A 244,267-nucleotide genomic window follows, 5' to 3' on the forward strand; every position below is an offset into this window, starting at 1 on the left:
GACTTCCCCTTTCATGTTAGCCTGTTTATTGGTGTTTTTCAGAGACAAAATCTCACAGCAAACTTCTGGTTTTCAGGCCCTTACACTCTTTCTGCCTCCACTTTGACGATGTTCCTTGAGCCTTATGTGAGGAGTTACATTGTGGATGTGCTGACCGGGGCTGGACTCCCATGTCAGTTGATCTCCACACTGGAGGGAAATCATGCTTGGTACTAGAAATCTAATCAACTACAGATGGCCAGTGAGGTAGTAGGCCACTATAATTTATTTTTAAATTTACTTTATTTTATTGGTGTTTTACCTAGACGTATGTCTGTAAGGGTGTTGGATCCTGAAGCTACAGACAGTTGTGAGCTGCCACGTGGGTGCTGGGTATTGAACCCGGGTTCTCTGGAAGAGCAGTCAGTGCTGTTAACCACTGAGCCATCTTTGCAGCCTGGCCACTATAATTTCTATCTGCAGTCTAAAATGTATCCCTATCCATAGGTAAGTGTAACTCTCTCACTCAAAATCAAAAAAGCGTCTCTTTGCAGCAAATGGAAACCATTACAGAAAACCAAAACTGGTCTCTTGGGTTTTGCCTGTTTTGAGACAGGGTCTCAGTACATAGTCTTGGCTGGCGTAGAACTCAGTATATAGACCAGGCTGCCTTGAACTTACAAGAGACTCATTTGCCTCTCCCTTCTGAGTGCCAGGATGAAGGGTGTTTTTTACCACAGCCTGGCTCTTGCTTCCGATCTTGATCTTGCTGTGTGATGTCACCTATCATGCTACGATCCTGCAGGAGGTCCTCATGAGATAAGCTGCTGCAGCTTGGACTTTTCAGTGCTTTGAACCAAAATAAACCCCTTTGCCAAATAAGCTACCCAGCCTTGGGTACTTTGTTATAGCAGCACAGGACTGACTACAACATAGCTGCTCACAAAATGTGCAGAATTCAATGAGAAAGAAACTAAAGAAGAAAGCAGTTTCTATAAAGTGCTAATGACAATTGTTAAAGTGGCCTAAAGTTAGATGTCAGACACTGCATTCTTGCCCCTAAGATTCTTAGGGGACAAAGGGAGAGAATTTAACAAAGTAACATCACAACTCCCAAAGTCTATATCTCAAAGAATCATAGCAGCAGCAAATGAATGGACTGAAATACACTTTAATGAGTTCCTCAGTAACTGCAACTTGTAACCTGCAGCTGGGTGGCATCAGGACTTGGCTTCCTGCTCCACAGGCTTTAGATGCCACTGTACCACCAATTCCCCATTGCTCTTGAGGCACGTGCTAGACATGGTCTCTTCTGTGGGAAGTCCTTGTGGCAGCTTCAGGGGCTGGATTCGTATCAAGTGTTTAACCACTTTCAACTTTTCGTTCACTGAAGGGATGTTCTTGTGAATTTGAGGGCTATGTGCCTATGAACAAGAGGAGCAATATCATAGATCAATTTAAGAGGCAGTGGTACCGTTGCAGGAAAACATTAAGTTGAAGGCACATCCTTTCCAAATTAAATTATAGGTAGGTCACACTAAGTAACACATTTAAACAAAAGAAATACACGTAGTGTGGGTTTAAAAGTATGAGACCAAAGCATGCCGAAACTGACATGACTATTAGAACTGCTTCATACCTTCTGTAGTCCAAGCATCTTGATTGTATCTTTTTCCCAGTATGGACGCCTTTTTGTACTTTTTATTCTTGTGACAATGTGCAGTTTATGAGGATGCTGGGGGTCCCCACCATATTTTTCATGATCTTCAGGGCTAGGCTGAAACACCTAGAAAGGGAGAAGTATAAATGGTAATTCTTCCAACTTACAGTTTTTATACAGTGTCTATTCCTTTTCTTTAAAATGAACATACAAACAAAATTACACAGTGATCTCATCCCTAATCTGTATGCAATCCTCATCCTCAGACTGAATAGTTTAGACAAAGTTCAAGAGCTACATACTTCAAGAAAAAATGGGAGGCAGAGGCAGGTGGTCTCTGTGAGTTCAAGGCCAACCTGTTCTACAGATCCAGTTCTAGTACAGTTAGGGCTACACAGAGAAACCCTGTCTGGGGGTAGGGGGAGAAAAGGGAAATACCACACAGGTAAATGTTTTGTTTTGTTTTTTAGCGTTTGAACACAGTAGGAGCACTAGATGACATGAAAAGATTTAAACAGCAGGAGAATGAAGAGCAGTACAGGCTTCAGGTTTTTAGAAGGGGGCATTCAGCCAGTGCAGTTAGTATAAACAAATCTCCCCAGAGCTGAAAAACTCAAAATCAGAAATTGAGGGTTAAGTGGTAAATTCTGTCCTATACATTTTATCACATAAAAATATTAAGGGGTGGTGTTGGGGAGGTGGCTCAGAAGTTAGGAGTAATTGCTGCTTTTGCAGAGGACCAGGGTTCAGTTCTCAGTACCCACATGGTGCTCACAGCCATCCCTAACTCTAGTTCCCAGGATCTGCAGCTGTCTTCTGATCTCCACAGGCACCAGGCACTCACATGATACACCCACATACAGGCAGCCAGAAAAGTTAAGCACATAAAACACAATTTTAAAAATCTAAAAATAAAATAAATATACAGTTGAGGGAAAACATAAGGCTAAGGCTAAATGGTTTTTACTGGTGTAATTTACTCCCAAATATCTACCCGATACATTAAAAACTAACAGCCATACCAATAGCTGAACACAAGTATCTATACAGCTTCATTATTGCCCCAAACTGGAAGCAGGCAGGATGTCCTTCAGTAGGTGAGTACGTAAGTAAACTACATAAACCCTTAGCATGGACTGCTATCCAGCCATAAGAAGAAATAAACAATTAAGCCATGAAAAGATTTGGAAAAGCCTTATGTACAGTGAAAGGTAAAACTAGAAAGCAGGTAAAAAAAGATCATAGGTTGCTAGAATTTAGAAGTTATGGGTGGAAGTTAACAGGTGGCACACATGACATTTAGGGCATTGCATGGTTTCAATGAGACACTTCAACAGTGAATACATGACATTATACATTTGTCAAAATCCGTAGGATATACAGCATAAACAGTAACCCCTAGTTAATGTCTTCATTACTTCAAGTATTTTAATAATTGCTCTATATTAATACAAAATGTTAAGTATCAGGGGAAACTATGTGTTAAAAATCATAGAAGAAACCTCATGATTTCCTAATCATTTTCTTTTGTATAACTAAACTGTCTTACAAAATAAAGTTTAATTAATCAAAAAGCAAGAATGCTGTGGAATAATCTTTCTGTACACTGTGCGAATGTATGTTGCTATGATTGGTTTAATACACCAGCCAAATGGTCAACAGCTGAATAGGATAAATTTAGGCGGGAAAGCCGAACTGAGTATGAAGGGATGAGGAAGGGTGGAGTCTGAGGAGTCACCAGCCAGATGGAAAATGAGTCGAACACACAAATGGAACAGAGGTAAAAGCCATGAGCCTCAGGGCAGCACGTACATGAATAGAAATGGTTGTAAGTTGTAAGAGCTAGTTAGTAATAAGCCTGAGCTATTGGCTGAGCATTTATAATTTATATTAAGCCTCTGAGTGATTATTTGGGAGCAGGTGATCAGGACAGGAAAACTCTGCCTACACAAGAAAGCAAGTATAACCCAAACAAAATGAAAGCAAAGCAAAGCAAACAAACAAACAAAAATAAAAAAAAAAAAAAGCAACACATAGTCAAATGGAAAAGGTTCACATACGAAGATTCATTGTCTTCTCAGGACAATATCGATAAAAACCACAATATATAAAAGGAAAACCATAAGCAGGAATACATAGACTAGGAAGTAGTAAGAGCCCATTCCTATGAAAGTCAGCATGACAGTCACCATATTACAGTGCTTCAAACTCTACATTACATCTACATGGACATGTAACTTAACAGAAAACTAGCACCAGCAGGGCTGTGAGCTGGCACAAAGAGGGCAAATGTGCTTGCTGCCAAGCCTGATAACTCATGACTTGTGTTTCATTCCCCCAGTAGCCAGATGATGGTAAGAGAGAGATGACTCCACAGAACTGTCTTCTAGACTTCCACACACAAAGTCAGAGCATATGCGCACAAACACATGTGATCAAGGAAAGACACAATACAACAAACATACAATGTATTACGTTTTTTTAAACATTCAATTTTATAAAATTAGGTATTTTAAAAACTATTACTTAAAAAGAAACAGATCTTACTTTATCTGGAATTCTTGATCTGGTAAATTTGTGACGAATCCAATCTGTACCAATGAGAGACTCCACACCTTTATTCACAGTCTGAAGCAGAAAACATTTGTTATTTAGATCTCTGCCTAGTGTGAAAATTAGTATCTATCATTATTTAGGTAACAAATGTCTGATCTAATGTAATCTACAACAGCTAATGTTTAACTTGACTCCCTCACGGGAGTCTCATTTAAGCACTGGGGATGACAAAGCAAAAAGCATACACACATATACTTCCAGTCCGAGAGTTGGTTAACTTCCACCTCTGGGGTTACCCAGTCTCCACCGCCAAGGCTTGCCTTTGCCAATACAGTAACAGGTATTCAATACTGAATGCAGAAACAGGTGCTATTCAAGCAAACAGGAGTGGCTACTTTAAAATAATTTTATGTATAAGATAAGTGATGAGCTAAAGGTTGCATGTGCTGGTTACCTTGTTTATTTGTGTTTTTTTTTGGGGGGGTCCTTTTATTTGTTTTTTCCAGAGCTCAGGACTGAACCCAGGGCCTTGTGCCTGCTAGGTAAGTGCTCTACCACTGAGCTAAGTCCCCAACTCCAATGTACCAATTCTTAGGCTAGGCAATAAGTAATAATTTACCTTCAACAAAATCATGTAAAGGAAATCCCAAATGAGAGTGGGGTGGTGGCGGGCTGAGGAAAGAAGATTCCTTCAAGTTTGGGGCCAGCCCAAAGGGTATGAAACTATCTCAAAAACAACAAACATGCAAATCCACAGTGGGTTCTTCCTAGCCCTAACAATACCATTGGGCCCACTCCAACCTCTTATCTTCACTATTCAATTCTAGTTTACTCTTGCAGTTGGAAACAAACATTCATTGCAGCCTTTCACACAGTTAATCTCTTCTAGCCTCTGAATTACAGAGCTAACACCAACAACTAGAGAATAAATCCAGATGGGTTAAGAAAGGGAAGCCTGGTCTTTATATGCCAGAAATACAGGGCTTCTAATCCTAGTTCTGTTGCTTACAACTTCAAGATGCAAAACACACATCCTCCCAGGGGATCAGTTTCAAAAGAATCAAAAAGGAAATCCTACTGAATTCACAAGCTAACCTGAGGTAGCTGACATTTCTTTCCCTACAGTCAGGAGCTGTCAGCACCCAGTCTGGTCTCCATGTGTACATTAGTTATTCTACCACACACTCTAAACACTAAGAGGAAAGACGTGAAAATGCTAACACATTTCTTATCTTTGGGAGATTATCTTCTGCTTTTTCTGCTTATCTGACTTTCTGCGACTGAAAATGTATTCTTTTCATAATTGAAGGGTTTCCCCTAAAACTGTAACATTAAAAGAAACTAAGGGGGATCAGCAGTAGCCTTTTTATCGGCTTCATCTACAGGAAAAGATGTTTTGTGGTTGAAAATACTTAGAGAAAAATAGCATATAAAGCAGAAATAAATAAGGGCCAGGGTGTAGCTCAGCCAGAGCGTTTGCCCAGTGTTCACAAGGCTCTGAGATTGATGTTTGGCACCATGAGATAAATAGAACAAACCAAAACCAATCAATTTATATCAAAAGGAGATTTAAAAAAGACTAACTTGCTTGTGTGTTTTATGATCAAAAGGAGAGAAAAAAATGAAAGGACCAAACTTTTTGGCAGAGTGGTCACCTTGCATGCACAAAGCTGAGTTCAATCCCCAGCACTGCATGGACACTTGGGAAGTGGAGGTAGGCAAAGATTAAGGTTACCCTCAGTTACACAGTGAGTTTGAGGTCAGCCTGAGCTATATGACAAACACATAGGAAACATACCTGCAGTCTGCCTGGAGGCTTCTGAAATACTGAGCGTAAAATGCCAGCCATGAGTGTAGTAATTCTTCTCTTTAGAGGCTAAGAAATAGGAAACAGTGGTCAAAAACATTACAAATGGACAGATTTCCCCCTTCTATAGAGGTGAAACCACAGGCAGTCATTATACACTACACAATCCTATTTCCATCAAGTGAGTTTAGAGTCTAAGTCCATTTCATAAAACTGGGAAATGGAGTTTCTATCATCTGAAACTCTTCACAGTGAGTATAAAGAATATTGTTCATTTTTCTTTGTCAGGGAATCCACAGAAAATATGAAACTAGACAAGACTGAAGAAATTCCACCTCTTAAAATCAGAACCACGTACCCTGTTATTTTATATATGAAGAGAATTATTTCCAGAAAGTTATCATGTAGCCAAGGGTATCTAGCCATTAAGAGAGAATGTACAGATGGGCACTGGTGACATATGCCTATAACCCTACACTTGGGGAGCCTGGGGGCAGGAAGACTCTGAGTTCCAGGCCATCCTGAATTACACAGCAAGATCTAGTGTCAAACAAGCAAAACAGATAAAAAAACAAAACAAAACAAAACACAACACATAAGCCCCATCTCAGTTCTCCTAGCTGGATGTCCAGTATATTTTCACTAGATCGTTAACACTTTTCTGTTACCAAAACAAACAAACAAACAACAATTTAAAAAAAATAATGAGAGTTGCTGAAAAGATGGCTCAGTTGCTAAGGTACTTTTTGTGCAAGCTTGAAGACTTGAGTTCAAATAACCAGTACCTATGGAAAAGCTAGGTATGGTGGCCTGGGTCTACAGCCCTAGAGCTGGAGTAGAGACATTCCTGGAGCATGCTGGCCAGCCAGCTTACCCAAATTGGAAAGCTCTAGGTTGTGAGAGAGACCCTGTCTCAAAAATAAGATGGAGCATGTCTAAGAAATAAATCTCTGGCCTCCACTCACAAGTGCACCACTATACATTATGTATATACAAAATAGGTACTTTTTTTTTTTTTGCCTATTTATGTTTTTAAAAATGATTCTTCTGTATTGCTTCTGTAACCTCAAAAAGTATGTATTCAGATAGGTATGAAACAGGTATAGCCTAATGCACTCCAGGGGTAGACAGATGAGATTCATGAACTGAATGTATGCCTTGGGCAGATACTTGTGTGTAACGTCTTTTCCTTCTAAAGAAAACAGTACCGAGCTTACAAATTATCTATTTTATATAACATCAGAAATATTAGCTCTGTACCCCTAGTAGGGTAAGTGTGTACTATATCCTGACCAGATTCTGGCTCACAAGGTCTATAACCTTCTGTGATGTGAATGAAGAAACAGGTAAAGCCCAAGATGTCACCAGAGAAGAGCTGGACCTCAGAAAAACTGCTCAGCAGCTAAATTAATCAAATGCCAAACTAGTTTCTCACATTTCTTCCAAGTTAAGTATCATCTGAAAATCCAACTCATTTAGTGCTGCTTAACTTTTCAATTAGGTTTCAAGAAACAACTGATAGTCTACTGCACCCCGTACATCAGAAAGGAGCTACTCAGAAATGCAAACCTATGGGAATGTATTAAAGGGACAGATACAACTGAAAGAACTCCCAATGGCCCAACTGGATTGATTTAAACAACACTTGACAAAGTATCAGCTTATAACTGGAACAAAAAAACCAATGTGGGGAAAGTCCACACTTACATACATAGATAGGTAAATTAACTGGAAAAGAGAAACAGAGCTCCTTGTAGAAGAATTCTGTTTTTTTTATGGGGCTACTTCTCCTCAGGGAGACAGAGAAAACTATTCATCACTTCAGTGTATGCTTTGATGAAGAACTTGCTCCTAAGGAGTGCAGTATAGAAAAGGAGAAAATCACCTTTATAGAAACCGGACAAACACTACCTCCACCAGGTGATCAGGGATACGTAACACCAACGGTGATAGAAGCTGACAGCATTCCAGTCAGAGCTACATAGTGGGAACCTATCACAAAACAAAACAAAAAGTTGATACACTTGACAGACACAAAGATATGCGCCTACCTCAAAGTCCATTCATAACCCCACTTAAGAGAAAAGACCACCTCTAATTGAGGGTCACTGCCACTGTTCTAGCTAGTTTTATGCCAAACTCAAATAAACCCTGCTTATTTCTGTTCCTGTCCTGACTTCCTTCAATGGTGGACTATGAAAGTGTAAGCCAAATAAACTCTTTCTCCCCCAACTTGGCATCTTTTTGGTCATGGTGTTTCACCATAGCAATAGTAACCCTAACTTTCCACACTGTGGAAAACACTTCACTAGTACATTTTCAAATACCTCACTTCTCAAAACTGTCAAGGTCTTCAAAAACTAGAGACCTGAGAACTGGTCAAGAGGAACCCAAGAGCTACAATCTTTATGCATACTGTGTGCCATATTGATACATGGGTGGGATCCTGGAAGATAAAAGGACACTGAGAAAACTAAAAACTAAAAAAAATCTGTCTGAATAGAGCAAATAATGTTAACAATGTATCAATTTGGTTCAGCAGTTGTAATGACCACCCTACACTAATATTTGATGTTAAAAGGAGAAACTGAGCACGAAAGGTATAGGAACCCTGTATTAGCATCACCACTTCTCTGAAAACCTAATATTGGCTAAAAGTAAAGTTCATTCATTAAAAAAACAAACAAACAAAAAAACTGGGACTAGAATATGTTTCAGGGGTAGAATGTCAGGTATGCATCAGTTCCTGGGCACAAGAGTTAGTACTGTCTCCAGTGCCTCTCTGCTTTACCAAGATGAAAATCCAAGTCCTTAACCCTCACAGGGCAAGCCACTGCATATCACCATCAACCTCCACCCGTCTTCCCCCATATTCTCCTATTACTTTCTTGCTTCAGCAGAGTATCAGGCTTTCTGCATGACCCAGAACCAGCCAAGCTAAACTGCTTCTTCCCTTTGACTGTCTGGCATACCTTTCTTTTTCAGTTTTTGGCTCAACCCTTATCTTAGCAATGAGGTCTACCTGGATCAGGTTGTTTCAGTTTCACCATTACTTTCTGTTGAATGAGGTCTCCCTCCATCAAACTGTCTAACATTTTCAGCCACACTGCTGCCAGCACTCTCTGTCCCTTAGATACTTGTGTTCTATTGTAATTTACTAATTTACCATTAGCAGCTGTCTCCATTCAAAACACAGGACCGTGCCAGAAGACAAGGACTTTAGAGTTTGTTTTAGATCTATTTGAGTCATAGGTGTCTCTCAGAGCAGCGTCTGCATTCAAGATTTTCTGCTGAAGTTTAATTTACAGATATAAGCAGGTGTCACCATCAAAACTAACTGATTTTGTTGTTGGTGTTGGTTGTGTCCCATGTCTTCCCTGCCCCACTGTTGTATGTGGGGGTGGGTACTGGGGACCAAACCAAGAGCCCTGCACATAGAAAACAAGTGCTCTCCAGCTTCAAAATTCTATGTCTCATTAAAGTAGAGGTTATTCTTATTACATTTATAACTTTTGGACTTAGAAAAAATTACACTGCCATCAACTGTACAGCAGCTTTCCTGTGTACTTCTTCAAAAACCAGAAAACCTGGGCTGGGGAGATGATGGCCCAGCAGTTAAGAGCACTGGTTGCTCTTCCAGAGGACCCAAGTTTGATTCCTAGTGACCAAATGGCAGCTCACAAAAGTTTGCAACTCTGGTTCCAGGGTCTCTGACAATCTTCTGGTCTCCTTGGACACTGTCACAGATATTACAGGCCAAACGCCCATACACATAGAAAGAAACAAACTATAAAATACCATTCATCACATGAGATCTACAACCTATTTCTATTTTTTAACATACGAATGTATGTATAAATACAGAAAAATCTGAAGGTTGTCAAAACCATTTTTTCTTCTCCCTCACCTCCAATATCTCTTAGTTTTGTTCTTAGTTTTTGTTTTGTTGGGTATTTTTGTTTTGATTTTTGCAATGGCTTTGAATATAAACGGTTCTTTACCTCCAAACTACAGCACCAGCTCTTAAGTTGTTATGTTTGCTTTTTTTCTTTCTAAAGAGATTACACGCACACATATTCCTGAAATGTAGAATACAGAACTCCCCATGGAATCAACTGAGATCTCTGAAGTCAACAATTGCTTCTCTTCCCAGAATTTCCTGGGCCTAAAAGTATTAAACAGCAGTCATAACCGCTTCTTAGCCAAAAAAGAAGGAGCTAGATAGGTGACGATTAAAGCAGTTTGCAAAAATCATTGTCTTTCGTAAACAGCAGCTCTAAAAACTCTGCATTCTAAGTCGAAATAACTTAAAATTAAGTAAGTTTTGCCTTTTAAAAAATTTTCCACTGTTGCTCAATGTGAAGAGTCCTAGAGTTATAAACAGAAGCACTGAAAGAGCTACAGACATTCCCAAGCAGACAGGCTCGGACGGCTCGGACCTAGGGCTACAAGAGTGAGGCTCTCAAGAGAGACGTCGACGCAGCAACCCGCGAATAAAGTGACAACTCGGCCGCTTTCAGAGGCCCAAGAAACAGGTCCTGGGCACAGACCTATTTGTCGCCTGGACCTCCAACCCAGAACGGAAAAAGGAAGTCAGTCAGCATCTGCAGCGAGCACACACAATATGCAATGCCTCTAGCTCCCGCAGCCACACTCACCAGGGACCACCCTGTCCAGTCTGAACGTCCCTGCAACCCGAAGGAGCGGAAGCGAGGCAAGCGGACTCAGTGCGACACTCACACCACGCCGGTGCCACCACAATGCGCACATTTCTTTGGTTCCGCGAATGGTAGTTTTGTTCCGGCCCAGGGACTCCCATTCACCAAGCTGCATAGAAGACTGCGCAGGCGCTGCAGTGTCACGTGTGCGCTTCCTGGGGTTGGGTGCTAGCGGTGGGAGGATCTGGCGGAGCCCGGGAGTTCTCGCTGTGATGGCTAAGTCCAGCCTGGGCCAGGATTCCGACAGCACCGCTGCAGTGGCGGTGCTAAAGCGGGCAGTGGAGCTGGATGCAGAGTCCCGGTACCAGCAGGCTCTGGTGTGTTACCAGGAGGGGATTGACATGCTCCTGCAGGTTCTCAAAGGTGAGCTAGTTTCGGTTTCCGCTCTATCTGGGACAGAGTGAAACTTAGGAAAACGAAACTTCCTAACTACCTAGAAGCATTCCAATTGAGGAGCTGTAGTCTGATATTCTGCGGGACAACAGAGGTGGTGGTGGCCTTTGTAGTAGACTGATGGTACCACAAATGAGCATAGGTCACTGTCCTGAAACGCAAGAGACATAACCAAATATAAGACATAAGCTTTGCTAGGTCTTGCGTCTGAATGAAATTTATTTTTTGTTGTTACTTTGCGACAGGATTTTTCTCCTCTCTGTTACTCTGTCTCTCCTTCCCGCCCCCACGATGACCCAATGAGCTTCATTAGGGTGGAAGTTTGTTTACAGGCATATGTGCACCTTGCCGGTGACTGCACCACTGAATAAACTGTCTGTCTTCCCCAACATTTTATAAACACACTCACACAAAGATGGGGGCGGGCTTGAACCTTTCCCTCTTTCATGACAGTGTTAAAAGCCGAAGTTTGTGGTTATCCTGTACAAGTAATCACGGCTACTGTGAGTTAGAGTGCAACAGACATGTCATGCTGGAAAGTCTTGAGTACACACCACCCCTTCCCTTCCTCTGGCTCTTCTCCCTTCTGCGCTTTCTTCTGGGGTGTTCCCCCAAGGCTGGAGGTGGGGGTAATAGATGCCTCACTTATGACTGGGCATTCAACAGTCATTAATTTTGTGTGCTTCAACCAGTTATCAGTCTCTGCAGTTGCTACTCAGTTCTGGCTTCTAATGTTGACAACAGCACTATTCTGTGGCTGCAAACATAATTATGTAGAAGACGATTTGACAGACACATCATGTCGTTTTAATAAAACAACAGCAGTGGCCAACCCCCATGATCTATGACCTCCACAGTCTTGTACTTTTCATCAGATGTGAATTCTCTCCTGTCATGCAGGCATCAGATCCGATCAGAAAGCAGTTTGGTACCCCATACCATGTGCCATATATGCCAGGACATATAGCCCCATGCCACTATTGCATCAACGGGCTCATCTAGTCCAGCTGGTTGGTTTTAACACAGTGTATGACTGGGTAAGACAATTCTCCCCCAGCAGCCTGTGTAGCATCTCCCACCAGTATGAGAACTATCCAACAAGGAGGAAGCTTCAAACCCAGTTCCAGCTTGATATCTCATTGTCCCGAGACCAAGGCATGTGGTGTGTTCAGCAATAGAGTCCTACCAACTACTTTTGGTGGGCATCCAAAAGCAGTGGCAATTCCTATATTGTTTTGGGGATCTCGTAGGTCCACTCCCAGCCCCGGGATTTACCTTTAGTAACTCATGTTTTTTTGTAGCAGCTTTATCTATCCACAGAGAATACCTCTACTTAAAACTTTTAAACATTATTTATTTATTTATTTTTGGTTAATTTGCTGTCCTGGTTAAGGTTACTATTGCTATGATGAAACAGCATGGCCAAAAATAAGTTGGCGAGGAAAAAATTTTTTCAGCTTACCCTTCATGTTATTGTAGTCCGTTACTGAGGGAAGTCAGGGTAGAACTCAAGCAAGGCAGGAACCTGAAGGCAGAAGCTAATTTAGAGGCATTGAGAGGTGCTGCTTCCTGACTTGCTCTTCGAGGCTTGTTCAGCCTGCTTTCTTATAAAACCTAGGACCACCAGCTCAGGCATGGCACCACCAACAATGGGCTGGGCCCTTCCTCACCAATCACTAATTAAAAAATATGCCCTACAGGCTTGCTTACAGCCCTAATTTATGGAGGCATATTTATTCCTAACCCCAACTCCCCAGACAAGGTTTCCCTGTGTGTAGCCCTGGCTGTCCTGGAACTCTCTATGTACACCAGGGAGGCCTCAGATTTGTCTGCCTCTGCCTCCCAAGTGCTGGGATTAAAGGCATGTGCCATTGAGCCTAGAGAGGCATTTTCTTAATTGAGGTTCCCTCCTCTAAGATGACTTTTTTTTAGCTTGTGTCAAGTTATATAAACCTATACAACACACTTCCCAAATATCAGCATTGTTAGTGTTGGCTAACCCTCTTCCCCAAGCCTTCTCTCCAGGTATGGTGGCTAGTTTTATGTCAGCTTGACACAAGCTAGATTTATCTGAAAGAAGGGAATATCAATTGAGAAAGTGCTCCCATAAGATTTGTCTGTAGAGCATTTTCTTAATTAGTGATGATGGGGGAGGGTCCAGCCCATTGTGGGTTATCATATCCCTAGGCTGGTGGTCTTGAGTTCTATAAGAAGGCCAGCTGGACAAGCCACTAAGCAGTACTTCTCCATGGTCTCTGCATCAGCTCTTCCTCAGGGTTCTTGTCCTGTTTAAGTTCCTGCCCTGATTTCCTTTGATGATGAACAGTGCCATAGAAGAATAAGCCAAACCTGACAGTGGTTTTACATACCCTTAATTCCAGCACTTGGGAGGCAGAGGCAGGTGGATCACTATGAGTTTGAGGCCAGAGGCCAGCCTGGTCTACTAAGTGAACTCTGGGACAGCCAAGGCTACAAAGAGAAACCCTGTCTTTGAAACACACACACACACACACACACACACACACACACACACACACACACACACACTGAGAGAGAGACAGACAGACAGACAGAGACAGAGAGACAGAGAGAGAGCCCAAAACTCTACAAAGTACATTTGGAGGTGAGAGAACTTTCTCACCACCATTTGGGTCATAGGGATGGAATTCAGAATTTCAGACTTAGTGGCAAGTAGCTTTTCCTGCTGAAACATCTTACTGGTCCCTGTCTTGCTCTTCTATAACAACTGTTTGTGTGTAATAACAGACATGTAGGGGAACTGCATTAATCCCTTGCAAGGGCAGCAACTCGGTGACCTCCCACTGGGCTCTGCTACTTGGAGGTTCCACTGATTTGTAACTTTGTTACACAGGACAAAGCTTCCCATTCACGAACCTTTGAGGGAGGAGGTACACTTAAATCATATCCAAGGGAAGAGATAGAAGATGTTTATTTGTTCAGAAGAACCACAGAAGGACACTCCAGCACACTGAATTTGAGCACATTGTAAAAGGGAAGGGAACTTGTGGGAAACTTGACAAAAATCCTGTTCTTTTTTTTTTTTTCAATTTGCAGGTACCAGAGACTCTAGTAAGAGATGTGTTCTCAGAACGAAAATCTCTGACTACATGGATAGAGCAGAAAACATAAAGAAATACTTAGACCAAGAAAAAGAAGGTAAAGGCTGTTTTTTAAGAACATGTCTGGGTTTGGGGTTCAGGGGCAGGATGCAGCATGAGGCTCTGGGTTCAAAGCTACTGCTTGTTGGAGCATGGTGTGGTCTGGGCCACTTGTGCCTAGGAGCTTAACAAATTGCTCTGTGTTTCCTTCTTCCTCATACAGAAGTTATTCTTAACAGTGTCTGGTTTTCAGTTTGGGACCTGGGGATTCAGACATCCTTTAAATACCTGATAAAAGCTTGGCCATTTTTAAGGCATTTGCAGATCGCTCTGAAGCGTATGGGTGAACCTCAATTTAAGAATATTGTAGAAGAATACCGAATGTGGATCCTGTGTTTATTTTCTCTTTTATGAAAAGATGAAAATCACTAGAATAGCTAAAGACACTCCAGAGGCTTCGCAAAGGTTTCGGTGACTCAGCATTTCACCAGTTATGTATTCCTGATGATTGAGAGGTGAGGTAGGTATTCCTCTGGATCTGTCATGAGTTCCCAGCTCATGAGCATCTGTGTGAGTGGGTGTGGCCACCCCACCTGAAGCACACTGGTGTTTTTACTGCCAGAGGTGCTGCTACCCTCCAAAGCTTAGGCCTCCAGGCCTCAGCTCTTCTCCCTATTTGTCCTTACCACCACCCTCTCCCCACCTCTTCCTAGGGTTCTGTACTAATTATACCCAGGTTATGGTGGTTGAGCAAACAGTTAAATTAGCCTATGTGACTGGTTTGGCTTAAAAACAGATGCATGGTTAGTAGTGTTATCTCTATGGAAAGGCTGTTTTGTTTTTGTTTTGTTGTTTTTAGTGGTGCTGGGGATTGAACCCAGTGTCTTATGTTTACTAGGGGAGTACTCTACTGCTAAACTATAACCACAATCCAGATTTTTAAAATTTCTTTTGGGGAGGGTTGGGTTTTTGTTGATTTTTTTTTCCTTTTCCAAATGGGGGTTTTACTATGTAGTCCTGGCTAGCCTGGAATTCTCTTTGTAGACCAGGCTGGCCTTGAACTCATAGAGCTCCACCTTTATCTATAGAATGAAGAAAAGGCTTCCCTTTTTGAATTTACCTTTCTGACTTTGACTTTGCACTTACACTTTTGCTCATTCAGCAGTTCTGGAAGACACACTGAGCACATCCAGCTTACCTGTTGTTTGTTTATTCCTTTTTCATTTTACACAGTCTCATAAGAACTTTAGTCCTCATAGCATGAACTGCTAAAAGTCTGATTAAAACATACCAGGGCATGCTTAGCGTGTGCAAAGCCCTAGATCTGAAGCACCAAAAGCAAGCAGACAAACAAGCAAACCAACAAGAAGCCTTAAAACCAGGAAAAAAAGCCGGGCATTGGTGGCGCATGCCCTTAATCCCAGCACTCGGGAGGCAGAGGCAGGCAGATCTCTGTGAGTTAGAGGCCAGCCTGGTCTCCAGAGCGAGTGCCAGGATAGGTTCCAAAGCTACACAGAGAAACCCTGTCTCAAAAAAACAAAACAAAACAAAACAAAACAAAAAAACAGGAAAAAAATACAGCCAGGCTATGGTGGTGCATACCTGTAGTCCAAGCACTTGGGAGGTAAAGGCAAAAGGATAAGGAATTCAGGGTCACCCTCAGCAATGTAAGGAGTTTGTGGCCAGCCCTACATTTGACCCTGTCCCAAAACAAAGCCTTAAAGAAACACTCTTAAAGTGCTAAGAATGGCTTCTAAACTCCATTGTACTGGTACATGTTTAAAACTCACTTTAGCCATGAGATTGCAAGATATGAAATGGCAAGTCTGAAAAGAAAGCTAAGTACATCCTGTGTTCTGCCCACTGTGACAGGGTCTTAGCGACAGCTGTGTGCAGTCAGTCCTCCCTTGTATAAATTTGTCTGTCAGAGACAGAGAAGCAACCTTTTTCAAGAAACCTCTTGTGCTCTTGTGGTCTGGAGAGGTGTTACAGCAGAGCACTAGCTGCTCTTGCAGAGGACAACCCCCCGCCCCCAACCTTTCAGTTCCCAGAACCCACATGGCAGCTCACAACCATTTTTAACTCAACTTCTGGGGAATCGAAGGCCCTGTTCTGACCTCTGAGAACACTGCATGTGTGTGGTACAAATTCATACAAATGCCTATTCATACACATAACATAAAACAATTTTTTTTTTTTAAATTTTAAAATGGGAACATCTGGATGGCCTCCTTTGCCTAGCCTCTGTGAAGGCAGGAAATCTCCTTTGGAATAGTATTTTTCTTCTTTCCCTATGTGTAAGAAACATTTTGCAGTTGCATAATGTAGAGCAGGCATGTGATAGCTACTGAGTAAATGAGTTTAAAAGATTGTAACTTGGCTGGAGAGATGGTTCAGAGGTTAAGAGCACTGACTGCTCTTCCAGACGTCCTGAGTTCAATTCCCAGCAACCACATGGTGGCTCACAACCATCCGTTATGAGATCTGATGCCCTCTTCTGGTGTGCAGACATACATGGAAGCAGAATGTTGTATACATAGTAAATAAATAAAATCTTTAAAAAAAAAGATTGTAACTTATTCTGATTAATCGCTATGTGCAACGTATTAGTTGTGTAAAAAGGAAGTCTTCACGGTGGGGTGGTTCAATGGGTAAAACCACCTGCCAACAAACCTGTGGACCCGAGTTCAATCCCTGGGGACAGACCCACATAGTAGAAGGAAAAAAAACTAACTCTCACAAGTTGTGCTCTGACCTCTACAAAAGATGCTTCGTGGCATGGTCACACCCACTTGCATGCCCACACACAAAAGAATAAAGGTGTAATTTTAAAAAAAGTGATCACTGGTCACATTACTGTAGCTTGTGTTTCGTAGATGGAAAATATCACAAGCAAATTAAAATAGAAGAGAATGCAACTGGGTTCAGTTACGAGACACTTTTTAAAGAATACCTTCATGAGACAGTTACGGAAGTTTGGATAGAAGACCCTTATATTAGACAAACTCATCAGGTAAGTGGAATGTGCTAAACTGTAGTGAAACGTGACTGTACAGTCAGCTGTCTGTTTTTATGGGTTTCCTATCCATGCATTTGATGGAGGATGAAAAATACTGTTAGAAATCCTATCTGCACTAACATACAAACATGTCAGTATAACAATAATGCGAAGTGTTTACATTGTATTGGGTAGCATAAGTAGTTGAGAGATGATGTAAAGTTCTCAGGAGGGTGTGTGTAGGTTCTGGGATGATAGAACATCATTTAAAACAACAGATAGGGGTGGGGATGGAGAGAGGGCTCAGAGGTTAAGAGCATTGTCTGCTCTTCCAGAGGTCCTGGGTTCAATTCCCAGCAATCACATGGTGGCTCACAACCATCTGTAATGAGATCTGGTGCCCTCTTCTACCCTGCAGGCATACATGCAGGCAGAACACTGTATATATAATAAATCTTTAAAAATAAATAAAATAAGCTGGGTGGTGGTGATGCATGCTTTTAATCCCAGCACTTGGGAGGCAGCAGATCTCAGTGAGTTCGAGGCCAGTGTGGTCTGCAAAGAGAGTTCCAGGACAGCCAGACTGTTACATAGAGAAAACCTGTCTCAGAAAACAAAGCAAACAAACTTAAAAATAAGTAAATAAGGTAATGGATGGAAGCATCTGGACAGGACCTTGCTGGACTCTGAGGGAAAACTATACGAGGAGTTAGTGCTAATCCATCCTAATACCTTTCAGCTGTATAACTTCCTTCGGTTTTGTGAGATGCTGATTAAGAAGCCATGTAAAATAAGAACTATTCACCTTCTCACCTCTGTGGATGAAGTAGGTATCTGAAAAACCTCAATCTTTCTTGACTTACTGCGTTCAGTTACAAGTTACCTGGTCCAGTACTTCAGCTAGATGTATTTCCTTGGGAACAACTCACCATGTAGAATCAAGCATAGCATATCTTAAGGAAAAGGCTATTGATTTGAGAGTGTTGACCTTCTCTTCAGCCGTTTTGTTGAGTTTGAGTAGTTTGTCATTTTTAGTCTTGGGTGTCAGAGATCATGCAGTCTCACTAGTGACAGTTCTGTCCCTTACTGCGTGTATCTGACATTATGTTGTTGCTGTGTCTCTTTTGATTTTGTCTTAAGTAGGAGTGCATCCAAATAATTGTAATTTCCTGGATTAGTCTAAGAAGCAGGCAGTCTCATGTGGATGACTGAATATCATTACTAAAATACATTTAAGGATGCTGGACATGGTGCCACATGTCTGCGCGCCTAGCAACAGGGAGGCTGAGGCAGGAGGGAGTTGTGTGGTATTCACATGAGGAAAACAATAATCTGTCTAAAAACAATATATAAGAAAGAAAAGAATTACCCATTCTTCGGTTGCTTCTTTGAGACAGAAATATTGAAATTAATATAGAATCTTTTCAGTTTAATCTCTCCATGGTATTCATTGTATAGCTCATGGATAATTTAAGTTATTAATAACTGAGGAAGTAAATTATGTTTTATGCCACCAATAGGGCTTTGGGAATGCACAGCAAAGTAGTGGCCTGGAAGAAATAAAACAATCCCTCAGGAGTCATGGAGTGCTGTTGGAAATAAATTATTCTTCATCTATACATGACCGAGAAATTAGGTTAGTATATAATATTTTATTTTTTTCATAGCTGAGGCACACCTTAAAAATTCCAGTGTAATATAATTATATACACATATTTAAATATTAAAACTTCAAATCAAGCTGAAACTTAGTAACTTTGCCTTTTGGAGAAGAAACCTTGGCTTGCCTCTGTAGAGTGAATTTAGTTAATTCCTAATCAAATAATGAGTTCTGTGTCATGTGGGAAGTTCTTTTGTGCAGACCATAGCCAGTGTTATGGTAGGAGATAATTCCTTTCCTACTGAAATTACTATTTACCTGGTGTGGCTTCCTTCGTGGTATGTTGTGGTAGTGTGCTATTAATCAGGAAGCATACATACATACAGCTTCTTAGGGATCATACTAAGATCCCTTCCTTCCCTTTAGCATAGTGGTTTTCATATGATACAGCGGAAGAGACCCTTGTTTTTAATTCAAAGTCAATCAGAAGCTAAATATGAAAAATGGATGGCACTGCTGCCATGTTGAAGGGGAGGTCAGGGGCTGGGCTGCCCTTGGGATTCCAATCCCTATCTCTGCATAGTGGCACTGTGTTAGTCAGGGTTCTTTAGAGGAACAGAACTTAAAGAAGGTCTATCAAAATGGAACGTCTGAGAACCCAGTAGTTGTTGAGTCCATGAGGCTGGAAGTCTCAGCTGGTCTTCAGTATATGATGGAATCCTGAAGAAGTAGACTCTAATGCCAGTGAAGGAATGGGAGAGCAAGCAGGCAATGAGAGCAAGCTTCCTTCTTCCGTGACCTTTATATAGGCTGCCACCAGAAGGTGTGGCTCAGATTAAAGGTGGATCGTCCCATTTCAAAGATATGAATTAGAAGTGGGTCTTCCCACTTCAAGTAGTTTTGATATTGTTGTTGTTTCATTGTTTGTTTGTTTATTTTCAAGACAGGGCTTCTGTGTGTAATAGCCCTGAATGTTATATCCATTTGCTTCTGTCTCCTGAGTGCTGGTATTAAAGATACGTGCCACCATGCCTGGCTCCCACTTCAAATAGTTTAATTAAAGAAATAAAATCCTCCAGAGGTGTGTACAACCATTTGGGTTTTAGTTAATTCCAGATGTAGTCAAGTTGAAAACTGTCATCCCACACACCTTTGAAATGTCAACACACTCTTCCTAAATGTCCTTTGCAAACCACTTGTTTGCAGAGAAGAGCTTGAGCAAGCTGAATTCAAAACTAGCTTTCCATTTAATGGTTAAGTTCTTTCTCCACCAATCAGATTAGCTGATGATGTTTAGTGCTCCTTTTGTTTTCTTTATAGACTGAGCTTGGGACTAACCCCAGGTTTGATTCAGCTCATGCTTTTCTTTGTTAGGGGGAAAGCTTGATGATGCTTAACCAACTCTGGCTTTAAAAACTAACTCAAATGTCTTGGATATAATACTATACACTAATTTTAATAGGTTCAACACTGGATGGATGTTTAAAATTGGAAGGGGACTCGATTATTTTAAGAGACCACAGGTAGGATATGATTTATTTATTTATATTACATCTTGACTGAAGTTTCCCCTCTCACTTCTTCTTCCAGCCCCTCCTCCCACATCCCCTCTCCCCCAGATCCACTCTTCCTCCTTTCTCTTCAAGGATATGATTTTATGATTAACTGTGAGCACTGCTTTCTTGTTTGTTTGGATGAACTCCTGGGCTCTTAGCCTCCAGAGTGGCTGGCACTGTAGTTGGAGCATCATGCTTGGCTTTTTGTATGTGTCATTTATAACAGTACTCTCTTTTCTTCATAGGGTCGTTTTTCCCTTGGATATTGTGATTTAGATCTGAGACCATGCCATGAAACAACAGTGGACATTTTCCATAACAAGCACACAAAAAAGATATGACGTGTAATAACCTAACTATACATTTCTGCTTTGGATGGTTTCAGCCCATTTTCTGTTGCTAAAACTGAATACCATACACTGGATAATATATAAAGAGTAGAGGTTTAGGCTTTGGCATCTGGGGAGGATCATTTTTCTGCATCCCAATGGTAAAATGCAACAAGATGGAGCAGGCTTTGTAACAAAGCTTGTGAAGCAAAGCCGCCACCTCAGAGGTCTCCCCTCTCTCAACATTGCTGTACTAGGGACCAAGATCCAACACACAAACCTTTGGGGACATGTTCAAACCATAGCAAGCAAATACTGAACTTGTTCCCCCCCCCCCTTTTTTTTAAAACATTGGATGTATTTTTATAATGTATGAGTTTAACAATAAATGTTTACATTTCTACAAATTTCTGGATCTGCAAATATGCTGTTCAGTAGATTTGCATGTTTCTTTTTTAAGATGGAGTTAACTGAAAGATTTTACTAGCTTCTGGTTGGTGGAGAGTAGGTCAGCAAGTATTGCACAGCTGTTATGAGGACAACTGGATGTTAATCTTGCTCCTGGGAGTTTAGAGTTCCAAAATGAAAATCACAGATTACAGTGCTTGTAAGAGACAGATGGGCTGAGGGCCTCGTAATGAGAAGAAAAGTCCATGTGGCTGAAGATGAAGCCCAAGGTGTATCACATCCTAGTGTGTGCCATTCCTGGCTTCCGTCCCTGGCACCACAAACAAGAACAGTGGTTACAGTTAAGATAGTTGTCAGCTAGGCTTGATGGGGCATTGTTGTAATCCATTCCTGGGAAGCAGAGGCTGGTGGATCCAGAATTCAGGGTCATTCTAGTCTCTATAGAGAGCTTGAGGCCAACCTGGACTATGTGATACCTTGCCTCCAAAAACAAAAATAAATGATAGCCTTTGGGAGATGTTCTCTGGCTCTCGGATGTCCAACATTACAGAGCTCCATAAAGTCAACTCACCCAGTTGAGTTATCTTCACGTAACTGTCCTGGCAGGGCCCAGATGCATCTACCCATCCCTGTGGCTATCGGGCTGATGAAATAATGGTCCTCAATAAGTTGACATTTCCCCAGGAATCTCATGCAGGGAGAAGGTAAGACTGTAGCTGTGGTACCAGCCAGAGGAGGATCTTGTCACCCAGGAAAAAAATCTATTTCACACAGTCTGACAACTCAGTCAGACTGGAGTGTAGACAATGAGGAGCCAGTGACACCCACATCCACAGGAAGCTGTTGCCCTATTTTTTATTTGTTTGTTTATTTGTTTTCCATGAACAAAACTTCTTGGAGGAGTTGTTTTTGCATTTCCTCACCAGCTCTTCCACTCCTTTCACTGTTGGCTGCTGTCCAGAGCACTGCAGTGAGGCCATTAAGGTTGGGAGTAACCTTTATACCACCTTACTCCATGAGCACTTTCCTTCTTTTTTTTTAACTTAATTAATTAATTAATTAATTAATTAATTAATTATGTGTACAGTGTTCTGCCTACATGTATGCCTGCATGCCAGAAGAGGGCACCAGATCTCATTACAGATGGTTGTGAGCCACCATATGGTTTCTGGGAATTGAACTCAGGACCTCTGGAAGAGCAGCCAGTCCTCTTAACCTCTGAGCCAACTCTCCAGCCCGGGCACTTTTCCTTCTTAGGACTGGGTGTTCACTCTGTAGCAAAAGGTTGGTCTCAGCATGGTGGTTTTCCTGCCTCCGTACCTGCATGCTGACACTTGGGTGTGTGCTATAATGTCCAACTCTGAATGTGCACTTTTAAAAGTTATGTTTAAGTTATGAGCATGTATAGTTATACAATGGAATGGGTTTCACTGTGGCGTTTTCATATGTGTATATTACAGGCTCATACCCACTTATTCATTCTCTTCTCATCCTTAATCCCTGTCCTTTCCTAATGGACACTTTTGAAACTTTATAGTAGTTGGCGTTTCAGGAGCGTTGGACTCAGTTGGCCACTCTATAGTAGGAAATTACCAATACGGAGTCAGGTAGAAATATAAGGGTATTTAATAGGGAAAAGCCTTACTTACAGAGCGAACCAGCCAGCCGGTGGTAGTCTGTACAGCAAGAAACAAAGAGAAACCGAAAACGAAACGCAGTCCCCCTACTCACTCTGACCACACCCTCACAAGCCCTCAGGTACTCCTGTAGCCAGCCCCTAAGAAGGCGTGGCTACAGCTTCCCCTACACCACTCCTGTCTTGAAATTCCGTTTTCCTCAAGCACACATCTTTCCTTTTAAATATGAGAGTTAAGAGCATCTGGGGATGCAGGTGAGTAATGCATGTTCTTAGCATGCATGGAATCCGGGTCAGGCCTCAGAACAAAACCAAACTTAGCGCTTAGTATTCTCCTAAACTCCAGTCTGTGATCTGTTCCTAAATGATTACACCAGGGGGAATTCTCAGGGAAGAGTATCAAACACTGCTGTTATTGAGGTGAGCAAAAATGTAAGGAGTTTATTATAGGGAGGGAGCAGACCACCATGAGAGCTACAGATTGAGATGTGGACACTTGGGAGAAAATTGCAACTTAAAGCTAAATGTATGTGTGCTCCATGTAAAAAGCATTTTTTACTCCAATTTTAGTCTGATATGTGCAAATGCCTCTTTACTAAATTTGTCAGTTCCTGAGGTCAGAGGACATGTATGTGAACAGCAGCCAGCACAGCGCTTGGTATGCAGTGAACACTCAATAAATACACAGTACTGTGGGGGCAAAAGTGTGTGGATGGGTTAGTTGTAGAGTTAAGAAGAAGCCAACAGTGGTGTTACTCTCTGAAAAAGTTTGGAGTATGAAAAAGTTGGAAAAGTAAAAAATAAGGACAGGGATATTAGCAGGAATGTTAGGGGACAGGCTATGCTGATTCTCTCTGGTTAAAGACCCAATTGAAAGGTTGCTAGATGGTGGTGGCACATGGGTTTAATCTTAGAATTCAAGGCCAGCCTGGTCTGCAAAATGAGTTCCAGGACAGCCAGGGATACACAGAGAAACTCTGTCTCAAAAACAAAAACCAAACAACAACAACAAAAAGAAAGCTCAGAGACAAGATAACACATTTATGAATCCTTGGTCATGGGGGTACATATCTTTAATCCCAGAACTCAGGAGTAAGAAGCAGGCAGATCTCTGAGTTTGAGGCCAGCCTGGTCCAATATTATGTTCTAAATATCACTGAAACTGTCAGTATAAAGAAAGTCACTCAGGGTCACATTATTCCCCTGATTTTTTCACACAGAATATTCCATTTACTGTGTAAGTGCTGTTCATCTGGACATGTTCTCAGTAATATATTTGTTAGCAGGGTGGTTTCAATGGGACAGAATTTGCTGCCAATAAAACCTGAGTTTAATTTGTTAACTATTTCCAGTGGCAACCAATGATCAGGTGCTTTTATGTCACAGGTTTCAATGAGCCCATTCTTTACATCCATGAACACTTGAATTTCCAAATGTGCCTGCTCATATGGCACGCGAAATGTGGTGTTCACACTAAACTTAGGAGTCCGACCATATATCCACTGCCAGCTTTGCAGTTCTTTAGCTTTGCTGTTTATTCCAGGAAACTGTGTCTCATCTGCTGGGTTTATTAGTTTAATGTGATTATCAATTTGATGACAAGCAGCATACTCTGCAGCAATGGCACTCATCAGAACTTCACAGGACAGCAAGGGATCTTTTTCCAGAAGATTTTTGATGACGGAAGGGACGCTGGGAGTGGCATTGCTCTTTATCCCTTGGTATGGGCTCTTCAGCAAAGACGACAAAGCTGTCCTGTCGGCACTGCATAACAGGGTGCAGTGGTGGTAAGCGGCAATCCGGCCGATCTTTGACGCAGTTCCTGAGATTTTATACTGCCCATCGAGTAACAGGTCAAATTTTTTTGTAGGCTGCACGTCCAGGTAGGGTTGGACAGCGTTCAGAGCTCTCACAATTAATTTCAGGTTTTCCATTCTGTCATACTTGGTTTTGGTGGTAAAGAAGGTCAGGTTGATGTTACCCAGATCGTGGTACACTGTTCCTCCTCCACTCCTTCTCCGAGCCAGTTTTATACCTTCCTGTCTCATCAGATGGAGGTTACATTCCTGCCATGGATTCTGGTGCCTACCGATGACAACGCAGGGAGAATTTCTCCAAAGGAAAAGAATTGGCATGCCTTCTAGATGTATGTGGTCATGGATCCAGTCTTCTAAAGCCAGATTTTGATACACATCATTGGAGATCGACTGTAGAATGAGCCCATGTGTTGCTGGGTTTCTAAAGCTAGCTGTTGGGACCTTGTGGTGACAAAGTAACCGGAAGCAATTCTTCATTGAAAATGGGATTAGCATGCTTTTGGAAACAAGACAAGAGAAGAAAAATTAATTCAATGAGAAAAAAAATTAAGTCCTATTCTTTAGCCATTTGTGAGCCACTATGTGAGTACTGAGGATGGAACGAACCCAGGTCTTCTGAAAGAATAGCCAGTGCTACTGACCGCAGAGCCATTGCTCCAGCCCATCTTTAGTCATCGGTTAATTATTCAAAACTCATCGTAGGAGCCAGATCAGTTGCTTTTCTTGCCTTTCATTTTTACCCTTAGCCTTGAACAGCTCTATAATAGAGTGCTCAAAGGAAATCAATGAAAATAAACTTTAATGTCAACTAAAATAAAATAAGAGGACAATTTTCATATAGTAAGTATGGAGTAAATTAGTAATGAACAACAAAGCCAAATAATTTATTTTTAATTCACAATACATTTTCATTGAGAAAAATAATAGGTTAGCAAAAAGAAGAAAGTGAAAGAATCTAGAATTCTATCATCTGGAAATAACATTTTGGTATAAACAATCTGCTTTATTTCTGTCCATGTGTATATGCCTTCACACATACACATTTTCCTCTAAAAATGTATGGTACTGCTATTTCAAGCAACCTCCCCTACCCTGAGATGAGACATCACTGTTGCCCATTTGACCTTGAACCTCTGGTTCAAATAGTCCTCTTGCTTTACCTTTAACTTGTATAGACATATGCTACCATTCCTGGCTTTCACTTAACATTAAATTTGTTTTTATATCAATTTTATTTTATATGTACAAACACATTTGTGCATGCACAGGTCAGAGGTCAATGTTAGGAATTATCTTCTATCATGCTCCACTATATTCTTTGAGACAGGGTACTGAAGCCGGAGCCCAGTGATTGTCTAGGCTCTCTGGCCGGATATCCTCTTCTATGGTGATCCAAGAGAGGAACAGTGAAGAAAAGTTGTCAGGATGTGTTGGATACAAATAAACTAGAATGTTGGGATCTCAAAAACAAAAAGATTGCCACTCTTGTTAATATATAGAGGTTAAGGTAGAATAGTTGCTTTAAAATTTTAAGCTTTGCAACTTACTAATTGAATAGTTTTAGATAAAAAGTTTAATCTCTATCTGATGCAATTGCCTTCAATTGAATACAATTGAAGACCACATAGAATGATTGAGTTAAATATATTATGTATAAACCATTCATATCAGACTAATATGAAACAATTGTGATTATAGGGTTTTCTCTTCCAATTTTTTTTTTTTTTGCTCATTTAATACACATTCGTTCAAGTATACAGGATTCCTAAAAGATGTGTCAAACTGAAATTTAGCTTAATAAATTCATCATAGTCTGCAACTAACCAGCCAAAACTGAGATCACTATAAGGGTTCTAGAATTGATCTAATCCATGAGTTAGTCCAATGTATGGATTGCATATTTGTTTAATTCATGCATTTTAATAATGTTTAAGAAAACTTCATTTACTCAGGCATAAATATACAGTGTGTGAATTAACTACAACAAAGGTATTAATTTGACAAATTCTTCATCTACATGCATTGTTCTTGACAGTTGGGCTTCATCAATGAACGACATAAAGGTTACAGGGAAAAGAAAAGGTAGGGTCAGAATAGGGAGGACTGGAAATCCATATGTGAGTCAAGTTTATATTGGGTTGTTAATCTAAGACTCATTAAAATGGTGACGTGTGAGTCAAGATCGAGGAGTTCGATGGGATGATTATTATGGGCCACAAAGTGTTTTAGACATCAGAACACATGACAGCCCCACCCTCACCCCACCCTGGGTTTCTTCATGTAGCCCTGGCTGTCCTAGCTCTGTAAACCATGCTGACCTCGAGTTCACAAGAGAGTTGCCTGTCTCTGCCTCAGGGTTGAAGGCATGCACACACCCTCTGAGACCGATGTGCTTCTTTTATTCTGTTCTCCTGAAGCTAGCTGACTCCCGACTAAATAAAATAGCCCAGCCTTTGGAAAGCCTGGAAAAATTTTGCTTCTACAAAGTCACTTTGCACCTCTCTCTACAATCTTGATTTTTTAGTTATTTTTTTCATGTATTTTGATCATGTTCCTTCCTTTCCCCCTTTCCCAGACCTCACCACCTCCCAACCACACAACTTTATGTTCTTGCTTTCTTTAAAAAATAAATAAAACCCACGAAAACTAAAAATAAGCAAAAGAACATTAAGACAAAAAAATGCCAAACAAAAAGGAACAAAAAGTCCACACAAAAATTCCATGGAGTTAGCCCGGTGTTGGTGGCGCACGCCTTTAATCCCAGCACTCGGGAGGCAGAGGCAGGTGGATCTCTGTGAGTTCGAGACCAGCCTGGTCTACAGAGTGAGTTCCAGGCTCCAAAGCTACACAGAGAAACCCTGTCTCAAAACAAAACAACAAAAATCCATGAGTTCGTTTCGTGTTGGACAGCTACTCCTGGGCATGGTGCCTGCCCTGGAGTGTGGTCGGTACACCCAGCTACACTGGTATTTTAAAAGCTTTAGCTGTGCAAGGCATTGAATTCAGGAACTTGCTCAATCTAGGTCTGAGCTGTACCGCCGAGCAAACCCCAGCTCTCAGTTTTCATCTTCATTATTAGTGATATATATATATATATATATATATATATCATGTTATATATATATATGTAATATATGTAATATATATTATATATATGTATATAATATATATTATATATATGTATATTACAGATTTTATTTATTTACTTATTATGTATACAGTTATCTGCATGCCTGCTTGCACACCAGAAGAAGGCACCAGATCTCATTATAGATGGTTGGGAGCCACCATGTGGTTGCTGGGAATTGAACTCAGGTCCTCTGGAAGAGCAGTCAGTGCTCTTAAACACTGAGCCATCTCTCCAGCCCCCAAACATGCTTCTCCACCAACAGGGAGCAACGCAAAACCAAACCACAGGCCCACCTTTCTCACAAGGCCTCATCAAAACTGTTCATTTGCTACCTTCCTGACAATGTGATCCAGACCGGGGGTCTCATCACGGACTCTCTTGGTGAGCAGGCACGCCACCAGCATTTAATGCCTTGCTTAGTTTCCCTCCACCCTATTAGAAATCGACTGTTCATGATAGTGAAGTTACGAAGTCTGGAGCACCGGGGGTAGCCTGCAGAGCTTTCAGTACTAGCCAGAGGGGTCCAAGTAACCGACACGCGGTACACGCGGCACCCACTCCCGCTCGGCAAGTGCTGCCACTGCCCGCAATTGACCAGCTATATCTGCTTCCGGCTTCACCCACCTGCCACTTCCGGTCGCGTCCGCAGCTTTTTTTGTTACTTGTAAACTAAAACTCAACGCACACCCAGGCTGGGAGCACTCGGCACGCGAGACCCTGTTCTTCTTCTCCAGCCACGCCCATGGAGGCGTGCCTTCGTCAGGGACAGCGCCCAGGAGGACACGCCCCACGGAGTCCCGCCCCGGGGAGGCCCGCCTCCTGGATATACCGCCCCCAGGCCTTACAAAGGGCGTAGCCAAGCCTGAAGTTGGAGCTCCTAATTCTTTGCTGCCCCTGCTAGCTTTTAAAGGGCGTTTCTCAGGTCAGCGAATGCAAAACTAGACTCGTGGGAAGGGCGCAGGCCACTTTCGAATAACTGCCAAGAGATGTAAAATCCTAGTACAGATGGGGTTCCCCGAGTGACACTAGAGATGAGGGCTGTCAAGAGCGAAGGGAAGAGAGGAGCATTTCATGGAGCCAGTTTTGAGGAAGCCCCAGAAATCCAGAGCAGGCCGGTCACACACCGGGCATGGTTGCCAGTGATCACTCTGCTAACATGTAGGCACTGCCCTGAGTCTTTACGTATCTCTTCATAGTGAATGTGAAGAATTCAAGATCAACCTTGAGAGGCAAAATGAATTTGAAGGAATAATTGTTACCCGCAATACAGAGCAAATAATAAAGTGGACTGAACGGATGCGGGACTGATGTTTACTATGGGGTGCTCCATATTGCTGTTGACTAGAAAATCCCTGCTTTCTGCAGAACCTTTTCGGGTCAAGTACACGAGAAATTCCCCAGCAGTCAAGATAGCAATGCAGTATTTTCTGCTAGCTATTGCAGGATAGCAAGCTGTCTCAAATATGAGTGACTGACCAATGGCAAGGGCAAGCTGGGTGATTCCTCTGCTGGTTTCTTTCAGCAAGTTGGCTAAACCGTGCAGTCCAAAATGGTCTCCATTCATACTCAGGCAGGTGCTGGTTAGCTACTGGGGCAGTTTGAGTCAAAGCAATTGGAAGCAGCATTTCAAACAGCTCTTCTTAAAACTTCTTTGTGCCGGGTGGTGGTGGCACATGCCTTTAATCCCAGCACTCAGGAGGTAGAGGCTGGCAGATTTCTGTGAGTTCAAGGTCAGTGTGATCTACAGAGCAAGTGCCAGGATAGGCTCCAAAACTACACAAGAAACCCTGTCTCAAAAACACAAAAAACAAAACTTCTTTTTGTGGGTGAGATAGAGTCTCAACCTGTTTGCCAGGCTTGCCTGGAACTAACTACATAGACCAGGATCTTCACAGAGATCTTCCTGCCTCTCTGCCTCTCAAGCGCTGGGATTAAAGGCATTAGCCATGGTGCTCAAGCCAGATTCCTTCATTTAAATTTTATTTACTATATTAACTCTGAGATTACACACAGTACACAGCAAATCTATCTATCCACAGGAATACATGGAAAGGGATGTGGCTGCTGCTAGAGTCAGAGTCAGAGTTGTAGAGTTGAGTCCAGCCACAGTGGTGAAAGGGCAGGAACAAATGGGTGGACTGACAGACAACAGATTCAGACAAGCAGACAGGCAGGCAGACGGCAATTGAGTAGCCTATGTTGGCGGCTGGGACAAAGCAGAGCTGAAGCCCCATGGGAGAGCTGGGAACTGTTAGGCTCTTGACATAGACACTCTGGAAGATCAGATGACAGGTTAGTGGGGACATCACCATCACAGTTATAGGTCTCTGCCTCTTTGTGAGGTCCAAGTGAGAGAGTTACTCTATTTCCATGGCCTGTGTATTAAGTTCTTGGGCACAGTTTTCCTGGTGTTTTATTATGCTTTTGTTTATTTTGTATGTGTGTATGCTGTGGAGGTCAGAAGACAACATGCAGGAGATGCCATGCTCTCTTCTCCTACCAAATGCGTTCTGAGGATCAAACCAAGTTGTCAGGCTTGGTGGCATGTGCCTTACCTGCTGAGCCAACCTGATGGTCCTGATATGATTTTAATACAGCCATGTGCTCCTTTGGTACCAATTTACCTTGATAAATTTATGGGGTGGCTCCCTGTCTGTGCCCAAGAATAAGTCATTTATTAGTCTGTGTTTCTTGAGCTGCAAGGCAGATGGTGAATATATGTTTACCCAAGTGCTGAGTCATTCTCCATCTTCAAAATGGAGTCAAAGCTGCTTGTAAAATGGAGTCTCTCAGGACAAACCAGTCTTGGAACAAAACTAACAACACAGTTTTACATATTATGGCATAATTCAGGGCAGGGCATGAGAGCATCCAAATTAATAAAAAATAATTAGCCCCATCTCATAGTTCCATGCTTTGAAAACTTGATCTGTCCAAAATCTACAGTCCTGAGCTCCCTCATTCCCCTTGAAAACTCTTGCATCGGTCCTCACCTTGTTTTCTTGGTTACATCTCACTTCCTTCCATCTCTATATCCTGCTACACTTCACCTGGATTACCAATGCCATCATCTACTTGGATAACCACTTACAGAGAACTCTTCCTAGTTGCTACAGTCAGGTTTACGTTATAGCTGTTGTGGCTTTCTGAATGCTTTGCTTTTTTTCATGGCACTGCACACCTAGTATCTAATATAATTGCTGTATAATGCTGTGTCCTCTCTCTGGTACCACGGTGAAGGCAGTGGCTATTTTTCTATATCTCCAGCACCAAGAATGATCCTTGATTAGGTGAATTCATTATGTGTTGTTGCTTTAATAAAAACAACATAATTCAGAAGGAACCATTTATCAGGGCTTACAGTTTGAGAGTATAAAGCATGACAGAGCATGAGGCAGCTGGTCACATTGGGTTAGCAGTCAGCCTGGGAACCCAGGACATGGAATGATGCCACCCATATTCAGAATGGGTCTTCCCACCTCAATTCAGTTAACCCCCTCTAGAAACTTCCTTATAGACACACCTAGAATTTGTCTTCTTAGTGATTCTAGATCCTGCCAAGTGGCCTATCAATATTAATTATCACAGTGAACAATGTATGATTTCTGCAATTTTTTCTTTTCTAAAGAGTTATATTCTGGGGCCTGGAGAGATGGATTAGCGGTTAAGAGCACCTCTTCCAGAGGACCCAAGTTTGATTCCCAGCACCCACAGGGCAGTTTACAACTGTAAATCCAGTCTGAGAGAATCTGATATTTTCTTCTGGCCTCAATGGGCACCAGGCACCCACATATGCAAAACATCCATAGACAAAAAAAAAAAAAGTAAAAAGAGAATTATGTTTTGTGAAGGATAAAAAGAAGTATATACCACTTAACTATGTTTTTAACTCTAGGCTCAAGATTCATTTCTTTAGAATTGGCCTGCCTCATACAACATTGTTCCCCACCCATCCCAAGATGCCTTTGCTCTATCTTTTAATAATATTAAGGAGATAATGCAATTAGATAATACATACAGTTATTAAGTGTTAGCATACAAGAACATGTTGAAAACATTGGGTGGAACTCAGTAGCAGAATTGCATGTTTATCATGCTAGATTCAATCTCTAACATCAAACCAAAACCAAACAACAATAACCCAACCAAGCAAAGAACAAAACCCACATATTATATAAATAATTACAATTCACCATGTACTAGATACTAAATAGTTTTAATTTCATCTACCATTGCTTGGGGCAGTATTAATTTTTCAGACTATATATATCTTAACAGATATAAAACAAGTTTTTGCTTTTATTATATGAGATATTGTTATAAAATGGTAGTTATTACAAGAAAAACACATTTAACTTGGAAAGAACTGCATCCTAGTTCTGAAATGAAGGCAGCATGGCAGAAAAAGGCCTAAGAGTGTGAAATGCTTCTGAAGAGAGGTGGTTCACTGTTCTTTTCCAAGGACCGATCAACAGTGCTCTCTCACAGAACAGAAAGAGTTCCTGAACATGTAGAAAGGTAAAGGATTCCAAAGCAAACCCCTGAACTTGAAGTGCAGTGTATGAAAGGGCTTCACCAGAAAAGGTGTGAGTCATGTTTTGCTTAGCTTCCCCCTTTCATACTACTCAATAAAAATCTTTATGATAATTACAGTAAAGTGCATTAGTACCAAATACTGTTAGTAAAAATAACTGTGGTGTTTGACAGGGAAGAAATCTACTTTGGATTTAGGAGGGCCTTTTCTCCCTTCTTTCATTTTGTTAGGCTAATGGCCTTCAGCTACATTGAACACATCCTTTAATCAAAATCAATTTTTGATTTCTTTGGTAATATGTCCAGGTGACTTCATTCCAAATCTGTCATTACGAGGCCATCATTTTCCTTCACAAAGCTCATGGAATTCCATCCTGTGTCAGTCCCTTCCTTTCTGGTGAAGTTTCCTTGGCTTGTGTCTTCTAACTTTATTTTGTTGGTGGTTTGAAATAACCGAGTCACTGGTTCCAATTCACTCTTCTCAGCTCTTTGCATTAAGTGATCGTTCACTTCTGAATCCACCAGCACAGCAGTTGTTTGAGTGGAAGCTTTACTTAGAAAAAACCCCATTGGGAGAGCTGGTCAAACATCAAGGGAGTGTGAGGACCCCTTTTAAGTAGTGGAAATGTTTCTTCAATGTGATTACTGAAAAGAAAATCAGGTAGTAAGTGAATGCAATAGGAACGTCAACAACTTCATGGCAATGATTCTTTAAGTGGTGCTGAAAACACAAAACCATCTTCTACCCTCCAGCACTTACTTACGTGTTCTTTTTTTAGGAAAAGATCTTTTTATTTTTAATTACATGTCTGTGTGTGGGTTTGTGCATGGAGTTGCAGTTCCAAGAGAGACCAGAAGAGGGTGCTCCATCCCCCTAAAGCTGGTTACAGATTGTTGTAAATCATCCTGTTTGGATGCTGAGTATGTGGATCCTCGGCAAGAACAGTACTCACTCTTAGAACAACTTGTAAGAGTCAGTTCTCACCCTCTACCATGTGGGTTCTGGGATTGAACTCCGATTACCAGGCTTGGTGACAAGTGCCTTTATCTGTTATGCCATATTGTCAGCCTTCTTGAAAATATTCTTTTAAATTAATTAATTTGTCTTATTTGGTGTGTATGTGATGTTTTGCCTGTGTGTATATATGTATACCATGTGCATACACAGTGCCCATGGAGGCCAGAAGGAGGCATTGGGTCCTCTGGAACTGGAATTACAGATGTTTGTGAGCCACTCTGTTGCTACTAGAAACCAAAGCCAGGTCCTCTAAAAGAGCAACAAGTGCTCTTAACTGCTGATCCCAGTCCCTGAAAGTTTTTTAAAAGGAGGGTTTCTTGATTTTGTTTATTCCCTTACAAAAATAGAACTTCTCAATTTCTCTCACTCCTATCTATCATTCTTGCTAATAAAAACTTTTGATTTATTACTAGTATGTTAAATAATCACCAAATATCCTTAGCTACCAGGAAAATTCAAATTAAAACTGCATTGTCATCTATCTTGCCCCAATCCATTGTCAAGAAAACAAATAGGAACAAACAAGGTTGAAGAGGAGAGGAAAGGAAGAATCCTTATTTACTGCTGGTTGGAATGGAAACTGGAGCAGTTTTCATTATGGAAATCAGTATGGAGGGTCCTAAAAAAGAAAAAGAAAAATAGAAATACCAAAGGATCCAACTATATCACTCTTGGGTATATTCCTAAAAGAATATAAGACATCACTCCAGAGAGATATTTGTATATCTATACCCTAGTCATAGCAACCAAGATATAGATCCAGCTTGGATACCTAGCACAGGAAAAGTGGTATATATCTACAATTGAGTTTTCTTCAGACATCAAGAAGAATGAAGTTATGTCACTTGCAGAAAAATGGATGGAACTATAGGACATTATGTTGAGCACAATAAACTAGGCTCACAAAGACAAATCCAACACTTTCTTTCACATGCAAAGTATGGATTTTAGAAGAATATACATATGACTAAGGGGTGGTTCAGTGTATAAAACACTTGCCATCAAGCCTGAGGTCTAGAATTTGAATCCACAGAAAAGCCAGGCAGACTTGATGGCTGTCAGCAATTCCAGCACCTGGAGAGTCAGACAGAGCCTCCTTGAGACAGGCTGGCTAGTTATTAGCTAGAATTAGATAGCTTCAGGACCTTGGAAAGATCCTGCCTCAATAAATAAAAATAGAGAGTTATCAAGGAGGACATCAAACATCAACTTCAGGACACCCTTGCATATACATGTGAATGTGCTCCCATACACATGTACACATAAACCACACATACTTGCAAAAAAAAAAAACCTATATGACATGAAAGTAGAAGGGGGAGTACTGTGAAGGGAGGAAAGGAGCAAGTGGAGGTACTGTGGAGGCAAATGTGAGGAAAAGTGAAAAACAGGATTTCGAAGTTTTATCTATGTATGTATGCAAATTGTATTCTAACTAAATCTAAAAAATGAAAACAAACTTTTTAGGCATGAAAACAAGCAAAAAAAAATCATAACCTGTAACCAAGAGGCCAAAGAAGCTAATAGGAACAAACCTAGAAATGCCATGAATTATAGAATGTTCTTTAACACAGTTATTTAAACTATTTTATATATTCCCAAGATAATGGTAAAGCAAAGTATACACAGGATATATTTTGTTTTGGCTTGTTTTTGTTTGTTTTCAAGAAAGGGTTTCTCCGTGTAACAGCCCTGGCTGTCCTGAAACTCCTTTGTAGACCAGGCTGGCCTCGAGATCAGATGGTTAGGAATCACCTTGTAGATGATGGGAATTGAACCTGGGTCCTTTAGAAGAGCAACCAGTCAGTGTTCTTAACCACTGGGCCACTGGGCTATCCACACTTTTTTTTTTTTTTTTTTTTTTTTTTTAGTTTTAGTTTTTGAAACTGGGTATCATGTAGCCCAGGCTAGCCTTGGACTCGCTGGAGGAATACTGGCTTTAATTCCTGATCCATCTGCTTCTACCTCCCAACTTCTAGGATTACAAACATGTACACAAGTCTTGGCACCAGAAAACAGTTTTAAGTTGAGAAGAGTTGTGGCTGAAGCATGACCAATGGAATGAATGGAAACTCTACAGTAATGAGGAAGATGGTAGAATAGAGATTGCCTGGCACACAGGGAGTCTTAGGCCCAATTGCCAGCATACATTCTCTCTCCTTCTGTCTATGTCTCTCTCTCCCTTCCCCTTTTTCTCTCCCTCTCCACACATGTATCTCTCTCTCTCTCTCTCTCTCTCTCTCTCTCTCTCTCTCTCTCTCTCTCTCTCACACACACACACACACACACACATATAATTAAAGCAGCTTTAATTATATGTGTGTGTGTGTGTGTGTGTGTGTGTGTGTGTGTGTGTGTGTGTGGTGTGTGTGTATCCATGGAAAATATCAAATATAAATGAAAAACAGCAAAGCAAGCTGTGGGAACAGACAGTATCAAGTAGCTTAACATATGTGCACTTAGAGACCCAGAGATACCAAGAAGGCAAAACAGAGAATTTTTCAATGAAATTGCTGAAAAGCCTAGCCTTAGAACCACATGTCAGAGGAGTGAGGAGGGCTATGGTTAGGTAGGGCAGGGTGGAGCACTCACCACTCTTGGGGTTTCCAGAAAAGAAGGAAACACTCACTTCCTTGGCTTAGGGGAAGAAGCTAGTAGTCCTGGATAGGAAAAGAAAAGAAACTCTTTACACTCTTGGCCTTGAAATGGATCTTTTCTTTACATTTTTTTTCTGAAGAATCTGTAGTAACACCTGGGAGGCAGAGACAAAGGGCTTACCTGTTTTAAAACTCTTTCCAAGTGGGCTGGTTAATTTTTGTCAACTTGACACAACCTAAACATTTCTGGAAGGGAGGGAATCTTGATTGTGGAATTGCCTCCCTCAGACTGGCCTCTAGGTGAGCCTGTGGGGCATTTTCTTGATTAAAGATGAATGTATGAGGACCCAGAACATTGTGGGCAGTATCTTCTGGGAAGATAGTTCTGAGTTGTATAAGAAAGCAGGTTGAGCAAGCCAGTTAGCAGCCAAGGTTCCTGCCTCTGCTTCTGTTTGAGTTCCTGCCTTGAATTTCCCTAATGATTGGCTGTGACTTTCCTTTTCAAGTTGCGTTTGATCATGTTGTTTATCACAGCAATAGAATGCAAGCTAGGAATTATGTGGGAATTATGCTCTCACTTCTATCTACTACTAATAATCTTCATTCTTTGCCCTCAAATCTTCAACTCCAACCAAGAGTGGTTTTCATGGGAGCATCAAAGCAGGTTTTCGCTAAGTGTGTGTTCTATCACCGAACTGCACTCCCAACCTGGTAAGTTTTGAAATTGGTACATTCTTTCTTATTTCTTATCAAAAATCCTACTCCAGATTCCTGAGTTCCATTTACATATTACATATTATTTCCACCCACTAAGGTTTCAGGATGGTCTTTGAGACCCCATGCTTCTTTATTACTTTTATTTATTTTTTTTGGTTTTTTCGAGACAGGGTTTCTCGGTGGCTTTGGAGGCTGTGCTGGAACTCGCTCTAGGCTGTTCCAGAGATCTCTATCACAGAGATCTGACTGTCTCTGCCTCCTAAGTACTAGGACTAAAGGCGTGCACCACCAACACCCAGCTACTTTTATTTTTATTTTTTAATCAATTACTGTTATTTCAGAAGAAACATGCTCCCTGGGTCTTCTATTTTATCTAAAATAATTAGGACACTAAAATTAGTTTTATAACATCTAGTTATGAATACAAAGAATATAATTTATGAAAATAAATGGTATAAAATATACTATGTAAAAACAAAATGCCTTATGAAAAAAATATGGATACTGAAAAATATAAAAGTATGAAAGTTATATTTAAGTGTACTTTCCTGAAAAAAAATAAATTTGCTTGCTTGTAATGCTTTATGGAAACGTGAGTACTTACATAGGAGAAACAAGAATTTTTCCTTTTTTTCTTTTTCTTTTCTTTTTTTTTTTTTTTTTGGTTTTTCTAGACAGGGTTTCTCTGTGTAGCTTTGAAGCCTGTCCTGGAACTTGCTCTGTAGATCAGGCTGGACTTGAAATCACAGAGATCCGCCTGCCTCTGCCTTGAGAATGCTGGGATTGAAGGCATGTGCCACCACCGTCCATCAAAAAACAAGAATTCTTATATCTCCTCAAACATGACTTTACTTTCCAAATGCACAAGTTTAAACTATAGCATCAAAAGAAAACTGCAAAAAAACTTGTATGGTCATCTGTTGGAAAAGACAGGAAGATGGGATCACAGAAAAAAAAAACTTCTGAATAGTAAAGAAAGGAAATCTGTAACCTAGTGAACATGTTCACTAGCAGCCATGTTCACTACAGTGTGATCTTTTGCTAGCTATACTTCTGACAGGAGGATAAAAGCTAAACTTTACAGCCTGGAGAGATGGCTCAGTAGTTAGGAGCCATTCTCTTCCAGAGAATGCTGTTTCAATTCCTAACACCCACAAGGTGATTCACAACCACCTGTAACTCCAGTTCTAGGGGATCCTACTCCCTCTTCTGGGCTCTGTGGGCATTAGGCACATGTGTGGTACACAGACATACATGCAGACAAAACACCAGTACACTCTAGCACTTGGGAGGCAGAGGCAGGCGGATCTCTGTGAGTTCGAGGCCAGCCTGGTCTACAGAGTGAGTTCCAGTACAGCCTCCAAAGCCACAGAGAAACCCTGTCTTGAAAAAAAAAAAACAAAAAAACAAAACAAAACAAAACAAAAAAGAGTCAATAATGCAAACATTATACATAATCAGTGGAATTTCAGTTAACTATAAAGAAAAATGAAGTCATGAAATCTGCAGGAAAGTGGAGGATTTGCAAATTGTGTTAGATGAGATAACCCAGACTCCCAAAGTCGAATACCACATTTCTTTCTTGCGTGCAGATTCTAGCTTTAAATATGTAAGTGTGTGTGTGGGGGGCGACTTAAGGGTGTGAGTGTGGGTATAGGTCATGAAACTGCAATAAAATGTGAGGAATAAAAAAGTGGTTTGGGGAGTAACAACACTTGTGACATGAAAACAGGTGGGGGAACCACTGGAGTAGAAAGGCAAAAGTGGGGAGCGGTTGGGGAGAAAAAGTGCAGAAGGATCAACAAACCAATTATAAATGCCGCCACGACACCCACTTACATTCTAATAAAAAGATGTAAACACAGAGGGAGAGAAATAAGCTTCTGATAAGCTGGGTAGAAGAGGTGAAAAACCCAGAATTCTGCATTAAGAGAAAATATATTTTTCAAGTTAAACTTTAAAAACTGGCAGCATAGACCAGTGCTCGTTTCTGTCCACTTTTTCATTTCAGGCTGCAATTTTAACGCAGTCGGACAGCCAGGATTACCACCCTTGACGGTTAAGCTTAAAAAAGGCCCAAGTCTGCTCACTGATAGAAGCCAAACCTCAGGGCAAAAACTTAAAAAGATTACAATATGTAACACCTCGCGAGGTTTTATATCCTTTCTTGTTTTTCATCGCCAGTCTCCCTAGAGAGGGGACTTGGAGGGGGGCTGGCATGTGGAGAAGAAGCGCCAGCCTGGAATGTGAGAGTTTATTGCTGGGTCTGACACTTCCCAGTTCCATCCTGACTGGATGGGCAGACCTGACCCGGGCGGAGGGGCGGCCCTCAGCTGCCACGGTCACCAGGACAGACCAGCTCCCTCTGGGAGGCTGCAACAGGGAAGCCCACCTGAAGGCTCCCACAGAACAGCTTCCTGACGCTGTCAGGAGCCGCGCACCGGAGCAGCTCTAGGGAGTAACCGTTTCCCTCAGCCAGGAACGCCTCGGGCTCCAGCGACCTGCTCGCTGTTGGCTTCGAAGCAACAACAGGTGTTCTAAGCGCTAAGGGACGACCACCGCGCATGCGCGTCCCGGCGGCTTCCGGAAAGGCGCGGGCTAGAGGATGGTTACTAGGAGACAGGACGCACGGGTCGGCCATCTAGGCGCTGCGTGGGCGTGCGCCTGCGCGGCGCGGATGGGCCAGGAAAAGGCCTCTCTGGTCGGAGCCCTGAAAGGCGGGCAAGGCGGCTGTGCACACGTCGCTTACGCGCTCGGGTGCGCGCGCGCCATTTGTAGTCCCCGCGAGAGGGCGTGTCGAGCCAGGTACGCCTGCGCAGTGGGACTGGGGGCGCGCCGGACGGAAGCGGAGCGGAAGCGCCGGGGAGGTGGAAGGAGAGCCCCCCTCAGGTACAGAGCGTGAGGGCGGGGCGTCGCCCAGCCGGGAGCTAACCGCTCCCGCCCTCTTCCCCGCTGCGACCCGCCGAGCCTCCGCCTCCGCCGGGGCGGAGCCCACGGGTGGGAAGGAGGAGTCAGGGGCGGAGGATGGAGGCCGGGGCGGGCCTGGAGGTCCCGCAGGGCGGGCGGCCGGCCGTCAGTAGCCGGGATGAGCTCCCGGGAGGACGACGGCCCGGGAGGCCGGGGGAGGGCTCCAGAGCTCCAGGTAGAAGCCACCGAGGTGCGCCGGGCTACAGAAGACCCACCCCGGGGCGGCTGCAAGAGGGTGGGGAGGGATGTTGGGGGGTCTGACGGTGGCCCCGGTGGGCACCGCTGCTTGAGCGGCTGCGTCGCGTGTAGCCGACGGCTTCCAGGAGCAAACCCGACTCCTAGTTTCTGGGGAGTTGAGGGTCGAGACCAGTTCCTATGGTGACCGCTTCGCTTCCTGCCTCAGCTTGGTTGTTGCGAGGCTTTTTGCTCAGAGACGCTGTGCAGTGAAGCTGAGGCACTTGGAAACCCAGCCTGTCTTTTTCCTGGCCCCGTGGTCTCCTCGGTCTCTTCTTTATAGACAGGGAGGCAGGTGAAGGCAGAGGTTGAGGTTTTGCATGAAAATCTCATACTTTTCTTTTAGAGTACTGTACGGAGGAAAGGGCAGGGTAAGCTTTTGTTTGAAAAAGTTATTTAAGTCTCAAATAGGCGGCCGTCGTGCGCTTGATACCTAAAAACGCCCAAGTATATGCACATAAACATATATGTATTTATATATGTCTTTTCAGTCAAGGATTTAGACTTTAAGAAAAGTTGGCACAAGTGGACAGTGTTCTGTGTTTTCTTACCCCCCTCCCGTCCCCCGCTGCAGATCTACGTGTCCCACAGTATTCGTCGTTTTAAATTCGAGTACATTTTTGTTCACTTTCAGGAAATAAAGTCACCGTAATTTCAAAGTAGAAAAGATTATTTGTTAGTATAAAGGGGAGTTATGACATTCAACTCTGCTTCAAGAACAAAAACATAATTATATTTTAATTGAGCAATGAACAGAATCCTTCGATCTTTATTGAGAAGGATAAGAAGATAAATACTACATCAATTCCTTTCAAATCCTAAATTTTGATATTATTTAATGGCAGTTTCAAAAACATGCTTTATTTACTTTTCAAGAAGAATCGCTATTGTAGCCCAGTATTTGGCAATACTCTTTGACATGGTTATGGATATTAAAATTACGAATCTCATGTTTTGAAGGGAGGCAGTTCGAAAGGTAGTTCTTTTTGTTTTAGTTACACTGTTAGTCTTAGTTTTGTATTACTAAATCCCTTTGGTCCAGAAAGGCCTTCAGAAAACAGCTAGCCCTCTTGTGTTTCTAAGAGGTCCTGATAAACAAACACTACCTCTCCTAAGGCCATTGTTTCATGCTGCATTGAGGATACAAACTGTTTCTTTACTCTAGAGACTGCATTGTAGAAAGGAGATGAGCTTGGAGGTTGGATTCTAATGACTGGGAAGTTTTGTTGTCTCTCTCTCTTTTTTTTTACCCTTAAGGAACGTTTGAATGTGGCTTTAATATTTTGTTTGAAGTGAATTCTCAAAACATGCTTATTTTTGTCATAATACAAACACAACATTTATAATATTTTTGTATGGTTTTCCACATCTTATGGTAGGCAATTCAAGCCCTACTTTTGATTGTGAGCCTAGCCTTTAATGGCTGAGCTATCCCTCCAGCCCCAAGCCCTACTTTTGAAGAATGTGTAAATCTAAACTTTTGGAGAGAATCATAATAAAAGAAAACAAAGACTTAACCCTAGTTTGCTTTTGCAGAATCAGGTTTCAGAATTGAATAGAAACCCTCCAGCATTTTCAATTTTTGTACCAATATAATAAATAGACATTTGCCAAATACATAGTATGTATCTCAGTTTGCTCAAGAGTAATGATACTTGGTGTGTTATGTGTGTGCTTGGATATGTGCTATATGCACGGGTAAACGTGTGTGTGGAGGCCACAAGCTGACATCGAGTTTTTTTCTGAAATCCCTCTCTACCTAGTTTTTGAGGTAGTGCCTCTCACTGAACTTGGAGCCGGTCAGTTCAGCTAGTCTGGCTGACCATCATGTCCCAGGGATCCTCTTGTCCCTTGCTTCTCCAGTGTTAGGATTACAGTTACACACTCCACTGCTATGCCTAGTCTGTTTTACATGGATGCTGTGATCTGAACCCTGGTCCTTATACTTGTATTTTTTTGACCCTGATGATACATTTTTGACTATCTTTTTAAAATTAGATACAAAATAGTCTCTTTCATGATGGCATTTCATATACATACATTGTTGTATCTTGATCCTATATGCTTCCCAACCTTTTGATGATATTTTTAAACATATAATCTTAATTTCTATTTCACTGAAAAATTAAAGTCCCACTGGATAGGAGGTTCCTCAGACTTTTTACCCCTTGTTTAAAATTTCATTTATCTTTGCATTTCTTATTCTTCTGTCAGAATATAGTGCACATTCTTTACCTGGATTTCCTCATGTTCTTCCCCCTTCCCTCCTCCACTAATCAACATTAGTTTGTCTTAATTGTTTCTATGCTGTAGGGCTTCCTCACTTGCAAAGACTTTAGGGAATTACTTTTCTTAAAAAACAATTTAGTGTGTGTGTGTGTGTGTGTGTGTGTGTGTGTGTGTGTGTGTGTCTGTCTGTCTGTCTGTCTGTCTGTCTGTCTGTCTGCTTGCCAGGGTGTACACTTGCCACAGTGCACATGTGGAAATCAGAGAACAACTTGTGAGAGTTGGTTCTGCCCCTTCACTGTATGGGTCCCGGGGATCAACTCAGGTCATCAGGTTCAGGTACAAGTGCCTTTATCAGTTAAGTCATCTCACCGGCCCTGGTGTTAGGCAATATTGAAGTGGTTTTGTGTATGCCGGTTAGATATCACTCATCAGAAATGCTTAAGATCAGAAGTGTTGCCATTTCTGAGTTTGGGGGCTTTAGGATATTGCATGTACATGATACATCTCAGGGATGGAGGACAAATCTAAATTTGGGGGAAATTCATTTCTGTTTCATATGAACCTTATATACAAAGCTCAAAGGTAATTTTATGTAATACCAAGTTTTTGACTTTGTCCACTCTAGTAAGGTCAAGTATGGGATTTTCCATTTGTAGAATCATGTTGTTTCTCAGAAAATTTTGGAACTGGGAGGATTTCAGTTTTGAATTTTCAGATTAAGGATGTTCAGCCATTATTTGCATTTTCTTGAGACATCCAGTATTTGTTTGATTCTGAAAGGGGTCTCTTGAAAAGCATTAAGCATGCTTTTCTACCTTTGGCAGTGTACCACCTACAACCTTAGTTTTCCTCTAACTTTTGTTCTGTCTCTTTGGCTCCTGCAATCATGCTTACATTTTATATTTTGATTTTTAATACTTATTCATGTATTAGTCCTCTTCAGATTTGCTTTCACCTCACCAGAGAAACGGCTTTGTTTAATCAAGATTCATTATTTTGAGAAATGTTTTATTAACTCTAAATATTTTATAGGGTAAATACAAGTGTTTCATAGAACAACTTTGTGGTGGACATTTTTCAAACATAGCAGACAACAGCCTAGATGTCTTGTAATTTATATTACAGTGGAAGGAAATAGACGGTAAACAGATGAACAAATTAATTTCAAGAAGTACAAATGGCCTAAGTAGAGAGTGATCAAGAGAGAACCTACTTTATGAAGTCAAGGAAGAAAAGACTTTCTGACATTTGAACCAAAGAGCTGAGGTTGAGATGATGTCAGCCAGGTAAATGGCTGAGGCGAGAATGTTCCTGGTGGGAAAAATGGGAAGAGAACATGAAGTCAAATGGGAATGGAACACATTTTAGTTCTCTTGCACTGCTGTAACAAACACTGTATGCTGGGTAGATTGTAAATAACAAGTACTTAATCCTAACAGTTCTGGAGGCTGGGAATTCTAAGGTCATGGCAACAAAAGATTTCTTATCTGGTGGGGGCCCTTTCCTGGTACATAGATACCTTACTGTTGTACTTTTTTTTTTTTTTTTTACCTTGGGCATGTACATACCTACCCCTTGCTCTCAGCCTTGCCACACATTATTTCCAGATCTCTATATTGAGCCACCATCAAGTGTGTGCACAGAGAAGATCTGGAAAGAATATTCGTCAAGGCTGAGAGCCAAGGGGTCGGTGAGGGATTTCAGAAGTTTGCTTCAGACATTTTAAAGTTGCTATGGTAGTGAATGTCAAAGAAAAGCGACACGTGTTAAGTGCACAGATAGATGTAGGTGTGTTCATAGGTTTTGAGGAATGGAAATTAGATTCTAAGCCTTTTGAGGCTGAAGGGACCAGCTTCCCCTTTGGCAGCCATAACGACCGAACACATGCTCTATGACCTTGTCTTAGTCACTAGAAAGTCAGATGCCTGCCTTGTGACAAGGAACCAATCAGAAGTTGGCTGGTGGTGCTATGCTTTATGGCTCTGGGTGTGCTTTACGGACAAGCACACAGCAATGACGCAGAGAGCATAGCAACCACCCTAGGAGGGCCTATGGGCCATAACAACCAGTTGACCAATCAACACAGGGCAAACCCTCCAAGCCTGGAGGCACACCAATCCTGAACCTGTGCATACCCCTAGACACTCCCCTTACGCTGCCCTATAAAGATCAAACAGCTTCAAACTGTCTTTGCTAGACATCAGCCATGGCGGGTGGATCAAAGACCCAAGCAAACATGGGGTTAGCTCGTTAAACTACAATAAAGCCTCATGCAATTTGCATCAAGCTTTCGCCTCCATTCTGTGATTGGGGTGGCCGTGGTCCTGGGCTAAGATTCTAGAAGCCTGGGCTTTCCGAGGGTCTTACAAGGCAAATAGATGTAGGAGCCCCTTTTTGCCTATATCCTTATAGTATAGCTGTGTTTACAGTGATAAGATGCTAATTATGTTGTGCTATACTTATTTATGTGCTCTGAACATCATAGATTAATTGAAAGTTGAACTTGTATGTTTTTGTTCTCTATTTGTTGTCCCTATAAATGATTATTACTTTTTAGTATGGCTGTATAAAAATTTGTTTGGTGAATAGATATGACTATTGCGATCTGATACTGTGAACTAAAGCTGATATTGTGTGTGTGTATGTGTGTGTGTGTATGAAAATATAAGAAATCTTCTAGTGAAAAGGTCAGTAGAACTCGATGGCTGATTAGATAATTTGAATCAGTGAGAGGAATTTATAGTGATAATAATAATGTTTAGTGCTTACTATATGCCAGGAACTATTTTAAGCTTTTATTCATATTACTTATATTCATTTAACCATTATACGATTTTATGAGGTGTATGCACTATTAGAATCACTCCTACTTAATAGATGAAGAAGCCATCTACAGAGAAATAGTATGCTTAAGGTCATGCAGTTAAGAAGTAATGGGCAGGGAGGTGGCATTGCACGCCTTTAATCCCAGTACTCGGGCAGAGGCAGGCAGATCTTTGTGAGTTCGAGGCCAGCCTGGTCTACAGAGCCAGTTCCAGGACAGACAGGGCTACACAGAGAAACAGTGTCTTGAAAATAAAAAAACAAACAAATGAACAAAAGAAGCAATGGAACTAGGATCATGCACAGAGGAAATCTTACTGTGTTATAACCCAGTTGAGAATGAAAATTTCATGTGTTTTCTCTGGGGTCTGTGCAGACACCAAATGCTATTCTGGTGGATATTGATATTAGAGATCATTGGAATATGGTATGGAAACTGGCAGGCCAGAAACTGAAGTTTCAGATTTACCCCTGTCTTTGCTGCCCACAATATTGCCTTGAAAGCTAGGGGAGGGATGGTAACAACTCTGGCATGAAGTGTCAGGTGGATTTCCCTATTTAATTCTTAGAGTAGCCTAATATCTAATTTTGTAGAACCCACACTCAACTATGCAGTCTAAGGAGAATAAAGAAAAGTGTAGTTTTGTTAGTCTATCACACTTCTCTAAGATACCTTCCTGCTATATAAAGAACTCTAGAGGCTGGCGAGATGGCTCAGTGGATGATATGATGAGGACTTGAAAGTACATCCTCAAAACTCATGTGTCTCAGATTTCTATTGCTGTGATGAAATACCATGACCAAAAGGAACTTGGGAAGAAAGGGTTTATTTCTGCTTACAGTTTGTATTAGTTACTTTTCTTTTGCTGTGATAAATTACCAAAACCAAGGCAACTTAAAGAAAAAAGGGTTTATTTGGGGCTTACAGTTCCAGAGGGTTAAAGTTGATGAACACCATAGTGGGGAACCTGCCTGCTGACAAACAGGCATGACACTGAAGCATCTGGTAGTTCAGAGCTTGATCCATAAACAGGAAACAGAGAGAACACATGCAGAGGCTTTTGAAATCTTAAGCTCACCCCCAGTGACATATCTCCTTCAACAAGGTCACTCTTTGTAATTTCAAATAGCCACCACCTGGGAACCTAGTATTCAAATGCCTGAGACTTATGAGAGATATCTCATTCAAACAACCACACAGTTGTAGTCTTGAAGAGAAACCAGGGTAGGAACTGGAGGCAGGAACTGAATCACAGACCATGGAGGTATGTTACTTCCTGGCTTGCTCTCCATAGCATGTTCAGGCTGCTTTCTTATAACACCTAAGATCACCTGCCCAAAGGTGATACCACCCACATGGGCTGGGTTCTCCCACATCAATCATTAATCCAGACTTGCCTTTAAGCCAGTCTGATGGAAGCATTTTTTCAATTGAAATCCCCGCTTCTCAGTATGACCTTGGTTTGTGTCAAGTTGACAAAAAATAACGAGCACACCTTGTAAAGCCAGATAATAAGTATCTGTAATTGCAGAGATCCTGTGTAAAATGGGAGGTGGGGACAGGAGAAACCCTGGAAGCTTGTGGGCCAGTTAATCTGGTGCATGCAGCAATGACAATAGATCCTGTCTTAAACAAGGTGAAAAGGCTAAGGCTGACACTTGAGGTTGTCATCTGTCATACATACATACATACATACATACATAATACACAACATTGCTTATTTTTAAGATTCAAGTAAGTATCTAAGGAAGACATATCTAGAAAACACATACTTACCTAAACTGTTCTATTATCTATCTATCTATCTATCTATCTATCTATCTATCTATCTATCTATGCATATATATGTATAAAAGTCTTGTTGATGAGCTCTGTAAGCTCCATTTGAAAGAAATGATATATTTTGTTACTAGAGCAAAAAAAAAACCAAATTAATTAAAATAAAAAGTCTTGTTGATGACATCATCATTATAGCATAAAAAACATCTTGAGAATATGGAGTTCAAACTGAGCCTTAAAATGTAATGAAGAAGCGTGTTTCTAGATGTATGTATTAAGAATGTATAGAATAGTTCTTGGAGGTGTTAATCAGGTGATAATGCTGTCAAAGTGGAAGGGAAAAATTATGAAGAACTTTTCATGTTGCAAGAACTTTGCAAGAATAGATCTTGGCAATTCGAAGTGTGATGGAAAGCCAATTGAGGACTGCAGAGAAGCTTTTTCGAATTGTAGGATCTCAGGTTTGCTGTGAATAAGATTCTGGGTGTAAACAAGACTCCCTTGTGATTCATATGTTCACAAAAAATTTTAGAAATTAATTGCAAAAGTGAGAGGCTATTTTTCTGCTTTCCTGAGTCAAATGTTTGTAATTAGGAGAAACTGTGAGAAGTAGGATTTTATATAGCTCATATAGTTCTAAATGATTATAACTTTAGGTAGTCTGTAAGATTTATGCTGACATTCCAGGTAGGCAGTAGCTAGAAATGAATAGAAATGCATTTTCTATCTTTATTTAGGGAAGGAAAAGGAAATAGATCTGCCAACCTTCTTCCAAGCCAGGTAGAACAGGATGTACTCAAGCTAGTCAGTGGGGATATCTTGGTTTTATAATTTCCTTAGAGCGATGTTGGAGGAATAGCACCTGTGTTGAAGGAAAAGTCTAGAATGCTCTTAGAAAATTCTCAGTTTTAGCACTATGACAGACTTGATTCAAAGAGAATATTACTTTTCTAAATGACATAATTTCTTAGATATATTACTAAGTAAAAACTCTGTGGAGTAGTGGGGCTACTATGCTAACCTGGAAAACTTAGAACATTTGTTCTAAGTTAGATGTACACTAATTAATATACATTTGTACATTATGCATTTGTATAATAAATTCCTAGAAATGAAATTATTTGAATGGAAGCTATATGTATACTTTTAGTGTTAATAGATTTTGCATAATTGCTTTCCATAAACCATCATGCTACCATAAATGATGTATAGGTATGATAAGTTAGATATCTAACATTTGAGTCTGGGGAGATGGCTCAGTAGATAAGAGTGCTTGCTATATAATCATGAGGACCAGAGTTTGAATCCCTAGCACCCATGCCAAAAACAGGCATGGATGTACATTCCTGGAACCCTAGTATAGGAGAATGGAGACAAATGGATCTCTGTGGTTCTCTGACTAGACAATATAGCTGAAATGGTTAGCTTCCAGTACAGTGAGAGACATCTGTCTCAAAGTAGGAAGGTAGAGAGTGATCCCAATGTCCTGCTCTGGTCTCCACATTTGTACACTCGTGCATATAACACATACACACATACACACACAGTCATATATCCAACTTACTGGCTTTTGTGAAGGTGTTTGTTAAAAGGGGGTCCTCCGTATTATTTTAATTCATATCACATCTCATTAAAGCAATGGTTCTCAGCCTTTCTAATGCTGCTACCCTTTAATACAGTTCCCCATGTTGTGATGACCCCCCCAACCATAAAATTATTTTGCTGCTACCTCATAGCAATAATTTTGCTACTGTTATGAATCATAATATAAATATCTGATATGCAGGATGTCTGATATGTAATCCTTAAAGGGGTCACAACCCACAGGTTTAGAACCACTGTTCTAAAAGGTATTGTTGAATGTTTCTGTAAATATTCATATTCTTTTTCCAATTTTTCTGTTAGAACATTTCTTTTGCCTTTTTACATATAGAAATTGTAAATGTTTTAGAGAAAGTATCCCCTTATGGATGGCTAGCCAACTTTGTGCAACTATACAATGGCAATAGCTAACATGTGAATGAGTAATGGCTACCATATTTGACAAACAGAGGTTTGGAGGTAGACTCTTGTTTACTACTAACTCATGCTTCTGCAGGAAAGTCATAGGATAGGGCACATATCTTTTAAAAAGCACACTCAGTATCATAGTTTTATTTGGAAAACATATATAAAATTTTTTTCCTGTTATCTTTTTTCCTTTTTTAATTTTTGTGATTACATTTTAATTATAATATTTCTCTCTTCCTTTTCCTCTCTCCAAAGTCTCCCATATTTTCTGCCCATCTCTGCTTCAAATTCTTGGTCTCTTTTTTTTTAAATCAATTGTTCTTACAATGTATATATTCTTAACTATGATCTGTTGAATCCATATAATGTTATTTTTTATATAGGTCATTATTGCTGACAGTTTGGCATTGGGCATCAAATTGTTGGCTCTTCTCTAGGGAATACCACCTCTCCTGCTCCCAGCTTTATCAATTGCCTATAGTTCTGTGTTGATGCCCGCATGGGCTTTTCCCTGTCAAATTTGGCATATTTGTTGGTGTCATCCTCGTTCAGCTCACACTTGGGTGGTCATGTTGGTGAGACTTTATGGGTGTGACTTGTGATGTTACTGGGAGACACAATCTCACAGCAAACATCCTGATCCTCTGACTCTTCACATTCTTTCTGCCCCCCTTGTCTGCATTGTGTGGGGGCATTTTGTAGATGTATCCATTGGAACTGTCCTCCACAACTCTGCATATTGATTGGTTGTGGTTTTTTTGTAGTGGTTTCCATCTGCTGTAAAGAGAAGTTTCCTTGATGAAGGGTAAGGGCTACACTTACCTGTAGCCATGAGGACAAATGTTTATACTGTTGTTAGAGATTATGTTGGTTTAGTAATTTAGTAGTAGATTAGTAGAATTAGTAGATTCTCCTCCAATAATCATTATTTCACCAGCATTGATTAGTTATCTAGGTTTCTAGTACCAGGCATGGTATCTCTCTTGTTGAACGGGTCTTTTTTGTTTTGTTTTTAAAGGGGTGTGTGTGTGTGTGTGTGTGTGTGTGTGTTCAAGCATGAGTAATGTGTGTATTGGTACACACAGACGCTAGAAGGAGGCATCAGATCCCTTGGAGCTGGAGGCAGTTTGTGAGCTTCTCCCCTCAATGTGAGTGCTGGGATTTGAGCTCCAGTCTTTTGATTAAGCACTCTTAACTGCTGAACCATCTTGCTAGCCCCAGGTTTTATACTACAAATTCTAGAGAGAGGGCTCAGTTGTTAAAGGCTAGTCTCACAACCAAAAATATAAATTCTTAAGAAAACATAGCTTTGTATGTCATGTGTATTAATGGGAAAGTTAAAAACAATAGAAAACATTAATGAAATAGAATGTTAGTATATTTCAAACTTACTGATGTAAAAAGTCACAGCTCTGTTTTAAATGGATTGCCTCTCCATTATTTTTCATTCTCTCTACTAGGTTACCACCAAAGAACATCAATTTGGTCTCGGGGCTCCAGTTTCTGAAGCTGGAACAAACAAGAATACTCTCCAACTAGAACAAGAAGTGAGAACCCAAGATAGATTCATCTCTACATTGAAATTACAGGTTAGTCTTAGTTTTTATATTAATAAATGCTTCTCTTAATTAATTTGAGATGTGACTGTATTTTAAAATAATAAAACGGAGGGCAAATAATTACAAATTCAGAGTTTTTTAAATATGAGAATTCTAAAATTCAGTTTTTATAACCACTTTGACAAAATATATTCAGTTAGTGAGAAAACTATGTGGTATGTTTTTTGTTTGTTTGTTTGTTTGAAGGCAGAATCTTCCTGTGGAGACCAGATTGGCTTCCAACTCAGCAATCCTTTTGTTGATATCAGCCCCTCAAATTCTGGGGTTACAGGTATGAGGATGTGCCAGGCAGATCAGCTGCTTTTTAATGCAGAATCTTTCTTAGCTATTTCCAACCATATGAAATAGTGGTCATTTCCATTGACATACATTGCTGTTAAAATAACAAGTGGTTAAATAATTATGACATTTAGTTAGATAAATAGGATTTCTCTGAACTTCCAAGTTAGCAGGGATTTGAATATAGTGCTCTGTACTACAGGTTTGGGATAATCTGTTCTCATGGTACCTGGCACCTGGTACAATAAAGGCTTTTAAAACAGACCTTCTAGGGGCTGGAGATTTAGCCCAGTTGGTAGAGTACTTGCCTAGCATGCCCAAAGCCCTGGCTTTGATCCTGAGCACCACATAAACTGGGCATAGTAGAACATGTCTGTAATCCTAGCACTCGGGAGGTAGAGGCAGGAGGATCAGACATTCAGGGTAATCCGAAGGCTTCACAGTGAGTTTGAGGCTAGTCGGGGCTAAATGTGACTCTGTCTGGGGGTGGACTTTGGGGAAGATAAAGTAGACTTACCATTTCCTTTCCTGTTTCCTCTTGTTAAATACACTTTTAAACTGTGAACATTATGTATAAAACAGTATAACACTGTTTTCCTTTTATTAAACATAGCTTATAGATTCTTTTCTCATCTAAATACAGTTTCCCCTCCCTCTACTCCTTCTAGTTCCTCTCACTTCCTTCTAAGAGGTAACAACAAAACATAACAAAATACAATAAGATAAAACAAAAACCATCTTTATCTTGTTGAACAAGACAAACCAACAGAAAAATAAAAGAGCCCCAAGAGCAGGCACAAAAATCAGAGATCCACTTGAAAGACCCCCAGACCCCTAAGGGCCTCAGGATCCCGAGGAGCCCCCGAGACTCAGAAACCAGACCAAGAGCTGCAAAAGCAAGAGGGTTTATTGAACGAATGCGCATTCGAGTGTCAGCAATATCGGGAAAGCTGCACACCCCAGCAAGGGGTGTAAGGGGTGCAAGGGGTGCAAGGAAAAACCCACAGATAAGCATATAGGCAAGGGGTACAAAGCGATTGATTATACAAAGTATGATTTCATATTAATGAGGTCACCTAGGTGTGAGCTGGTTTTTTTACAAAGGAAAAACCATAGAATGTACTCTGGAGAGTCCTTGATTGTCTGCTGGCCAGCCAGGTGTGACCCAAACAGAGTTGTCTTGGCAATTGCTTGCCACCCCACCCCCCCCACCCCACCCCACCCCCGTCTAAACCATAGGATGTGCCCGGGGGTTGGGGCCAACTTCCTTTAATGGGCCAACGCCTGTGGGAAACTTTTTCTCTCTATGAACTAAAATCTTTTAAAACTTTTTCTCTCAGCAAACTAAAATATTTCACACTCATTCACACATTCAGGAGTCTCATAAAGCCCTAAACGTAGGTAGGCGTTGGTGGCGCACACCTTTAACCCCAGCACTTGGGAGGCAGAGGCAGGCGGATCTCTGTGAGTTCAAGGCCAGCCTGGTCTCCAGAGCGAGTGCCAGGATAGGCTCCAAAGCTACACAGAGAAACCCTGTCTCGAAAAACAAAAAACAAAACACAAAACAAAACAAAACAAAACAAAACAAAAATGCCCTAAACTTAAAAGCTATAGTATATGTGCAGGGGGCCTGGTGCAGACCGGTGTAGGCCCTGTGCTCACTGCTTCAGTTTCTGTGAGTTCATATGAGCTTAGCTCAGTTGTTTTTAGAGGGCCTTCTTCTCCTGGTGTTTCCTCTGGGTTCCCTGAGTTCTGAGGGGAGGGATTTGATGGAGACATTTTGTTTAGAGTTGTATGTACCAAGAGAGCTCTGTGTACTGTCTCACTGTGAGTCTCTTTATAATAAACAACTCATCTGCTTCAGGAGGAAGCCTCTCTGATTATGGCGAAACCAGACACCAATCTATAAGTATAGCAGGGCATCATTAGGAGCCATTTTATTGTTACTTTCCACTGCATTAGGTTTCCATACCACCCCTCAAATGTCCTTCAGTTCTAGCTGTCTCTCCCCTCATTCCCTCCTTCAATCTCATCTCTCCGTTCCCTCCCCATCCGATCCTCCTTTTCTTGTGCCCTCCCTCCATATCCTCCTTTTCTGGCTCAATTGTACCCATAAAATCTATTTCTCCTTCCCAGGGAGATCCATGTGTTCCCCATAGTCTCTAACTCTAAGCCTATTCTCTCTGGGTCTATTTTAGCTTAGTTATTATTTGTTTAATGACTAAAATATCCAGATATAAGCAAATATGTAAAATGTGGACAAGAATAAAAACTAGTTATGGAACCTCAACACAAAAAGAACAGCATGTTATAGTTCTTACATTTTCTTTTCCTCAATATATTTCAAAAAGACTTGTAGGCTAGCAACTTGAAGTGACAGTACGAACATGCAAAAAAAGATCCCAGAAATGCACAAGGCAGATGACTTTAAGATAATAACTGCCTGCTCCAAAACAAGCAGATTAAAAGAAAACTATAGACCTTCCCTGCCAGTGGAGGCGTAATAGAGTCTAGACTATAGTTCTTGCCAGGCTGTGACAAGGAGCCTCAGCTGTGCCTCTTCTTGACTTTATTTCCTTACCTCTGCCCGTAACAAGGGTGAAATTAAAGAAAACCAAGTAAGGAACCAATACTTTTTTGGAGGGGTGGGGTTGGAGGCAGGGTCTCTGTGTAACAGCCCTAGCAATCTTGGATCTAGCTCTGTAGCTGGCCTCAAACTCACAGAGATCCACCTGCCTCTGCCAAGTGCTGAGATTAAAGGCATGCAACACTACCACCTGGCCAGGAACCAAGACTTCTATCCCCATCAGTTAGTAGGGAGGTACACAGTCTTCTGATGTCAGTAGAGACCATGGTGGGTGCCCAGACATCTGCTCTTACTCTACAGCAAGATACACCCTTATTGCTAGGGAAGTTTCAGAGGAACAGAGCAAAGTTAGGACTTTACTTCTAACAAGTTGCTCCCTTCTCTTTGTTTTTGGTTTTCTTTTTTTTTTTTCTGAGGGTTTCTATGTGTAACAGCCCTGACTGTCCTGGAACTCACTCTATAGACCAAGCAAAGCCTCTCTTATGATTTGAATCTGAATTGTTTCCCACAGACTCTTTTCTTTTCTTTTTTCTTTTCTTTTCTTTTCTTTTCTTTTTTTTGAGTAGTCAGTTGTCAGTTTGTGAAGCTATTTTAGGAGCTTTAGGAGGTGGGGCCTGGCTGTTGTAAGAAGCTCACTAGCCTTTGAAGGTTATAATGGCCATGGTTCCAATCTACACCATGTTTCCTGGTTCACCAAGATGTGAACCAGCCCATTCTGCCTGTGTCAGAAGCATTTAAGTGAGCCTGAATTAAAAGGTAATGAACTAATTTATTTGGTGGAGGAAATTTCAAATGTTTTTGGTGGTTGGGAATCAAACCTTGCATGTGTTATTCAAGCACTCTATTCATTGAGCTATAGCACCAGGTCTTGGAAGAGGAAATTTCAAGACTGAATAATACTCAGGCTATGGCATGATTATTACTTTCTGCATTCAGACAGCATTTTTTGGGTTTTTTTGTTTGTTTTTGTTTGTTTGTTTGTTTGTGTTTTTCGAGACAGAGTTTCTCTGTTCTCTGTGTAACCACCCTTCTGTCCTAGAATTTGCTCTGTAGACCAGCTAGCCTGTCTTTAAAAAGCTAAAATGGCTGCGCTGTGGTGGTGCATGCCTTTAATACCAGTACCTAGGAGGCGTAGGCAAGTGAATCTCTGAGTTTGAGGCCAGCTTGGTCTACAGAGTGAGTTCCAGGACAGCCAGGGCTACACAGAGAAACCCTGCACTGAACTCACAAATGTCCTTCTGCCTCTGCCTCCTGAGTACTGGGATTAAAGGCATGTACCACCACCACCACTACCCAGCTGTATTTTTTTATTTAAAGGTGACTTAATCTTCTGAAGAAGACCAGTATAATATCTTGAATGTAGTATGTACTCTATAGATAGTTAAATATGTTTAATTCACAAGTATCCCTATTATTGCACTTAACATATTGTGCCTCTTCAAGTGAACAGAAATTCTCTGAGGGCAGGTACCTAGTGTGTTCTTGTGATCTTTGGAATTTAATGTACTTTGTGATATTATTGTTGTTCAGTGTATCTGTCTCTTTCTCTCGTGTATCTCTGTGCGTGTCCCATTTAAAGCATAGATACAGACTTATACCCATTGATAGCTTGATAGTGGGTTGGCAAGGAAAGCTATTGTCCTCCATATTAGTCAGCAGATCTAATTGAGGTGACATTTGGTTTAGGTAAGTAAGCTATTGTGTTCACAAAGGCTTCTCTAAAGAGTTAACAGATTTTTAAACAGCAACTAGAAATTTAATTCTTGCAAAGTAAATGTCATTAATTATTCAAATTAATTTCAATTTCTTTTTTTCTTTTTTCTTTTGTTTTTTTGAGACAGGGTTTCTCTGTGTAGCTTTGGAGCCTATCCTGGCACTCGCTCTGGAGACCAGGCTGGCCTTGAACTCACAGAGATCTGCCTGCCTCTGCTTCCTGATGCTGGGATTAAAGGAGTATACCACCAATACCCGGCTTAATTTCAATTTCTTGACTGCAGATAAATATTTGCCTTCTCTTTTCTTCCTCCTTTCTTCTTGAGACAAGGTCTCACTGTGTAGTTCATGTTGGCCTTGAACTCATGATCCTCCTTCTTTAGCCTTCTGAGTGCTAAGATTAGGTGCATATCCCACACTCGCTCTGGAGACCAGGCTGGCCTCGAAATCACAGAGATCCACCTGCCTCTGCCTCCCGAGTGCTGGGATTAAAGGCATGTGCCACCACCACCTGGCTAGTTATTTAATTTTCATTTAGTATTTTTTTTCCAAGTAGCACTCACATGTTACAAAATGAAGAAGACAGAAAGTTGTACAATTAGGTGTTTTTGCCAGTGAAGCAAATGTGCCTTTCTTATTCTAATACCTCGTTGCTTTCCTTAGAAGGAAGCTAAAGGACCCTTTTTATTTATTTAGCTTATTTATTTACTTAATTTATTTTTGTTTTTACATCCTAATCAAGGTTTCCCCTCCTTCCGCTCTTCCCTGTATCCTCAACCCCACACCATCCACTCTTCCTGCACTGTTTCTCTTCAGATAGAGGCAGGCTTCCCATGGCTGTCAGCCAGCCATGGTATATTAAGTTGCAGTGAGACTAGGCACCTCCTCTTCTATTAAGACTGGATGAGGCAATCTGGTAGGAGGAATGAGTCCCAAAAGCTGGCAGCAAAGTCAGAGATAGTCCCTGCTGTCACGTTAGGAGTCCCACAGGAAGACTAAGTTACACAACTGTAACGTATGTTCAGAGGGCCTAAGTCAGTCCCATGCCAGCTCTCTGGTTGTCAGTTCAGTCTTTGTGAACTCCTATGAGCCCAGGTTAGTTGATTCTGTGGGTTTTCTTGTGCCCTTGACACCACTGGATCCTATAATCCTTTCTGCCCCCTCTTCTGCAGGATTCCCCAAGATCCACCTAATGTTTGGCTGTGGGTCTGCATCTGTTTCCATTAGTTGCTGGATGAAGCCTCTCTGATGACAGTTGGGCTAGGCATCAGTTTCTCTGGGTCTGTGGGTTGTAGCATGGTTCTCCTTTACAGATAATATTCACTTATGAGCTAAGGGGCCTTTTTCATGTGATTATTTTTTTTCTGATTATAACAGATTGAAGATCTCAAACAGACAAATCATGACTTGGAAGAATATGTTAGGAAACTCTTGGATAGTAAGGAAGTGGTAAGCAGTCAAGTAAATGATTTAACCAACCACAATGAGCATCTTTGTAAAGAATTGATTAAAATTGACCAACTAGCAGAACAATTAGAAAAAGAGAAAAATTTTGTGGTGGACACTGCCAACAAGGAACTTGAAGAAACAAAGGTACTAAATTTACCACTGACAGTATTTTAATTGTACTTTTAATCATGTGATTATGAAATTCAGTTGTAAAAGTGAATTTTTCATATCATTTGGAAGCTTTTTATTTTGGCATATTTTAAGTCTATCATAAGGAGTAAGTTATATTTTTTCTCACACGATTTCTTTGTATTTTTTTATCTTATTTTCCCCTAAGTTTTATGAGCCTATTATGAAAATTTTAAAGCAACAAGAATGGTCTGTACATTGCTCTGCTTTCCCTTTTCTTCTATGTATGTATCTACAAACAAATAAAGTCCCTACCTCTTTTTTAGAAAGGGTCTTATTCTCTAGCCCAGGCTTATCTTGACTGTGGGTCTTGTTTAGGAAGATGTTATCACATCAAGAGCTATAGATGTATCTTCTAAAGTTTACCTTTATGTTTTTCAACAATACAGTTTATTACCTTCATTTGGGGACATTATCTGTAAGTGCTTTCCTGAAGAAGGTCCTTAGAACTACCAGTGAAAGTAGATAGAGTGGTTCATTTTTAACTTGGATAATTTGCCTTCACATTGTTGCTCACAAATATTTAAAAGGCACTTCAAAGTAGCTTGCATGTTTTCAGTATTTCTCAATAAACTTGTCATTTTACTTTAACCTTTCATGCATGGCTTAGTGGTTAATTGAGTACTGAAAATTGTCCAATTGAAGGGTTTAACTGCCCTTCCTTCTTCATATTAAAAATTAGCTGTCTCCTTCCCAGACAGAAGTTGGCTGAATTCCAACTCTGAGTGTGCCCTTCATAGACTGCATCTGTTTTAAAGAGTTTTTAGGGCCTACTGGCCAGATTGGATCAGGGAGTAGGTAGGTGTAAGAGTGAATTCTCTGATATTAAAAGGAAGAACTCTAGGAATGGACAGCATCTGAATTATAAGAGCTAGGTTTTACATAAAAACAAAAATACTAAATTCACAGGTTGAAATTTTGCTCAGCCCAGAAAAGCATATTTCTAGAAAAATGATATATGATGTGGCATGTGCTACATTGGCGGATTGGAAAGCTATTTGAGGTTTTGAGGACAAGGTTGGCTGCATCTTTGGAATAGCATTGTTGGAGAAAAAACCTGGGGACCTTAGTAAATCAAGGAAAGAAGAGGAATGATTGCTTAGGATTGGTGCCTTGAAATGAGGAAAACAGCAACCCTAGTGACGCTGTAGGGCGGAAAGGTGCAAGACTTGGGGATGTGGACACCAACATGTGTTGTCAAAATCCTTTGTATTAGGTGTGCATTGTTGGTTTATAATTACCAAAGGTATGTTTCTTGTCTATGTTTTGGGATAGAACTTGAAATAGTTTCTAATTTGATTGCCGAAAAAGAATGCCTGTGTTCTTACAGTGTTTTGAAATATTCTAAATAAGTAGAAGTAGAGTCTGAGGCTCTAATGATAGGATTAAATTTATTTACTGAGGAGAATTTACTTTTGGTCAGTTATATTTTTAAATATTCATAAAGTAACCTCTTGTATTAAACTGTTTGTGAGTATCTACTATTGTGTTTTTATTGATATGTAACAAGTTATTCCTGAAGCTGAGTGATTTCAAACAACAAACTCTGACTTATATTTCATGTTAGGGAATGATCCTGGTTCAGCTTCTCAGGAAAGTGTAATAAAAATAAAGGTGATGGTCAGATTGCAGCAGTATCCTAACAGATACTAGGACGCTTGCTTCTAAGATGGAGATTGGCTATCAGCAAGAGTCTTCTGTACAGTACCTGGTTGGCCACATTCTAGATGACAGTTGCCCTCTATTCTCTGAGACAGTGATCCAAGAGTGATAACAAACCAGAATCTTGCAATGCATATTATGAGCCCATCTAAATTATATTCCAGCATTTCCACTATCTCTGCTTTTTAAAATGACTCATGAGCCAGACATGGTGGCACATGACTGTCATCTCAGCACTGGAGTGGCTAAGGCAAGATGATTGTTGAGTTCATTGCAGGACAGGACTGCATAGAAAGACTGTCTTGAGAAAAAAGTGATTATTATATAGATCCCACACTCAAGAGGAGGTCTGCACTTCAAAGGCAGCCAGTATTAGAATTTGAGCACATGTTAAATTTGCAACTCTTTGCCTTTGCTTGTCTTCACATCTTGAGTCCATTTATGCTTTAATACAGCATTTACCAGGCAGATGGACATGATTTTCTATAATGTGGAGAGCAGAGTTGCAGTTTTACTACTGTCAGTTTCTTATACCATATATGTTAGTTTATATGTATATGTATATCTTTTTGAAACACAACTTACCGGTAGTAATGTTAAGGCAAAGTAACCTAATCTATAATTCACTAGCTTTTATGCTTGGTGATATTTGCAATTAAACTGAATACAACTAAATTATGACTTTAATTAAAAGACATTTTCTAAGATGGCACCAGCATGTTTAAAATTTAATAATTCTATATGAGATATTGGCATTATTAACATAAGAGCTCCTTTTTGCAGCACGTGCACTTTTTATTTTATTTTATAGTTGGTTATTTTATGAGTATGAGTGTTTTGCCTGCACATATGTATGTACCACATGTATACTCTTTCATTATTGTTACTTTTGCATATGGTTCAATCAGCTAAAATAATTGAAGCTACTATACAGAAAACATTATGTTTGTAAAATCATTTTGAACGTACACATACTCTATCTATCCTGTTTTTTAAAAATATATTTTTAAAATTATTCATTTTATTTTGTGTATATGAATGTTTGCCTGAATAAATGTCTGTGTATCATGTGTTCCTTATACACATGGAGGCTAAAAGGCATCAAATCCCCTGGTACTGGAGGACAGATGGTTATGAGCCATCATGTGTGTGCAGGAAATCGAACCCAGGTCCCCTATAAGAGAAAAACATGTTCTTCACTGCTGAGCTATCTCTCCAGCACCTGGTTTATTTTTTTTTGGGTAGTTCTTTTCACACTGTCCTTTCTCTTCCACTCTCCTCAGTAACACTGGCCTCCTTACTGTTCCTTGGAACTGGCTAAGCATTCTTTTGCATTTGGACATTTGCTGTAACAGTACTTTTCCCCTGGAATAGTCTCCCAGATTTCCTGGGCCCTCTTTAAATGTTGCTCAAAGGATGCCTTTCCATGGAGACTTCCTGATAACTGTTTCAAATTTCTGTCTATTCATAAATGCAATACCCCTAGCTCTGCTTTTCTTTGCCAGTATAGTACACAACTTGTTATTTAATTAACTTATTTTAACTTAAAAAAAGCATCTGTCTTAGTCACTGTTCGATTGCTGTGAAAAGACACCATGATCAAGGCAACTCTTAAAAAACAAAGCATTTGATTGGGGGCTTACAGTTTCAGAGGCTTAGTAGTCTAGTCCATTATCATCCTAGCGGGAGCATGGTGCAGGCATGGAACTGGAAAAGTAGTTGAGAGCTATGTTTTGTTGTGCAGAAGGAGGGGAGACTAACTAGGGTATAGCATGAGCTTTTGAAATCTCAGAGCTCACCCACAATGACACACTTCCTCCAACAAGGCCACATATCTTGATGTTTTCAGTTTTACTCCCTGGGGGCTAAGCATTCAAATATATGAGCCTGTGGGAGTCACTTTTACTAAAACCATACAATCATCTCTCCCAGCTGGAATGTTATGCCCCTAAAGACAGAAATCTTTGCCTGTTTTATTCACTTCAAGAAAAAAATCTTAAGTGCCTTAGAATTTGAGTGGTTATTGTGTATTTTTGAGTGCCATAGACAGTATTATATATAATACACACACACACACACACACATATACACACATATATATACATATATACACATATACATACATATATACATATATATATATATATATATATATAATCTTTCTCCTTTTTGACTAGATTATAAATTCTCCAGGGCAGAAATTTGTGTTTTGTTGTATTTATTGTGTTTCCCAGTATGAATAATTATCACATTGTCAGGCACATTTGTTCCTTTGGGACAGTTACAGTTATTTTTCAGGGTAGGATTATCAGTTTTGTCATCATAAAGGTTATATATGTTTATTGTAAACATTTCAAGTTTATGGGTATAGCTCAGTGGTAGAGAGCCTGCCTGGAAAGGTTCAATCTTCAACACCGCCTGCCCACAGGCACACAAACAACAAGATTTCAGTTCACCTAGAAAACTACAGTGAAGGAAATAATATCCACCACTCTTTTACTTGTATCTAAACTCACTCTTTATTCTTCAGTTTACATGCTATTGGTTATTGTTTCATCTGTTTCTAAGATATGTGTGTACATTCAGTTTTTGAGAAAGTATCACACTGGATAGTCTGTTTTACTGGGTTTTCATATTTAACTAAGAACAAAAATCTTTACACATTTTTATACTGTGCTTATTTTTTTTTTAGTGTGTGCATAGTAGCTGTATTAGTCAGGGTTATCTAGAGGAACAGACTCGATAGAATGAGTCTATATATAGAAAGGGGGATTTACTAGAGTGGTTTATAGGCCGTGGTTCAGTTAGTCATCAATAGCTGTTTTCCAGTGCAAAGTTAAAGAATCCAGTAGCTGTTCAGTCCAGGATGCTGGATGCCTCCACTGGCTTTCACTATATGCCAGAATCCTGAAGAAGTAGGAATGAACTCCTCAGTGAGAACAAGGGCAAGCAGGCAGAGAGCAAACTCTTGCTTTTTCCATGTCCTTATATATAGACTGCCACCTGAAGATGTGAACCAGATTAAAAGTGTTATTTTAATAACACTCCCATCTCAGAAGATCTGGATGTAGAGTGAGTCATCCTACTTCAAATGATTTAATTAAGAAAAATCCCTCCCAGGTGTACCCATCTGCTTGGGTTTAGTTAATTCCAGATGTAGTCAAGTTGACAACCAGAAACAGCCATCACAGTAACAAAAAATAAAACAATGAAAATTAATAATTCAGAGTTGTACCTAAGTTTATACGACTATAGGTTATGTTCCAAACATTAGGACCCCTTAATATTCTATAAACTTCACTATGACTTCTAGAGGAATCTTAGAAGGATAATTAAGAAAAATGGGACTGGGTTGTATTGAATTTTACTCTTAACTAGTGCTTTTGAGACCCTGGGCTTGGTTCCCAGCAAAGATAATTGTTCCAGAGAATTCAAAGTTAAGATGTAACATGTGTATCTTAGTTCAGGACAATGAGAGGATGTTAATGAATTATATATATAATTTATTTGCTGACTTTTAGCAAAGAGCTTTATCTGTCATAAAAACAGACACTTGTTTTAAAACACATGACATAGATGTGTTACATGAATAGCTATAGATGACAGCTGTATTGTAAAACTGAGTATATGTTCAGTCATAAAATTGATGTAAAAAGTGTTCTGTGGATTGGGTGGAATGAAGGCATTAAAATAAAATAGTTCAAAAAAGAAAGAAGTCTGAATGGGCAATTTGAGAACACTTTATATTACTTTCCTGTTATAATCTTGAAAATTATAATCAATGTCAACATTTGTTCGAACTAATGGAGAGTAATGTGGTACAATATAGTAAGTTAATATTTTATGAAAAATATTGGGTAAAGGAATCACTTTTTTCATCTGGGTTCTTTTACCATTGAAGGTAGGTAAGCATAAGGGACCGTTTACCTTCTGCTTAAAATAGTAGCTCTACACTTTTATTTTTAAATGGCTTCCTTTTTAATTACTCTTTCTAATTAAATCAGTTCAAGCATCTCAGTATAAATAATAGGATTTCTAATTTTTCAGATTGAACTCATTTGCCAGCAAAATAACATAACAGTATTGGAAGATACAATCAAAAGGCTTAAATCTGTAAGTACATTTTTAATAAATACATGGTAAGCAGTCATTTTTACTGAGTAAGCTACTAAGAGAATTTAATATACCCTTTGATTCATGCCTTTGTGAACTATTAAAACATTTTTGTTCTCTAAAATTAATACCCACTAAAAGGCACATCTTAAGAGTGTGCCTTCTTGCCTCCCTTTCATCACTACTTTGTTTTCCTAGCGCAGTGGTTCTCATCCTTCCTAATGCTGTGGGCCTTTAATACAGTTCATCATGTTATGGTGACCCCCCCATGATCAAATTATATTGTTGCTACTTCATAACTGTAATTTTGCTACTGTTAGGAATTGTAATGTAAATATCTGTGTTTTCTGATGGTCTTAGGTGACCCCTGTGAAAGAATGGTTCAACCCCCAAAGAGATCACAACCCACAGGTTGAGAACTGCTGTCCTAGAGGTTGAGAATAACTTTTGGTTGGTTTTAGCAAAGAGTTTTTTAGCTGTTACTCTATTTAATATGGAGGCTCCCAAATTTTTAATTTTCAATTTATAAGGTACATTTTTCTATACTTTAAATTTTATGTCTTTCGTAATATTTTAAGTTTTAAATTGTTGCCTAGTACCAGTTGTTATTTTATTTCTCTAACAATATGAAATGAAAAGTCTTCAGTTTAAACATTTTAACCTGTCATTTAAAATACTTAGAACACCATCTGAAGCATGTCAACTTTTTCTCAGTATTCATAAAACAAATATAAACATTTTAGAAAGAAACGTTTCTAAATATAACCATGTGAATGGGAGCTCATGGGAAGCACCTGACTGTATTGACTTTCCAGGACTCATTAGCATATCCATTCATTGAGTGAGTATTGAACAAATGCAGACACTGGCAAGTGTTTTAAAAGTAGCATGTAAAGATTTCCAAAGTCACTCATTCTGTTTCTGAGATTTGCTTCAGGCCTGGATTTTTCTGAAATCTCATATATATGTTTTCTTCTCAAAGTGTTTAAGTAAATGTAGTATTTTATTTAAGTTAAGCTCACCAAAATGAAAATTGCTTTTAAAATGGTGTATTGCTTTTTAAAAATAATTAGTTTAATATTTTAAAGACTCCTTTGTGTTTTTTATTTAGAAAACTGTGCTATAATTTAGCTTGAAATAATTGCTAATTTTTCCCCCCTTGACAAGATAATTTTAGATACTGAAAAAGCACAAAATAAATCTCCTTCTAGACTTGATTCCTTTGTCAAGACTTTAGAAGCTGACAGAGATTACTATAAGACTGAAGCTCAGAATTTGAGAAAAATGATCAGAAATAGATCTAAAAGTCCAAGACGCCCATCTCCATCTTCCCGGGTAGGTTTGGAGGAAATTTTTTAATCTTTTAGTTTATTTCTCAAGTACTGAATTTTATTCTTTGATTTATTTTATTTGGAAATAATTAATTTGATTTTGTATAAATTGTATCAGAGAGGTTGGGAGATAGATCTCTTTGATGGTACAGTGAAAAACAAAGTTAGTTCTTTATTCCCAGTATAAGTTGTGGTTGAGAGATAATTGGACCAATTTATTACAATTTGAGATAAAGTTGTAAAATAGGTAATTTTGTTTTTGTACATTATTTCCTTTCATTCTGTAGTCATGTTCACTTAAGTAGAGATTGTGTACTGCCTCCCAAAAGTAGTGTTTCATTAGTAGCGTAAGTGAAAGAATTTCAAGTCAGGAATGTTGGTGCACACCTGTATTCTCAGCACTTGGGAGGCAGAGGCAGGAGGATCAAGAATTCAGCGCTAGCCCTGGCTTCATAGTGAGTTCAAGTCTAGCTTGGACTATGGGAGACTGTGTCTCAAAAAAAGAAAAAAAAATAAACAAGAACAACTTCAGATATCTTAAATAATAATTCTAGGGTGCAAACTGTGATGTAGACCTTTTGAAGTCAACAGCAAGAGACCGTGAAGAACTGAAATGTATGCTGGAAAAATATGAACGTCATTTGGCAGAAATCCAGGGCAATGTCAAGGTTCTTACATCTGAGAGAGACAAGACCTTCCTTCTTTATGAGCAGGTAAGTGTGTACGAACACAGATTGTATCAGTAATAGCAGTCACTTCTAGAGGTTTGCAATTCTTCCTTAGATTTTATGACCATAATTAAACATGCTAGTCAAATTAATCTGACATGTGGAAATTACATTTTTTTCCTAAGATACTCATTTTTTTCCTTTTCTTTCATTGTGGTACTGGGATCAAACCCAGGACCTTGTGCATTCTAGGCTACATCCACAGCCCTGTGCTCAAGATACTCTTAGTGAAAGGTATCATATTTCCAATATAGTAAGTGCAAGCACACCTATATGTCATTCTTCTATCTCATAAAAGATTCCATATCTGCATAAAACTTTGACTTTTGGGTTTTTTACTTTTTTTTTTTAAATGGAGAGTGCTGGATGTCTCTACAATTTTGTTCAAATGACTGCAGAACCTGGAAAAGCTGTTGCTGCTATTGATGCATAACATACTGCCATTATTGGTCTTTATATATATATATATATATATATATATATATGTATATATATATATATATTAATTTGAGTTTTTGGAAACTTTAGCTGTGCTGTCAACTTTGGAAAAAAGTATCCCAGTTTACCGTGTTGAGTTGGCATTGTACAAAAATTAACAGCCATATTGGTCTAGAAATGTTGAACTTAATTTTTTTCCATTTGTACAGAGGTAACACACTATTAAATATAAGGTCTTAAAAAAAAAAAAGAAGGGATTTTGAGAGCCCATCCCTTGTGAAGGACACTCTCTTGACCTGGACACATGGGGTAGGGCCTAGGCCTGGACCAGGATGATGTGGTAGACTTTGGGGAGCCCCTTTTGAGGGCCTTACCTGCCTGGGGAGTGGAGGGGTCATGGCTAAGGGCAGGTGGGATGTTGGGGGGAGGGGAGGGAGAGGGAGAAGGGATTGACATCTGAAGCAAGCTTGTTCCTAATTTGAACTAATAAAATAAAATTAAAAACAAGCAAACAAAAAAAAACTTTGACTTTTGGAATAAGAAATGAGGACAGGGATGAAGTTGTTGCTCACTGATGGAGTGCTTGCCAGCATGCATAGGCCCTAGGTTTTGATCCTTAACACATCGCAAAACAATAAAAGCAAAATAATGACAAAAACCATAAAGAGAAATGAGAGTTTTGAATGATAGGATGTAGTATGTTAAAGGTAAAACCTTTAGGATTTTGTGGGGGAAAGGTTAAAAAGTTCTATTAATTATTTTTGGAACTGCCATATAACTTGCTTGAATTTAGAGATTAAAATAACCTTATAGTCTATATTTACTTTCTATTTAAAACTATATAGCTTTTATGAATAAAATCTTTAACCAAAAATAATTAAATCCTATTTATCATAATATAATTTCTTTGATAAATAGCTATGGTTTTAAGAAGAAATATTGTTAGAATATTCAGGGCTCTAGAGTTACTACTTTAAGACACTGTGTAGGTCATGACCCCATGACCCCAGAATATGGGAGCATGAAGGTTTTGCAACAGTGAAAGGTTCCTGAATATACAACATAAAAATTAACTCAAAGCCAAACACATTATAGATTTGAGGCATGGACCTATGCTGTATTTTGTGGCTTCATTGCAGCCTTGCTTCTTAACACACAGCATGCATACTTTGTTCTCTGCATATCATCATACCATGTGACACTGATGATGCTTCCTAAAGCTGCAGCTCAGATTTGACATTTGTCTATTCTGAGTTGAAGCACTTTTACTATACACACACACAGTTTTCTGCTTCTATTAAAATGTAATGGTTTAACTGGGAAGCAAGTGCTTTCAATATTTTCCTATTGTCATTCCTTAGCATACAGTACTGGATTAGTTATTTTTAGATTGTATTACATTAAAATGATTTTAAAAACTTTTGTTTGAAGCTGTGTGGGGTGGCACAGGCCTTTAATCCCAGCACTTGGGAATCAGAGACAGATGGGTCTGTGAATTTGAGGCTAGCCTAGTCTCCAGAGTGAGTTCTAGGCCACCCTAAACTACATAGTGAGACTCTGTCTCAAGAAGTAAAATAAAAAGGAAGTAAAAATTGCTGTTTGGGTTGCTTACTTAATTTTCACAAAAAATATCAGTTTAAGCTTGGGATTAGGACAATATTTACAACCACTTCTGAGGTGGTTCTAAACATAGTTCTTTCATTTTTGCACTGCATTTGTTTATGCAAAGTAGCATCCCAAGCATTGATAATGATAACTCAAACCATCTCTGATAAACACTGAAGTTGTTCTGTGTCCTAAAGCATAAAGGCTTAACTATTTATATAAAAATAAACAAAGATATCCATCTCATTGCTATGCAAATTTTCTTACATCTTTAATAAATTATATGTATGCCAAAGAATTATTTTGGAATACATTTCTCTCTGGTTTTTAATCAGGAAGTTTCTGATTGGTGCACTTATTTCACATACCTAGATACATGTAAAATTTTCTCAAGTGAAAAATCATTAGTGGGAAAAATGCTCACACTCAAAGGGGTAGAAAAAAATTAAAGCAGCCTCTGTTTCCATTAGTATATAATGTAGCTGGGGAGAAAAGAATAGTGTTTTTTTATTGGTTTAGTTTTTGTAACTATATTTTTGGTTGTGAACCTAGCACTTAGTGGCCGAGTTGTTTTTTTTTTTTTAAATCATTTTTTATTTGAATTGGAAACAAGATTGTTTTACATGGTGGCTGAGTTTTTGTAACTATAAGCTATCTACTTTAGAGTATATTGTAAGAAATAAAAAGTATACTTTTTTTTCTGGTGCTCAAGGAAATTTTGTCAGAATATATGGCATTTGAGTCCTGAATTATGATTGGGACTTCTATTACTCTGGAAGGGACAAGAAAGAGTATCCTGAAGGAATAGTGTGAGACAAAGGAGGAAGGCAGGAAATAGCAGAGGGAGGTAGACTACTTTAGGATAGGCTGAATGTGTCAGAGGCGCAAGGGGCAGTGCCGTCTTGGAAGGTAGGTTGGACTAAAGCAGGAGTTTACACCCTATTTCATAAATGTTCTCATCATGTCTTAGCTTTGAAGGCCATGTGAGGTCTGTGGCAGCTACTCAGTTCTGTCATGGAATGACAACAGCCACTGACAATACATAATAGAGTGTATTACAATAAGCTTCATGGACACTGAAATTTGAATTTTGTATTATGTTTACCATTATGAAAAAATTGTTCTTTTGATTTTTTCTCTGGCCTTTTAAAAATATGAAAAATGTTCTTAGCTTATATACCTATGAAACAAGGAAAGAGGCTGGTTTTAACCTGTGAGTGCTATATAGTTAGCCAGCTTTTGACCTTTGATGAATGCTTAGTTAGGGTTTCTATTGCTATGAAAAGACACCATGACCTTGGCAACTCTTATTATAAAGGAAAATGTGTTTTAAAAACCTTTTATTGATTCCTTGTACATTTCACATCATGCATCCCAATGCCATTCATCTCTCCATCCCCTTGCTCCCTCTGACCTTGCAACCCCCCACCTCAGGTCAATACAGAATTTAAAAGTAGAACCAAAATATCCAAAACCAAACAAATAAAATCTTAGCATGGAAGCTATAGTTTGTCCCAGTGAGTCCCGCAGTATACCCTGGCTTACAGAGGTTTAATTCATTATCAAGCATGGTGGCATGCAGAGAGGCATGGTGCTGGAGAAGGAGCTGAGAGTTCTTTGTCTTGATCTATAGACAATGGGTAGTGAACTGTGTACCATACTGAGCATAGCTTGAGCAAAGGAGACCTCAAAGCCCACTCCCACAATGACACACTTTCTCCCACAAGGCCACATCTACTCCAACAAGGCCACACATCCTAATAGTGCCACTCCCTTTGGGGGCCACTTTCTTTCAAACCACCACAGATGGTTCAGTGGACCTAACTAGGACTTATACATTTGATTTTTAAGCAATGGACAACTTACTATTTATTGAAAGCAGGAAGATATAACCAATGTAGCCTTTTAAAAAATCCATTTGACCTGGTAGCAAATCTTTTATGATCTTTCTATATCAGCATAATAATTTTTCCTTCAAGAGAATTAGAGGTGGAAGAGACCATGGATTCCTTAGAAAAATGTTACGATGGTCCATGTATGAAGCAAAGGTGCTATTAGTGGAAATAAATCCAGGAACAGATACCAGATAAACTAAGAAAGATTTGATAAGGTTTGGTTTGGGGGAGGAGAGACAAATGGAAATATTTGAAATGTTGTCTTAAATGACAGAGAATTGTGGAAATAAAAAGAGGAGAAATAAACCTTTGATAGTTTGAGAGAAAGTTAGGAGTTTGGTTCAGGAAGGTGGAGTAAGATGGTATACATTCAGATAGTAACTGCTACCTAGCAGTAGACATTTAGAACTGGATTAGGGAGAGAGGCAGGTACTGAATATGCAGCTCTAACAGTCATCTTGTTGGAGCTGAGTTTTGAGCATTCAGAATGGATGAGTTCTGTAAATGAGAAGGCACTACAATAGAGCAGAGAAGTCAAGATGTAATCTTCAAGAGGCTGGGAAGAACCCTTGAAACATAGAAAACAGGACACAAAGGGAGAACAGGAGCCTAAAAAGAAAGGTCCTGGCCCAGTATGGATGTTGCCATAAAATTAAGGGGAATAGGAACTGAGGAAAGTTCGTTACAGTTGGTAAGCTCCTATTGCAGTGGTGGTGGCTTAAGGGATAGGGGGCAGGTTACTCTGGGTAACATTGTGAACATAATTGGCAATGTGCAAAGATTGCCCTTAAAAAAAAAACAAAGTCCAACAAAGGAAGAAAAGACATGGCATGGTAGATGGGGGTAGTAGGATTAGATGACAGGTTGTCAAGCTAAGGGAGAACTATTCATGATGAAGGTGATGGGGGCTTGCTGGGAACCAGGGTAGAAAAAGCCAGTGAAGGGGGCACTACTCAAGGTGAGAGGATATAGCTATCATTAAGTTAGGAAGATTTTAGAAAACACTTTAAGAAATGTGGTGAAGTCTAAGCTGTAGATACTCAGAAACTACATCCTTTTCTGAAACTGGAGACCAGCTGAGTAGATAATGATCAAAACCAAGAGTCAGGAAGCAAAGTGAGAAATGAAATCATCTGTAGATGTGCAGTAGGTCTGGGGCCTCAGGACTGTTTAACTGTGTTCAGAGACCATGTTGGGGAGTGAGTGGACATTTCTGTCAGGGTAAAAGTAGCCAAGACAATAGCATATATAGAGACATAGCAAATATAGAGAAAGATAAGCTCTGTGGACTTTTCATTAGACACATATTCCATCTGAGCTGTGCTGAATTCAAATTTGTATTTCACAGTGGGTAAGTGGAATATACCAAGTCTATTTCTTAGCTACATACACACAAACACACACCACACTTACATTTAGATTTGCTTGCACTTGTTTGTGAACTCTTGAAAATAAAAAGTCTAGCATTTCCTTATTTTCTTGCTTGCTTGCATATTTCAGGTTTTGATTTTAACTGACTGGATGTAAGATATTGAATGTGTAGTTTAAAGTTTCCTTTTCCTTTTCTTTTTTAAAAATTCTATGTATTTTTATCATAGGCACAAGAAGAAATTGCTCGACTTCGAAGAGAAATGATGAAAACCTGTAAGTCTCCCAAATCAACTACAGCACATGCTATTCTTCGTCGGGTAGAGACAGAAAGAGATGTGGCCTTCACTGATTTACGAAGAATGACCACCGAGCGAGATAGTCTGAGGGAAAGGCTAAAGGTATGCAGTTATTTTGCTTGTCTTTATAGGTACAACTCAAGTGCAGTGATACTGAATGTCCTTTGTTGTGTTTTGTGTTTTAAACAGATTGCTCAAGAGACAGCATTTAATGAGAAGGCTCACTTGGAACAAAGGATAGAGGAGCTGGAGTGTACAGTTCATAACGTAAAACAAAACAAAACCTCTTTGGCTCTACTCCCCATAGTTTCACCTTTTCTCATTTTACTGTGTTAGGAAGAATTCTTTTATTTTTCTAAGATTGTATTTGTAGTCCTAAAATACTTACGGTGGTATGTATGATGTGTTATTTTCATAATCCTGTTACCTTATCACTTATTTATATGTCTCTAGAAACATGAGTGCAGCTTTTAATTTTTGTTGTGTTTTGTTGCAAAGCATTTTTGTTTTTATTGTTAGGATGTAGTCTCAGGATTTTTAATTAATTAATTGACTATTTTTGGGGAGGAGGGTACAAGGTCTCACTGTGTAGCCCAGGTTGGCTTTGAACCCGTGATTCTGCTGCTTCAGCCTCCTGAGTGTTGGCATTATAGTACCACTACACTTGTCGAAAATTTCAGTTTTTCTCATCTCCCTGTTCTATTAAAGATAATCTTACCAAATATGAGTATATCAAGCATTTGAGATGCTCCAGGTACATGTTAGCAGTGTTCCAATTACATAAATAGTTAAGTTTTGAATGCACAGATAAATTTATTTGAAGTATTTTATTATAATAAGTAAAAAACAGACAGGAGAGGAAAATTTTATTTTCATAATCCTACTCTATATGTAATGTATTAATCTTGGGTAACATAAATATTTTTGCAAATTCAGTGTATATATAGTTAAATTGAACCAGATTGAGAAAAGTAGACTGATAATACTGAGATAGACAGACTTTATAGAAAAGCTGTGTAGGGGCTTGTTTTTATTCCTGTTATGTAACATTTTATCTATAAAACCTTCCACAGTGTTCAGGTATGCCCTAGTTGATGGTATCATTGTGTAAATTCTTCCATAAACTGGAGTTTTTAGGAGTATCTCTCTGCTGTTAAGACCACTAAGACTACTTAATGATAGCAGTTAACTTTGTCATTCTACTTGTGTAGCTTGATGATGAGCGTATGGAACAAATGTCAAATATGACTTTGATGAAGGAAACCATAACCACTGTGGAAAAAGAAATGAAATCATTAGCAAGAAAGGCAATGGATACCGAGAGTGAACTTGGCAGACAGAAAGCTGAGAATAATTCTTTGAGGTAAAAACTACATTGCTGTTAAACAACCTACAGTTTGCTGTACTTAATTGCTCTGCTTTATAGTACATTTCATAATGAAAATTTAATCATGTGTTATCTTCAGTTTGTAAAAAGATTCATAGTAGTCAGTTGTAGAAACCTCAGCAACATGTAATGATGTCTCCCAAAATCACTCAGCCAGGAAACATGCTTACATTCACCTTAATCTTATGTTTGCAATATGTGTCAAGTTTAATCAAGTAGCTTTTAAAAGATAGCCATCTGAGAACTGAGACATTTAACCTCAGCATTTTATTGTTTAATTTACCTTTATAGCTTTAAATTCTGTTCTGAGGTTTGAAAGCTTAGGGAAAGGATGGTTTCCAACATAGGAGTAACTTGATTAGCTGTCTCATGACACTGGTGTAGTGGCAGAGGCCACTAAGGCAGTGTGTGGGCAGGAAGACACCTCTACATTTGAGGTTCTTCATTACTATTTGTTGATGTGAAACAAAGCTACTTAAGTTTCAGTAGAGTTGAAATTCTCTTTATCTGTAGACATGAAAAATGTGAGTTGGTGTGAATGTGAAATGTATTATCCAAACTACAGGTAATAATTGGGCCACATGAGTTCCCAGAGTCTGCCCTTGATCTTCCCAGGACCAGTGGGGCAGAGGAGGAATCACTTGCCAGGACAGATGCTTACTCAAACTCCATTCTTTCCCTTGGAAAACTTTTTCTTCCTTAGAACACTACTGTAAGCTCACACAAAAATGAAAGTAATAACCAAAGCAAAAAAAAAAAAAACAAACAGGAAAACAAACCTGGGGAAATAAAAATAAGTAATAAAAGGTTAAAACCACATATAACTCCATGACCCATGGAAAAAGATTAGTGTAAAACTGCTTCCAATCAGACATCAGTCCATCTGTAGCATGGAAGTGTCCTTTGTAACAGAACTCAGCCTTTGGCCATTTATATCTGGCCTTTTCAGTTTCGCCACATCGGATTTCTGTGTTATTAGAAAACATTTGTCTTAGAAAACATTTTAGTGGGGGCTGGAGAAGTGTCTCAGAGGTTAAGAGCTCTGGCTGTTCTTCCAGAGGTCCTGAGTTCAATTCCCAGCCACCACATTGTGGCTCACAGCTATCCATAATGAGATCTGGTGCCCTCCTCTGGTGTGCAAATATACATAGAAGCAGAATGTTGTATGCATAATAAACAAATAAAATCTTAAAAGGAAACATTTTAGTGTTTTATAATACTCTAATGGAGTGATGTGTAATAATCTGGGGTATAGTGGTGTGTTTTGTTCCTTTGGTGCAGGATCTTGCTGTATGGTTCTGCTTAGCACTGCTCTGCTTCTGTAGGGGAGCAGTGTGCACCATGCCCAGCAGTTTTAGGGAGTTTTTGGTGTGTACTTATTTGGAAACTTTTATTGATGTATAACTGAAACATATACACTAAAATGTCAATATATATTAAGCTTGGAAAATTTTGACCTTTAAAGCCATCACCACAATCAAGATTCTGGCCTTATTCTGCACTCTTAAGTCTCCTCTTGCCCCTCTGTAATTTTTCACACAATTCTTAGTTGATTCCTACTTGTCCATTGATTTTATTTCAGGCATGCAGATATTTGGATTTTCTAAAAATTTAAACCAATGAAATTGTATATGTTGTTAATCAGGTTCATTTCCCTCCGTGTTGTTATTTTGAGGTTTGTTCTTCATGTATTCATGTTGTGTATAATTTATACTCTTTGACTGCTAAGCTGTATTCTGTTGTGTGGGTATGCATGTTGACAGTTGCACTGTTTCCAGTTTGGGGCTATAATAAATAAAACCACTAAGCTCTTCCCTGTATAAGTCTTTGTGTGGACATAATATTTTTATTTCTCTGATCAATACATAGAAATAAATGGCTGAGTTATATGATACAATTTCCTTTCAGGGAAACCATTTAAAGTCTTTTTCAGTGTGGCTGTAGTACTATGCATTTACTCTAGAAGTATTGAGTTTTTCAATGGTTACATTTCCTCACTGATATTTGGTATGCAGTTCATGTTTAACACCAGCTATTATTTTGTTGTGTAGTTCTACTTTAAAATTTTACAATGGCTTTTTAAGCTTTATTGTAGAATAATTGTTGACTAAAATTATATTTAAAGAATCCAGTATAATGTTTTGATACATTTGCATTGTGAAGTGATACTTCGGTAAACTTAGCTGATGTATTCACTGTATCACAGCTCCTGTTCATCAGGTAAGTACTTGTTGGCATTTTGGCAATTCTCTAGCTCTTTGTTCCTTTCCTGTTGTCTTTGTGTCTTTCTGTATTGAGGCTTCAATTCCATTATCTTTTGTGTTTTACATTTGGCTGTTTGTGGTTATCATGAGTTTTACTATTACATTTTATAGTTATGGCAGTCTTTTAAACTGATAACAATATCATTCTCATGGAGGTGCAGGAGATAAATCTATTGGAGATAAATATACTTCAGGTGCATATGCACATTAGTGGCTTTGCTAGATCATTTTGGTAACTGTATCTTTCAGTATTTGAAGCACTTTACAGAAAATACTATCCTTATAGATCAGTGCCTTGCTCAGCCATCTTCAAAGAATATTCCTCCTGCAGCAGATGGGAACAAATACAGAAAGCCACAGCCAGACATTATGCAGAGAGTGAGACCTAGGAACACTCAGCCCTAAGTGGAATATCTTCATCAAATCCCTCCCCTCAGAGCTCAGGGAACTTCCCAAAAGAGATGGAAAGAATGTAAGAGCCAGAGGGGATGCAGGACACCAAGAAAACAAGGACCTCTAAATGAACACGAGCAAAGCTCAGATGAACTCACAGAGACTGAAGCAGCATTCACAGGTCCTCTGTGTATATATTATGGCTTCCATTTTAGTGTTTTTATGAGATTCCTGTGTGTGTAAATGAGTGGGTCTTGGATTCTTGTACCTTCTCTTGGGCTCTTTTCCTTCTGTTGGTTTGTCTTGTCCAACTTTGACATGATAATTTTTGTTTTATTTTATTTTGTCATATTTTTAATACTATCTCTTAGAAGCCTATTCTTTTCTTTTTTTAAAAAAAGACTTTATTTATTTATTATGTATACAACATTCTGCTTCCATGTATATCCTCTAACAGTATTTCTGAATGTCATATCTTTGAGTTCACAGATAATTTCTTGTCACATTGACTGCTAGTGCTATTTCATTATTAATATTGATTATTTCTATTTTTAAGCCCAGAATTTCTGTTGGGCTCCTGTAAATAATTTTAATCTGTCTGTTGAATATTTTGTTTGTACATTCTTTTCCTGATTTCATTTACATGTCTATTTATGTTCTCTTGATTAACTGCCTTAATCATTTACTTTAAATTTTTTGGTCATACACCTTCTAGATTTATATTTTTAGTGATTGTGTCAAGTTTCTCTCTCTCTCTCTTTTTTTTTTATGGTTCTTGCTTTGTCTTGATGGCCACATATTTGGCAGCCGAGTTTCAGTAGGGAAGCATCTTCATATAGTGGTGGGTACAGTATCCAGTTTACACTCTGGTGAAGGCTCAGCAGCTCAGTCTTCAATTCATGCAGTGTGTCAGTTGGGGTCAGTGTCAACACAACCTGTGAGTGTTCTCAGCAGCCATGGCTGTGGATGTCTGGGTGATGGAGAGGGCTATTGAAGTTCTTCTTGTTTTCTTTTTTTCTCCAAGGAGAGCATATGAATGAAGGCCTCTGTCTTGACACTAGTGTAGAGTAGGCGGTCACTCATGGAATAGCCCCAGAGCCCAGGTCTAGAGCATCACTGTGCTTGGCTGCTTTTACTCCAGGGATGGAATCACAAATATGTTTGCTGCAGTAATGGTAGTGATCTTTGTGGGGTGACTGGGGGACACTGTGTAGAAGTCAGACACATGTGGAATGACAGGGACTCTAGAGCTTAGGGCATCAGCTAGGTCAGTTTGGTGTTATACAAGATATCTGGGACTGGGGGTTTGTGGAGCAGTGGTAGAACTATAGCATATAGTTTAGGCATATTAACTCATGATGACAGGCTCAGATGTAGCACGAATAATAAAAACCCAGAGACAGATATCGGGATTCAAGCTGATGGTCAGATAAACAAAACAGCCAGTCAATAGCTCTTACATCTACCTCAGACTGAAGTGGGTGATCCGGTCTCCACTTATCCTCAGAGTGCAATTCAGACTGCTATACTCTTCTCAAGATGGCTTAGCTGCTGCTTTTTATGCCTCACAAATCCTGAGATTAAAGGTGTGTGATCCCAAGTGCTGAGATCACCTTTGTGTGAGCTGTTTCTCTTTAGGACTGGATCAATTTCGTGTAGCTCAGTGTGATCTTGAACTCATCTGCTTGTCTCTTGAGTCCTGGGATTAATGGTATGTGCCACCACTGCCTGCCTCTATGGTTCGCTAGTATGGCTGCTGGGATTAAAGTATATCTCACCAGTGCCTGGCTCTTTGGCTTGTGCCTAGCTTTGCTTCCTGTACCCTTGGGCAAGTTTTAATAAATCAAATAATATATCAACACGCCCAGGGCAGTGTTAGCCTGAGGAAGTGCTGTTTCTAGTGTCAATTACGGCTCTGTGGTTTGGAGTACATGTGCATTTTGGAGGAGAGGTCACAGTCCAGAGCAGCAGCACAACAACGGCTCCTTTTTGAGGGGTAAGGTTGAAGTGACTTCTCCTGATTTAGCTGGCCTAAGGTAGGGTTGATGGTGGCTACTGTTAGACCCCCGGAAAACTCAGGTATCCGGGGTCCCAGGCCACGACCACAGTCACCCCAATCACCAGGCAGATTCGAGAGCTTGCTGCAAACTGCATGAGGCTTTATTGTAATTTAACGAGCTAACCCCATGTTAGCTCGGGTCTTTCACCCACCTGCCATGGCGGATGGCTAGAAAAGACAGCTCCAACCGCTGCGTACCGATCTTGTAGGGCAGCGTAAGGGGAGTGTCTAGGGGTATGCACAGGCTCACTATTGGTGTGCCTTCAGCCTTGGAGGGTTTGCCCTGTGTTGATTGGCCAACTGGTTGTTATGGCCCATAGGCCCTCCCAGGGTGGTTCCTATGCTTTGTGTCATTGCTGTGTGCTTGTCCGTAAAGTACACCCAGGGTCGTAAAGCATAGCGCCACCAGTTAACTTCTGATTGGTTCCTTGTCACGAGGCAGGCATCTGACTTTCTAGTGACTAAGACAAGGTCATAGAGCACGTGTTCGGCCGTTATGGCTGCCAAAAGGGAAGCTGGTCCCTTCACTACCTTCATGGTGAAAGTTGTCAAAGTCTTGTGCAGAGTAGGTCACAGGGGACCAAGGCAGCAGCCTTGGTACCTCCCATTGCCCCAGGTATGCTGTTCTCACTGAGAAACCCTTTCTAAATAGTTACTTGTTTGTATGTGTGAGTGAGTGCGTGCATGCATGCATTGTAGAAAGATGAAGGTTGGACTCTTTTTCTGTCATGTTATCTTTGATTTTGATTTTTTGTTTGTTTGTTTGTTTTCTGCCTCAGCCTTCTGAATTCTGTGTTCGCAGATCTCACAGACCTGGGCCATTACTCTGACCTGCCCTGTTATTAAAGTTGTTCTGTTTTCTTGTTTGTTTGCTTGTTTTTTTTGAGTGAAACTCTATACTAGTCTTAATTTGCTTTCTATTGCTGTAATAAATGACACGACCAAAAGCATCTTGGGGTTATTTGGCTTATATATCCTGGGTCACAGTCTATTGAGGGGAGTTAAGGCAGGAATTTAAGCAGAGTCCATGGGAAAAGCTATTTACTGGTTTGTTCCTTGTGGACCATTAAGCTCTTTCTTTCTTTCTTTCTTTCTTTCTTTCTTTCTTTCTTTCTTTCTTTCTTTCTTTCTTTCTTTGTTTCTTCCTTCCTTCCTTCCTTCCTTCCTTTCTTTTTCTTTCAATTTTTTTTAATTTAAATTAGAAACAAGATTGTTTTACATGTCAATCCCAGTTCCCTCTTCCTCCTCTCCTCCCCTGCCCCCAACTAACACCTTACCTATTCCAAACCCTTTCTGTTCCCCAGGGAGGGTGAGGCCTTCCAAGGGGGGGTCTTTGGAGTCTGTCATATCCTTTGGGATAGGGCCTAGGCCCTCCCCCATGTGTCTAGGCTGAGGGAGTATTCCTCTATGTGGAATGGGCTCCCAAAGTCCATTCCTATACTAAGGATAAGTCCTGATTTACTACAAGAGGCCCCATAGGTTTCTGAGGCCTCCAACTAACACCCACATTCATGGGGTCAGTATCATTCCCATGCTGGTTTTCCAGCTATCAGTCTGGGGATCAAGAGATCCCCCTTGTTCAGGTCAGCTGTTTCTGTGGGCTTCACCAGCCTGGTCTTGACCCCTTTGCTCATCACTGCAACTGGATTCCAGTTTAGTGTTTAGCTGTGGGGGTCTTCTTCTACTTCCATCAGCTGCTGGATAAAGGCTCTAGGATGGCATATGAAGGGGAGAAGAGGAGGGATGAAGAGGACATGAGGGAGCAGGAAGGTTGAGTCGGGGCAAGAATAGAGGAGAGCAAGATAAGAGATACAATAATAGAGAGAGCCATTATAGGTTTAAAGAGAAATCAGGAACTAGGAAATGTCTGGAGATCTACAAGGATGACACCAACTAACAATCTAAGCAACAGAGGAGAGGCTACCTTAAATGCCCTCCCCTGATAATGAGATTGAAGTTTTCTTTCTTATATTTTTGGTTGTGAGCCTAGCCTTTAACGGCTGAGCCATCTCCCCAGCTTGAAGTTTTCTTTCTTATATACCCCATAACCACTTGCCTAGGGATGGTACCACCTATGCCTGCCACATCAATTATTAATCAAGAAAATGTTGTGTAGATTTGTCTACAGGCCAATCTTATGGAGGCATTTTTACACTTAAGATTCCCTCTTCCGAGTTGGGTAGTGATGGCGCACACCTTTAATCCCAGCACTTGGGAGGCAGAAGCAGGCAGATCTTTGTGAGTTTAAGGCTAGCCTGGTCTACAGAGTGAGTTCCAGGACAAACAGGGCTACACAGAGAAATCCTGTCTCGAAAAACAAAAACAGATTCTCTCTTCCAAGATACGTCTAGGTTTGTGTCAAGTTAACAAAACCAACCAACACACTGATTTTCAGAGGGGCTCTGTCTTTAACTTTCAGTCCAAAAGTGTGCAAGAGGTTCAGTATCTATGCATTTATGTTAACATTATTTTCTGTTGTGTTTGATGGTCATTATTACAGGTGTGAGATATGTTGTAGTTTGGATTTACATTTCCTTAATGAGTAATGATACTGAGCATCACTTCTTATATATCTTGATTATTTGTATGGCTTCTTTGGAGAGTTGTCTTAGTTAAGTCCATTGTCTCTCTTCTCTTTATTGATATTTATTCATTGCATATAATACTAGTTTCATATGGATGTGAACATGTGTACTTTAATCATGTTCCTTCCTCCACATACAGCCCTACTTTTCCTTTCCCTCTTCTCAGTAGCCCCATTGTTCCTCTAGACAGTTTTGCTTCTACTTTCATGTCATGTATACAGACATGATTTTATGTACCTATATAAAATCTAGAGGCTACTGATTAGAAAGAATACGGTATTTGTCTTCCTGGGTCTAACAATTCACTTAATATAATGACCTCCAGTTGATTCTGTTTTCCTATAAATAACATAGTTTCATTCTTTTTATGACTGCATAAAATTCCATTGTGTATATATACTATATTTTCTTTATCCATTCCTCTGTACTTAGTTGGTTCTATCTTTTCCCCATAAATATTGTGAATATACTTTATGATGATGATGATTGGTGTGTGTGTATATGTGTGTATGTATACATGTGTGTACATGTGCCACAGTGTTTGTTTAGATGTTAAATGCCATTCATCAGCATGGGTGGTAAGTGCCTTTACCTACTGAGCAATCTTGCCAATTTAGTAGTTGTTTTTCATATGCAAAAATAGACATATGGGAAAAACAACGTATTAGATAGCTTAGTCAAATATCTTGGGGGATTTTGTTTGATATATTTCTGACACTTGAATTACAACATTCTGGAATAGTTAGATTTATTTTTTCGAGTGTCTCATGTACTTGCTCTGTAGTAAAGGATGATCTTGAACTCCTGATCCTCCTGCCTTTGAACTCTGGTATTATAGTTTACTACTACCGTATCTTTGAATGCCTACTGCAAAGTTTGGTTTAGTTGATTAGATATTTTTTCGATTGATTATTTCAACAACTACATATAGTTTCCCATTTTCTACTCTATTTCTTGTGTAGGTCTTAAGTATTCTATAGAGATATTTTTTAAAAAAGAAAATATATGGCTGTAGTGTAGCTTTAATAATTCAAGGATTACAACTGCACATAGTAATGTTTTATATATGCTTAAGTGTGGAAAATACACACCTTTTTCTTTTATAACATCTATTTTGTCAGGTTTTCACCTTTGTGTTTCTCGGTGAAGTAAATGAAACTTTTGAGAACTTTTAAATGTATTTGTTTTATTTTATGTGTTTTGCCTATATGTATGTATGTGCACATCTGGTGCCTGTAGATGTCAGAAGAAGGTATCAGATCTCTGGAACTGGAGTTATAGATGGTTGTGTACCACCATATGGGTGCTGGGAACCAAACCTGCATTCTCTGAAAGATCAACAAGTGCTTTTAACCACTGAGCCATATGTCATAGTTAAGGTTTCATTGCTGTGATGAAACACTGTGATCAAACAAGTTGGGGAGGAAAGGATTTATTTGGCTTGGCTTACACTTCTACATTGTAGTACATCATTAATGAAAAGTTTGGACAGGAACTCAAACAAGGCAGGAACCTGGAGGCATGAGCTGATTGAGACCATGGAGGGGTGCTGCTTATTGGCTTGCTCAGCCTGCTTTCTTATAGAACACAGGACCACCACCCCAGGAGTGGCCTCATCTCTAATGGACTGGAAATTCCCACATCAATCATTAATCAAGAAAATGTCCTTCAGGCTTGTCTGTAGCCAATCTTGTGGAGGCAATTTTCTCACCTGAATTTCCTTTCTCTCAGATGACTCTAGCTTGTGTCAAGTTGACATAAAATTAGCCAGAACAGCATCTATCCAGCCTCCTTTGTAGAACTCTATAAAGAATTAGTGTTACCTGCTTTATGTTCCCAAATATTTTTATTTAATAATTTACTTATGTGGCCTAGAAATCATAATTTATTATACTTCCTTAAAATGAAATTTGTAAGCAGTTGCAAAAGTGTTAGGCGGTGGCGGCACATGTCTTTAATCCTAGAACTTTGGAGGCAAAGGCAAGTGGATCTCTGTGAGTTTGAGGTTAGTCTTGTTTACAAAGCAAGTGCCAGGACAGAAACCCTGTCTCAAAAACAAAAAAGCAAAACAAAAATTGCAAACGTATAGGAAAGGCCATTTTTCTATGTCCATTTTTTAACCAGTATCACATTATACATAATTAGACTACAGTATCAAAATCAGAAAATCCATTTGGCACAAGTGTATGTAGAGGTCTATGTCATTTTATTCTATAAATATTTAATGTCAGTCACCATATTAAAAAAAGAATTATTCATTCCTAAAAATATATTTTCTATGGTACCTCTGTGTAGTCACCCCACATCCCTTACCCCCAACTACCTTCCTCACTAATCTATTTTATAATTATAAATTCATAAGCCAAATAAATTTTGAAATGGTATAAACCTATAGCATTTCAAGAATGGTATCAATCTAATCATATGGATATAGTTTTTGAGACAAGTTTAAAAAGTCAGACTACTTTGTAAATCCATCTAAAATCCTTTATTGGGACCACATGTGTGCTATTCAGAGAGACTCTGGGTGGTTCCTTCTCTATTGTGCTGTGACCTGCATAGGCTTTCAGCGCCTTGGAGAGAACTTGCGTCACCAGAAACTGGAAATAGAGTTACTGACCTTTGAAGCTGTGTCTTGTGAACTTTATCCTGGGGTGTGATGTTCTGGATCCTTCCCAGAAGACCCTCTACAGAAACATGATGTGGGTAACCTTCTAGAGCATGACCTCTGTAAGAAGAATGTGAATACCAGAATAGTGAATATGGCTCAGAAGTCCCAGGTGATATATAAGAAGTCAAGTTGTAGAGGAAACCTTGTGAAGTATGTCCTCTATGGCACAAAAATGGATAGCCAGAGCATTGAAGATGGCTACAAAAGTCCCAGAAGAAGTCAAGTAATAGAGATATTTTCAACATAAGTGAGGAAACCATCTGTGAAGACTCTAGATTGTGTTTCGAACAAGAAAACTTCTGCACTGTGTGTGAATGCTCATTTGTCATTTATCCCCAAACTTGCCCTTCAGAACTCATACAGACACCAAAGAATATGATTATGAGGAAAATGGAGCAAAATGTGGTTGTGATGGCAAATCTTGCTTGTCAATTTGAGACACCTGGGAAGAGGGAACTTAATTGAAGAATCGCTTTCTTTAGATTGGCCTGTGAGCATGTCTGTGGGGCACTGGGATTGTTGGTTGGTAAGGGAGGGCCCAGCCCACAGTGGGTTGTACTATCTCTGGACAGGTTGGCCTGTGTTATATAGAAAAACATGCTGAGTAGACCACAAGAAGCAAGCCAGTTGACAGTGTTCCTCCGTGGTTTCTGCTTAAAGCTCCTGCTTTGAGTTCCTGCTCTGACTTCCTTTAATAATGATTGTAACCTGGAAATAAAGCCAATTAAATACTTTCTATCCCTAGTTGCATTGGTCCTGATGTTTATCAGAGCACCAAAAACCAAACTAGAATTCTGGAAAACTTTAACTTATTTCCAGTGCTTCCAGAAGCAAAGAAAGAGTACACATTGGAGATACTCTGTAAAGGTAAGCAATGTGATAGTTTTCAGTTTCCTTGGTTCTCTTAGAAATCATACAAGGACCCATGCTGAAGAGAATCCTTATGAATATAAGCCATATAGACAAGGCTTCAGCTACTAAACTACTCCTCAGCTCCATGAAAGTACTCACATTGGAATGGAACCTTCTACATGTAAGCAGTGTGGGAGAAATTTCAGTTATTCTATTTTCTATAAAAATATGCATGAATGTACATGGCAGAGAAACCTCATGAACAAACAAGAAACCCAACCATCAACAAAACCTGCAGGAAAACTTTCCAGTGTTCTTTTTTCTTCTGATGCACAAAAGAATTTTCAAAGAAGAGAAATCTACATGTAAGCACTGTGGGGCAACCTTCAATCATTTTAGTACTGTTGAAGTGCACAAAAAAGCTCACATTGAAGAGACATCATATGTGTGTAGGAAAGCCTCAATTTTTTTATCTTAAAAAATAAGAGGACTCATACCTATAGCATGTGGGACAGCTATACAATCTTCACAATTCTAGCACATACAAGAATTTAATGGAAAGGACTTGTTTCCATTCAGATTATAGGAAGGCCTCAAATAATGTTAGTTTAACTGAGAAACAATAGTACAGCATTGAGAGAATGTTATTGAAGATATGAAGAAGTCTTAATTAGCACTCATGTAAAAATGCATACTGGGTCAAAATCTTGTGGATGCAAAATATCACAAATGTTTATAGATTGTTAGGGATTATGTTGACTTAGTAAATTAGTGGTTGTAGATTCTCCTCCAATAACCATAACTTCACTAGCACTGAGTAGTTCTCTAGGTTTCCAGTGCCAGATATGGCTTCTCTCTTGTTGAGTGGGTCTTAAGTTCAGTTAGAGAGTTGATGGTTACCACCAAGTTATTTGTACCACTCATAGACCCTTATGGTTATTATACCATGGCAGTTGTGGTTCATGTGCATCATAGATGTGTAGGACTGTTAATTGCTTCCTTCCTTTGGAAGCTTGCTTGGTTTCTTCTGGTACCATGAAAGCTAAGAAGGATATTTTGATTGCTTTCTGTTTGGTGCTATAAAAGTAAGGTAGAACAGACTCATTTACTGTAATTGTGGATATGGTTCGATTCTTTCATTTATTTTTATTTTTTATTATTGTTACTTTTTATTTAAATTATTTAATTACTGCTCATATTTACATATCCATACCCCCATTCCCTCACCCTCCCATCCTTCCATGTTCCCCACCCCTCCAACCCATCCCCAGACTCCTCCCCAGGGATAGTGAGGCCCACCACCAGGGACCTTCAAAGTCTGTCATATCGTTTGGGGCAGGGCCTAGGCCCTCCTTGCTGTATCTGGGCTGCAACAGTATCCCTCCGTGGGGAATGGGCTCCCAAAGTCCATTTGTGCTCTAGGGATGAAGACTGGCTCCACTGTTAGAGGTCCCATAGACTGTCTTGGCCTCCTAGATGGCACCCACATTCAGAGGGCTTGGTTTGGTCCAATGCTGTTTCCCTAGCTTTATATCTCCATGCTCTCACTAGGTCAGGTCCACTGTTTCTGCAGCACCGACTTGGCTTCTTTGCTCATCTCTCCTTCCTCACCACAATTGGATTCCAGGTATATGGTGTGTGCTTAGCTGTGGGTGCCTGTTTCTGCTCTGAACAGCTACTGGATGGAGGCTCTAGGAATGGTAACCAAGGTAGACACCAATCTCATTATAGGGGAAGGGCATCAATAGCATCTTCACCACCACTGCTTGGATTTTTAGTTGGGGTCATCCCTGTGGATACCCTAACATTTCCCCTGTGCCAGACCTCTCTCCATACCTGTATTGTCTCCCTCTATCAAGGCATCTCCTTTCTTGCCCCCCTCTATTCCTTCCCTCTCTCAGGCCTTCCCTCTCTCAGGCCTCTTGTTCTCCTCCCCCCTCCCCTTCTTCCCTTCCCACCTCCTTCCTCTCCACTCACGCCACATGATTCCACTTTGTCCAGGGGTTCTCATCCCCCTCCCATGATTTTTTATTTTTATTTTTATCTCCTCCCTGTTTTCATTTCTTTTGAATGAGTTACTTGACATTTTAAAAATTTCATTTTGATGTGTGTATACGCTATTATTACTGTTTGTATAGCATTTTCAGTGATTTCTCTAGGTATTACTTGTCATATTTAACACTTTGAATAAAGTGTAGAAATATGGCTCCATGTGAATTCATTTTTTAACTTGAAAATTTCATAGATGTATACAATACATATTAATCTTATCCAATCCCCACTCCCTTCTGCTAACTCTTCCACTCCCTCCCTTATATATATATCCCTTCAAGTTTCAAGTCCTCCATATATATATCTATATCTATATATCTATATCTATATATAGACATATATAGATATATATGTATAGATACAGATATCCACTAAACCAAGAGCTACCCATTTACATATGGCTATGGGGTTAGCCACTGAGGGCATGGAAAACCTGCCAATGGCCACTCTTTTGAAAAAGTGACTCTCCCTCTCATAGCAGCAATTAACTGCCAGTAGATCTTTGGCTAGGAGTGTGGCCTTGGGAATTCCTCCCACCTCAGTGTTGGAATTTTGAACTAGCTTGGTCTTGTTCCGATAACCATAGTTCTTGAGTTCATGTGTTCAACACTTTTATCGTGAGGATAGCATTTTGCAGTACTCTTCTTCACCCTCTGGCTCTTATATTCTTCTTGCCATCTCTTTCATGATATTCCCTGAGCACTCAAAAATCACATATTTTCAGCACTTGGAACAGGTATGAGTTTTTGCATTAGCTACTACCTACTGCAGTAAGAAGCTTCTCTGCCCAAGACAACACCAAGAGGTTCCTCCCTTTGGCATAATACTTTCCTAGTGCCAAACATGAAAATCCCTTCTATGAATCAGATCTCAAATCCAATCAAGACAACAGTTGGTTATTCCCACAAACACCCTTGCCATTATTGTTCCATTGTATACATCTGCCTACTAGGTCCGATTTGTAGTATGCAGAGTCCAGGATTGTATAAGACCATTGATGTCATTTCTTCCCCAGAAGCCTGGATAGCACCGTTTGGCACTGAAAGCTAGCCAGCAGGGAAACAAGTTGATTCCTCTGTGTCCTGTAATCAAAATATGATGTCTTCAGCAGAGTGTTACTGCCTAGTTATGGTGGTCAACTGAAAGTGATGGCAATAGCCTGTATGTCTTTGGATATTCCATGCCTAACACTCAGATTTTCATTTAATGACCCATCTTTTCTGGGGCATGTTTGTTCATACAGGATACTTTTGTTCAAGTTTTGTTGTTGTTGTGATACTCTTTTTTTAAAATATTAAGAATCTTTTATGAGTGCTTTGTCTGCATGTGCACATATGTACCACATATATGTTTGGTTCCCATGGAGCTCAAAACAGAGCACCAGATTAATGGACCTGGAAATATGGATGGATTTGAACCATTTCTGGATTCTGGGAACTGAACTTGAGTCTTGCAAGAGCAACAAGTGTTTCTATGTCTAAGGCCCCCATTGTTGTATTCTTGATTAGCTCACATTCCAGTGGGATTTCATAATATTTGTACATCTTTAGTTTTGGTTAATTTATCACATCCCTCTTTGCATTCCTTTGAAGTTCTTTTACTTTTACCCACTTACAATTGCCATAATAGATTCAGATTAATGCTTCCTTATTCTAAGATTTTGTCTTTGGTTAGCCACTATTCCTTTGAACATTGCCTTTATTCTTTCCCTTTGATTTTGATTAGGTAGATAACAGACCTTCTCATTTTCATCTTTATGCCTTTTCCTCTTTCAGTTTTCCACCTTAACTGTGTTCTTGATAAAGGTGATTTTCTCAGATCTGTTTGTTCCATTTTGCTAGTTGTCTCTTCTGACTTTATCTGTTAACTTGTCCACTGAGCCTTGTTGTTTATAAAATTTTAATGATATTAGTTTAATTTTGTGATTATATTTTAAAAGTTGTTTTTCTTGTGTTTTTGTGTCTGTATTTAAATACATTTATTTTCAAATTTCTGTTTAATAGTGTTGTACTCTGAAATTTGGGGGTATCTAATTCAGTTTTTATACTTTTAACCTCTTATTAAATTTGTATTGCTTCTAACATAATTTGTGATTTGAAATGGGAGATCATTTTCAACAGGACTGTTTCTGTTTTAGTTCTTGCCTGGGTTGAGAGTGTTGTCTCCAGAGAAGTTTGGCCAGGATCACACATTTATGTGTCCAACCTGGAATAAACTTTGACTTTTATTTTCTTTTAATACTAAGAATTCCACAAAGAAGAATTTCCTGAGTATTTTAGCAAGTGACAATTTCTGTAGGCTGACCTTCGAACAGTGAATAGCTTAGTGGCTTTATGTGGACTATTTTAGTCTTTTTAGGATATTTTGTGGCATCCTTTTCTAGGCTACTGAGACTGACAAACCCAACATGACTATTTATTAAGAGACATCCCTTACAAATTATTGTACATTTTGTCATACATTTAAAGTGGCCTTATCAGGCGGTGGTGCATGCCTCTTATCCTAGCACTTGGGAGGCAAAACAGGTGGATCTCTTAGTTTGAGGCCAGCCTGGTCTACAGAGTGAGTTTTAGGACAGCCCAGTCTATATGAGAAACCCTGTCTTGTAAAACCAAAATAAATAAATAAAAAGTGACTTCACACTTTATGTTCAATATGCCTAAGTGTGATTTTGGTGAATGATTTCATATTTCTAGAAATGGAAGTCTGTTTACTTACTTACTTGTGGGCTATGAACTTCCCGAGGGCATAGACAGTGCCAAATTCATCATTGCTTTCTCAGCACCTATTGCATATACGAACCAGACAATAAATGTTTGTGGAGCCAGGTGGTGGTGTGCGCCTTCAATCCCAGCCCTCAGGAGGCAGAGGCAGGCAGATCTCTGTGAGTTCGAGGCTAGCTTGGTCTACAGAGTGAGTTCCAGGACAGCCAAGGCCACACAGAGAAACATGAAAAAGTCTGTGTAGTGAATAAAATGCTGTTCACAAGAGATTTAATTGTAAGTGTGAAAACTAGAATAAACCCAAAAGTCCAATAACAAGGAATCAGTGTATCTGCTTAAAAGTAAGTGATTATTACTCGTGCAATACTTTTTTTAGCCAGAAAATCATGATCTGGAGAACTGCAATATAAGATTTAAAGATACTAAATATTAAGTAAAGGTAAGATGTATTCAGTTTAACTTTAAAGTATGATACCTCTAAAATGTGCATAGCAAAATAAAAAACCTGAGGGAGGGAGGAAAACAGGGAGGGAGAGAGAGAGAGAGAGAGAGAGAGAGAGAGAGAGAGAGAGAGAGAGAATGAGAATGGCCAGAGGTCAACACTGGGAGTCCTATATTGCTGTCCATCAGTTTTGAGGTCCAGTCTTTCTCTTTCTGAATCTTGGGTTCATTGATTGGGTAGGCTGTCTGACAAGTGAGCTCCTGGAATCTGCCTTTCCTTGCCCTCTCCCAGCTCCAGTACTGGAATTAAAAACACATGCCTCTAGGCCAGCCTTTTACTTGGGTACTGGGGATCTGAACTCATGTTTACATAGTGGGCATTACTGACTGAGCTATCTTTCTAGTCTTACTCCTTATTTTGTCAACTTGCTATAGTGTAGTTTTTATAATAATGACAATATTAACAGGGAAAAATTATTAGTGTCCTTAAAAGCTTTTAGATTTTAATAGACTGAAAGTTGAAAAAACATAAAAATTCCAGAATTAGTTTTTATTATTAAAATATTTTCAGACTTTTATATGAAAACACAGAAAAAGATCTTTCTGATACTCAGCGACATCTTGCTAAGAAAAAATATGAGCTACAGCTTACTCAGGAGAAAATTATGTGCTTGGATGAAAAAATTGGTAAGTTTTTTTTCTGATACTGCCTTTTATTTTTCTTAAGTATGTTAGAAAATTCATTTTTCTTTCCTTATAATATATGTAAATTTAGGAAGAGGCCCTAAGCCTTAAGTTTATGAATAAGATAAATGGAAAATGCATTTTTATTTGGCTGCAACAGTTTTAAAGCATGTTTAGAACCACACATGCTTAGTTACAACTTGAATTTGTCAGTGAATGATGCAGTAGCCCCCTTTTTCTTTATGATCATTACTTGTAATCCGAAACTATTTGTGTAATATGGCAGCTTACTCAGAGCAATAGAAAGGAATTGTAATGTATATGTATTTCCACTTTGGGTAGAAAACATTCACATATTTAGTTGTATCTATAATAGTATCTGAATTTACAAAAAAGTTTACTTTGATAAAAATTCCCATTTGTGTTGGTGTGATCACATCACACATCTTATTCTTCTTAGAAGCAACAGACAATTTTTTTTTTAGTATTTGGAATTCTCAGGAAAAAAAATAGTCTTTCCCAGAGAAGAACACACTAATTGGTTATCCAATACTACAACCCTGAAAACATACATACAAGGAACACTATGTGGTCTGAGCAAGTTGTATTTAAATACTTATACACATACATGTATATAGAAACAATGAAAGAAAAAGAGGCCATGAATTTGAAACTAAGCAAAGGGCTACATGGGAGGGATTGAGGGGAAGAAAGGAAAAGGGGGGGGGTTGACATAATTGTAATTTTAAAAAGTAACAAAACACTTAAAACCTCTTGTTGTTTAGTAAACATTAGCATGAGTAACTAGGTAGGTAGAATTGTTCTACTGGTTGAAACAATAAATATTCAAAGAGAAATATGGAAGATAATATTTAGTGATATTTTAACATGAAGTCTCCTAGGGACAGGGTGGGGGGCACAGAGAATATAGAGAAGAGAATTCAAGACAAAGTAAAAGAAACCAAAGAAGTAGGAAGAAAACCCAGAAGTTACTCTATTTGGAAGGTAGGAAAGAAAGGTGCTTTAAAGCAGAGGATATGATTTCTTATCAGATACTTTTGGAAAATTAAATAATATAGGCTAAAAATTATCAATAAACTTCATCACACTAGCAGTTTTTTGCTAATAGTGACCCCCAAAACTTGAAGTATTATTTGTGGAAGAGGCAGTGAGTTTAAGAATGAATGAGAAGTCAAATAAAAGTGGGAAAGAACAGAAAAGTCTCTTGAGACTTTTTTATATATGTGCACTACATATATATTTTTATACACATAAAACATGTATATTAAATATGCAATATTGTATGTCACATTTGTTCCAAAAGGTATGTTTATAATCCCTGAAGCAAGGTCAGGAAAGCAGTGGAGACCAACTTCCACTTTTTATTGGAAATGTGAGGATTGTGGGATGACCACCAGTAGTCTTTATGATAGGCTGGGGAGTATGTATGTGTATATGCTTATATATGTTTCATTTTTAATATTTTCATTAGAATAAACTCATACTAGAAAGTCTGCAAAATAAAGAGTTGTGCTAGACTTTTGAGAAATTTTGTACTCTTTACTGAAGAAGGCTATTTGTAGCTGACTTTGGAGATCAGCCCTCAGTTAGTATCAGAGTAAGCAAAAAAATCCACAAAGGGCCAGGCGTTGGTGGCGCACGCCTTTAATCCCAGCACTCGGGAGGCAGAGGTAGGCGGATCTCTGTGAGTTCAAGGCCAGCCTGGTCTCCAGAGCGAGTGCCAGAATAGGTCCAAAGCTACACAGAGAAACCCTGTCTCGAAAAACCAAAAAAAAAAAAAAAAAAAAAAATCCACAAAGGTGGCATGAAGTAAACTTCTTAGGAAATATTTTTTTTCTCTTTCTTGGTGCTAGACTTTTCTGAGGGGGGGGAATAAGGAAACACAGACACTTTCTGATGATAACTTTCTCTTTACTTCATCTTGAAAAAAAATTCTCTCTGAAAAAATCTCTCTTGCTTTTCTACACAGCTTCTTAATTAGCTCTATAGCTCTCCTCCCCGTGCTCTACTGAGCAGCTTCTCTAATTAGCTCTACATCTTTCTCTTTGCTCTCTCCTCCTCTCTCTCTGCCCTGCCACTGCTGTTCCCTATGTTGCTGCTCCTCCCTCTGCCACTGCTGTCTGCTGCCTCTCCTTCTCTCACAGCCAGACTCTGGACAATTATAAGTTACATTTTCAGGGCCTGACTAATTCTCAAAACCCAAGATAAGTCACATAGTTTCTCTTAGGCTAGGAATGTTGCACGCACGTTGACTGGCCAGTGAGCAGCAGTGGCCTTGCACGAAACTCTAAGTTGATGAGGGTTCCCAGACAGAAAATGACATTGGAATTCAAGACTTAGCAATAATAATTAGCTGAACCTTGAGTGGTAGGGAGTATGTGCAGATCAAAGTTGCTTTAAGCTCTGGTCTTGAATCAGTAAAATATTTGTCTTCAGGGGCAACCAGCCTGCTTTGAATCGCTCTGAAGTCTAAAGTTAGCTGTCAGTGCAAAAGTCTGTCTTTGTGACTGAGAATCCTGTCAGTCTGAGTAATGTTAAATATCCTAGTATTATTTCTATTCATCAGAATTACACAGCTAGGTAGAAATCATCTTCCTGATTATCCACAGCTATATGTTTTCCCAGTAAGTATAAAACACACCACCAAAGGGCTGTGGAAAGAACTCCACAGCTGTTCTTATTGGGGAAGTAAGCAGTGGCACCTGAGAAAGCTACAGAATGGAACTACCAGTCATCCTAAGTGGGTCAACGTGTTAAATACTAGTTGTCACTGCTGTACATTCCCACGCAGCTATTTTTTTCTGAGAATTCCAGATGTTAGAAATAATTTTGTCTTCCACAAGCCTAACAAAAATGTACCTGGTACTTTTAAGAAGAGGAAGATATGATCATATCAACATACATAGATAATTTTATCCATGTGATTTTCTTTGTAATCTGAAACAATTAGAAGATAGCAATAGCAAGAATCCAGCATACCTGCAATTCCAGAACTTAGGAGGTTGAAGTAGGAGGATCTTGAGTTCCAGGCCAGTCTGGACTGCATAACATGTCCCAAGCCTGTCAGGGCTATATCATGAGACCCTGACTCAAAACCAAACAAAACAAAAATCCAAACAAACAAAATACTGTACTTATTAGAATTTTTAAGAAACAGATATTTATACTTTCTTTTCCTGTTGCTGTGCTAAAGTACTTAGTCAAAACAAACTTAAGGGAGGAAGGATTTATTTTAGTTTACAATTAAAATTACAGTTCATCATGGCAGGAAAGTCAAAACAGCAGAAGCTTAGAGTAGCTAGTCACACATAATGTCTGCAACCAGAAGAAAGCAACAGAGATATGTGTGCTGCTCAGTTTGCTTTCCCTACTTTTTATACACAGCCCAGGACCTACTTACTGCCTTCTATGTTCCCACCTCCTATTAAGAAATGCCTTTCTACATCAATTAATGTAATAAAGGTAATCCCATATAAGCATGCCAAGAGAGCATTCTCGAAAGTGGTTCTAGATTCTGTCATGTTGACAACACTATGATAGCTAGATAATTGATTGATTTTTTCCAGTGGAAATATACACAGATATAAAAACACCAAAAGTATGTAGCTTGAGAGGCATTACTGCCTCTGAGAAACACATTGTTAACTACTATTTGATGTAATAGGATGGTATCACCATTTAAGCACTGCACTGGAATGGCTCTTGACAGGGACTAACTCTGTAGTTAGTCCTGGCAACCTGGTCTAGCAGAGTTCTCCTTGGCAGAGAACTAGAAGAGTAGTTGCTAAATGCTGGCATGTGACATAGTCTTCTAGAAGCTAACAAAGATCATTGGAGCCAGACTTGCTGAAGGTTTATGCCAGGTAATTTTGTGCTTTTAAAGCATTGACCTCTAGAACAAAGTTCTCATCCACTGTGGATTAGAATTACTGTGGGGTGTGGGACACAGTGTGCTTGCCAAAATACAAGTTGCCATGTCCACTATCAGAATTTATGATTCAGTAGGACCATGGAAAGCCTAAAAATTGGTGTTTCTGATAGAGTTGGGTGACAAACCACAGTTTAAAAAAATCCTGATTTGTATAAATTATTATTCATGCCTTCAACACTGAGATTATTCTCTTCCTTAAGAATTGCTCAAAAATAAAGAAGAATCACAATATTGGGAGACAATTAACTCTAAAGATGATTTAATTGAATATTTGATTAAAATTTGTTGTCAGCTCTATAGTCAACAGTCATTCTAGGCTAGATAGGAGAGGAAGATAATGGAGAAAATCCATAGGTTGGTTTTGATACTCCACCTGTCTCATTCATTCCTCTTCTGAGCTTCCTACCATATAGGTCAGTCTGGATTAGATGTTGATACAGAGCTTTCTTTTGCTATAAATAAAATTGTGATATTACTTTTATGGGCATTTAGAACTTTGTGATTCACTATGGTTTGTAATCACAAACAAAAACATTTGGGTTATGATACTCTTAAGTGATTAGATAATATAGGACAACTAGTTGGAAAATATTTCAATCTGATGAATTGGAAAAAATATTTTATCTTGATTAAAACATCTTTATGATTATTTAGATAATTTTACAAGGCAAAGTATTGCACAGCGAGAAGAAATCAGCATTCTTGGTGCAACCCTCAATGATCTGGCTAAAGAAAAAGAATGCCTGCAAGCATGTTTGGATAAAAAGTCCGAGAATATTGCATCCCTTGGAGAGAGTTTGGCAATGAAAGTATGTTCTGAGAACTGGTAGACAAGATATGCTTAAATGAAATGTTTAAATATTAAACTGTGGGTTACTTGACTCTGAATAAAAAAATAGGATTTTCTCAGATTTTCCTAGAAAACCAAAACTTTAAAATCTGATGTTGAAATGTTTAAGCAGGTTTTAGAAAGCATGCATGTAAATTTACTAGCTAATGCTTTTCTATCATGAATTAATGATTCATGTTTCCATTAAAACTGCCTTTGTGATTGTAAACTAGGAACACTTTTGGTTTTTTTGAGACAGGTCTCACTGTGTAGCCCTGGCTAGCCTAGAACTCAGTATGTAGACCAGGCTGGCCTCAACTGCCATCTGTAGTAGTCCCACTTTGCAGCACCAATCTGTAGGAGTCCATCTTTGGTCTCCAATATCTATTAACCCATCTTTGTGGGGCTTCAGTCATATCCAGCTGATTTGCCTGGTTTGTACCTGAGTGGGGGAGGAGTGTGCAAGAAAATACTAAGGAAAAGATAGAGACACAGAATAGAGTCAGGAGGGCAATCCGGTGAATACTGAATGCCCCAAGTTTATTCTTCAACATTCTTATATACCACAACCAAAAAGAGGAAAATGGAAAAAGACTTCTTTATCATGATACAAGGAAGAAACAGACTTTCTTCCTTAATTCTCCAAACATTTAGTAACCATGCCTTGAGGGTTAAGAGTAACCACACCTTAGACCAAGTCTCTTATTATTTAGATAACATCCACACCCAAGACCAAACATTCTACAATAGCTATGCCTTAGAACTTTAGGTCTTATGATTTTGACCTTGGAAGAGTAAGCATAGTTTTGAACTCTTTGACCTTAAGTCAAGATGAATTGAAGCCATTTTTATGAACCCTGACAATTCTCACTTCTGAATTTAATTAATTACCTGTGCTTCTGCCACAGGACAGAAGACTGTCTGTCTTAGGTTCATTCTGTGAACTGCATTATGTTTCATTTACATGGATGACTAAGATGCAAATCCATTTCAAAATCAAGAAATTTAAGGTTTTATGATACATCCATCCTTTGAAGGGAAAATAATCCATAAGGCAGCATTAGTGAGCTAAAAGTGATTGCCAAGCATAATGATACATGCTGGTAAAGCTGGAAAGGTAGAGACATAAAGGTCTCTATAAGCTTAAGGACAGCCTGGTCTACATAGCAAGATCCAGGATAGTGAGAGCTACAGAGATTCTTGTCTCAAAAAACTCAAAAGGATAACTGAACTAACAAATGTCATTAGAGAGTAGGAATCAATACATTCTGTAGTTTAATATAGAGAGGCAGAAATAGGCTCATCTGGAGAACTCTACATTAGAGTGAACAAGGTGATCCCCCACCCCTAATCTTAGCTTTTATTTTAAAGGTTTTATTTTTATTTATGTGTTTGTGTCTGTGTTTGTGTGTGAGTATGTGCAAGTGTGTATGGGTGCCTGAGGAAGCCAGAACATATGTTGGATTCCCTAGAACTGGAGTTATATACAGTTGTGAGCCACCTGACACAGTTGCTAGGAATCAAACTCTGGTCCTCTGGAAGAGCAGCAAGTGTTCTTTACTATTGAGCCATATTGCCAGCCCCTGGTAATTGTAGGTTTTTCTTTGTTTGTTTGTTTGTTTGTTTTTAGTTTTTTAAGACAGGATTTTTCTGTGTAACAGTCCTAGCTGTCCTAGAACTCACTTTGTAAACCAGGCTGGCCTCAAACTCATAGAGAGCCACTTCACCTGCCTCTGCCTCCAGAGTGCTGGAATCCCAAGTGCTGGGATGAAAGGTATGAGCCACCACTGCCCAGCAGTAATTCTAGTTTTAAGAAATGTTTTATTTCTTGGTATCAATTAATTTTAGAAAACAGAATAGCAAGCTCATAGATTTTTGAGTGAGAAAAGCCAGAATTGGAAAGTTTTAGATTTTTTTCCCTACAAGTGTGTTTTAACAGTTCACATGAATGTATATCCATCAATGGAAGAACATACTCAGGTTGTACAGGAATATTAAACTTTCTTTCTATTTTTAGGAATATTAAATTTCCCAAATGTTGTTAGGTTTGAAGAATGGAAGTATTAGGGTTATACTAAAAAATATTGTCTGGGAGGATATATTACTGGGTTCTAGTTAATAATTTTTGCCCTTGATATTTTATAATGTTCCTATAGAATCTCACTCTTATAAAATATTTTGATAAAGAAAAGGATATAAACCCTGTTTAGAGTTAGAAAGCATATCCATGCTTAATCAAGTAGTGACTTTCAAGGCACTAGATGTTCAGGGAAGTTTTCAAAATTCATTTTTTAAAAAGAAGACATTGTAACTTACTTAAAGTCTGTATAAAGTGCCTTTTTTACTTTTTAAAAATTAAAATTGTATGTGTGATGTATATGTGCATACATGTTCATATATGTGTGTACCTTAGGTTTTGAGTCTCTCACTGAACCCGAAGTGACCAATTTGGTTAGTGGCTGGTTGTCAAGCCTTAGGGATCCTCATGTCTCCACATTTCAGTGCTGGGATCACAGGTGTGCACCTTATGTGGCTGCTGAGGATACAACTCAAGTCCTCATGCTTGTACAGCAAGCACTTTACAGAGCGAGCCACCTTCCCAGATCCCCAAATATTCCATTTTAATGTGTGTGTGTGTGTGTGTGTGTGTGTGTGTGTGAGAGAGAGAGAGAGAGAGAGAGAGAGAGAGAGAGAGAGAGAGAGAGAGAGAGAGAGGTTTTCTTCCAGGAGTTTGTTAATCATACTCTGGACAAATATATTTGGTCATACTGTCACAAAGAGAGTCATTCTATCAAAGAGCAGAAGGTAAAAATACTCTAGTGGGGCACATGAAGATAGTGTATGCTCACTCAGAGGTTTTAAAGGTGTGATAATAGTATCAAAGGCAATATATTAAAATCCATTCCAGACTTTACTAATTCCACTATTTCTATTTTTTCACAACAGCTTGGAAATATATTGGGGCAAATGGTTAGAGTTAATATTGATAATAGAAATAATATACTCAGCTATTTTTTCTAAGAGATAAACTTAGTTGCCAATAGTTCTATATGTAGGATTGAAGTTAGTAAGGAGCACACCAATTGGTTATCCAATACCAAATGTCATCCCTGAAAACATACATGCACATAACATTATACATACTTAGCAATTAGTATTTATGTGTCTAGGAATATTTGTCTGTATATATATACATGCATACTTGTGACAACAATAAAGAGCTGACGAATTTGAAAGAGAGCCTTGGGAGACCTTGGAGTGAGGAAAGTAAAGGGAAAAATGACACAATTGTATTGCATTGTATTATAATCTCAAAAATAAATAATAAAAAGTAAATTTAGTTACATATTATTCACTTTCCCAAGTTGTATAACATGAGGAACATATGGAAGTAAATTAGTACTATTTAGTGTATAGTATTTTAATGCCAAACCATGGTGGTTATGGAGTCTTGTATAGCTAATTTCACAAATCTTTTTTTTGTTTTGTTTTTTTTTGTTTTTTTTTTTTGAGACAAGGTTTCTCTGTATTGCTCTTTGGAGGTTGTTCTGGAACTCGCTCTGGAGACCAGGCTGGTCTCAAACTCACAGAGATCCACCTGCCTCTGCCTCCAAAATGCTGGGATTAAAGTCATGCACCACCAACACCTGGCCATTTCACAAATCTTTTAACACAGTATTAGTTACATGATCTCATAACTACATCAAGGAGTATCCTTTCCTTTAATGAATACATTAACTTTATCCAGCACAATGTACACATTGATTATAGGCTTTAGAGAGCAGAGAAGAACATGGCATAATTTTTAATACCAAATGAAAATCATGGGGGGCAATTTCTTTTTATTCTTTCAGATTTGGTAGAAATGATTTTAAATAATTTTAACCTAATATTTGCTTTAATTTTAAGGAAAAGACCATTTCAGGCATGAAGAATATCATTGCTGAGATGGAACAGGCATCAAGGTAAATCATTCAAAAATACTTGAGCACTTACTGGAGGCAAAATGCTATGTATGTGTGATACAAGGAGACTGAAAATCAAGAGGCTTATGTGTCAGTAACTCTGATGTTCAACAGAGGCTTAGGTTGGCTTGGGAAATAAAGGAGAGGATTATATTCACCAGGTGAAATAAGGGGAGGGGCTTCTAAAGCAGAAATAATAGTAAAGAACCACAGTTTGTGTTCAAAAGCTTCTTGAACTACAAGTAGGTGAGTGTTGTTGAGACCTCAAGTATAAGAGAAGTGAAGGAGGGACTGGACAAATGACTCAGCTGTTACAAACACACTCTGCTCTTGCAGACGACCCAAGTTCGTTCCCAGAACGCTCGTGGTGGCCCAGATAACCCCACTCTTTTGACCTTCAGCAAACACACATATGATACACACACACACACACACACACACACACACACACACACACAGAGGCAAACACTCATACACAGGAAATTAAATCAATCTTGGGGAGAAAAAAGAAGTGAAGGAAGGAGAAACCAAACATGTGAAAAGGCCTGTACAATACACAGGTTAGTCTTGATTTTCATCCTTTGGATAGTAAAGACTATTAAAAATTTTAAGTTTCAAAGATTTTTTATTGAATTATCCAGGAAGAAAAGGTAGTAAATTAGGGTTTAAGAGAAATAAGAGGAATAGAAGGAATGAGTTCTTTATGATAAGGGCTTTAGGGAAATGTCAGGTTTCCAGATCCTCAATGCATATGACAGGAGGAGTGTTTGGAGGAGCATTTGCTCCTCCAAATTTAAAGAGCCCAGGAGACCTTGTTGACATGTCCAGGAAGCATGAGTCTGAGATGTTAACAAGGGGGCTAATCATGGAGACAATGATTCTGTGATTTACATGGTGCTGGGAACAATGTTAGGCAGGATTCTCTAGAGGAACAGAACCAAATAGAGGCTGAATATCCCATCAGTGGCTATCTGCAAGATACAGAGGGAAAAAGAACTCAGTACCTGCCCAGTCCAAAAAGCTGGATGTCTCAGCAGCCTGAGACCAGAGAGGAGCTGGTGTTCATTCTACATGGAATGACTGAAGAAGTTAGAGTCTATGACAGCAGCAGCAGCTGTAGCTGCCCACATTCAGGAAGAAGAGTAGGGAGCCAACACTTTTTTTTTTCCTGGAAAAGCCATTTAGAGGGTACTGCCTACTTTTAGGAAAGGTCTTCCCAAGACCATCACAGACATGTCCAGAGGTATGAGTCAACCATTCTTAATACTTTAACTCCTTTCTTAGCCTGTTGACTCAGGAACCCAAAGTGGCCTGGGGGGATGCCTTAGCTTCTAGATCAATGGAATAGTTCATGTACCTTCTGGATGAATCCCCTGTCTAGAGCCAAAGCTTGTTAGACCAACAGAACATAAAGTTGTGGAACTAGAAAGCAGACATCCATCTAGTGGATAGGTAGGGATAAATGGTGAGTGGTACCATTCTTATTTCCATTTCTTAATTCTCGGACCATGAATCCTGATTAGAGGGAAATAGTACCATATTTTGGACACTGATTCAGAACATATACAGCCTTCTGGAAAACCCTACCCTAGCCCTCTGGGCTATTGCATTTGTTGCTATAACTCCATCTTTAAAAGGCCATTCCACTGTTCTTTCAAGCCAGTTGCTTTTGGATGGTTGAGAACAAGGTAAGATCAGTGGATTCCATAAGCATAAGCCAACTATTGGATATCTTTGGCTGTGAAATGAGTTCCCTGGTCAGAAGTATTGCTATGTGGAATACCACAAAAGAGGATAAGGCGTTTTGTAAGCATTATATGCAGGAAAAATAAATCTATAACCAGAATAAATATCTTATTTCAATAGGACAAAATGCTATCCTTTCCCTGATGTGGGTATTCCAACATAGTAAGAGCCAGCCCCAGTTATCACCAAACCCATTAAGGAAATTCATACTTATAGTTCTATTTCTTTACAACCACTCTTGGTACTAAAATCTTTATTAGGCAGGGTTCTCTAGAGCAGTGGTTCTCAACCTGTGGGTCATGACCCACACAGGTTGGATATCAGATATCCTATATATCAGATATTTACATTATGTTTCATAACAGCAAAATTACAGTTATGAAATAGCAATTAAATAATTTTATGGTTGGAGATTACCATAACACGAGGAACTAACTGTGTTAAAGAGTCACAATATTAGGAAGGTTGAGAACCACTGCTTTAGAGGAATGTAACCAATAGAATGTGTGTATACATGTATATTTGGGGATTGTCTCACTTGCTAGGAGTTGAGTATTCCATCAGTGGCAGTCTGTGTACCAGAAGGGTATAGAACTTGGTAGCTACCTGTCCCAAGAAACCAGATGCCTCACCAGTTCGGTGCTAGAGGGCTGGACCTCCCTGTAGAGGCACTAATTAACATTCAGATTGTATTGGAAGGAAGGTCACAGAAACAAGTGTGATAGCAGTAGAGGGAGGCAGGTACCAGGTATGAATACATATTCAGGAGAAGGACAGGCGGTATGTTGTTCTGACTTTCCCCTTGGAAAACCAGGTGGAAGGTGTTGTCCACTTTAAGAATGGGTCTTACACAGGGGTGGGCCTAGGCCCTATCCCAAAAGATATGATAGACTCTGATAACCTCTTATGGAAGGCCTCATCCTCCCTGGGGAGCAGAAAGGATATGTGATAGGTAGGGTTTTAGTTGGGGGGAGTTTGTAGGGGAGGAGGGGAGGGAGAGGGAACTGGGATTGACATGTAAAACAATCTTGTTTCTAATTCAAATAAAAAAATTACACGCAAAAAAAAATAAATGAAAAAAAAAAAAAAGAATGGGTCTTACCCAGACACTAAACCCTCTCTGGAGCCACTCTCCCAGCCACAGGAGGACGTGCTCCTATATTTTAGATTCTTTTTTTTTTTTAAGCAGACCTAATTTTTAAGTACTCTTTTTTAAAAAGATTTATTTATTTATTATGTATACAACATTCTGCCTCCATATATGCTTGCACACCAGAAGAGGGCACCATATCTCATTACAGATGGTTATGAGCTACCATGTGGTTGCTGGGAATTGAACTCAGGACCTCTGGAAGAACAGTCAGTGCTCTTAACCTCTGAGCCATGTCTCCAGCCCTTAGATTCTTGCTGAGTTGAAAATTAAGAATCTTGCAGGAGTTGTGGACATGACAGGGATTTCTCTGTAAAGTAGGGCTAGAAGGAGGAGAATATGGCATTCACAACTTTTAAGGGCACAGAGGAAGAGGACTCTTGCAGGGGAGAGCCGTAATAACTAGAAGTATGATGAAGGTCTTCCTATTAAATGTTGGAAGTTTTGAGATGCAGGTACATTACTGATTTGTGTCTGTCTAGTATACTTTTCTTAGTAAAACTGTAAATATGATCTTTCTAGTGGTTCCTTTAAATGTAAATGTTTTAAACCTCTTCAGTTGTTTTCATTCTAACTGTCCATCTTCTGTCTTGTGAGAATTTGTTATTCTATTTCAGTAAAATATCTCTTCTTATGTACTGTTTGATTTGTGGAATAGACAGTCTACTGAAGCTCTAATTATGTGCGAACAAGACATTTCCAGAATGCGCCGGCAATTGGATGAAACAAATGATGAACTGGCTCAGATTGCCAGGGAAAGAGACATCTTGGCTCATGAAAATGACGCCCTTCAAGAACAGTTTAATAAAGCCAAACAAGAAAACCAGGTATACTTGTTCCCAGAGTCTTTTTCTCAAAGAAAAAATGTATTTCTTCTGAGGCACAGCCCTCATTTCGTTATATAGAAAAGCAGACTCTGCAACTAGCAATTTTTGTTTTTTTACTTTTATAACAAATTATATCATATAATTTCTAGATGCAATTATCAGACATAAAGTATTAGATATTAAAGAGAAAGGAATGGGAATATAATGGACTTGTTTTAAATCTTAGAAAAACTGTAACCAAAGGGTAAATATTTGAATTAAACAAAACAAACGAGGTTTAAAAACTAAGAGGAATTTTAAAATAGGGGCATACTTATAGTGGACCACATACTACTGTGTTTAGATATTATGTATGGATTATGATGCATTTTGGACCTTTTTATAACTGTGATTCTTTTAGGGAAATTCTACTTTTTACTCTGTAAGCCAATATATTTCAGCCTGACAGTCTTCATTTCCAATAACATTATTTTAATTTGAACATTAAAACATTCTATTTTTGAAAAAAAAGAAAGGCTGGTGATATATGTCAGTCAGAAGGGTGCTTGTTAAGCAGACATGAGTCCCTGAGTTTGATCCCTGTAACCATACAAAACCAGGTATGGTACTGGGTGCCACTTAGTCCCAGCAGGAGGTGGAAGCAGGAGCACCAGAAGCCCAGGGTCATCCTTGGCTACAAATCAATTTGAGGTCAGTCTGGGATATTTGAGTTACAGATACTATTGACATTTAATATATATATATTATATATATATATATATATATATATATATATATATATATTTCTGCTTATTTCATAGAAATTCAAAACTGTAATACCATTTGTCTTAATTACTGTTCTATTGCTGTGACGAAACATCATGAGCAAGGCAATTTATAAAAGGAAGTGTTTAATTGGGGCTTTCTTACAGTTTCAGAGGGTTAGTCCATGATCATCATGGCAGAGTGGTGACAGGCAGGCAGGTATGGTGTTGGAGAAGTAGATAAGAGCTTACATCCTCATCCAAAGCCAGCAGCAGAGAGATGGAGACCAGACCTGGCAAGGGCTTCTGAAACCTAAAATCTCACCACCACTGGACATACCTTCTCCAGCCAGGCCACACCTATGCCAATAAGGCCACTCCTCCTAATCCTTCCCAAGCAGTTCTTCTAACTAGGGACCAAGCATTCAAACACATGAGCCTATGGGAGCCATTGTCATTCAAACTACCATACTGCTTTTACATATACTTTCAAAATGTTAGTGGAAGAAAAACTGTGCTACTTTTACATCATGCCTTTTTTATGTGAGGAGGCAATAGAACCAGATATTTAACTCTCACATGGGGTTGGTTCTCATTGCTAGATAGTACTATCATGTAGTTTAAATTCTAAGAATCTTATAATCTGTAAAAATAGATGATAAATGAAACACTTACTACTGTGTCTAAAATGCCGCTTATTAGCTTGCCATGCTATAAATTTCCCTGCTTTGTTAAACTGTCATGATTGGCCACCAGAAGAAAGCTGGCATCATAAGAGTTTACATATGGCTGAGTGGTGGTGGCATATGCCTTTATTCCTAGCACTCAGGAAGCAGAGGAAAGCATATCTCTGTGAGTTCAAGGCCAGCCTGGTCTACAGAGTGAGTTCCAGGACAGCCAAGGCTATACAGAGAAACCCTGTCTCAAAAAAAAAAAAAAAGTTTACATTTAAACATTTTTTAAAATTTAAACATTGTAAATATAATGTTCTATATTTCAAATACAGAAACTGTCTTTCTTCTCTTTATGGATATTTGAAAATGCCTCAATGTATCTCTATGATAATGTTTCACAGTTTCATTGTAAAAATTTTTGTTTACTGTAAACAATACACAGAAATACCTATTCCTTAGCACAACTGAAGCTTTAACTCTTCACTAACTTGGTAGGCAAAATACTATTCCATTGTCTTAATTAGCAAATCTTTGGTTACTAGTGAAGTTTAATTTAGTGTTACCAACTTATGCTCGCTTATGATGACTTGTCTGTCTGGGTCCTTTGCCTGTTTTCTCTTGGACTTCTGTTTCTTTACCACTTTCACATAAGTTTTATATTGTTGTTATATTAATTTTATATAATCATCTGTTTCAAATATTTAAAATTTAGATGTTTTACACATAGGGATTTTTATTTATTATAGTCAAGTCTAGCTATCTTTTTTCCATAGGCACTGTCCAAAAAATTGAATGATACTCATAATGAACTCAATGATATAAAACAGAAGGTCCAGGATACGAATTTGGAGGTTAACAAGCTGAAGAATATATTAAAGTCAGAGGTACATATACACTTTTTTTCCTTGCTCATGATACCTACAAATTTTCATAAGACTTAGTTTAGTGGTCTATTATGTTCATCAGAATAGTGAATCAAGTCTTTCTTTAATCAAATATTGTAGTTTTGGCTGTGGCAGATTAACTGTATACATTTAGAATCACCTGTCCCAAAGATGACTCAAGAACATGTATGTTTCAGTTTGCTAAATGCAGAGTAAACACCATCAGCAAGTAGATTCTTCTTAAAGAACAAGGGGCATAAAATACTACACTTTTTTTTTTTAAATAAACTGACAAAAGTGGCTCTTCCTGATTGTTTGACAGGGCAGAACAGATCACACTGTTATTAGACCACCTGTTTCTTAAAACCATTTGCGTATTTCTTTTAGGCACTATTTGACTAGTTTTGTGTGTGTGCGTGTGTGTGTGTGTGTGTGTGTGTGTGTGTGTGTGTGTGTGTGTGTGTGTGTGTGAGAGAGAGAGAGAGAGAGAGAGAGAGAGAGAGTGTTCTGAGATTTCTGATTGTAGATGTATGTGTCATCTCTATAATACACAGCTTGTCTCAGGACAATAGAGATGTATTTAGATAAAATGATCGAAAATAGAGTAATAGATCAATATCATAGATGTGATGTTACCTACATCAAAGACTCAAAGTGTGAGTGAAAACTTTACTTCCCTCAGCTGCATATTTTATTTAATATATAATTTAACATCTGTATACAAACATTTTGAACTTTTGTTCATAGCATACATAAATAACATTTAAGTGCTTAGAGAGGTAAAGCATTCTTAGGACTCTTAGGTTGTACCCATCACCTTCAAGAGCTTTGGAACTTCTGGGTCTTGTGAGGCAAGTCCTTTAGTGCACACTTAGTTTAATAGTCAGGGTAAAGATCTTTTACATCTAAGACCACAAGATGGCAATGTTAATTGGATCACAATAGTTTCTTAGTAGTAAGTAATTTTAAATGGGAGAATATACATTTGCTTAGAAAAGGTGGGGTATTAATTTTTTGTAATTTGGTTATTTTATTTAGCTCAGGATTTCTGATAGAGAAATATGGTGTTAACAAAAAGGAGAGTGTTCCCACTATTAGTAAAAATGTAACTGAAGTTTAAAGAACAAGTTAGGCAAACCACAGTACTAAAGCTTTTTTCTTTCTGTGCATGTATGTTCTCTCTCTCTCTCTCTCTCTCTCTCTCTCTCTCTCTCTCTCTCTCTCTCTCTCTGTGTGTGTGTGTGTGTGTGTGTGTGTGTGTGTGTGTGTGTCTGTATGTGAGTGCAGGTTCCTGCAGAAGCTAGAGCTCCTTGGAACTGGAGCTTCTGGGAACCAAACTTGGGTCTTTTACAAGAGCAGAATAAGCACTTAACTGCTGAGCCATCTCTCCAGCCCCAAAGATATGATTTTGAAGTAGCCAGTAATGGCTTTTTAATGTAGCATATTATTTATGGAACTGAATTTTCACTATAGAAAGAAGGTCATACTTAAACTAATTCATTTATGATATCACCTTGAAGATTCTGGTTCCCACAAGTGGTGGATGAAACTCAGAGGTAAAGTAGTTGTCTAGCACATACAAGGTCTTAGGTTCAATCGATAGCACTGCCAGAACAATCTGGTTCTGTATTGTGTGTACAACTTATGCATGTGTATATTACTAACACACATTTAATAGTTTCCTTCTGAGCAGTTTCTGACAGTTTAATAGAAGGAAGCCAAAAAGAGATTATAGTCTATGATCAAGAAAGTTAAGCCTCAAAGTCTCAAGACATGGCTCAATGGGGAAGAGCATTCTTACAGAGGATCCAAGTTCAGTGTCCAGAACCCAGGTCAACTCCAGGGGACTCAAAATCTCTGGTCTCCAAGGGCACCAGTACTCAATGTGCATATGCACTCCCCCCACACCATTAAAATAATAATAAAAAATCTTATCAGAAGTTGAAACTTAAGATATGAAAGAGTACAGAAATTCTGTGCCCACTACAGCTCACTAGAGTGATTGAGAGCAAGGGAACACTGATGAGGTTAGCAGCTCAGAGCAGCAGGAGTCAGTAAATAGTCATGGGGTGGGGTGGGGGAAGCAGCAGGTGAGATCATGGTACTTCTTTATGTTCCTAGTAGGATGACCATCTCTCTAGGCTAGGAGGGTAAGTAGGATTTCTCCAAGGTTATGTTGCAAGGGATTCCCCATGGCCTGGATAACAGTGTTCCATATGCACTTTGTGTCAGGCACTTGTAATACCCAATACTTGCTTTTCAGGAATCTGAGAACCGGCAAATAATGGAACAACTCCGAAAAGCCAACGAAGATGCTGAAAACTGGGAAAATAAAGCCCGCCAAGCAGAGGCAGAAAACAATAACCTCAAATTGGAACTTATCACTGCTGAAGCAGAGGTCAACAGATTAAAAGAAAAAGTTGATGCCCTTAACAGAGAGCTTGAGCAAGTAAGTTTGTAGAAATGTGCTTATGGTATATCCTGTGTCATATTTAAGTGAATTCTCCTTAGCTTTTCATAAGTTTAATATATTGACAGTTTAATTATATAAATGCACTGTAAATTATGGCCTCTTATTCTCCTATCTACCTTGATTCTCTTAGGTACCCACAACCAGAATAAGTATCAGCCTTTTTTTTTTCTTAAATTGGGAATTGTTTCAAACAAAAACAACAAATTTTTGAGAAATAATAAAGCAGATCTATACCTGTCCTACAGATGTAATAACATTAGCATGTTGCCACATTCATTTTATATTATCTTTGTTTAAAGAGACAAAAGATCAGAGGCAGGAGCAATGGCTCATTGGTAAAGAGCTTGCTGATCTTCCATGGGACCTGAGGTCCATTTTCAGGAGTCACATGCAGTGGCTCATACCACCTGTAGTTCCTCTGTGGATATGAGCACTCCTGTGACACGCCTGTGCGCGCGCACGCACGCACGCACGCACACACACACACACACACACACACACACACACACACACATAAATGAAAAGAAACCAAAAATTAAAACTACAACTTTTCACCCCCACAGTGGGTTGTATGAAGATTTAATGTCATTTTAGTGGCTTTTCATGAGTTCATATTCTTTCTATGCACCTCTCACACACTAATGATATATAGCACTTTCTGTTTTCAAGTCAGTTTTCTATATTCGTGTACACATGCCAATGTGGTGGCATGTATGTGTGGAGGCTGAGGTTGACATATGGCATCTTCTGCGATCATTTTCATTTTCTACCTTATTTGTACTTTCAATTATAAGTGTGCGTGTGCGTGTGCGTGCGTGCGTGCGTGCGTGCGTGCGTGAGTGCGTGTGTGTGTGTGAGAAAGAGGGAGAAGGAGATGTTTGTGCGTGTTAGTGCAGTGCCATGGACATGAGAAGAGTGTGTTGGATGTCCTGGAATTGGAGTTACAGGTGATTATTAGCAGCCTGACTTAGGTGCTGGAAGACAGACATCTGTCTGTGTGATAAAAGCAGTATGTTCTGTTAATTGAGAGTCATCTCCCTAGTCATGTCTCTTTCATTTATTAGGGCTAGGGATTTGAGTCTGTATTCAGGATTAGCACATCTGAAGGCCTGAATTTATCCCTGGAACTACAAATAATTTTATTTAAGTGATAAAATCTACTAGCTATCTATTTGCAGCTAGCCTTTTTAAGGTCAGCAACAATTTTGAAAATACATCTGCTTTGTTACATACATCAAACAGTAGCATATATTCATTGTATAAATATTTTCTTGCTTAAATTATTCCCATATTAAGGGAATTCAATTTTCTCCTTGTTCTGTAACAACATTCTTTTTATTTCTCTTGGCTGTGTTTCTTTAGGCTTATATCTGGAAAGGAGTACTGAATCTAAGACACACATGATTTCATTCATTTTATCAAATCACCTTCTAGAAGTTTACTCTTGCCAGAAACCATGGGTTGTCATTTGCTTAAACACTATTTTGAATATTATCAGTCTTTAAATTTTTCCACAGTGTGTTTCCTAGATTATAAGTGAAATTCAGTGCCTTTTTATGCTTTAAAAAAAACTATAACTGAATGTTTTAATTAAATGAACCACACCACTAACACCACAAAACCTACACAAAACTCTCAGAAGCAGCACTATGCACTAGAAATTAATTTGAAAATTTTCCTTTCATATATTGTTAGCAAAGTCTTTTTAAAAAATAAGCTTCTTCTGTGCTAAAAAGGATTGTGTTTTCTAAAAATACTTTTAATGGAGATGAGGACCTCTTTAATGAACTACTTCCAAATATGGCTAAGATGTTTTCCTTCAGCAGAAGTAAAACCAGTACTAGAAGCCAAACACCAGGAAGCTGGGAATTCCTGGCAGAAAGCTGACACCTGCCTGTTTCAACAGCAGCAGGTGGCACATGTCTGATGAAGAAGCAAGTTATCAGATTTAATGTTTCTTGACCACCTAAAATTTTGTGTGCATGAGTGTTTGTCTGGATGTATGTGTACATGGGGCCCATGCAGGCCAGAAGAGGGCATCAGATTCTCTGGAACAAATTACAAATGATTGTGAACAGCCATATTTTTTATTCAAATTTATTCTATTCAAAGAGGCATATTTTTTTCCTTTTGGTTTTTTGAGACAGGGTTTCTCTTTGGCTTTGGAGGCTGTCCTGGAACTAGCTCTTGTAGACCAGGCTGGTCTCGAACTCAGAGATCCGCCTGCCTCTGCCTCCTGAGTGCTGGGACTAAAGGTGTGCGCCACCACAGCCCAGCAAATTTTTCTATTCAAATGTTTATGTTTCATATTAAGTGACAGGAGTCCTCTATATATTCTTGATTACATCCCTTTTGAAGATTCAACAGTTAATTCATCTTTTCATTTACTTGCAAAATTTATGATCTTATGTTTTCTAAGGTATTCCTTAGTGTTCTATGACCTGAAAGACATTTTCCTATATTTTTATTTAAACTTATGTAGAGGTTGGGACAGATAGAAGAAAGGAAGGCTAGAGAAAAGGTGGGCTACCAAAGTTACCAAAGCACGACAGGGGAGGGGAAATGCTTATAATATTCCTCAGTATTCTAGGTTACAGCAGTGAATGACTATCGAGTTTGATATCAGAAATTAATATCAAAGGACACACAACTGTTGATACCCTGATTTGATCATTGTATATTGTATGTGTGTATTATATTCCATCAATATGATGTGTCAATTTAAAAACAAAAGTTATTCTAAAAATGTAAGTATGTGGAATTTTTGTGTCTATCACCTCCCTCTTCCCTGATGTTTCCTGAGCTTTAAGGGGAAGAGTGTGATATACATGTCTCGTTATGGTTGAGCATTCCAGACAGTTATTCTCTGCCGTTAGACCAATTGTAAGTTTCTACATTGACCACCACTCACTGCACAATGGCACTCCTCTGATGAGGACTGAAAGCTGCCCATATCTGTGGGTACAGAGATACATATTTAGAAGGCAGTTTGATACTGTTTCCATTTAGCTAATTAGCAGGATCACCCCTAGAATCTATGATCTCTCTAGTCATGGGTTCTGTCATTCTTTTTCTTTGAGATAGGATCTAAGTGTATAGCTCAAGCTGACCTTGAACACATGATATTCCTGTTTATGTCTCCCACCACACCAGGCTTGTAACCTTACACATTTTCAAGTATTGCTTTTTGTAATACCTTTATTGAGAATGATGCCTATGTCATACAGTTTCCCTATTTAATGTATATTCACTGGTATTTGGAATATTGACAGTTATGATCCTGTAAAAAACGAACACCTTTGAACATTTTCATCACCCTTAAAAGATCCAATGTACCCTTTAGTTACCACAACCAGCTACCCCAATTTCTTTCATGTCTTTGATCCATATTTGGTTAAATTTTATGCATAGTATCAAGTATAATTTTGCATCCCCCTTAGATAAACTCCTACTAGGTCATTATGTATAATTATTATTCTTTTTTGGTGTTGTATTTGATTTTCTAGTAATTTTTGTTGTTTTTTTTCTTATAACAACCTGTATGGTTTTAGTATCCAGGTGATACTGACTTCATATAAAAACTTGGAAATGTTCCATTTGCTTCCAGTTTTTGTAAGAGCTTGTATGTAATTGGTGCCAGTTCTTTAAAGGTTTGGTAGATTCAAAGCTAAATTCATCTGAACCTGTTCTTTGTGGAAAAATTTAAATTTCTAGTCAGACTCTTTTTATTATGGGCCTGTTCTGTTTCTCTTGTGTTAATTTTAATAGTTTGTGCTTTATAGAAATTTTCAAACCTCATTGAAGTTAATTTAATGGCATAGTATATCTTTATAATCCTTTTATTTAATAAGTTGCACTTGGGGTTGCTTGGCTTCATCAAATTGAGACTATCTTTGAGCATTATTTACTCGTGTTTTTTTTTTTCTGTTGCCTTTTCTCTGAGATTCTGGAATTTAGAGTACAAGTGTGTGGGTCAGTTGATAATATTCCACCGATTATGAAGGCTCTGTATGTTTTCCAAGTCTTTTCTTCTTTGTATTCCGTTTTTGTATAGTTGCTATTTTTGTGTGTCATAAGTGTGTTATGTGGTAAATACATATGAGCACATTTATCTTTATACAATGTCATAATTCATTGAATAACAATACATTCACAACCCAAGTCAGTTTTATTAATTGCTGTTTCCCCAGTAATACCAATTTTGCTTGACAGCTAGCTGATGGCAACCACAGGTTCTTTTATTCCATTCTTATATACTAATAATTAATTAGTACTTTACACTTTACACATTTATGTACATGGGTTATAGAATGTCCAAAAAGAGTTTCAAACACTGTAGAGTCCAGAAAGTCTGTCTTGAGGATGGAGGTAGACAACTGACACAGGTACAAGCAGAGTCTATAGGGACCAGGAAAGACATCTTGTGAGTCCACTGGTGCCCACAGGTGCAGAGCTACTGAAAACCCTTCTTTTTCTTTGTTCCCTTCGGTAAATGGGAATTTCTTTCTTCTCTGTAAGCTCAGATGTGGAATTAATAAAAGTGTTTTTTGCAGGGCTTGGTGGCACTTGGGAAGCAGAGGTGGGTGGAACTCTCTCAGTTCAAGGCCAGCCTGGTCTATGTCTGGTGTACATAGTGAGTTCCAAGCTAGCCAGAACTGTATAGTGAGACCCTGTATCAAAACAAAATGTTTTGTTGCTTAGTTTTATCTTGAATCTTTTCTCCTTAGTTTAGTCACTCATCGTAATAGAACCTATAGCATCCAGAGTGATCTTTCAGAACACTAGAAGCCTGATTATATCATCTCACCACTGGAGATCAGAGCTTACGAAACCTTACCTCATTGTGTTCTGCAAGCATCTCCTATTATTTTTCTCTGTGAACTCTAAGCTCCAGTCACACCAGCCTTCTCTCAGTTCTTGGGGCATGTTATTCTTCTTGCATCCAAATAGAGCTATGGCACTTTGCGTTTTTTTCAGCTTGAAACGCCTCTTCTCACTATTCGTCTACTCAGTCATTTACTTAGGGAAGCCTTTCCTGACTTTCTGATTCTTTCAGGGTAGGTCAGTTTTTTGTTTCCTGCTTTTTCCAGAAGTAATTTTTTAATGTGTTTATACATTCATCTGTAATATATTTGATTAATACAGGACTCCCTCAGTAGTAAAGTTTTGTGAGAGCAGAGGTAATTTTGCTTCCTATTGACTTTTTTCTAGGCACAGTGACTGTAGCATATGAAGTATTCTTTAATGATGTGAGGGGTGGGTGGACAGATGGATGGCTAGAAGGGTGATGTGAAGAATGAGTAAGAATGGCTACAGAAGGAAGGGAGATCAAGAAGGGTGGAGGAGACCTTGAATTTTGGCCAAATAACATGTGCCAGAAATAATTTTTAGTGCTTTATACTTGTAAAAGCACTTGTTAAAGAACACACAGTCTTTGCCTCCCATTTCTGTTATCTTCACATTATAGGAAACAAATACTTCTCTGTAGGTGGCAGTGCACTTACGTAAGCATCGTGCTAAGGGGGAAAGGTGTGGGGACTGGAATTATTTTGAACATTTGAAAGCATTTATGTAACTTGAATATCATATTATGGCTTTTAAAATATGCTTTCCTCATAATTGGTTGTGCTTAATTTGTACTTGCTCAGAAGCTTTTTCTCTCAGAAGTATTAGTGTTAGAAAATTATCAGTCCTCATTTATGATAGTATGAAGAAATTCTCTGAACGTGGCAGTGGCTATCATTTTATTTTTGGCAAAAGTAGCATTTGTGTTGTAGACCATGTAGACTGTTCAAATACAGATAAAACTATAGGCCAAATTATATATATATATATATATATACATATATATATATATATATATATATATATATATTGTACTGTCATTGAACCTTCAGGTATTTTAATAGGAAACAGTTTTATCTTAATTGCATCTTTTAAACTGCTCATAGGATTTATTAAAGAAACCTAAAGCCTCAATTTATCTCTCACAGAACATTTTGTGTAGCTCATCAGCACCCATATCACCTAAGGTCTTCTATTCTAGTGCTGAAAGGTTTGCTCCATTCTGTTGTTCATGTTGACTTTCCTACAGCTAAAATATTTACATCTGTGTATACAATCATCTTGTCTTTACAGCACTTAAATGCAGAGCGCTCTTACAAGTCCCAGATTTCAACTTTACACAAGTCTCTTGTGAAGATGGAAGAGGAGCTTCAGAAGGTTCAGTTTGAAAAGGTGTCTGCACTTGCAGACTTATCTTCCACGAGGGAACTCTGTATTAAACTTGACTCAAGCAAAGAACTTCTTAATCGACAGCTGGTTGCCAAAGATCAGGAAATAGAAATGGTATGTAATATATTGAGAATTGCTGTTACTTTAATGTTATTACAATTTCGAAAAGCTTTTTTATAAAATACTATATCAAACATTTATGCCTTTTAGCTTTAAATTCTGTTTTTATTATGCTTTTTAATTTTATTTTTAAAGTTTAAAAGGTTAATTTATGACAGCTGTGTTCTAAAGAATTCAAGAACATAAAAAAGCCCAAAATCTTCCTTTGAACTTGTAGTTTGCAATTGTGTTTAGCCAGAATTATAAAACACATTGACATAGCTGTGAGCAAAGAACCACAGCCTTATTCAGCTAAATTATAACCTTAATGATATTCTCTTCAGCTAATTTTATCCAATAATTAGATGAGTTCTTTTAAGTTGTAATGCAGTTGATTATATATACTTTGTGCTTACACTAGGAATATTCAAACCATACAGGGACATGCTCTCCTGGACCTCCAAATATTGGCATATGAAAAATTTGAGATGAATAGAGAAATAGGAGGCTTCCATAAGTAATCACTGCTGAACTTAGGTAGATGGGGCATCCCGAATAGGCAATGGTGGACAGCTCAATGTAGCTTCTTAGATGAAAATAACTATTTTTTAAGTGACCGTGGTGATGTGTTTAAGAAGAACTGACTAGCTGGGTGTTGGTGGCACACGCCTTTAATCCCAGCACTCTCGGACCTCTGTGAGTTCAAGGCCAGCATGGTCTCCAGAGCGAGTGCCAGGATAGGCTCCAAAGCTACACAGAGAAACCCTGTCTCAGAAAAAAAAAAAAAAAAAAAAAAAAAAAAGAAGAAGAAGAACTGACTGGAAATGAATCTGGAGAGATGGAATCCAGCTCTTAGTGTGTAGATACTATATAGTGTAACTGAAATAACAGCAAATCTTGGTCACCTTGGTATTGGTTATTACTAAAACCATGTGTCTTTTATTTTATAAGAATCTACTATTAATCTTTTAGTGAAGTACCATCTGCCCAAGTTCTCACTCATTCTTGATTATTTTTTATTTTACCATGAACTTCTTAGTGATTAATTTGGTACTCTAAAACTTAAAATATAATAACCTTTTATTTAAAATTTACTTCATGTTTTCTAGTTGGAAAAGTCTTAGCTTGTTACTATAACAACTGAAATGATATTAAAATCAAAGTATCAGTAGTTATAAGCCCATAGCTTATAAAAAAATCGCATGCCACTTGCAAGTAGAGTCCTCTAGTAATCATCTTCAAGTTTTAACCATAGACCTTAGCAGAGCTCTGTATAAAGCTTGCTAACAATTTAATCTTAAAAATATTTACTGTAAGTTTTGTAGCTTCTTCTTCCCACAGCACTTCAAAAGCACTTCGGATTAACTGCTGTGACATTGAACTATTTGTGTATGTGTCTTTATCTCTTTAGTAAGCTATGATGTCACATGCCAGGATCATCCCTTTATTTTTGTACTTCTTCAGTACATTGGGATTTTAGTTTGGATAAGAGTGGTCACCCTCTAATGTTCCAATGCTTTCAAGACTATTTGGAAAGGTTTATGAGGTATCACCTTTTTGGAGAAAGTGTGTCATTTGGGTGGGCTTTGAGGTGTTAAAAGTCCATGCCATTCCCAGTTAGTCTCTCTGCCTCCTACTTGTAAATAAGGATGTGAGCTCTCAGTTCCTGCTCCAGCACCATATCTGCCATGTTTTCTACCATGATGATCATGGACTCTAACTCTCAACTGTAAGCCACCAATAAATATTTTCTTCTATAATATGCCTTGGTCATGGTATCTTATCATAGAAACAGAAGGTAACTAAGACAATTTATGATTTTAAGGTGATAGGTTTGCATCTAATTTAATAAATTATACAAAGAGTACCCATTACCTAGTTTCCTTAATGATTACATCTTGGAAAACTATAGCCTGATAGGATTATAGTATTAACATTGATCCAGGAGAAAACAAGAGACTTTCCATTGCAGAACCTATCTTATTTCCCTGTTGCAGATTTACATAGTTCTCTACTATATCCTATCTGTATGCTTCTTAACCTCTGTCAGCCATTAACCTGTTCCTCATTTCTGTAATTTTTTGTCATTTCAAGAACCAGTAAGAATGGGGGAAGGACAATGAAGGAGGGAAGTAAGGGGCATAAATAAGAACAAAGTTAATATATATTTATAGATAGAATGAAATACTCTACTTTGTATGCTAAGTAAAATTAATTTAAAAGAATGATAATATACATGAAATCACTGATACATATATTTTGAGAATTGGCTTCTTCTGTCCAGCCTAAAACTCTGTAGACTCATTCAGGTTGTTGCATCTATCATAGTTAACTTTTTACTGCTGAATGATATTCTGTGATGTTGGTACAACTGTTTAGCCATTCACCCATTGAATATCATCTAGGTTATTTTCAGTCTGGAACTTCTGAAAATAAAGCTACCATGAACATATGTGAGCAGTTTCTGTTGTTTTATTTGCTTTTTTGAAACAGGGTTTCACTATATAACTTGGTTGTATGAGTGTAAGTCTTTGTTTCTCTGCAAATGGTCACAAATGCTATTTTTAGGTGATAGATAAATTAATTGTATGATTACTTTTCCAGAAAAGTTCCAAGCAGTTTTCCTATTAATGTCTATTAATGATAGTAAGTGATCTAGTTTCTTCACAGCCTTGTTCAAATTTGTTGTTATCACTTATATATTTTCTTTAGTGTTCTATGTATGTAGAGTGCTGTATGAGGGTGATTTAAATATGCATTTATCTGCTGAATTGCAGAGTTGATCTTCATGTTGTTGTTTGCCATCTGTATGTCTATATTTATTGTGACATGTCTCCTGTTATTTGTCCATATTCTCATTGGATTGTTTTCATTCTAATGTTTAAACTGATTTAAGGAAAAGCAGAAAACCAGGATGTCTTAGTTAGGGTCTTCTATTGCTGTGAAGAGATACCATGACCATAGCATTTTTTTTTTTTTGGCTTTTTGAGACAGGGTTTCCCTGTGTAGCTTTGGAGCCTATCCTGGCACTCACTCTGGAGACCAGGCTGGCCTCGAACTCACAGAGATCTGCCTGCCCTTGCCTCCTGAGTTCTGGGATTAAAGGCGTGTGACACCGACGTCCATCTTGACCATAGCAGTTCTTATAAAGGAAAGCATTCAATTGGGGCTGGCATACTGTTTCTGAGGTTTAGACCATTATTGTCATGGTGGGAAGTATGGGGGCATGCAGGCAGGAGTGTGCTGGAGAGGAGCTGAGAGTTCTACATCCAGATCGGCAGTTGGCAGGAAGAGAATCTGAGACACACTGGCCACACTTCCTCCAACAATGCCATACCTACTCCAACAAAGCCATATTTCCTAATAATGTCACTCCCTGTGAACCTATGTGGCCTTTTTGTTTCAAACCATCATACTGGATAAACACCTAAACAAAATATAAAACTTGAAATAGTAATTTGAAAACTTCCAGAAAGCAAATCGAGGCCTTGATTGCTTTAGCTGTCAATTCCCTTAAGTGTTTGAAGATGTGCAGATAATGTTTAACTCTTCCAAAGATAAGGGAGAGCACTTCTCAACCCATTTTAGGATTACAGTATGATGCCCAACTGTATAGAACCCCACTAGAGTGCTGTAGTGAGTGGCATGCTAGGTGTTTCTGTGTCATCACGGGGAAAGCACTCAGGTGTTCCTCATTAAGTGTAGTGGTTGCTGGAGGGTTTTTTTTGTTGTTATTTCTTGCTGTAGGTTTTTTATAGATGCTTTTTAAATAAGATTGAAAATGTTTCTTTGTATTACCAGCTTCTAGCTTATTTTTATTTATGTAGTCATCTCAAGAAAACTAAAGACCAGGATTTCTTTGGAGACTGTGATGCTGACACACTGTTCTAAGCCTCAGTTTCTATGACCCCTTCAACCTCTGGGTTCTTCATTGGAACCAAAGCTACAAGACCTTCACCAATGGACTCTTCTAGCTTCCCTCAGGGAGACTCCAGCCCTATTAGACAAGGCAAAGCTCCAGCTCCTTTCCATGACACCTTTATGCCTTAAAAACAAGTACCATGTGAATGACTCTTACACATTGCCAAGTTCAGCTGCCAACCTGCCATGTTTCCTTGATCTTCTTGGACTGACTCTGAGTAAATAAGTTCCTATCCACAGGAGATATTACCTTCATAATGCTGGTCTGTTACTAGTCATAGATACTCTCCAGAGCACTAGCATCCATTGTCCCAGTAAAAGCACAGAAGGTTTCACTTGCACAGATTCTTAGTCCAAAATATCACATAAGTGGCCCAGATAGGGTCTTTTTCTTACTTCTGAAACTTCTGGTTAGAAGTAAGAAAATAAACTTCTTTATTGTTACCTTAGAACAACCTGGGAAAAGAACACTTCAATTGAAGAATTGTCTGGATCAGATTTGTCTGTGGCCTTACCTGTGGAAGGTTGTCTTGATTAATTAATGATGTGGGAAGACCCAGCCCACTGTTGGTGCTGACACTCCTGGGCAGGTGGCCCTGAATTGTATAAGAAATCTGGCTGAGCATGAGCAAGAGAGAGCCAGTAAACAGTGTTCCTCTATGGTTTCTGCTCTGAATTCCCTCAGTAACACTGTCACCTGGACATGTCAGCCAAATGAATCCTCTCTAGGCTGCCTTTGGTCATGGTATTTATCACAGCAACAGAAAGAAAACAAGAATAGAGTTTCCTTTTCTCCATGTGTTTGCTATTTAATTGTATTTCTTCTTTTGAAAGATTTCTGCTCATATTATTTTTATTTTTCCTCAATTTCATTTATCTAACTCAGAAAGTTCTTTCCCTCTCTATCCACTGAGGTACCTGCCCTTAGTAATTTCATTTTTATTGGCTTTTAAAGTTTATCTTTTATAACTAGATTTTTAAATGAGTATAAAATATAACATATTACAGATAAGAAATCATTCTTTTAACTGATAATCCTCCTTTTGAAGAAATATTCCACTTATTGAGACTATTTTGTGCTCAGGATACCTTCAAAGGGACAAGTTTTCCCTAGGTGTATGTGAGAGATGGAATGTGTGTCTATTCTTTATACTCCTTACCTCAAGAGTACAAGGATACATCAAAAGGCATTAGATATACTCATCCAGTTCACGACAATGCAGGAGTCACAGGCACCAGCTTGTCAGTTGTGCAGAACTATATAAAAAGAATCAAAACTGGAAATAGAAATTGGTTGCAGTTTGGGATTGAAGAACTTTTAAATTAGTGAATTATCTAATATGGCCTGAGGGGTGGGGAAAGCAGCACTACATGTGTGTGTAGCTGTTAAGGGGAAACAGCTTCACTGTGAGAAATTTAAAAACACACATGTTCCTGATAACGTGTCGGCTAAGTGAGTAGATGGGAGTAAGTATGGGTATCTTCCTGTCACACAGATGGAGAATGAGTTGGATTCTGCACGCTCTGAAATAGAACTGCTCAGGAGTCAGATGACAAATGAGAGGATCTCCATGCAGAATCTAGAGGCTTTGCTGGTGGCTAACAGAGACAAAGAGTACCAGTCCCAGATAGCGCTGCAAGAAAAGGAGTCTGAGATCCAGCTTCTGAAGGAGCACCTTTGTCTGGCAGAGAACAAAATGTGAGTTGCTGCAGTGTAGCCGCCTGCATAGAGCACTCTGCCCTCTGTTCCCAGTACCTCGTAATTGAGAACAATTATAAAGCTGGGATCTGCAGATTGGAGTCCACAATTTTCCACTAATTAGACTGAGAATCAGGAGTATTGTGATTTGCCTAAGATTTAATACCATGGTCTAATTTTTCTAATCTAAGGTTTTTAAATGTAAAAAATCTCTGCTGATTGTTTTGAATATAATAGATAGTCTGATCTAAAATATTGTCATTAGGAAATGTAAAGCAAGCACTCTGAAACCTCAAGGACTTTGCATTTATGTGCTGTCTAGTCTTGCCCTCTGTCTTTCCATTTGTTGCATCATAGTTCCTTGTATCTGTAAGGTTATATACTGGATGCTCTGAAGAACTGAACCCACAAAACACTGAGCACTCCCTCAGAATTTTTATCTTAGCCTGCTTTAAAAAAACCCAGTAATACTAGCCTTTAATTCCAAGACCCTTAGGTTGATATTCAAATGGAAATATCTGCCTAGGTAGTGAAAGTTTATTAAAAGTAGTCACTTAGAGGGTCTCTCAGGGTTCCTTTCTCAAACTGGTGAAAGGAAATCCACCTTAAGAAAGAAGCAGAACTTTCACCATGAGGATGTATTCCATTTCAGATTGCTGCTACATACTGTGACATGGAGCTCACCAATGTGGGAAATTTATATAAAAGTATGTTTATAAAAACATTTGCATAAATGAATAATATAGACAGATGATACATAATGTTGTCCCATTTGTGTGTACAGAAACGGAACAAGAAGATTTGATTGATTGAACAGGACTGGGATTGCTAAGTATTCAAATTTGTACATTGAATGTATCTAAAACATGCCCTTGAAAATCAGTGTAGGGTTAAGGACATAGCTTGGTTCATAAGGTGCCCACTATGCAAACTTAAGGATCTGCGTTTGGATCTCCAGCATCCATGTAAAAATCAGGAGCAGCAGTATGCAACTGTAGCCCCAATACTGGGAAGTGGAAACAGCCAGATCCCTGAAACTTATTGGCCAAACAGCATAGCCTGATGGATGAACTCCAGGTTCAATTGGGAGAGCCTCTAAAAAAAAAAATACAGTGGAGAGTGATTGATCAAAATACCAGAAGTCAGCCTCTGGCCTCCCCCAACACATGTGCAATATATGCACACATACAGAAGCTAGTCCAACACACACACACACACACACACACACACACACACACACTCGAATAACTTGCAAAAATTACACTGTGCTTGGGATCCAGCTAAGATGTCATTACCAATATGGTTTATTATACTCTTGGAGTCACAGGCGTATTTTTAGTTTAATCAGCCATCACTCTTTTTACATAGGGCCATCCAGAGTAGAGACGTGGCCCAGTTCAGAAATGTCGTAACACAGTTGGAAGCAGATTTGGACATTACTAAAAGACAGCTAGGGACAGAACGATTTGAAAGGTAAGTTGATCTCTGTGCAACACTCCGCCTGAACATGTTGTTTCTTAGCTAACAGTAGGTTTTATTTCATTAGGTCTGTGTGTGTGCACATGAGGGTTTTCGGTTTGTTTGTTTGAGACAAAGTCTCGAACTAGCCCAGGCTAGCCTCAATACTGTTGATCCCCCTGTCTGAGCCTCCAGAATGCTGGTGTTACAGGTGTTAATTATTTCATGATGGGTAGATTTTAATGTTTGAGTTGAGCTATAGTTTTGTGATAGGTTTCATGTCAATGAATGTATAGCTAAAAAGCATCACTGTTTTGCTATAGGGAAAGGGCTGTCCAAGAACTTCGCCGCCAGAATTATTCGAGTAATGTTTATCATTTGAGTTCAGTGAAGCCAAATTCAAAGTGTCACTCACCAGACCGTGCTCACCATCGATCTCCTGACAGAGGCCTCGACCGATCATTAGAAGAGTAAGTGTGTACAGGACCCTGGACACATGTAGCATGTTCACAGTGAGATTTCAGGGAGCAAGGAAACTATTTAAACTTGATTACTAAGATACATTGATACAGAAAGAAAGGGTTTCATCTATAAATATGAGTTTTATATGAATATTGTAATAAAATGGCATGTCTTTAAGGTTTATCTAATATTTGTATATAGTGGTTCATTCCTTTTCTTTTTTGTAATGCTTCGAATTAAAGCTAAGGCTTCATACATGCTAGACAAGCACTGTACATTGAACTGCATCATCAGCCTATCTGCTATGTTGTCAAAGTCTGAATTCCTTTTCACTTTTGTATTATTTTTCATGTACATTTATTATAAAATGTGGGTTAATTGTTGTTGCACGATAGAATAAATAGGAAGGTGTTTACTATATTTTCATTTTAGATTTATTGTTATGTTTTACAAATGTTTAAAAGTTTTATTTGAGAATAATTTAAAATTTGTATGAAGTTACAAAAGTAAAAACACCTCTTAATTCACCATTGTTAAAATTTTGTCCTATTTATTTTATTGTATATAGAAATGCCTCATGTACCTAACACTATTATGTGTTTTCCTCCATCACCCTACTTTGTCTCTCTGTGTCTCTGTCTCTCTCTCACTGAAAAAGAAAATGGGACCTCCAATTCAAAGGCATCATCACAGTCTTCTGTCTTGTCTTATCCCATTTTGTATTTGTATATTCCTTATGCTACTGTGAGAACCGAGGCTCAACACCAACAGTGTACTCAACACTCCTCACTCACTGGCTCAGCCCAGAGTGCATCTGAAACTGCCACTCCATTTCTGCAACATCATCATTTCAGTAAATAGACTGATTAAAAAGTTCACAATCTGTTTGCACACCATTATTTCTGCCTTTGTATCCTACCTTTCCCAAGTACTGAGAGCATTTAGCCAAATACCAAGTTCATGAATGACTTAGCTTTGTTCTTTTGTTCCCCCATGACCCACTGATACCTGTATTATAACCATTTGTGGTCATAATGTGTTTTCTGTAAGAATCTAAAAATACTAAAAATGAAATATTAAAAATACTTTCTCCCAATTAAAAAATATTTATATATGGGTATTTTGCCTGCACATATGTATGTGTACCAGTGCCTGGTGCCTGAAGAGGCCAGAAGGGGGCATCAGGTCCCCTGGAACTGGAGGTACAGAAGGTTATGAGCCACAGTCCTCTAGAACAGCCAGCGCTCCCATTAACCACTGAGTTTTCTGTAGCCCCCTTAAGCCCCAGGGCTTGAATGTACTAGTTTTGATTAATTTTTCCTCTTACTGATTTCTGTTCTTTGTATTATTTCTTTCCTGCATTATTTTTACTTTGTTGGAGTTTTCTCCTAGCTTTTTGGGTTGGGAAATAATTAATTTACTGCTATTCTTTTGTTTAATTGGTAGAGATTTAGGATTCTTCATTTCCCTCTGTCATTGTTTTAAATGATCTCATGTATTCTTAAATATTTTGTTTTTCTTTTAGTTTGTGAAACTCTGTCATTTCTATTTTATTTTTACTTGTACCAGTGAGTTAATGGGAAATATTGTAATTTCCAGAGGGAAGAATGTTTTATGTTTCAGTTTGGTTGTTTATTTCTGCAAGTTTTGCATCATGACTAGAAAATATTATCTGTATCCCTTCTGTTTCATGAGCTCTGTGGTCTGCATGTTTTACACATGGCCAGTTTTTATAAATGTGTGCACTGGAGCAGGTATGTTTTCTTTTACAGCACATTACTATATTTATAAAGCACTGACTTTTGTGGTTTTATGTACATCTTTTAAGTGGCTCTGATTACCTTTTGTCTACTTGACCTGTCATGTATTTTAAAGTCTGCCATGTGTTTTAATTACTTGCATCTCCTATATGTTTTAAGGACAGAATTTTCTATTTATTTTTCAGAAATAGAACAATTCCCACTAACATCTATTCTCTTAAAAGTCCATAGGCCCTTGAACTGAACTGAATTTGAAAGATGCTCTTACCTTTCTTTTGGACAAGTATAACATCTGTCTGCTGGATCATCACAGGTCTAGCCTGCTGCTGCTGATCTCTTTCTTCTCTTCTTTTAGTTCTTGTTCTAGCACCAGTATTTATATCTCACATTGGCACAGTTCTGACAGGAAATGATTATTTTATATATGGTTTTCTGCTGGTTGCTACACCAGCACTCTGAACTGTCATCCTTCCTCTGGCATATAACTTTTATGAAGTGTTCTTTTCTGAAATATTTACATTCGTTTGTTCTGGTGTCTAAAATGGTAGTCAAGCTGCCGATCCTGCTCTTATTGTCTCCATTTTCCTGGTAAATACCTTTACTTAGCTGTTTCTGAATCTCTCTGTCTTATTTAATCTGTTTGTTATAAAGTATTGATTTGAGTTTTGCTTTATAAGCCATTTAAATTTTTTACTAAAGTTAAAAAAATTTATTATAATAGATAAAACTTTATATACTGTTGCTGTAATTCTTACATTTGGTCACAAATCTGTCACAATATCTCATGTTTGCTTTTTGTATTATGCCATTTCCTGTATTTCTCCATTTATTTTCTTTTTAAATCAAATTTCTTGTAATAATTAGAAAGGTTTGTTTTTATCTGTTACTTTTGTTAATAATATACCCTTAGCCACCCCCCCCTTAAAATTATTCTTTCACTGTCAACTTAAAATGTTGTCCCGAGGCTGGAGAGATGGCTAGGTAGTTAAGAATGCTTGCTGCTCCTCCAGAAGACTAAAGTTCAATTCTGTTTCCTCTGCCACTCGTTTTATCTCTCCCAGGTTGTCAAATAAGTTGTATCATACAGTATAAAGACTCTGGTGCTGACTTAGCCTCAGCATAATATATTTTGAGTCTTACATGTCTCTCCTAACTGCTGAGCAATATTTGATATTCATCGTATGGATGAACCACAAGTAATTTTAATGGCTGTTGTCTTAGAGATAGCTGTAAAGTAGTGCAGAGTCCCATATAGCTTTTCCAGTTCCTACAGCATCAACACCTTGCAAAATAGTAAATCAGCTCTGGTATAATTCAGTGCATAGGCTTTTGCAATGCACTCCCAATGTATCTCCCCAATGTATTTATTTGTGTGTGCGCATGCATGTGCAGTCTTTGTAGACACCACTTGCGGATAGCTAAATAATGAATTGTCCCATCAGCACCACATAACTTACCTAGAGGGAGATGGGAAGAAAGGCATACATGTGACATGAGAGCAGAAAGGGTGACGATTAGGGCAATAAGGGCAGCTGTTAGGGGATAAAGGGACAAGCAGATGGCAGAGAGGGAGATGAGGAGGGGGACACTGAGGCAGGGGTGCAAACAGCAAAAGACATAGTAACATATATGTTATTGTGAAAACACCCATTACTAACATAAAACATTAATTGTAAAAGATCTTCCCTTGTGGATACCCATCCCTTTAGAGTTAGAATCTGTATCTCCTGTGTCCCTATCAGATGGACAACTAACTTCTTAGCTATTCTATACTTCTGTCAGTTTGAGGATCCTATCCAAATCCAGTCATGCATAGAACACAACCTTTTAAACTGACTTTTTTCATTCAGCTTAACATTCATGACAACCATCCAAGTTGTACATCTCAGTATTTCTTTTTATGTTAAAGTAGTGTTCCATGGCATGAATATACCATGGTTTATAAACAAATTCACTATATTCATTTCCCTTCACAGAAGCTGAGGGGAAAACCCCAAGCACTGCTAAAGTAATGCATAATATACCTTTTTACACATGATAAAGTCACTTCATTTAAAACCTTAATGTGTTTTTTTTTCTATTATAGGAATCTTTGCTATAGAGATTTCTGACATGTGAAAAGATTCTCCACAGCTTTGGAAAGGTCACAGATACAAACGGATTTTTTTGCTATTTGATTGCATTTATCTTTTGAATGCTTGACAGTGTTAAATGTATTTATTAACCTTGTGCCTCTGAGTCTGTTCTGGAGTGCCATATCACAGCGATCTGGGATGATGTATGCAAACAAAAATGCATATGGCTCTTTCTATCCACACAGTAATAGTGAGTGTAAAATCTGCTTACTTCACTATTGAGCACTGTTTTGTTAACTGTCCGGAGTAAATAAAGAAGCTTGAAAAAGAGGGAAAAGTGTTTTTACAAAACTGATTTCCTTTCCTTTCTTGCTGTCTCAAATGACTGGTTGGTTACATTTTTTTCTTTGTGCTTTATATTCTCATGGCTGGGAAAGCTGTGCCAAAATGGGCACAGCCTAGCAGCACTGGCCTGGGACCCAGTATTGCATTTTGGAACCAACCTGACATAACTTCCATGCCACAATCTACCTTCAAAGTAGGAGTGTGCCGCGACTCCCAGTCCATACTGTTGTAGCACACAACCCAAGTACCATGCATTTTTACAATTGTGTTTGCTCCTACTGTTGTTAGAAAGGTAGGTGATGATCTATCTATCCAAAATGTAAGATTTTTAAAAATCTGTATTTTTAATAGGTTTTCTTCAAAACATTAAAGTAGTGCAATGAACTTAATTGCCATTTTATTATTATTATTATTATTTTTGCCTGTGGCAGCTGTCTGTAATCTAGAATGACAGTTATTTCCTTCCCCTCACCTGCATCTCTTAAGTCTCTTTTCTGTCCATAGGCTTTGATTTAATGTTGATATTAGAGCCTGAATGCTACTGTATTTTACTGATATAAGCTATTTGTATTCTTACGTTTTAATAAAAAAGCAAGCCCTGTCATTAATAGTATTCATATGATGGACAGTTTCTCATTGTATCAGTCATTGTTCGATATGGCAGTAGTGATGAGATAGTGGCCTCTTGAAATCGTATTTCATCATGACATAATCACTAGTGGTCTGACACTTTATTATAAATTCATGTCATATACTTACTTTAGTTTGGTTTTCCAAAACCTTCAGGCTTATAATGCAGTTTTAGACAATCATTACAGACTGACTAAAAATTGGATAAAGTATGGTAACTGCTCATAAATGTTTTAAAGAATAACATGCAGAATAGCTTTTCTTGCTCATATCAAATAACATACTGATATACATATTTCAGAATTAACCTCTGGTAGGTGATCCAGTGACCTTGGCACTAGATCACCACAGCATTAATATTAATCTGTTCTCCTAGACAACCAACAAGAGCTGAGTGTCACCTATAGAAAACACTTGCCAGGTCATATGAAGAGTACAGGCTGTTAGGAGAGGGGCCTGAGAATAAAGTGTGTGAGAAAGTATTTTCATACTTGATTAAAATTGTACAGTACTTGACTTGTGCCACTAGTTACAAACTGTTTCAAAGGAAAAATTTATGGTACATACAAAGGGACCACTGTTGTCTAAAGGCAAGAGAAACCTCACCCATGTTCTATATTAAAACTTCAAAGACAAGATTTTTTATTAAGGTAATATTCAAGAATATTTGTTTGAAATGGAATTCTTGTCACTTGACATAAATACTTAATAGCCTGTTGATGTGGTAGAGCCTAGTTGCAAACACAAAATACCAAACATATTCTTTCTTAGATAACAGCAACAACAAAAATCTCCTGAAAAGGGCTCTAGGCTCAGAAATGTTATGTTCAATACAAAATGTCTACTCCTGCTGTAGAAAGTGTGTTGAGAAAGAGAATTGTTAACTCACTGAGTAATTTAAATTTAAAAGTAATTTAAACAGAAGTTTTGAGCTAGACATGCCTATAATCCTTGGGGGCAGAGTCAAGATGATTGCCAAATGTTTAAGGCCAGCCTGTACTATGTAGTGACTTCTCGGCTAGTCAGGGCTATATAGAACCTATTTCAAAAAACGTGTTTTCTACAAAAAGCCTAGTTTGAAATTCTAGGCACCCTTGGAATTCTTTAATATGAACCACCATTCAGTTTTCTTTAAGAAGTAGAAGTCATTAGCATGAGAATCTGTGCTGGAGTTTATAAGATAGAGTTTTTAAGGGAATAGAAGTTACCTTTTTGATATTTAGATTATAATTGTTAGAGAATATGGATGTAGCTCAATAGTTGTGCTTGCCTCAATATCCAAAGGTCCAGATTCTGTCCCCAGCTATTAGAGTTTAATAACAGTAGGAATAATGAGTTAATAGTGTTCAGACAGTATCAACTACATAACACATAGGTTGAAATTAACAAAAAATGTAAATACAGTCCTGAGACTCTGATGCTCAGGGCCCTTATCAGTGGCTGCTCTTTTTTCCTGCCTTCAATGCATCATCCCGGACAATCTTGCTCTGACTTTTAATAGAGTCTCCTTGACTTCCCAGATGCTGTGCTCAAAGTTGCATTTCTTGCATGATCAGAAACAGTTTATAACTAAACTGATGAGACTCATTTACCATGCTAAGGTCAGATGAGAGCTTCCAGTTGAAAAAAAACTCCTCACAGTCCATCAATCTGCAGTCCTCTGTCAGATATCATCGAGTGGCATAAGCTCTTACTCAAAGACAAATCATAAGCTAACTTTTTAAACCTTCTCTGATCTTAATTTAAAAAGTGAAGAAAATTGTTCTTGTACCACAAAACATAAAAACCTCAGGATAATTGACTCACACTCTCAGCCCCTATATATGTTACTCCTTTGCTGCTACAAAGGTTTCAACAAAACCAGAGTGAATTAAACTATCTTTAAATTTTATGTAATTTCTCAATTGAATTGAAAAAAGCAACATATTTATTAATAGCTTCCAAAGCGGTTGTCTTAAAATATGATTTCCACAAAATTCTCAGCCTTGCATCATGAACACCATTCAGAATTTACCCCTGACAAGCTGTTTCAGTGGGTCAGTTTGAACTTGCCTTCTTGCAATAAATTCTTGAATTGGAAACAAATGTCTTGTTTATTTTTAAGGGAACATATTCCATAGGTACATTATAATTTAGAAAAGACTCGTTTTGAAATCACAAGGCTGACGAGCCAGAGTATGGTTATAATCAAGTGTTGGGCTGTTTCTCTTAGGGGTACCTCATTGGGTTAGAATTCCTAGAAATAAGGAACATGTCCAACTGTGCAAATAATGTGCAATCAAATATATTCAAGTATGTTTGTGTAATAACGTGACCTATTAGGCAAGAATTATGTAAGATGCTGAAGGTAATAGTTCTTATTACAAATAATGTGATTCCTTGGGTAGATATAAAAATAGCATGTATAGCAGGGCAATGAAGTGCTATAGTATATTAAGTCTGCCTTCTTACACTGCAGACTGGAATGTGATGCAGATAATAAGAAGTATATCATTTGATTATTGTCCTATTCAGTAATTCCTAATCCTAGATTCACTTTATATAGCAATTTAGACACCTTCACAGAAAAATACAATCATATTAGTTGGTCTAGGGCACCAGCAATGTGCCTAAAGCAGAATTAAACATTATAACTAAATTTCCGGACTGTAACCAATTCTTATGAGTTTTACAAACTAAATAGATTTATAATACATATGCTTGTCTCATATTACACATGCTATGATATATATTGCACATATTTCAAATTGTATTAAATTTTTCCTTGTAACATTAGCAGTTTTATTTGCTGCTTCCCATGAATTTCTAGAACTATAGGTTGTTTCACTTTTTTAAAGATTTATATTCATTTTTTAAAAATTGTTCATTTTATATCCATTAATGTTTTGCCTTTACGTATGTATGTGTACCACATACATACATGCCTGGTGAATGCAGAGACCAGAAGGCGGCATTGGACCCCCTAAACTGAAGTTATCTATTTTTACTTTTTAAATTATTTGTTTATGAAGGCATGTATGCGTGTAGGTGCCTGCATAGTCCAGGAGAAGGTACCATATCCCCTGGAACTGGAATTTCAGGTGGCTGTGAGCCACTCAATATGAGTGCTGAAAGAACAGTATGCACTCTCAACAGCTAAGCGATCCCTCCAGCCCTATAGGTGGCTTTCCCACTATACCATTTTATCTCTTTTCTGGCTTTGCAGCTTGTCCCTTAAATTTTTTACAATTACAATAGCTGGTCTTTCCCAGTCTGTATTACTGAAATGAATTGTATACATTTGTGTGCCATGGTGGTAACTTCAGAATCATGTTGGATAAGTGAAAGTTACTTTGCTCTGTTATCAACAATGCTCTTTAAACAAACCTGGTCCCATCCTGAGAAGATAGTCAATAATTGGAAACAGGTCAAATAGCCTACTTGAACATCCAGTGCTTACTACACCTTTGGGTAGCCTGTGGCATCTGTGAGGATGTTTAGAGGTATAATTAATTATACAGCTCCATATCCACCCAAGCCAATTGGAAATGTATTTGCCCAGTTTACATCATTGGCTATCATCTGGAACTACTTTCAACTTTTGTCTTTGAACACGGACTATTCACTGTTAGACACTTTTGTGTTGTGTGCAGGGTCTAAACCCAAGAGCTTAAGAAGGTGCTAAGCACAAAGTAAGTTTTCAGTGAATATTAACTATTATAGTACCTAGCTCCATGTTCCTTTTGTTTGCACTTGCTGATATTTAGACCATTTAAAACACTTAAGGGAGTCAGGCATTGGTGGCGCATGCCTTTAATCCCAGCACTCGGGAGGCAGAGGCAGGCGGATCTCTGTGAGTTCGAGACCAGGCTGGTCTACAAGAGCTAGTTCCAGGACAGCCTTCAAAGCCACAGAGAAACCCTGTCTCGAAAAACAAAAAAAAAAAAAAAAAATACTTAAGGGATAAATTTATTCAGAGAGATCCTAGCCAGCTAACCTTTTTGAGGATCTAAAATGACTACAATGAGAGGTAATAATGGTAACTGGTAACACACACACACACACACACACACACACACACACACACACACACGATTTACTTGTGTTTTAAATGATGGTAGTCAAGCAGTGTGTGTGTGTGTGTGTGTGTGTGTGTGTGTGTGTGTGTGTGTAGACATTTGCTGATCCTCAAGAAATTAAAAGAAGTTATTTCCTGTAGTTTGAGGTGTCACACACTTAGTCCTCAAATGTGTATGTTGATGGTACTTAGTGGTGGATCCTCAGTGAGGCAGTTCTCATTAGCTGAGTTCATGAGGGAAGTGCCCTCTTGATAGAATTAGCAGCTTTGTAGAAAGAGGAAGGGAGGCCTAAGCATACATATTCCCGTGTTCTTATCACATGATGCACTCCACTGTATTACAATGTGGCAAGGAAGCACTCGCCAGTGGGCAACAGCTCTCTACTGATGCTTAAGAACCCAGACAATAGTAAATAAACTTCTTTCCTTTATGCATTACCCAAACTGTGGTCTTCTGTAAAGGTAACAGAAAACAAACTAAGCAACCATTTGAAGGAAGTTTAATATATAAGTAAATTAATATATAAATATATAAATTTAATATATAAATAAAAAGGTGACTCCTTAAAAGTTAACACCCTGAAAAGCTAATAATATTCATTTGTTGAAGAAGTAAAACACTGGATTTGATCAGTTTGTTTCTGAGAAGACAATCTGGGATGTTAGCCAGGACTAGAGACTAGCAACATAGAAGAGCAAAGAACTGGATGGCAGTGGTGATCTTGACAGTTCTCAGAGCATCAACAGAGTCCCCTCTTCCTCCCAGTATGCCTCAAAGTTCAGCTGTCAGGCTGTGAGAGCCTTGTCCTGTTCACTGCCCTATTTCCTCAGACCTCAGTGACCAACAACACTTCTAGATGCCAGCAAGGTTTCCATTGTTAGCATGAATGAATTCCTTTAGAGCCCAAGGTATTTACTGTATAGATTTGTGCTGTTCATATCTTCATACCTTGTGCCTTTAAAAAATAATAACAATCTGATCCCTAGAAAGTTCTGATCTCTTCTTATCAAAATCATACTGGGTTCATACAAAATCTTTACTACATATTTGCTGAATATTTACTGAGTTCTGGTCACCTGGAATACACAGATAAAAGGCACAGTGTTTGCTCTTCATGAGTTCACAGTCAAGGTTCAGAAACACAAGTAAGTAGAGAAAGTAATAGAAGGTAAATCAGAGAGGTAACCTCCAGGATTAAGGAGAGTTAGACAGGCCTGAGAGCAGGCAAAACATAGATGAAGAGAAACAGGTTAGTTATAAGAGCTAGCAAGAAACAAAACATAAGCTAAGGCCAAGCATTGATAACTAATATTAAGTCTCTGAGTCGTAATTTGGCAGCTGGTTGGTGGCCCAAGAGAAAGCCTGCTACAGTTCACACTTTATGAGATACTCTCATTATATTTTAATTCTGTGTGTATGTTTGTGTGTACACTTGTGTGTTTGTGTGTGTAGGTGCATGTGCATACATGTGTATGAAGACCAGAAGTTAACTTTGAGTCTTGCTCCTCAGGTTATGTTCACCTTGCTTTTTGAGCTTCAGAGATCCACTTGATTCCATCTCAGTCCTGAGATTACAACTGAGTACCACCATATCTGGCTTTTTTTAAAAAAAATGGGTTCTGGGGTTCAAACTCATCCTTGCACAGCAAATACTTTACTGACTGAGCTATTTCCTCAGTCCTTTATTCTAATTCTTTAAACATGGTTTCTTTTAGTTCTTGGAAATATCTTTTGAAGTTTTTGTCAACTAAGCTCAATGTCTTGGAACCCTGAGAAGCAGTTCCGTTGTTTGCTTTCTCTCTATTTGTGTAATGGTCAAATCTAACATTTCCATCTGCAAGCCCTGCCCTGATTGGTTTACTTTTAAGTTTTTTTATTTTTAATTATGTATATGGGAATGCATATCTGTGTCTGAAATTGTGCATATGAGTGCAGGTACCCACAGAGGCCAGAGTTATATATAGGTGGTTATGAGCTGCCTGATGTGGGTGGTGGAAATTCATCCTGGGTTTTCTGCAAGAACAGCAAGGGCTCTTAACTATTAAAGCCATTTCTCCAGCCTCCTGGTTATTTTTTAATGGTCTTAAAAGCCATTGCTTTTTAAGATTTGAATTGAATAAATGTTTAGAGTTTATTCAGACTGGACTTTTCTCAATTTTTTCTCTTTTACTTTAAAAAATGTTTCTGTTTTTTTTTTTTTTGTTTGGTTTGGATTTGTGTTTTTTGTTTGTTTTTCCTCAACTACTGGTGATAATATGGGAACAAATTGATGAAGAGTAGGTGTCGATGAGGGGTGAATGTCTTAGAGTGACTGTACTTGGTGATCACAAACAGAAGAGGCTGTTGATGAGATCACCTTTTGTTGGGCTGTGGGTGGAACACTGATTTTCATTAGTTTTTGTTGAGGTGGACAGGAAGTTGAAACTGAGAAAAACAACAGGAGATTAATAAAGCAGAATGAGGAAGGTGGGGCTCATTCTGGAAAAGAGCAAGGTTTTCAAATACTAGGTGAGTACTCATTGTGCTTTCTGAGCCCCGCCACCTGCCAGTATGATCTAGTGCTGGGAAAATCCATTTGTCTTTGTGCTTTAAATTTCTTGTTTCTATAATTAACAATTTTATATCTTACATTTACACTTAGTAAAATGAAGACCCAATCTCATAAATCTTGAAAAACCCCCAAAAGATGAAATATATAAACATTCCACTGTCACTCATTAAATAATTGTTATGGGAGGTAATGTGAATTGTATACATGGTAACACTGAACTGGGATCAAGTCTGGCAAGATGCATACATTTGAGACTGAAGGAGGAAAAGTGCATTTTCTGTTTGCTACCTATTTATATGTGCATTCTGCGGAGCCTGTTTTAAACAAGTTTCATCTTGGCAAGATAGAGGCTTTACAATAATGCATGTGCATCATCTCCTAGGCTACAGCATCTTACGGGCAGTTTGCAATATTCTAAGACAAAACATTAGACTCCTGCATGTGATAGAACTCTTCTGCTTCCTGACCTGTCCTAACAGGCGGTGAAATCTCAGAGATGAATATTGTTAACAGGGTCAGTTTCTTTAATGATGTTTCCATTGATGTCAGGACGATTAGAAATAAGCCTAGCCCAAGGGCAACTAATTAACTCCATGTGTGCATGCCTGTGGCTCGGGAGAACAGTGTCTAGATAAGTGGAGCCATCTGTTTATCTAAAGTCTTACATCTGATGAGAGAAGTGGGAAGAATCAGAAACATCTTGGGGCTGTTTCTGACATTAAAAAAAAATAAGCCTAAACTAGCATTTGGTTCAATATAGAATAAATCTATTTTTTTCATTAGCTTGTTCCCATCCTTCCCATTAATTCCACATTTTGCACCAGTGACTCAGAGATGTTCAGTGACTATTCGTTGAACAAATTGAGTGTAACTTTTTACATTCATCACTGTGAAAGGCTTTTCTCAGTGCTTGTAACTCTGAGGAGTCACCAACTGATGTACTCATGCAGTCAGTCTGATAGGTTTCTCACATCCTTCGGAGTGCTGGTGAACCACAGACCTATCCAGTGACCGAAGCACTACTCCACTGGGGGAGCCCTGCAGCTGTAGTATAGTATCCCACTTCTGCTCATCTTCTAAAGCATTCTAAATGCAGACAAACATATTTTCCTCAAAAAAAAAAAACCACATAGATTTAATAAGGCAATGTTGTGCAAGCCACCATTCAGAACAAAAAGCAGACAGTGGGTCTTCCCAATAGGAGGTGAAAAAAGATCTAAAGGGATAGTCACAACAGGAAAACAATCCAAGAACATGTCCTAAGAAACTGAGAATTGTAAGTCAAGGGCAAGTTAGCTCATCATGAAATCCGGATCTGGACACTGTCAGGACTTAGTAAATATTGAGTGAACAGTTAAGACTGGAGTTTACAGTCAGTAATACATGGGCTTGAGTATATCTATTGGAGAATATATAGTGCCTTTTGAAACACCCTTTAGTAACTACACAGGTGTATGTGTGTGTGTGTGTGTGTGTGTGTGTGTGTGTGTGTGTGTGTGTGTGTGTGTGAGAGAGAGAGAGAGAGAGAGAGAGAGAGACTTTATAAACCCAGAACACTTACTTGACTATTATAAAAATCTGTACATGTGTTAGAAAATTCTAAACTGTATTTGTGATAATGTTATGCTTGCTCTAGTACAGGAAGAAAATTTCCTTCCAATTGTGTACGTTGATTAAACTACAGTTATTGCTGTAATGGATACATATTTGAACATGACTGCCTTCCTAGGATATCTTTCAATTTTCTCTGCTTATATTTGTGAAGTTAGATTGTTAAGAGAAAGAAAGATTTTCAGAAAGTACATCAAAAGATAAATGGCTTCAGGTTTTCAGTCCATGCAAGTTAGCCTTTGGAGGTTTTGAAATAAACACCTTCTCTAGGGCAACAGAATAGTGCATTCCTTTATAGCAATGAATGGCAGATTTCTAGAGGCTAATTCCTAATGAAAAAGAATGGATAGGAATCATCTATTTGAGTTACCATAGCATCGAAACCAGACAGGGCATTCTGTTGTACCCCCTGGCTGCTTCTCTGTACTGTCTGTTCTCTTGGTGTGCTGTGTTCATTGTTTAAAAGCTCTCTGGGGCAAAACAAAGCAGACATCTCTGGTTCTACAATGAGGAGGGAAATATTTCTTTCCTTGGAAAACAGTCTCTTTGTGACTAGGACCTCATGGGATCCTAGATCTGACCCCTGATATTTCAGATACGTTGAAAAAGACTAGACAGAGCCACATTCATGCTGGGATGAGTTGGGGGAGAGGAGCATATGTTTTTGATTTGCTTTTTTTTTTTTTAGTATTAGAAAAAGACAGTAAAAATAGAGTCAGCAATGCTCTTAGAATGCATCTTTATTATAACATGTTACAATCAGGCAGAACAGTACATAATGCTCATGTTTTATAGACATAATAAATTGTGAGAAGATATAACCATAATCTGAGTGAAAATATGCACTACATCAAATTTTAATAGTTTCCTTTGGACCTGAGTTCTGTCACTATTCCTGCCTCCTCACGTAATCCACACCCTGATGTCTAAGATGGACAATTTAGTTTCATCATGAGGCTTTCATCAGGGAATCAAGGTTAGTCTTATTTTCCGTTTTCATTCAGTGCTTTATTCCCGAGGCTTGCCCCTGTTAACAAACATGATGATAGCTTCAGTTTGTTCTTTCTACTGTACACGCTATTGCTTATTCTTCCTACTGACAATGGGTACTTGAGTTATTTTCTGCTCTGCCAGGGCTGGGGAGTTGGCATAACTGTTAAGTGTGTGCTTCTCCCCCAGAGGAGCCAAGTTCAGGTCATAGCACTCATGGAGCTCACAACCACCTGTAACTCTGGCTCCAGTGGATCCAACACCTGCTTCTGGCCTTCTGGACATCGCATACACACATGACATACACTCACATAGACCTATACACACTAATAAAAACAACCCTTAAAAAAACAGTGGCATGCATCTTGGGTATACACCTACAAAGTAGAATTGATGGGCTAAGATGACTACTTGGGGCATTGTCTCTCCCATTGGATGGTGACTTCATTTAAATTCCTTTCATATATGTATATATTTTGGGAAGCTTATACAACAGTAGGTTTCCATATGGCTTCTCAAATTGCTTTTAGTGTTAGTTGTCCCTGACCACATTCCCTCCTTCCCTGCTCTCTCCCATCCCCTTCCTCATTTAACCTTACTAGTTTCCCCTTTATCTCTCCATACTACTGTATTTCCCCTTCTTTGGGAGATTCCCCTCCTTCTACTAGATCCCTTACTGGGTACCTAAACCTCTGCGGTTATTTAGATTTTGTGTTTCAATCTAAATAACAACACACATATTGAAAGATTAAAACTTAACCAAGTAAAAGTTCTCAGTGTCAGGAGTGGGTTATATCTTGTTGAATCATTGGCCAAAAGGGCTCCATAGAAGCCCCCAAATAACCCAGGCTATGTCAAGGCCATTGGTTATTCTGCACAGCCTGAGAGTAAGGCACTATTAATGAAGACAACACTTATGTATTCAAACACGGAGAAATGGAGCTGGTGCCTAACAAGGGGCTTCACCCTTATTGACCAGCCTTCATAATATTGGAAAATACTCTGCACACGACTGGAGGAGAGAGGTAGTTACCAATGTTTTCCAGCTACAATTCCTGAATCCTCCAACAGTGACCTGTCTGCAAGTTACACTGGTGAAATAGTGCTACAAATTCTTTCAAGAGTAACCAAGCACTTTTTAACTGGATGAAAAAAGCTCCATGAGATGGAACCCAGACCTGTAACTGCTAAAGTGGCCAAATACTTGAAACTAGGTAAGTCCTGGGCCTAGGGGAAAACCTACTACTATTATTGTGCTAGAGATGCTGTGTTAGTTAGGATCATTACTGCTGTGATGAGACACCATGGTCAACAGCAGCTTGGGGAGGAAAGGGTTGATTTGGCTTCCACTTCCACATCACTGTTTGTCATTGACAGAAGTCAGGGCAGGAACCTGGAGGCAGAAACCGTGAAGGAATTCTTCTTACTGACTTGCTCTCCTGGCTTGCTCAACCTGCTTCCTTGTAGGCTGGGTCCTCCTGCATCCATCACTAATTAAGAAAATGCTCTAAAGGCTTGCCTATAACTCTATTTAAGGAGACATTTTCTCAATTGGGGTTCCCTTCGATAGGTGACACTAACTGGGTCAAGTTGACATTAAACTAGCCAGCACAGGACATAGCAGTAAAATTGCTTCTAGTGACCAGTTGTACTCATAGATTAACATCTCACTCAGCTTTCATCAGAGAAGCTCCTCTCTGCTGTAGATGGTAGTTAACACAGAGTCCCACAACTGGGCAATGTGCAGAGAGTGAGACTTTGGAGCACTGAGTCCTAAGTGGGGCATCTTTGTCAAACCCCTCCCTTTAAGAGTCAGGGGTCTTTGTGGAAGAGGAGGTAGGAAAATTGTAAGATCCAGAGGTGATTGGTGACTCCAAGGAAACAGTGCCCTCCAGACACAACAAGAGTGTTGCACATATGAACTCACAGAGACTGTGACAGCACGCACAAGACCCGCACAGGTTTAAGATGGACACAATCCCAGCCCTGAAAAGGGGAAATGGACACAAAGTCTCCCCACTAACCAAGAAACTGGAAAGCAAAATCAGTTTTCTTCAGTGGAGTGTCACTGGATACATACATACTCCAGAGTGGGCCCCATATCCAGAAGTAGGTGGCCAAAACAAACAAACAAACAAACAAACAAAAACAAAAACAAAAAATCCAACACTATGCATTTCAGGAAGGGGCATTGTTTCATTTTAGAATTTTCTTGTCACATTGTTTTTTATTTTTGTGTCTTTGAGAGAGGGGAGGGAAGAACATGAGGCTAAGTGGGTAGGGAGGTGGAGAGAATCTGAGAGAAGTTAGGGAAGGGGAAAACAGGATCAAAACACATTGTATGGAAAAGTTATAAATACAAATTACAAGAATTGCTGGACCAACGAGCATGCATATGTTCATCCCAGTAGATAATCCATACCGTTTTCCAATGGAACTCTACAAATTCACACATTCATCAGCTATAGAGTGGAATTCTTCTCACCCCATAAGTCTGGAACTGTCAAGTGGTTTTATTTCTGCCATTTTGGTGAGTGTGAGATGGTATTTCTCTGTGTTTATAATTTGCATTTTCCTAATGACTAATGAGGCTCAGTACATTTTTAGATGCTTATTTCACAGTTCTGAAGTTCTAATTCAAGACTTTTATCTGGTTATCATTGCATTATAGTTCTTTATATTTCCTGGATACAAGCCATTGTTAATACTGTGCGTTAGAAATAGCTTTCCATGTGGCTTGCTTTTTCACTCATTTACTTTCTGAATCTTTATTTTTTGAGATTATGATACAATTGCATAATTTCTCCTTTCTCTTCCCTCCTTACACACACACACACACACACACACACACACACACACACACACACATATATATCGCTCCTTGCTCTCTTTCAAATTCATGTCCTCTTTTTTCATTATTTTTGCATGCATATATGTATGTATATATACATATATATTCCTAATATAACCTCCTCAGTCTATATTACTTGTATGTATGTGTTTTCAGAGCTGACGATTTGGTATTGGATAATCAGTTGGTAGGCTTTTCCCTGGGGATGACTCTCCCTCCCGCTCTCGGTAACCCTTAGTTACCTACAGTTCTTTTTGTACTGTTGAGGCCTTTCCACCATTCATTTTGGCTTGTCTGTTGTTGTTGTCCTTGTTCAGCTCATGTTTAGGCAGTTATGTTGGTGAAAGCTTATGGATGTAGTTTCTGACATTAATAGGAGACACATCTCACAGCAGACTCCTCAATCCTCTAGCTATTCCAATCTTTCCACTTATTCTTCCACCATGTTCCCAAGACTTAGGTGCAGGAGATGTTTTTGAATATATATCCATCGGGACTGGGATCCACAGCTCTGCATTGGATGTGGTTTTCTGCGAAGAGACATTCCCTGGATGAGGAGTGAGGGCTACATTTATCTGCAGATATAAGGACAAGTGTTTAGAATGTAGTTAGGGATTATGCTGGTTTAGTAAAGCAGTTGGTTGATCATTCTCCTCCAAGATCTACGATTTTTTTTCTCTTGTTGAATAGGCCTTAAGTTCAATTAGAGAGGTTTTGGTTACCACCAAGATATGCATGCCCCTACTGGACCCTTCGAGTTATTCTGCCACAGTAGCGTTGCTGTGGTTAATAGGTGTCATAGCTGGGTAGGACTGTTAGTTGCTTCCCTCCTTTGGGAGCTTGTATGGTACCATGGAAGTCAGTCCTGAAGGAGGAGACATTCAGGTCAGTTCCAACTCAGAGGCCTCTGGGCCCTGTGTCTAAAATGCATGGTGTCTCCAGCAATAGGGACTTACTGCCCATCTCTGAAGGCCAACCAAAGGTACTAGCAATAGTCTATAATGTTTTGGGAGTCTCTTAGACAACCCTGACCAATAACTCAAAAGAGGGCTTCTCATGCCTGTCTTTGTTTGGTGTGTGTGTGTGTGTGTGTGTGTGTGTGTGTGTGTGTGTGTGTGTAGATCTTTGGCTCTTGGAGGGATAATTGTCAGCAAAGATAAGAAATTTTCATTTAAGTTACATATGTATAGTATATTTATACATAAGCTTATTGTATCGTAGGGTTTTTAATAGGTAGCTAGTTAATAGTATGGTTCCTTATGACTTTTTTTTTTTTTTTTTTTTTTTTTGGTTTTTCAAGACAGGGTTTCTCTGTGTAGCTTTGGAGCCTATCCTGGCACGCATTCTGGAGACCAGGCTGGCCACGAACTCACAGAGATCTGCCTGCCTCTGCCTCCTGAGTGCAGGAATTAAAGGCATGTACCACCAAAGCCCGGCCTCCTTATGACTTTTGAAGACATCTTTACTATCATTTTGACACATCACTCCTTCTTCTTTACTTATTTCCCTCCCCCGTCCATAATTAGATCTCCCCTGTTTATTCCCACTTCCCTGATCCGATCATTTGTACCCTGCTATTCCCCTCACTATTGCCCACCCCTCCTGACAGTGGTCCCTTTTAATGTTCCTGGTTTCTGCAGTCACTTAAGGATATGTACGCACATCTGAAAATTTGGATCTAGAAGCCTCTGACAAGAGAGAACATATGATGTTTGTCTTTCTGGGTCTGGGACATCTCAATCAATATGATCTTTTCTAGCTCCATGCATTTACCTGCAAATTGATAATTTCATTTTTCTTTACAGATGAATAGTAAGTATTCCATAGTGTATATATGACACATTTTCTGTACTCACTCATTATTTGAAGGACATTTAGTTTTTTCCATTTCTTAGCTGTTTTTGACCAGAGCAGGAATGAACATGGCTGATCTGATATCCCTGGAGTAGAATGTCAAATCCTTTGGGCATGTGCCATGGAGTAGTATAGCTGGGTCATATGGTAGATTTACTTTTAGCTTTTTGATAATTCTCTACATGGATTTCCATAGTGATTGCACCAGCTTGTAACCCCACCAACAGTGAGTGATGCTTTTATTTTTCTCCATACCTTCTCTAAAATTTGTTGTTCATTGTTTTGTTGATCTTTGGCATTCTAACTGGGGTAAAATGAAACATCAGAACTGTTTTTATTGGCATTTCCCTAATTTCTAGGGATTATGAACCTTTAAAAAAGAGATTTCTTAACCATTTTTCTTCCTTTGAGAACTCTTCAGGTTATAGACCCATTTTTTTGAATGGGTCGTATCCCCCCAACTCTTTGGTTTGGTTTTAGTTCTTTATGTATTCTGCATACTCATCCTCTGTCAGATTCATAACCCACAAAGATCCTCTCCCTTTCTGTGGGCTTTCCTCTTCACCTGGTTGGTTGTTTTTTAGCGGTGTAGAAAATTTTAGTTTCATGAAACTAAAAATGTCCCAATTTGCTCATTTGTCAATTGTTGGTCTTAATTCATGGACAAATGGAGTCCTATTCAGAAAGTCCTTTCCTACACCCATAAAATGTAGCGTGCTGACTGTGTTTTCATCTGGCAGCATCAGTGTTTCAGATTTTACATTTAGGTCTTTGATGCACTTGGAGTTAGTTTTTGTGCAAGGTAATAGATGTGGATCTAATTTCATTCTTCTACATATGGATATGTAGTTTCCTTAGCATCATTTGTTGAAGATGCTTTCTTTTTCCCATCTTATGTTTTTGGCATCTTTGTCAAATATTGCACAGCTGAAGTTACATATACTCATGTTTGAATCTTCTGTTTTTAACCACTGGTCCGCATGCCTGTTTTGTGCTAATACCATGTTGCTTTTATTACTATGACTCTGTAGTACATCCAAGATCTGGAATGGTAATCTTCCAGTGTTGTTCTTGTTGCTCAGGATTGTTTTGGCTGTTTAGGCTGTTTTGTGGTCCTGTATGAGTTTTATATACTGTTTGTTGTTGTTGTTGTTGTTCTGTAAAGAATGAGATAGACTGGGATTGCATTAATTATGTAAATAGCTTCTTGAAGAATGATTTTTTTTTTGTTGTTGTTTTTCGAGACAGGGTTTCTCTGTGTAGCTTTGGAGCCTATCCTGGCACTCGCTCTGGAGACCAGGCTGGCCTCGAACTCACAGAGATCCACCTGCCTCTGCCTTCCAAGTGCTGGGATTAAAGGTGTGTGCCACCAACACCCGGCGAGAATGATCATTTTTACAGTGCTAATTCTATCAATCCATGAGCCTAAGATGGCTTTCCACTCTCTAATGTCTTTGTCTCTTTCTTCAAATGTGTAAAATTTATACTGTAGAGGTCCTTTACTTCCTTGGTTAGATTCATTCCTAGGTAATTTTTTTTATTTGATGCTATTATGAAGTGAATGGGATCTCCTCCTTTGTATATTTATTGTTGGTATATATAGAAAATATATATATATATATATATTTATTGTTGGTATATAGAAAAGCCATCAATCTGTGCAAGTTGATTCTGTATCTTGCCACATTGCTGAATTTACTTATGGTTTCTAGAAATTCTCTGGTAGAATTTTTTCTTGAATCTCTAATGTGTAATACCATGTCAACTGCAAATAGGGGTACTTTGACTTATTCTTTCCCTATTTGTATCCCTTTAATTTCCTTCCCATGCCTTGTTGCTCCTGCTAGTACTGTGAACAAAATATAAAAAAAATGTAGGCATCATGGACATTCCTGTCTCATTCCTGACTTCAATGGGATCACTTCAAGCTTTTCCCCATCTAGGATGATGTCGACTGTGGGTTTCTCAGACACTGCTTATATTGTGTTGAGGTTATATTCCTTCTAGCCCTACATTCTCTAGGACTTATTAGATTTTGTCAAAGGTCTTTTTCTCCATCCATTGAGATGATCATGTAATTTTTGTCTTTAAGTTCATTCATTGATTTATTACATTTATTGACTTGTATATGTTGAACCATCCCTGCATTTCATGAATAAAACCAACTTGGTCATGGTGAATAATCTTTTTGATGTATGTCTATATATACATTCTATTTTGGGGGGGGGTTCAAGACAGGGCTTCTCTCTAGCTTTGGAGCCTATCCTGGCACTCGCTCTGGAGACTAGGCTGGCCTCGAACTCACTGAGATCCACCTGCCTCTGCCTCCCAAGTGCTAGGATTAAAGGCGTGCGCTACCAACACCCTGCGTATGTCTATATTTTATTTGCAAATATTTTATTGAGTATTTTGAGTTGATGTTCAGCAGGGATATTGGCCTGTCATTTTCTTTTTGTTGTGCATTTACCTAGTTTAGGTATTAGAGAGATACAGGCTTCATTGAAGGAGTTTGTGGGTGTTCTTTCTTCCTCCCTCTCTCCCTCCTTTCCTTCCTTAATCTCTCTCTATTCCTCTTTCTTTCTTTAAGTTTAAGAAGGATTGGCTTTAGATCTTCTTTGAAAGGCTGGTAGAATTCTGCTGTGAATACACCTGGCCTTGGTTTTTTTTTATTATCACTTCAATTTCCTCATTTGTTATGAGTCTGTTTGGGTTGTTGACTTCTTGGCTTAATTTTGGCAGTTTGGCTGAATCTAGAAATCTGTCCATTTCTTTTAGATTTTCCATCTTAATGGAGTGGAAGTTTGAAAATATTGTCTTTAGTATTCTGGATTTCTTTCGTGCCTGTTGTAATGTTTCCCTGTTCATTTTTGAGTCTGTTAATTTTGGTCTTCTCTTTCTCTCTTTTGGTTACTTGGATCCAAGTTCTGTCAATCCTGAATTCTTTCTGATTTTTTAATGTTAATAGTTAGAGTATAAATTTCCCTCATAGGACTGCTTTCTATATGTCCCAGAGGTTTTGTTGTGTTGTGTTTTTATTTTCATTTAGTTCCAGGAAGGTTTTCTTCTTTCTTTCTTTCTTTCTTTCTTTCTTTCTTTCTTTCTTCCTTCCTTCCTTCCTTCCTTCCTTCCATCCTTCCTTCCTTCCTTCCTTTCTTTCTTTTTTCCTTGACACCCCAATCATCATTCAGTAATTAGTTGTTTAATTTTCATGAGCTCGTGTATTTACTACAGATTTATCTGCTGTCTATTTTAAGTTTTATTGCATTGTGGTCAGATAAGATACAAGAAGTGTTTTCAATCTTTATGAATTTGTAAAGATTTATATTGTGTCCCAGAATGAGGTCTACTTTAGAAAGTCTGTGCCGCTGAGGAGAATTATATTCTTTGGTGTCAGGGTGGAATATTCTGTAGATATCTGTTGTTCGGGAGGAATGTTATGTAGATACCTGCTAATTCCATTTGATGTATGATGTTAGTGAAGTCTGATGGCCCTCTGTTTATCTTTTGCCCAGCTACTGAAATTGTTAATCTGTGTCTTTAAATTCAGTAGTATATTTTTAACAAGATTGGGTGAAATAAGGTTTGGCGTGTGTAAGTTTAGGATAGTAATGTTTTCTTGGTTAACTGTTCCCTTGATTAGAACTTTTCTAGGCATTTTTAGTTTGAAGTCTATTCTATTAGGATAGCAACTCCTGCTTGCTCCCATCTGATTGGAGTGCTTTTGTCTGTCCTGTCCAGCTTTGAAACATGTGCAGTTTTGTGGACACTCCAGGCACTTTTACAACTCAGTCAGCCTATTTATCTATGTAACAAGCAGATCATTCTCCTAAAGGCTGAATTTACAATAAAGCTTTGCTATCTGCTGTATCTTTGTGGCCCTGTTCTTGCCCAACAGTATCTTGTTCTACTTTTGCCTTTGTATTTCCACATACCAAGATGATGGAGGCAGAGTCAGGCAGATCCCTGTGAGTTCCAGGCCAGCCAAGGCTATATAGTGAGACTATCTAACATGAAGATCATTTAGTGAAATTCTGTTAGGATTGATCAATTCTGTGGATGCATAACTGACATCTTTATCATAATGAATCTTCTAGTTTATAAATATATAATTCTTTCATTATTTTTAATAATGCTTTGTAGTTTTCTATGTGAAATTATTGGTCCATAAATTCTGAGAATTTGTTACTAGGCATATGAACTTTCCCATGATTTTATAATAGACATGATTGATATGCATCATTGTTTTAAGTTGAAATTTTTCATTCTTACTGATATATGACATTTTTATTTTATTCTTCTAATATGTACTAAATAATTTGATTTGCATGTTTTTTTGTTGTTGTTGTTGTTTTCGAGACAGGGTTTCTTTGTGTAGCTTTGGAGCCTATCCTGGCACTTGCTCTGGAGACCAGGCTGGCCTTGAACTCACCGAGATCCGCCTGCCTCTGCCTCCCGAGTACTGGGATTAAAGGCGTGCGCCACCAACGCCCGGCTTGATTTACATTTTCTAATAACTATATCTTTTTTGTATTTATTAACTTTTATGTATTGATTAACTATTCACATTGTGAGAAATGATTTTTTCCTATCTAAGGTGGCTAGTCTGACAAGGACCAACATTTTGTCCCCTACCCAGTAAACTTTTATGCAAAGAAATTCAGATCTTTTAATCTCTCCCATGTAGTAAAAGTTCTATTTATGCAAAGGCCCTGCTGCATTACCAGAACTTGATGGCCCACATCAGCTGTGTCTTCCCTTCTTCCTTCATTTCCTTTGCACCACTTTCCAAATTAGCCAATCAGAGTAGACTGTGAGGTTTAACGTCAGCCAGTGAGGAGCAGCCAATCTCCCCCTTGCTTTAGGGGGTACAGACAGACTTCTGTGCTGCTTGTTAGCCTAGTGTAGGCTGTGGTACATCCATCTCACAAAAGGAAGTCCTTGCTGGGTGATTTCGGTGTTACCAATCTTGTTCCTCTCTATATATGTCTGTTTACAAATGCATGGTACTAGCGGGCGAGGGTGGCGCACACCTTTAATCCCAGCACTTGGGAGACAGAAGCAGGCAGATCTCTGTGAGTTCGAGACCAGCCTGGTCTACAAGAGCTATGTTCCAGGACAGCCTCCAAAGCCACAGAGAACCCCAGTCTTGTAGAGACCCCGCTCCCCCCCCCCCAAGTACATGGTAGGCCTTGGTTTCAGTAGCTTCACTGTAACATTTTAAAAAGATTGTCTTTTTGCTTGTCTCTCTGTCTCTCTGTCTCTGTGTGCATGTGTGTGCGTGTGTGTGTGTGTGTGTGTGTGTGTGTGTGTGTGTGTGTGTGTGTGTGTGTGTGTGTGTGTACAAGTGCCTGCCAAAGCCAGAAGACAGCATCTGATCTACAAGAGCTAGAGTTCTAGGTGGTTACGAGCTCCCGATGTCGGTGCTGGGAGCTGAACTGCAGTCCTCTGGAAGAGCAGTCAGTGTTCTTGACTACCGAGCCATTTCTCTCCAGCCGCTGTAACTTTGGATCTGGAAAGGGCGAGGCTGTCTATATTTGTTCTTTATTTTCAAGATTGTTTTAATTCCTCTGAATTTCTTTTGTTTCCCTATAAATAAGCTTTTTGGTTGCCAGTGGGGAGGGAAGGTGAGCTTTTGTTTTTGGTAGGCATGATGTTAAATCTGTAAATAAGTTTAGAGTACAGAGTACATTGTTATCGTAACAATAAATAGTGAGACTCCAGACCTATGTCTGTGGCTAGCTTTCCACTTATTTAGATATTCTTTAATGTTGTCCCACAGAATGTTATTGTTTTAGTGTACAAATCTTGTGCTTCTGTTGTTAAATTTATGTCTATGTTTCCCATCATTTTGTTGCAATTATAAATGGAATTCTCTTAACTTCAGATAGTTCATTGTCAATATACTTTTGATTTTTGTATACTTGATCAGTGACCTTCAACCCTACCGAATTTGCTTATTGGTTCTAATAATTCTTGGATAATCCCTTGGGATGTGTATGTATAAAATAATAACATCGGCAAATGTGATCTTACTTTTCCTATCACATCTGGATGCTTTTACTTCTCTTACTTGTCTGTTACTTGGTGTCTTATTTACTGTTTTATTGCTGTGAAGAGATAGCACAACCAAGTCAACTTATAAATGAAAGCATTTAGTTGGAGGCTTGCTTACAGTTTCAGAGGGTGAGTCTGTGGTCATCGTGGTAGGAAGCATGGTGGCAAGGAGGCAGACATGGTGCTGGGGCAGTAACCGAGAGCTTACATCTGATCCACCAGTAGAGGCAGCAAGAAAGAGACTGGGCCTGATGTGGGCTTTTGAAACCTCAAGTCCATCCCCAGTGGCACACCTTTTCCAACAAGGCCACACCTCCTAATAATTCCGCAAACAGTCTACCAACTGGGAACCCAACATTCAAGTATATGAACCTATGGAGGCCATTGTCATTCAAACCATCACAGTTGGCGCTTACTCTCCAGTACAATGTTGAAGAGAAGTGGTGGAAGCATGTGTCTTTGTTCTTTTCTAGATCGTCTCCAATGGGCACGTGTTAAGTGTTTCATCCATTAGCGTGAGGTTAACGGTCTAGTTCCCACAGACCACCTTGTCAGGTTTAGATGTTTTCCTTCTCTTCCTACTTCATGAGAACGCATTGGTCATGGTGTCCTGCCCTTTTTATATGTTGTTGAATTAACTTTGGTATTATTATTTTATTTTTTAAAAGGAAGAAATGTTCTGCGCGATAGTCTTGCCGGCAAGAACCACACAGGACATTCGGATCCTTCTGCAGTAAAGTTTTAATGCGTCTTGAGAGGAGAGCATAAGCTTACCAGAGCGGAGACTCCGAGCCAAGAATCCCGTCCCCTAATAAAGGCTCACAAACTCTGAGCGATGCGTGTACAGCTGGGATAGGTGGATGACTCGTCACCCTATATGACGCCATGGAATAGGCGGGGCTAGGCAGTGGAAAAACACTGAGCACATGGATACCAACGTTGTTTACTTGATCCGGCAGCGGATGTCAGCGCCATCTTGTAATGGCGAATGTGAGTGCGGCTCCTCACATCTCCCCCTATATAATTATATAGAAACATAGAGGCTATAGGCCAGCCAAATGCAGAGTGGAGATAGAGGTCAACTCCCCAAAACTGGATGCAGACCTTGTCTTGAGCAGGACTCCAGACTCTGTGTCCAGAGCAGGCCCAGACCCGTCCTTATGTCTTTTTCTGGGGGAAGGGCATTATGACATATAACCTTCATGGAAGATGACATATCTCCCAGAAGAGCCAAAAGAAAAGCCGCAGGCCCTTTCTGTGCAGTGCTTAGCCTTACAATTCTTTTGACCTGCCGAACCTTGCTCACTCTATTCCGTGCAATGAGGTCAAGCCTCCGGAGGTGTAGGAGCTGAGCAGTCAGCGACCTATTGCCTCAACATGCTTAGCCAAATGCCGGGGGAGATTCCATTCTCTAGGGCAGCGAGTGCCTGTGCAACCATTACCTTACCTTTTTTGTTTGGGTTTTGAGTCTACACACAGTCCCAAGCATAAACACCACACCACTGTAGAGAATTGTGCCAAAAAGTCCCACCCCCACCCAATCCTTAAAATAGGAGACAGCTGAAGCGATCCATGATGACAATCCCTCCGTCAAGGACAGGTCAAGGTGCAAGGAGTTAATCTGGATAATAGCGGCTCTCAACTCCCGGGGAGAGGGTGGAGTTCTGACTTTTGAAGGTCCGAAGGGGCTCTTCGGGTGAGTCTTTTCGGGATCCACAGGGGATTCTCTTCATCCTGTGGAAAAACACATATAGCTCCCCTGGATCTTATGAGAATAGGATCCGGGCCTCTCCAAAGACCAGTTAAGATATCTTTCCATTTTACCATTTCCTTTGGCCTTTCAGGTTCTGAGGTGTGGCGCTTGGCCGCAGTATGGCCCTGAGCGTCAATGTTTAGAAAATTAAGGGTAAAGAGTGCCATGGAAATTGCAACTCTTGGCACCGAGGGTAAGGAAGCTCCGATTCCCTCCTTTTGTTTGATTAAATAAGACTTAAGTGTGCGATGGGCATGTTCCACAATGCCTTGTAAGCCGGCCCATTATCTGTTTTTAAGAAGCATACAGGTGGCTAGGTAAAGTCTTATTTTTGTAATACAGCCGAACTTCCTTAAACAGTAGCTTAACTTTTTTCTGAGGCAGGGTTTTTTGTGACTTTGGAGCCTGTCCTGGAATTTGATCTGCCGGACCAGGCAGACCTTGAACTCATAAAGATCCATCTGTCTCTTATTCCCGAGTGTTGGGATTAAAGGCATATGCCGCCAACGCCCTCAACTTAAAGGCGCGTGTCATCAACACCCTGAGCTTAAAGGTGTGTGCTACCAACATAATAGATTAGCATCTTTTACAAAACAAGAACTTTACATTGTCAGGCTTTGTTTAAAAATAATTTTAAATTGAAGCTCTTTAAGTACAAACATTAATAAAATCAAACATTTGAAAACTGGTTTTAAAAAGAAATTTAAATTCCCTTAAGGTCTTTAACATTTTAAATCTTAACTGAAAAACTTGTTTCTAAGATGGTACCTCTGATTTCCATGTGGTCACCTTTAGTCAAGATGGCGGTTTATGTATCCTTTTTTTAACTTTAGCAAAATGGCTACCGTCAGTCATGTGACCAGCTACAAAATGGCCGTACCAGGAAATAGAACATTTTAAAACAAGCATACATAAATTACTTGAGTGAATAACATGCGCGGCCTTTTCCCCTGTCAAAGACTGGGAAAGCCATCTGCAATTTTTTCTGCTCCTCTAATGGTAAAAAGGAGTCAGTACCAAATTTTTGTTGTAACTCATATAATGGGGGTGCTGATGGAAGTACACCCGCTGGATTAACAGGTCTCTTAAATTTACCGGGGTGTGACCGGTTATTCCCTATTTTCTCTCCCCCTTTTTTTGTATCCTGGGGAGGGCCTTTTTCCTTAGACATGTCCTTCCTTTTTTGAGCTCCTAATCTCTCATCTCGTTCGGTTTCTGATATATTATCCTGTACCTCTTTAAGCGTTTTTTGACTCTCTGCTACCATGGGATGGCAAGCCTCAATCTCTAGACAGTTTTTAATTAGGTCTCTCTGTTTTGAAGAGCCCATTATGCTGGAGGCTACCTGGGGTAAGCTTGGTTGCGAACTGGAACACCAGCCACGGTGGGCACAATATAAGACCAATGTGAACAAAAGAATAAAGACTAGAATTAAGGCTTTTACTGATCCATCCCATAGTGGTGACAAATTAAAAACAAAGTCAAAAAAGAAGGTGTCAGAATAAAGCATACCTCTCCGAACTTACCACCCTGCAGTTCTGAATCCGCCCCGTCCGAGGGGTCTCCGAGGTGCCGGCGATGTTAACAAGTTCCCGGGTTTCGGCACCAGATGTCCCGCGCGATAATCTCGCCGGCAAGAACCACACAGGACATTCGGATCCTTCTACAGTAAAGCTTTAATGCGTCTTGAGAGGAGAGCATAAGCTTACCAGAGCGGAGAACCCGAGCCAAGAATCCCGTCCCCTAATAAAGGCTCACAAACTCTGAGCGATGCGTGTACAGCTGGGATAGGTGCATGACTCGTCACCCTATATGACGCCATGGAATAGGCGGGGCTAGGCAGTGGAAAAACACTGAGCACATGGATACCAACGTTGTTTACTTGATCCGGCAGCGGATGTCAGCGCCATCTTGTAATGGCGAATGTGAGTGCGGCTCTTCACAAAGAAATATTTTCATTGTTACAAAAACATGTGAGGCAGGTGCTAGAAACATACGTCTCATTGAACACTGTTATACATACTTTCACTATCTTCCTGTGAATCCCATTCATTTAAAGAAACACGCTCCTCAAGATCAGTAAAGCAACTTTACCTTCAACGATATTTTGGCGGGTTCTTTATTTTGTTTGGTTTTGGGTTTTTCTTTTAAATTTGGTTTTGATTTAGTTGGGGGAGGTTGCCAGGGCAGAGGGCACAGGGCAGATTCGAGGAGACAGGGAGGTAAGAGGGATCGGAATGCCTGATGTGAAATCCACAAAAAATCAATAAAATAAATCAAAAATAAAATAAAATAACAGTGAAGAAGAAATATTCTGAAATATTTTTCTATTTATGAATAGTATTCAGCCCATAAAGATTTTTTTCCTATAATAGAGTATATTTTAGTTCACTCACTGGAACACCCTTTGCTATGTATGCATTCATAGACTTAAAACTCACATATATCTTTTTGAATCAGTTAGTAGAAGGCAAGCTTATAATAAGAGGAAAAAATCCCTGCTGGTTTAAAGTAGAAATAACTAGGTTATGGAGCCCATGGTGGTTGAAAGTGCTGACCTAATGAGCTGTAGGACCTAAATGTGTATCCTGGTTGTCATTCTTACCTTTGCTTCTTCCAGAGCCATCAAGTATCATTATCCACAAGTAGGACTACCTGGGAATGGAGTGGACTTTTCAAACCTCAGTGCCCAGCCCCAAGAGGCACACCTCCTTCAGAAAAGCCACACCTTCTAATCCTTCCCAAACAGTTCCACCAAGTGGGGACCAAGTATCCAAACATAAGAGTCTCTGGGGCCATCCCCACTTAATCCACCACAATATAACCTTTTTATTTTTTTCGAGACAGGGTTTCTCTGTGGATTTGGAGGCTGTCCTGGAACTGGCTCTTATAAACCAGGATAGTCTTGAACTCACAGAGATCCACCTGCCTCTGCCTCCTGAGTGCTGGGATTAAAGGTGTGTACCACCACCACCCGACTACACCACAAAATAACTTTAAAAACTCTTTGTCAACCAAGAAATAATGGCCACCAGTTTATTATCCTCCTGCCAGTGCTGCTGCATGTCTGAATTTGAAAACGTGCATATTATAAATAGTTCCACCATTCATTTAATTGATAGGAAAGCTGAAGCTCAGAAAGATTTTGAAACTTCCTCACAGACAGGGATGGGCCAAGACTGAGCCTGTGGCTCTTTTCACATTGAATACTAACACCATGAACACTGGATAGTAACGCCTTGTGCATGAATCCTAACACTGCGTACATGCATCATACCCTTCACTGTTTGGGTAGAGGCTCCTCATCCTCACATCCTTGTGACACTGCACCACTTGTAATGGGAGGTGGCATCTCCTCCAACTTTTCCTTTGGGGGAGAGTCTTGAATATTATTTCTCAGAAGTTTCTGTAGCAAACTTAAATTTAAATATCTATCCTGGGGCTGGAGAGATGGCTCAGTGGTTACAAACACTTGCTGCTCTTCCAGAGGACCCAAGTTTGATTCCTAGCACCCATGTCAGGAGGCTCACAACTGTCTATAATTCTAGCCCCCTGAACTCCACAGGTGCCTCCACCCACGCCTCAAGCACACATCCTCACATGCAGACATACACACTAAAGACAATAATAAAAGCTGAAAATATTAAACACACACACTTCCGAAGAAAACCACACAATACCTCCTCCTTTTATCCCGTCAAAGGCCACGAGCAGGTGCAAAGAAGAGCAGGTGTCTGTGTGAAAATCATCATGCTACTTTGTCACATCAAAACTAAAGAGTTCAGTGATGGCTGTATTCTTTCGAGGGGTATAGGTGGATTATTGTCTACTTTAATCATTCCCATTTTGAGAAGGAATAGTTAATAAAGATACTCTCTTTTTATAGGTTTTATTTATTTTTTCAAGACAGGGTTTTTCTGTGACTTTGGAGGTTGTTCTGGAACTAGCTCTTGTAGACCGGGCTGGCCTCAATCTCAAAGAGATCCACCTGCATCTGCCTCCCGAGTGCTGGGATTAAAGGTGTGCGCCACCACCACCCCGCTTTAGGTTTTATTTTATGTGTATGTTTTGCATGTATGTGCACCACATGCATGCAGTGCCTGCAGAGGCCAGAAGAGGGCATCAGATACCCCTGAGCCTGGAATTACTGACAGTTGAGAACAGCAATATGGGTTCTGGGAATCAAACCCAGGTCCTCTGGAAAAGCCAGCAGTACTCTACCACTGAGCCCTCTCTCCAGCCCACAAAGCTACTTTTTGAAAAGATTTGTTTTTATTTACGTGTATACGTATGCGTGTTTTGGTGTTAGTGTGTATCACATGTGTACAGGTGCTCTTGGAGGCCAGAGATGACATCAGATTCCCTGAAGCTGGAGTTACAGGCAGTTGTGAGCTGACATGGTTACTGGAAACTGAACTCTAGTTCTCTTGAAGAGCAGCCAGTGCTCGTAACTGCTGTGCCATCTCTCGCCTGGGAATGCTGTGAACTTTTAAAACCTCAAAGCCCACCCCCAGTGATATACCTCCTCCAACAAGGCCACACCCAATCCTTCCCAAACAGTTCCACCAACTGGGGACCAAGCATTGAAATCTATGAGACCACGAAGCCCATTCTCATTCCAACCACTATGTTCCATCCCTGGCCATAGACTCGTGGCCACACCACAATACAAAATTTATTTAGTCCACCTTCAAAAGTCCCCATAGTCTTTCTATCTCAAGACTATGGAAAAGTCCTAAGTCTCTTCTGGGACTCCTGGCAATCTTTTCATTATAATCCCCTGTAAACCCAAGAAGCAAGTCACATACTTCCAGCATACAATGGCACAGAGGATACATTACAATTTGAGGTTCTCTTGGACCTCCCTGACCAACTTGAGAGGCCGTTTCTCATGTCTGGTGCTGGCATCCCTGTTAGCTAGCTAGTCCAAGTCTCTTGGGGGGTGTCATTGTCACCCCATGTAGTGATACTTCTTTAAACTATGTATCTATGTATATACATATACACATTCCTTACACATAATGTATCCATATGTATACATACACATGCCTTACACATAATTTAAACTATGTGTCCATATATATATATATATATATATATATATATATATATATATATATCTTACACGTAATTTTAGGTAAACATAAAATAATACAATTCTGTTTTTTCAAACATCCTTAAGGTAACTTATCTCCCGCCCTTCCTCTCCCTTTGCCTATCATTCTGATTTAACTTGAATTCATTAAGTAGACACTCAGCTTTTTGATGTTGGGAATCTATTTGAGGCGACACAACTGCCAGTTGGCTGAGCCAAAACAGAGACCTGAGGCTTACAGAGTATGCCTCCCCCCCCCCCCCGTGTCTACCACTGACCACTCCCTCCCCACATCTGCTCTTAACCTTTGTGTATTACTTTGCTAGGGAGATCATAATGACGTACCCTAGACAGAGGGGCCTGGATGACAGAAAGGTGTCTCCTCACAGTTCTGAAGCTCAAGGTGTATGTGGGTATTATTATTCTTTTGTTTAAATTAAAAATAAAGAAGAAAAGAGGCAGATGAGACATAAGAGTAAGAGACATATTAGACATATTAACCAGTTTATTATAGGCCTGGCAGAGTAGGGAGACTAAAAGAGAAGAGAAACAGGGTTAATGGCTGACCGCCATAGCCGGTTGCTATAAAGAGAGAGAGAAGCAGAAGCAGACAGAGAAGAGGAGAAGAGTAGAGAGGAGAGAGAGAGGAGAGAGAGCGTAAATAGGCAGGGATCTGTCTTTTAAAGGGGTCCTCTGCACCTGTGTGCAGACTTAGTTCCCATGGAACCCTGGGCTGACCAGGGTGCTGCCTGTTCGCCAGGTAACAGGGGCAGGCCAGCATAATGCCTGAACCTTTCAGGTATGTGGTTGGTTCCTCTGAGAGCTATGAGGAAGAGACTGTTCCAGGCTCCTTCATTTTGTGGGTTTGCTAGCAATCTTTGGTGTCTTTGGCTTGCATATTCACCATCAGAATCTTTGCCTGTGTGTTCACATGGCATTTTCTCTGTGACTGTCTGTGTCTACATTTCCCTTTTTATAAAAGCACCAATAACATGGTGTGCTGGATAGTATTATGTCAACTTGACACAGGCTAAAGTCATCTGAGAGGAGGGAACTTCAATTAGGAAAATGATTCCTTAAGATGGGACTGTAGGGAAGCCTGTAGGGGATTTTCTTATTTAGTGATTGATGGGGGAGGGCCCAGCCCATGGTAGGTGGTTCCTGAGCTGGAGGTCCTGGGTTCTATAAGAAAGCAAGCTGAGCAAGCCATGGGGAGCAAGCCTATAAGCAGCATTCTTTAATAGCCTGTTCATCAGCTCCTGCCCTGTTTGAGTTCCTGTCCCAACTTCTTTCAGTGATGAACAATGATGTGGAAGTAAAGCCAAATAAACCCTTTCTTCCCCAAGTTGCTTTTGGTCATGGTGTTTCATCACCCTAAGACACATGGGAGTAGAGGTCCACCCATAATCTATTGTGACCCCATCCTCACTCACTATAATTATAAAATGGCATTTTCCAAATGAGGTCATATGCAAGATGCTTGCAGCTAAGGCGTGAACATCTGAGCACGAGGGGAACAAATTCAACTTGCAACACTTTTCCTGGTTTGTCTAAATGGTCATTAACCCAGAGATGCTTCAGTGACCCATTGGGTATCTCCAGGATGAGCTGTGTGTGATTTTTATCAGTTCATGAGCAGGTTACATCTTGACTATCCCCCAATCTGTGCAAGTCCTGGGAACCCTGTGTGGTCTCCAAGGCCCTGATCACCTTTGCCCACCCCTCTGGCTCTTTTGGTTCAGGAGTGTCACCTTTTCAGACCCGCCCTGTGAATCCCAGCTCCTTCAGTTGCCCTGGATTCCAAGCTCCATTTCCTTAACTCAGCAAAGCTGCCAGACTCCGGATTCCTTCTCCCTCTGCCCACGCAGCACAGAAACCACCTTCAGGCAGGAAGCCAAGGTGATCTTCAGGCTCAGCGTTCATTTCTCCTTTCCCAGGGATCACAGTCCTGTGCTGATGCTTTAGTTCAATGAACATAATTATTTCCTGTCTTTCCCCCCAGTGTCCAGTTTTTTAACCCTCCTTGTACCAGTGTATTCATCTGTATTGACTTTTTTTTCAGTGTGTCGAATACTGGAACGCTATTTATCTATATAATCATCACAGCTGAGGTAAAAAGAACCACAGAGCCATATTTCCAGGGTTCTCACAAAGTCCTGCTACTGACATTTAATCATTGGCCCTCTCTCAGACACTCGTATAAGCAGGACAATGCTCTCTTAGCATAATCCCCTCTGAAGGCAAGGGGGAAGAAGGTAAAAGATGGGAGAAGAGTACAGCATCCCTAAACGTCAAACAATCCTATAAAACCATGGGGTCTGCCTTGCCATAGGTAGCTGGGTGGCTCACTGGCTTCATTGTCATGCTCTATGGACCAAACGGAAAGACATTCACGTTTCTGTCAAACATTTGAGTTCAGATGTGTCAAGTTATCTTAATCCAATTCAAGACTTTCTCTAAATTCTCCATAAGGGGGGGAGAAATAACTTCTGATATGAATGTGTCACTCAGCATAAGTGTCTTGGGGTTTGGCCACTGGGTCTCAGTTCCCACTTGTCTATTTACTGCTACTTGAACTTTGGTGGATTTCCTCTGGGTTTCCTGGTGGAGATTACATATTGTGTTATTGTATTTTGAGTCTAAAAAGGAGCGTGTGTCTGCCACCATAACCCACTATGCAGCCGACTCATGGGAAAGCAGGTCGGGTTTGAAATTGTAGTAGGAGGTTCCCGAAGGACCTGTCCCCCAGCATCACCCACAACACCCTCTCCTGTGCTCTTCTCCAATAGGCCAGCACTTCTTGGGGCTTTGTTCAGGGTTTTGGAAAATTACACATACTCTTATTAAGCAGAAAACAAATCAATGCTTGCTGTTGATCCTTTTGAAGGGATTGGTGTGGTGAAATCTTGCTTGTACAAATAAAGCTTGTCTGAAGAACAGTGGATGGAGCTTACCACTAACAAACCATAGAGGTCTGGAGGTCTGAACAGACCAACAGGAAGCGAGTAAGATGGCTGGGAGAGAGAGGATATAAGTGGGAAGAAACAGGAACTCACTCCCTTTTCCGATGGGAAGCTAATGCAGTAAAGGTGGCTTTAGCTTGCTCCTTCTCTCTGATCTCAGCATTTTCCTCTGTATCTGACTCCGGGTTTTCATTATTTGGACCAGTTAACAACTCCATTAACACTCTGGTTTCCAGTTGTTTACTGATGGAACTTTATACAGAAGCATACATGAACGAGAGTTTGGAGGGAGAAGCTGTCGAAACAAGGAAGCTTGCCTACCAAAAGTGCAAGAGGACCCTCATGTGCACCAAAACTGAGACTCGGTTGTATCACAATTCCACACAGGGTTCCCACTGCAAGGCAATTTTATACACGCGAAACACTGATCAGGCAATAGACAACTAGATTAAAACACAGTCAAGAACGTTTGTAACATACGCATGAAACAAAGTATAGACCCCCATCCCTGGGCATTCTGAAATGGAGGGGGCAATGTGATTATTGGTCCAGGGGGTGACTTTGTCAGTGGATAATGTCCCATTCTTTTCAGCAAGTCTCCAAACCTGCCTGAGGACTCCTCGGCACAGTCAGACCATGGATTCGCCATCCCCTCTCCTGTTTTTCCATGGAAACAATGAAAAAAATTATTCCACATCCTCCTTTCAATCCAAACACTATTTTTAGTGCTACCATTTGCTATAGAAACACTGGCTTCGTTCTTTCACCTTAGTGCCACAGCATTTCACTGACAGAGATGAGGAACAGCTGCCTAAGCAGTTTGCAGAGGACAGTGTGTGTGTTTTGGGTACCAAACACCTGCTTTCCAAACACGTTTCATTTGTCACTCAGCCACAAATAAGTCACTGCCCAAATACTGGCCATTAAAATATTTTTTGTGATTAAAAATCCCTTTTAAAATGTTGTACTCTGTTAAATCAATTATACACTATTTTCCTATCAGAGAGGCTAAGAATATGCTGTGGAGGTAGTTGATTGCTGAAATTTTGTGATGACCGGGGAAATGCTGCAAACTGCAGAACGGGACCAGGCGAGGGCTGTCTGTAAAGGAGGTGGGCAGGGGTTGGGCACACCCCCCTGTGGATGCAGGGATGAGGCAGTGCTTGGCCATCAGTGGGTAACCTTGGAACAGTTACTTCCTTATCCCCCAGAAAATGAGGATGGAGAGTATATTCCCTAAGATCCTGGGCAGATCTAAGTTTCCAAATCTAAATTCCAGTCACGTAGCACGTCGTGCTGGGGAGGCAAGAGAAGCTCCGGGAAGCTCCATCTAAATGAAAACCGTGAACGGCATTGGGTACCAGGACCACAGCGGCACGCTCATTGGCAGAGATTGTCACTCTTATTCAGCGCCTCCCATTTAGACTCCCACATTTGTTCCCCTTGCTTCTAAATTAGTCAGTGTAAAGACTTTTAAAAGATTAGCTGGTTTAAAGTCACATTTTCGAAAGGGAGCTATGTGGGCCAGCACATAAATCAGATACACACTTGTTTTATCTCTGCTTGAAAGAAAAGTAGTGATTTGGATTTTTTTCTTGATAATTAGAGTTCCCAGCTCTCTTATTTTAAATATTATCCCATATAAACACAATATTATTGTTGTTTATATTATCCCTAATCGCCTTCTGGATTCTTCCAAACCTGACCACATATTTGTATAGACAAGTAACAAATATTTTCAGCAACAATTAGGGTTAAGCATTCAAATACGGTGTTCTATGGAAAATAGTATTACTGATGTCTAAAACCAACACAATTCTGACATTTAGGTATCCTGAATAAAAGAACACATCTTTTTGAAAGGGGGGAAAGGATTAATAATACATCCTGTCACATTTGGGTGGGCTAAACAGGAATTGTTTTAGAAGCATTGTGATGGATGTTGAGGAAAAGTCTGTACATTGTGGAAAGATTCCAAAACAGATCACCAGTGTTTAGCATGAAAAGAATCAATAATTGCAGGAACAAGGCCGGGCAGTGGTGGTGCACACCTTTAATCCCAGCACTCGGGAGACAGAGGCAGGCAGATATCTGTGAGTTCGAGACCAACCTAGTCTACAGAGCGAATGCCAGGATAGATTCCAAAACTACACAGAGAAACCCTGTCTTGAAAAACCAAAAAACAAACAAACAAACAAAAAAACCAAAAGCAAAACAGCAGGAATAAATGATGCCTCTTAGCTAAGAGTCTAAGTCCTATTAGAGTGGGATAATGATAAGCTTCATTTAGAATAGTAAATATTAAGCTCATTCAGGTAGCATTTGACCCCAGTGTGTCTGATGGACCACTGCTACAGACTACCCCAGTGAGCTGGGAAATGGAACCCAGCAATGAAATGGGAAATCTAAATAAATGTTTTATTAGTCACTTACTGTGATAAATAAATCAGTGGGGTGTGAGTGTATGTGGTATATGTATGTACGTGTGTGTGTTTGTGAGTCTAAAATGTGTGTGTGCATGTGTACCCATGCATATGTGGAAACTAGCAGAAAATGTATGGTGTCCTGCTCCAGCTCCCTCCCTTTCCCTTTGAGACGGGAGCTCTTGCTGGAGCTGTTTTGCTGTTTGGGCTAAAATGGTTAGCCAGCAAACTCAACAGTCATCCTATCTCTGTCCCATTGTGTGGGTGAGCAGATCTGAACTCAGATCTCCACAGTGTACAACAATCCCTTTGCCCACTGAACCGTCCCTAGCTCCAAAAGAGTAGTATTAAATAAGGCGATCCTTTTGTATTTCTGGGGCTTGGAGTCATGGTAGGAATCTCACTGGGATAAAATCAGGGGGTTAGAAGGCTTGTATTCGTCTGGAGGCTCAAGGGGGGAGAAACTGTCACCTTGCCTTTTTAGCATTAGCAAATTCTCACTTTCCTAGGCTTATGGCCCCTTCCTCCACCCTCAGGCAGTATTCGTTGGAGTTCTCTGTCACCTGCAGGCTCATAGGCTCTCAGGACACCATCTGCCCCTTCTCCCATGAGCAGCTTTATGACTGTGTTGGGCCTAACCCCAATGGTCCTGGAAACTCTGCCCATTCTGCACGCAGTGGACAAATGATCACATTTCTGTAACTGTTTAACTTCCTGTGAAGAAGCAAACCCATATATTCATAAGAGACTATATACAGAGACTGAGAATGGCCATGGGTGGCAGGGAGCCACTCAGGGGGAAATGAAAACATGAATAGTTGTGTCTCAAGCCTGTGGGTGCAGAGCCTTAGGCTCATCTACAACTATCTACAACTCCTAAAGGAAAGAAATACCAGAAAATACACACTGGTGGGTCACATGCGGTCGACGAATGCTGTAACATATCCCAGAAACAAGGCAGTAGAAAAATCCTGAATATTTAACAGTGAAGTAGCCACATAGCAGAATGTTAGCAAGTTGTTAAGAATTTATACTTATGAAGACTTCATTATCATATGGGGAAATACTTATGGTATAATGTAGTTCTTTATAAAGAATATAAGGGGGGCTGGAGAGATGGCTCAGAGGTTAAGAGCACTGGCTGCTCCTCCAGAGGTCCTGAATTCAATTCCCAGCAACCACATGGTGGCTCATCTATAATGAGATCTGGTGCCCTCTGAATATAAAATTATTTGTGTTTACCTCAGCTGTGTGTTTTTTGTTTTGTTTTGTTTTGTTTTTTTGGATGGGGGTAGAGATTAAGCCAAGGTTTTGGATGTTCTAGGCAAGTGTTTTACCTTTGCTGTACATTTCCTTTTCTGTGCCTTAACTTCAACTATGCAGGAGATATTCGGATACCCTTTTTATAGTAAATAAAAATGGAAACAACAAAAACAAAACAGCAGCAGTAGTAACCTTGGGTTGGAATTTTCTGGTGGTCTCCCCTTCTTTCTGATTATGTTGGGTCCATCTGTTCAGAAAGCAATTAAACGTGAAAGAAAGGCCTGATGAGGCTAGAGAATTCTTTTATGTGTTTAGTCTGAGTGGCTGTGTGCATTTTCTTGGCAGCCAGGGAGGATCAGAGGACATTGGTGTAGGTTGTGGCTTTAAACAGAAAAGCATCATGGGAGGACCAAGGACTCAGGCATTTACTGCTGGTACCCGGAAGAGTGGTGTAGAGTAGCTGCCGTGAGGATCAAAGCCATGGGGCTGGAGAAGGGGGGACTTGTGGGCTAAGGCAGAAGGAGAGGAACAGGGTGAACTTTGAGGAATGACTGAGTAGGTCAGTTTGGGAAAAGCGTTTGAAATGGAAGAGTGAATGCTATGGCAGCATATGGGGGAGCCACACAAGGCTGGTCATGGTGGAAGTTGGCTTTGGGAGTCTTCCTCCATTGCTCCCTCTCAGTTAAGCCCAGAGCTGACTAATATAGGCCAGGCCAGCCAGCCAGCCTTTGGAGAATCCCTTGTCTCTGCTTTCTGAATGAGAGCTAGAATTCCAGGTAAGGTGGCCATAATCTCAACCAGCATTTATGTAAGTGCTAGGAATTCAGACTCCAGCCATTATACTCACACAGTGAGGCGGCTCAATAAGACCACTGCCACCAAGGCTTTCCTGGGCAACAGGCTTGTGGCCTGGAGGATGACAACCAGGCTGGCTCCTGGCTCCGGAGCTCCACCCAGAGAGCTTGCCTATGGGCTCTCTGCTTTCTGAATCTGAGTGAAACCACAGAAATTGGCTGTCTTCCAGAGACCCACAAGCCAAGTCCCAAAGAACACAATGTTCCCACTGCCAGCTTAAGTGAGAAAGCCCATCATCTTTGGCTTAACTCTCTTCACTCCACCATAAGCCTCTCATTTAGCCAAAAAGAATCTGCAGGGCAATGGGGACTCATTTCTAGCTAAATCTCCTTAGGGACAATGGTGATCATGGGGCCAGGAATTGTCCTGGTTTGCTTTCTATTGTTGTGACAGGAAACTCTGACCAAAGGCAATGTGGTGGTGGTGGAGTGGTATTTGGCTTCCATTCTCACATCACAATCTATCATTTAGAGAAGCCAGGGCAGGACCTCAAGCAGGAACTGAATAGAGACCTTGTGGGAATGTTGCTTCCTGGCTTGCTTTTTTTTTTTTTTTTTTTTTTTTTTTTTTAAACAGCCCAAGACCACCTGACCAGAGGTGGCTCCACCCACAGTGAGCTGGGCCCTCCCACATCAATCATCAGTCAAGACGGAAGCATTTCTAATCTACTGGGAGCATTTCCTCAAAGGAGGCTCCCTCTTCCATGGTGACTCTAGCTTGTGACAAGCTGACCAAAAACTAACCAACACATGAATAATTGAGTGAAAAGGAAATGGAAATACTTTAAAATGTAAATATGAAAAGCTTTCTAAAACTTCTGATGCCCTGAAGGAAGCTTCTTTCTGGGAATAGGTGAGGCTCAGTCTCTTTTTCTAAATTCAAAACCCTCTTCATCATCGGAGTTAGAGGCCACTTTGACAGAGGCAGCTCTACTCAGCAGTAAGAACACAGGCCATGGGTTCAAACTCTGGCTTTGCCACTTAGTACCTGTGTGACTGTGGCCACAGTCCTTGCTCGTTTGCCCACAGCATGGAGAAAACATCATCAGTCCCTTGCTTGTAACATGGCAGTAACGGTGGATCTTTGTTCAGGGTTCTTCGGGAGACTGAAGCATTTCATCGAGTGACTGCTTTCGAATGGCTTGGAACAGTATCTAAATTCTGACAATGCTGTGTTGTCAGAGTAGACATAATGGACTCAGGAGTAGCAAGGCCTCCTTTGTCTTGTCGGGAAGTAAGGGGCTCCTCCCTTGGAAGGGGATGTTTAGGGATAGCCAAGACAGACTTTCTAGCATCCGAAAAGCCACCAACCTTATGCTTGTGGCTGTGTGGTGGTTTCTGTGGGCTTTAAGAAACTGTTCCCTTTGAAGTTCTACAAAGCCTCACTTGAATCTATTATCTTTTTCTCGACTGGCTTGGAGGCTTGGTGACAGAAGTACTAAGAAGAGCTTCGTGGACAGCAGCTGAGAACCAGAGTTGTCCATGAAGGTTAAAGTCCCTGGGGGTGGGCTATAGGCACCCCTTTCTTCCTTTGGAAGCAGAAAGGTCCTCATTCTCCAGCCTACAGATAATTTTCCATTTTGCTAACCTAGTCACAAAGTTCCCAACCCCTTTCTATTTTGGGTGTTGACACCGTGTTCTCAGCCTTAGCTAATCATCAAGATCCTCTCTCTCTCTCTCTGGCTTTTTTTTTTTTTTTTTTTTTTTTTTTTTTTTTTGTCCTCTGAAACCCTCCAGGAACTTCAAAAGCCACCCACAAGCACATACAAATAAAGCCAGAGGCTTCTGATATTCTGGAAACAGAAAGTTCTTAGGTTAGAAAGACAATTTATGAAGTCAATAAATATTTAGTGGTTACAGTCGTGCAGAATGCACGTGCATCTGAATAGCAGCAGCAGCAGCAGGATCAAGGTGGGTGAGGGCATGAGTTTGCTTGCCGTTGTTGAGTTTAGTTTGAGGATTTCAAGCAAGGCAAACATACACACCTCACCAATTCATGTTCTCCTCCATGAGTCACCTGCTCTTTGTGAATGGTTGTTAATTTGGGGGCTGGGAGACAGATTCACGATTTGTTTATGTTCTTTTCACAGAGGGTATTTAATTCATTTAACCATCAAAGGGAACTTTTAAGTGACTAGCTTGAACCAAAGGGATTGATTACATCAAAAAGTTAAAAAGGCAACTAGCTTCCTTTTATGTATCCAACTAAATGAGATCTATCGCCAAGTTCTTTTCCTGGCTTCCTACTCTGGAGTTTTGGTCTCATTTTTCAGCCAGCTGTGGGGAGAAGCTTTTCCAAATAGTGGTGTAAGTGGGAGCTTTTGGGGTTTTCTGTGTCCCTAGTTGCAAGCTCATGGCTCACCCCATGGCTCAACAGTGGAGTGTGGATTCCTGTAGATCTCTCAATAACACTAACATCGCTGCGAAGTCAGAACTCAGAGCCCACTCCAGTGCCACGGTCTGGCGGTAGAATTCTCTTTTCCAGCTGGGGCTCATGCTGCTGCAGCCTAGGTGCCCTTCGGAGACTCTGCTGGCATTCCTGGTACCTGGCTCTTCCTTGACATGGATGACACTGGAGGCGCTGTTTGGTATAGTCCTGGAGAGATGTTTTTGGGCCGTGCCAGCAGACCAGAGCTTGGGAGAAGTAAGGCTCTGTAGGTAGGTAGCTGATTAGCTGAGCAGGTATTCAGAGCCAACCGGTCCGTTTCTACCCAAAATGGGGCAGCTCCTCAGCTAAATGGGGGGGGGGGGCGGGGGATGAGGGTGCGAGGCTGAGATGTCTCCTCCAGCCTTTCTTCTCACACTTGCCAGTGCCACAGCAATGATTCACCTAGAGACGGGGCGGCAGCTTCCCCCATGAGCCTTCAGACGCTCGGACCCACAAGATTATGAAACAACTTTTACTTGTATTCGTATGTGTACGTCCCTCCCTTGCACCCAGGCGCCCACTCTCCGAGGCCCAGGTAGCAGGAAGGTGGCGCACAGGAGCCCCAATCGTGGGCGTCCTGTCCCCGCGGGGTCCAAGGGCCCTCGGGCCTCGCACAGGCAGGGGCCAGCCAGGCTCCGAGCTCCGCAGCGCCGCCGCGTGGGGTGGCCAGGGTCCCGCGTGCCCGGCGGGAGCGGCGCGGGGGAGGCGCGCGGCCTGGGCGGCGCGGAGCAGAGCTGAGCCGAGCGGAGCAGCCGCGTCCGCCCCCGCCGGGCCGCGCGCAGCCGAGCCGGGAGCCGCGAGCGCGCGCCCAGCGCAGGGCCAGCGCGGCCGCCCGAGGTCGCGCCCGTGCCCGCGTGCCTCCCCCGGCCGCAGACCCCGCGCTCCCCGCGCCCTACCGCCACCTGCTGCGCGGTGCCGCCGGCCCTCGACACGCTGCGGCCGGGGGTCAGCGCGCACCCCGGCGGAGCAGCCCCTGCGGGTCCCCGCGGACTGAGCCCTTCCCGGCGCGCTTGCCGAGCACGGCCACGCTCCGGTGCCAGGTACCTGGGACGGTCTGAAATGGCGTGGCCACGCAGCGCGCGTGGGGCGCAGACCCCGCAGGGTTGGAGGGAGTCGGGGCCGGGGGTCTGGCGTGTTCCCCAAATCTTGTCCCCACGTGGAGCTGGGGAGGTGGTGGCGGGCAGAGCCCAGACAGCCCGGGCTCTTCGGACCCGGGACCCACACCACCCCTGTGGGGGCCACGACCACGACACCGTGGCCGGTGGGGCCGAGAGGAGACAGACGCTCAAGTGCCCAAAGTTTTCCTCTGAGCACTTTGCTGGACTTAACTTTGAAATGTGAGGCAGAGCTGAGCAGTTTAACCAGTTTTAACACTAAGAAAACAGAGGAAGAGGGGGAGAAGGGCTTGCTGCGCGCCTTTCAGTTCTTAGTACTGGGCACACTCGTGTCTGTCTCCAAAGACCATGGTGAGGGAGGCGAGTGGACACATTGACTGTCTCCCTTATGCTTCAGGTCATGATTTATTTAACAGGTCTGGGACTTAGGTTACAAGCCACCAGAAGGGATTCTGAGTTGAATCTTAGAAATATTCAAAACCTGAATCAACAAATATTTGTTCAGCAGTCATTTCCTAACCGGCAGGGCTTCGTTTTCAGTGTGAGGTGTACATCTGCTGAGAGCCTAAGTAGTTGCCCAAATGAGCTAGCATTTGGCTTTTGAAATGCAAGGGAAAAGGAAGACCGCGGGGTGACTGGACTTGTGGCCTGCAGGTGGACAGTTGGCATCGCGTCAGAATTGAACCAGAAAATCCAAGTGGGAGACAAGCACCTGTGTGCTCCATTGCGAGCCCACCTTGCACCTTCCAGAACTATTTTAAAGTATGCCCCTCCTTTGGCGGAGGCTGGAACTTCCATTTACCTAAACACATAGCAACAACGAAATAGAATCTCCCCGGGCTGATGTTCCTTGGGAGCTCAGTCATGCACACACACCTGAGATGATTGAGGGCTAGGGCCACCTCCAGAACTCTTTGAGATTATAAAATGGTGGAGAGAAAGCTCTATGGGGTGGTGTGAAGATGCCTTCCCTGCCTGGGCTGGATTCCAGGCTCCGTCCTAGTGTTGTGCAATTCTATATTGAAGCATGAGACAAGACTGAGAAATCAGGGAGACTGATGCTGTCTTTACTTAAAATTGAGGTATTTTGTACATCATGGTTTTCATATTTATTTTAATGCTTCAAAATGTTGCATGAAACATTTCCAGTAACATTACAGAATTATTATTATTTTTTTGGTAACCCCGGAGATATTTGTCTTTGACTCAATGATGTTCTAGATTTGCTCTGCCTTTCAAGCAGCCTTTCCCCATTTATGGAATCAGTGCAGTATCCAGTAAGTGTAGCATCTATCCATCTTGCAGGAGCTGGCAAATGTACGATATTTGGCATATTTGCTAGGATAGTTGACCTAGGTGCATCACCACTCAGTGTGGTTCTTTGGGCCTTATCAAATCTTGCTGTGAAGCCTCAGTTTGCCCTTACGGAGAATGAGAGAAATGATAATACTCTGCGTGTGTGTGTGTGTGTGTGTGTGTGTGTGTGTGTGTGTGTGTGTGTGTCCGCGCTAGTGCGCACGTGCACTTCTAGAGTCCTGCACTGAAAGCCTAGCTTCCACAGTGATGGTTTTATGAGATGGTGTCTTCTGCATGGGGTTAGAGTGCTTCTTCCCTCCTTTGGCTGTGTGAGAACACAGTGAGGTACCATCTGTGAGTCAGGAAACAATCCTCACCCGTTACCAGATCTGCTGATGCCTGGATCTTAGACTTCCAGAACTGTGAGCAACAAACTTCTGTTGTGTAGAAGCCTCACAGTCTAAAGCATTTTGTTACAGCAGCCTGAACAGTGTATAACAGCCAGCTCTCAGTGCATTCTCGGCTACAATGAGAGACTATGTGCTAAGGCCTGGGGCCCCTCCTGTGGTCTAAGTTTTCTGGGACAGCCTGGTAGGCCTGCATTTGACTTGGCAAGCTTGAGACTGTGCTTTCCCCCTGGAAGTTAGCCCAGGCAGATAGTCTTATAAATATTGTTTGTGTTGTACAGAGACCCAGTGGAAGCATCCGAATCAGAATAGGTACATTTCCTGCTGCTGGTTTATTGTGATGCAGTTTTGGTTTTTTCTTTATGTGAACTTAATTTTACCACCCAGGCAGAGTGTTTTGGCTTCCTTTTTGGTATACTCAGTCCTAGCTCAGAATTCTGTTTTTCTTGGACCTAATTCAAGTGATATTTCCATCACTGTATAGCTTAAAGCAGCTTTCTCCCCCCAAGTTTTTCTTTAGGATCCTTCTCGTTGAAGTGGTGGCTGGGCACCAGGAAAAAGCCCCAGTGACATCTGGACATGGGGAGGGTTGCCTCTTCTGTGTTGGTCTTCTTGCTGTTCTCCAGGGAGCCCTTCCTCCTCAGTCCCCACACCCAACCCCTACAATGGTCTCCTACCTACGGTTTATACTGAGTCTCACTTTTGGCCTTCTTTGCACAGGCTCTCAGACTCCTCCCCCTCAGGCTTCATCAAGGTCCCTATTAGGTAGCAGATAACCTGTTCTTGGAAACCATACTAGGCTGCCATTTTTGCATTTCCGGGTAGCCCTTTCCTAACGTTACACACAGGAAGCTGGACCTCCCATTCCTGATGCCTCCCCCTCAATCTTTCAGAGCTTCTGGGGGCAGAGATCTTTCCCAATCCATCTCCTCGCAGGACCAGAAGAACTTTTCAATACCCGTGGCCAAGTATGTTTCCTGGGTTGTTTCTTTAAGGCTTTGAGTAGAGCTTTAGACTGAAACAGCTAGGCTTTGTCACTGATCTGTGAAGTGAACATAAACATTTTTTTAAAATATGAGGACAGCATTTTCTGGCACAGCAAGGTGACTATAGGTAAACATAACTTACTATACATTTCAAATCCAAAAAGAGTATTTTGCAGGGCAGTGGTAGCGCGTGCCTTTAATCCCAACACTCAGGAGGAAAGGCAGGCAGATCTCTGTGAATTTGAGGCCCAGTCTGCGCTGCAGAACAAGTTCCAGGACAGCACAGAGCTATACACAGAAACCCTGTTTGGGGGGAGATGGTGGGAAGAAAGAAAATATTTTGAATGCTCCTAATGCAAAGAAATAGTAAAATGCGTGGGGTGCTGGATATGCCAATTGTCCTGATTTGATCATCATGCTTGGTGGTACACGGATGGAAATGTCACATGATTCCCTCCATAATTTAAAATGCAATGTTATATTAACTACCCTACTCTCCTGTCCCTAGAGAAACTGGGTGCCCCATTCATGTGGGAGGGAGGAAAAAACTGAGAAAACAAGGCAGGAAAGTGTCTCTGCTTCCCTCGGTACACGGGCCTGGGTTATATGTACTGAACTTTTAAATTTCCACAAATTAATGCAGAGTCCTGTTTCTGGGGCTGCTGCTTCATCTTAAGAATGACCCACGATGTGCTTGGCATTCGTGATGAGACGGCAATGTGACAGTTGCCTCTTCTGGGTGCTTAGGAGTCATTTAGGGAGCAAGGCAGGCCTTAGGAAGGCTGGTGCTGTGTGTCTGAGCCCTGGATTTGCTCATACTGGGTTCATGCTGGGTGTTGTAGGTCAAGCTTCTGGGAGAGGTGAGCCTCCGAATAGACTTAGCCACATGAATGTAAGAAGGAGCCAGAGACCTGCTAAAGCATCCTTTGCATCTGCCAGCAATTTGTCTGACTGGTGTGTGCAAATCTCTTCCGCTACTGGGAGACCTGGTGGCCCCTGCAGTGTCACCAGCAGGTAGGACAGCAAGGGTACCTAGCATACTAAGCTCTTCTTGTTGTCTCCAAGTTGAATGGAAACAGTGACTTCTCATCACATCCTGTTAATGATTCTTTTCAAATCCAGAACATGCTTTTGAACTTTTAGGTCAGGTAAAAGGTCCTGAGAACACACGTGCGATTCAGAGAACGTATCCCCAAACTCTTTGTATTGCTTTAAGAGCTCTCTATTCCCCACTAGCCTGAGCTCAGTGGCTGCCATGTCTGTGCTCTGTCTGTAACCTTAGTAGTGATTGGAAAGGAAATGAAGGCACAGGTGTGTCAGCATCAACCACCAACCTCAGAATTTCCATCAACATTCCTGAAGAGATTCCTGGGAGGAGGCAACCTCAAGTAGGTTTTTTTTTTTTTTTTTTTTTGATTAAGTGTTCTGTGAAGAGAAACTAAGAAAGAACCTTTGGGAGGTGAGGCATGCAAAGTTATCGTCAGTGCCTGGGGGCCTTACCTGTGGTGTGGGGGACTAACTTCTAAATGTATGCGGTTGAAGAACTTCCAGAAATATTTGCCCTTACCTTTGAAGTCCACACCCAAATCTCTCATGGTTCTGCTTCCAAATTCTCATGTCTGTGGGAGGCGCCAGGCCCATTAGTTGTGGTGCACACAGTCTCCAAGAGACACTTAGAAAGAAAGACATAGCCTCAGTGTGGGACATGGAAATGTCAAAGGGCTTTGCTTTCTCCCAGCGGGGAGTTCATTCCAGTGAGGAGGTCAGGCTTTGGTTTCTGCACTACTGCTTATAAGCCTGCTCCCCATGGGATAGGATTGCAGACACACACACACACACACACACACACACACACACACACACACACACACACACACACACACACACAGAGTGTTAGGTGGTAAATAAGGTAGAGGATGCCTTATTAATTACTTGCAAATACCGATCTTAGAAGAATGCAAAAAGGTAAGGGCAATAAGATGGCTTAGTGGGTAGAGGCATCTGCCCCCAAATCTTTGACCTGAGCTCCGTCCCTTACACTCATATGGTAGAAGGAGAAGTTGGCCTCTGGTCTCTATATGTGCACTCACACACATACATGCATGTTCACAAAGTAAGCAGAATGTTTAAATAAAAGACTGTGTGAGGACAGTTATTAGCGTTCCCAATTAGAGGTTCTTCAGCATTTGGGATCAGATATTAAGAAGAATGAGCTTATCTGTAGTATGCAGCACTCCAGAGCAGAGCTGATGACAGAAGAGGACGTGTGGGCAATGACCGTGATGCAATTTTAAACATGCAGAGATAAGCAAGGACAGAGATGGAGTAGGTGGAAGATACCGTTAGGCAAGATGAAGGCTCACGGCGCCTGCATGCTCTATTACCCCATTTCCATTTCTCTGCACTATCATTCTTCCCCACTAATCTGTGCTTCCCAGGACCAGGCTTGAAGGGAGGTCACACATTTTGTAGGTGCCCTGGGCCAAGGATGTACACTTTCTACTAAGGGAACATGGGACTGCTCTGTTCCCCATATCTGGACTTAGACGACCGGAACAGACGCCACCCATGAGTAACTGGATTATGCCTGGGTATTAGGTTCCTCTTGAATATATAGTCATATAAATATTGAGAGTCTCCTCTGTATTTAGAGTGTTATGATATCTGATGCCCGGCTGTCTTGGGTATATTTAGAACTTCATGAATATTAGGCATCTTTTGGGCCTCCTGACTTTTGCTATCTGTGTTTAATATACACGTCTTATTTAGTATTTCTTTGTATTAAATATATCTTACAGGATTCATGTAATGCACCTGCAATCTTTTCCTCTGAACTCAATGTTTTTAAACCATAAAGCAAAAGCATATAAAAGACTGCCTCAAATTGGTTTCTCAGTATTGTTGTCTGGATTGGATATATTTTTGTGAAATCATTTTCTTATTGATATAGGTGAGCCGAGGTGCCTGGGAACCTTCTGGAGGCAGATGCAGGTCTGTATCGGGTTGTGGAGCTTGTTCATACTCATTTCAGGTTTGGGTACCAAACTTTATGCTTGGGGCTGGCATTGGCGCTTGGCTGCCTAGGAAAGAGAAATGACCACAGGAGGAAGCTCACTGTTACTGTGTTGTTTTGAGTCTTGTCGAAAACTGGTCCCAGTGTTTACTGTTCTTGGTCTGGTTGTGGCTCTGTGACCAGGCACTGTGCCTACACTCAGCATGTTCACGGGCACACATGGCCGGCACGGGATCCACACATTCTCCCAGGGCATAAACTGAGACCTGGATTTCTTGAGTTCTGTTTGCCTCTCTGCAACTGATGTGGGAATTGCAGTGACTCACCCTAGAGCACCATCTCCAGTTTGTACCTGCTATTTCAATAAGACCTTGTTTTATACTTTAATTATACATGCATGTGTGCATATATTATGTACATGTATGCATATATGTAATGCATAAATATTTTTTCAAAGAAGTTTTTACCGGCAAACCTTTTTCTTCTTTTCATAGTGTGTGTGTGTGTGTGTGTGTGTGTGTGTGTGTGTGTGTGTGTGTTCTGTGTGTCTGTGCTCATGTGCTTATGTGTGAAGTACCGGTTGGAAGTCAAAAGAAGGTGTCAGATCCCCTGGAGCTGGCGTTACAGACCCTTGTGAGCCACCCAGTGAGGGTTTGGAAACTGAACCCCTGCAAGAGCAGTATGTGCTCTTCACTGCTGAGCTCTGGATGCTCCGTCCCCCAGGAAACTCCTGGTGACTTTCCCGTGCACACAATGTGTGACTTAGAAGCTGCAGTGCTGACTGCAGTGGAGGTGAGGAGGGTGAAGGAACGGGGCTTGCTAATGGGCCAGGCTCAGCCATTAAAAGTCTGAAATCACATGGCCTTACCTATTCCTGGGGCAGGTGACTCTCTCTGTAAACTGGTCGTTTCCAGAAGACCCAGAATCTCTGTAGTTTTGAATTGGTGTTTAGCATCAGCCAGAAACTCTGTGGGAAGCGTCAGCCAGAAACTCTGTGGGAAATTAGTTCCCTGCCTCCTTTTGTGTCTTTGTATCCCTTTGTCTTCAGCATGCTTTGGGGGTGCAGATGAAATATCGACATACATGCACAAGCATTTCGAGGGGTGAGTTACCACTTTCTGAGGCCTGGCTCATCTTAGATTCATTTTCTGCATGATCTTCACTGGAAAAGACAGGCCTTTGGGTTGAAGTGTTGTGGTAGGTGAGTCTCATCTGGTACCACATTCTAGAACATTGGGAGGCTCTGGGTGGGGAGGACCTGGCCAGGCAAGCAGGGAAGGCCAGAAAGGAACAAACTGCATTGAGTAGGCCTGTCAGACAGACTCGGTTGTGCCCAGACATGTGCTTTGACTCACTACCATGGCTTAGCTGCTCTCTGGCTGCTCTCTCTCTTGTGTGGCACCAGGCCATATGCCACCAGCAGACTCAGTGGTCTTGCCATCAAGTAAACCCAGGGACAGAAAAGGAGCAAATATCTCTATGTCACTTGGGGCACATCCTTCCAAACACCTGTGCTATACGAAGACCCATGATGCATGCGTGAATGCCCTGTGTTAGAATATACGGTCACCCTTCAGTAGCTAGCTGTGGGTTCTGCGCCCATGAATTCAGCCAACTGCAAATTGATAACACTTGAAAATAAAATGTCTGGACTGAATATGCCTTGTCCCTAGTCCCCCCCCCCACACCCTTTGTCTCTGTTCTCTAAACAGTACAGCTTATCAGCTATTTGCATAGTATTTGCATCGTGATAGGCATTATAAACAATCTAGAGATGATTTGAGGTGTTTGAGAAGATACATGCAGTTTCTATGCAAATACAATGCCATTTTTAAAGAATTATTTTTGTTTATGTGTGTGTATATGTGTCTGTGTGAATGTATGCCACCTGGTGTTGGTGCCCTCAGAGGACAGAAGAGGGCAGCAGATCCCCTGCAGCTGGAGTTGTAAGTAATTTTGAGTCACCTGATGGGCTGGGAACCAAACTCAGATCTAGCCCGCAGTAACTGATGAGCAATCTCTCCAGCCCTGGCATTTTATTTAAGGATGTATTGGTTGTTCCTGTCATCACTGTGTTCAAATAATTGACAAGAAAGCAACCAGAAAGAGGAAGGGCTTTATTTTGTCACTGTTTGAAAGTAGAGCTCATTGTAATAAAGAAGGCATTATAGAGTTCATGGTGACAGGATGTTGCCAGTGAGAATCCTCACATCTCAGCAAATTAGGAAGTGAGAGAGTTTGTGCTGGAAGCTAAGCCAAATTGTAATCATCCCACCAACGCCTGTCCTCCAGCAAACCTTCTCCAGCTAGGTCCCATGTCCTAAAAATCCTACACCTGCCCAAAATTGCCACCAGCTAGGAACCAAGTGTTCATACAAATGAACTTGTGGGAGAAATTTTACATTTAAAGCATAACAAAGAGACTTGAACATCTGCAGATTTGGGTTGCCTTGGACAGGGCCCGGGGACCCCAGTCTTTTGCAGATCGTGTGGCATGAGCATGTTTACTAAGCAGAGGCAAGGTCCATATTGTTTTGTGGGCTGCCTTTTCAAAAGTAGTATGTGGCCAGGCAGTGGTGGCGCACGCCTTTAATCCCAGCACTCGGGAGGCAGAGGCAGGTGGATCTCTGTGAGTTTGAAACTAGCCTGGTCTACAAGAGCTAGTTCCAGGACAGCCTCCAAAGCCACAGAGAAACCCTGTCTCGAAAAACCAAAAATAAAAAATAAAAGAAAAAAAACAAAAGTATTATGTGTTTGAAGTTTCTTTTCCACATTTCTGGATTACTGGACATTTCTTCTGTGCATAGTCCCATGGCTGGGAGAAGTTCCATTCTGTGGATAGGTCTTAATTTCATCATCTAAGCCTCATCGTAGATATATGGATAATTAAATCATTTGTAACCTTTCACCATCTAGTAACAGTATGACTGTTATTATGCTTTGTTTCTTCACAATTAATTGTCTGATTACTTTTGAGTAATTAACCCTGATATCTATTTCCTGTATGTATACAAGACTCCTCCTGTGATTTGTCCTGCCTGAATTAGGTTTTTTCACACCAAGATTCTTTCCATGAGATGACTTTAGTGCTTGAGATTTCATGCATCTTGGTCGACACCATCCGTGCTATTTGGCATTCAGTCTTAATTAATCAAAGCAGAAGAAGACTGAAGGCAGGAAACACAGGGATGACAGATTGCTAGAAGCCTGGTCCTCGGCTAGACAACCAGGCGGAACCTCAGCAACAGTGCAAATCTGTCCCTCCAGGAAGTATCAGTGGCTCCAGGCCACATGCCGCTAACTGTCTACACTCATTCTCTGGGTGGAGGGTCTCATCAGCTGTTCAGAGACCGTGGAGACATGTCTGAGGCTCTAGGACCTCTGCCAGCATTCATGGGAAGACTGAATGCTTCTATGCAGGAGCTTCTGGACATGAGTCCTGAAGTCCCAGCTCTGTTATCTTAGAAATCAGATTGAAGCTTCCTGCCTGAGGACCAAACCAGGCGGAAAAACAAGGTGAAGACATATGCAAATAACTTTCAGACTCGAGGCCTTCAAGCCAAGAGTTGGGAAATCAGGTCTCCAGGGGACCTGCCTTTAAGGAGAGGGCACGGGAGATTTGAGGTGAGTGTTCTCACACTTGCTCAGTGTGGGGTGAATACTGAGGCACCCTCCATGGCCAGGCGTGGGTGGGAAGCAATACTTAATTTGCTGCTATGTAAATAGCTGATTTTTTTTAATGAGTCATAATTGATCAGCAGTCAGCTTACTTTTCTCTTTCCCTGTGCATTGGGTTTTTGTATGTAACCACTGTGAATTCTGGTGTCCGTGTGGTTCTCGGGAACCCCCTGGGTGGGGGATTGTATTTCTGTTGATAAGGGACAGCATGCTGAGAAAGAGATTCATGAAAGACCATGTTTTTAGCAGCTCTGAACACTGTAAGGGGCCCAGGGAATGTGGGAGACAGTGGGTGGAGGTGTCCAGCCACGGACCCGATGGTGGGGTCCTTGTGACCCCCAGCAGCAAACATCATTCCTGCTGGATGAGCGATTTAAATGACCCGGTGCTTCCTCTAGATGGTGGAAGGAACTAGAAGGAGGAACCCCTGTCTGCTCTGGGGACGGGTCCTGCATGGATGGGCCTAGCAGGTCATGCTTTTACCAGGTCTGTCCAGGCAACCTGTAGTTTTGGACAAAAGGGAAACTAGTAGTGATTTGACATTCACCAAATGATTTGCCTTTTCTCTGCTCCCTCCCTGCCTGCCTTTCTTTTCTCCCTTCCTTCTCTTCTCATTCTTTCAGTCTCCCACAGCCAAGCTCTCACCTCAGGTTTCTACAGCACCTTCTCTTTACAAATTTAAAGTAGGATTTGATTTCTATATAACAGTCATTTTCCTTTCATTTGGCAGTATGCACTGGTTGTCTTGTAGGAAGTAAACTATGATGATTATTTTACTACCCGCAGCTGTTTTTCTCTCAGTTCTTCTTGTGTAGAATTCGTCTCTTAGGAGTGCATGTGCATTTGTGAGCCGCGGAGGAGGGAGAGGGTGAGTACTGGATAGTCCGGAGGCCTGGTACAACCGCTCACCGCCCTGCACTTTCAAATAATTACTAATTGGAAAATGGCTTACCACTGTTTTGAATAACTTCACTTGTCCATCTCATTTGATCCTTATAGTCACTGTGAGTTTAGAAGGAAGGAAACTGAGGCTCAGGGAAGGGAGGTATCTGGCCAGGGTTGCTTAGTGGCAAGCCAGTGCCCAAGAATGGCACACTGCTTGCTTCTCCAATGTGACTCCGATGCCTCCTTGCTTGCCACACGCCCTGTGGGTGTTCATCTTATCACCACTGGGACAGTTCAGCTGGCAAACAAGGGCTTTAGGGTGGCTTTCTCTCTTGCTTTATTTGTCACCACTTTACTGAGAAGCAAACTGAAGGACAGCATAGCCACAGAACTTGTCCATGTCATCATGACATATAAGAGCGGGGACTTTCTTCATCTGTTTTACATTTTATTTTTATTTTAAAATTTATGTGTATGTATGTGTAAGAGTGAATGCTGCGTGGGTGCAGGTGTCTGCAGAGACCAGATCCTCCCCCCCCCCCCCGAAGCTGGAGTTGCAGGCAGTTTTGAACCACTTGACGTGGATACTGGGAATTGAACTCAGGACCTCTGGGAGATCAGCAAGTGCTATTAACCACTGAGCCATCTCTCCAGCTCCTTCATCTTCTTGTGTTGTGAGCTCTGAACTTGGAAATGCCCAGCGGGGGAATGTCCTTGTGAACTCCCCAGTGTTCCATTCAATGTCAGGAATGTCTTGCTGGGATGTGGGCCTGGCTAGAGCTGGATTTGGACACTGGTGGGGTTTCCTTATTTCTCAGTCTGTATCAGAGCTTTTCCCTCTGGATTGCCTTGTGCTGAAGCCCCAGACTGCAGTGGTGGCAGAGATTCCCTCCTACTCCCTGACCCCTCTCTCAGCAATGCGAAGGAGGGCAGGGCCAGGCAGCTCATAGGTAGGAGCTGACTGGACTCGGGCCACACTCTAGCCAGGCCCTTGCTGTTCAGTGAAGCCTTGATCTCATCATCTTCCTTACATTGTGGAAGGCTGTGATGCTTGGAGATGTGGGGAGACGCAGAAACTGTGCCTTGTGTGGAAATAGGAGATAGGGGTGACAAATGTCAGGGTGAGGGGAAACATTGCTGTGGCTAGGGGTGCTGGACAGTTGGCACTTGGTGAGAATAGACTGGATGGCAGGCTACAGCAGTCTTGTGTTGTGTGGTGTGGCAGGCAGGATTCTCTGCTGCTTTATGAGGGGGTACTTGACAACTTCCAGCCCGTCTCAAAGTAGAACTCCAAGTCCAAAATTTGGCTCTTTGAGTCTCTAGATCTGGGGGTCTCCTTCCCTCTGTCCTCTTCCTGAAAATTGGGAAGGGACTAGTGTTGACTTATCGGGGTGTTGTATGGGTTGGGGGGCACTAGTGCCTGTATAGAGCTTACTCCATGCCAACCCCAGAGTGAGCACATACACAAGCCCATTTTCTATGGATATAACAAAATAACCAAGGTCAGACACCTTATAAGAAAAAGAGGTTTATTTAACTTTGTCCTTCTGGGGATCTTTTGACCACACACGAAAGCTTTCTGACTACACCCCATGATGGCAGATAGCATCGCCGTGGGGAAAATTGTCAGCAGAGGGAGAAATGACATGGTAGGACAAGAAGCAAGAGAGATCCAGGAGCCAGGCTCACTTGTGTTTATTTGATAATCACTTCTCATGGGAACTAACTAGAACTCCCTGAGAATGACCTTAATCCCTTCTGAGGTGCCCTCCAAGGACCTAACCATTTTCTAGTAGGCTCCACTCATTCAGGTCCCTCCACCTCCATATCACTGCACTGAGGACCAAGATCCTACACACGATGCTTTGGGGGACACAAACTCCACCCAAACCACAGCAGCGCACGGTTAATGCTGTTGAGTCCTTCTTCACCTTATAAAGGGAGGGATACAGAGAGGGAGCACTGCTGGCTGATCAACTGCTCTGCTCCAAGCTTGGTTAGGAACTTATTGTATGGTTAGATGTGATGACTATCCCTCTAATTAAATCGTTTGGAAATGGTAGGGGATGGTAGCTGGAGAGATGGTAGGTGGTTGGGATCACTGGCTGCTCTTGTAGAGAACTTGGGTTTAATTCCTAGAACCCATGTGGGGGCTTTCAACCACCTGCAACTCCATTTCCAGGGGATCTAATACCTTCCTCTTGCCTTCCATGTATCCAGGTGCATATGTGGTGCAAGACATGCAGACATAGCACCCATAATATGCACATAAAATAAACACAAACATTTAAAAATAGAAGTGATGATTTATGTTTCAAGGCAAAGAAACTCTAGGTGGGAGGCAAACATGGCCCCCCTGTTGCCAGCTCAGGAGACCCAGGTGGGCCCGAGGGAGTGGGCTAGAGTTCAGATCTGGTGGCTGAAGCCCAGAGTGTCCGTTGGATCCTGGCTTGGCACTGGCTGAGGTGGCACGGCTGTGGGTGGCTGTGTCCTGAGTCATCTGCCTCCTTGGTCTGTCCCTAGCGGCTTGCCCTGTGCTCGATGAACTGAAGGAGCAGATACTTGCCAAACATCATCTGTTCTGCTTCCCCCCAGCTCCTAAGTGAACACTGTGAGTTGGTATCATGGATCCTTTGTCTTCTGACGGTCATCCAGTCTCTAGTACAGACTTGTAGTTTCTGCTACTGATTGTCTGTTGAATTCAACTTTATTCTGGATCCTTTCCCAGATTTTCTAGCCAGCTCTCTGTCACTTCAGGAAGTACCCAAGGTAGCTAATTTATAAAGAGACGTTTGTTTTCATTCATAGCTTTGAAGGTTGCGGTGCCTGCTCAGTTGGCCCATTGCTTTAAGGAAGGTGCCTGTGGCTAGACTGACTGGACCACACCATGGCTGCCAAGCAAAGAGAATAGGAGTCCCCAAATCTCCTTCAAGGGTGACCCGAAGACCTCCCACTGAGTGTCACCTCTTAAATGTTCTACTATATCCCAGTACCACCACCTTCTCTCTGGGGATCAAGTCTTTAACATACAACAAACAACAATCTGAAAAGTGTTAAAAGATCAACAATACACCATAGTATTTGGTTCTCTCTCTCTCTCTCTCTCTCTCTCTCTCTCTCTCTCTCCTCTCTCTCTCTCTCTCTGTGTGTGTGTGTGTGTGTGTGTGTGTGTGTGTGTGTGTGTTTGCATGCCTTTGGGTGCACTTGTGTACATACAAGGAGATATGAAGTCAGCATTGAATGTCCTCCTCTGTCATGCTCTGCTCTATTTACTGAGACAAGGTCTCTTGCTGAACACAAACTTGCCAGTTCCAACTATTCTAGCTAGCCAGCTTAGCCAGGCTCCTGAGTGCTGAGACTAGAGAAAGCCACAGTGTTTGCTCAGCTTCTACCAGGGTTCTGAACTTGGGTCTTCATGCTTGCATAGCAAGCTGTTTATCCTCTCCAACCCTTAGTTTCTTAAAAACTGACAACTCTTCCCAAAGCCATAATTCCCAGCTTTTCTGTGTCTGTGACATTGAACATTTGGAAAACCTTTACATGACAGTGAATCCATCATTAGGAAGGATATCATTAACAAAAAGACACTGAATCTTGAGGGTTGCATAGGTGACATTGTATTTTATTAATCCTCTCAACAACCACACATATTCTGAAAATCACTTGCATAAATGGATGACATAATATTGATTTCCTTTCAAGATAGTACTTGTACATAAGAAATTCAGATACAAATAATTAAAGTTTGTGTTTGGAAAATTCATATTTGTAGGCTTCCAGAGAAGCAGATAGCACAGGCTGCCTTCTAAGTTCATTTTTCCTCTTGGGAATTTTGCCTGTAATTTCAATAGTTTCCACCAGGAGATGCTATAGTCATGCCACTTCTGTATTTGGGAATTTCATTCCAACTATGAGATTAAGTATAGCTTTACACTCCCTAATATTCTTTAAAATGGAGATATTTTATATAAAAAAATCTATGTGACTAAACAGAATAATGCCTCAAAGAAGTAACCAAGCATGAACTCAAAATTAAGCAGTGGGGCTAGGAGAACAACTAAACTCCAATGAGTAGTCGCTGCTCTATTCTGTTTAATTCTGGATTTCATTTATTTTTAGCTTTCAGGCATTAAAAACAACTCCAAGCATTAAGCAAGTGTTCACTGCCAAAGAGATGGAAGTGTCATAGCCACATGGAATATTAGCAATAGAAGCTGACAGGCTGTCTGCATCACCCACTCAGGACAGGGGAGTATACCAAGCCCCAAGTTTCCCATTGAACCCTCTTATGAAGTTCTGGGTCTCTTATAGGGATGTCTTGCCCCTCAGAAGCCTGGTTTCTCTGTGAACATGAGCCTATACCTAGTTCTGAGACACAACTGGGTGTCAAGCCAATTTGAATATTCACTCCATTGTTACCAGAAAGTCAAGTACGATGCTGACTTAGTTTGGATATGAGGAGTTTGTGGAATCTTTCAGAGACATGGTCAGGCAGGAAGTCACTTCATCACTGGAAGTGAGGTGTGTCCTCAAAGGGGCTATCATACCCTGGTTCCTTCCTCTGCCATTAAGTACACCATTAAGTAAACAGACTCCGTTGTCATACCCAGAAAGCCCAGTGCCACGATGGTCCAAAGCACCAGGATCAGTCATTGTGGTTTTGTGCCAATTTAAACCTTTGCTCCTTTTGAATTGACTTATAATGAGTATGTATTACAGTAAAGAAAACTGATTCGTACAAATTCCTTTTAGCAAATCTCAACTGATGCATGAGTCCCACTGGGTAAAGTTAATTCTCTTCATTCTGTCCAGGGTTCCTTCAGTCCACAGCCATCGATGATCCTGGGGCGCACTCAGTGAATCTGTAACTTATGTGCAGTGAGATTCCACAAGAGAGTAGTGAGGGTTCTGAGGCATAGCGCATGCTTGAGCTGGGCCTTCCAGTTGGGATGTCCATAAGACCCCAGGGGATTATGGTCAGGAAAGTCTAGCTATGAACGGGAGGCATAGTGTCAAAAGACTACCATAGTTTTAGGGGCCCATCAAAAGGGTTTTAATTTCTGATTTTTTTTCAAATCAGAAGGAAACTGTGACCTTTAGGTTAAAGAAAATGTTTTAATATACAATGTTGATATATTCATTTTTTTACTGATTCAATAGTAAAACAAGCTAAAGTCAATTGTTGTTATTTCAATGGATGAAAGGGAGTCTTGAAGACAAAAATATATGGGCCCAAGAAAGCCATAATGTCAGAGGGTCCTTGTGACCCAGAATCACAAAGATAGGAATGACCCAATGCAGTGGAGCTAAACTGGTAACTTGGCTCACTGTGGTACAGGATGGGACACGAGGAGGTGCAGGGATTACCACCACCACCAACCAGAGCCCATTCTGTTGGTGGAGATACGGTGTTTCTGCAGGCTCAGGACCAAGTTAGACATTTGTGAGAAATGGATGCTTGGGAATCATGGGACCTTTAGAGTTTTAGCTAGGCCAGAAAAGAGTGGATTTTCAAATACCATGAACTGTTTGAGGTCTTTCCTGCCTGGTCCCTTGGGCATGAGACTTCCATCTCAGCTTTCTCATCTGTCAGTGTGGCAGTCATTTCATACCAGTCTGCAGAAGGGATGCCATGCTACCTGTCAGGAGGCCTGTGCCTCAGTGCTGGGGAAGGTAGCTTTCCTGGCCCTTTGCTTGTTGGGCCTGTGTTAGCAGCCTTGTGGTTGCCCAGGCCTCACCCTTTAGGCTGACTCAGGAGGTCTGGGTGGGACTGTCTGGGTCTAACAAGCTTTGCAGGCATATTCGTTGTACAGTTGGGATGAGAGGTACAGCCTTTACCCAGGCAAGTCTGGGCCACGGTCAGGGAGACTTGATTTCCAAGTATAGGCTCTAGCCCTCCTTTGGGAGGCAGGAGCCTGAGACCTTGTCAGGAGATCCTAGGAATCTAGTGCCTGGCTGACAGACACTCCTATTGGCTCACTGGGCAGAAGCATAGGCCCTCCTTTGTCCTGGTCTTCTTCCTTTTAACTGGTGGAGTGAGTTGGGGGGACGGGCTGTCCCTCCTGCCCTGATGCACGTTGCTGCCACCCTGATCCATTTCCTGCACACTGCTTCTGCCCTGACAGTCAGGGGAGGTCACACCTCCACAATGGAACTGCATGGAAGACACTCTCTTATACTGTACACAGAGCACAAGTCCTGTGGGATTTGTGGGCTCAGATTGGGAAAGGGGAATCTTTTCCAAGTAAGGAAGCTGAGGGCACGTTTGCAGTGGGGGGCAAGGTCTGGCCACAGAGCAGGGTTATGTCTGGAGGAATGAAGAAGGATCGTGACAGGGCTAAAGATATCCTGAGTGGGCTCCGTAGTGAGGGCCTGTGCCCTTGTTACTCAGGAGTCTAAGGCAGAGGCTTGTGAGTTTTGAACCAGCTGGGACAAAGTTCTAAGTAAAGTAAAAACTAGGCTGAAGCCAAACTTGGGAAGTGCTGGGAGATGAGGCACTCAAAGCTTTGGGACCAGCCAGGACTGGCTTGGTGGGGGTTGCAGAGTTACTTGGCACAGCCCGAGACCTAGAAATGAGCCAGGGATATGCTTTTACACACGGTAAGATCAAAGCTGGATCCTCTAGGAATGGGACTCAGAAAATGTGTGGAACTGATGTAAAGGGCAGACTAACAATTGCATGGAGATGCTTAGAGGTTCCATGGAGGGAGCAGCTGATACCATCAATATTTCAGTTTTCCCCAAGTAACTCGTAAACTTAAACATAATTTCCAGAAAGAACCTTGGGAGATGACCAGATACTAAAATGTATATTTATATAACAATTTGAACATTTTGACATTGGGGTGAAAATAGCATTTCATGGAAAATACTAGAAAGTCTAGAAACTGTAGTTTAATATATTTAGTTGATATTTAAACATAACTATGATTAAATTTTAATCCCAGGCACTTCCCTAGTTTGACTGCATCCTAGTTTTTTGTTTTGTTGTTGTTTTGTTTTACTTTACTTACTTAAAGATAGAGCTTTGTCCACGTGGATTTAAGTGTAAAAATAGAAATGTTAAAGTACTAAAAGAAAATGTAGATAAGTAAGCAATCATGAGATTAGAACTATCTTCCTGTACCATAGTACTAGAGACTGAAGCTTTAAGGCTACAGCTGTTGTATTTGAAGGTTGTGTGCATGTGTAAACTTTACTTTGCATAAAGAAATATTTCTGTTGGAAAGGAAATCATCAGTTAGACGGTGAACCAGGAAGAATGCTCGAAATGTATAAGACAAAATAATCAATATGCCAATTTTTTTTGTTGTTGTTTTTCATTTGAGATTGGGTCTTTCTGTGTAGCCCAGGCTGGCCTTGAACTCAACACCTTCCTGCCTCAGCCTCCCAAATTATGAAATTAAAGGTGTATGCCACCACTCCCAGTTGAACACCTGTTATTTTGAAGGAATTTCCAACTAAGAATAGGTGAAAGGGTGGGAATTAGTTCACAACGGGAGAATGGTGGCTTGTGAAGCGGTCAGTATCAGTCACATAGGTAGGCGCATGTAAAATCCAATGCAAGATCTGCTGTCAAACTAGCAAAATTTTTGGTGTTTTTTTTTTCCATGTGGATGATGGTATTCCTGCAGGTGGAGGTGTGTGGCAGGGACTCTCCTGGAACTGTGGGAGTGGAAGATACAAGACTCCTGCCAAGCAATTTGGCAGTCTGCCCCAAACCTTTAAAAGATTTCCTCCCTTATCCTACTGATTCCATTTCTAGGGATTTATCCCAGGGAAATAATTAAGCCTGCAGGTAGAGGTTCCTCTGCAAGGATGTTCATTCCAGTGTTATTTATAAAGGGGAACATTTGGAAACCACTAGTCATGGGCAGTGAGTCATTCTGATGTCAGCCACTGCAGTCAAGCCCCTAGGAACACTTCCGACAAATGCTTCGTCTCAGGGAACGCCATGTTCTAAGGCTGGAAGGTTGATGGTCCCAGCTGCAGGAAGAAACCAAGCTGCACACGTGATGTGCTAGACAGGGGCTGAACTGCATGTTTTATGTTCATTTTTGTTGTTTTGTTTTGAAACAGGGTCTCACTATGTAACCCTGGCTGCCTAGAACATTTTCCTATACCAGTGGTTTTCAACCCATGCGTCCAGACTCCTTTGGGGACCCAAACAACACTTTCACAGGGGTCGAATATCAGATATCCTACATGTCAGATATTTACATTATGATTCATAACAGTAGCAAGGTTACAGCTGAGAACCACGGTTCTATATAGACCAGGCTGGTCTTGAACTCACAGGGATCTACCTGCTTCTGCTTCTAGACTGTGGGATTAAAAATGTACGCCATCACTCCTGGCCTAGTCTTTATGTTTTGCGGGTTGCCTTCAGTGAGCTGAGCAGGTTATTGAGTGAGAGCCACTGTTCTAGCTAAGAAAGAGACAATTTGGGTAGGTGCCTTAGTAACTTTTCTATTGTTATGAAAACACCGTGAGAGAGGCAATTTATGAAAGAAAGCCATTTAATTTGGAGCTTGTGGTTTCAGAAGGTTAGAATCCAAGGCATGGTGACAGGAACAGCAGAGAGTTTACATCTTGATCCATAATCAGGAGGCAGGGTTAGGAGGGACAGACAAAGAGACAGACTGGGAATGGTGTGGGCTTTTGAAACCTCAAAGCCCATTCCCAATGACATGCTTCCTCCAAATCTTTCCCAGACATTTTCACAAACTGGGGACAAGTATTCAAATATATATGCTTATGGGGGCCATTGTTATCCAAACGACTATGGTGGGCTACACCAAAACAGAAAGGCGGAAACGCACCGGTAAGGCTCTGTCGGAAACAATGGACTTCATGATCTGCCTTGGGTCTATGGGGCGCCTCTCCTGGTTACAACCATTTCCAAAGAGCTGCTGTCCCCTCCTCCTGTTCCCGTGTGCACGATGGAGTGGGGAATTCAAAATCACCCCAAATAAAAACACAGAGTATAAAAAAGTCCAGGGCCAGGGGCTAGAGAGATGGCTCAGAAGGTTAGAGCTCTTACTGCTCTTACAGAGGTCCTGGGTTCGGTTACCTGCTCTCAACTATCTGTAACTCTAGTTCTAGGAAGTCTGAAGCCTCATATATAAAATACAGCTCCATTTTTTTCAGTCCAACAACTGGCTTGATAATTAGGAAAGTCCCCCCCCCCTTTTTTTTTTAGCACACCCTAGGAATGGCTGCTGTCCTGGAATTTGTTCCCTTCTGTTTTCCTTCTTTAGACGTTTGGGAGCCAGTTCTCCTGGCCTGACAGTGACCCCATATGGTAAGCGCATAATGCATTCACACTACATTGGCTCACAAGGCTCTACCAAATTTTATATTTGAAATGCATATAAGGTGTGTAATCTTAGGAGAGACTCGGGGTTTTAGTCAGTGGTGTTTTTAGGAAGCGCCCATGCTTCAACGCTCATGCTTCATGCTTTCTTCAACTCTGGCAGAGCCTCTCATCGCAAGTTGGTGGTAACTTCCATTTCCGCTCCTGTCCTTGCCCAGCACCCACAAGTGGCTGACCACTCTTTCCCTTTCCTATACTTGGCATTGCATCTGTGGTGGTTTAAATGAAAATGACCTCCATAGGCCCATAGGGAGCAGCACTATTAGGAGGTGTGGCCTTGTTGGAGGGAGTGTGTCAGTAGGGGTTGGCTTTGAGGTTTCAAATGCTCAAGCTGTGTCCAGTGTCACTCTCTTACTGCTACCTACCTATCCAGATGTAGAATTCTCTGCTCCTTCTTCAGCACCATGCCCGTGTGCCGCCATGCTTCCCGCCATGGCAATAATAGACTAAACCTCTGAACCTTTAAGGCAGCCCCAATTAAATGTTTTCCTTATTAAGAGTTGCCATGGTCATGGTGTCCCTTTACAGCAATAGAAACTCCAAGACGCCGTCTCTGTGCATAGTGGTCCTCCTGCTCTCCGTCCCTGACACCAGCAGCTCAGCCCTCTTGGCAGAGCTGATGGTCCACCTCCCCATGCTCTCAGGTGATTTCCATGAGACCTCCTCATCTTCTGGAATAGGAATCTAGGCAGCAACTTCAGGGCTCCAGTTACTTCCAGATCTCTATAGCAGTTCCCAGATGTCCTGGTAGTGACCAGAATGTCTAGCTGTGGCATGTGTCCTCTCCCACACTGCTCATGTCTCTTGGGGATCACAGAGAGCGCCCAGAAATGATTCTATCATGATACTTTGTATTGGCTGTCTGTCAGACATGGCCACCAGGGCCCAAAGAAGGGACTTAGCTACTGCAGAGAAGGGGTAGCCAGGGGGTGGATCTTCTCCAGTCCTCTGTGCCCCCTTGTCTCTGGGCCTGGGTATCCCGATATGTGTCACGCGATGTCCTTTCTTTTCTTTCTTTGTCACTCCATGCAGCACTATCTTGAGCACATCATGCCACCCCTTTACCCAAATCACTCATACTAGCAGGGATGCATAATGGTGAGAATGTGCTGGTTACCTGTTGTGGGTGCTGCGCTGGTTACCTGTTGTGGGTGCTGCGCTAGTTACCTGTTGTGGGTGCTGCGCTGGTTACCTGTTGTGGGTGCTGCGCTGGTTACCTGTTGTGGGTGCTGCGCTGGTTACCTGTTGTGGGTGCTGTGCTGGTTACCTGTTGTGGGTGCTGCGCTGGTTACCTGTTGTGGGTGCTGTGCTGGTTACCTGTTGTGGGTGCTGTGCTGGTTACCTGTTGTGGGTGCTGTGCTGGTTACCTGTTGTGGATGCTATGTTGGGTTACCTGTTGTGAATACTGTGCTGAGTACCTGCTCTGAACTGTACTTCTAGCTCATTGGGATGGCTGCTGACTTAAAACACTGCCCTCCAGGAGATAAGGTCTTGTTCAGAGAGCAGCCTTCTCTTTTGTCTTTCCCAGAGGTCCTAGAGTCCCGGTGATGCTGTGTGAAGCAGACACAGGAATGAGGGAAGTGCTGACAGCAGAGGTCCCATTGTCTCCCAGCTCAGGCGCTGCTCCTTGGGCCATGATTTCAGCAGAAACATTGCGGGAGGAGCCTGTGGGTGGTGGCAGAGGCTGTTACAGGAATGAAGAGTCAGCACTGTGAGCTTGGGAAGGGATGGGTGGGGCAAGTGCTCCCTCTGCCCCCAGATGCTCTAGTTTGAGGAAAGTCTCCTTGGAAGAGTCTTCATTAAAGAGGATGGAAACAAACAGTGAGCCCGCCTGGCTCCTGTCCAGCCATGAAACCTTAGAGCCACCACTGGAGGTGACAGGACCCAGCTTATGTAACCTGAGGAAGGTAGTGAGAATAGCTGAGGAGCTGGGGAAGTGGGCCTTAATACGATTTGGGAAGCTCCTATGGGGTCCTGCCCACCTGGTCCCCACATGGTGGTGTTGCCCCTCTTTGCCTGCCTCACAGCTGGGTAGAGCACAGGCTGTGTGGACTGCTCTTGAGTTTGGTGGAGTCCTGGGGGTGGGGCAAGGCTCTTGTCGGGTTTCTCAGAGGCCCCTTTCTGCAGTAGAAGATACTCATGTGTGCAGTTACACGTGTTTACCCACAGCACCTCCACACTACATGTTGGCATGACATCTCCATCTCCCTGGAAACCTGCTCCATGGTGCTTCGCTTAGGGCGCAGGCACAGAGGCTGACTCGGTGAATTTTGATTGTCTGCATAGGCTAGGCTGTAGCCTGGTGCTGCAGGCACTGGAGAAGGCTTGTTATTTTTGAAGTGCGAGCCTTCACCAGCATGCTACCTGGGCTCTTGGGGCTCTGCTTTCTCCCCTGGGGCCTGGCTCATGACATAAGTGGAGCTCATGGGTCACATGGTGATACAGAGACGATATCTAGCCCGTCAGTGGGCCCCAGCTGTGCCATTCTTAGTGGAAAGCAAGCTCGGAAGTCTAAGGTGCTTCTCGCTATGTCCCATTCTCTCACCATACTCTGTGGTGTTACTGTGGTTACTCGGGCCCACTGGTTGAAGGCCAGGGCTTCTGCGTATCTTAGCTTGTTCACTTTTCTCAGAATAGCCATCAGTGTAATCATTGCCCAGTGGTTTATTGGGATTATAATGGAGACATGGTGTACATAAGTAACTTAGCCTGTTTATTAAGGTTGTCTACTCTGAAGGTAGACTATCTATGACCTGTTGAAGACATAGACTGCCTTTAGGGGGAAGTGTGATCCTCAGGGGTCAGGGGAACAGATGGTGAGACGCTACCAACCGGGCCATGTGGTCCTTACCTATGTCCTTGCTTCAGCCCTGCCTACTCAGAGCTTCATGAGCCCTTCAGAACCTGGCCAGAGTGTTTGTGTTTAACCACCTCTGATACCCTCTTCTCCACAGCCCCCACAAATCCAGTCTCGATTCTCTGTGTTCTCCAAACAGACTCATGAACCATAACCCTCGCAAACTATGTCTTCTCTGTCCAGAGGGTCTACCCACCTGGCTCACTGCCCACAGGCCGCCTTGAGGCAACTTCTCTGGGCTCTCTTCCATCTGTCACCTCTTGGACAGAAGTGGCTGTTCCTGCTTGGGCCACCTCTAGAACTCTGCACTTACCTGTTACAAGTGGGTTAGTGGATATCTGTCTCTTCCCCCGACAGCCTGAGGTTCTTGGTGTTGATGACTTGGATTCAAAAGACGTGGGGAAGAATGACTTGCAATGGGTGTTTAGACACTAGTGTTTGAACCAGGTTAGCTGGATCTGTTAGATGCCTATAATCTTCATTTTTGGTGTAATGCCTTTTGTGTTTGAGATTTTTTTGTCAGTACAGAAGATTTGCCACACATAGAAGTGGGTCTTGATTATAAAGAATGATCACGGCTTTAACATTTAACTCCACAGTCTTATTTGATGGCTCTGTGTTATAAAGCTGGTGTCTGAGCAGCTCACGGAGTATGACATTTGGGTTCATCTTTCAGGGAGATTGGGTGAAGGTAGCTGGGAGACCTCAGGTACCTCTGGATCCCTTGTGAACCTGAGGTTGGAGCCCATGGCTGCCCGGTACCCAGCAGGTGCCTTGCAGCCTCTCTCCTGGTCCTGCTTCTGAGCGCCTATGCATGAGTCAGAGCATGTGCAGCGTGGGCTTGCAAGGGTGGCAGGGAGCCTAGAATTAGCTCAACTGTGCTTTGGGAGGGTTGTGATGGGGAGGGTAAAGACTATGCCATGCAGCAGCCACAAACCACGGGGAGGAGGGTCACATCTCAGGAGCCACCACAGGCTTCAAAGTGAGGGGAAAGCCTGTTGGATCCTGGCACATGCCCAGCTGTAGATGAGCAGTTGGTTGAAGAGTGGGTTTCCTGTACCCACAGCTAGTGTGATTGGCACACTGAAGAAGAATGTGGATGTAAGAGAGATATGGCCATTTCACTCCAAGGATGAGTGGCAGACAGGCGTGGCGATAGCCACACTTGCTGGCCACAATTCTAGCTAGGGCAGCTCAGTGCATTACGTGACCATGGCACACCAGGTAGGTAGAAGTACCCCCGAGCTGAGCCAAACAGATGGCTTGGGACCCCTCTGCCTGGCATTCTTGCTCTTTGCAAGCTGCCTCTTTGTTAAAACGAGACCGTTGTTGTTAGCCCGTGACTTTACTATGTTGCAAATATTTATCTGCCCTCCTGCCTTTTCCTGCTTGCCCCAATCTTCGGCACAGGTGTGTTACTGAAGATGCCAGTGGTTGTCATCAGAGAAAACAGGGAAATAGAACTTGTCAACCTGCCAGTCATCAAGACAAAACACAAGGGCGGGTCCATGCCTTCAGGGGAGTGGAGGGATTGGGCTGCCATGAAGCCACAGACTAAATGGAAGGAACAGTGAACTGTTGAATTACGAGTCTGTCAGCGTGGATCTAGAAAAAAATTATTTTTAAGATCCTGGTATGCAATATGGGCACATGGTGTTACCTTTGCAGGTTTCCTGCTGCCAGGCAAACCCCATGGGAGCAGTGTGGTAGTGCACTCTGTGTATCTGTGTGGCCATGTGAACAGAACAGTTCGGGAAGAAAATAATACTATTGAAGGTCCTCGGGGTATTCAGCTCCGTGGCTGTACCAGGTAACTTGTGCCTTCACACCCCAGATGATCACTGTCACCGTTGTCTGGTTTTAGAAGGCCGTATGGGCTGGCTCTGTTGTCACTGAGTGAGCCGATAGCAGGCTTGAAAGGGCCTGTGCTTTAGGTGCCTCGTCTCCCTGCTGAGGCACTGGTACCTCAGATTAGATGTGGTCTTCATTGGCCTGAGGGCATAGGAGAGTGTCAGGAGGGGTGGTGTGGACCTCACATGTGAAGTAGGAATTCTTTCCTCATCCATGAGAGTTGAAGACCAGGGGCAGTCTGCCAGCAGCCTCTTCCCTTCAGCATGTCTTTGCACAGGGAGGATTTTGCATAACCCTAGAGGCCCCCAACCTCTTCACACCCCGCTGCTGGTACCCAGGCTAGGCACTAAGAACCTTTGTGCCAAGAGTCCCATGAGTCTTGAGATGCCTTCCTTTGTTTAGATTTGGTTCTTTTCAAAGTCAGTACAACATGTACTCAACAGCCTTGTCCCCCACCCCCACCCCACTGCGAGGTAGGCGGGGCCCTGAGGCCCAGAGAATGGGAGGCACTTGAAGCACTGTGAGCAAGGTCGTGGGCCTGCTGGGTCTCTTGCCTTTGGATTCAGTGCTTTGCCCAGGTGCCTGCTGCCCACCTGCTGCCTGCCATTATCCTATCAGTATGTGCTGCCCACACCTTCGCAGCCTTTCTTTGAAAATCAAAGGCTTCTTAGCATTTTCTTTACCCTTTATTTTACTTTCTTGCACGTTTATTTTACAAGGTTGTATTATATATTTATTATTATTAATTGTTATTATTTGCCATGCCGAGGATTGAACTCCGGGCTTGGCACACACCGTGCAAGTGTTGACCACTGAGTTGACCATGCTCTTCCATTTTCGGCTGAGTGCTTCATCTGCACCGCCTCACTTAACCCTCCAGGCACTCTTAAGGGTGGGCACGGTGGTTAGTGTGCAGGTGTCCTTTGTAGACCCTTGTGGGGGTCACTCAGGTAAACGGACAGCAGGTGTGTGTGGAAGGGAGTGGTCTTCTTAACTCTGTACTCTTTGGCCTCTAAACTGTTCAGTACAATGGAAGAGACAGGATGCCAGCGAAGGAGACAGTGTCATTGCCTGCTCATCGTGTCTGATGAGGCAGAAGGTTGAGAATGTAGACAAAATATAGCAGTTCCCTCCTTCAGAATTCCAGTACCCCTTGCTTAAGCTGCTCAACCCTGCCACCCACTCATTTTCTTGCTGGCTTCCCTGGCCTTATCACTGGCCCTTTGCCCTTCTCTCCCTTTGCTGGGCTTGGTGCCTGGGGACACGCTCTGAGAGTTTACAGGTGGTGAAGGAACCAGACAGAGAGCAACGTGGCAGGTGGCCCGGGGCGTGCACACAGATGGAGTGTTCAGTGCCAGGCCCCTGATCCCCAGGGAGGCTGGCTGGTTGGAGTCAGGTTTCCCGATGCCTTAGAGCAAGCAGGTAGGTCAAGCAGGAATGTAGCAGAGTGGGGAATGGCCATTCCCTGGCAGTGTTTGTTTCAGCCCTGTGCCTGACAGCTCCCATTGTTTTGTGGATGGAGTTTGACGACAGCGTTGGTTACTTGGGTCCTCATGACACGGAAACAGTTAGAACCTCCTCCAGGATTCTTTAAAATAGCCACGCTGCTCTCTCAGGCACATAATAGGATTGTTCCACCCTTGCCCACTTCTTTCACATTAGGGCAGTTACACTGCAATGCCGGTGCCTGGAACGAGAAGAAAAGTGAACCGAAATGAAATAATCTGTGTAAATAAATAGCCCTCAACAAGCCCAGGGACTCTAATGCAAACAGCAGAGGAAACTTGAGAGTCTGCTGCTGCTGCAGCTCAGGGCTCATGAATTTCACAGTGGCCTTATAAATCTCACCCAGTGTCTGCCCAGCAGCTGCCTGCATCTTCCCCCGAGGCCTTCCAAGAGCTTCTGAGACGCCAACTCATGGCATGAGTCTTTAAATAGGGCATGTTCATACATCCCAGGCCCCTTGTGTTTGCATGAAGCCATTGGAGTCTGTGGGCTTTTCTTACACATAGCTTTCTGAAGCTGTAGGATTCTGAACACTTAGGAAAATTAATCTAGAACCTTTGGGTTGAGAAGGTATTGAGGCGTTAATGAAATTCATCCATGGGGGATTTCCATGGAAATCTTAAGGCTCTGTCTACTTCTCCACTGTAGTCTTTTGTAAATTCCAAATGTCGTCGTGCTAGGGATGGAGGTCACACCAGGCAGAGGAAGGTCACTGGAATGTAAGCTACCCGAGAAACCAGAGCCCTGGTCTCCTGTGCAGGGCAAGTGGCAGCTTGTACCAGGGCTAAGGGTCAGCCCTTTGAGGTCTTTATCTGCCTGATAGGCCGTCATGGTGATAGGCTTGAATTTGGCTTTGACTTTTTATTAGGGCTGATAAAAGTTGTTTACTACTGAGCTGTTACATTCACAAGCCACCCGCAGGCTGTGGGATGGGAGACTCCACGGAAGCTGGGTAGCCGAGAAGGACCACTTGCCACTTTCCCACCTAGACCCATTCTTGTGCCAAGGGCAAGCATTCGCCAGGAAGTTACTTTTGTTGGGAGGTAAACTTGTGTGTTAGCCAGCTTTCCATCACCACAACATATACTGGGGACTGTCAGCCTATGAAAATGTTGCTTTTGACTCACTGTTTGAGGTTTCAGTGTGATGTTGGTTGACCCACTGTTACTGGGCCTGTGGTAAGGCAGCACCCCATGGTGGAAGTGCACGCAAGACAGAGAACACCCAGTCATCCTAGGATTGGGTGCAAAGAGTCAGGAAGAGACTGAAGTCCCATGGTCCCTTCAAAAGCACACCTCTAATGACCTTCACCTTTAAGGGTTCTACCATCTTCCACTAGTGCCCAACTGGGGACCAAGCCTCCATATAGCTGTCTTAAGGAGGCATTAATATCTAAACTGTGGCAACCTAGATCTGCATTTCCTGGCAGAATAGACCATTCCTGCCCCACAGCTGAGGACTTGCAGTCATCTCACAGGGACTCAAGACCTGAGGGTGGTCCCTCCAAGCAAGGTCCAGGCCACACATTTGTGCTTTTTTGTCCTATGGCTGGTATCCCTAATGAGATGGCCAGTCAGTCCAATGGTCATGGCTTTGACCATGGAAGGAGCTTTCAGGGATTGTCTCTGCGGGCTTTCTATCTGAGCATTCCTAACTGCCTGTTTCTGTCTGGTGTCATCGAGGAGAGCAGGCCTCAGGCTCCATGGGTTTTATCTGAAGGCACACATTTTACTCCTGGTGCTTGCCACATTGGCACAGGTGTTTAGTATGTGTCAAAATACTAACATTTTCTGCTTCAAGAAAAATTCCCCATCAGTTTTTTTTTTTTTTTTTTAAACTTGTGGTCTTAGTGTATGCAGGTCATTTTGTAATCTCTCCCACACAGCATTGCCTCCTAAAAGGAATCAGATTTCCAATCCCGGACATAATGGCACATTCAAGTGTTGGATTTGCTTACTCTTCTTTAAAAAAGAAAAAAGAAGACTAATATATGAAGCAACTGTTTTTGAGAATGGAGCACCACCCAGTGCGGGTGTTTGATACCAGTAAGGATCCACATTTGCTCTGATGTTCTGTCTGAGAATGCCTTCTGAGCCATGGCACAGGGAGCAGAGGCCACGAGAAAGCAGAGCAGAGGCATGTTGACATTGCTAGTGTCCGTGGAGAAGTGTGTTGGAGAGAGAGGATGGTTCTGAGCAGAGAAGGCAAGTGAGAACTCTTTGAACCGTCGCCATGGAGCTGAGTAAATACTAAGCTGTGTGTGCACTGAGGCTGGACTTGGAGCAGCTACTGGAAGGAACCATGGAAAGGCTATACCTACGGAGAGTAGGGAATGTATCAGAGCACCTATTATCAAACCTAAACATAAGCCTTGTTAGGACTAAGGTCCTACAGTCAAGTGAATCTGCCCAAACGAAACTCAACACTTTTTAAGGAAAGTATTATCTACTGTACCTACCATACAATAAAATAATTGTGAGGCATGGGACAAGGTGAGCAGTAGCAAAGAAAATGAGGCCAATAAAGCCAAACAGGAATTGACACAGAATGTAATCCCAAGTCTTATTCAAGTGCCCTAAGCCCTTCTGGCTGTTTCCCCTTCTCTCTCCAGCACCCAGCTGTGTCCTACCTCCTTATTCTCCCCACTGCTCTGCTGCTTCTGGGCCTGGGGGTTTGCCCTGTCCTTGGGTGAGCATGCTCTTCCCCCACAAATATCAGGACTCACTCACCCTTCAAGCTGTTCAGGCTCTGCTGGCCTGTCACCTCCTCAGAGAAGGCCATCATCAGTGTTGGTAGAGCATGACATCCTTTGCAAAGTGTCTTCCTGAATATTGTCACGGGAGTTCTGTACAGGGCCTAGACATAAGTTGATGGGACATTGAGTCAAAAATATCCAGTTGCCTGCCCAGAGGTATCCAGTAAGCTCAGACCAGAAAGTCCTGGCTTCCCACCATGTAACATGAGGAAAAACAGGCCTGGGTTTTCTTATGATACCTGCTTTCTTCTTGCTTTGGGAGGTTTGGGTGTTTGTCTTGTTTGTCTCTGTGTGTGTTAGGCAACTGCTCCACCACTGAGCTCCCCTCAAGCCCCTCCCACTTTGCTTTTTAAAACTTTGCTACCATCTGTCTTTTGTCCCTCTCCTTCTTCAGCACAAGAGAACTAGGGTTTGTCTTTGGTTGTCAATTGCCAATGAATCTTTAGTGCCTGTGTCTGTAACTTAATGGTGGCCAATAAATATTTGTTTCTTGAATAATTGAAAGTAAAATGCAGTGCCCATGGGGACAGATTCTGGGAATAAACACACTGAAATGAAAATACTCAGCATGGCAGGCTTTGGGTTTGCTTTACTCTATTTTGAAAATCTGTGTGACTTTACCATGAAAGAAAATTTTCAATTAAAATTTTTTGAGGGGCTGAAGAGATGTCTCAGAGATGAAGAGCTCTTACTGTTTTTGCAGAAGATCCAAGTTTATTTCCCTGAACCATTGGCTTACAACTATCTGTAGCTCCAGCTCCAGGGGATGTGGCGCCCTCTTCTGGTCTCCGTGAACACCTGCACTCACATGCACATCCGCACATGATTTTCAACATTTGATATTATTGGGATAGTGTATAGTTTATTGGTATAGTGCCTGCTTAATATATGCAAGTCTCTAGGGTTAATCCCCAGATTCCCTAAGTAAATAAACAAATTTGATATTGTGTTGAACTGCTAGGTAGCACAGGGCATGTATGTCAGGTGGTCACACAGGTACCCAATATTGGCAGGGTGGCAGGGAATCTTTTGCCAAGTAACTTCCTAGACTTCATCACATGGGGTCTGTACATTGCCTAGTGACAAAAGTTACCCGCAAAGCTACACAGCCAAGCTAAAGCCAGGAATTCTGGGTGGCCAGTGTATTGTGTAATGAGAAGTAAGTCCTATAATGGAGTTTTTACATGGACCCTGAGGCAAGGCAGTCCTTGGAGTCTGATGTTTATGAAATAAAATGTGCTTCTATCTCTATTTTGCATGCATGTATACATGCGAGGTGACAGCTTAGGAAAGAATTGTCTGGGTGTTAAAGGTGTGTTAGAGAGGTAAGACCTATTGGGAGAGAGATTAGGGCCAGCCCAGTATCAGTCAGGCTTGAGATGTCCTGAAATGTAGGAAAAGGCTGAGGAAGGGCCCTGTTAGTCCTAAGACTAAGAGCTTCATAGATCCAGCCACATCCAGCAAGAATTTCTTAAAAACTGCAAAGCCCTGTGGGCATGACCGATTTTGAGCTGCTAAGGCCTAGCTTATGTAACATAAGCCACCTAAAGCAGCGTGGGGGTCCATTTGGAGACATAAAGGCAGATTTTCTTTTATATCCAATAGAATTCATGTCAATAACACTTGTGGATCCACTGCCAGAAGAAAGACGGGGGCATTTGTGTGCAGGATCTCACTGGAATCTCAAAACAGACAAGAAAAAAAAAAATCTCCTCCATCTGTTCCTATGAAGGATCAGGCAGAGAAAGAACACGTGAATTTCCAAGTTCCTTTCTGTATCAGGTGGTAAACCTGGCACAAGTTCCAGATCTCAGAAACTCTAAGCTGGGGATGGATGGATGGAGGTGTAACCTGGTGGCAGAACATTTGCCTAACATGTGTGGGACCCCAAGTTTGATATCCAGCATTGCAAAAAAAAAAAAAAAATCAAAACAACAAGAACAAAACCAAACAGAACTCCAAAGCAAGAGCTCTCTTGGAGGCTGTAGCTGAGATGTATTTTATGTGGAACAAATCACCTAGGGGAGTGACAGAGACAAAGAGAATGGTAGAACAAGGTGATAGCATAATGACTAGGGTTGGAGGGTCCCTGCAGACATGTTCCAAGGCAAAGACCAATGAGCGTGGCCCTCAGACAAGAATAGGGCCTTAAAAATGAACTGAGCGGGTACATGAAAAGGAGTGGGCACGAGTTGCACTATTTGTATTCAATGTTGGGGGCAGGCTTTGTTTTTATGAATGTCTCCCTGGGCACCACCTTTCCTGGTCCTCATAGCATCTAATGCTGACAGGAGCCTTGAGTATCGCTGGCACCTCGAATGGGAGAGGTCAAAGGTCCTCTCACAGGAGGCTTTGTCTCTGTTTTACAGACGTCGTTCTTAGGTTTCAAGTGGCTAAGAGCCATGCCGGAGATCAGACACAGACACACTCCCAAAACTGAGATGCGAAGAAGCTGGCTTCTTCCCACAGGTAGAATTATTTAACAGAATGAATCACAATGTGCACTCTTACATCTTGCTGAAAAAAAAAAAAAAGGCTGCCTTGTTTTTTCCTACATGAGATTTTTAAAAGGTGGTGATGATAAACATAGATTTAAAAAACAACTTATTTTATTTTTAATTGCATGTGTGCATATGTGTCCACAGAAGCCAGAAGAAGATGGTTTCTTATCCCCTGGTGCTTGACTTACAGGTAGTTGTGAGCCGCCCAACATAGATGTTAAGAACCGAACTTGGATTTACTGCAAGAGCAGTGTACTCTTAATCTCTGAGCTCCCTCTCCAGCCCACAGCACAGAATTTTTTTAAAATCGGGGAATTCTTTTTTTTTTTTTTTTTTTTTTTGGTTTTTCGAGACAGGGTTTCTCTGTGTAGCTTTGGAGCCTATCCTGGCACTCACTCTGGAGACCAGGCTGGCATCGAACTCACAGAGATCCACCTGCCTCTGCCTCCCGAGTGCTGGGATTAAAGGCGTGTGCCACCAAGGCCCAGCTAAATCGGGGAATTCTTGTATCCTAGAAGCAAGTACGTGGCAGGTCTAGGGTGTGTCACCAGGAGGTTGTCAGTAATGACATCATGAGTCCATTCCATGTATCTTCTCATTCTGTCTTGCTGTGGTTGGCTGTGGTCCCCAAGGGTTCACATGCACTGGCTGCTTGGTCCTTGAGGGTGGTAGTATTGGAAGAAGGTATTAGAGATAGGATTTTGTGTCAAGTTGACTGGAAGTCATTGGGGGTGCTGCCCTTGCCTTTGGAGGGGACTGTGTTGTTCTTGTCAGTTTTCACAAGAACAGGACAGCATGAGAGAGCAGGCTTAGCTCCTCACTTTCTGGCTTCCTGTCTCCCTATGTGTTCCCTCTCCATGCTCTACTGTGATGCCATCTGCTGTGAGGCCTTCCCAAGAGATTGAACACATGGCCACTCAATCGCAGGTGTTCAGCTCCTGAAACTGTGAGCCTCTTTTTTCTATGTATTACCCAGCATCTGGTTCTCGGTTATAACAATGGAAATGCAAGTCTACACAATCCCCAAAACAACTGAGGCCAGGCATTGTCTTGTGGCTTCAGGGGTGTGCTTGGCTTTCTCGGGTAGCCAGTGTCTCTCAGTGTATTGGAGCAAAAGAACAATAAAGAGCAGTGACACTTTATTAATAGTCCCACCACCTTCTAACACCTCCCTCACCCCCCCCCCGTCTCTCTCACACACACACAGGGTTGGAGAGGGAGGGAGGGAAACAGAGTGTGTGCATGTGTGTGTCTATGCATGATGAAACATGTAAGTGTACATGATTGGTTTGATGCACTGAGTCCCAGCTCTGCTATTTTGTTCCTGCTCCTCATGTTCCTTGGAAAGCCAAGAGACCCATGATCAAGAGGACATTGCTGGTGGGTTTTGTGGCCTGACCCTGACTGGGGACGAGAGCAGAGCAACCCTCTTGCTGAGGTTGGGCTCTATCCTACCCTCTGCCTTCGGGTTGGGCTGAGATGTCCAGAACATGCTTCCTGCAGTCCTGCCTAGACCGGCCATTCTTAGGCCTGCTGTGCCCTTCCCATGCATCTCCTGTTTCCTCCTGACACATGGATGTTTGCTGCAGCCCAGTTGGGCCTACCTATCTGCTTTGAACACCTTGCTCCCTGGGTATAGTGTCACTGCCACTACCCCGCTTTCCTTGCCCATTCCCTGCCTGTCCTTCAGGGTTCAGCAGTTGTTATCAGTTGCTGGTCTATCCACTTGGCATCTGCTTTGGGTCTTATTTGAAGGACATTTTTCCCTTCCCAGTGTTTTCTTTGACTGACCAGGTTGTCTCTGCTACTGAACCACAAGTTTGTAGATTTCTATATATCTTACCATATTTAGATGCTTATTAAACAGTTTCATGTTTTAGAAAGGTCTTGAGACCTCATCTTTACCCCTTGTTTTGCCCCCACAGCCATCATCATTCTGGGCATCCAGGAGGCACCCAGATAAGTACTTGTTGATGGACCAGCATACAGGCTGTGGGAGGGTGGGTGTCTGTGTGGACGTGCTGGAGTGTGGGGTTGGGGCTGACTGAGCTAACATACATGACAACAGGAGAATTTCATGTTGCCTGCACTGTCTCCAGTGGGGTGGGAGGTCCTAGTCCCAGTTCTGTGCCCAGGCCCTTCTCAGGTTCAAGGTGACAGAGGAATGTTTCTATGTCTCCATTTGGGGGAGCCTGGTAGTCACAAATGTCACAGGGTTTCTCCTGGTCATCATGAAGTGGGCTATTTACTGAGTCTCCTCTGCTTCAGGTTCTGCCTTCCTCCTTTTGGAAGAAGGTTACCTCCTGGTGAAAGTGAGAGCTTCCTCCTTCTCCTTGGGAAAGAACAAAGGTTCACTTCTTCAGCATAGACTTCCACAGTGCTAGGCATGAGAACAATGTGCTTTTGTGCCTTTTGAGCTGAGTGGTGGTATTTCTAAGTTCAGTTTTTGAGGAACTTGACTGGACCCAGGGCTTCCTGCCATATATTCTGGAAGGCTCTGGCTTCATGCTGCTGGAGTAGAAGGTGCTGCTAGGCGGGGGCCACTTGGGAAGATGATGCGAGCCTGGTGGTCTCACTGGCCTCTAGCTTATGAAGGAGCTCTAGGTGGATAGCAGGGAGAAGACAGACCAAGTCCAGCCTCAGGGTCAGACTCTTGTGAATCCGTTTGAGTTGGGTGCCTGTGCCACGCAAGGCCTTCTGGGCCGTCATGCTTTCCTAATCTGTCTCAGCAAGAGTCACAGATTTCCCCACATGCACCATGCTGCTAACTCAGATTGCTGTGGTTAGGCTACCAGTGCCAGGGGATGTCTTTGGCATCCCATCCAGGAGAAATGTAGGTGCTAAAGGAACAGAGGCTGCAGCTGCCAGCGTGAATAGTTACTAGCAGCAGGTAGGGGGCAGAACAGTGGGACACGGAGCAGCTTGGATGAGGGTTGGAAGCATCGCACTCGGTGAGAGAACTGAGTCCCAGAATGTTCCACAGTGTTCTATTCCATTTCTGTGACATTCTCGAGAAGACAGAATGTGAGTGACGGAGAACAGATTCGTGGTTGCCAGGGGTGGAAGAGGGGTGGTGTGCAACCTAGAGCGAACAGACGGGGGAAGTGTTTAGGGGTGATGGGATGCTTATGTACCCATCATTCCCCAGCCAGGTGGTGGCCATGTGACTCTACATGTGTCGAAACTCATGGAGCTGAACATCATGATCATTTGGAAATAAAATAAGTACCAGGAGGGTGAGCATTGCCTAAATGGGGTCACCTCTGACAACAAGCTTACCCTTACCACAGTCACCTCCTTGGTAACAACATTCAACACAGGGCTTCCTCCATCATTTGACATTGGCTTCAGGGTTCACTCAGGATTATGGGATGGTTTACCTTCTCTGTTGTATCAAAATAGGCTTCAGAGTTACACCTTTGCTCCAGACTTGCCCTGAAGATGTATGTATGGAGGATTCGTATTGGAGTAGAATTTGAGAGCCTATCAGGATTTCTTTCTTCTTGTGTTTGATGAGTGTGTACATGAATGCATTTCCATATGTGGAGTTGATCAATCCAGAGCTGTTACTTTTCAGATCTTATTGTTGTGAAATATTTTCTTCTCTGAAGCCCTGCTGCTGACCAACAAACACCGTGACTGTGTCCCAAGCACAGCCGTGCAACCTGTATGCTCTACATTTGAAACTAGGGTGAATCCTGGGTGTCACTTCTCCTCCTTGCTAGTTCTGTTTCAGGAACTCTGTCCTGTGCATTCTGACTCCTGATGGTCCTCAAACTGGCTCCAGGCTGCCACCTCATCCCTCCTGACTTATTCCCTAGTAGCCTGAGTGTCTTGGCCAAAGATCATCTGTTCAGAACAAGGAGGACACAGAGAGACTCCTGACATTTTTTAAAAAATCATCGTTTTAATTACATGAGTAATAGGGGCAGGAAGCACACAGTTCCTGAAGAGGTGGTTCCTTCTACAGAGAAGTTAGAGTGTGTCTTCAGTCTAGCTTTATCCTGTCACACAGCAGAATGTCACGTGTGATTTCCTGTGCACCCCATCTGAACAGAGTGTGAGGCTCTGGGGAGACTCAGGTTTGTGGTGTCGAAGGCCAGTTGGCTTAGATCCCCTGATCCTGCTGAGGAGGTGCAGTCCTGGCTGATGGATTTCTGTGCAGCATGCTACAGTGAGCCTGTTTTTCTTCCAGAGTTGAGTGGGCTTTGTGGAGAGTGCCTGGATCTGGGGTTCTCCTGGGGTGTGGTGTCAAGGTTGGAGCACCCCAAAAGGGAGTACTCCAGAGGGCAAGGGGTTGTGAGAAGACAGCAGGAAGACTAGAAACTGGTCTGTGAGAGACCAGAGAAAATAATGGCAGAGCATCTGTAGGTTGCAGGGGAAGACTGGCCCCGCAGTGAGTTTGGTAAGAGTGTGAGGAAGCTTGAAGTTGGCTTCTTTTCTCACTCTGAGGCCAGCTGGACCTAGAACTGGCTATAGTTTTCATAAAAGTATATGTGCACGAGTGAGATTTATTTATTTATTTATTTATTTATTTATTTATTTATTTATTTTGGGTTTTTTTGAGACAGGGTTTCTCCTTTGCTTTGGAGCTTGTCTTGGAACTTGCTCTGTAGATCAGGCTGGCCTCAAACTCACAGAGATCCTCCTGCCTCCCAAGTGCTGGGATTAAAGGCCTGTACCACCACCACCACCACCTAGTGAGGTTTACATTTTTTGCAAAAGTAAAATTATACAGGTTGAACACCCTAATCCCCAAATCCGAAATCCAAGATGCTCCAAAATCTGGAAGTTTTTGAGCATCAGCATAATGTGACAAGAAGAAAACTGCCACAGCAGCCAGGGCGTGGTGGCTCACGCCTGTAACAGTAGCACTTGGGAGGTAGAGGCAGGAAGATGAGAAATTTAAGATTATCCTAGACGACATAGTGAGTTTGAGGCCAGCTGCCTGCAACTGTCTCAGAAAGACAAGAACAAACCAGCCAACCAACAAAAAAGCAGTTGTCTCCAAAAATGAAGGAAAGACAAGAAAGGAAAATGACACACCCAACCTCATGTGGTGGGTTGCAGACCGGGTATTTTAGAAAATACCTCAAGCTCTGTATTTAAGGTGTACATGAAACAAAGGATTTTCACGTTTACTTTTGACCCCATACCTCATTATGCATATGAAAATGTTGTAGAGTCTGAAAAATATCCCTAACCCAAACCACTTCTGATCCAAAGCATTCCAAAGACTGGGTAATGGGTCTCCTGGAAACATGTCTCTCTAAGGAGTTATTTTATTTTAAATAGTCTTGTTGTGTATTCCAGACTAGCCTCAAACTCTTACTCCTCATGCTTCACTCTCCTCGGTGCTGGGATTAGAGATGTGCACCACCTGAGCGTACCCCCAGTTTTAGAATATAACAGAGATGCTTCCATGCCACAAGTAGACCTACCTCATCACTTTGTGTAGGTGTATGTTGATTGCTTTTAACTATGTGTAGGTGTTTGTGTCTGCATGTGGGTGTGTACGCATGAGTGCAGGTTCCCTTGGAGACCAGAGGCATTGGGTCCCCTGGAGCTGGGATTATAGATAGTTGTGAAGCTGCATGACACAGGTGCTAGGAACCAGACGCGGGTCCTCTGGAAGAACAGCAAGCTCTCTCAACTTCGGAACCATCTTTGCAGCCCCCTACCTCATTGTCTTAACTGTTTGCCAGTAGTTAACTATGCCCACACCAAGGACTATTTATGTCTTTTATGTTAATTTTTAACTTAGCATACTAAGTAACGGGTTTCATTGTAGTCTTCCAAGGAATATTCATGATAGATATGTCTAATATTTTAGTAGAAACATGATTGTAGTGATCATCTTCTCTTGTTTCTATTTAAGTGCCTCTCTCAATATTGCCATAGAAGGAGCCTCCAGAAGAGGAATTGCTGGGTTAAAGAAAAAGCACAGATATGATTTGAGTATAAACTGCCAAGTAATAGTTCAAGAAAGGCATGTCATTTTTAAGTTCTCACTGACAGCCTAAAGGGTTGTCTTTTTCCGCCTCTGCTCTCATGCAAGTGGATTTTACATACCATTTTCCCACTTTTCCACTGAATTGTCTGACTTCTCATATTGCTTTTTAGGAATGCTGTATAAATCAAAGATGGAAATACAGGTGTGTGTGTGTGTGCGTGTGCGTGTGCGTGTGCGTGTGCATGTGTGCGTGTGCGTGTGTGTGTGTGTGTGTGTGTGTGTGTGTGTATGAATACCACGTGCACACACCTTTTATTGTACATATTGTAGATACTTCTTCCTAATATATCTTATACCTTTAAAGTGTATTTAAAGCTTTCCCTGAATAGAATAGGTTTGGGAGAGAAGAAAAATGAAGGCACTCATTTTTAGCGTAAAAATAATAAGGGAAATAATGAAGGTAGATGGCTCCGTTGGTAAAGTGATTGCTGTACAAACATGAGGACCTGACTTCTGATTATGTGAACCTGTGTTCACTCATGTGAATGTCGGGTGTGACGGTATGCACTGTAGTCCCAGCACCAGGGAGTCAGAGACTAGCTGATCCCTGGGGCACCAACTAGTGCCAACCAGCCTGGCCAAATCAATGAGCTCTAGCTTCAGTGAAAGACCTTCTCTCAAAGAGGGTGGAGAGATGGAGTTAGATATCAGGCATCAACCTCTGGCCTTCACATGCACACACAAACATCCATGCTTCCACATACACATACCCACACAGATACACACATATACACAGCACCCGTGTATAGAGAAAGAGAGGGGAAACCTCATGATTTATAACCTTCAAATTCTGTCCAATTTGAGAAAATAAAATATGGGGGAAAAGACATAGGAATGTCATTGTTACAACTGTACTGTGCTTATTATTCCAATAGTTTAAAAATAATTGGCATGTAATTTGCATATTCCAAATCAAGGTTGTGAATAATACCAGTATCTAATTCCAGACATTTACATATTCCACCAAAGAGATCGTGTAACCATCAGCAGTCTTCTGGAAGCACTTACTAAAATTAACCTGTGATGCTGTAAGGACATGAGCATTTATCTCATCATAGAAAGTTTAAAAATTAGTACAACTAAACCTTAGGTCTACTCATAGTTTCTATTTCTTCTTGAGTCATTTTTGGAAGTTTGTGTCTATTTCATCATTACCTACGTTTTTGACATATAGGCATTCTCAATTTTTTAATTTATTAATTCTCAATTTTATTAATTTCTTTTCTGCTCTTCAGTATTTTCCTTCTGCTTTGCCTGCAGTGTAACTTGTTCTGTTGCTATATTTTTCCTATCTCTATTTTTAAGTATATAGAAATATACTGATTTGAGATTTTTTTCTTTCAGCATTTACAGTCATAAACCTCCTCCTAAACACTGTTTTAACTGCATCTTGTACTTTTGGTATGTTGTAGCTTTGTTTTGATTAATCTCAAAGTATTTTCTAATTTCTCTTGGGAGGTTTTTTTTTTTTTGACCTGTTGATTATTTGGTAATATGTTGTTTAGTTTCCACATAATGTTTTATTTTTCCCAGTTCCCTTCTGTTCCTTTCTAATGCAATTCTGTTGTGGTTGGAGAATAGTCTTTGCGTGACTTAAATATTTTTAAAGTAGTGGCTCTTTTATGGCCCAACAGATGGTCTACCCTGGAAAATGTTGCATGTACCCTTGAAAAGGACCTACATTCTGCTGTTAATTGGGTTCTCAGATCCTCAATGTCAGGTCTCAGTTCATGATGCCCAAGTGTTCTGTTTCTTTTTCATCTTATGTTTTGTTTTTTTTTTCTATTAATTACTGATATATTAACATTTTCAGCCATTACTGACATTTGTTTTTCCTCTTTAGTTCTGTCACTTTTATGTCATGTACTTTGAGTATCTGTCATTAGTATGTTCTCTGTAGTTGTTGGATTTTTATGGGTCCTTTCATTATGATAGTTTCTCTATCTCTAGTAATTTTTTGTCTTGAACAATATTTCATACTATAGTAGCATGGCTTCTGTACCCATGATTTGTCTGGTGGTTTCATGGTTATATTCTTCCTTTTAATTTCAGTTTAGAGTCTTTGAATGTAACACATATCTCTTCATAGATATTTGTATAGTTAGATCATTTTGTGTTATATTTTCTGTCAACCTCTATCTTTTAATTGGAGTGTTTATCATTTCATTGTAATTATGAAGATAGCATTCATATATGCCACTTTTGATTTTGTATATCTTTATCTGTTTTGTCTCTTACTGCATTGCTGCTTCCTATTATATTTAATGGATGTTTTGTAGTGTAGCATTTTAATTCCTTTGTCATTTCTTCTATGTTTTTAATGCATTTTCTTACCAGATTCCCTGGGAGTTTCAATTTACATCTTAATTTATAACAGTCTACTTTGGATTGATACCAGTATAATTTCAAAAGCATGCAAAACCTTTGCTCTTATGTAGCCTCATTCCTGCTGTCATTTCTGTGCTATTATTATACAAACCATATCTTTTTATACTCTGCTCATTAGTGCAAGTTTGCAGTTACAGATTTACATGTAGTTACAGTTACAGATTTCACATTAGAAGGAAGATAACATTACAAATGAAAACACAACTATATTTTCCCTTTCATGTGGGTTTGAATAACTGTCTAATGTCCTTTGTTTCCTGTGACCTGGTGATCTAGTAATAATTTCTCTTCAGTTTGTGTTTATCTGTGAGTGTCTTAATTTCTCCTTCCTTTTTAAATTAGTGAAAATTAATATAACTCATTATTAGCCATTTTACAGTAAACATTTCAGTGGCGTTCTGCATATTTACAGTGTCATGCAATGATGACCTCTTATCTAGCCCCAAGGCATCACCTCACAGGGAAACGTTTGAACAGCTCATTGGGTTGGGGATAATTTTGATGGGTCTAGTATTCTTCATCCACAATCTTTTCTTTTTCAGCTTGTGGAATAGTTTCATGTCCTCACTCCGCTGTGGCTTCTTGTGAGAAATCAGTTGCTGGACTTACTGAGGATCCCTTGTGTGTGATATGTTGCTTCTCCCTTACCGCTTTCTCGTCATCTCTCACTTGATACAGTCTCATGGGTCCAGGTATGTCTGTCTCTGTGTTATCCTGGTTGCAGTTCATTGGCTTTCTTAGATGTGCATATCATTTACCTTAACAGTTGGAAATATTCAGCTCTAAATCGTTCATCTATTCTGTCTGCACCTTTTGGTCCCCTCATAGCTTCTCATGCACATACATTGGATACTCAATGGTGTTCTGTAAGGCTTTGAGGCTCTGTTCATGTTTTTTCCACTTGTTTTCTTTCCTGGTCCTGAGATTGGTTAGTATTATTTGATCTTGCCCAACAAATTCAAACTTACCATTGACCTCCTTTAGTGGTAGTAAAATTTCAGAGGCCAGGCATGGTGGCATATATCTATAATCCCAGGACATAGAGGCAGGGATATCAGGAGTTCAAGGTTGCCTTTGGCTACAGCTGTAGTTGACTCTTTTCAAAATCATCCTAAAAGAGAGAAGTTGAGCAACTGGTTTTATCTAGTTGGTCTATGGGCATGTCTATGAGGGATTGTCTTGAAAGGTAATTGATGAAGGGGGCCTTGCACATTGTGGGTGGCATCTTTCCCTGTATGGGAAAGTACAGGCTAAAGTCCTGGCTAAGCATGAGCCTGTGTGAGCCAGAGAGCAAGCCAGCAAGCAGCATTCCTCCATGGTTCTTGCTTCCATTAAGTTCCTGTCCTTCAGTGACAGGTTGTGACCTGAAAGTATAAGTCAAATAAATCCTTTCTTCCCAAGTTGCTTTTGGTCAGAGTGCTTATCACAGCAGCAGGGTGAAGGTAGAACAGCTACATAGCAAGTTCAAGGCCAGCCTGAACTCCTCAAAACTCTCAATAAAATAAATAAAATAAAATTTCAGTTACTGTATTTTTCAACTCAAGAATTTTTGTGGTTCTCTTTTGAACTTTTTTTTTTTGTTCTTGTTTTTCAAGACAGAGTTTATTTGTTTAGCCTTGGTGGTCCTGGAACTCACTCTATAGACCAAGCTGTCCTCGAACTCACAGAGATCTGTTTGCCTCTGCCTCCCAAGTGCTGAGATTAAAGGCATGTGCTACCACTGCCCAGCTTGTTCTGTTTTTATTACATTTATTTGTTTATTTTTTTGTGAGGGCGCATGTGCCAGGGCCTGTGTGTGGAGGTCAGAGGACAACTGTTTTTTTTTTTTAATTACTTATCATACAATATGTTCTGATTGCACTTCCCTCTTCCCTATATGACTTCATGCTCACCCTTTCACTCCGAAAAATAAGCAAAGAAACCCCAAGAAACAAACTCTCTCTTTTTTCTGTCTCTTTGTCTGTCTCTCTCTCACTGCACACACCCCAAAACAAACAAACAAAACAAATACATAAAACATACAAGCAAAAGACCAAGATAAAAGAATGCCCAAACAAAGCAATTGAAGACAAAAAGTCCACAAAGGTGCCACTGAGCTCCTTTTTGTGTTGGCCATCTACTGCTGGGCATGGGGCTGCCCTGACGTGCGGTTAATATGCCCAGTGAGACTCCACTGGAAAAAATTAGTTTTTCCTTTGCAAGCAGTGTCAGTTGCAGAGAGCTTCTTGGTTAGGAGTGGAACCTGTGTTCACTTCTTCTCAAAGCTGAGACCCTGGCTGGCTGCTACAGTCTGTGATATGTGGGCCAGCAGAGGACAACTTTTTTGGAGTTTGCTCTTTCCTCCTACCTTGTTGGTCCAGGGGGCCCAACTTGTATTCTCTAAGACATCTTATCTGTTAAACTTTGTATCTATTTATTTGTATTATCTATTTGTTGAGGTGTCATTTGGCTATTTTCCCTTATACATACTTTCTTACATCTTTGAACATACTTAACGCGTTTCATCTGTGGTCTTAATCTAGCAAATCAACATATGTACTTGAAATATTTTGTTTCCTTTGTGTTCTATAATCTTTAGATGAAATTTTAAAATTATAACGACAGCTTGGAAGAGCCTCCTCAGTTTTCTGTTGCTTTTTGTTATCAGTTATTTACTTTTGTGAGCCAGTTCTGTATGGCTTGTATTTTTGTCATGCACAGCTATTAAATCTTTTACATGGCTGGCTTAGTGATCAATCAAGTAAGGAGTAGATGGGCATTTTAAAATATTTGGGACTAGCATTTGATAAGAGCCTCCTTGTGAGCCTTTGGAACATTCCACACTCAGCCAGGCTGTTGACAACTCTGTCTAAATCCTTACTTTCGATTTTTGCAAAGCATCAAGGTCAATCAGAGGTAAGAGAAGTATAGTCATCTCAGGTCTGAGTATGTGCATAGACCTGAATGTGGCCTTCTGTGTTCCCAGGAATATGCTGCATGTCCCTTTCATAAGGCTTTGTAGTTAGTCTATTGTCCCCTCAACAGTTATCAGCTGCCTTGGGTGTCTGTGAAGTTAAATATTTGGCTGTCATCGTCTCCAACAAACACCATACTTGGGAGGTGGGGAGCTGTTCACACTGGGTGAGGAGCACCATTGTGAGCTACAGTGGGTTTCCCCATTCAAAAGCGAGGGAACTGACCATCATCATCCCTACCACCTCCCCCACCACCATCTCCATCACCACCACCACCATCACTGCCATCATCAGGGAATGGCACTTTGTGTGTGTGTGTGTGTGTGTGTGTGTGTGTGTGTGTGTGTGAGAGAGAGAGAGAGAGTGAGAGAGTGAGTGTGTGTGTGTGTGTGTGTGTGTGTGTGTGTGTGTGTGTGTGAGTGTGTGTGTGTGTGTGTGTGTGTGTGTGTGTGTGTGTGTGTGTGTGTGTTTGTGCGCGCGCGTGACAGGGTTTCTCTGTGTAGCTCTGGCTGGCCTCAAACTCACTGAGATCCGCCTGCCTCTGCCTCCTTGAGTGCTGGGACTAAAGGTGGGTGCCACCACCACCATCTGGAATGGCACTTTAAAGAAGTCCCAACCTCACTTCCCCCTGACAGTGACTTCCAGGCTTCCAATTCTCCCAGTAATGGTGACACTGCTGGTTTTCAAGGTTGCTGTGGAGCTGGAGGGTGGAGGGAGTGCCAGGGTGTAATACAGCGAGTGAAAATGCCATAGAGCTCACTGCTTTACTGAGATCCTGCTGTTTCTCTTGAATAAATGCTACTTGAGTTCTCGTATTGGTTTCTAGAACTTAGACAAGTTAATTCTGATTGGTTTGGGCCAGTTTCTCATGGCTTCCCTGGAGGAATGAATTTTAGGGGGTCCTTATTCTCACATTTTCCTAATGTCAGTTGCTTTTACTTTTGCCACTAATGGTGTTTTGAATCACATGGAATGTTCACTAAGCCAGCTCAGTTTGGTCACTTGTTCACTCTGCCCTGATGCAAATTACATATCCTGTCAAAGTTGGGTTTGTTGCATCCGGAGTTTTGGCTGGTTGCCAAGTGAGAACCCAGCGTTGATCACCTTGGCAATTCTCAGCTTCTAATGGCCATGTTTTTCCACCTGTGTTTTCTATTCTTCCTTATGCAGTTTCACTGAGTTTATCCATCTGATTTTTGTCAGACTTCACCAGGCATCTCTGTGCAATAATTATCTCATCCTAGATTGTAAACATCCTCTCTATTGGAAGCATCATCATGCTTCTTAGGTATGATTTATTTCTGCCAAGAATTTTAAGTATGTAGTTACTGTATATGTAATCTCCATTTAAAAACAGTAGGAGACAAGGCAGTTGTTTTTCCCTCCAGCGGCCTTCCCGTGGTTTAGTGGCTTCTTGACATGAAGTTCAAGGAACGGCTTCTGATTGTCTCTTCATTTAGGGTGTGAATCTTAAGCCTGGAGTTCAAGGGTCATAGTTGGGTTGTCTGCTGCACCTTCATCATTGATGAAAAGAGATTTTAGCCACGGGTTTCGGTCATTTTCTTGACTGCATCATCTGTGTAAACAGTAGCTCTTCTATTTGAACTTGGGCTCCCTTTGGCTGCCTACCATCTCTCTAGAGTCCTGATTGCCACAGACACACCCCTGTCTGTCTGTCTGTCTGTCTGTCTGTCTGTCTGTCTGTGCCACAAGCCCACTCACTATCTCAACCATTCAGTGGTCATTTGTTTCAAGGTTTGGGGCAGGAAGCATGGGATCAGAGTCCACAATCTAGAAGGCCTTGGTCTTAGTCAGCATGCACTTCTATAACAGAATAGCAGGGACTAGGGGGGGCTTAGAGACAACAGAAAACCAGTCGTCACTGTTCTCACAAAACCCAGTCCTCACAGAACTGGCGTCAGTGTCTGGGGAGGACCCACCCCCGTCCCGTGCATGAATGGTACCCTCTTTACAATGAACTTACATGGAAGAAGGGGCAAGAGAGTTCACTGGAGCATCTTCTTTGCATGCATTGGTTCCTTTCATGAGGGCTCCACGATCATAATCTAGTCCTCGCCCAGTGGCCTCATCACCTGATACGAATACCTCATGGATTAGAGCTCCAGCATATACACCTGGAAGGCACACTCATTCTGGGTATGACAGGGTTGTACTAACAGTCCTGTGCCCTTTGGTCCATTGGAACTGGACTGGGCGGCAAGGATGGTGAGCATGGCCTGGTGGTATGGCCAGGCTGACTTGATGTACTTCACTGAGGGAGAGAGTGGGGTTCCGGCCTGGCTTCGCATCTTATTCCTTTTCTATCCATTTCCAGCTCTACCTATCTCTTTCCCAAAGGCCTGTGTTTGAGGTTGTGACAGGGCCCTGGCTTTGTTTGACATGTGATAGCATGTCTCTCTGTGTTGAGCCATCCCTAGCTCTGTGAGTCATGTTGACCTCTGAACCATCTGGGTGATCTGGGGACTTCGGTGCTCATCCTGGCCGTCTCTGCAACTCAGGGCCACTCATCCATGGTAGGAAAGACAGGCGTTTATCTAGCACCAGACTCTAACCCACCATCCTTCTGCTGCCCTCTGCTGGCCATGGCAGTTGATGAGACACCTGTGTCTTTTCCCCAGCACAGGCTGCTCCCCAGCCTCAAATCGTCTCACGTGGGTGGCACTATTTCTGAATCCCAATGAGTGAAGACGGACAGCCAGAGCAGGCTTGCCTGGAGGTGGTGTGGGTGGGTCTCCATGTGCTGCATTTTTTCGAGCTGCCAAAAATACCAGTGAGCAATAATCCCTTCCATTAGCTCCACGCCTCCTTTATGCATGACATCATCTCATTGGATCCGGGACGACACTCTGTGTGACAGACCTTGCCATCCACTTGTGACAGGTGGGAAACTTACCAGGCCCTGACTGGTAAGTAACACCAAGACTGCAGGGAAGACAGCGAGGTGGAATTCTTTCGGCTCTACCCAGACCCAGATGTGGCATTCTATGTGCATGGTGGAAAGTTACCACATCTGGCTGATGGTACTGGTTGCACTTTGTATTAGTTTTGTGCAAAGACATTCCTCCCAAGGGACTACAGAGCTGGTGGGAGAAACTCACTGCTGCCCCTTGTTGCACTCCTATAATGTGCAGAGGCCCTGGCTGGGATCAGCTGGTGCCAGGGAAACGTAACTCACAGCTTGAGTCCCAGCAACGACTGCTTACCAGGGGTAATTTTAGCCAGTCCTGGGCACACAGTTGGTGGCACCTGAGTCCTGGGAGGTGGGTTCAGAGACAGGGGTAATTCTAGCCAGTACTGGGCACACAGTGGTTAACTTCTGAGCCCTGAAGGTGGGTGCAGCATTTGGGGTCTGGTAAAAAGTACTGACCATCCTCTATGTATTAGTCCAATATATCAAAACCTTAATCCTCCTGCCCCTCTGACACTCAGTAGGGTAGCATTGAGTCTTCCCTTGTCTCAGTCCCTCTGGCTTTGGTGACTTAGCCCACTCTGGACCATTGAATTCATGCTGAGGTTCTCTTCCTCCCGAGTCTGATTGATGGCTCACTTTCCAGAACAACCTCCAGAGCTTTCCATCAGACTCTGCTGCCACTAACTGCCTGGCTGTGTCTGCTTCACTCTGAAGCTGTTGAACAGACGCTTTTTTCTTGGTGGAAAATGTGAGGCCATCAGAACACACTGGATCCATGTAGAGAGTGGGTCAGACCAGAGAGTTTGCCCATTTTCCTGGTTAGGGGGCTCTTTCAATGGAATCGTACCTCTGCCATGTGCAACACTCTACAACAGATAATACAAAGAGAGCCTTTTCATTGACTGATACCCACCTTATAATTCACCACTATCCATCATGGATGCAGCTATACTAGAAGTGTACCAACCCCATTTGTCTTATTGATCCAAAAGTTTCCCAGCCAGCCACAGGGGATTCAAATGCATTTGATGTCATCCCAGCTATCCCTCTATGCTTAGGGAATTAGTTGGTTTTTTTCCCCTTCTCTTGCAAATAAGCCTTGCAAAGGCTTGTTCAATATTAAAAAACTAGAGACAGGTTTTTTGTGGCACGTAACTGAAGTCTCATATAGCTGACTTCAGGAATAGCTGCATCCAGGACTTTGGGGTCTCTAGGTGTGTTTGTTTCTTTCCTCTGCAGACATCCTACCAGGCTCAAGAGAAAAACACTTCTACCTATTCCAGAAGGCTCCGAGCATCACTGTCCTTGGTCTGAAGCCTGTCTCATATTTGCCCAAGAGATATAACAACATTGATTGGATTGACCAGCCCAATCCTGAGCCACACCACTGGCTCCTGTCTTAGGCTACACTGTGTATTAAGAATGTGGCCTTGGCAGATTCGATGGGATCCCTGGGGAGAACCAACAGAGTTTCTAGTTCTCAAAACACAGTCCCCTCTGCCCAGTGGTGCGTAGGAGTGGAACTCCTTTTGAGTGAGGAGAAAACTAAATGATCATTAATCCACTCCCTGTGGGGCCTCATTTCTATCTGCATGCTGTGTGCCGAGCACTGGCTGAAATTCCACCTCTCCTGGCCTATACTTGATCTCCAGTAGCTCACAGCAAAAGCCTCTTGTGTGGGAACTGTGGGAACCGTAGCCTGGGACACGGAACCTGAACACTCCTCAACCTTGTCCCACTGTGCTTTAGATCTGCCACCCTTACCATTCCCAGGTTTGGAAAGCATCCTGCCCTTCCCTGATGTGTTTATCTAGTTATACTTTATCAATAAAAATCAGGAGTCAGATATCAGGGTGAGAACCTGAATGGTCAGAGAAGCAGCTGAGAAGCAACCAGTGACCTCCTATCTCTTCTGTTCCTGAGGGCCTGAGATTCTCTCTAAGCCCCACCTTACTACTTCCTATCTATCTAGCCTCAGTCCGCCAAAACCTCTGTGGTTAATTTTGGTCAGCTAGTGGCTAGCTTTATTGTCAGAATGTGATCCAAATATCACATAACATTTCCCTGCAAACTCTGACTGGCATTTCTGTGTGGAGGGAGGGGCTTCCAGGGGTACCCAGAACCTGTGCTGTAAGAAGCAACTCTCAGAATAGACTGGGTTAATTCTGAGGGATCTCTCCCTCTTCCCCAAAGATGGTGTTTCCTGCTTCCTAGACCAGAACGATACCTGCTGGAAATGACTGGCTTCTGTGTCTTAGTGAGGCAGGTGCTGAGCTTGCAGCAGCTCCTTATCTTTCAGGGGAGCACTGCATGTTTGTATCTGGGGTGTATCCCCATCGTACCCCAGCTTAGGCTTACCTAATGCAGAGAAGGTCACACCCAAAGCTCTGACACACCTCCAGAATTGTTACTTCACCATGACTGCCACCAAAAACCACCCGGGAGCTTAAAAATGGCTGACACCCGAGTCCCACTGGGAGTCAACTGGTTTAAAGCCATGTTTCTCCCATTTGGGTCTCCTGAGGTCCTGTTCTGGTTTGGATGTTGATTATGTGAGTGAAGGCTGAGGATGTGTAGCTCTGGCCAGCTCCCAAATGGGCTGAGTTGCTGCACCCCAGACTTCTCTATGAGTGTCAGGGACACTGAGGTCCCCTCTGTGAGGCCTCTGAATCTCCCCTGGTAGATGTGTACATCCATCTGTAACAGGTCCTAGCATCATGAACTCTAGCTCATGGGGCCACCTGAGGGTAGAAACTGAAACTGGATCCATGGCCTCCCTTTCTTGGAGGTGTTTGCTGGGTTTCAGGCAGGTGCCAAGTGTATCCCATCTAACCTGTCAGTCAGGAAGCCACTGGGACCCCCAAAACAGCACTTACTGTCATCTGGAGGGCAGGTTTTCTGAAGAGAAAGGCCCCAGCCTGGTTTGCCTGCCTCTTAGAGCCTGAAACCGTGAAAAGGAACTCAGTAAGTCCCCTGAGCCTTAGCACCCTTAGGGAGCCGAATCTTTGCAGAGGAGCTTCCTTCTCTGTAGGTAGGTGATGTGTCAAAGTGATCTAGACAGGTACCTGTTCATAAGTTCCAGGCAGTGTTCCACCTGGGGCTCTCCCATCATTCCTCTCTTCACTTGGTGCCCAGAAGTTTGTCCAATGGTCCTTGTAGCCATTTTCCACAGCAGTGTTCTTGCCCTTAGCCAGAAGTTTGGTAAAATGGAGGTGTGGGAGAAGAGCTTTTAGGGTGCCTCTTCTCTACTGACCTCATGCCAGAGGGCTAGAAACCCTGTTATGCTTCGGGAGCAGGCACCCCAAGTAGAAATAGGAGTCATTGCCTATGGAGTTGGAGTTCCCTCACTCTTGTGTACTGATGCTTCCTGTCAGTCCTACTTGCTGCCTGATGACCTGACTCTGCAGTGTGTGTGTGTGTGTGTGTGTGTGTGTGTGTGTGTGTGTGTGTGTGTGTGTGTGTGTGTGTGTGTGTGTGCACTGTGCTGGGTGGAGATCAAACCCAAGTCTGAGTTTATGTCAGGCAAGCCCTCAGTCCCTGAGCCACACCCCTGCCCTAGTCTGCCTGGTGATGAAGGACTCTCTCAACTATCTCAGGTAAGATGTTCTTAATGTCCAATCCAGTGTCCATTTAAGGAGAAAACACATGTTAGTTACAAGAGTTTCAGTATGTGGTAAACTGTGACCATCACACTTGGCTTACTGGAAGGGTTTGAGAAATCCCCAGTGTCCTTAATTTTTATGGGTCCCTGCCTGCCCTCCTTGGTCACTTTCCTGTGCATCAGCCAGTGGAGGAGTCTAGTAGTCCACGCTAGCATCATGCCTACAGCAGTGCTGCAAATGACCCTTGCCAGTGGAGTATATTCTTATATTAGTAACGCTGAGTTTATTAAGCATCCACTTGGTACCATGGCATATGCAGAAATCCATCAAGCTTATTGGTACCATCTTCAAAGAATTTTAGTCTAATTGAGAAGCCGATTGGACCCAAGAGACATTAAGTGCTGAGTGGTGTGTAGCAGCTGCATACTGTGCCCAACACCCTCCCCCCATTAAAATAGTTAGGAAAATAAGGGGATTGATGCTTTTTTAAGCCTTTGAAATACAGAAACTGGAGTGATTTGGAATATTAGGTGTTTGCACATAATGAGCCAAATGCGTCTCCATATTGCTCCATGTTCCCCGCTCTCCAAATGTGATGCTTTGGAATTATAGAAGAGGGAGATATTTATGTCAAACCAAACCAGCCCCCACATCTGAATCACATGGGGGCATTTTGTCAGAGAATCTTAACAAATGGTTCAAACAAAATGAACTATTTGGGAATAATTTTTGTCTTAGCTGTTTAGAAGAAAGTTAACACGATAAAGACTTCTAAAAGTGAGTGTTATGTGTTGCAGCTGTGATGGGGACAGAGGATGTGTCCCCTCTGGACAGAGGGCTAGAAACCCTGTTATGCTTCAGGAGCAGGCACCCCCAAATAGAAATAGGGGTCATTGCCTATAGACTTGGGAGTTCCCCCACTCTTGTGTACTGATGCTTCCTGTCAGTCCTACTTGCCACCTGATGACCTGACTCTGGAGAGAGAGAGAGGGGGGGGGAGGGAGGGAGGGAGGGAGGAGAGAGAGAGAGAGAGAGAGAGAGAGAGAGAGAGAGAGAGAGAGTTTTATTAAGCACCCACTTGGTACCATGGCATATGCAGAAACCATCAAGCTTATTGGTACCATCTTCAAAGATTTTTAATCTAATTGAGGAGCCGACTAGACCCAAGAGACATTAAGTGCTGAGTGGTGTGTAGCATCTGCATACTGTGCTCATCCCCATTGAAATAGTTAGGAAAATAGGGAGAGGGGATTGCTGCCTTTTTAAGCCTTTGAAATACAGAGGCTGGAGTGATTTGGAATATTAGGGGCTAACCAAAACTAAGGGTTATAAAGGAGCTTATGGAACTGCACTAGTTTATAAGCCTATTAAAAACATTTTAACAAAGTTTGAATCAACATACCCCATATTAGTAAATGATGTTTCTCTCAAGACATGGGCCATTAAATGAAAATCTCAGTGCCAGGCAACTCCCCTTCAAGTTACTGGTCAGAGGGGTTCCAGAGACACCCAAAACAGCACAGGCTAGTGCCATTGCTCTTGGTTGCCCACTCTAACTAGATAGTAAGATATTATTGCTGAATGTACCACATACTTTGGTTATAAGAAATAGAGAAATCAGTCTCAAACTGCCCAAGACAATCTCCATGCTGGCCAGCTTTCATTGTGCCAGAAAGAGCTGTGTGGGCTGCTAAGGTAAAACAGACATCAGTGGTCTTATCCAACACCAACCCTGCATGCTACAATCTAGACCTATATATGCCCACTGGTGTAATTGTGGCAAGACTATTTATGGTGGTAACCAACTGTTGTCTTGATTGGATTTGAGGCTTCCTCCACAGGAGTGATTTCTTGCCTGGTAATGTAAACATGGTCAAAATTCATGACTAGAAAAGTCATAGGTCTTAGTGGATGAATGTTGATGTTGTTTTTCTACATGGTCACTTTGTCAAACTACCTTCTAAATATTTATGTTTATATCCATATATCTGTGCTGCTCCCAGGCTTGGTCAGAGAAACATATTATTGCAGGGGGTAGCAGTTAATGCTGAGACCCTTTACTGTTCAAAGTGCCGAGAATAACTGTGAGTGCTTAGCTGTAGATGGACCATCTACTTCACACTCCGACACCCCTTATAAGGCTAGGGAGCATCACAGAAGAGGAAGCAGGAAGGATGCAAAAGAGTACCATGTAGTGCTGTCCTCAGGACACGATGAATATTGCACATAAGAACACACACGAGGGCTGGAGAGATGGCTCAACCATTAAAGGCTAGGCTCACAACCAACACGAAAGCAGTGGCTACCAGCACAAGACCAAGTCAGTTAAAATGTCCAGTGCAAAGAAGGGAGAAGCTCCCTGGGTCCCACCACTAGCTGGCAAGTTATTGACAGTTGATGGCTTCTGTGAGAAAGAGAATCACCAGTGGGTTCTCCACGGCAAGTGGATGAACCCATGCCCAAGTGCATATGAGAACCAGTAATTAGACTCAGCAGGTTAAAAATAAGCATTTAGGGGGCTGGAGAGATGGCTCTGAGGTTAAGAGCACCGTCTGCTCTTCCAGAGGTCCTGAGTTCAATTCCCAGCAACCACATGGTGGCTCACAACCATCCGTTATGAGATCTGGTGCCCTCTTCTTGTGTGCAGATATATATGGAAGCAGAATATTGTATACATAATAAATAAAATCTTAAAAAAATTTAAGCATTTAGGGGAGACATGAATTTGGGAGGGAGATGAGATGTGGGGGTCTTAGGAGAAATTTGGAAGTAAGCAAAGGGTAGATGTGATTGATCAAGATATATTATTCCAGGCATGAAATTTCCAAAGAATACAGTTTGTTTGTTTGTTTGTTTGTTTGTTTGTTTTTAATGAGTGAAGGTTTGCCCTCTGCTGAATGCTCCCTCTCCTTGAGTTTTCTAAACCTAGATGTGATGAGGCTTACTGAATCATAAAGTATTTACCAAGCCTCTACTGAGTGGAGAACTTAGGACATCAAAGATAAAAGCACAGCTGCCCCGCCCCCCAAACTTCAAAGTTCAGGAGAGTGATGTGTGCAAACCAAATTGTGAGTAGGTAGAGAAGCTTGCCTGCTGCCCAGAGAGGAAAGATTTCTTATGACCAAGGTGCTGGTAAAGGCTGCTGGTGTATGTGGGCATGGCAGAGGGGTCACATTTCCCCTGGAGACTGTGCAGAGCTCTAGGTGTGTCTGTTGGGGGCATGTGGCAAGGCTGGTAAGAAGGTATGTGGTATTATCATGACTCAATTTTTCTTGAAAACAAACATTTGAGAACTAGATTTGTTGTTTGTTTTGAAACAAGGTTTCTCTACGTAGCCCTCCCTGCCCTGGAACTCATTCTGTAGAACAGGCTGACCTTGAACTCACAAGATCTGCCTGCCTCTGCCTCTGCACCACTACTGCCCAGCTGAGAACCAGATTTTTAAAATAATTGCCAGGTGGTGGTGCATGCCTTTAGCCCAGCACTTGGGAGGCAGAGGCAGAGGTAGAGGCAGAGGCTGAGGCTGAGGCTGAGGCTGAGGCAGAGGCAGAGGCAGAGGCAGAGGCAGAGGCAGAGGCAGGAGGATCTCTGTGAATTCCAGGACAGCAAAAGCTACACACAGAAACCCTGTCTGAAAAAAAACAAAATAAAATATATATTGGCCTCAGTTCAAACATGTGTCATATGTTGTCTAAGTAAAACATCTTTACATAAAAAGAACTTCATGCTGGGCTGAAGAGATAGCTGAGTCAGTAAAGCAAATGTAAGGAATTGAGTTTGATCCCCACACCCACATATAAAAACCCATGTGTGGTGTTTTGTGGTTGAAATAACAAAGCTGAAGAGGTAAAGACAGGCAGATCCCTATTGCTTTCTGGCCAGCCACCAAGCCTATTTGGTAAGTCTCGGGTTGGTAAGAGACTCATTAAAAAAAAAAAAAAAAAAAAAAAGTCACTTAAAAAAAAAAGTGGATAGCACCTAAGGAATTACACCTGAGATTGTCCTCTGGTCACACAGCTTGTTAGTGATATTAGAAGGACAGACCCAAGTTCTAAAGATTTGTGATGATTTCTCCCTATGTTCTGTAGCCATGTGTAGATGTGTAGATCTGTACAGCTGGCAGTTAGTAGCTGTCTGTAGTATTGTGCTGTGAGCAGTCCAGAGAATGATGCTGTGATAGATTGTTGATGTCTGCCATGGACAGGCAATGGGAGAGCGGTGCCAGGTGTTGCCTTTTTGCCTCATTTTTCCTTATGGTAAAAATGAGGCCTTTCCTAAAGCCGAAACTGTGATTAGTGGTGACTAAAATGAAACACCCAATACATTCATTTATATGTATAACCATTTACTGTAGTCTAACACATGTGTCCTGTGTTGTGAACACAAAGCTGACCCTTACTAGGTTCCAGCTCTTGGAGAAAAACCCTGTCAGTAAGGAATGAACCTGCCTTAAACGTCAATAGCTTGTAACAGGATGGGAGGATGTGAAAACAGTTAACAGAAGATTTAAGCTGTGTGGTGCATTTGTACTGTCTGGCTAAGCTATTTTTAGATTAAAGTTAAAATAGAAGCTAATTTAATACCTTTTAGTTGCTAACCCACCAAGGTGATTTTAGACTTATAAAGGCATTCAAATACTACCTACGTTTTTACTGAATTTAAAAATACAGGCAAATGAAGATGTACAATTTGGGGTTTGATAATTGCATTATTTCTTAAAATCTTCACATTCGGCTCCAAACTCAAATGCCCTTCCAGGATGATCCCTGGAACACTGTGGCTTTGCTCCCAAGTGTGACAAGCCAGTTTGCAGGTGTGTGTCTTACCCTGAGATCAAGCCGGTTGGAGGAAAACTTGGGAGTTGACTAAGTGCAAACCAACAGATCCGACAGATCACATTTATTGGCAACAGTGTTCAATATGTCTGAGAGTAAGCTGTTGGTATTAGTGGCCACCCTCCAGCCCTCAGCTCACCAACCTGCCCACTCCCCCACCCAGGGCAAACGTAGAGTCCACTGGCCATCTGGTTCATGTCACTTATTACCCTTTATTTCTGTTCTTAGTGCTGAAACCTGATTCTTTAGTTTCTTGCTACACATTATTTCCAGTGATTCCTGATGCTCCTGGTTGAATTCTGTCTCCCTCAGGGTAGTTCTGCATTGAGCTTCCTGCGGATAATAGAACATTGGATAACAGCTCTGCTGGCCTGGGCTTGTTCTGTTCTCTTCCTGCTCTCTGTCTGTCAGCTGGGACGTTCCTTTTTCCCTGTCAGAGATAGGACCTGCCTCCTCACACCCTGCAGAGTGACTGACAAGCCTGACAGCTGTCGCCTGGGAACACAATGTCTAGGAGGATAAAGCTGGAGCTTTTAGTCTGCTGGGCTTCACCAGAAGCCGTTGCGGCATGGAAGAAGAGCAGGGAGCTGGGAGTTAGGTGGCCAGGCACCTACTTGTGCCTTTGCCAGTGACTCACCACAAACCTGAGCAAAGTCTTTCTCTGTAGCTGTGCCTTCATCTGCTGGATGAGGGGCTAGATCACACTCTGCCCATAGTCCCGCCTCGTGGTGCTTTACTGCGGCACTGTGGGAAAGGACATTGCAGTGCCTTTGGTGCATATGTGTGTAATCTACATGGTGATTAGCTGGTATTGACCTGAGTCACATGGGCAGAGGAAAATGGAGGGTAGCCAGGCCCAAGGTAGTCAGGTTACTAGGAGTGGGGTTGTTATGAGAATGCTTTGCCTTCCCCTCACATGATCTGAGAGACAGGGTTGGGGTGATAGTGGTCCCTCAGTCTGTGTCTGTGTCTCCAGCTGGAAGCAGCACTGTGGCAGTCATGGAGGATGAGTCTTTCTTTGTAGAAAATACCCATGTCTTTGTTACCTGTGCTTGGGATGGTGGTAACAGCTGATGACAATAGGAGGCTGGCCTCAGACCAAAGCAGAAGACACTGGCTTGCCCAGGGATCTTCCAAGAAGCTCCCAAACCTACTCTTTTCTGCAGCGTGGATTTCTCAAGGGCCTGAGAAGAGGGCACAGCACTTAGTCCCATTTGAAGAAGTTCTCAAATGGTCTCCTTTGCATTCTGGGAAGCGGTAGAGGTGCACTGGGGTGTGGTGATACTAACTGACCCCATGTGGCCTGAGATAGAACAACTTCTGCTGTCTCCTTTTTCCCAGAGGGAAAAGTAGCTCCAGCTACTCTGGAGCTTTCTCCTCCTCTTCCTCTTCTTCCTCTTGATTTTTTTTTTAATCTTATTTTTTGAGTGAGAGTGTTTTGCCCGCATGTATGTATGTATGTATGTATGTATGTATGTATGTATGTATGTATGTATCTGCACAACGTGGATGCCTTGGTATCATGAATGTCAGAGGAGGGCACTGGATCCCCTGGAACTGGAGTTACAGTAGGTTGGGAACCACCATGTGGGTTTTAGGAACAGAGTCCAGGTCCTCTGCAAGAGCAGCAAGTACTCTTAAGCTCTGAGCTGTTTCTCCAGCCCTACCCTCGATTTCTCCACCCAAGTTATACTCTCCTGGAAAGAACGATGGAGGCCGTGCATGGGGCAGAGCCTTATGGGACTCTTTCCATTTGAGGACCTCCGTTCAATATCAGTGTGGTCCATGGCAGATTTTGGGTTGTTTGTGACAGCATTTTTGATATATGAAACAAGAAAAGGATATGTAACATGGCAGGAGCTACTTGTAACAGTTAATATGAGCAACACCCATCCAAGAGAAGCTTCAGAAGTTAATGCATGTCCTAATGACATTGTGAACATCTCTGGTTTAGTTTTTTTTTTAACTTAACTTTGCAGCTATTAAAAAACTTTAAAAAAGAAAAACCTTAGGGCCCACAAACCTATCTTCTCTCCCAGAGTTGTTTAAACAGCCTGAACATTCAGAATGTCACACAAGGAAAAGCACATTGCAATGTCTAAAAATTCATGCATGAGTGAGGGTTCCCCCTCAGGGGGGTACATTTGCTTCGTGGTACATGACATGAGGCTCCTCCAGCTTGCTTTCCAGATGACTAGACCCTAGGGCTGCATTCCTGTCCTAGGCCATTCTAGTTTAGGCCCTGTTTCTGCCCTCTGGACAGAGTGTAGCCACTGCATGGGGTGTGCAAGAGGGGCTGTGGAGAATGGAGCCAAAAAGAAGTTATGGCTGGGTTGGAAGGTTCCTGGCAGCCTTGGGCAAGCTGGCTGCCTCCTTTGCAGCACGGTGCTCTAAGCTCTTAGCTGCCTCTTCAGCTCTGTGGCAGAGACAATATGGAGACAGATGAGGGAGGAAGCCAGTGGGGAAAAAAAAAAAAAAAACTTTGGTAAAATGACAGAAATGGCTTGTCATCTCCGATGGTGGAGGGGTAAGGACTGAGACTGACAGTCCCAGTTGTGTGTCAGGCACAGGGTGGAAACTCAAACACAGAAACTCCTTGAATACTCACAGCCTCCCAAGGACTTCTGAGGGAGGGAACAGAGCCCTGGAGAGGGAAAGTAACTCAACTCCAAACTTAAGTCTGACTCATCTTACAAGGAACTGTTGAAGCATATTCTAATTATGAACAAAAATATACATTCAGTGAGAAAATTAACACAACCTAGTGAAACAGTGAGCATTTCCAATGCAGAGTCCATGACCCAGACGTGACTTCATCTTAACCCATTCCTTCCTTGTAGGTATAAGTTATTCTTTTTTTCAGAGCTGGTGGCTGAACCCAGAGCCCCCATGCATGCTAGGTTCTACTACTAAGCTACACTCCACCTGAGAGAATCTTCTTTGTAATAAAAATGGGTTCTTCCTGAACCACCTTGCAGCACACTGTCATCAGAGGAAGTATGCAGGTAGTGTCATCAACACCACCTGGGAGTAGCTCAGAAATCAGGGGTCCCAGGACTCAGCCCAAAGTGACTAAAAGAGAATCCTTGTTCTCCAGGCTCTTGAATGATGAAACTCATGTTCAGAAGCACTGTTGATGCCTCCTTTGCAATTTACTGTGGGCATTCTCCCACATCCATAACATGATTTTAACTGACTGGGTCTTGAGTCCCTTTCTGTTTCATACCGATGATATTCCCTTGATTTTTCTCTTTAGGACAAATGCCCCAGAAGAGAAATGACTCACACAGCAAGTTGAGGTCTAAAAGGCTTTTGCTACAGTCTGTCTGATTGCCAGCCCCAAAGGGATGGAACTTGACCAATGCCTCAAGCTCTTGGCCAGTGTTTCTTAGCAGGTAGCTGCCATGATAGGATAGACGTGCACACTTGGGAGATGTATAAACTTTGATTTGAGCATCAGATTTTCAGTTACTGGCTCAGTGATCTTGGACTAGTTGTCTAACCTCAAAGACCCTGTATCCTCCTCTTGTAGCATTGAGTGAGCCAAACCTTCAAACCCCTTGTGGGTGTGAGCATTAGGTGAGAGGGATCAGAAATTATCCAGGACCTGCTTCATTTGTGATAATCCTTCTGAGTGAATTGATCCCGGGGAGCCTAGGTTTGAATGTCCTCGCCAAAAATCAAGTTGAAATTTAATCTCCATTGTGAGGCATTAAAAGATGAGTGGACTGGAGAGCTGGCCTAGTAGATAAAACACTTGTCTCAAAAATGTGAAGATTGGAGTTTGGATCCCTGGAAACCCACCTAAGTGCCAGGTGGGTGTGGCAGGCTGCCTGTAATCCCAGCAGTGGAGACAGAGAAGGGGGATCCTTGAGACAAGTTGACAAGCTGGATAGCTAAAGTAGCTGTATCTGATAGCTCTGGATTCAAATGAGAGACCCTTCCTCAATATACATGGCCTCCATGTATGCACATTCACAACACCATGCCCCCCACATTCATGCACACACACACACACACACACACACACACACACACACACACACACACACACACACACACCTGTACATGTAAACATGCAGACACACAGAGACACTTGAAAAATAAAAGACACAGAGAAAGAGATGGGCAGGCAAGGTCTTTAAGAATGAACTGACCTTTCCATGGTTTGGTGGGTTACCTTCAGGGGGCCTGTTATAAAAGCCAGTTTGAGCCAAGTGTGGTGGCTCACGCCTTTTATCCCATCACTCTGAAGGCAGAGGCAGGCAAATCTCTGAGAGTTCTAGGCCATCCTGGTCTACAGAGCAAGTTCCAGGACATCTAGGGCTACACAGAAAAACCCTGTCTTAAAAAAAAAAATAAAAAAATGCCTGCTTGGCTCTGTATCGTGTGTGTTCCTCTCACAGTGTGGTATCCTAGGCTGATCAAGATTCTTCAGAGTCCCTACCAACACCAGCTTTCCAACCTTGAAGCCCCCCAGAAGAGCTCTGAGCTAAATACACCTTTATTCTTTATAAATTATCCATTATGTAATATTATTTAGTTATAAAAAGAGAAAATGGACTGAGACAAAGGTCCTATTATGAAAACATTAGATATTTTTGCATAAAAGATTTTCTGTTCTAGTTTATAAATTGCATTATAAAAGATACACATGGGTATTACTAGTCCCTGTCCCAGAGAAACATGGCTTAGACATTGGAACAACAGCAAAAAAGAGTTGTTCCTGAATACTTTGGTTAAAAATGAGCAGCCATGTAAACTATGTACTGTGCCCCAGTGAGCACGCTGGGAGATGGAGATGTGTGCGGGCTGTATCAGGACCTATCTCTCATCTGCCTTCCTGCTCTTCAGGGAAGCTGGATCCTTGGACATGCAGAGGTACAGCCACAAGACGCCACACATCCCCTCCCGGGCCATTCTGTGCTGAGCACCCGTTTGGATGCTAAGCCATGGCAGTGAAAAAGCACTTTAGGGGTGCCTGAGAGAGGGCAGGTCACACCCAGAGCAGGCAAGTGGCATGGTGTCTGTCTTAGGGTTTCTGTTGCTGTGAAGAGACACCATGGCCATGAACTCTTTCTTATAAATGAAAACATTTGATTGAGGTGGCTTGTTTGGAGTTTCAGAGGTTCAGTCCATTATCATCATGGCAGGGACATGGTGACATGCAGGCAGACGTGGTGCTGGAGCTGAGAGTCCTTACATCTTGACTCAGAGGCAACAGAAAATTAGCTGACTGTCACACTGAGGGAAGCTTTAGCAAAAAAGACTTCAAAGCCTGCCCTTCGGTGACACACTTCCTTCAACAAGGCCACACTTCCTAATAGTGCCATTCTATTTGGGGGCCATTTTCTTTCAAGCCACCACATGGCCCCTAAACTTAATCTGTCTGGCTCTATAGGGTGGAATTGCCAATGTAACTGTCATGTGGTTTGGCCTCTTTTGCTGCTACTAACTCTTACTGCTCCTTAGGTCCTTGAGGTCCTGTCCCCGTCACTTCAGACATTTCACCCTGATACATGGGTTCCTGAGTTGCTTCCCAGGACACGGGGGACTGTCTGCCAGCTTATCATCCATCTCCCTGCAGACTCTGACCCCCCATGGAGAGAAGAGGGGTATGGATGATCCCCAGAGCCCTTGGAGTCCACTGGTTTTTTTTTTTTTTTTTTTTTTTTTTTTTTTTTGTCATCATTAACTATTCTTGTCACGGTTTTCTCTTTAGATTGTAAACTTCTGGACCAGAGCTCTGTATAAAGCAATTTTGGAAAGTAGAAGAAGGACTTTTTTAGAGCCACCCTCAGAAGTCACAGTGTTGCCTGGATTTTAATAATACAGAGTCACACCCCGCACTCATTAGTTGCCTAGCACCTTCTGTCAACACTTGAGATGTTGCTTAGAAACTGCTGACTGTAGCAGCCCCTGGCAGTCGGCAGTCGGCAGTCGGTCTCTGCTGAACTTGAGTCAGGTGGCCTTGCCAGGCTGGTTGCTGGAGTCTATTATTTTGAAGTGACAGCTGCAGGTAGGCAGAGAGGATGTCACTAAGTTCTTGGCTTTGTCACAGGGAGAGGCAGAGATCCCAGCCAGAGAGGCTGGCACTGGTGACTTCTTGGGTGGGCGTGGCCTTGCACCTGGCAGGTGCGTCTATAGCCCGGCAGGGGGGAAATGCTTTCAGAGACACAAGGAACATAGTTAGCCTGCACACAAATACAAGCATCATTTGGGAAGCCCCCGGAAAAGCAGTTTGAAAATGTGTGGGGCCCAAGAAATCATGATAAGCTTCAAGGGGAAGCTAGGGAGCAGCATGCAGGGGTGGAGATGACCATGTCCCTGCTGCATACCACTGCCCCTGGCTCTGCAAAATGGACCTGGTGGGGGGCGGGAAGGGCTGTGCATTTTCTCCGTATTTGATCTCTTTTCTTCCCAGGCTCTGAACTCCCTCACATGGAGAGTTGTTAGGGTCAGAGCCTGGGCCATTAGCCCCGACAGGCTGGGCTGGGACACCCTGTTCTCAATCAGCCAACTGAAGAGATAAATTAATGAGGGAAAATAGAGAAAGGAGTGTATTCCTTGTGGCCATGCTGGAAAGAACACCGAGATCCAGTCATCTAGCTCCTCCCGAAGTCCCTCTTCAGGATCCTGATAGGAGATTTAGGTTTAAAAAGAGGCCCAGGGGTATGTATAACTAAGCAGTCCTGACCAGGGTGTGGTCCTGCCCATCACTGAGCTGCCATTGTCTCGGCGTCATTCTCTCCTGCGGGGTGATCTGAGTTGGCAGAACTGTAAAATCTCTTCCTGGGAAACAAATTCCTTCTCTGGTTGGCACAGGCTTCCTTCGGCCTTCTCCTTCCCTCAGTGTGGGACTCCTGGAGGAATTCCGGTTTCCTGGGGATAGCCAAGGGGAGGAGCCAACTGTCTGTTCAATCCGTCTTCATTCCTGTCGGAGGTTACAGTCTCTGACCTCAGCCTCTGCCACTTCCCTGGGGAGCACAGTGAGACAATGCCCTGAGTTTGTTGTGTTTTGTTCTCTGCGGTGCAGAAGTGACTCCAGTCACAGTGAGGCTGGTGACAACCACTCCAGACCAACTCCCCAAGGGAGTCAGGCCACCCCCACTCCTGGCCCTCGGGAGAAGGAAGTACTTTTTCAGAAAGCTGTAACTGCCCTGTGCCTGCACACCTGCCCAAGGAGCTCCGGAGCGGGCAGAGCGCGCCCTGGTTGGCAGAAACCCCACTTCCTCATGGCTCAGAGGAGTTGCTGGGGGAACAGGGACAAGAACCTGTGCCCAGTGCCCCGTGGTGTCCTGAGAGCCCTGAGCCCCTCGCGGGTGGACAGGGAGGTCCACTCTTCTCCCTGCTGCTAGTTTCCAGAAGGATGAGAGAGCCAGAGGCTCGCTGCACGCTCAGGAAGATGGCTGCCTTTTACCAATGCATCAGGCCTGACCCCAGGTGCGCCCCTGAGAGCAAGGTGGAGAGGTGGGGTGAGTCCAGGGAGGCGGGCCACTTGGTCATTGCCAGGGCCCGGGTACTTACTGCCCTTGAGATTGAGGCAAGACCCTCAGCCCCTAGTGTCTTATGTTCTAGAATATCTGTGACCCCCCCCCCTTCTTGTGTACTCTATCCTGTCTTCTCCAGTTGTGCAAATTTTGGAGCAAAATAATAATTTTGCTTTAACACACATTCAGATACAAGAGAAAGAGGAAGGAAGAAAAAGATAAGGAGGGAGGAGGAGAGACATGGAAGACTAGGTAAACAGAGTGCTTGCTCTGTGTTTTAATGTTTCATTCTCTTATCTTGGGTCTACAATGCAGAATGATGTCCTTGGAGTGGAGGGACGGGTGCAGAGGTCAAGATGAAAGGACATCACAGTTATTACTTAAAGCTCAGCATTAAAGGGCTGGCTCCCAGCTGACAGACACATCCACGGATGACACCCTGCCTTCACTCATAGCCATCTCCTCTAGCCCCTGGCCACATTCCTCAGGGGTGTTTGGCTTTTGGCTCTCAGCGCCTTGTAATTCTGTGCACTGGGTGCAAAGGGAAGTGTAGCTATCTATGGCTGGTTCAAATTCACTTGCTTAGCATAAGGACATTGTATGTCTCATACCCCAGTTGGAGAATTCCTGATATGGCCACCTCCATCGTGTCCTGGAGACTGTGCATCTGCCATCCCTCTGGCTGGATGGGCCATCTTGAGAAGTTGATCTTTGGAAGGGGCCCACTTGCCATCCTGGCAGTGGATATCACTTGAGAATTTTGGTCAGATAGTCTACCCCCTTAAGCCTCATTGTTTTTTCCTATTGTGACATAGGAATAATGACCCAACAACTCAGGGACTCCTTACAAATGCTTATACTGGGAAAAGTTGTGTGTATATAAGCTGTCATCTTGGGTACTGTTTTGTAAGTAGTTTACTGATAGTTGCTTTGTGTCTGATGCTGCCCGTTTTGAACGGTCCAGGGTAGTGGAGTGTCTTGTCTGTTAATAGGCTTTGGGTCATGTTTTCCTGCATAATACCCCTCAGATGGGCATCTGCTGAACTGCTGGGACACCAGTTGTACATGTCATATTCTAGAAAACTCAAGCATTGATTTCAGCGGGTGTGTGACTAAGCAGTGTATTACCTTCATACACTCAGAAAGTAAAAAATAAGCCAGCTTGTGAAAATGTTCCTTGTTCCCAGATTCCAGGACACTGTTCATCACACATGTGTTCAGCAGTCAGCACCTGGTACAGCTCACATCTGAAGACTGGACATTGTCAAGTCAAAGGCATCTTTGCAAGACACACCCCAGCATTAGCACGAATTTATATTATATTTCCCCAAGAATTATACAAATAGAACTTCTAAAATAAGGTTGTAAAGTCTGAAGCTCCTTGCTTAGCTATTTTTGAAGTAATGATTTGGTCAGAAATCTGAAATATGTACACATATTTTTTTTCTATGCTAACAACCTGAAAATGTCTAAAGTACTGTTTCATGCCTGGTCTTGTGAAAGCTGTTGTACATTGTCATCTAGAAAGTGAATTTCACTCCAGCGTGTTTGTGTGGTAGAGGTTGCTGGTAAACACAGACACCTGTGCATATGAGTGCGTGCTAGACTAGTCATGTGGATTCCACGAAGGAACCTAATTTGCCTATTTATAGGGTCTCCAAATACCACCAAATCAACTATGATGCAATTTTCAGAAAGCAGTAGTCTTGTCTTACATAAGATCCTATTTGCGTGCTCATAAACGATACTGTTAGTTTTGTAAATGGCTGAGTTGTCTTGTGTTTTCTTTGCAAAGAAACCCGCCCAGATGCCTCATGCTGTCTCTCTGCCTGTGCTGTCCCTGCCCTTACCACAGCGGAAGGGAAGCCTAGGGAGAGGCAAAGCCTCTAAACCAGGCCCTGTTCTGCCCCATATGCCTTTTCTCCCTCACAGCAGCAGTCCCTCAGAGCCACCAGGCTTCAGCTCCGTGTGACTGTAGTGTGAGGGAAAACCTCTCAGGCTAGTGAACTAACTTTGACAAGTCACAGATTTTAAAGTCTGTCCCTCAAACCCAGGAATGCTAGGTGGTCTCGGCAGTGGAATTGTGAATGGGATGTGCATACCATCTCATTTTTAATAGGAATTTAATAAGAATTTCTCTAGTGAATGTTACCAAGAAGTGGTTCGTTCATTCATTCATTCAACTGTGTTTCTAGTGCCCCTGGGTTGTGGTGGTGCCCTGCTTCTAACTTAGGTTTTGTTTTTTTTTGTTTTTTTTTCCATAGTTACTTTCAAATTTACCTACTTTGCAAGAGAGCTTGTATTTCCAGGACTGGCTTTCTTATTATTATTCAAGATGAGAGTTAATTAAAAGATATTAGGAAGCTTCAACACTGACAAGCCATCCAGTTCCCTTACTTCCCTTCTCTGCTCAATGCCGGCTCTACCAGCAGCAGGTGGGTGTCCGCCCCACTTGAGTCCCTTGCTTAGGACCACCTGTCGGTGTAGGTCTGTCACTGCCTTCAATTCCTGACACACCGGTCACAAATAGCCGGGTACCTGCTTCAGAACAGGCAGGCATCTGTCACTCATCTGTTAGAGAGCAATGTAGGCTGTAGTGACATCCAGTCTCAGTGTCGCTGCCTCTGTTCCTTGGGTACAGCTGTCCAGCTCCTCTGTTCCTGAGGATAATGATATCATTAAGCAGCAAGCTGGCACTGTTTCTCGGCAGAGACTTCCCACAAGAACTTTGTGAAAATTGCACATTCCATTTGCCTCAATGATGTGATACTTATTTTTCTATAAAAGAAAAAAGGAGAAGGCAGATCCTCGCATGACTCACCAGAGAACAATAGTTTAAGTCATAATTTATTTTTGTCTTTTCCTTTCCCCAAGAGAAGGGGAGATTGGTTAAGTGTGCCGGCTATGGGAGCAGGTGTATAGCTGCAAGCAGGCACCAGGTCGGATAATCACACAAGCACATAGGTGTCCAACAGCTCTGCTTTGTGAGTGGAAAGGGGCGGGGGCTCCTGCACTCTGAGGAAGGTGATGCTGGTTCACCCTGAGGAGCCTATGAGCCTTCCAAGGTTAGTCAAAGCTGGAGTCTGAAGGATGAGGCGGGTCAGTAGAACACCGTGAAGCTGGAGCAGGGAACCTGGTATCCCATCAGAGGGGACAACGTCTGTAAAGATGCTGGCCTGGAAGGACATGGGTCTCTGGGATGGGGAGAGCAGGATTGAGGTGTGGACTTATGCTGTTTGTGTAGGGGGCCTCTAATTGGAATCCAGCCTGCCACCTCCTGATAATGTTTGGATCTCCCTACATTTATATTGCTTTCCGTTCTTGACTTCATCCATCTCACATTTCCTCTAGTGGCTGTTTTTAAAATTGTGTGTGTGAGTGTGAGTGCATGTGTGTAAGTGTGTGTATTTATGTGTGGGTGAATGTGTGTGAGAGAGTGTGTATGTGCGTGTGGTATGTGCATGTTTTTGCAATGCCCTTAGAGACCAGAAGAGGTATCAGATGCCAGGCAGTTGTAAGTTGTCTGATAGGTTACTGGCAACCTAACTCACAAGAGCAGGGAGCACTCTTAACCACTGAACTATCTCTCTAGTCCCATCTAGCACTTGGTTTAGCATGAGTTTGTTGGAGACAAATTGTATCAGATTCTCCTTCCGAAAAATGTCTTTCCTTCATCCTTATCCTCCCCCCCCCCCGGCAACAACTTTGTGGATAGAATACACATACCATAATGTCAGCCTTTTTACACAATGCAGTCAGTGGGTTTTAACAGTTATGCTTATGCGAACATGATCTGATTATAGAACATTTTAAACTCCCCAAAAGAAACCTCATACCCATTAGCAGTGACCTACTCCTTCTTCCCCTAGTCCTCTTCCCGCTGTGGGCAGTCCTTGATCTAGTTTGTGTTTCTGTATGATCTTTTACAACATTTAAAGCAATGCTTTTGATGTAGGCTTATAACTAATTTGAACAGGATTTAATAGTGTTCTAATAATATTTCATTCCTGTTCTCATCTGCCTTAATTTCTTTCTTGCCGATTTTTAAGACATTTTCTCTTTGTTGTCCAATAGTTTGGTTATAATGTGTGTTATGTTTTTGGATTGAATTCAGCAGCCTACTTGGATTAAACTCAGCTTCTAAGATGTTTGTATTTATTTCGTCAAATATAAGGAGTTTTCACCAACTCCTCTGTACTACTTTGACTTTGAATCTATCGTTTTTCTTTTTCCTTAGATTCACACTAACTTGCATTGTCTTCATTTTAAGCTTGTTGATTCTTCTGCCTGCTCAATTCTAATCAGTCTTTCACTTCATCCCTAGTACTTCTCATTTCCAGGATTTCTTTTTTGTCTTTCTTCTCGGGTTGTCTGTTGACATTTCAATATTGTTCATACATTGTTTTCTTGATACTCTCCATATCTTTCGTTAGCTTTTTGAGCCTCATCAAGACAATTGTTTAAAATCTTCATCTTAGCGTAACCACCATCGGGTCGTTTTCAAAGGCATTTTCAGTTGGTTTATTTTTACCCTTTAAATGAGCTTTATTTTTCTGTTCCTTTGCATATCCTCTGATCTTCTTGTTGCTTTGGACAATTGGACAGTACAGTCTAATAATGTAGTAATTATAGAACTCAGATTCTCTTTCCTTGAGGTTTGCTTTTTTTGCTGTTGTTTGTTTTTGTTTTGTTTTGTTTTGGTACTATTAGTCATCTGATTGATTGCTGGAGGCTGTCTGTGCTGATGATCAATGTGGCTGAACATTTCCTTGGGTATCACAGTGACTAATTTCACTGATGTATGGACGGTTTTGAAGACCTAGTGTTTAAGGTCTGTCTCTCACAAGGGCAAAGAGAAGAGTGAAGGAGTGGAGAAGGGTGGGGCACATTCAATCCTTGGGAATTTATCTAGTTGCTAGGAAGAGTGTTGCAAAAGTGAGAGGAGGTACTACAATGACCGCTACCTCTTTGTCCGACTCATTGTGACCAAAGCAATAGCCAAAGCAAAGATCCTCAGGATGAAGGACAGAGTCCTCTTTGCCCTTTCTGGATCTTACCAGCTATGTGCAAGATGCTCCTGGAACACATTCATTGCTTGCCATCGGGATGGAACCTGAGTAGGCACTACTATGCTAAGAGCAGAACTTGACTGAAATTAACTGGATTCATGTCCACAACTCTTGGCAGTTGTAAGCCAACGTAGGATCCAGACACAAAATAGTTACATCGGACAAATTCTGCCTATTGTCATTGCTCTCTTCTTTCTCTGCCTCCTTCGAAGAATCCTCTATGGCTCTATGAATTTCTTTCCCTTTTCCTTTATGCCTAGGACTGGAGTTTCGACCACGTGGTAATTTTATGTTTGACATTTGGAGGAGCTGCCAAACTTGCTCGAAGCAGCATGACAATGTACATTTCATCAGCGATGAATTAATGTTCTAGTTTTCTCACATACTTTCACACATGTATTGTCCATGTCTTTGATTACAGCCATTCTAATGAGGAGGTAGTAGCTCACTGTGGTTTGACTCATGTTTTGGCTAACGACTAGTGTCATTAAGAATATTTTCATGTACCTCCTCCGTACAAGTTCCTGTTCAAACCCTTTGTTTTTAAATGGAACAGCTCGAATAGACTTGTGTAAGTATTACTTATATATCTTATATATAAATTATTTATACATCTTGTATATTTATATATCTTGTATATATTCCCTTATCAGATACATGATTGGCAAATGCTTTCTCTCACTTTCTCGGTTGTCTTTACACTTTGATAGTCCTTTGAAACAAAAAGCGTATCATTTTGAAGTCAAAACTTATGACTCTTCCCCTTTTGTGTGCTGAATGTCACATCTGAGTAATTACTGGCCAACACTAGATTAGAGACTTATTCCTATTTTCTTCTAAGAATTTCATAAGCACTTTGGGCACTTATATTTAGCTCTGTGATTCCCCAATATGTCATGTTAGGTATGTTGTGAGGTGGGAATACAGATTACATTTTTGCATGTAGATGTCTACTTGTCCCAGCACAATTTGTTAATTGTCCTTTCCACATCGAATTGCCTTGATATCCTTGTTAAAAATAGTTGGCTGTCATAGTATTCATTTACATTTGGCTCCAATTTCTAATCTCTGGCCCCATATCTGTGTGTCTGTGTGTCAGTTCAGTAAAATCTTATTACAGTAGTTTTGTGTGTGTGTGTGTGTGTGTGTGTGTGTGTGTGTGTGTGTGTGCGCACGCGTGTGAGTCTATGTACCCATGTAGGGAGTCTATGCCACCTATGCCTTTGCACATGGAGACCAGAAGAGAGCATTCATTCCTTCAGAGCTGGAGTTACAGGCATTTGTGGTGGGTGTTGGCATTTGAACTCTTGTCTTTACAATTGTGCAGCAAACGCTCTCAACCTCTATGCCATCTTTATAGCCCCTTTGATAAGAGTTGAGAGTGGGTATTTTATTTTTATTCTTATTTTTCAAGATTGTTTTTACTATTCTTGGTTTTAAAACATTTTAAATGGAGTAAGATTATTGAATAATAATAGTTGTATATTGTGAGTTTTCCAATATTTGTTCTACCAGTTATTGAAAGATAATCCTGGTTGTGGGAGTAACTTATAATTGAACCATCTCTCCATTTTATCAATTTTGTTTCAAGAAAATGTGGATTTTCTTTTTACAGGGCTTAACCTTCATGTTTATAACAGACATAAGTTGCTGGGATTCTTGTCCCACCAGGTCCTGCCACCCTTTTCAGCCCCAAATTTTTTAGTTATAAAATTATTGGCTGATGACTAGGGCTTCTTACTGATTTTTTGAGACAGGATTTCTCTGTGTAGCTTTGGAGGCTGTCCTGGAACTCAAGTTATAGACCCAGCTGGCCTCAAACTCACAGAGATCCGCCTGCCTCTGCCTCCTGAGTTCTGGGATTAAAGAAAGGCATGCACCACCACCCATGGAGACATATTTTCTTGATAGACTGATAATTTTATCACTATTAAAAGGCTATTTATCTACAAATTTTCTTCTAAAACAAGTTTTTCTGAAATTAATATGGAGCCATTGTCTTGGTCAGTTCAAAATATTTAATTTCCATGTAATTATATTTTTATATTTGCCTTACTTAATTTTTGTTAGAAAACATACCTTATTCTACTTTAATCCTTTTAAGTGTATGTGGAATTGTGTATCCTGGAGAGTCTTGCATGTGATCTTCAGGAGGCTGTGTGCTCAGTTGCTATGTTTTCTGTTGCCAGGTGGGGTGATCTGCAGATTCCTGATCAGTCTAGTTAATGTTGTTCTTCAAGTCTTTTATATCCTGTTGACACAGTGCCTGTTTGTTCTATCAATTATTAAAAGTCAGGTACTGACCTGCACATCCCCGTTTATTGTAGCAATTTGATGTCACTGAATCAACCTAGGTGCCAATCAACAGGTGGATTGAGGTGTGTGTGTGTGTGTGTGTGTGTGTGTGTGTGTGTGTGTGTGTGTGTGTGTGATATTTATATTTTAATGGTGTGTGTGTATGTGTAGCACACACCATTAAGAAGAGCAAAGTCAGGGCTGGAGAGATGGCTCAGAGGTTAAGAGCACTGACTGCTCTTCCAGAGGTCCTGAGTTCGGTTCCCAGCAACTACATGGTGGCTCACAACATCCGTTATGAGATCTGGTGCCCTCTACTGGTGTGCAGATATACATGGAAGCAGAATGTTGTATACATAATAAATAAATAAATAATTTTTAAAAAAGATAAAAAAGAAGAGCAAAATCACATCGTTTGCATAAAAATTGATGTAACTGAAGCTTATTGTGCTGCAAGAAATAACATGAAAGGTTTGTGTGATGATGCATGTCTGTATTCCCAGCACTTGGGAAATAGAGGCAGGAAGATCAGGAGTTCAAGGCCAATCTCAAATATGTCAAATAAGATGCCAGCTTAAGCTACAAGAGACTCCATTCCACTCCCAACACACACACACACACACACACACACACACACACACACACACACACACAGTTATCATATGTTTTCCCTTATATGTAGATCTTTTTTAAAAGACATAGGAATAGAAGGTGAACTATTGGGAGGATGGAGTTGGTAAGTACATGTGGCTGATGGCAGGGAAATGATGATCATGGTATCTTTTTTTTTTAAAGATTTTATTTTTATTTGTTATGTATACAACATTCTGCTTCCAGTATATCTGCACACCAGAAGAGGGCACTAGATCTCATTACAGATGGTTGTGAGCCACCAAGTGGTTGCTGGGAATTGAACTCAGGACCTCTGGAAGGGCAGTCAGTGCTCTTAACTTCTGAGCCATCTCTCCAGCCCGATCATGGTATCTTATGTCCATGAATTAAGTGTCTTCATGAAACCCATTAGTTTGTACAATTAATATATACTAATAAAAGTGATAAAAAGTCAGGAATTGAGGTCCCCAACTATGATTGTTGAATTTTCTGTCTTTGAATTCATTTCTATTAATTCGGACATCATGTCATATAAGGCTGTGTTAGGTCAATATATATTTATCATTTTAAATTGTCCCTCTTTAGGAATTTTTTTATTTTAACATTTATTTTGTCTATTATTATCATAGCCACTCTGTTGATTGTAGGATATGGCATATTATTTTTAACTTATTTGTATTTGTGAGACTAAACTTTTTAAAATTTATTTATTTATTTATTTTGGTTTTTCAAGACAGGGTTTCTCTGTGTAGCTTTGGAGCCTATCCTGGCACTCGCTCTGGAGACCAGGCTGGCCTCAAACTCACAGAGATCCGCCTGCCTCTGCCTCCCAAGTGCTGGGATTAAAGGCATGAGCCACCAACACCCAGCCTAAATTTAATTTTTATTTTATGTGTATATGTTGCTTGTCTGTTTGTGTACCACTGGGGTGCCTGGTACCTGAGGAGGCCAGAAGAGGGCATCAGATCCCTTGGACCTGGAGTTACTGATGGTTGTGAGCCACCATGTGGGGGCTGGGAACTGAACCTGGGATCTTTGGAGGAGCAGCCAGTGCTCCTAACGAACCATGAATCGTCTCCCAGCCCCCAAGCATGCTTTCTAAAGGTAGTCTGGTAATTTCTCCCTTTTGAGTGACTGACTATATCTACTTGCATTTGAGCATCATTATGGACATGGATAGATATGTTATTTTGCCACTCCTTTTCTTCAGTTTATTTAATGAGTACTTTGTTCCTGTGTTACTTCACTTTCCCTTCTCTCTGAAGGGGGTATTGTCTAGCATGCCTCTGACTTCTGTATTGACTTTTACCTACATTTTCTTCGGTTATTTTTAGTAGTTGATTTAGGCCTTACAACACATATCCTAGCATGCCAAAATTAGCTTTAGATGTATACCAACTTAATTCTTTTATTTAGCATATGTTTGTGTGTGTGTGAAATGTACATGTGAAGTCCTGAGTTCGACACTGGAAATCTTCCTCCATCGATTTTTTGTTTGTTTTGTTTTTTGAGACAAGACGTCTTTATGTATCCTTAGTTGTCCTGAAACTCATTCTGTAGACCAGGCTGGCCTCAAATATACCTGGATCCGCCTGTCTCTGTCTGGCAAGCGCAGGGATTAAAGGTGTGCTCCCCCACTACCCAACTCCTCCATCATGCTTTTCCCCACTCATCTACACAGGGTCTCGGCTGAACCCCAAGCTCCCCCATACATCTAGTCTATGTAGTCAGCTTGTCCAGAGATCCCTTGCCCCTGCCTTCAGAGCACTGGGATTACAGCCAGTTTCTGTACACATCCAGTGTTTACATGGGCTCTGAAGACCCCAGGGCTCTGGACTCCATCTTCCCGCGTACACATGGTTTGCTTTGCCCACAGAGCCATCTCTGCAGACCACCAGCTTCGTTCCTCACAGTTTAATTCCCTCCCTCCTTGTTACACTATTGTTGCTGTATATATTGCATCTATATTTATTGCAAACCTAACAATTGCAACATAATAAGAATCCTTTGTCTTTTAAAGGCGCTGAGAGGGGGTGAGGAACAAAAATGAATTTACGAAGAAAAATGCACACACGCACACACACACATTTTGGTTTTCTTTTGACCTTGTCCTGTGAGTCAAGATTCTCGTTTCTTCACTCACTTGCAATTGTATGATTAGTGGGGTAGGTATCCTCCCTCGATGGGGTAGGGGATGGACTCAGGATTGTTCCAACATTGCTGTGGAAAGTACACCTGGAGAGGCATGCAACATGGAAAGATTTATTGCATCATGGGTTCTAGAAGAGGGTATGGCACGCTCCATGTGTGGTCATAGATTCCTACAGCTTGTAGGAAACAGGCTCAGCCAGGCAGGTAAGGAGTTCAGTGTGTGTGGATCTGTACTGGAGGTCAGGGTTCATGCAAAGACATGAGGAGATTTGACTGCCCGTTGGGATCCCAGTAGGTCAGGGGTAACAAGGAGAATGGGTCACATGACCCAGCCTTATCACACTGTGGGCTGGGTCACAGATCAGTTGTGTGGCTTGTTGAGGCAGAAGAAAATAGGAAGTTCTTTTAAAGATTTATTTTTATTATTTGTTAAAAGTGTGTGTGTGTGTGTGTGTGTGTGTGTGTGTGTGTGTGTGTGTGTGTACGAGCATGCATGCACCCACCCGAGTCCAGAAGAAGGTGTCACATCCCCTGGAGCTGGAGTTACATGCAGTTATGAGCCTCCTGCTGTGGGACCCAAACCTTAGATCCTCTGCAAAAGCTGGCTGTGCTCTTAACCACTGAACCGTCTCTCCAGCCTCTGCAGTTTTAAAAATACAACAGCGTTATTCTTATACTCCCCCATCATTCTGTAATTGTCAAATATGTTACATTTCTCCATGGTACAGTCCCAATAATAAATTTTGAAATATCACTCTATACAGCTGCTTTTGAAATCAATTAGAAGAAAGGGGAAGCAAACTCATCCAGTCATATGATTTCTGTTAGAATTTTTTTTTTATTAGCGTTCTGTGGTTTTGTGTTGGGGATTCATGTTATTGTCTGGTGTTGCTTTAAAATTGAAGAACTCAGCAGCAATTGTAAGGCAGGAGTGCTCACAAGAAATGATTCAGTCTTTATCTTGAATGCCTTTATTTTATTTCAGTTTTAAAAGTTAACCTTTTATTTATTTATTTATTTTTAGATTTTATTTATTTATTATGTATACAACATTCTGCTTCCATGTATCTATGCACACTAGAAGAGGGCACCAGATCTCATAATGGATGCTTGTGAGCCACCATGTGGTTGCTGGGAATTGAACTCAGGACCTCTGGAAGAGCAGTCAGTGCTCTTAACCTCTGAGCCATCTTTCCAGCCCCTTATTTTTATATTGTGTACATGTTTGTTTTGGCTGCATTATGTCTGTGCACCAAGTATATGCAATGCCATAGAGTCCATAAGATGGCGTCATGTGTCCTGGAACTGGAGTTATAGATGGTTGTGAACCCCCATATGAGTGCTGGGAATCAAACCCAAGTCCTTTAGAAGAGCAGCCAGTGCTCTTAACTGCTGAGCCATCTCTCCAGCCCTTACATCCATTTTTGAGAGCTAGCTTTGGTAGATAATAGATTGTTAGTTAACCCTTTCTTCTCTCAGTGCTTTGGCCTGACCTTGTTTCTGATGAGAAAGTAGTTGTTAATTTTACTGTGGCTCCTGTATACACAATAGCTCTTTTCTTACTGTGTTCACACTTTCCTCCTTGTCTTTGGCTTCCATAATTAGACTACAGTAAGTCTGGTACATATTTCATTAATATTGTTTTATGTGGGGTTTGTTAATTTTCTTTGATATACAGATTGTTTGTCATCAAATTCAAGAAGATTTTTGCCATTATTTCTCAGAGCAATCCTCTGTTTTCTCTCCCATTGAACTCCTACCATGAATGTTGGTATACCTAATGGTGTTTTAGATTTCTCTGGGGATTTTGATTTTTTTTTTTTACTTCAGATACTCTTTATTGATTAATTTCTAATCTTGATTCTTCACTCTTTCAACCCAGGCCTCTAATTGAGCCCTTCAAATAACATTTTTTTCATTTCATTTGTTTTTTTCAACTCCAGGATTTTTAGTTTGTTTGTTTTTTATAATGTACACACACCCCTTTATGGTGTAAGAGATCAAGCCCAGGGCTTGTCTGGCCCCACCCCTCCTGTGTCCCTCTTTTTCTGTTTGCTGTTTTGTGAGTCATTGTAATCATGCTTTCGTTTATTATTAATCATGTATATATGAGGCTGTGTGTATTGTCTCTGCATGTTTGTAATAGCTGTGGTAAAGGCGTGTCTGCTCAGCCACGCCCAGGCCCTCTCCGAGGTGGTTTCTATTGCCTTCTCCTGCATGTGAGCCAGGTTTTCCTTTTTCAACTGTGAGGGCTCACTGTATTCTTCATGCTGCCACCTCCAAGTCCCTGGCTTTTCTCTTCTCTAATAACTTGCAACACCTTCTATTGGCTGTCATGACAAACTTTTAAAAATTCACACAGGCCCAGAATTTTCCCATTTAAATATTTTTGGGTAGGTTTACTGGTTGGCATTTTGCCTAGTTTGCTGTATCATTGTTTCTCCAGTATTTATGTGGATGGCCATACCATTCATTTTTATACTATTCCATACTGATTCAGAGGAGGCACTGTGTATGTCCTAAGAACATTATTTTAAGCAACCATAATTATAAACATCAAGAATATTTGGCTGTTGTCGTTTGCCCAAAGACTAGCCTCAATGGCAGGCCCTACGGTATATGTTGTGTCTACCCTGGAATAGTCCCTGATCTCATTCCTTAGCCTGCTGAGCTTTTCATAGTTGGGCTTTTCATTGTCTCCCATCGGGTTTGCCTGGTGTTACCTTCTCTCTTTACTTGCCATTTCATCATTGGCTACTGTCCTATCTTCTTTTCAATATGTCCATTCAGGTCAGTTGCCCAGCGTTGGAGGAAGGAAGTCATTGCCTTTAGTTTATTGGGTTCTGTGAGTTCTTTGTATATGCTGGATACAGGGGGGTTTGTTTTTCACCTTTTTTGCACATACCTCCCCACCTGTAACTTTACTATTCATTTTTAATGTCACTTTTAATGAGCAGAAATACTTCATTTCAATAAAGAGCAAAGTATACATTTGTTATGAGTTCTTAATGCATACCAAGATATTTTTGTTTACATTTGCATCAGGAAGGTGCGTATGCCCATGCTTTCTTTTAGAAGTGTTATGTATGTTTTTCTTGTATGTTTATATCTATTTACCATGTGCATATCTCATCTTGTTCATTACTTTTTCCTTTTTATTCACTTTTTGTTGATTTATTGTGTGTAAGTGTGTACACACGCACATATATGCACTCAGCCTGCATGTGGAGGACAGAGGACGCCTTATGGAGTCAGTTCTCTCCTTCCACAACGTTGACCTGGGATCCAACTCAGGCTGTCAATCTAGGCTTCAAATGCCTGTCACTGCTGAGCCGTCTCTCCAGCCCTACGGTTTTCTTTATAGTTTTCCTTCTTTCAAGTTAGCTAATTGTTTCAGTGCTCTGTTTTAATTCGTTTACAGCTTTTTAGCTAACATTCCTTGTATTGAATTCTGTAGTATATACTCAGGGATCAGAATTTTTTTTTTTAAAGACATGGTCTCACTAAGTAGCTCTGGCTGTCCTGGAACTCATTATAAAGTCCAGTGTGGCCTTGAACGCTCAGAGATCCACCTACCTCTGCCCCCAGAGTGCTAGGATTGACGAGGTATGCCACCACACTGGCTACAATATTAACTCTTTTTTTCCATTTGAAATTTAATCTTTTGTGTATGTATTTTTGCTTGCATGTATGCCTATGTACCACACTCATGCCAAGTTCCTATAGAGGCCAGAAGAGCCATCAGATCCCCTGGCACTGGTGTTATAGAAGGTTCTGTATATAGAAACAATTCTGTCTTTATCTTGAATGCCTTTTTATTTCATTTTTTAAATGTTAGCCTTTTATTTTTATATTGTGTACATGATTGTTCTGGCTGCATTATGTCTGTGCACCAAGTGTATGCAATGCCCATAGAGTCCATAAGAGGACGTCATATGCCCTGGAACTGAAGTTACAGATGGTTGTGAACCACCATGTGAGTGCTGGGAATCAAACCCCAGTCCTCTGGAAGAACAGTCAGTTCTCTTAACAGTTGAGCCATCTCTCCAGCCCCTTGCTAATTCTTACTATATCACTATCTATACAGAGTTAATACTGAACTACTTCATGTAAAATGAAAGAAACTTGTGAGAGCACAGTCTCATTTACCGGCACACCTAAAAGGCATAGTCTTATGTCTACATACATTGTTCACTTTCTTTAGATTGTTGCATTTCCTTAAATAAATTTAGAGAAAGAAATCGGACTTGTAGTTATCATACCCACTATATCTCACTCTGCTTCCCTCCATGCTAAAGAATTTCCTTGACATCCACACGCATGTGTTTCATGAACAAATTGTCTACACATTTGTTTATTTACCAAACGATGGTTTTTCTTGAGTAGAAGCCAGGCTACTAGGTCATGGTGGGTTCTTTTCCAGGTTTTTGAGGGTGCCACCCCATGTCCTGTCTTATTCACGAATGGACATCTATACTGCTGTCTGCCTACATGAGCTGATTCATTCTCTTTTGAGTGTTGTCAAGATTTTTGTCTTCATCTTTGCTCTTAATACACAGGATTTCATCCTACACGCTCTGTGGTCTAGGATCTGCTCACATGTGAACTAAGATTCTAATGTCTCAGACCTCATCAATACATGTATTCACACATTCTCCAAATTCCTTCTCTTCTCTTCTTCCTCCTGCCCTCTCTTCAGCTATCAGTTTCAATCTGATCTACTCTCCAGTATCCTAAAGAACATCTTTTTGCATTTTCTGTAGCAATGTCTATTGTAAACAAATTTTTATGCTTATATTGCATATGTTTTTCATTATACAAATTATGTTTAAAATTTAGGTTAATTCACTTTAATGTGTATGAGTGTTTTGCCTGAATGTATGTAATTGCACTCTGGGAACACTTGGTAACTGCAGAGATCAGAAAAGAGCATCAGATCCGGAGTTACAAATAGTTGTGAACTACCATGTGAATGCTAGGAACTGAACCAGGCTCTTCTTCGAGGACAGCAAGTGCTCTTGACCACTGAGCCATCTCTCGAGCCCCATATGTCTTTGTTATCAAAGGATAATTGTTCTCCTGGGACTCAATTGCATCTCTGTTAGATCATCTCATACTGCGTCGTGGTACGCTGATGCTCTCTGTTCGTGATTCATGTTCCCCCTTTTTCTTTCTGCTTTTAAGGTAGTTTCTGTCGATTTATTTGATGCCTGTTTCCAATCTACTGTTGAGACCTTTAGAGGAATATTTCATTTAGGAAATGACACCTTTGTCTTTAAAGTTTACATTTGTTTCTCATAGTCTCATATTCTCTTTCAGTTTGAAAAGTCTTCTGTTTACTCCTTGAAACCAGTTTTTTTCTCTTTTCAGTCCTCAAATATCTTCTTTCAAATCTCTGTCTATTCTGTATGCAATTGATCGCTTGGGTTCACTCTCTGTGAATTAATATTTTTAGGCTAACTATTGGTCACTTTTTCCTATCTCTGTGTGTGACTAGCACATTTGGATTCTGTGGTAGACACCGAGTGCAACACTGTGGGAATTCTGGAATCAGCTGTGTTCTCTGAAGAGTGTTGATTCTGCCTACTACCAACTTGGCTAGACTCAATCTGTGAGCCCCATCTCTTCTACAATGGACAAAAGAAAATCTCCACCCATTTTCCTCAGCTTGCCGGATGTTGTCTTCTGCCTAGTTCCTTAACACATACCCAGTATGCATACAGTTCATGGGCCCCCAAGAACTTCGGAAGAGGGTACCTAGGTATCAGTGCTCTCTATAAGTTCTAGCCTCCCCAAGATCACCTGCACTTTTCCATCTGCCCAGATATCCCTGCCTTCTGTTGTTTGAGTCATGTGTGTCCTTTAGCCACTTCACCACACAACTGAAGGCCCCTCAGGGTGAAAGCCCTGTGCATACTAATCCTCCCATAGCCATTTCCTCCATTCAAGATCAATGCTAGTCTAATATCTGCCTACTTTAGGTTGCTCCTTACTACCTTCAAAATATTCAGATTATCAATGCACTGTCAATCATTATCATTTGCACCAGGCTTGCTGTGTCGTAGGCTTCACCACACTAATAGCAGCATACCCACCTTTAAAGTTGAAGTCTACTGTTTTTTTTGTTTAAAATCCTTGTCGGCAGTTATCTTCTATCCATGTAGCTTTCTGCTTAAAATGCTATTACTTCTCAGAAAATAATACCCATTCAGACAGTGCCATGAAGGTTGGTGGGTACAGAGACCCCAAGAAATACAGAACCCTGCCATGGGCTGATAACAGGTAGGAGGAAGAAGGTTGGAAACAGGTGGAAAGATACCAAATCAAAGTTGTCTTATTGTTTTGTTTTACCCCAGCCTCCCCTAAGGCTCACAAATGTCTGTGCCAGCCTTGGGGTGTGTTGTAAAAGGTCCAGGAGGGTGTGAAAGAATCCATAAGTGTGGGAGCTGTCTGTATGGCAAACACCAAGACTTTCATCTGTAATCAAACGCTTAGATGTCTGTACCTAGTGCTCAGATGTTTTCCACTGTGTAGGTAAATTTAGTGGATTGGAACATTTAAGATAACACATTAGAACCTATGCTTCGTGTGGACAAATTTAAAGGATTTTTAGTAGAATTTGCAGCTACTGGTAGAGCTTGGCTATTAACTGGGAAGGAGCCTGTGGTCACAGTTAGAATGGAGAGAAGGAGTAGGCAACCCCCCCCCCTTTTGGAAACAGGACTTCTCTGAAGTCTGTGGGTACCCGCATTCACACTAAGTACTGCACACCGCAGAGGGGGCTGGAGGAGAACAGCATCCCTGTGAGTTAATAAGAACTCCCGAGGAGGCCCTTGAAATCCAAATTTAGTCTAAAGAATAGGTTTTCTCTGATTGGGACTTAGCAGCTGTCAGAAAAACAAGGGCAGGGTGGGGAGAGCAGATGCCTGTTGTGGGCCCTTTAAGTAGGAATGGATTTGAACTGTGAGTTCCCAAGGCAAGCATGTCTTCCTGTGGGAAGTCAGAGGTGGTCTTGCCCTATTGTGGCTTTCCTCTTAGCTTTACTTAGGTGGAGGCCTAATCTTCTAACATTGTTAGAGCTGTGGTGTTTCCCTCTAGCATGACCATGTGATGGAGATACTTCTTCATTTGTGTAGTCTCTGGTGGACTCTCTGGGCAGCCACCCCTCTGTGATGATGGACATGCCTCATAAGTGACCATGCAGCAGCTTGAGTGAGGATTAGGAAGCTCCAGTGTCACTCTCCTATGACTGATAGCGATGACCCCAAGATGAGCCATGTTCTTGGTTTTCATTAGATGAAGTTGAGACACCTGCCCTGAGATACAGCAGTCGTGCAGGCTGGGGGCATGATGGTACACAGACAGAAATACCTGGTGAAGAACGAGCTGTGATACCCACAGCATTGCTCAGCGAGCTCTTGCTGTATGCTGGCTCCTCTTCATTGTCATCCTGACAGGGTTTAGAATCACCATGGAAACACACCTCTGAGTAGGTCTATGAGTATGTTTTCAAAAGAGGTTTTAGCAGAACAGGGAAGACCCATGCTGAACGAAAGGGGCACCATCCCAAGGGCTGGGGTCCCAGGCTGGACAGAAAGAAGTGGACTAAGTCGCAGCATTCGTGGCTCTCTGCTTCCTCCAGTGAGCACAGTTGTGACCCACCCCCTCACTCACACCCCTGTTGTCATGGCTTCCCCACCATGACGGACTCCAATCTCAAGCCATGAACTAAAATAAAAGCTTCCTTCCTTAAGTTGCTTTTGTCAGAGTGATGAAAAAAGTAATTAATGCAGATCTTGTTGGGTTAAAGGTATTGTCTGTCTTTTGTAAATGGGGAACCCGAGCCCAATGCTGGTAGATTTTAGAATTAAGGTGCAACCCCAAGGCATCCCAATATCCAAGTCTTTGCTCTTTTCCTCTGAACTGCATGGTTCACATATCAATAGGAAGAGAGCTGGAACAGGAAACATGAACAGGTATTAAGATCTGCCCTATGGAATCCCATCATCGTTGGGTACTGTGGTATTTTTGAGCCTGCTGGCTCTTGTGGCATCTCCTGGTACTCTTCGTTTGGAAGCGACACAGGTGTGGCTAGGTCCCTTCTTGTTCCCCATTGCCTCTACCTGCTCCTGCACCCTCCGCCCTATGTAACTTTGTGACAGGCACATCCTTCAATTTGGGAGAAGCAGGTCTGAGCCTTTGGGCTGCTCCAGGATCATAGGATAAAGTCAGAGTGCCCTCTGAACACCTACCCATGGGGGCTCATGCACATTCTCACACAGCCAAGCATATCCTCTGTCATTCCTGTCATTGATACTTTTCAGCTGTGAGAGGTGACATCACAGTTTCTATAGAATTATATCTTCTCAGTTAGTAGATACATCCCATCAACCTTAAACTCCTTCTCGAAGTCTGAGAGTCCCTGCCAGCCTCGGCCCTGGAATGCTGGCTGGATCCCGGGCAGGGGTTGCTTGGTGGGCAGACAGAGCCATCTCAGTGGGAGATTCTACACTTTGAACTCCCTGGCTTCCCTCAGTCCAGGACATCTCAGAGTGCACAGATGGAGCCATCTCAGTGCTACCCTCCCCTGCACTAGGGCAGCACCTGAAAGAGGCAGGGACCATGCAAGCCTCATATGTCACTCTACCCCTGTGGCTCAGAAGCACCCTCACACTCAGTGTGAGCATTCAGAATGAACTCTGCTTCGATACTCGAGGCAAGCTAATAAACCAGCTGAGGCAATGTGCATTCTCACCTCCTGACTGGCAAAACAGAGCTCTCCGGGATACATGAGATAAGTACTTTGCGGTCACTGTGGTTAATGCCACGTTCAAGGGATGAAAAACCCCCGCACTTCCACCTTTCTACCTCAGTGACAGCCCAGGCAGGTGATTACCCACCCGGGTTAATTAACAGTTAGTGAATTGCACCCACCCTCACCAGGTTCACTCTCTCCTCCACTTTTTGGTTCTTCCTCCATAGCCTCTCATCCCAAGTCCTCTGGCAGCTCCTCGGCTTCTAGTAGTATCAACAGGCCATGCAGGCATCAGAGACGGGTGACAATGCTGACATCTTGGAGGCCTTTGGATGGGGGAAGGTGTGTCACCTTTTTAATTGCGTCGTCTGTTACTTTGACTATGAACACAGAGAGTGGTAACTAGTAGTAGAGTGGTGGGCCACCGTGTGAGCAAGCGCGGTTTCTACCTCACCCTCACTCTGTGTACACTGAGAGCAGGAGCATGATGTCCCATCAGAAGGGTTTAGATAGAAGTGATGCTCACGTCACATGTTTCCATGAAGCCAAATGGCATGAAAATTGAGAAGCTAAGTTTTTTAAAAGCATTTTTTTTCAGTTTTAAGAAGTCAGCCAGATAGCTAGAGTGATGAAATTAACTAAGAGTACATACTCTCTTGCCAAAGACTCAAGTTCTGTTCCCAGCACCCACAGCACATGGCTCCAAACAGCCTGTAACTCCAGCTCCAGAGAACCCAATACTCTCTTCTGGCCTCTGCAGGCACATAATATCTCTCTCTCTCTCTCTCTCTCTCTCTCTCTCTCTCTCTCTCTCTCTCTCTCTCACACACACACACACACACACACACACACACACACACACACACACAATTTTAAAAAAATAGGTGTGGAGGCATATGCCTTTAATCCTAGCAGCCAAGTGTGTACTGGCTACCTCTATGTAAATTTGACACAAACTGGAGTCATTTTTGGAAGAGGGACCTTCAGTTGAGGAAAATATGTCTACCAGATTGTCCTGTGAGAAAGCCTGTGGCATTTTCTTGTTTGATGGGTGGTATGGGAGGGTCCAACCCATTGTGGGTGGTGCCATCCCTGGGCTGGTGGTCCTGGGTTCTGTAAGAAAGCAGGCTGAGCAAGTCATGAGGAACATACCAGTAAGCAGCATCCTCTATGGTCTCAGCTCCTGCCTCCAGGTTCCTGCCCTGCCTGAGTTCCTATCCTGACTTCCTCAGTAATGGACTGTGTTGTACAACTGTAAGCTGAAATCAGCCCTTTCCTATCCGAGTTGCTTTTGGTCATGGTGTTTTATCACAGCAATAGGAATCCTAATTAAAACAAGGAGGCAGAGGTAAGCAGTTTCTCTGTGAGTTCAAAGCTAGCCTGGTCTACATAGTAAGTTCCAGCCCAGCTAATGCTTCATAGTGAGATGGTGATGGCGATGGTGATGATGACGAAAAATGTTAAAAAGGAACCAGTCTGGAGGGAGGCCAAGCACTCTAACATTTATATAAAAGCCACCTAAATGTTTGTGCCATCTCCAGCGCAGGATAGAGTGTGTCTTTCTTTTCTTCCATTAAATGTGTTCATTCTGTTCCTCCCATCATCTTACCTTATGTAAAAGCCAAACTGTGAATTGGTTAATCAAACATTTGAACCTCTCTTTTTCTGTATGGATAGCTTTCCAGGTACAGCGTGCTGTACACAGAGGGGGAGTGTGCTGTCTCCGGTTGGGTATGGGAGGCTGGAATACAAGTAGCACCCATTTCTGTAGCAGGATTGTGGATGAGTAAATCAGATAGTTTCATTTAGGAAGAAGGTGAATCAATATGGATGAAATGGCAATAGTAACTGGGATGATTTACTTGGAAATGACTTAGCAAACATGGGTGTTGGGTACAACGAAGGAGGGTAATTTTGTATGGAGTTCACCGTACCGCCGTATTTGCTTGGAATTTTCCTCAAGTTCAAAACCAGAAGACTCAATGTAAATAATAACACTAAAATAGTGTGTAGCCATTCAGATAATACTTAGGAAGAATTTTAATCAAGTAGTATGCTACAAAAATCAGAAGTCAAGTGTCTTAATGTGTGTGCACGGGTAACAAATATATAAAGGTAGGTTGGAAAGAGACTAAAATGTTTGTTATCATCTTCCTTAGTTTGTGGGATCATGGGTGATTTGTTTTTTATTCTCCACATTTTCCAAACTTGCTGGAGGAAAAACAGTTTCTTGCAATCTGAGGGGAACTGTGAAAGTCTCTGACCTGCCAT

At 41.4% G+C, this 244,267-nt stretch overlaps 5 protein-coding genes across 22 annotated transcripts; 2 read left to right on the forward strand and 3 right to left on the reverse strand.

Moving 5' to 3' along the window:
• Positions 1-1,130: 1,130 nt before the first annotated feature.
• Mrpl30 (mitochondrial ribosomal protein L30) lies at positions 1,131-10,816 on the reverse strand. Of its 2 annotated transcripts, XM_027386818.2 has the most exons (6): positions 10,661-10,816; positions 7,888-7,994; positions 5,994-6,071; positions 4,187-4,267; positions 1,619-1,765; positions 1,131-1,403 (listed from the first exon to the last, which is right to left on the reverse strand). In XM_027386818.2, exons 3-6 carry the CDS (start codon positions 6,042-6,044, stop codon positions 1,200-1,202), a joined length of 483 nt encoding a protein of 160 aa, XP_027242619.1. In that variant the 5' UTR covers positions 6,045-6,071; positions 7,888-7,994; positions 10,661-10,816; the 3' UTR covers positions 1,131-1,199. The 2 variants fall into 2 exon arrangements, with proteins under 2 accessions (XP_027242619.1, XP_027242620.1); XM_027386819.2 differs by lacking the exon at positions 7,888-7,994 and having other exon boundaries at positions 10,661-10,785.
• Positions 10,817-10,858: 42 nt separating this feature from the next.
• Mitd1 (microtubule interacting and trafficking domain containing 1) lies at positions 10,859-21,064 on the forward strand. The gene is made up of 7 exons (XM_027386817.2): positions 10,859-11,083; positions 14,189-14,290; positions 17,109-17,245; positions 17,970-18,056; positions 18,751-18,866; positions 20,293-20,353; positions 20,632-21,064. The coding sequence occupies exons 1-7, from the start codon at positions 10,933-10,935 to the stop codon at positions 20,725-20,727; spliced, it is 750 nt and encodes a 249-aa protein (XP_027242618.1). The 5' UTR covers positions 10,859-10,932; the 3' UTR covers positions 20,728-21,064.
• Positions 21,065-23,780: 2,716 nt separating this feature from the next.
• Lipt1 (lipoyltransferase 1) lies at positions 23,781-28,456 on the reverse strand. Its single transcript, XM_027386820.2, has 2 exons — positions 28,331-28,456; positions 23,781-25,072 (listed from the first exon to the last, which is right to left on the reverse strand). Exon 2 carries the CDS (start codon positions 25,069-25,071, stop codon positions 23,950-23,952), a length of 1,122 nt encoding a protein of 373 aa, XP_027242621.1. The 5' UTR covers position 25,072; positions 28,331-28,456; the 3' UTR covers positions 23,781-23,949.
• Positions 28,457-31,903: 3,447 nt separating this feature from the next.
• Positions 31,904-39,260, reverse strand: CUNH2orf15 (chromosome unknown C2orf15 homolog). Of its 4 annotated transcripts, none has more exons than XM_035452738.1 (4): positions 38,964-39,247; positions 36,036-36,239; positions 35,850-35,917; positions 31,904-32,884 (listed from the first exon to the last, which is right to left on the reverse strand). In XM_035452738.1, the coding sequence occupies exon 4, from the start codon at positions 32,807-32,809 to the stop codon at positions 32,552-32,554; it is 258 nt and encodes an 85-aa protein (XP_035308629.1). In that variant the 5' UTR covers positions 32,810-32,884; positions 35,850-35,917; positions 36,036-36,239; positions 38,964-39,247; the 3' UTR covers positions 31,904-32,551. The 4 variants fall into 4 exon arrangements, 3 of the variants coding, with proteins under 3 accessions (XP_035308629.1, XP_035308630.1, XP_027242510.2); XR_004772373.1 differs by having other exon boundaries at positions 32,804-32,884; positions 36,036-36,160; positions 38,964-39,260; XM_035452739.1 differs by lacking the exon at positions 36,036-36,239.
• An 85-nt stretch (positions 39,261-39,345) lies between these two features.
• On the forward strand, positions 39,346-123,909 carry Tsga10 (testis specific 10). 14 transcript variants are annotated; one of them, XM_027386825.2, is made up of 20 exons: positions 39,450-39,460; positions 50,075-50,203; positions 56,190-56,405; positions 62,160-62,225; positions 63,393-63,560; positions 64,111-64,269; positions 69,821-69,991; positions 70,079-70,156; positions 71,101-71,252; positions 87,888-88,003; positions 92,607-92,761; positions 96,691-96,746; positions 100,301-100,469; positions 102,660-102,770; positions 105,034-105,219; positions 111,382-111,591; positions 116,994-117,196; positions 118,565-118,669; positions 118,978-119,124; positions 122,963-123,909. In XM_027386825.2, exons 5-20 carry the CDS (start codon positions 63,510-63,512, stop codon positions 122,985-122,987), a joined length of 2,094 nt encoding a protein of 697 aa, XP_027242626.1. In that variant the 5' UTR covers positions 39,450-39,460; positions 50,075-50,203; positions 56,190-56,405; positions 62,160-62,225; positions 63,393-63,509; the 3' UTR covers positions 122,988-123,909. The 14 variants fall into 14 exon arrangements, with proteins under 14 accessions (XP_035308626.1, XP_027242626.1, XP_027242623.1 ...); XM_027386822.2 differs by lacking the exon at positions 39,450-39,460 and adding an exon at positions 39,619-39,713; XM_027386821.2 differs by lacking the exon at positions 39,450-39,460 and adding an exon at positions 39,620-39,728.
• Positions 123,910-244,267: the final 120,358 nt, after the last annotated feature.

Source organism: Cricetulus griseus (assembly GCF_003668045.3).
Source record: "Cricetulus griseus strain 17A/GY chromosome 1 unlocalized genomic scaffold, alternate assembly CriGri-PICRH-1.0 chr1_1, whole genome shotgun sequence".
NCBI classification, from domain to species: domain Eukaryota; kingdom Metazoa; phylum Chordata; class Mammalia; order Rodentia; family Cricetidae; genus Cricetulus; species Cricetulus griseus.

Bases quoted from the DNA above. Each gene is read 5' to 3' on its own strand.
- Mitd1 (XM_027386817.2), top strand. From the start codon at position 10,933: ATGGCTAAGTCCAGCCTGGGCCAGGATTCCGACAGCACCGCTGCAGTG. The intron at 14,291-17,108 runs GTAAAGGCTGTT...TGTGTTTCGTAG, and splicing joins CTTAGACCAAGAAAAAGAAG to ATGGAAAATATCACAAGCAA. The intron at 18,867-20,292 runs GTTAGTATATAA...TAATTTTAATAG, and splicing joins ATACATGACCGAGAAATTAG to GTTCAACACTGGATGGATGT.
- Lipt1 (XM_027386820.2), bottom strand. From the start codon at position 25,071: ATGCTAATCCCATTTTCAATGAAGAATTGCTTCCGGTTACTTTGTCAC.
- Tsga10 (XM_027386821.2), top strand. From the start codon at position 39,657: ATGAGCTCCCGGGAGGACGACGGCCCGGGAGGCCGGGGGAGGGCTCCA. The intron at 88,004-92,606 runs GTAAGTTTTTTT...ATGATTATTTAG, and splicing joins GTGCTTGGATGAAAAAATTG to ATAATTTTACAAGGCAAAGT. The intron at 102,771-105,033 runs GTACATATACAC...CTTGCTTTTCAG, and splicing joins AGAATATATTAAAGTCAGAG to GAATCTGAGAACCGGCAAAT.
- CUNH2orf15 (XM_027386709.2), bottom strand. From the start codon at position 32,809: ATGGGGTTTTTTCTAAGTAAAGCTTCCACTCAAACAACTGCTGTGCTG.
- Mrpl30 (XM_027386818.2), bottom strand. From the start codon at position 6,044: ATGGCTGGCATTTTACGCTCAGTATTTCAGAAGCCTCCAGGCAGACTG. The intron at 4,268-5,993 runs GTATGTTTCCTA...TTTCTGCTTCAG, and splicing joins AGCCTCCAGGCAGACTGCAG to ACTGTGAATAAAGGTGTGGA. The intron at 1,404-1,618 runs GTATGAAGCAGT...TCTTGTTCATAG, and splicing joins AGATGCTTGGACTACAGAAG to GCACATAGCCCTCAAATTCA.